The following is a 288,358-nucleotide window of genomic DNA, read 5'->3' as shown; positions in this document are numbered from 1 at the left end:
ATGTACTAGGGAGCTAGGGCTACGGTGCGAGTGGATGGTGAGCTGAATGAGTTCTTTGATCTAAATGTGGAACTGAAACAGGGATGTGTGTTGTCTCCATGGTTGTTTAATATATTCAGGAGGTGCAAGGTAGGGCGTGAATGTGGGGGTGGCTCTAATGAATGAGGGTGAGATGTAGAAGATTCCGGTGTTGCTGTTTGCTGATGATACAGTATTGTTGAGTGAAGATGAATGGGAATTGCAAGGTTTGGTGAATGAATGTGGGACAGTGTGTAAGAAGAGGAATCTGAAAGTTAATGTAAACAGGAGTAAAGTTATGGTGTTTGAGAGGAATCAAGTCACAGAATGCACAGTGAGGTTGGATGGTGAAGATATGAAGAATGCGAGTGCATTCAAGTACATGGGTAGTGTGATGAGTAAGGATGGAAGTTTTGGATATGAAGTGCTGGAAAGGGTACAGCAGGGAAGGAAGGTTGTTGGTTCACTGAAAGCAGTGATGAGAAATAGGGAGGTGAGTATGGAAGTTAAGAAGTCGCCGCATGATAGTATTGTGATATCTACCCTGACGTATGGAAGCAAGGCGTGGCCCTTGCAAGAGGGGAACAAGTCAAAAGTAAGAGCAGTGGATATGAGTTACCTGAGAGAAGCATGTGAAGTGACATGGAGGGACAGGTTAACGAATGAAGAAGTTAAAGAACGTTGTGGAGTGGATGTGGATGTGGATGTGATTGAGAAAATTAGGAGAAATACACTGAGGTGGTTTGGACTTGTTGAGAGAATGGAGAAAGAAGGACTGACTAAGAGGGTGTATGTAGGTGAAGTGGATGGAGGGAGAAGGAGGAGGAAACCGAGGATGAGGTGGAGGAATGGAGTTGAGAGGTATACGAGGGAGGGGGGAGCGAGTTGGGGGGAGGGCAGTCAAATGATGGGTGACAGAGCGACTTGGAGGCAGTTTGTCTGTGGCCACCCTTTGCGGGATTAGGACTTCGGGCTATAGATAGATAGATAGACAATGGCAGTTCAGTGGCAAGTGTACTGTTGTCAGTCATACCAAGAGTCGGTCATCTGTTATGTAACTGCTATTCATTTATGAGACATAGTAATATGGTTACATATTATAAAATGGATACATATTCATTGGCTTCATTCTGTTGTGCAGCTTATATCAAAATAGCCTATAGATAACCCCATATTTTTATCTGATATAAAATACATATGCAATATTTACAATTTTTTCACAGTCGGTCTCACATGTAACGCATAGCTTTTGACTATTGCTTCCAAGTTTTCAATCCTAGCTTGCATTCTGCGCATAGCCAATATTAATATAGGGAATATGATGGAAAAAATTACAAAGATGACTGGAGCTGGGCTATACATGATATGAATTGACCATAATCTTACTACTGTATATTGTTTCCAACGTTGCATTTTTTGATTGATCAGTTGCGTGGTTTCAAATTTAGGTGATTTAACTCAAAATGTGTACTCATATTTAAATTCAACATAGGTAATGGTAGGAAGACCTTCTGTGTTTTTTTTTTTTTTTGCGAGGAAAAAGGAACCAAAGACCAGGAGCCCGCAATTATTGTTCCCTCCAAGAGAAAAACAATACAAGAGAGAGCCAAATTCAAGATCCGATAATTTCGAGATGCCTGGACACACTGCATTTGAAAGACTGGAGATCATAGGAAGCAGGGAATAAAGACGGAGGGAGACAATTCCAGAGTTGACCCGTTGCATAAATGAAGGACTGGGAGTAACTGTTAACTCTTACATTAGAAAGTTGGACAGAAAAGGGATGAGAGTTTGCTGCTAGACGGGTGTTACGCACCCCTCGTAGAGGTGGAGGAATGCATGCAGACAGTTCAGATTAGTAGTGACCATTGAAGTAGCGATAAAAAAGAGATAAAGATGCAACAGTGCGACGAAGAGATATAGGTTGAAGGACGTCAGTAAGAGGAGGAGAGTTAATGAGACGAAAAGCCTTTGACTCCAACCTATTGAGAAGAGCTGTGTGTGGGGAGCCTCCCCACACATGAGAGTTGTACTCTAAACAGGGGGGGATAAAACCCCTATATAGAGTCAACAATTATGCGGGGGTAAAGAAGGAATGGAGTCGGCTTAGCACACCTAATCTCTTGGGTCTCTTGGAAGCAGATTTTACAAGATATGTAATATGATCTTTCCAAGATAAGCCCAGAGTAAATGAAACCCCAAGCGTGTTCAAGGATGATGCAGGATTAAGCTGAGTATTATTAAACATTAGTGGGTACTCCTGTGGAAGATTGTGTCAGGCTGATAGGTGTAAAAACTGAGTTTTTGATGCATTAAAAACAACCAGATTATTTTTACCCCAGTCAGAGATACAAGCCAAGTCAGACATTAGGTGTGCCATAGCCTCATCCCTTGTTTGTTGAAGTAACTGCTGAGATGGACGTTGTGGGAACCGAATAGAAAGATGAAGGGTGGAGTCATCAGCATATGAGTGGATAGAGTTAGATGTACAGCTTAGAAGGTCATTGATGAATAAAAGGAAGAGAGTTGGTGATAGGATAGAGCCCTGAGGAACACCACTGTTGATAGATCTGGGAGAAGAACGATAGCCGTCTACAACAGCGGGTATAGAACGACCAGAAAGGAAGCTCGAGATGAAGGCACAGACACAAGGATAGAAGCTGTAAGAGGGCAGTTTGGAAATTAAAGATTTATGCCAGACTCGATCGAAAGCCTTTGAGATGTCAAATGCAATGGCAAAGGTTTCGCCAAAGTCCCGAAAGGAGGATGACCAGGAGTCTGAAAAGTAGGTGAGAAGATCGCCCGTGGAGCGTCCCTGACGGAACCCATACTGATGATCAGAAAGAAGGTTGTTATAGGAAAGATGCTTTAAAATTTTTCTGTTAAGAATTGACTGGAAAACTTTTGAGATACAGGATGTTAAAGCAATTGGAAGATAGTTAGAGGTTTGGGAATGGTCACCCTTCTTTGAAACTGGCTGAATGAGAGCAAACTTCCAACAAGAAGGAAAGGTACAAGTTGACAGACAAAGGTGAAAGAGTTTGCCTAGGCATGGTGTAAGCACAGAAGCACAGTTCTTGAGAACAACAGGAGGGACTCCAACAGGCCCATATGCCTTATTAGTATTGAGGCCTGTGATGGCAGAAGATATATCAACTGAAGAAATTTTAATGTCAGCCATGAGCGAGTCAGAGGGGGGAAGTGATGGAGGAACAGCACCGGAATCGTTTAAGGTGGAATTGGAGGAGAGTGTCTAAGTGAAGAGATCTGCTTTATCAGTAGAAAAATAGTTACAGAGCCATCAGAGTAGAGAAGAGGAGGGAATGATGAGGTAAAGTTGTTAGAAAGGTTTTTGGGAAGGTGCCAGAAGAAGCGGGAAGAATTCGAGTTGGTGAGCTGAGAGCATTTAGTATGGATGAAATTATTTTTAGCAGAGCGAAGAACAGACTTAGGACGATTCCGGGCAGAAATGTATAAAAGATATGATTCAGGGGTTGGTTGGCTCCGGTACCTTTTATAGGCCCTCTCTTTGTTGCAGACAGCATTAGAACAAGTGTGATTAAACCAAGGCTTTCTTGCATTAGTCAGAGGATATGAGAAAGGAATGTATTCTTCCATGCCCGAGAGAATAACCTCCGTAAAGCGCAAAGCACACGCAGAATAATCATTCCAGGGAAAATTAAAGAAGTACTGCCTGAGGGCCTCCCAATCCACAGCTCCAAAGTGCCACAGACAACGTTTCTTTCGAGGGTCCACAGGCCATACCAGAGTGACAGGACAGGTTAAGGTGATAAGGTTGTGATCGGAGGAGCCCAAAGGAGAGAAAAGATTAACAGTGTAAGCAGAAGGATTAATTGTAAGGAAAAGGTCAAGTATGTTGGAGCTCTCTCCAAGGCGGTCAGGGATACGAGTATGGTGCTGTACAAGCTGCTCTAGGTCATTAAGGATAGAAAAGGTGTAGGCTTGTTCACCAGGTGGATCGTTGATAGGAGAGGAAAGCCAAAGGTGGTGGTGAACACTTAAATCTCCTAGAATGGAGATTTCAGAGAAAGGAGACATGGATAGTATGTGTTCCATCATAGAAGTAAGATAGTCAAAGAATATTTGATAGTCTGTAGAATTAGGAGACAAGTAAACAGGACAGATATATTTAGGCTGAGAATGACAGGCAAGCCGAAGCCAGAGCATAGAGAATTCAGAAGAATCGAGTTCAGGAACATGAGAGCAAGATAAGTCGTTGCATACATATACACAACAACCACCTTTGGCTTTGAAATGAGTATAGAGAAAGTAAGATACAGAAAAGGGTCTGCTGTCAGTTTCCTCAGACAGCTGAGTCTCAGTTAGAAAAAGATGGTGAGGTTTAGAGGAGTAGAGGTGGTGCTCAACAGGGCGAAAGTTAGAGGAAAGGTCGCTAATGTTGCAGAAATGAAGAAGAAGAGAGTCAGACAGTGGTTCTAGGCAGCTTGGGTCATCACCGGGACAGGGGCAGAAAGTGGGGGCATTTATGGTCCCCTCCCCTGGGGACTCCGAGACCACGTGTTGAGATGCCTTGATTTCTTTAAATTTCGGAAAAGGAAGTGTATTGTGTACTGTGCATGTAGTTTGTGTTGATAGTTAGAGACACTTGTATTGGAGAGCATCCTGGCCTACTCTCTGTGTTACTGGGACACTGAAAAAGTTCAGCAAAGGGGGATGGTCGGGACCTAGTCCCGAGGGTGGTCAGGCCCTAGTCCCGAGGACTGATGAAACGGGAGCTCCAGTCTCCCTGTCATCAGCTTTCCATCCTCCTTGGGAGTACTGCCCTGCTCGACTGGTGCTACAGAATAGTGGTTTCTAGTAGGTAAGGTGGACAATGAAGGGTTAGTACTGAACTGTAATCTGGTAATATGCATATAACAGGATGCACATAGGTGGAGACACCCATCATCCACCTACTTAGTGTATTGGTACTCTGCTCATAGGGTAGCTCTACCGTGCATTGAGTGTCAAGCCACATGATATCCTGTAAACCAGGAAAGCATTTACAGTGCTGGGTGATAAACCTTATAGCCAATCAACACATGTTCCCTACGTGACAACAAGTGGGTTGGCGGAGGGTTAGTGCCCTTCCCGGAAAAAAACTAACTAAAAATACGGAGAAGCCTCTAAACAGGACTGACCAACAGGTGTCGACTAAGGACTGACCAAAGGACATGGCATGGATTGCAGCATGGAATGTAAGGGGTGCAAATGATGAGGTGAAAGAAAGAGATTGTCAAGGTGCTTGAGAGTGCAAATGTGGATGTATGTGAATTAATGGGGGAGGCGATGGCTCAGTCGGTAGAGGTTGCCTGCAGTCCTACCGGACCCTGGTTCAAATCCCGGCTGGGGCAGGGAACAGTTTAAGGATTTGAATTTCATAAAAATCAGACTTTACTGATTTACCAGAAGTCCTGCTGACATGTCGTAAAAATACCCCCACGAATACCAGCACACCAGTCCTGTATGAGACAGCCCTAGCAAGTATTCATTATGGACGGTGGGTGTTAGTACCAAAGTGACATGTACAGGTGTATGGTATGTAGGAGGACTACTGGGCCTTGGGAAAAGGCTGTGAATCATATGGCCAGAGTTGGAGACATAAAAAAAACAAAAAAAAAAACAACGGAAACTAAATGGAGAGGTGAGAGGGTAAGAGAATGGGAGTATGGATGGGGTATACTGTATGTGCAGGAGTAGGTGAGAATGAGAGGGCAAAAGAAGGAGTGTGTTATGTTGTGAGTAACAGATGGAAGAAAAACATACGAGAGTATGGATCAGTTGGCTCAAGGATTGTGTGGGCAACAATGAAAGTTGGGCTACAAATGTGGACAATTGTGTGCATGCATGCGCCAATGTAAGATCATGCGAGCAGAGTGTGACAAGAGTTCTGGACAAATGTGGAAAAGTTTGAAAGGATTGAGAGAGTGCTTTTGATTGGAGATATGAATGGAAAAGTAGGGAATGTGAAGTTGGATGAAATAGTTGGTGAGTGGGGTGTGCCTGCAGAGATGAATCAGAACTGCAGTGCTTTAGTGGGCATTTGTGTTGGGAGGGGGTTGGTGATATTCAACACCCTCTTCAGACACAAAATGATCCATAGATATGTGTGGCGAGTGATGAAAAGGGTGGGTAGTGAACTGAATGAACGGAAAGCAATGATTATGTGTGTGTGTGGATGATAGGATGAGAAGGTGAATAATGGATGCAAGAGTATATAGAGGTTGGGGGAGCAGACTTTCTGCAATGTCCAAATGAAAAGGAGAATTAGAAGAAGGGAAGGACAGGAGAAAGTAGTTCATACAAGAAGGGTGGAAAGATTACAAAAGGATGGAACCAAGGCAGAATATAAGAGAGAAATGAAGGAGTGATTGGGTAAATATGGATTGGAGCAGATGAAGGAAGTGGAAGGTGTGTGCAAGATATTCACAGAAGAAATCTGTGCAACATATGAGGTGGTTTGTGGGGTGAAGAGAAGACAGAAAAGGATGCAGGGAACAGTATTGTGGAATGAAGAGGTGAGACAGGCTCTGGCACAAAAGAAGAAAACATATAGTGAGTGGATGGGAAACAGGGGCGTGGAAGAAGTTGAGAGCCGGAAGACAGTAATATGTACTGAGGAAGAGATGGGTGAAAAGATTAGAAAGAGAGAGTAAGAAGAGAGTGAATGAGGAATTTGAAAGGAATTTGAGAGTAAAGTGGAGGAAATGTAAGAAAATATTCAGGAAACAGGTAATGATAGTCAGACGGGATGTCAAAGAAGTTACTCGGGGAGTTAAAGATAAAAATGTAGATTACCAGTGGAGAAGGGAGAAAGAGTGAGCAGATGGAAAGAACACTTAATGGAAATGTTGAACATAGAGAATGAAAGTAATGTGAGTATAAGTGACCGGGGAATGGCTGGGAGATGGAGGGATGTGAAAAGAGAGGAAGAAACCAGTAGGATGGAAGTTGTGGAAGCAATGAAGAAAGTCAAAAAGGTGAAAGCTGAAGGAATTAATGGACTGTGTGGTGAAATGCTGAAGGATGAGGGAGAGATAGTAGTAGAATGGATGTGGAAGATGTTCAAATTGGCCTGGGAGGAAGGTAGAATCCTGGAGGATTGGAAGTCAGGTATAATTATTCCACTGTACAAGGGAAAGGGGGGAAAAGAAGTGTGTGGTACTCACAGGGGCATTTGTCTTCTTAGAGTAATAGGAAAGGATATGGTAGGATACTTATTGACAGAGGAATTAGTTGGAGAAGAACAGGGAGGTTTTAGGAAGGGAAGAGGTTGTGTAGATCATATATTCATTCTTAGATCTTTAGTGGAAAAGTTACTAGAGAAGTGAGAGAAGTTGTATGTGGGCTTCATGGATCTGGAGAGAGCATATGACAGGGAGGACAGACAAGGATTTTTGGAAAATATTAAGAATATATGGAGTAGATAGGAAGTTGCTGAATACCATGAAGAGTATGTGTGCGGGTGCTAAGGCTGCAGTGCATATGGATAGTGAACTGAGTGCATTTTACTATTTGAAGGTTGGATTGAAACAGGGATGTGTCATGTTTCCATGGTTGTTCAATCTGTACATGAATGGGGTTATAAATGAGATAAAAGGTAGGCAGTGGATGTTGGAGTGGCCCTAATGAAAGCGGGCATTGTTTGGAAACTCTCTGTACTGTTGTTTGCAGATGATACTGTGTTGTTAAGTGAAGACGAAGAGGAGCTGCAAGGCTTGGTGGATGAGTTTGGGAGAGTGTTTAAGAAACGGAATCTAAAGTTGAAAGTAGGGAATAGTAAAGTTATGGTGTTCGAGAGAAATGAAGTCGGTGAATGTACAGTGAGGGTGGATGAAGAGGAAATGGAAAATGTGAGTACGTTTAAGTACTTGGGTAGTGTGATGAGTAAGGATGGAAGTTTAGAGGGTGAAGTGCTAGAAAAGGTACAACAAGGAAGAAAGATTGCTGGTTCCTTGAAACCAGTGATAAGAAACATGTGATAAGCAACAAGCATGGAAGTGAAAAAGTTACTACATGACATTATTGTCATACCAACTCCAACGTATGGAAGTGAAGCTTGGAGCTTGCTGGAGGGACAGAAGTCGAGAGTGAGAGCAGTGAAAATGAGTCATTTGAGGGGAGCATGTGGAGTCACATGGAGAGACAGACTGACATATGAGGAAGTGAAAAGCCATTGTGGTGTGGATGTTGATGTAATAGGATACATTAGGAGAAACACACGGAGGTGGTTTGGCCATGTGGAGAGGATGGAGAGAGAGAGACTGACGAGGAGAGTGTATGTGAGTGAGGTGGAGGGGGGGAGAGAGGAAGGGGGAAGCCAAGGATGAGATGGAGGCATGAAGTGGAGAGGTATATGAGAGAGGGGGTGTGAGCTGGGAGCAGGACTGTGAAATGGCGGGGGACAGGGTGACATGGCGATTTGTTTGTGGCCACTCCTTACGAGTTTAAGGCGTCTTGCAATAGGTAGATATATAGATGTATGGGTTTGAGGTGTGTCTGGGCAACTTATTAAAACTGATGTATTTTGAGGGAAACCAAAAAAATAAAAACCGTGAATGTCAAATGCGTTGATGATGAACGACTGTATCTGGAACAAATGTGAAGTTGCAATGATGATGGATGCTGTGATTCTTTTTGATACCCATTTCACAAATGACTGTTTCAGCCGAACGAAATGTGAAGATATACACAGGATAAAAGTGAAATGATTGCAATGATGTACAACATTTATATTCAACTGTTGTTTCACTAGCGAAGGTGGCAGTGTCTCGTTTATTGGAGACTATGCTGACTTTTGTTTTGGTGCTGATGTTGAGTGAGTCACCTTTTTTAGAGGGATAATGTGATATTTGATAGACCGTGAAAAAATCATGTTATGAACTGGACATGAACTACTCTTGATGTTGGTATGAATGGTGCTTCTAAGTAAGGATTATGTATGCCTTGACTGATTATTTGACATAGACTGTGAATGGGAGGTAAATTAATGGTGATCCCACCACTGACACCAGTGTCGATAGGTAGATAGGTAGGTGCCACCAATGCCAATAGCGTAAAGATTCGTTGCCACAGTATTAGGGGTCATAGAGGGTCTTAGTTTACTGTACCTGCCAATGTAATAAGTTTTGAGGCATTGGATAGCGTTAAGATTGTATATTTGTAGGTCTTCCTCTGTCTCACTACCCCCTCTGTCTCTCTTGTATTGTAAGAGAAGGTGAGGTAGAGACACCCTAGAGTTAAGGGATTTTATTGTGGCACAACTATATTGCTCATGAAAATAGTGACGTGACCCACTAATTGCCAAAGTGACAGCTAATCATTCCTGGCTCTTGCCTCCTACTCTACTCAATCTCCTACTCCTTCTTTTTCTCTTTCTCTATTCAGCCTCCTTCTCTCACCTACAGTATTTCCTTCTACTCCCTTCTACCTCCTTCTGCCGCTCTACACCTGATTTCTAGGAATGTATTACTGTCTGGTCCATCTGGCTGGCATGTATATGTGCAGAGTGCCTAGCATGCTTCCATCGCATTGCTAAGCTGGCCTCTGTGAGTTACATCATGTGCTGCACATATTTTATGGTTTAGGTTAGATGATGTATTTGTTTCTCTTCTGCTGAACCAGACATATTTACCTGCTTATTGCATATTATGCTAGTGTTACATATTGTGCTATGATTATATTAATGCCTATAACTGTTACATATTTTGCTATGACTGCATTAATGCCTATAATCAACATCATCATCGTCATCATCATCATCAGGACGTCATTTTCCACCTAAGGGTAATAATGTTAGTAGTAGTAGTAGTAATAATAATAATAATAATAATAATAATATTATTATTATTATTATTATTATTATTATTATTATTATCATTATTATTATTATTATTGTTGTTGTTGTTGTTGTTGTTGTTGATTATAATGAAGACATGTCTGCAAAATGTAACATGCTGAAATTTGTTTCAGTGATTTTGCTTAATTAGTATATTTTTAGGTTTGCTAATTCCAAATTTTACACCATTACTCTCCATCACGCAAGGTTTTCTCACACAACGATGAAGAACATTACTTATGGTATGCATGAATTGTCATATAAACAAAATGAAACCAATTTCTGAAATGTATAATATACAGCTCTTAAAACTGAATCAAGGTAAACAAAATAAATATCACTAATAGATTATAGACTCCTTACAACTAGAGCTTTTTTATTTCAAAACTGCGCCTGGAACCTCCTTTATTATTTTCCGGTGAACTCTAATGGTTCAACTTCCAGTGGTAGTCGGCTATCTTGCTGGCATTCTACATCTCCTATATATCCTGTTGAAATCTTTCACCTTGTTCTTCACTCAAATCTACCAGACTCTGGGGACAGTAATCCAAATAAACATTTTTAAAAATGTACTTTGAGCCTCGTGTTTCATCCTGAGGGCTTGAACATTTCCAGCATCCCACCTGCAATGTCTCTGTAGTTTCGACTCTTATGGTTACCTAAAAAGTTTTGAATGATATCTTTCTAGGTAACTCATCTTCTTTTTTAAATGACAAGAAGAGTTTCCAAGATTTGCATTCTTGACAGGTGTCCTTATATCAAATTCTACAAATATACTCGCTTTCAGCTTGGTATCTGATAGTCCTGAAAACCTCTTGAACAAATACTTGAAACCATCTCTGTTCTGTGGCAAAACTTTAACAAACTGCATCATTAAGCTGTTTTTTTTTTTTTTTTTTTTTTTTTTTTGTAGAGGAGAGAAAATGGACCCAGAGTGACAGCTTATCACTCACTGGCTCCCACTTCCTGCTCAGTCTTCTCCTGTTTCTCTTCTCAGCTTCCTTCTGACACCATCTATCTCCTTCTATGCACTTCTACCTCCTTCTGCCCCTCTATACCTGATTTCTATGTTTATATTATTGGCTGGCTTCCAGTTGGCTGACATGTGTGTGTGTGTTATGTGTGAGTGTATAATGTCTAGAATGCTTCCGTCACGCGGCCAAGCTGTCATTCGTGAGTAGCATCATGTCTTTGACATATCTGATGATCTGGATCAAAGGATCTGTGTTTTTCTCTTCTTGCTGATCCAGATATATTCACCTGCTTATTACGTATTGTCCTTCTGTTACATATTGTGCTATGATTATATTAATGCCTATAACAATTACATATTGTGCTATGACTATAGTAATGCCTGTTTATCGCTCGGTCACGCCAAACTGTTGCACCTATTACTAATCTTTGTATTACAATCTACACAGTGTACATGAATATATTACAAGGCTATTTATCTACTTGTCAAACAATTAATTTTAATATTACTGTAAATACATGATATTCATCATGATGTAATATTGAATGTAGTAATATAATTGCACTGTATAATCTATATCTATACCTATCTATCTATATCTATCTATCTATATATATCTATCTATCTATCTATCTATATATATATATATATATATATATATATATATATATATATATATGTACAATAGCAAGGAATGGACAAGGGACATTCTAAGGATGGGAACGTGGAATGTGAGGGGAGTGAATGATGAAGTGAAAGAGAGAGAGAGATTGTTCCGGTGCTTTAGGATGCAAGAGTGCATGTATGTGGATTGACTGAAACTAAATGGAAGTTAAAAGAGTGAGATAATTGGAGTATGGTTTAGGAAAATGTGCGGGAGTTAATGAGAATGAGAATGAGAGGGCAAGAGAGGGAGTATGTCTGATAATAAGCAAGAAGTGGAAGGGTATTATAAGAGAACATGGAACAGTGGGTGCAAGGATTGTATGGGTGAGGATGAAAGTAGGTATACAGGCCTGGGCAATTGTATGTGTGTATGCGCCGACAGAGGATCGAGTGGCAAGAGTGAAAGATGAGTTTTGGGCGAGTGTAGAAGCATGTATGGATAGGTTTGAGAGAAGCAAGAGAGTGTTCTTGATTGGAGACATGAATGGCAAAGTTGGGAAAGTACAAGTCAATGGAGTGGTTGGTCAGTAGGGTGTGCCAGCTGAAGTAGATGGAATTTGTTTTCTTTTTTAATGCTAGGAAGAAGGAACCAAAGGCCACGGACCTGCAATAACTCTTCCTTCCAAGAGAAAAACAAAATACAAGAGAGACAAATTCAAGATCTGATCATTTTGAGATGCCTCGACACACTGCCTTTGAAGGACTGGAGATCATAGTTAGCAGGAGACACAGACAGAGGGAGACAGTTCCAGAGTTGACCTGTTGCATAAATGAAGGACTGGGAGTAACGATCAACTCTTGCATTAGAGAGTTGAACAGAAAAGGGATGAGAGCCCGCTGCCAGTCGGGCACCACGCGCCTACCACAGGATTACACAGGATTACACAGGAAAGCAAACAGCAACAGACCTTATGGTCCTTTCGAGGCTGCTTGTTAGAGAAAACTATGGTTACAAGATCTAACTCTACATGTTGAAGGATAAGGATAGTAAAGCAAGAAGGCTCCCCCCACCACCAAACCCTCCAGGAAAAAGTGAGAAAAAACCACCATGCAGCATGGAAAAACTGACATGGAAATTATATAGGAAACACTGGAAAGGAAAAGTCACATTCTATAATACTTTATCTATAAGCTACCCGATAGAGTAACCTGAAAGAGAAAGTAAACAAATAAAATAATAGTTACGGCATGACATTATAAACCGGTTACATTGAGTTAATGGGAAGTTTGTGGACATAACGTGGAAGCTACACACTGCACAGTGTGGATGTTTAGGGGTGGTGCAGCAGCCTTGCCTGGCGCTTTTAAGGTAGGCAGCAGTCAATCAGGCCCTAGCTCCGTTTGCTCCACTGAGACAAGGAACTCTCCCATGTGGGACAAGTACACAAGTTTCATCCTGAAGCAATGACCTCTGGTACATTAAAAAAAACCCGATGGTGGTCACTTGACTAACAGTGACCCTCAGTGATCCACAGCCCATCAGAGGTCGAAAGTAAGAGTAGTGACCGTTAACTCAGGGTTATCTGTGCAAATCCTAATCTGTGCTTATATTGCTTTCTTTGCACTGGAGAGATTGAAAAGTATATAGGACGGGTGTCTTAGATAAAAGGGGACTGCACAGTGCACAGTGTGGATGTGCAATGCACAGAGTGGATGTTTAGGGGTGGTGCGGCAACCTTCCCTGGCGCTTTTTAGGTAGGCAGCAGTCAATCAGGCAATAGCTCCGTTCACTCCACTCAGACAAGGAACTCTCCCATGTGGGACAGTACACAAGTTTCATCCTGAAGCAGTGACCCCTGGTACATTAAAAAAATCCCGATGGTGGTCACTTGACTAACAGGGACCCTCAGTGATCCACATCCCATCACAGGTCGAAAGCAAAAGTAGTGACCGTTAACTCAGGGTTATCTGTGCAGATCCTAATCTGTGCTTACTGTATATTACCTCATTTGCTTTGGGTATATCGAAAAACGTATAATGACGTGACGTGACACTATGTTAAGTTTACGGGGTGTCCTGTAGACACGAGGGGACTGCACAGTGTGGATGTTTAGGGGTGGTGCGGCAGCCTTGCCTGGCGCTTTTAAGGTAGGCAGCAGTCAATCAGGCCCTAGCTCCGTTCACTCCACTGAGACAGGGAACTCTCCCATATGGGACAAGTACACAAGTTTCATCCTGAAGCAGTGACCCCTGGTACATTAAAAAAATCCCGATGGTGGTCACTTGACTAACATGGACCCTCAGTGATCCACAGCCCATCACAGGTCGAAAGTAAGAGTAGTGACCGTTAACTCAGGGTTATCTGTGCAGATCCTAATCTGTGCTTATATTGCTTTGTTTGCACCGAATAAATTGAAAATGTATAATATCGTGATGCAACACTATGTACGGGTACATTGTTTACGGGGTGTCTTGTAGACTAAAGGGGCATGAACTTACATGTACCGTAGCTATAAAAGCAAGTTATTCGGACAGAAAAAGAGTCAGCTGAGGATTTTCGTGCAAATACTTGTCTAATTTGTTTTTGAATGTCTCAATTGAGATACTGTTCACGGTATCTGAGGGTAATCTGTTCCAGATTTACAACTCTGTTAAAGAAGAAGTATTTTGCTTCGTGAGATTGGAATCGCTTTCCCATGATTTTGCAGCCATTACTTCTGGTTTGACTCGACCGGTCTATATCAAAATATTTATTCATGTCTAAGTTGTCAAATCCCTTCATGATTTTGAAAACTTCAATAAGGTCCCCTCTTAACCTGCGCTTCATTAGGCTAAATAATTTAAGTTCTTCAAGGCGTTCCTCATATGGTTTGTTTCTAAGTCGTGGTATCATTTTTGTGATTCTTCGCTGAATTTTCTCTAATTTTTTCAATGTCCTTTCTGTAGTACGGAGACCAGAATTGCACACAATACTCAAGATGGGGGCGTACTAGCGAGTTGTACAAGGCAAGTATGACTTTTTCCGATTTAAACTCGAAAGTTCTTCCAATAAAACCCACTAGCTTGTTTGCAATTTTAACCGCATCGGTACACTGCTTGCTTGGTTTTAGGTCATTTGATATTATCACACCAAGATCCTTTTCACTGTCTGTACTTGATAACTGAATATTGTTCATTTTGTAATTTGCATGGACATTGTTACTTCCAATATGAAGTACTTTACATTTTTCTGTGTTGAATTTCATTTGCCATTTTTCTGCCCAGCTTGCTAAAGTATTAAGGTCATTTTGTAACTGCTGCCACTGTAATTTTGAAGTGACTTTACTGGTTATTTTAGTATCATCTGCAAAATTTGGATACTTTACAATTTAGACCCTCATCAATGTCATTTATATAGATAATAAAAAGTATCGGTCCAAGTACTGAGCCTTGGGGAACGCCGCTGATCACATTACGCCATTAGGATTCCTTTCCGTTTATCACAACTCGCTGTTTTCGGTCTGACAGCCAGTCTTGTAACCATTTTTGCGTCTTTCCTTTTATTCCATGTGCTTCTATTTTTCTCATGAGACGCTTGTGAGGGACAATGTCAAATGCTTTCTGAAAGTCGAGGTAAATTATATCTACTGCTCTTGAGTCATCGTATGATTTGTAAAAATCATGGAAGAAGTCCAGTAAGTTAGTTAAGCATGAACGACGATGTCTGAATCCATGTTGCGAGTCTTTAATTATATTATTTTCTTCTAGATAATTAACTCTTTTATCTCTTATGATTTTTTCCATTAACTTGCACACTACTGATGTTAAGCTGATTGGTCTGTAATTTCCTGGGTGCGACCCATTTCCTTTTTTGAAATTTGGTGTTACATTTGCTAGTTTCCATTCACGTGGAACTTTCCCAGTACTTAATGATTTATTGAATAAGACAGAGTGGCAGCAGTAGCTCATGTTTTGCTTCTTTGAGAATTCTCGGTGATATTTTATCGGGGCCAGGGGTTTTGTTTATGTCCGTACTATTTATGGCTGAAAGGATATCGTTATTATGGATAGCATAGTTACTAAGGACTGTGCTATTTGCTTGGTTTGTGGGTAACAGTAGGTTTCTGGTGGTGTTTTCTACTGTAAAAACAGACGCAAAGTAATCGTTAAGAATGTTTGCCATTTCGACCTCATTTTCAGTGTGTTTGCCATTGTTTGTTTCTAGAGGACCTATTGATGTAGTCATAACCTTTTTCTTTCTAATGTAACTAAAATTCTTTAGGATTTGATTTGCACGTATTAGCAATGTGGATCTCCAGTGCTCTTTTGCTTTGTTTAATAAGTCTTTTCGATATGCGGCGTAGATTATCGTACTGTAATTTATCATCATTATTTTGTGTAGCTTTATATTTATGGCATGCCTGTTTTTTGGCTGTTAAGTTACTTTTTATTTCACTGGACCACCACTTTGGTTTACTATTTCCAGCTGGACGTCTGTTACGTAGTGGCACACATGTCTTTACCACTTCATTAAATTTTTTGGTGAATATTTCCCATGCTTGGTTTATGTCATCAGTTTCAGACATTTGATTCCAATCTGCAGTTGCAAGTAGCGCTCTAATCCTGTTGAAATTAGCTCTACGATAATCTGGGACCTTTTCTTTGCTCTCCGTTTCTTTTACTTTTTCAGTAGTAATATTAAACTGTATAGTTCGATGATCACTAGAACTAAACTCAGGTCCTACTTCAACGTTGTTGACTAGGTTATCATTTGTAGTCAAGATGATGTCTAGGATATTGTTTCCTCTCGTTGGGTATTCTACGTGTTGGGAAAGGGCGCTTTCTTGAAGATTCGTATAAAGCTCTTGTCCTGAGTGTGCCGTCAGTGGTTCACCCCACTTTGTTACCGGTAGATTAAAGTCTCCAAAAATTACGCTATCCTCTTGACAACAAATTTCCGCAATTTGATCATAAAGTTTTTCATCTGTCTCAGTTGACTGTGCTGGAGGACGATAGATGAGACATATATTTATTTTGTGTGAATTAATACTTAGCTGAACATAACTGGCATCTATGTTGGTAATACTGGGTTTGGATAGCACAAGGGGATGGAGACTAGTTTTCACATATAGTAAAACACCGCCACCAGCTCGATGTGGTCGCTCACAGCTGAAAATATTGTACCCTGTTAGTGAGTATTCCACTAGAAAGTCACGGTCAGATGTGTTAATCCAGGACTCCGTGATGCGAATGATGTCATAATTTTCTAGGTAAATTAGAGATTCTAAATCCTCAAACTTGTTACGTAGACTACGTGCGTTAGCATAGCAGACTCTAATTCCATTCCGAACAGTTGGTGATCTGACTTTGTGGGTATTTACGTTAAGGTTACTGTTCCTGGACGTGCCGCATTTTTTGATCTGAAGAGGGCGACTTTATTGTGTAGAAGTCTACCTAGCTGTGCCGCTCCTACTGAGTTCAAATGAAGACCATCTTTCTGGAATAGAGTATGTTGCTCATAAAACTGGTCCCACAGATTGACAAAGTCGACTCCTCTTGCGTGCAGAGAGATTTGAGCCGGTTATTTGTGCTGAAGGCCTTATCATAGAAACTATTTTCTGCCTTGATCCTTGGGAGTATACCAGATATTATCACATTAGTGGACTTAGTTTTGAATCGTTTGATCATTTCATGATACTTTGCTAGCAATTCCTCTGATCTATTGCGCTTCAGATCATTTGTTCCAACATGGATAACGTATAGAGTTTGATCATTTGCGTCTTTTGTGACCTCATCGCAGGCTTCTGTGATATCACATAGTCCACCTCCCGGAAAACAGTACCTCTTTCTGCTGATGGGGGCGCGTCCACAAACTTCCACCAGCTGACTGCGTACAATAGAGTCCCCAATAAGCCTTGTTTCTTCTGTCTCATTAACCGCTTCGGCAAGGATCTGGTAGCGATTATACGTAGTTATGGGAAGATGCTTCCTCGTATCTTTTCCGGGTTTTGCGCCATTTCTTACCATAGTAAAGGGGACTTCGCTTGGCGAGGAACGTATTGAATCGCTGGGTGAGGAAGATACTGATACACTATTATTTGTGACTGCCTGATGGGCGGGGGCTTGTACGAGCTCAGTTTGTACGCTTCTTCCTTCTCAATTGCTGTTGCTGACTCCTACATTTGCCACTACAAACTCTTTCAGTGTCTCAAACTCTGCCTTGAGTTCCCTGTAATTTCTCTGCGATTCAGCTAAACCATTTTCTAGATCTTTTCTCAAGATGCATAGTTTGCACACAGGCGTCGAAAAGTAATTCGAAAAATATTGAGCCACAAAGCAACCAGTACACTCCTGGCAGACCTTCAGGTTAGATGGCATTTTGCAGCAATATTTCCACAATCCCACACAAATAAAAAATAATATACAACTGGTTAATGGATGTTGTTACAAATGGTCAATTTACTCTATATATGAGATATTGAATTTCTAGGGAGGTTCACTTACTTTTTATATATTATCTTCCTTTACCAGTATAAAAAGAATAGAAAATCTACCTGCTATGGCACAATCCAACCTACATGAATTCTTTTACCAATGTAAAAAGAACAGAAAATCTGCTTGCTATTGTGCAACCTACCTTACCATGAACTGTGTAAAATGAAAAGGGAATCTACTTGCTATGGTATGATCTAGCTTACCATGAATTGTGGAAATACACCATACACTGATTCACTGGAGAAAAAGGAAAAACAAAAAAAATAACAATGGAATGTTGGGGAAAAAATCAAAATAATAACCTAGCTTCTCTCAGTGAACAACTGAAAATAAAAATAATATACAACTGGTTAAGGGATGTTGTTAAAAATGGACAATTTACTCTATAAATGAAATATTGAATTTCTAGGGAGATTCACTTACTTTTTATATACTATCTTCCTTTAACAGTATAAAAAGAATAGAAAATCCACCTGCTATAGCACAAGCCAACCTACATGAATTCTTTTACCAGTGTAAAAAGAGTAGAAAATCTGCTTCCTATGGTACAACCTACGGTAACTTACCATGAACTGTGTAAAATGTAAAGAAAATCTATTTGCTATGGTATAATCTAGCTTACCATGTATTGTGGAAGTACACCATAAACTGATTCACTGGGAGAAAAAGGAAAAAGAAAATAACAATGGAATGTTGGGGAGAAATCAAAATAAACACCTGGCTTCACTCAGTGGACAACGGTTTGTAGTGCAAAAACTATTTCACTGGTGTAACATCAATCACACAGTTGTTACTCTATACTGAAGACAATGCTATTCACTTGCACTAAACTAGCAAGCAACTTAGTTAGTATTTGTTACGTTAGACTTTAAAGTAAGACGTACAAGGATGATAGTGGGAACAAAAACAAAGAGAGCTGGTAGGTAAATACACTTTCGGTTCACTACACCATTTACTAGTGAGAAAAGATAATCTGTTTGTTAGATATCGTTCTAACTGACCTTGATCTGCAGGAAAATAAACTATAATAAACTATAATATGTCTGAGACCAGAAATAACGGCGGGAAAGGGTAGGAATACGAAGTGGAGGGTGGGTATACATGTAAACAAAGGAACACGCGAACGCTTTACACCTTTAACCCGCTCTAAAATATTTACATGAAATCTATTTAAATACTTTACACGGGGGAAATATGTCTACTACTCTTATACACTGATCTGATTCACTTTCACACCGATCTTCACTCAAGCTTGTTGTTGAAACACTTGGATATGCGGAGCGCTGCTTTAATGCGTGTGTATCTCAAGATGGCGCACAGGAGGAGGTGGAGGAATGCAAGCAGACAGTTCAGAGGGACAGCGACCATCGAAGCATTGACAGAAAGGAGACAAAGACACAACAGTGCGGCAATGAGACAGAGGTTGAAAGGAGCCAGCAAGAGGAGAGCCAATGAGACGAAAAGCCCCCGACTCCACCCCACCGAGAAGAGCTGCATGTGGGGAGCCTCCCCACACACAAGAGCTGCACTCCCCACAGGGGTGGACAAAACCCGTGTATAGAGAGAACAACTGTGCAGGAGCAAAGAGGGAATGGAGTTGGCCCAGCACACCCAATCTCTTGGAAGCAGACCCCACAAGAGATGCAACATGATCTCTCCAAGACAAGTCCTGTGTGAATGAAACCCTAAGCATGTTCATGGATGATGCAGGACTAGCTGAACATCACCAAACACCAGTGGGCACACCCGTGGAAGACTCCGTCGGATTGACAGGTGCAAGAACTGAGTCTCCGATGCATCAAAAACAAGACCACCCCCATCCCAGTCAGAGACACGAGACAAGTCAGCCATCAGGCGTGCCACAGCCCCATCCCCTGCCTGCTGATGCAACTGCTAAGATGGACACTGCGGGAATGGTAGTGCTTTGGTGAACATCTGTGCTAGTAAGGGGTTGGCAATAACCAGCAACTTCTTCTGGCATAAGATAATCCACATGTATACATGGAGAGTCATGAAGAGGATGGACGGTGAACTTGTTGAATGAAAGGCAATAGATTACACAAGTGCTAGAGGGCCGTTAGGGCCCCTCGCATGATCATGTGTAGGGCTCTCGCGTTTATGTGCTGTTCTAGTGTAATGTTGTCAATTGGAATTTTTGTAGCTAACCAATCGATTGTGTTATTTGCAACTTCAGGAATGGAACCCAAGTTGTCAGAACGTAAGTACGAAGTACACACACAGACACACTGCTACTGCTAGTTTATGTTAGTTCTATCTTTGGGTAAAAAATTCTACAGAGATCCTATGCCGGGCTCCGGGAGCAGCGTTTTTTGGTCAAAATGTGATCGCTCATTAAATATGGTAAAAGTTTTTCAATCGTGACGGGACCAAGTTTTTTTTACATCAGCGATTTTTTTTTTGCGATATTTATGCCAATTTTGGTGCGATTTGAATGTGTAGCTTCGGCTGCCCAAAATACAGACACACACACACACACACACACACACACACACACACACACACACACAACTACTGCTATAGTATATTAGATGTGTGTGGATGAGCGAATGATAAGACAAATGTTGGATGCATGAGTGTGGAGAGGGTGGGGGAATGGAATCTTGGACCATCACTTAGTGATGGCCAAGGTAAGGGTGCAAAGAAAATGGGTGAAGAGATGAAGAGGAAGACAGGAGGAAACAGCTCCCATGAAAAGAGTGGAGAAGATGCAAGAGAGTGAGAAAATCGCAGAGTATAGGAGCATAGTCGAAGAAAGATTGGGAAGGTATGAGTTAGCTCACATGGAAAAAGTGGAAGAAGTATGCAAGATATTCATGGATGAGATAGGTGCAGTGTGTGAGGTGGTTTGTGGAGTGAGGAGGAGATGCAGGGGTGTGCAAGGGACAGCATGGTGGAATGATGAGGTGGAACGAACTGTGGGACAAAGAAGGCATATAATGACTGGCTAGTGAGTATAGGTAAGGGAGAAGATGAGGGAAGAGAGGGGTATATGTGAGCTGGAGAAGGGAGGTGAAGAGACTGGTGAAGGAGAGTAAGATTTAAGTAGATGAAGAGTTTGGGAGGAATCTGAGTGTGAAATGGAGGGAGAATAAGAAATTGTTTTGGAAGGAGGTAAAGAAAGTAAGACAGTGTGAAAGGGGAAATAGGAAAGTGAAGGATAGGAATAATAGATTGTTGGTGGAGAAGAGAGAGAAAACGAGGAGATGGAAGGAGCACGTTTGAGGATTTGTTGAATGTAGAGAGTGAGTGCAGAGCGAGTATAAGTGACTGGGGAATAGCTGAGAGAAGAAGAGATGAGAGGAGGAAGGATGAGATCATTAGGTCATAAGCAACTGAAGCAATGAAGAAGATCAAGATGTGAAAGGCCCCAGGAATTGATGGAGTGTGTGATGAAATACTGAAGTATGGGGATGAGATTGTTGTGGAGTGGATATGGAAGTTGTGTAGATTGGCTTGGGAAGAGGGAAGGGTTCTAGAGGATTGGAAATCAGTTATAAATATTCCTTTATACAAAGGAAAAGAGGAGAGAGAAGTATGTGGTAATGATAGGGGTACTTGCCTTCTTAATGTGATTGGAAAAATACATGGTAGAATTCTTATTGCTAGGGTTAGGAATATAACAGAAGAGCTAGTTGGAGAAGAACAAGGGGGATTTAGGAAGGGAAAAGGGTGTGTAGATCAGATATTTGTTCTAAGATGTTTAGTGGAGAAGTATCTAGAGAAGGGAAGAAAGTGTATGCTGACTTCATGGACTTGAAGAAAGCATATGAAAGGGTGGATAGGCAAGGTATGTGGAAGGTATTAAGAATATATGGAATGGATGGGAAATTGTTGAGTGCTGTGAAGTTTATGTACTAGGGAGCTAGGGCTACGGTGCGAGTGGATGGTGAGCTGAATGAGTTCTTTGATCTAAATGTGGAACTGAAACAGGGATGTGTGTTGTCTCCATGGTTGTTTAATATATTCAGGAGGTGCAAGGTAGGGCGTGAATGTGGGGGTGGCTCTAATGAATGAGGGTGAGATGTAGAAGATTCCGGTGTTGCTGTTTGCTGATGATACAGTATTGTTGAGTGAAGATGAATGGGAATTGCAAGGTTTGGTGAATGAATGTGGGACAGTGTGTAAGAAGAGGAATCTGAAAGTTAATGTAAACAGGAGTAAAGTTATGGTGTTTGAGAGGAATCAAGTCACAGAATGCACAGTGAGGTTGGATGGTGAAGATATGAAGAATGCGAGTGCATTCAAGTACATGGGTAGTGTGATGAGTAAGGATGGAAGTTTTGGATATGAAGTGCTGGAAAGGGTACAGCAGGGAAGGAAGGTTGTTGGTTCACTGAAAGCAGTGATGAGAAATAGGGAGGTGAGTATGGAAGTTAAGAAGTCGCCGCATGATAGTATTGTGATATCTACCCTGACGTATGGAAGCAAGGCGTGGCCCTTGCAAGAGGGGAACAAGTCAAAAGTAAGAGCAGTGGATATGAGTTACCTGAGAGAAGCATGTGAAGTGACATGGAGGGACAGGTTAACGAATGAAGAAGTTAAAGAACGTTGTGGAGTGGATGTGGATGTGGATGTGATTGAGAAAATTAGGAGAAATACACTGAGGTGGTTTGGACTTGTTGAGAGAATGGAGAAAGAAGGACTGACTAAGAGGGTGTATGTAGGTGAAGTGGATGGAGGGAGAAGGAGGAGGAAACCGAGGATGAGGTGGAGGAATGGAGTTGAGAGGTATACGAGGGAGGGGGGAGCGAGTTGTGGTGAGGGCAGTCAAATGATGGGTGACAGAGCGACTTGGAGGCAGTTTGTCTGTGGCCACCCTTTGCGGGATTAGGACTTCGGGCTATAGATAGATAGATAGACAATGGCAGTTCAGTGGCAAGTGTACTGTTGTCAGTCATACCAAGAGTCGGTCATCTGTTATGTAACTGCTATTCATTTATGAGACATAGTAATATGGTTACATATTATAAAATGGATACATATTCATTGGCTTCATTCTGTTGTGCAGCTTATATCAAAATAGCCTATAGATAACCCCATATTTTTATCTGATATAAAATACATATGCAATATTTACAATTTTTTCACAGTCGGTCTCACATGTAACGCATAGCTTTTGACTATTGCTTCCAAGTTTTCAATCCTAGCTTGCATTCTGCGCATAGCCAATATTAATATAGGGAATATGATGGAAAAAATTACAAAGATGACTGGAGCTGGGCTATACATGATATGAATTGACCATAATCTTACTACTGTATATTGTTTCCAACGTTGCATTTTTTGATTGATCAGTTGCGTGGTTTCAAATTTAGGTGATTTAACTCAAAATGTGTACTCATATTTAAATTCAACATAGGTAATGGTAGGAAGACCTTCTGTGTGTGTTTTTTTTTTTTTGCGAGGAAAAAGGAACCAAAGACCAGGAGCCCGCAATTATTATTCCCTCCAAGAGAAAAACAATACAAGAGAGAGCCAAATTCAAGATCCGATAATTTCGAGATGCCTGGACACACTGCATTTGAAAGACTGGAGATCATAGGACGCAGGGAATAAAGACGGAGGGAGACAATTCCAGAGTTGACCCGTTGCATAAATGAAGGACTGGGAGTAACTGTTAACTCTTACATTAGAAAGTTGGACAGAAAAGGGATGAGAGTTTGCTGCTAGACGGGTGTTACGCACCCCTCGTAGAGGTGGAGGAATGCATGCAGACAGTTCAGATTAGTAGTGACCATTGAAGTAGCGATAAAAAAGAGATAAAGATGCAACAGTGCGACGAAGAGATATAGGTTGAAGGACGTCAGTAAGAGGAGGAGAGTTAATGAGACGAAAAGCCTTTGACTCCAACCTATTGAGAAGAGCTGTGTGTGGGGAGCCTCCCCACACATGAGAGTTGTACTCTAAACAGGGGGGGATAAAACCCCTATATAGAGTCAACAATTATGCGGGGGTAAAGAAGGAATGGAGTCGGCTTAGCACACCTAATCTCTTGGGTCTCTTGGAAGCAGATTTTACAAGATATGTAATATGATCTTTCCAAGATAAGCCCAGAGTAAATGAAACCCCAAGCGTGTTCAAGGATGATGCAGGATTAAGCTGAGTATTATTAAACATTAGTGGGTACTCCTGTGGAAGATTGTGTCAGGCTGATAGGTGTAAAAACTGAGTTTTTGATGCATTAAAAACAACCAGATTATTTTTACCCCAGTCAGAGATACAAGCCAAGTCAGACATTAGGTGTGCCATAGCCTCATCCCTTGTTTGTTGAAGTAACTGCTGAGATGGACGTTGTGGGAACCGAATAGAAAGATGAAGGGTGGAGTCATCAGCATATGAGTGGATAGAGTTAGATGTACAGCTTAGAAGGTCATTGATGAATAAAAGGAAGAGAGTTGGTGATAGGATAGAGCCCTGAGGAACACCACTGTTGATAGATCTGGGAGAAGAACGATAGCCGTCTACAACAGCGGGTATAGAACGACCAGAAAGGAAGCTCGAGATGAAGGCACAGACACAAGGATAGAAGCTGTAAGAGGGCAGTTTGGAAATTAAAGATTTATGCCAGACTCGATCGAAAGCCTTTGAGATGTCAAATGCAATGGCAAAGGTTTCGCCAAAGTCCCGAAAGGAGGATGACCAGGAGTCTGAAAAGTAGGTGAGAAGATCGCCCGTGGAGCGTCCCTGACGGAACCCATACTGATGATCAGAAAGAAGGTTGTTATAGGAAAGATGCTTTAAAATTTTTCTGTTAAGAATTGACTGGAAAACTTTTGAGATACAGGATGTTAAAGCAATTGGAAGATAGTTAGAGGTTTGGGAATGGTCACCCTTCTTTGAAACTGGCTGAATGAGAGCAAACTTCCAACAAGAAGGAAAGGTACAAGTTGACAGACAAAGGTGAAAGAGTTTGCCTAGGCATGGTGTAAGCACAGAAGCACAGTTCTTGAGAACAACAGGAGGGACTCCAACAGGCCCATATGCCTTATTAGTATTGAGGCCTGTGATGGCAGAAGATATATCAACTGAAGAAATTTTAATGTCAGCCATGAGCGAGTCAGAGGGGGGAAGTGATGGAGGAACAGCACCGGAATCGTTTAAGGTGGAATTGGAGGAGAGTGTCTAAGTGAAGAGATCTGCTTTATCAGTAGAAAAATAGTTACAGAGCCATCAGAGTAGAGAAGAGGAGGGAATGATGAGGTAAAGTTGTTAGAAAGGTTTTTGGGAAGGTGCCAGAAGAAGCGGGAAGAATTCGAGTTGGTGAGCTGAGAGCATTTAGTATGGATGAAATTATTTTTAGCAGAGCGAAGAACAGACTTAGGACGATTCCGGGCAGAAATGTATAAAAGATATGATTCAGGGGTTGGTTGGCTCCGGTACCTTTTATAGGCCCTCTCTTTGTTGCAGACAGCATTAGAACAAGTGTGATTAAACCAAGGCTTTCTTGCATTAGTCAGAGGATATGAGAAAGGAATGTATTCTTCCATGCCCGAGAGAATAACCTCCGTAAAGCGCAAAGCACACGCAGAATAATCATTCCAGGGAAAATTAAAGAAGTACTGCCTGAGGGCCTCCCAATCCACAGCTCCAAAGTGCCACAGACAACGTTTCTTTCGAGGGTCCACAGGCCATACCAGAGTGACAGGACAGGTTAAGGTGATAAGGTTGTGATCGGAGGAGCCCAAAAGGAGAGAAAAGATTAACAGTGTAAGCAGAAGGATTAATTGTAAGGAAAAGGTCAAGTATGTTGGAGCTCTCTCCAAGGCGGTCAGGGATACGAGTATGGTGCTGTACAAGCTGCTCTAGGTCATTAAGGATAGAAAAGGTGTAGGCTTGTTCACCAGGTGGATCGTTGATAGGAGAGGAAAGCCAAAGGTGGTGGTGAACACTTAAATCTCCTAGAATGGAGATTTCAGAGAAAGGAGACATGGATAGTATGTGTTCCATCATAGAAGTAAGATAGTCAAAGAATATTTGATAGTCTGTAGAATTAGGAGACAAGTAAACAGGACAGATATATTTAGGCTGAGAATGACAGGCAAGCCGAAGCCAGAGCATAGAGAATTCAGAAGAATCGAGTTCAGGAACATGAGAGCAAGATAAGTCGTTGCATACATATACACAACAACCACCTTTGGCTTTGAAATGAGTATAGAGAAAGTAAGATACAGAAAAGGGTCTGCTGTCAGTTTCCTCAGACAGCTGAGTCTCAGTTAGAAAAAGATGGTGAGGTTTAGAGGAGTAGAGGTGGTGCTCAACAGGGCGAAAGTTAGAGGAAAGGTCGCTAATGTTGCAGAAATGAAGAAGAAGAGAGTCAGACAGTGGTTCTAGGCAGCTTGGGTCATCACCGGGACAGGGGCAGAAAGTGGGGGCATTTATGGTCCCCTCCCCTGGGGACTCCGAGACCACGTGTTGAGATGCCTTGATTTCTTTAAATTTCGGAAAAGGAAGTGTATTGTGTACTGTGCATGTAGTTTGTGTTGATAGTTAGAGACACTTGTATTGGAGAGCATCCTGGCCTACTCTCTGTGTTACTGGGACACTGAAAAAGTTCAGCAAAGGGGGATGGTCGGGACCTAGTCCCGAGGGTGGTCAGGCCCTAGTCCCGAGGACTGATGAAACGGGAGCTCCAGTCTCCCTGTCATCAGCTTTCCATCCTCCTTGGGAGTACTGCCCTGCTCGACTGGTGCTACAGAATAGTGGTTTCTAGTAGGTAAGGTGGACAATGAAGGGTTAGTACTGAACTGTAATCTGGTAATATGCATATAACAGGATGCACATAGGTGGAGACACCCATCATCCACCTACTTAGTGTATTGGTACTCTGCTCATAGGGTAGCTCTACCGTGCATTGAGTGTCAAGCCACATGATATCCTGTAAACCAGGAAAGCATTTACAGTGCTGGGTGATAAACCTTATAGCCAATCAACACATGTTCCCTACGTGACAACAAGTGGGTTGGCGGAGGGTTAGTGCCCTTCCCCGGAAAAAAACTAACTAAAAATACGGAGAAGCCTCTAAACAGGACTGACCAACAGGTGTCGACTAAGGACTGACCAAAGGACATGGCATGGATTGCAGCATGGAATGTAAGGGGTGCAAATGATGAGGTGAAAGAAAGAGATTGTCAAGGTGCTTGAGAGTGCAAATGTGGATGTATGTGAATTAATGGGGGAGGCGATGGCTCAGTCGGTAGAGGTTGCCTGCAGTCCTACCGGACCCTGGTTCAAATCCCGGCTGGGGCAGGGAACAGTTTAAGGATTTGAATTTCATAAAAATCAGACTTTACTGATTTACCAGAAGTCCTGCTGACATGTCGTAAAAATACCCCCACGAATACCAGCACACCAGTCCTGTATGAGACAGCCCTAGCAAGTATTCATTATGGACGGTGGGTGTTAGTACCAAAGTGACATGTACAGGTGTATGGTATGTAGGAGGACTACTGGGCCTTGGGAAAAGGCTGTGAATCATATGGCCAGAGTTGGAGACATAAAAAAAACAAAAAAAAAAACAACGGAAACTAAATGGAGAGGTGAGAGGGTAAGAGAATGGGAGTATGGATGGGGTATACTGTATGTGCAGGAGTAGGTGAGAATGAGAGGGCAAAAGAAGGAGTGTGTTATGTTGTGAGTAACAGATGGAAGAAAAACATACGAGAGTATGGATCAGTTGGCTCAAGGATTGTGTGGGCAACAATGAAAGTTGGGCTACAAATGTGGACAATTGTGTGCATGCATGCGCCAATGTAAGATCATGCGAGCAGAGTGTGACAAGAGTTCTGGACAAATGTGGAAAAGTTTGAAAGGATTGAGAGAGTGCTTTTGATTGGAGATATGAATGGAAAAGTAGGGAATGTGAAGTTGGATGAAATAGTTGGTGAGTGGGGTGTGCCTGCAGAGATGAATCAGAACTGCAGTGCTTTAGTGGGCATTTGTGTTGGGAGGGGGTTGGTGATATTCAACACCCTCTTCAGACACAAAATGATCCATAGATATGTGTGGCGAGTGATGAAAAGGGTGGGTAGTGAACTGAATGAACGGAAAGCAATGATTATGTGTGTGTGTGGATGATAGGATGAGAAGGTGAATAATGGATGCAAGAGTATATAGAGGTTGGGGGAGCAGACTTTCTGCAATGTCCAAATGAAAAGGAGAATTAGAAGAAGGGAAGGACAGGAGAAAGTAGTTCATACAAGAAGGGTGGAAAGATTACAAAAGGATGGAACCAAGGCAGAATATAAGAGAGAAATGAAGGAGTGATTGGGTAAATATGGATTGGAGCAGATGAAGGAAGTGGAAGGTGTGTGCAAGATATTCACAGAAGAAATCTGTGCAACATATGAGGTGGTTTGTGGGGTGAAGAGAAGACAGAAAAGGATGCAGGGAACAGTATTGTGGAATGAAGAGGTGAGACAGGCTCTGGCACAAAAGAAGAAAACATATAGTGAGTGGATGGGAAACAGGGGCGTGGAAGAAGTTGAGAGCCGGAAGACAGTAATATGTACTGAGGAAGAGATGGGTGAAAAGATTAGAAAGAGAGAGTAAGAAGAGAGTGAATGAGGAATTTGAAAGGAATTTGAGAGTAAAGTGGAGGAAATGTAAGAAAATATTCAGGAAACAGGTAATGATAGTCAGACGGGATGTCAAAGAAGTTACTCGGGGAGTTAAAGATAAAAATGTAGATTACCAGTGGAGAAGGGAGAAAGAGTGAGCAGATGGAAAGAACACTTAATGGAAATGTTGAACATAGAGAATGAAAGTAATGTGAGTATAAGTGACCGGGGAATGGCTGGGAGATGGAGGGATGTGAAAAGAGAGGAAGAAATCAGTAGGATGGAAGTTGTGGAAGCAATGAAGAAAGTCAAAAAGGTGAAAGCTGAAGGAATTAATGGACTGTGTGGTGAAATGCTGAAGGATGAGGGAGAGATAGTAGTAGAATGGATGTGGAAGATGTTCAAATTGGCCTGGGAGGAAGGTAGAATCCTGGAGGATTGGAAGTCAGGTATAATTATTCCACTGTACAAGGGAAAGGGGGGGAAAGAAGTGTGTGGTACTCACAGGGGCATTTGTCTTCTTAGAGTAATAGGAAAGGATATGGTAGGATACTTATTGACAGAGGAATTAGCTGGAGAAGAACAGGGAGGTTTTAGGAAGGGAAGAGGTTGTGTAGATCATATATTCATTCTTAGATCTTTAGTGGAAAAGTTACTAGAGAAGTGAGAGAAGTTGTATGTGGGCTTCATGGATCTGGAGAGAGCATATGACAGGGAGGACAGACAAGGATTTTTGGAAAATATTAAGAATATATGGAGTAGATAGGAAGTTGCTGAATACCATGAAGAGTATGTGTGAGGGTGCTAAGGCTGCAGTGCATATGGATAGTGAACTGAGTGCATTTTACTATTTGAAGGTTGGATTGAAACAGGGATGTGTCATGTTTCCATGGTTGTTCAATCTGTACATGAATGGGGTTATAAATGAGATAAAAGGTAGGCAGTGGATGTTGGAGTGGCCCTAATGAAAGCGGGCATTGTTTGGAAACTCTCTGTACTGTTGTTTGCAGATGATACTGTGTTGTTAAGTGAAGACGAAGAGGAGCTGCAAGGCTTGGTGGATGAGTTTGGGAGAGTGTTTAAGAAACGGAATCTAAAGTTGAAAGTAGGGAATAGTAAAGTTATGGTGTTCGAGAGAAATGAAGTCGGTGAATGTACAGTGAGGGTGGATGAAGAGGAAATGGAAAATGTGAGTACGTTTAAGTACTTGGGTAGTGTGATGAGTAAGGATGGAAGTTTAGAGGGTGAAGTGCTAGAAAAGGTACAACAAGGAAGAAAGATTGCTGGTTCCTTGAAACCAGTGATAAGAAACATGTGATAAGCAACAAGCATGGAAGTGAAAAAGTTACTACATGACATTATTGTCATACCAACTCCAACGTATGGAAGTGAAGCTTGGAGCTTGCTGGAGGGACAGAAGTCGAGAGTGAGAGCAGTGAAAATGAGTCATTTGAGGGGAGCATGTGGAGTCACATGGAGAGACAGACTGACATATGAGGAAGTGAAAAGCCATTGTGGTGTGGATGTTGATGTAATAGGATACATTAGGAGAAACACACGGAGGTGGTTTGGCCATGTGGAGAGGATGGAGAGAGAGAGACTGACGAGGAGAGTGTATGTGAGTGAGGTGGAGGGGGGGAGAGAGGGAGGGGGAAGCCAAGGATGAGATGGAGGCATGAAGTGGAGAGGTATATGAGAGAGGGGGTGTGAGCTGGGAGCAGGACTGTGAAATGGCGGGGGACAGGGTGACATGGCGATTTGTTTGTGGCCACTCCTTACGAGATTAAGGCGTCTTGCAATAGGTAGATATATAGATGTATGGGTTTGAGGTGTGTCTGGGAAACTTATTAAAACTGATGTATTTTGAGGGAAACCAAAAAAATAAAAACCGTGAATGTCAAATGCGTTGATGATGGACGACTGTATCTGGAACAAATGTGAAGTTGCAATGATGATGGATGCTGTGATTCTTTTTGATACCCATTTCACAAATGACTGTTTCAGCCGAACGAAATGTGAAGATATACACAGGATAAAGGTGAAATGATTGCAATGATGTACAACATTTATATTCAACTGTTGTTTCACTAGCGAAGGTGGCAGTGTCTCGTTTATTGGAGACCATGCTGACTTTTGTTTTGGTGCTGATGTTGAGTGAGTCACCTTTTTTAGAGGGATAATGTGATATTTGATAGACCGTGAAAAAATCATGTTATGAACTGGACATGAACTACTCTTGATGTTGGTATGAATGGTGCTTCTAAGTAAGGATTATGTAGGCCTTGACTGATTATTTGACATAGACTGTGAATGGGAGGTAAATTAATGGTGATCCCACCACTGACACCAGTGTCGATAGGTAGATAGGTAGGTGCCACCAATGCCAATAGCGTAAAGATTCGTTGCCACAGTATTAGGGGTCATAGAGGGTCTTAGTTTACTGTACCTGCCAATGTAATAAGTTTTGAGGCATTGGATAGCGTTAAGATTGTATATTTGTAGGTCTTCCTCTGTCTCACTACCCCCTCTGTCTCTCTTGTATTGTAAGAGAAGGTGAGGTAGAGACACCCTAGAGTTAAGGGATTTTATTGTGGCACAACTATATTGCTCACGAAAATAGTGACGTGACCCACTAATTGCCAAAGTGACAGCTAATCATTCCTGGCTCTTGCCTCCTACTCTACTCAATCTCCTACTCCTTCTTTTTCTCTTTCTCTATTCAGCCTCCTTCTCTCACCTACAGTATTTCCTTCTACTCCCTTCTACCTCCTTCTGCCGCTCTACACCTGATTTCTAGGAATGTATTACTGTCTGGTCCATCTGGCTGGCATGTATATGTGCAGAGTGCCTAGCATGCTTCCATCGCATTGCTAAGCTGGCCTCTGTGAGTTACATCATGTGCTGCACATATTTTATGGTTTAGGTTAGATGATGTATTTGTTTCTCTTCTGCTGAACCAGACATATTTACCTGCTTATTGCATATTATGCTAGTGTTACATATTGTGCTATGATTATATTAATGCCTATAACTGTTACATATTTTGCTATGACTGCATTAATGCCTATAATCAACATCATCATCGTCATCATCATCATCCGGACGTCATTTCCCACCTAAGGGTAATAATGTTAGTAGTAGTAGTAGTAGTAATAATAATAATAATAATAATAATAATAATATTATTATTATTATTATTATTATTATTATTATTATTATTATCATTATTATTATTATTATTGTTGTTGTTGTTGTTGTTGTTGTTGTTGATGATTATAATGAAGACATGTCTGCAAAATGTAACATGCTGAAATTTGTTTCAGTGACTTTGCTTAATTAGTATATTTTTAGGTTTGCTAATTCCAAATTTTACACCATTACTCTCCATCACGCAAGGTTTTCTCACACAACGATGAAGAACATTACTTATGGTATGCATGAATTGTCATATAAACAAAATGAAACCAATTTCTGAAATGTATAATATACAGCTCTTAAAACTGAATCAAGGTAAACAAAATAAATATCACTAATAGATTATAGACTCCTTACAACTAGAGCTTTTTTATTTCAAAACTGCGCCTGGAACCTCCTTTATTATTTTCCGGTGAACTCTAATGGTTCAACTTCCAGTGGTAGTCGGCTATCTTGCTGGCATTCTACATCTCCTATATATCCTGTTGAAATCTTTCACCTTGTTCTTCACTCAAATCTACCAGACTCTGGGGACAGTAATCCAAATAAACATTTTTAAAAATGTACTTTGAGCCTCGTGTTTCATCCTGAGGGCTTGAACATTTCCAGCATCCCACCTGCAATGTCTCTGTAGTTTCGACTCTTATGGTTACCTAAAAAGTTTTGAATGATATCTTTCTAGGTAACTCATCTTCTTTTTTAAATGACAAGAAGAGTTTCCAAGATTTGCATTCTTGACAGGTGTCCTTATATCAAATTCTACAAATATACTCGCTTTCAGCTTGGTATCTGATAGTCCTGAAAACCTCTTGAACAAATACTTGAAACCATCTCTGTTCTGTGGCAAAACTTTAACAAACTGCATCATTAAGCTGTTTTTTTTTTTTTTTTTTTTGTAGAGGAGAGAAAATGGACCCTTTTTTAGAAAAACCAAAACTCATTTAACATTCTTTGCTCCCAGTGAAACTTGTCTCCTATTTGGTCATTGTTTCTGAGACCAATGGAGATTCCAGGCCCTGCTGTCAGATTCACACAAGAAACACGGAAACTTTGTGTACTGGACTGTTTTTCAATCAGCATATAATACACCTTCATGTCTCTACAAATCAACCAAATGTGGTCTTGGTAATTAATCCTATTTAAAACCATCAGCAAGTTCTCAGTGCACCCTTTCTTTCAGGTGCACTGAATGAGCTATAGCAACAGAAGAATACATGTTTTTTTCGAGCCCCAGTACCAGGAGAATAATGTGCCAGGCTCTTATATATATATATATATATATATATATATATATATATATATATATATATATATATATATATATATATATATATATATATATATATATAGAATTTAAGTCTGGAACCTAAAATCTCAACTGACTCCTTTGCAAGGCAAGTCTCTCACCAGGTCATTTAGCTCATGCTAAGAACAAACTTGTGTTCTGTTATCGTTATCACACTGAAAGTCTTCATCCTCGTTATTGCCAAGTCCTTCTTGGTCAAAACTGCAATGTATGATTTCAAGGTTCTCAGGTGGTACTGGAAAGATCATCTCTGGACCATGAGGAACAGGTTGTAAGGCAGAAGCTGAGTTTGGATAAAGAATTTCTTTTGTATTCTTAGCGTTGTATCCCTTAACATTATATATGCAGAAGTAGCAGCCATGTTCTGATTATTCGTCTCCCTCCAGATTACTGGAACACCAAAACGAGAATGTTTTTTTGGTTATTGCTTTTGTCCACTGCCCTAGTTCTTCACCACAAGTAGAGCAGACTTTAAGGGGAGCCCATGATTTGTCCAGGTCTCCACGTTTCACCACAAAGTATGCATATTATGTTCCTTTACAAAGTCTGTAATATAACAAAGACTGTAATATTTTTATCTTGCTACTTTGTGGCAAACTCATAACAGATGTAACAAAAAATGTTTGGAGAGTTAAAAGCTCACGCAGCCATTGCCTGATAAACTGCAGCTGACTCTGAAACAATAAAGTACAATGAACTCAACAAATATAAAATTCATACAATGCATTTCACGGCAGTAGTAAAGCTAATTTAAATCTTACAATGGATTCTCGAACAGCACAGAGGAAAACTGTAAATTTGCAAACCTCTCAATTTCCCCTTCCAAACATCTTTCTCACCTATCGGTACTGATATTCAGTCCTATTATAAGGCAAATAAAAGTGCCAGATTCACTTTTAGATCTGTCATTTACTGAGACACTGGCTGTGATACGTTGTGAGACTTAGACAAGAATCTGATCAGCTAAAATTTTTCTAGGTTTTATGATTTCAAAATCATATTTTGCAACAAACTGTACGTGATACTAAAGTTTAAACATAATTGCTAATGCAGCATATGGGAGATGAAAAGAAACAATCAATAAATCTTGATTTTTTGTTGTTGCAGACCTGTATAATAACGGTAATTAGAAAAAAATATATTCTTAACATGTAAGGATGAAAATGTACAGAAACAAGAGATTTACAAAGTAAGGAAACAAAAGAGCATACGACATGGGATGATGTTCAGATTTCTATGCCCAGTACCACATTACATGCTGGACTCACAAAGCATTTATAGTCGGTGGAATTTAGAAATGAGTATAAAACTCACAACCTATCCTAAATGTTTTCTCGTTTCTCTGCCTTTTTCATCTCTTGTTTCTGTAATTGTTTTCCCCTACTTGTTAATAATAATATCTAAATATTGTTCTCTGATTTATGATCTCTTTATGGAAAATAGCTGCCAAATATACTGCTATGCAGGTAGGATTAATTTGGTGTTTATATTTAAAGATATATAGGAACATTCTATTAATTGTTGGGATTAGGTTAATGTTTAATCTGGAGATGTGAGAAACATTCTAGAGAGTTTGGCATGGCTGTTTTGTTTACTTTCTCTCTTACCTTAGGAGTTAGTTCTTGTCATTATTTTTATTGTGTGTGTTGTTAATTTACGCGCCTTATGAGGTGCTGCCTCCTTCTAAAGAAGGAAAAACTTATGTAAGTCTTAATCACCACTGTCTCCTTCAAAGTAATCTTCTTGGGTGTGCAAACATTGATCCCAGCGCTTCTCCCATGATTGGAATGTGTTCTGGAAGTCCTTGAGCATCAGTTTGTTCTGGGTCTTCTGCTAGTTCTCCTGGATCTCCTCAGTGGTGTCAAATCTTAGTCATTTTAGCTGGATTTTCATTTTCAGAAAGAAGACAAAATCACGGGGGGGGGGGGCAAATCTGGTGAATACGGGGGTGGGGGACAAACGGCATGTTTTTTAATGCCAAAAACTGCTTAATAACAAGGGTTGTGGGCGCGGGTGCACTATCATGGTGAAGCAACCATTTGTTTGTGTGCCACCTGTCTGGACGTTTTCACTTCATGTTGCCAGTAAAATGCGTTGGCAAGTTCCAAATGAGAGGCTAACAATGTCACAAATATCGTGGATTGTGCTCCTGAGATCATCAAGGATGATTGCATGAACATTGGACACATTGTCAGGAGCTACTGTAAATTGGTGAAAGGGCACCCAGAATATGCATCATCATTTATTGATGTTCGTCCATTTTTTAAAAGCTCAAACTAGTTGTAGTTTTGTGTAACCTCCTAAGCATTGTCACCAAATGCTTGTTTTAACAATTAATGAGTTACTACCACGTTCTTCCTGAGTTTCACACAAAACTTGTTGCACACATGTCGCTGTTTCACATTCTGCACTTTTTATACCCCAAAATCGCAAACTAGCCCAAACACAATGATAACACACACAAACACACACACACACACACACACACACACACACACACACACACACACACACACACACACACACACACATATGCAGCAAATGCATCCACTCTGCACAATGCCACTTGACGCACAAATAAACAAAGGGTACATGCACTGCTACCAAGCATCCACACACTGTGATAAGCAGTTTCCACCCTGCATTCAGATTTCGGGAACTTTCGGGTAGCACCTCTCACTGCATGAGGAAATGTGAGTTCTCTACTAGGTTCTACAATGTTCTGGGCTGAGCTAGTAGGGGGGAGGGTTGGGGGGGATTTAAATAGGACCTGCCCCACTTTCTGGCAGTTAGCCAAGCGCTACAGACAGAGAGAGCTGTGTACAGGACAGGGTCACTTTTAGTCACTGAGCAGGATGGTTCAGATCAGTTGTGTTTAGTTAGCCAAATGTACCAAACAGAGTATGCATGCGGTGGTCAGTGACAGAGCACTATGTCACTTTCAGTTTAGTCAGTGAACCAGGAAGTAGCAGACTGTTAATTTGTGTGTGAAAGTGAGTCAGTGAGTGAATGCCAGTCAGGCAATGAGAGTAGGCGAGTCAGTAATGGACATTCAGTGAGAAGTGAGACAGTGAACAGTTAGTGAGTCAGTTGGTAAGTGTTGGATGGACTGTGATAAAAAGAGTCAGTAACAGAGTTGGTGAGTCAGACAGTGAGGACAAATCAGTGACAGATAGAGATGTCAGTCAGAACCAGTAAGTGAGAGTCAGCGAATCAGTGAAAGGACAGTGAATGGGAAGTAGTGAAGGACGAAGGTTGTGTGAGAGAGTGGGGAATAACAATGTTTTGCAAGCGTACCTCAGATTTGCCTAGAGGGAATAAAACCCTAAAGTGTCCAACTGCCTTTGATTAACCGCCTGGCCTCTCTATGCATCGTTCTTGTTGTATAAAGGAACTTTTATGGTTGTAGCAATTGGTGTGAGGTGTGTAAGACATGTCTTGAGAGATGGAAAAGCTGGCAAAACGGTGGGTGTACCTCTGGCAGATATACCCTCGATGTTGAGAGCATATCATAAAGAACATAAAAATATACTCTCAGTGTTGAAATTACGGCAAGAACAAAGTAAATGTAATAAAGAATAAAAAGATATACAAGCAGTGCTGACAGAATGAAGAAAAAGAAAAAGCCCAAGCACAATACCATGCAAGACTAGAGGAACTGCTAATGTCCAAGCACAACACCATGCAAGACTAGAGGAACTGCTAAATGGCCTCAGATAGAAGCTTTGCCAATTGTGAGAGAGCTGCAGGATAGGACCAGAAAACTGAAGAAACAACAAGAGGTGGCGTACCACAAAGTAGAGAGATTCAGTGACCAGCTATGAGAAGTGAGGGAGGGGGGTTCCTGTATAGTAGAGAATAAAATGAGATGTGAAATACAGGAACTGAGTAACAGGGTCAAGGTCTTTGAACAGTGTTTGGTTGAGGGTCAGTATCTAGCACACCCCTTAGGTGCATGTGACACGTACGTGGAGGGGGACGATGAGACTGAGGGAGTAGTATGCTCGATGGTTGTTAACACAAGATAAAAAAAACAGTTGAAAGTGGTGGGTTAGAGACAGCTTCCAATGGCTTTACACCGGCTGTGGGGAGTTACAGGGCACTGTGCTGGATTTGGAGGACAAGAGTGTCAGGAGGTGGCAGGGAGGTAAGGAAGAGAACCTGGTTATGTCCGAGTGTGTGGCTGACATTGGGAACCTCTGCATCTTGGGTTTGGACTGCCTGGTGTCGTGCTGCTGCCTGCTTGACTTCCATTGGATGCAATTGTGGCCATGAGGAAGGAGTGTTCCACTAAGAGCTGTGGAGCATGTTAGTCTACTAGTGATGACCAGATGCAGTTCATCTATATGCCCTGAAAACTCTACAGCATGCTGCACACTGCTCTGGGATTAGTCGTGCACAACAGCCATGGTATGATAGAAGGGGGAGTGATGATGTGCTGGACCTTAGTTGACTCTGTGGCAGAAGAAGTACCTGTTGTCACAGTCAACCTTTCATTCACCCCATCCTAGTGAGATACAGCATTGCACAGTTGTAGGATTGTGCCAAGCAGTCGATTAGGAGCCAGCAAGCAGTCCATGCAAGAGGAATATGGTTAAGCCCCACGAAGAAGCACCCAACCACTTTGTTCGGAGTGCACAATGTCTGGAGAAGCCACCGATGAAGCAGCTGTGGGGGCTCTTGGTGAAGTGCGTCAATGTATTTTTCCACAGAGGATATCATGGACCTGGGAAGTGCACATGGAGTGAAGCCGAGGACCTGTTGGACACCAGAGATGAAAGGAGGGCCCAGGAAAATGACGGAGTTAACTGTTCTTCAAGCCATGACCTAGACAGCAGCGGAAACAGCAACGACCCAATAATCTGGAAGTTAATGGTATATATACTTGTATATAGGAAGGAAGGATTAGATGGTTATGTTGGGGGCGACACAGGAGGACAGGGTTAAGTGTTTATTTCTGGAGATATGAGGAACATTCTAGAAACTGAGTGTTATGCCATTAGATTCAGTTAATGTGTACATCTGGAGATGTGAGGAACATTCTGGAGATTTTGGCATATTTGTTTTGTTTACTTTCTTTCATACCTTGGAAATTTTTTTTTTGCATTACTGTTACTGTACGTTATTAATTTGAAATGAGAAGATATGAGCTTTCTACTAGATTCTAGATCATTCTGGGCTGTGGTAGTAAAGGGGGACCCGGGGGAGGGGTATTGAAAAAGGATCTGCCCCACTTTCTGGCAGTTAGCCAAGAGTAGTAAATGGAGTTAGTTGTGTGCGCTACAGTGTCAGTTTTAATCAGTGTGCTGGACGGTTCAGTTGTGTTGTGTTAGCCCAGTTACTTATGACAGAATGAGTGAGTGCGCGGCGGCCAGTGAGAGAGCAGTGTATCATTCTGAGTCTAGTCAGTGAGCCAGGAAGCAACAGCCATTAGTTTGTGTGTGACAGTAAGTCATTGAGCGAGAGCCAGTCTGGCAGTGAGAGTCAGAAAGTCATAAACACTCAATGAGAACTGACACACAGTTAGTGAATCAGTAAACGAGTTAGTGAAAGATTAACATCAAGAGAGTGAGTCAGTGAAAGAATTATTAAGTCAGACAGTGAGAGGTAATCAGTGATGGATGGAATAGTCAATCTGAGTCAAAAAGTGGGGGTCAGTGAGTCAGTGAACAGATAGTAAGTGAGTAGTAGCGAGTGAAGGGCGAAAGTAGCGTAAGAGAGAAACATCAGTGTACTACAAGTTAGTGTACCCCAACTGTGCCTATAAGGAATAAAGCCCAGAACTTTTCAGCTGCTTTTGATTAAGGTCCTAGCTTGTCTACACGTGGTTCTCGGCGTATCAAAGAAACCCAAGGGTTGTGATGATATACAATTCAAAGGACATTAACCCAGCTCAGGTTCCCCCTCTCCCCATGTGCCAGCCCCTCTCCCTTGGACCTGTTTTACTTCATGGACCTAATTACCCCCGTGGACTTATTTTTCCCCATGAACCTATTTTTCCATTAAGACCTAAATGTCCCTTGCACCTACTTCCCTCCCTTGGATCTAGTTTCTTCAATGGTTCTATCTTCCTCTGGACCTATTTTTTACACTGACATACTTCCCCCATGGACTTATTTTCTCTTCTGGACCTGTCCCCCTCCCCATGGATCTATATCACTCAGCAACCTATCTCCTATAATCCTACTTTCTTCCTTGGACCTATTTTCCCCCTGTTGACCTAAGTAATCATGGATCTAATTTTTTCAGTAGGTCTATTTCTTCCATGGACCTGTTATCTCTCCTGGGCAAATTTTTCACCATTGTTCAATTTTCCTGCCACTGGACGCATATGGAAATGGGTATCATGTATCCTTGGATATTGATGTATCTCTTAAAGTCATCTTAGTGCTGCAGAATGTGTTTATTTCTTAAATCAAATACTGTAACTCAAATACTGCTCTGAATAAGCAGGAAAGAATCCTAGATGGCACAAAGCATTTAGGTACCAAGTACTTTCGTTTACGACTTTTTGTTTTTGAGTTATGACAGATGAAGAAAGAATGAAAAAAAAAGAAAGAATCTATCTATCAGTCTATTTATTGCCAGACGCCTTAAGCCCTTAAGGGGTGGCCTCATACAAATTGTCTCCATGTCGCCATGTCCCCAGCCATTTCGTTGTTCTCCTCCAGCTCACACACCCCTCCCTCATATACACCTCTCCACTCCCTCCCTCAATCTCATCCTCAACCTCCCCCCAGCCTCACTCGCATACACTCGCCGCGTTAGTCTCTTTGCTCTCCATCCTTTCCACATGCCCAAAACTCCTCAACGAAAATCTCCTAAGGCCTTCTATCACATCCAAATCCACACCACAATGCTCCCTCACTTGCTCCTTTGTCAGTCTGTCTGTCCATGCAACTCCACATGATCGTCTCAAATAATTCAATTCCATTGCTTTCACTCTTGACTTGTGTCCTTCCAACAAGGGCCAAGCTTCGTTTCCATACGTTAGAGTTGGTATAAAAAAACTGTCATGCAGCGACTACTTCTTATCACTGCTTTCGAAGGCCCAGCAACATTTCTTCCTTGCTGTACTGTTTTTAGCACTTCATCTTCCAAACTTCCATCTTTACCCATCACACTACCCCCAAGTATTTTGAATGCACTCACATTTTCCGTATCATCATCATCCATCTTCACTGTGCATTTAGCAACATCATTTCTCTTGAAGACCATAGCTTTACACTTCCCTACATTCACCTACTGTATACTGTAGACTCCGTTTCTTACATACTCTCCCAAACTCATTCACCAATCCTTGCAGTTCCTTCTTCGCCTTCACTTAACAATACAGTATTATCTGGAAACAAGAGAATAGGAAGTTTCCAGATGCCGCTCTTTCTCATTAGGGCCACTCCAACATCCACTGTAACTCTTTCATAACCCCATCCACATACAGACTGAACGACCATGGAGACATGACACATCCTTGTTTCAATCCAACATTCAAATACAAAAATTCACTCATTTCACCAACCACACGCGTTGCAGCCTTAGCACCCTCACATATACTCTTCACGGCATTGAACAGCTTCCCATTTACTCCATAATTATGTTCTTAATACTTTCCAAATTCCTTGTTTATCCACTCAGTCATATGCTTTCTCCAAATCCATCAAGGCTGCATACAATTTCTTTCCTTTCTCTAGAAACTTTTCCACTAAATACTTAAACCCTGCCGTGCTCATCGCCTCATATGAGGCGATATGCAGGTCACCTCTGGCCACGCTGATCACCTCATATGAGGCAATGGGCCTTTGGTCCATAATTTCAAGGACGAAGAAGTATCAGTGGTTTCATGGAAACGTTGACTCTCTCTCTACGCCATCAGAGCTGTTGCCAAACCCTGCCATTCTGCAGTTGCCAAATGCCGCATATTTAGTAATTCAGATATGCAACCCACCCCGGGCCGTGCTGATCACCTCATATGAGGCAATGGGTCTCCACACCATAATTTCAAGCATGAGGAAGCGTCAGTGGTTTCCACGAGAACATTAAGTCTCCCTCTACACCACCGGGTGCTGTGGCCAAGCCCTGCCACACCGCAGTTGCCAAATACCGCATATTTTGTAATAAATTTCTCGGTTTGTGACCCAGCTATGTCAGATTCACGCCCGTCTCCCTCCCACGGTGCTGGCGATTTATTGCCACCCTCACACCCACCCAGTTGGTGTAAATGAAAAGCTCGAGCTCAGAAACACTTGATCTGATGACAAAATATCAACTAAGTATTTTCAAAAAGCCCAAAAACAATGACTCAGGGAAGGTGATCAGGTTAATAAGAATTAGTGTGGCGGGGGTTAAGGATGAATATCTGATCAACACAATCACTTCCCTTCCTAAAACCTCACAGTTCTGTTCCAACTAATTCCTCTGTTATTTCCATAACTCGGTCAGTAAGTATCCTACCATATGCTTGTCATATTACACTAAGAAGAAAAATGCCCCTGTGATGACCACACACTTCTTTTTCTCCTTTTCCTTTGTACAGGCGAAAAATTCTACCTGACTTCCAATCCTCTGGGACTCTACCTAACTCACAGGTCAATCTGCACGTTTTCCATATCCATTCTACTACTGTCTCTCTTCCCCATGCTTCAGCATTTCACCACACACTTCATCAATTCCTGGGGTTTTCCCCATTCTGACTGTCTTCAATGCTTCCACTGCTTCCATCCTACTGACCTCTTCTTCCTTTCTCTTCGCCCTTCTTCTTCCAGACATTCCCCACCCACTTAAACTTACGTTACTTTCATTCTCTAGGTTTATCAGCTCCTTAAAGTGTTTTCTCCATCTTGCTCACTTGTTCTCCCTTTTCTACTATCAATCTACCATTTTTGTCTTTCACCCCCCCACACTAACTTCTTTATCACCCTGTTTAACTCTCTTTACCTCCTTCCTGTTTAGCTCTCTTTACCTCCTTCCAGAACATTTTCGTGCATCCTCTCCACTTTACACTCAAAGTCCTTCCAAATTCCTCATCCACTCTCTTGTTCTCTTTTACTAATCTTTTCACATGTGTCTTCCTCTCTACATAAAAATTTCACTTCTGTCTCTGAACTTCCTTCACGCCTCTGCTTCCCATCCACTCACTATATGCTTTCTTCTTTTGTACCACAACTTGTCTCACCTCCTCATTCTACCATGCTGTTCCTTGCACCCACTTTAATCTTGTCTTCACCCCACACACCACCGCATATGCTGCACATATTTCTTCTGTATCTTGCACACACCTTCCATCCCTTCCACCCACACCAAATCTATTTATACAATCGCTTCTCCACTTATCTCTTATATTCTGCCTTTTTCCCCCCACCCTCTTGCAACTTTTCTACTCTCCATGTATGGACTACTTTCTCCTGTCCTTCTCTCCTGCTGTTCATCCATCGCATGTGTACTTTGACTTTCACCACCACCAAGTGGTGGTCCGAAGTCCACTCCCCCAACCTCTGTACAGTATGCTCTTGCATCCGTTACATACGTTCTCATTCTCTCATCCACACACACACACATAATCAATCATTGCCTTCCGTTCATTCAGTTCACAACCCACCCTTCTCATCACTCGACATGTATACCTGTGGAGCATTTTGTGCCTAAAGAGAATACCCCATTCCCGCACAAATGTCCACTAGAGCACTGTCGTTCTCATCCACTTTTGAAGGCACACCCTACCCGCCAACTTCTCAATCCACCTTCGGATTCTCAACTTTTCCTTCCATATCTTCAGTCAGATACACTCTCTCATTCCTCTCAAACTTTTCCACGCATTGATATTTTTTGTGACCCGAGATCGCGACTCCTCTGTAGGTTAGCGGGACTTTGCGAGCAACTGTGCACTTACACAGCGAAAGTCTTATAATCCATATGCATAAGGTGAGTTTTGCAAGGGTTGTGTGGTAGCCCCTATGACTTACAGCATGTTACAATTACCAGCATTGATAACTGCAACAGTAGCTGGCTCCTTTTGGTAGGTGTGGCAGTAGTGTTTGTTTATATCTTAGTTTTAAGGCTGGCAAACCCTGTTATTACCATCATAGCGTTTGTGCTTTCGTGTCCATATAGGTTGAAGTTGCTGGTATACAAAGTATGGGTATGAATATACTGTACATTCATATGAAATACAGTTTATGTATTTGCAACATATAATTTAGACGAATACATACACGTAGCCACTGGGGGGGCAGGAGGGGCACTTTAACCCCCCTGGGAAAATTTTGGGGAAATGTGAAAGGGATTTTTGGCATAGTTCATATATGACAATATAGTTTTCCTAACTTTACCACTAATATATTAAAGAACATTATCTATCTCCAAAAATATTTGTGGGAACAATAATTTCCTTTGAAATTAAAAACTGGACTAAATATTATAAAACCCTTGAGAAAAAATGACCAGTTATAACTTAACAAATTCCCCTATCACATTAGATTATGTGGTTAATATTAGAGCTCTAATGATGTTTTGCACTTGAATCTTGATGAGGTGTAAAAATGGCCTTCCTGTCCCCTCAGCCACATCCTCGCACCCTGCAACCATATCCTCTCACGCTGTAGCCAGTCGCAAATAAACAGCGCACAATTATTATTATAAACAGCTGAAACAAGCAAAATTTTTGAAGACTGCTTGAAGCCATTTTCATCACTTCAGACTACATTTTAGAAGGTAAACAGATATAAATATGTGTGCCAGGGGCCTTGTTTGAGTGGGGCACAGGGGGACGTGTCCCCCCCTCCCTACTTTCTGGAGCTTGGGGGACAGAGTATCTTCCCCCCCCCCCTCCTACATATCTAGGTGAGAATTTTCGAGATGAATAGCTTTACTCCATTTTTCTTTTTTCCCTAATGGAAAAATCCTTTCTATACAGTACAGTACAGTACAGGTGATGTGAAAATCATTCCCTGCTGAGAGGGGAAGGTCGAATGGTCACTGAGTCAAGGATTAAGAGAGAAGTCAAGGATTAAGAGAGGTTAATCCCACCAGATGTATTAACTTAAGTCAGTCTTGACGTATGCAGTATCCCTGATGCTTGAGCCAATGAGAATCAAACTAAAAGAATAAGTAGTGGAAAACAGAATTTCTATTGGCTACCACCACAGCAGTAGTACAAAACAGAATACCAGAGGCGACAATGGAAGGGATTATTAGCAGAATGCGCAGGCTGACAGATATATTTGGGAAGAGCCCTTCTAGTCTCTACTCTGTCATGCAGTGCAAAAGCTGCAATGGCCTTAGTTGATTCTGACCAAAATTTGAACGATGAACTGTTGGTAGGTGCCTCATTTCCATCACGATATCATGACTAATATCGGCAGGATACTTATCTGCCAGTGATTTTGATTCCAGTTCCAGTTCCTCTGCTGATATTGTTAGGTACTTCCAGAGGAAACTGAAATTTTCTGAAATATTCTTGGCAGCTTTGAATCTAACAGTCAGTCCATCTATTACATTATCCAATATTACATAAAACACAGACTTTCTGAAATATCCTTCTTCAGATGACTCATCTGCTTCATTTTGTTCTGATAAATTTGTATCTGCTGTGGCATCACCATCATCATGAAATCTTCTTTTGCGTTTAGCTCCAGCTGCTTTACCACGTCCATGAGACAGATTCATCTCGATGTCCAGGTTTGAGGCAACTAGCTTTGCTTCATTCCCCATAGCTTTCCAGTTATTCCGGAGATCTGTCAGTTCTACAAGCAAGCCCTCTATGTTTGACACTTCAACATCCAGTGTTGCATCTCTGGCTTGAATAACTTTATTACAGAAGTCAGTTGGAACCAGGACTTTGTACCATACAACAGACATTATCACACAAATAAGGATGTCACATAAGACAAAGCTCAGTTAATTTGTGTTCTTGTTTTGGCAATGAGGTTCGGCTCCAAGAGGTCTTCCAGTGCTAATTTGATGCCAGGCAGGTTTCACACTTTCAACACGATCAGACTACCGTGTGCCGGATATGCCATGAATAGAGCAGCCAATGCGATTCAGCAATATTTCGCATCGCTTTGGGCTAGAGATAAACAAGTTGTAATTAGTTTGCATAGTTCCAAAGTACGTGATGGCTTCAGGGATGCATTCTGCAGCGTCAGATCCACACAAGTTGAGTGTATGGCAACCACATGGTGAAAATATAGCTGCCGGACATTGTTCAAGTATTTCTGCTTTTGCACCATTATATTTTCCAGCCATGTTTGCCCCATTGTCGCAGGCCTGTGCCCGACAATAAGAGGGTGGAATAACATGCTCCTGCAATGTGTCAACAACCATCTGAGCTATTTCGTTTCCTCTTTTGTCACTACAGTCTACAAATTTGAGGAATCTTTCCACAATATCAAACTGAGATTTATTCAGAATTACATAGTGCAGCAAGATTGTTGTTTGCTCAACATGCGATGAATCTAGCGTGGCATCAGCTATTACTGTAAAGTACTTTGCAGGCTGTCTTGCTTGCAAAATGCGCTGTTTTACAAGATCGGAACACTCTGTAATTAACTAATTTTGAGAATCAGCAGAAAGATGATGTACTTGCAGGCGTTAGCCTTTTTCCTGTGACTCTTTCACTTGTAACACATGTTCTTTTAAAACTGGATCCCAGTGAGACAACAACTCTATTAGCCCCAGAAAATTTTCATTGCTTTTGTCACCAGTACACTGGGAACAACCCCGAAAAGCAAGCCCCCACTCTCCCAGGACTAGTATAACATTAATGATTTTTTCATAATGTTGTACCATTCTACAGATTCTGTTTCAACTGATGCCTCCAGGAGATTATCAACACCTCTGCCAGATGATAGGCATCTTTCTAATTCACGCCAACCTAGATAGCATCCCCTATGACTATGGCTTTCCTCATGTTCTGGGATGCGATCATACAATTTTTGCAATTTTCCAACAACTGACCATCCTTCAGCTGATGACAGTGCAGACTTGGATGCTGTGCTGATGTTGCAGCATACATTACTCCAAAACAATCTACATGGAGAACAGTGCAATGCTTGTTTAAGTTGACTCCAGACAAGCCAGTCTTGGACATGTTGCTCTCCGTTAACATTTCGAAATGTTAGGATGCTTTCTGGAAACACTTTGTTATTTATGTCTTTAGGAAATGTTTTAGGATAGCCAGTGTGACCTCTAACAACATAATTTTCAATGTCTAATTGAGAAGAACACTCTGTTGCGAGAAGTCCAATGTCAACCCCACACCTTTCTCTTCATCAGTTTCTGCAGACGCTGCACCATTGCCTTACTACCAGTTTCAACACTGACATCCACTCTTTTTTTTTAATCCTCATTTTTCTTACTCCTTCCATGCCCGACATACACATTTTTCTCATCCACCTTTTGTTCCAGATCCACATTAGGTTGAATTACTTCATGTGCCTTTTTTTTCCAAATCCACATTTGCTTCATCTGACTTTTTTTTTTTTTCCAAATCCACATTTGCCTCTTCTTCTAAATCCACATTTATATTTGTATCAGCTTCATCTTGTTCCCATGGCCTTGTCACACCAACTTGAGTGTCTGCAGCCCACGTTTTTCATTCTCACTGCGTTTTTATTTTTCCTTGCGTTTTTGAGCTCCTGATTTATGGGAAGACATGTTGGAAGACGTCACATCACATTGATCATTGATCATTCAGGGGGAAATTGTAAAGACTTGTCTATAAGAGCTACAGGCCTATACAGTATACAGCCGTTGTAACGGTTATCCTATCTCCCTTAGTTCGTATGTATATTCTATAATCAGTCTACCTGTCAAATCCGGCTTTTGGCCCAATTCGTCCCTATTATTGAAAGACTGTATACAACAGAGGTATTGAATTTTTTTTTACCAACATACTCATGGGCCCCCCCCAAGACTCCATGGGCCCTGGGGCAATGCACCGGCAGACCCACCTTCTTGGTGGGTCTGTCAACAAGCGCTTCATTCCACTCTCTCTACTGCACATACTTATCTCTGCATACACCTCATCAACCCAAGCTGCTTTCCCATTTTTCAGCCGCTTCACAGCACTCTTCATCTGTGCGAGTGTCATATCTTCTGACACTGCATTCCTTCCCTGCACACCCCCCAAACCAATCATATTTACAGATGCTCTGCTTTCTCTATTCCCATTCATCAGGCAGTTAAACTATTCTTTCCATCTGATCCTTACTGCATCCCCTTGGATTTATAATCTACCACCTGCATCCTTCACACAATCACATTTCTTTCCGCTCTCACTTCTACATATCCACGCCTCTTTCCAGAATAACTTCCTATTTTCAGATTAGTTTGCATTCACTTTTCTTCCCAGATCATCATTTGCCTCCTTCTTTTTCCTCTTCACTAGTCTCTTTACATGCTTCTTGCTCTTCGTATATTCAGTTCTTTTTTCAACTGAACCCCTGTCCTGTAACAAAGAGAAAAAGAAAATCCATGTGCCTAAAGGCATCCACCCTTCATAAAATATTTATAACAACTGGATTTGAATTGAAGTGGATTAAATGTTTGTGGGAAACAACTCCCAGGAAGTGAATATATATATAAATATATATATATATATATATATATATATATATATATATATATATATATATATATATATATATACAGATATATATATATATATATATATATATATATATATATATATATATATATATATATATATATATATATATATATATATATATATATATATATATATATATATATATATATATATATATATATATATAGGCTGCTTCCCCCAAATGATGGGAGGTAGCCGAGACAGGGTGACACACTCCCAATTTACTCATCCACACACACACACAGTTCATTCACATCTTCACCCCAAGGGGAGATGGGACAGATCCTTATCACAGTGACATCCACAACAGGGCCCGACAGCAGAGCTAGTTTACCCCTGCCACATCATAATGGACCCATCCCCCTTACCTGCACCTGACCTGATGAGCTGTGTCACGAATCAAATTCGCGACATTTCCCTTTTGTGAGAAGCCACGAACTATTAGTGGAAAACTCACTGTTTATCGTTCAGTTAACCGCTCATTCGGATGGAAGCTTTGTCAAATCAATTTTTCATTGTCATACGTGATCGTCTCTGTGTGAGACATTAGCGCTTCCGCTGAGCGATTTGTTTTGGGCGCGTTTCGCTCACTTGACCGTTAGAAAAATGCGGCCTACTGCTCCCCCTTTTTTCCCACGACTTACTCAGTCCAGTTGTTGCTTTGACGGAGAGAGGTCCTGTGCTCCAGAAGTGTGAGAGGAGAGGTCAGCTAGCACCCAAGCTCCACAAGATCACAGTCTCCAGTGCTCCCACCTTGGTGATACAAAGCATTCATCGACTAGTATTTCCTTCTTGTATTTTTCTAGTCTTAAGAGTTTAATTAAGGTATTTTTCCTAGGCGTAAGGATTTAGCTCTTGTGTGAGTGAGTGAGTGCGATCTCATTAATTTGACTTTGAATTGTAACGTTAAATTTATTTTGTATCAATAAATTTAACAGTTCTTTTTCTTGAGCTTAATGTAAAGTAAACTCTTGTTTCATTTCTCCAAATTAAGCTTATTTTCCATATAGCTCCAAGCTTGCATAGACGTTTTGCTATTCATAACTGGTACTTAGACCAGTCTTGTTGTATTAACTTAAAATCCGTTGTGCCACCTAGGAGTTAAGCATCAGCAAGAACCTGATATTATTAGTATTAGTTATTTATTGTCAGGGGTGAAGTAACTTTCTCCAGAGGCTAACAGTACTAATTCAGCATTTGTGAGTAATTAGTCTCTACTGTGTACTGTTGAGAAAGTTTATAAATTCTCGTTCTGAGAGAATCGTGCGAAGCAGGCCAGCGTAAAGTAATCGTTGTTTGATTTAGTAAGACATTGTTCCTGCTCTTCAATATTATTGAATATTATTATCAATTAAATAATATTCAGCAATTATTTCAAAAATACCGTGATATTTGAAAAACCCCATGACAATTGGCGACCTCGCCAGGATATTAACTCCTAGCTCTAAAGCTATTCACGAGATAGTACTCACTCGTTCATATTTAGGAATTTATTAAAGTTTATAGGCACAAGTTTACTGGTGTTTACCGTGAATTTAGCAAGTGAATTTTGCTTGATTAATCCATAGAGTATTTAACTTATTTAGTAGCTTATTTTTGGTAACGCCAGACGATTTTATTCACTCCTGGGTAGCCGCCGTACCCATTGTGTTAACTATTGAGTTCTCAGTTATCTGCATTTTTTGCTTTAATCTTTGCCAGTTAACTAGATAAGACTGGTCACCACTAGCTTGTGTCTGTATTCTTTACTTGTGTTTATTAGTATTCGTTTGTGAAGCAGTCAGTACTCAGTTTCGGTTTGCTTAATAAATTAGCGCCATGGCTACCACCATATTTTTACAGGAAGCCAAAGATATGGGTCTTACAGACCCAACCGAAATTAAAGAGTATATACTCTCACGGCATAATCAGGAGCAGCAGCGCGAGAATGATGCCCGTGAAGAGCGTAAGATTCAGCGCGAATATGAGCGAGAACAGCGTGAGGAACGTGAAAGAGAGCGTGCATATGAACAAGAGCAGCGTGAGAAGGAGCGCAAACACGAGCGAGAACAGTGCGAATACAAGCGTGAACGACAAGAACGCGAGCGAGAACATCGCGAATACGAGCGTGCCGAACGTGAGGCACGAGAAAAACATGAACTTGAAGTGCTAAAGCTCAAGCGAGATTCCTTGGCTTCAGACACGTCTGGTGCAGTTGGTCCAAGCTCCACGAGCGTTGTCCCTGCACATGTCCTGGCGACCCCACGCATCAAGCTTCCTTCATACAAGGAAAGCGAGCGAATCGAGCCGTACATAGCTCGTTTCGAGGACATGGCAGACATGTATCAACTGGATAAGGCAGCTAAGCAGCTTCAGTTTCTTAGCCTATTTGAGGGCCCTGCCCTCGATATTCTCCACAGAATTCGTGGAGACAATCTCACATATGAGATGATGAAAGCTGCACTCATTAAGGCGTATGGTCTCACAGTAGACGACGCCCAAGTTCAGTTCATGCGAGCTGTCTCCAAGACAAGGAGACAGCTGTTCAGTTCCTTGATCGTCTCACAGCTTACTTAAATGAGTGGATGGAGAAAGATGAAACTCCTTCCACGCGTGAGGGGATAATTGATCTTATGCTGTGTACACAGCTAGAGAGGTCGTGGCCTGCTGAGCTCATAGCACAGCTTAAGATCTGCCAGGTGAAAGATGCCAGCCAAATGGCAGAAAAGGCTGACGCATTCTTTACTGCATACGGGTATCAAACTCGTAAGCAAAACACCTGGAACAGAAAACCTGATAAATCTGGGAAATCGTCTCAGACTGAATCCCAGCACCAAGGCCATTCTCAGAGTAATGGCCAAGGTCCAAAACCGCAGTGGAAGGACCAGGGGCAAAACACTCAGAAACCTGAGTGGAAGAGGTACAACAAGTACCCTAACCAGCAGCAGTATCAGCCACGCAACCGACCGTCGGGACAATTTTTTTCACCACCAGCTCAAAAGAGGCAGGAAGCGAATGCAGCCTTCATTCCTCAGCAGCAGCACGGTGGTCACGTCCCTACCAGTATGGGTACTCCCCCACAGTTCACTAGTCCCACAGTGACAGTGAACCCCCCTCTACAGAGGGCCAATGTTCCATCTTCTCAAATATATAATTCACAAGGCACAATGTTTGCTGCATCAATTCAGCAGCCTCATGAGTGGCTAGCTGTTTCCTCCACAGGCCCTCCCACAGGTGACAGTACCTTCCTTGTCCAGCCAGGGTTAGTGGGAGGCATTCCTGTGAAGGTCCTGAGAGACAATGGTTCCTCAGGTTGCTCTGTTAAGCAGAGTTTAGTTCGTCCTGAGCAGTACACAGGTCGACAGATCCATGCAAACCTTATTGATGGATCAGTGAGATTGTTCCCTGAGGCATGCATCCAGGTGGCATCTCCATTTTATACTGGTACGACACTTGCAGTTGTCATGCCAGAACCTTTATTTGACCTCATCATTGGAAATATTCATGGAGTCAAGGATAGTTGCTCTGATGATGACGCTACTCAGACTTCGGCTGCTGCGGTAACACGAGCCATGGCTGAGGCTCCAGACTGTGTCACCCCAGTGATCATTGAATCGCCGCAAGATCTGATGTGTAGTCAACTTGTTGTACAAGAACAACATTCTGACCCGACACTTGCTGCCGTGCGGAACAAACAAAAGGGTCGAGTGATTAAGTATTCACGGGGAGGTCGAGCCAAGTTCCTTCGTAAACAAGGACGGCTCTACCGTGAGTCACGAACACCCGAGGGTGAGGTTCGACTGCAGTTTGTCGTTCCCGCCAAGTACCGCCAAGCAGTGTTAGAATGGGGTCATTGTTCAGCCTCAGGAGGTCACATGGGCAAAAGGAAGACCCAGGGCCGTATCCGAGCTGACTTTTTCTGGCCAGGGATGGGACGGGACATAGATAGTTTTGTCCGTTCCTGCAGTGTGTGTCAAAGTAACACCACTAATCAGGGACATGTCCTTCCTGTGCCGTTCATAACCATACCTGAAATCTCTGAGTCAGTTGAGAGACAGGGTAGTGGTGAAGTGGGTGCAGACCTGACGTCTCGCCCATTGGCCCCACAGGACACATTATGTCCAGGGCCTGTACATACATATTATGTACCGTAAGTTAAGGGGGAAGTTGAGAGGCGACTCGAGGCTATGGAAGACCCGAGTTTGCACAAGGATTCTCAGCTCCCCAATACTAATATAAGTACTGTAGGTTAAGGGGGAAGTTCGAGAGAGAACTCCGCAGAGGCGACTCGAGGCTATGGAAGACCCGAGTTTGCACAAGGATTCTCAGCTCCCCGATACTAATATAAGTACTGTAGGTTAAGGGGGAAGTTCGAGAGAGAACTCCGCAGAGGCGACTCGAGGCTATGGAAGACCCGAGTTTGCACAAGGATTCTCAGCTCCCCGATACTAATATAAGTACTGTAGGTTAAGGGGGAAGTGAGAATTCCGCAGAGGCGACTTGAGGCTATGGAAGACCCGAGTTTGCACAAGGATTCTCAGCTCCCTGATACTAATATAAGTACTGTAGGTTAAGGGGGAAGTGAGAACTCCACAGAGGCGACTTGAGGCTATGGAAGACCCGAGTTTGCACAAGGATTCTCAGCTTCCCGATATTAATATAAGTACTGTAGGTTAAGGCACAGGTTGAGGACCCGTGTGCAGTTCGAGGCTATGGAAGACCCGAGTTTGCACAAGGATTCTCAACTTGCTGACAGTAATCGTGTGCTATAATTAATGGCGACCTCGAATGTACGAAGCTTAGGCTGTCACTTGTATTTTTCAGCTAGAGCGTACTTTTCGTAGCATGTACTGATTGCTAGGCAGAGAGAGTAATTGTAACTTAATAAGAATTTTGTCTCATTGACACTTTTGATGCTCCACCTTAATTGGTTTTGCAGGTACAGCAATGGGTGTAGCAGTTTTGCTGTGCGGGCCAGCTGACTGTAAGCCGCACGCTGCCGCCTCTTCTCCTCTGCCTTCGTCGTTGCCATGTTATTATTTACTATGTCATTTTACACGTAGGTACAGTTACACTACAACTGTCACACCTACACCGTGTATTACATACACCACGCTACACAACAATTAGTTGTCAGTGTAAATGTAGCGACTTTTCGCTCAGTTTGACCTGAGTACAGGATTTTCACCGTCGTCACGGAGTTTTCCCTCAAGCTTGCTTCTATTAACGTAAATACGAGTTTTTTTTCGCTCACTGGCGACTGTGACTTTCTCCTGTAGCAGGATAGCACACACACCACAGTGTGAATCTTGTGTGACTGAGTTAGGATGTGTACATATATATATATATATATATATATATATATATATATATATATATATATATATATATCCACAAACTTTTTCCCATAAGGAAAAAATTTAATTTTGTAGGGGCGTAATGTCACGAATCAAATTCGCGACATTTCCCTTTTGTGAGAAGCCACAAACTATTAGTGGAAAACTCACTGTTTATCGTTCAGTTAACCGCTCATTCAGATGGAAGCTTTGTCAGATCAATTTTTCATTGTCATATGTGATCGTCTCTGTGTGAGACATTAGCGCTTCCGCTGAGCGATTTGTTTTGGGCGCGTTTCGCTCACTTGACCGTTAGAAAAATGCGGCCTACTGCTCCCCCTTTTTTCCCACGACTTACTCAGTCCAGTTGTTGCTTTGACGGAGAGAGGTCCTGTGCTCCAGAAGTGTGAGAGGAGAGGTCAGCTAGCACCCAAGCTCCACAAGATCACAGTCTCCAGTGCTCCCACCTTGGTGATACAAAGCATTCATTGACTAGTATTTCCTTCTTGTATTTTTCTAGTCTTAAGAGTTTAATTAAGGTATTTTTCCTAGGCATAAGGATTTAGCTCTTGTGTGAGTGAGTGAGTGCGATCTCATTAATTTGACCTTGAATTGTAATGTTAAATTTATTTTGTATCAATAAATTTAACAGTTCTTTTTCTTGAGCTTAATGTAAAGTAAACTCTTGTTTCATTTCTCCAAATTAAGCTTATTTTCCATATAGCTCCTAGCTTGCATAGACGTTTTGCTATTCATAACTGGTACTAGACCAGTCTTGTTGTATTAACTTAAAATCCGTTGTGCCACCTAGGAGTTAAGCATCAGCAAGAACCTGATATTATTAGTATTAGTTATTTATTGTCAGGGGTGAAGTAACTTTCTCCAGAGGCTAACAGTACTAATTCAGCATTTGTGAGTAATTAGTCTCTGCTGTGTACTGTTGAGAAAGTTTATAAATTCTCGTTCTGAGAGAATCGTGCGAAGCAGGCCAGCGTAAAGTAATCGTTGTTTGATTTAGTAAGACATTGTTCCTGCTCTTCAATATTATTGAATATTATTATCAATTAAATAATATTCAGCAATTATTTCAAAAATACCGTGATATTTGAAAAACCCCATGACAAGCTGATCAGACCAAATTCGGGAGAATATAGCCTCAGGGCTGAGTCATCATTCATTCATTCACAATTTCTCTCCAATTATTTCTATCACCTGCAGCCACGCTTCCTTGTTGAACAGACATCCATGTCGCATCCAACACTCTCTTCACACTGTCCATCCATCCTATTCTTGGTCTTCCTCTCAGCCTTACACCTCTCACATCCAATCCAGTTATCTTTTTCACCAACTGTTTATCATCCATTCTCTCCATATGCCCAAACCATCGCAACACCCTCTACTCATCTCAGTCAGCCATCTCCTGCATAACTCCGGTTCTCCTTTTCACTTCATTTCTCAAGTGATCCATGTGCATCATTCCACACACACTCCTCAGACACCTCACCTCCATTACATTCAAACTTTTCCCCTCTGCTTCACCCATATTCCACATTTCAGCCCCATTTAACACAGTCAGTACCACAACACCCTCATAAAGCTTTCTCTTTACGTCCATTTTAAGCGAACGACATCTAAACACTTTTTTCATTCCTCCCAGCACCTTTTCTGCTTCATTCATTCTAATTCACTTCTGCATCTATTCTTCCATCCACAGCAACATGTGACCCTAAACACTTAAAACACTCTACCTCCTCAAGCAACTCACCATTCGAAACTATGTTCATCCTCCTACCATCTATTAACCTCGTACACTTCATCACTTTACTCTTATTCTCATTTACTCTCAATTTCCTCCTTTCACACAGCCTTCCAAACTCCTTTACCAGCTGTCTCAATCTCTCCTCTGAATCATCCACCAATGCAGTATCATCCGCAAATAGCAGCTGATTCAGATTCCACTCTCTACCCTCAGCATTCACCGGACTCAAACCTCCACCTAACTCTCTAGCATTCACCTCTCTTACAACACCATCCATATAAATATTAAACAAACAAGGTGGCATCACACATGCCTGCCACAGCCTCATTCTCATTGAAAACCAATCACTTACAATATTTCACACTTTTACACATGCTCTACTATTTACATAAAAAACACTTCACTCCTTTCAGCAACCTACCATCAAGTCCATACAATCTTAACCCATGGATTGCGCAACTACCTCTTTTTTCCACCCCTTGGTGCGCAAAATATGAAGGAAAAGAAGCTTTTTTTTGTTTGTGTTTATTATAAACTTGAAGATAAACATCCAGGGCATCATCTGGTGAAAAAATTAATTATATAATATCTCTCTCTCCGTCTTTGTATAGGGCCTAGCATACTGTAAGTTTACGTTGGGGAGTAGTGAAAAAATGAAAAAAAATTTTTGTTTCTTATAAACTTGAAGATAAACATCCAAGGCATCATCTGGTGAAAAGAAAAAAAAATCTCTTTCTCTCCAACTTTGCGTAGCGCCATGCGTAAATTTGCGTGGGAGTCGAGTTGTTTATGGTGATGCACGGCCAGCACAGTCTAAGCTGTGGCTCGCAACGTGACGCCACCCAGCCTGACATGTGGCTTGCAATCCGCTGGTTAAAACAGTCCACAAAGCTTCCCTATCAGTTCTATCATATGCTTTCTCTAAATCCATGAATGCCCAAAACACATCCTTACCTTTCGCTAAATACTTTCACTGTCTCACAGCAAACACTTGATCCATGCATCCCCTCCCTCTCCTAAAGCCACACTGCTCATCACCAATCACTCCCTCTGTACCCTCTCTAACTCTCATAATCAACACTTTACCTTACACCTTACCTACAACACTAAACAGACAAAAACCCGTAAACCAAGTTTATTTACACATATTACCCTTACCTTTATACAATGGAACAACTCAAGCACTTGCCCAGTCAACTGGCACCATACCTCTCACAAAACACACATTCAGCAGTCTTTCTAACCACTCAACAATAGCATTCCACAGCACACCCATCCATACCTCTTTTACTGCCTCCTGCACTTCCTCCATCGTGATCATAGAATCATCAATTCTCCCAACACATTTATTCCTTGCACCCTTCCATCTGCCACAGTCTCAGCCTCCCTTCCCTCCTCTACATTTAACAATCTTTCAAAATACTCCGCCCATCTCTTCCTTACTGCATCTATCTCAATTAACATCCTTCCATCCTCTGTTTTTACTCACTCTTCCCTCCCAGAGTTTCCCTTTTGCACCCTTTTCACCTCCTTCCAAAACATTTTCTTATTCTGTTGAAAATTCTCAGTCAACCCCCTACCCCATCTCTCATTTGCTGGAACTTTTGCATCATGCTCGGCCCTTTTCGTCCTATTCCTTTTTTCCCTATACCTCTTATATGACACCTCATCCTTCCTCTGCAGCCACACTTCATATGCACGTCTCTCCTCAACCACAGCCATACTTATTTCCTCGCGCCACCATTCACTTCCCTTTCTTACACCACCACCCACTCGTCTCACACCACAAACTTCCGCCACAGCACTCTTAAACAACTGCCATTCCTCCTCCCAACTGCCATTCTCCTGATCATTCACTGCGTTCCACCCATCTTTTATTTTTTCCTGACACTGTATCATTTTCTCTCTTTTATCCAACTCACTCGCTTTCAAAACTCCCTGCCACACCTAACTCTTCCAGTTCTCATCCATCTCTTACCTACTCTCAACTTTCCCTCCACCAGGTAGTGCACAGACATAGCTCCACCTTTCCCTCTCAAAGCTCTCACATCCAACAATCTTCCTATTACTTCCCTGGACACAACCATATGGTCCATCGATGCTCTGTCAACAACCCTGCCACCCTCCTGTCTCACCCATGTATACTTATAAATATCTTTCTTCTCCAACAAGGTATTTCCAATCACCATCTCTCAGTACACATCCCTATCATTCGTTCCCCATTTTCATTTCTTCCAGTCACACCATGTATACCAACTACACCTCCAACTGCTACATTTCCCACTCTAGCTTTCAGATCTCCCATCATTACCACATTCACAGTCGCTCCAAGACTCTGCTGACACTCATCAACATCATTCCAGAAAGACTCCCTCCCTTCTACACCCCTTTCACTACCAGACCCATGAGCACTAACAAATACCCACAACCCACTTTCAAATTTCGCTTTCACTCACATCAGTCTCGATGACACCTTCTTCCATTCAGTCACACACTGCTGCACTTCCGGGCTCACTAACAAGGCCACACCTTTTCTTTCCCTTCCTCTATCAACACCTGACGATCTTTCCATTCACACTTCCAAACTTAGACTCGCCTATCCCTTTCGCCTTTGTTTCACTCACAGCTAACACATCCAACTTTCCTCTCACAAAGATTCTCCCAGTCTCCTCCCTTTTAGCCTCAATCGTACTACATCCGTGCAGATTCATAGACCCAGTTTTCAGGGTACGGGGATTACTCAGTCCCTCTTCCCTTTCTATTGCCTGTCTCATTTGAACCAAGCAAAACAGAGGAGGGGATCCTTAGTCCCCCCTCCTTATATATATATATAGATAGATAGATAGATAGATAGATAAACAGAGAGAGAGAGAGAGACACACACACACACACACACACACACACACACACACACATATATATATATATATATATATATATATATATATATGTGATGCGGTGAGGATCTGTCCGTTCTCCCCTTTGGGGCTAAGATGCAAATGAATGTGTTTGAATGGATGAGTAAATGGAGAGTGAGTCGTCCTGTCTCGGCTACCTCCCTTTCCTTGGGGGAAGCAGCCTAGGTATATATATATATATATATATATATATATATATATATATATATATATATATATATATATATATATATATATATATATATATATATATTACGTATATATGTATGTGTGTATGTGTGTGTGTTTTTTTCAGATATGGCAGAAAGGAGATTAGGATGTGGACGTCATCCCGAGCCTCGGGCTAACAACCAAGAGGTTATTATGGAAATGGAATGATTACACTGTATAACAATTTTCAGGGTCAAGAAAAAATATATATATATATAGTCCTCTTTACGATTTGATTATCAATTCAAGTGTGCTGAATCTGAATCTGTTAGCCAAATACCCCTATCACGTCACATTTTCTCGTACCCAGTAATATGCCTACTAAACATTCATACATTCAAACTCAGAAAAATGAAATAATTATGCTGTCATTGCCAAATGAAATGTCATCATTGTTAATATTCCATATCCATTAAAATAATTAGCTCTTATCAAGTGCTTTAGAATGAGTTTCTGTACGTTACAGTATTTACTTCTGCGTTTGTGTGATGTCTCAGGTTGGTCACGCTTCAGATTCCAGTAGAAATCGGCTAGCATGGCTGGACTCCATGTCCCTTTGTACCTGCTCTCCATTATTGATATACTGTATCTTGATGAAACCTCTCTCCGTGTTCATCACTTACATCCCCTGCATTCTCTGGGAAAAAGGACAGAAGAAAACGAAGCAAATGAAGCTTCAGTGACATGTTGCACCCAAGATATTGGTAACACTTGATTAGTTCATCCACTAAAACATTACGCTGGCCCTCTTTATGCTTTCCCAGTAGTCTATTGCACACACCTTTGAATGCACACCATGCAACTAATCCAGTTCATCATCATTAATTCAAAATCTTTGTCAGTCAGAAGTTGACTTATCTGAGAGCCGACAAATATGCCTTTAATTTCAGCATCACTTATTTTGGGATATTTCTCCTTGAGGTACTGGAAACATGGCTCATGATGCTGCAGAGCTTTGGCAAACTGTTTCATTAAGCCCAGTTTTATATGGAGAGGTGGCAAAATGATGTTTTCCCTCTTTACTAGTGGTTCATGAATAACACTGTGGGATCTGGGTATCAGCTAATCCCGAGGTGGCCTTGCTGAGCGTACATAATGTTCTGATCTTGCTCGGCTGTCCTACTTGCACAGAAAGCACATAGGTTTTGTATAGCCAGTTTGTAACCCATTAAATGAAACAGGGTTAATTTGTCCCATTCAGTGATCTTAGGTAAGTCCTGATTTATGGAGATGGCTATACTGAGCTGAGAGTTAGAGATATTAAACTTTGTGAATGGGTGTTTGAGTGTGAATGAACTGTGAAGTGTTGAATCATCTGCATATAAATGGATGGGGTTGTGGGTGACATGCAAGACGTTAAGATGAACTAGGAATAGGGTTGGCGCCAGCACTGATCCTTGTGGCTCGCCGGCGTTGTGTGGAAAATGGAATATGCATCATCTGCTCTTATTTTCTGTCGTTGAGATATGAGGAAAGCAGAGGAACAAAAGACGTTAGTCCATAGTATGGGTGTCTGAACAGCAGGAAACGGTGCCACACTCTGTCGAAAGCTATAAAAATATCAAGGGCTACTGCGTGGGTTTCTCCATGTTGGTCAATTGACTGATGGATGGTATGAATCAGGATATTGATTATATCAAATGGTGGACCTTTCGTGGCGAAAGCCATATTGTCTATCCCTAATTAAGTTGTTGGATTCAAGGTGTTTAACAATGTGCCTATTAAATACAATTTCATATACCAAGAGAAGACGTGAGAGCTATTTGTCTATTATCAGTGAGATCAGAGGAACTTCCTTTCTTTGGAATTGGGTGGATATTGGCTTCTTTCCATGGAGTAGGGAATGAAGAAATACGTATGCATAGTCTGAATAATTTAGCTAGAACAGAGGAAGGGTCTGGGGAGCACTTTTGCAAAATAACTGGAGGAATTCCATCTGAGCCTGGAGCTTTGTTGATTGGTAAATTGTGTAGGATGGCTTTTGCGTGTCTAGTCTATATTTTAAGTCAAATACTTTCGGGCGAGTAAGTTCTAGCACAGGGGCGTTCTGGCTTACATTCTCTAAGATAGAATTTCTGGGAAATGAGTTGGCAAGGATGATCACTTTACCACACGGGTCATTTATGATGTTAATTTTTTTGTAATTTACCTTGCTTCTTAGGAATCTTCTTATTAATGAGTATTATAAACGTCTTTTTAGATGCGCGGGCATGTTTAGAAAGTAACTTTGTCCTTCTGGCTATCATTTAGGATTTTCGGACACAATGACCTTTGTCTTCGTGGACTTCAGCAGTTTCAACAAAGACACACAGTGCCACTATGCACAACCCTATACAACACACCAAACCACTTTCTGACACCATACCACTTAATAATACCTTCCCTCACAAAATTGCAATAAGGGGATCTACCGAAAGTTTGGAAACAACCGGATTGGTACTTTTGTATTTTTCTTCAGTGTTAAGCCTGTGGGAAGGTATATTTACCGTACATGAACAATACAAAACCCTTTGCCTAGAAATCAGTGCCCTTGTCGATAATCAATTCCACCTGTATAAAAAGGTATACAAGTGCCGTGGATGTTTCAAACATGCATTGATGATGGTGACTGCATACGACAGGTTAGAGATTATAATAGTGTGCGAATTAAATTGCTGTCGGGTACTGTGACAGTGGAAAGGTAATTGGGAAGAAACATGCAGTCACTACCCTTCGCCTCAACAAATGTCTAACCGTAATATGTTTACCCACCAGTAAAGAGTGCTTTATGAGCGCGTGACGAGCGAGCGAGCACATGTTATCACAATTTCCCTCTGATATAAAATTAAAAGCGGAATCTCCGATATTCAATTGCTAGAGTTGATGCCAAAAACACAGTGTTATGACGGAATATCTATTTCAATTTGAACTCGTAATTCAGCTGTTCATCTACTAGAGGCGAACACTGCCTTGGATAACTCGAGATTCAAGAGGTTCCTGCGCCTTTATGGGTAAGTTTTTAGTTGATAACAAAATTATTTGAATGAATGTATCCTATGCAAAATGAATTTCAAACCTGCTTCACATAGGAGTAAAGTTATTAGTTTCTGCATTGTGTGAAGGTCGGGTTGGGCCAGACCACTCATTTCTAAACTGAGAGTGAACACTGTTCGCTTGCTTCGCTTGTCCGCTCGTAATAACCTAAAATATGCTTTATTTACTTCATGAAAACCCTTAAATTTCATAAGGACTTACAGTTTCAAAGTAATGATTGTTTAATTAGTAGCATTTACTCTGATCAGCCTCCACTAAAGCTCAGGTATGCATCATCACAAATGCTCTCAGTTTTAGTCATATGGTCTCTGGTGTTTATTGTCCTCCATCCTTCTCTTATATAAATGGCTATTTGTGGCTCTTGTCGTCTTAGCTGTTTGGTGATAATACTGTAGTTTTTGATTTGAGGTTCATTAAGCGTGATGGAATCAATTTTCTCATACCATGAAACCCTAAATACCTACATATAATAATATATAACGGTAAAAGTATCGAGAAACAATACTATAAAGGAGAAAAAAAAGACAAGAATTTACAGAATACTGCGATAACCATGTTAAGCGCCCGGCCTTTCTTTACATTCCTCCAGTGATAATAATTCTATGGTGAATTTAAATATTTCGTGGAGTACCGAACAGGAATAATCTTACGTGCAAAAATATATAACACACATGAAGGTGGTATAAAAACAAAAAGTGGTATACTGTATGTACAGGAGAGTGGAAGTACTGGTGACCAGGAATAAGACGTTTCGATAATTATGGTAAATGAATGTGAGGAAAAAAAAAGTGAGTGTGAGAGATGAAGTAAATGAATTGAAGATTAGAAATAGGTGAGTTGTTGCTGTTATTTCATCTCCTTCCCCTTGCAGAGGACAAAGAAGTAGATGAGGTACGTTTTTATGACCGGGCAGCAGAGACGCCTGGCAATATAAGTGCAGTCTCGAGAAGGCGTCCCTCAACAGCAGGAATACTTAGCACCGATATGAATGGAGGTGAACATGAGAAGTGTTTCAGGTTAGGCAACTGACAGAACAGTCCCTACCCCAATACGAGTGGCGAAATCGACTTGACTGGCTGGCCAATAATAGCGTGGCATTTAGTAATAACTGAAAGTATGTTTAAGTCAGTTTTCTGGTCAGTTTGTTAGTAGTTCCCATACTTTGTGTTTTTATACTTCAAGAAACTTCATTCAATACTCGCAAAATGGAATTAACATATTGGAATTTATCCAAAATAAAACACTTTAAAATCGTGCCTCAACAAGGAACTGAGTTAATAGTGATCAGGAATTTCCTCTTGTACTCAGCACTGTATGGGTCATTCATAATATTTTGCACAGAAGTTTAATGCAACTTAACCCTCCTTCCACTCACGTTTTTATAAGTGAATCAACTTTATCTCAGCATTTTTGGAATCCATCGTTGTTCTTCACTATGAAGAAATTAACTGCCTTGTTAACTTTTACGTACATGTCTGCTGTCGACTTGTCGTTTTCAATCAGGCTAACACCAGGCACTTTTAATCACCTTTGAACCCCCAAATCTCCCAAGTTTTACAGGTTAAGCAGCGGAGGATCGCAGCTAAGGTGGGATAAGGTGTAGCTGTGCGTTTGTCAAGCTACACATTAGACGACAGGGAAAAGAAAGAGAAAATATAACTGCGCTTAACATTCTGTTTATATGTAAATATATTCCATTATTTTGTAATCAAAATATTCATTATATCCCACATACATAATGGTGTGACGATGTTAGGTGTGTGGTGCATCGTTGTGAGGAGTGAGGGTGGTGCCAGGCGAAGGAAGGCAGGGCAGGGGAGAGCACGAGACAAAGGAAGGGAGAATAACGAGTTATAATTATACGACTCATTAATTTAGCTCATCAGCAAATCATCTGGTAAATTCATTATCATATACTCCTGCACATATACGCAGTTACGTGTGTGTGTGTGTGTGTGTGTGTGTGTGTGTGTGTGTGTGTGTGTGTGTGTGTGTGTGTGTGTGTGATGTCTATATTCAATATTATTGATGAGTAGGTTTAAGTTATGATAATTTCTTTGTATGTTCTTGTATAGTTTTAATATTCAACTATCCACTTGCATTATATATATATATATATATATATATATATATATATATATATATATATATATATATATATATATATATATATATATATATATATATCCAGCCATCATCCAATCCTACATTGCCCCATGAGGAGCGTAGGAGCCCTGCGCTAGGCAGTTGGTCCTGACATTTAAGATAAGAGTGACCAACCTCATTTATCCCTGAGTGGCATTACATGAGCAATCATCCCCAACCACCCCTTGGATATAAACCTTCACCGGCTCAATCCGACTGGAGCGCAATAATTACCCACTAACCACCAGGTGCCAAAATTTGGCTATATGGTTACCACCCAGCGTAGTAAATGGTTTCCTGGTGTACAGGAAACCATTTGGCTTGTCACTTAGTGTAGAGTCACCCACAGACAGAAGGAAATATATATATATATATATATATATATATATATATATATATATATATATATATATATATATATATATGAGCCTCTGTAGTACAGTGGTGGAGTGTGCATTTCGTACGCGGGTGAACCAGGGTTCGCGTCCCGCCAGGGTAATAAACTTTGGGAGTGTTCACCCGGCCACGTACTACATTGGCGGACACAAGGGGTGCTGTGGTTGAACCAATGTTGCTTACTATGAAGTATGCTTGCACCCATTCGGCTTGCGCGGGCCGATTACACTTGGTTCACAGACTACACACACATCCAAAGCCACTCCAACACTACAATTACACTTACAAGCACTTCTCACTCTACATACAATCTCTACTAGACAGCCTAAGCCACTTGGTAGAGATACATTGGCTGTATCGTCACCACTTCGGTAGGGATAGGCTGGTCCTACAGTGGATACTCAAACTGCTGCTGCTGCTGATATATATATATATATATATATATATATATATATATATATATATATATATATATATATACTGTATGCCTCAGAAACCATATTTGCAGAACCAGCCGTTTTCTAGCAAATAATTAAAACGCATCGCATGTAAATATTTTTGATAACTGAATAACATATAGAGGTTGCTCAAGCATCGTGTAAATTTTATCCTAATCGTGTTGTCTCCTAGATGGAAGGATGTTGTAATGACCGTCTGTTTATATGCCTTGTCATATTTTTTCTTGTTTTTCATTTTTCCAGTATTGCGTGAGAACAGTTTGTTATTGTGAATATGACTGTTTTCATAATGTGGGATTCAGACCTTACAGAAATAGCCACTGGAACTCGTTCTAAGAAGGACGTTTGACTCGCAGGATCATCAAGCCCCTCCCTTTCCAGACGAAAGCTTCCATCGAGGGGAGAGGTGCTGAAACTCTTGTTACATCTTCATTGTAAAGAAAAATAGACCGTGCTTTTAAGAATCATCATCACAGGTAGGACAGTGACGAAAATATGCTACAATGAATATTTCTCGAAGTACGAACCCAGTGTCTGCAAACACCTTCGTCTTCTGCAGTAAGAATGGCAAAGTCTTCGGAAGAAGATCTCAAAGATGAATATGGCAGATTTATAAAACCAAACTCGGTTCAAGGAGAGTTTAAATGACTTGTTTAGTGTTTCTCAATCGGATGATTTTCACTCATCAGTGTTCCTGATCACAACTGTTCTTTTCCCAAAAGAAAGACAAGCCGTAAGGGGAAGATGGGAGCTTTGGATCATAAAAAGCTGCCAAAATGGCAGCCAGGAAGCAGAAATGAATAGCTGAGGCAGTAGTGAGTAAAAAGAAGGAAAAGAAAGAACATTCAGATTTTCCACTGAAGCTTTACAGTCCTCACCATCTCTTCAAGTGAATGTGAAGATCCAAAGCCATACCCTAAGCAGATGCCAACAAAGCATCCGCAGAAGAAAAGTATGGGTACCACTGAAATGAGATCTGATGTTGCAACAGCTCTAATTCGTATACAAAGTGATAGGACAGCAAGCCATATTCTTATTCCTTTTGCTCTTCAGATGGGACAGGATATGGTTGAGTTGTCTTAGTCCAAGTAGGATTCATAAAATTCTGTTTCAGTACCGAGAAGCGCTTGCTGAAGAGAGCTGTGCCTCTTTTACCACTTGTTTTGCTTTGGGATGAATAATTAATGATGGATTTGCTGGCAGGGAAAAAGTTGACCACTTGCCAATTCGTGTTTCTGGGAAGAACTCTGTTTACTTCTTGCAGTCCCAAAGCTGACAAAGCAGTTGAATGATCAAAGGTTATCTCTGACACATTGGATGACTTGCGTCTATGAGACAGAATCAGAGCTTTGTGCTTTGACACAATAAATGTGAACACAGAAATTCATGGTAATGCATGTTATTGTTCACACTGAATAGGACATTGGGCGAGACTTCATTTACTGACAGCTCCCCCATCACACCCTGAAACTTTCGCTTGAAGCTGTATTCTCTGCACTGGTGGACCAAAATCAGGCCAAGAGCCTCAGTTTTGACGTCTTTGAGACATTCCATAAATAATTACTAACTATGAACAAACAGGAGCACACAGCAGGCGCAACAGATCACGGGACAGTTGTCCTTCTCCAGCCAAGGCCTGATGAAATCATGAAATACACACACACACAAGCTCCTTCAACAGAAAGGACCCCAATGATAACTACAAAGAGCTTCTGTAGCCTGTAGTTATCTTTCTTGGAGGAGTGCCGTATGGAAGAAATATGTGTGGTTCATGGCTCCAGGTGCGCTACACTGAACCCGATGAAAGGCCTCTGCAGTATATGCCTTAACGTTATGGATGTTCCGCAAGCAGTTTGCTCAAGCTCATTCTCAGTCGCTGTCCACATCTGCGGATTCAGCACGAAGTGAACTCAACTGGACAGGACTGAGAGACTTTTGCCTCTTCGTGCCAAATTAATACATCCGTCACTAAAATTTTGCGTACATTCCAAGCAGGATCTTCTATTTCTTAAAAATATGGAAAAATCTTAAATTCTTGTCTCTTGCACCGCGGGATTTGAGCGTTTCAGTAGCCATCTGTGATATCTTTCAGAGGTGAACATTGCATTTGTGCTCTTCGATCTATCAGTTGATTTCAATGAGAAGTGGTGTATGGCTGAGAGCATTAAAAAGTTTGGAGAGTCAGAAGAGCATAACATAGATGGGTCCCTGAACCATAAAAAAAAAACACTGCCTGAATCACACTTGAAAATTTTCACAATTTTTGAGCTTCCTTCATCATACCCGGATGTGCACCCATCTGACTGAGATCAGGATTAATCATTCATCAGAGCACATCGGCATGTTTCTTCTCTCAGTGTTATCAAATGAAAATTCAAACTAAGGAGTGTCATTTATTCAGTTTTCACCACAAGAGCCAGAACAGAAGGTAAGCAGCAGGTTCAATACCTGTTCAAGTAACTGAGGTGCACAGAAGAGCATTCCCCAAAGCCTCAGAAGTGTTTCTGCAGAAGTGTTCCATTACTGTGTACTGTAATACTTTTGTTTCAGGGTATACATTTATTTATTTCAATCTTTTCATTTTCACAAAACTTTATTGGTAATTTCCATTTACATAAATGAAAAAATGAAATGTAAGCCAGGACCTGATGACCACACACTTGCAGGTTATAAGGAGACTTACAAGACTTCAGTAAATCATGGGATAACGTAAACTCTCAATTATCCGTCCACGCTTTCCCCAACATGCGTTACTATCCATCACAGCAGATGGCTTAAATTGATAAAACTGCCTGGAAAGCCCCCAAAACAAATCCTCCCTATTCATCTCCTCACTGAAACACACTTTCCAGACAGCTCTATTTTTGACTTGGAATTCTGGTCCACAACAGATGGTTTCAAATTATCTTTGTTATCACATAAACGGAATGAGACAGATATAAGCAGAATGTGTTAATCATGTTCTACTTATGTCTGTCTCATTGCACATGATTGATTTTACTTTCATTTCTTCGTGCAGCAGTGTTGATACTGCGTCTCCGTGCAAGTGATTTGAAGATCAAAACAGTTTCTGCTTTTACAGGGCATTCATGTTACTGAAACAAACGAAAGAAGGTATTTTACTTAATTCGTGGTATACTCAGTACTGCCCAAATTGTATTAACACTCAGGATCACTATGCTATGATTCCCAAACATCACAATCACTTCTAATTTTTAGGAAAAAATCTCATCAAACAAATTTCATCCCACTTTCGCTTCCACCACCGAAGAGAGAGAGAGAGAGAGAGAGAGAGAGAGAGATTATTATCTGATATTACCTTAGCTGGAAACAGATTGATAGATAGATAGATAGATAGATGCATAGACAAACAGACAGACGGAGGGACAGAGACAGAGACTGAGACAGAGACAGAGAGACAGAAAGACAGAGAAACTATTATCTTACATTACCTTAGCTGGGAAGAGAGAGAGAGAGAGAGAGAGAGAGAGAGAGAGAGAGAGAGAGAGAGAGAGAGAGAGACTAAAATTGTACATTAACTTAGCTGGAAAGTGAGTAAGAGAGAGAGAGAGAGAGAGAGAGATTATTATCTGATATTAACTTAGCTGGAAACAGAGAGAGAGAGAGAAAAAATATCCATTACATTAATTTCGCTGGAGAGAGAGAGAGAGAGAGAAACTATTATCTTACATTAACTTAGCTGAAAAGTGAGAGAGAGAGAGAGAGAGAGAGAGAGAGAGAGAGAGAGAGAGAGAGAGAGAGAGAGAGAGAGAAACTATTATCTTACATTAACTTAGCTGAAAAGTGAGAGAGAGAGAGAGAGAGAAACTATTATCTTACATTAACTTAGCTGAAAAGTGAGTGAGAGAGAGAGAGAGAGAGAGAGAGAGAGAGAGACCCTGCCCACCTCAACACAGGTGCACATACCCAACGCAGAGGCTTCTTTACCACATGTGCACATACCTAACCCCCTGTCCACCAACACAGGTGCACACTCCCAACCCACAGGCTTCCCTACAACAAGTGCACATACCTGACCCCTGGGCTCCCTCACCCCAACCAAGTAACCCTTATCCATTACCTCCACCTATCATGACTGGAGGTACACCAGCAACGCCACTCATTACTCAGTCCACCAATCCCATGACCTCAACTGACACGAACATCAGTAATATCAGCAACAATACTAGCAACAACAAGATTAAAAATGACACCAACAACACCAGCAGAATCACCAACACCACCAGCAACAACTCCAATAATACCAACAGAATCACAAACATCACTAGCAGAAAGACAAACAACACCAGCACATACACCAACAACACCAGCAGATACACCAACAACAGCGGTGGCAACAGCAACAGCACCAGCAGCAACTCCAATAACACCACCAGCAGGACCAACAACATCAGTGGCAACACCAACAACGCTTTAGAAAATCACCCAACTAAGAGTACCTTCACAATCTGCACTCACAACCCAAAAGGCAAAGCAGGTTGTTGCTTCAACGACAACAACAACAGCGAGAGTTGCCCATCACAGCCTTCTTGGACCTTCCAGGATCATACGCACCCAGCTGCACCCCAAACCCGAAAACCAGGTGGACCTGAATCACAACCAGCCTACTCATTGCCCCTTTCCGCAGTCCACAGACGTGACAACCTACCTGGTAAAAAAGCCAGGACTCGCACCCACACATCAATTAACAAGACGGACCGGCCAGCCCCACACTGCAGCACTGCACATTCACACAACCCTCATACAGTGACACCTCACCAACCAGCCCCATTACTGCCCTCATTAGCTACCCGACTTACTGCTACCACTGCAAAAAAGAAGTGGACATTCTGACAAAAAATGCTGCTGGCTTAGCTGGTTTGACCACTGTCACCGAGTAGGTCACATCATTGAAAACTGTCGCACCCTTCAAGCTCAGAAAAGGGAAGAGACAATCTCGTGCCAGCTGTCAGTGCTGATTGACACCCGCAACAGGCACTTCTTGAGGCTTGCACCCATCAGCAGCTCACCAACCCCTCTCTCAAAACCCCATAACACACAATTCCCCCAATCACGCCGGAACTATGCCAGCAGTTAATAATACAGAGAAATTGACAATCATTTCAGCAAACATCAGGGGCCTCGAAACCAACATAGGAGACCTGAACCACTCTTTTATTATACCACACAATCCAAATATCATTGCCACTGTTGAGACCCTTCTCAATCCTTCAGTACCTGCTAACTTCGGCCAAATAAAAGGATATTCAGCATGGCATCGAAGGGATCGTCCCCACGGCACCTTTGGGGGCATTGCTGTCTGCTTCCGAGATGGCCTCGCTGTGATAGCCCTAGATGTCGACATGGAGGAGCACCTGGAAATGTCATTCTTCAAGCTGTGGACAAAGAGCAATGACACCTTCTTACTCTGCGTCTACTACCGGCCTCAGTGGCAGGGAAGTGCCCCCATCCAGTTCATTCATGCCAACTTAGACTCGCTGCTCCTCCAGCACTCCTGCAAACACCTTATTATTGTTGGTGACCTGAACCAGCACCTTGTGGCAAGACCATTTCAGGAGCGGTTAACAGAATATAGATTCACCAATCATGTCACTTTTCCCACCCACATCTCAGGCTCATCCTTGGGCCCAGTCATCTCTGACCTTCCAGAGAAGGCGATCACCTGTGGCCCCTTGGGAATGGTGGGATCATCAGACCACTCAGAGATCTTCACTACTATCAGGACCTCAGTTGAGCAGGAGGTGCCTGCGCCCCGCACCAACTGGCTGTGGGCTCGGGGAGACTGGGACAGCCTCATAGGGGAACTGGACTCAATGGAGTGGACGTTATTACTCCACAGTGATGTCGACTCACAAGTAGACATCTTCAACAATGTCCTACACTCCCTACAGAGGAAATTCATACCCAGCCAAGAGTACAAAACCAAACCTCGGGATTAGCCATGGTTTAGCTTTCAGTGTCAGACTGCTGCTGATGCCGAGAGCACGGTCTGGACGAGGTACAAGTCTCACCCCTCACAGCAGAACAAAAATGCCCACAAAGAAGCCTGCAAGAACATGAGACGGGTCCAAAAACAAGCCATACAACACTGGAGAGAAGCTGTAAAAACTAAACTCAGTGGTCGGAATGTAAGCAGCAAAGAGTGGTGGAGTGGGGTTCAACAGCATCAGGGCCTGGTTGCTGATCCCACAGCTCACCAGGCCTGATGGAAGCATAGCCACCCGTGCCACCGACAAGGCCCAACTATTAGCTGCTCACTTCTCCTCCAAAATGTCTGTACTGGATCCCACACTGCCTACCCCTAAGATTCCTTCTCTCGCCAATGCCTCACTGGAGAATTTTACCATCACCACTGTGGAGGTCAAGAAACAGCTGCTCCTGCTGGATCCAAAAAAGGCACTCGGGCCTGACAACATCTGTCCTCACGTCCTCAAGAGATGTGCTGCACAGCTGGCCCCATCCCTCACCATTATCTTTAACAACTGCCTCTCCTCTTGTAAGTGGCCAACGCAGTGGAAAGATGCTAGGGTGGTGGCAGTACACAAGAAAAATAGCAAAAGTGACCCAAAGAACTACAGACCAATATCCCTTCTCTCCACCGTTGGAAAGGTAATGGAGTCACTCATGGCCAGCAAGATCACCAGCTTCCTGGATTCCCACCATCTCCTCAACACCAAGCAGTTTGGCTTCAGGAAGGGGAAGTCAGCTGCGGACCTCCTCCGCTGCTTGGAATCACTCTCTCAGCAGAGGATTGGACACTTTCGTTGTGGCTCTAGACATAGCTGGAGCCTTTGACAGGGTGTGGCACCAGGGCATCATTGCCAAACTGGGGAGCCTGGGTGTGTGCGGTGCCCTCCTGAACCTCTTCCAGGATTACCTCAGTTGTAGGACCCTCAGAACGGTAGTAAACGGCCACACATCCAACCAATTTCTCATAATGCTAGTGTTTCCCAAGGCAGTATACTCGGGCCTCTCCTCTGGAACGTATACTTCAATGACATCCTCCAACTCATCCCAGAGGCTAAAGCATACGCAGATGATTGCACTCTGTCATTCTCCTGTGACAGAAGTTGGTGGCAGGACACAGTCTTCTGAATCAACCAAGCACTAGAGAACATTGTGTCTTGGAGCAAGCGATGGCAAGTCACCCTGGCCCCTGACAAGACACAGCTCATGCTTACCCACAGGCAGGAAGGACCTAGCTGACTGGCCCCCACCTGACGTACAGCTAGAGGGAAGAAAGCTTCCCCTACAGGACTCCATCAACATCCTCGGAGTAGAGTATGATGTGGGCCTCTTGTTCACCAGCCATGCCAGGAAAGTGGCCAAGAATGCAGCCTGGAGACTGAACTGTGTCTGCCGAATATCTCACCTGCTGGACACGAAGGGAGTGGAGGTGCTTTACAAGGCAGAAGTTCGCTCTGTCATGGAGTATTCTCCACTTGCCTGGTCTTCATTCCCTCCCTCTTACCTGGCCACCCTAGACCGTGTCCAGGCCAGAGCTCAACGACTAGTGCGACTCAATGCAACCCCACACCAGCCTGCCCCATTCCAACCCCTCCAGGAGCGCAGGGATGGGGCAGGTTTGTGTGTGATGCACAAGGCTCACATCCTACATACCTGCCACCTAGTGACCCTGCAACTCCATTCGCCCCCACCGCCCACACACTCTACAAGAGCAGCAACAAGGGGACGGCCCCTACTCCAGGACGGAACACCATTTCCGCTCCTTCCTACCCCGATATGGCCGCCTGTGGAACACGCTGGTGCTCAACACTGTCATCGGCCACAGCAACTCCCTGCAAGCCTTCAAGCGAGAGGTCAACAGATGGGTGGCGTCTGCAAGAGACTACAATAATTATTAGCTATAGGTAGCACTAGTGTCGACAACAATAATTATAATATGTACGTCAATATGTAAATTTTCTACTACCAGTTAGCTATAGATAGCACTAGATTCAAATATAGTTGCTTTAGCTTAGATTTCGAAAGTAACTCTTACGTCCTTGACAACACCAAATGTAACTCTGCAATAAACCATGTTTAAAGAGAGAGAGAGAGAGAGAGAGAGATTATTATCTGACATTAACTTAGCTGGAAACTTAGAGAGAGAGAGAGAGAGAGAGAGAGAGAGAGAGACAGAGACAGAGACAGACAGACAAAGAGAGAGAGAGAGAGAGAGAGAGAGAGAGAGAGAGAAATTATTATCGTACACTAACATAGCTGGAGAGAGAGAGAGAGAGAGAGAGAGAGAGAGAGAGAGAGAGAGAGAGAGAGAGAGAGTTATCGCTTCTGTCAGTTGCACGAAGGCTTGCGTCTTAAACATTATCTCACTGAAAAATTGACGCGCCTTGTATTATTCCCCTTTGATTTAATTTTCTCTCCTTCCATTGCTCTCTTTTATAAACACTGGATGCGACTCGAAAGTGAATAATTATGTGAGAGGGATAAAACTAACAGAAAGAGGAAAGGAAAGGAGAAAAGCAGAAAAGAAGGAAGTGGAAAAATGAGAGAAAAATAGTGTGTGTGTGTGTGTGTGTGTGTGTGTGTGTGTGTGGTCTCCTTTGATGATGGGGAGCTTAAGGGTTCCATTAATCATGTTGTTCTGACGAATAGTTTAGTTTAGTTTCGCCTGTAAGTCATTGGTCAGGTTCCTCTTGATTTTATTAGGACTGCTGTTATCTTAGTCATACACCAGTGAAGAAGCATGTCTGAGGAAACTGACGGTGTTGCCATGGGTTCCACACTGGAAGTCGTTTTTGCCAAGTTTTATATGGGCTCAAGTGAAGAAGGAATATTTTCACAACACCCTGAGGTCAAGGTTTCTGCATGTGCAAGGTATGTGGGCGACTTCTTAATCAATGCCCAAACTGAAAAAGACATTCTTCATATGACAGCTATACTGAAACTACTCTCTTACCTTCATTTCACACATGTAATGAAGATAAACAGCAAACTCTCCTTTCTTGATGATGGATCTTACCAAGGGATCAACTTCTTCTCCAATGAAGTATATGTAAAGGCCACCAACTAGGGTGCAAGGGAATATTTACCAATGCAGCGTAATCAACTTTTATTAGGAAAGCTTTTCCACACTGTGCCTCTTGGACTACCACTAACACTGAATCAAGAAGAGCTTCCCAGATCCTTTCCAACAATGGATAACCCCCGAAAGAAATATCGGAGATCATAAGACAACGAATGGACACATTTATGCCCAACAACTACAACAACAAGAAGCTTCTCACAATACTGACCTCTGTCAAACAACTTTATGTAATCTGTATACAAGAATGATGAGGTGGCCCTGTTGAATATAATACACAGTAATGTAAAATCCATGGATTCTGATGCACAGTTGAAGCTAATCATACATTACAAAACAAGATGCACCACCAATCTTATCATGAGAAACAGCCGTCTCCCACTGCCAAGTCAAGATGTGAACCTAGTATATCAGTATATATGAAACACTGGTGACTGCAGTCACCTAAATTCTCGATATAGTCTTCACTACAAACACCTTCTCCAAAAGGATAACAGCTCCCCTACAGGACGGTGCAATTCAACACCCCCAAAAGCAGAAATCATGGTCTTGCCTTAACCACACGAAAATTTGAAGACTAAACTATTATTCTGCAGAAAAAACCTGACAGGACAAGGCTAAGAATAACAGGAGCTATATACATCTACAAGAGTACACCAACCATACTGTAAGCATACAGCAGTTGCCACAATTTTCTCTTCCACCAAGCAGAAGACTGCAGGACACCATTTGATTGATTGAGTTCCCTCATGTATAATCTGTATTTGGACTGGCTGAGTGCCAGCCATCCTTCAATACCTGATCCAGCAATGAGACATAAATACTGGCTCAACTGTCACCAGCCTTCAATCCAGGTAGAGAATTCCACCAAGCAACATCTGCTGAAGATGGCCTACTGACGGTCCAAAGACGTCTCGAGAAATCAAAATGGAATTTGGAAACTGAATACTCAAGGCATCGAACATTGTATCTTCATCAGAAGCATTGAGAAACCACTTATACTCGTAAATTGAACAATGCTGTCACCGCTATATGTTAAAAAAAAAACATATATTCTAAATGGCCTCCTTCCAATATAGATAGATAGATAGAATGACAGACAGATAGACAGACAGATAGATATACAGTTTAGATAAATAGATTGACCCACTTCATGAAAATGAAATCATGCAAAATATACGAATCAGGGGAAGTGCTTTAGTAAAGGTAAATAATTGCCGTTAAACTAAAAGATATGGTTATGTAATCAATGTGCTCATCCTGTTCTGACTTACGGATCGCAACGTGAAGTCTAACAAAATCCTTCGACCGTAAACTCTGGCGGGCTCAATTAGGAATGGAAAGAACTGTGTTTGGTGTCACATGGAGAAACAAAAGAGGGCTTCCTGGATAGGGAACAAGAAAGTATAAGTTATAATTTTTGAGAGAGAGAGAGAGAGAGAGAGAGAGAGAGAGAGATGTGGTCAGGTCATGTCCTCAGCTTAGCAGATAACAGACTGGCAACCAGGGTAAATAAGTGGCAACCCAGAGATGGAGTGAGAGGAAGACTGGGACAGAGAACAAGATGTCGAGATGAGATTCCGAGGTTTGTTGTGATTGGATGGAACAGAACAGCAAAGTGGTAAAACATAAAACAAGGCCTTTGCCTTGCAAGAGACCTACTATGGGTGTTGAATGTATACATAATTTCAGACACAAGACCCTGATACAATGGAGCTGGAGGGTGCATCCTTTTCACCTTTATTTGATGGTAGATCATTGTGCTCGTCCCCCAAACAAATAGAATTGAGTCGATTAATAGTCAAACTGTGATACAGTAATCTCTCGACTATATTGACGGTCCTTATCCAGCCATTCTCCGTGTCCATTCATTAGGCCTTGGCTCTATTATACCTGTATCATGAATTTATTTGTCCATAACCGGACATAAAAGTTTCAGCTTCAGAGGCCAGCTGACCTAGAAATTCAGAGAAGTCCATTTGATGGCTTACCTATCTCTCTGTCCACGTATGGGTAATAGACCAAAACCCACAAGCTGCGTTAAAATCGCTATCCAGCGTCCCATCAAATGGTCAAAATCCCCCAACCACCCCAATCACTGGTACCATACTGACAGCGCACAAGGAAGACAAAGAGTTACCCACAAGCTGAGTGATAATGGATGTATGGATCCCTACTGTATGGTCAAAATCCCCCAGCCACCCCAGCTGGCCTACACAGTTAAAGAAGTCTGCTGGGTGCTCACCGGATTCTCTGTCCACGCACGGGTAATAGAGTGTAACCCACAAGCTGAGCAAAAATGGCTGTATACCATATGGTCAAAATCCTCAGGCTACTCCAATCACAAGAAACATACCAGCAACATGTGAGAAAAACAGACGTAACCCACAAGCAGAGAAGTTGAGCGAGAATGGCCGTATGGCTCCCTACCAAATGGTGGAAATCCCCCTGCCACTCTGATCACTAGTATGTTCTGGCAGCATGTGAGGACGACAGAGCGTAACCCACAATCTGAGCGAGAATGGCTGCATGATCCCTACCGAATGGTCGAAATCACCCCAGTGGCCCGAATTAATTGGAAATTCATGGCCATGCGTGGCCATCTGCCCCCTTAATGAATGGTCAAAGTTACATCACAATTCAAATTACTCAGCCACTCCTTAGGCCCATGGTGTACGGGGACCCAGTGTTTTTGCCACGTTGGGACATTTGTCTGGGCATGCGAAAGGGACCCTTGCACTCATTGGTCAGTGTGCCGCATTTTGCTTGCATGCTCATAGCCAAGTGTGGGTAGACATATGGCAACGCCATACACTCTCAAGCACTACTGCGCCTCTGTTCCAGCCTTAGTCTCTTCGTGTGTGGACATGCTTGGCTGAGGTTAAACAATGGAAGCTTCCATTGTTGCATTTGTAGTGGTGCCCTACATTCTGCCAGCCTTAATTCTCATCTATGGTGTTCTCATGTGTGTGTGATGATGGCCCCACCAGCACCTGAGAAATGTAAGAGGATAGTTTTGATTCTGAAGAAGCATGAGATATTAGGCAAGGTTGGCATGGGCTGGCCAACTTCACGCATTCTGCATGAATTTGACTTCCCCCACTCAACCTTGTATGATATCAAGAAATCATGGGACGAGCTGACTCAATACAGAAAGGATTAGGCGATACAACTATAAGGTGACCGGGAGGTGATGTCCCAGCCCCACTACACTAGCATCGACCAGTCGACTTTGGTTTGGTTCCACCAACAACGGGGTGCTGGCATGCTTATACATGGGATCGAATTGAAGGTTGCAGCCAAGAAATTTGCTCGCCTGCATAATGTGCACGACTTCAAGGCATCAGAGGTTGGTTCTCCAGGATCAAACTTTGACATGGATTTACTGCCCTTAAGGTCCATGGTGAGGCTTTGGATGTGGCAGTGGAGAATGTTGAGCCATATCGCAAGAAAGTGCAGTGCCTGATCAAGAAGGATGGCCTTGCTCTTGGTCAGGTGTACAGTGCTGACGAAACTGGTCTTTCTTCCACTCCTTGTCCACCAACACCCTGGCAGAAGAGAAAATAACTGTGTCTGGTCGGAAGCTGTCAGAACAATGTGTCTCAGTGTTGTGCTGTGCCAATGCTAATGGGATGCACCACCTCAAACCTGTTATTGTTGGACATGCAAAACAGCCATGTTGTCTGCGTGGGTTGATGGATTGCCTGCCTGTTGTGTGGTACCATTCTGTGAAGGCACGGTTTACCACAATTATCTTCAGAGATTGGGTCCACAGACAGTTGGTCAAGGAGATTATCCTTTATCAGACAGAGGAACTTGGTATCCCTCGCGGCCAGGTGAAGGCTCTCTTGATCCCCGACAAAGTCCCTGTGCATCCGTTAGAGAAGGATTTGGTTGCTGATAAAGGCCACATTAGGTGCATGTTTCTGCCACCTAAAACAACTGCTATCATTCAACCAATGGACCAGGGTGTTATCATGGCAGCCAAGTGACTTTACCATCAGAGGTTCCTCAATGAGGTGATGGTGGTGCTAGAAGACGAGGAAGGGGTCGACACACATGGGAGCGGACCTTGGAGAATCTGTTGTGTTACATCATGTCTGCCGTTTTCAACTGGGTCAATGGTTGGAAAGAAGTCTCCATCAAAACCTTGGAAAGAGGTTGTTCTTGTCTCCTTCAGGGATATGAGGCCGTACACGACTTTGAAGGATTTGACGATGGACTATTTCATGAAATGCAGGCAAGGATGTGGACATTGATAACGTGAGGGATTGATTGGACGACGAAGACAGCAATCAAGGTTATCAGACGTCTGATGAAGAGATCGCCACTACCGTCTCTGTGAGGCCGACAGAGGAAAGTGATGAGGACGAGAATGAGGACCCTGACTTTGGCCACCCCATCTCTCCCTCGTCTTGGTGCACTGAGGACCTGCACTGAGCAGGTATTCAAATGTGCCGAGCACACTCATTGCAACAGGGAGTCGGTGCCACTCAAGCTGGCCATGGATCTGCGAATAGCCAGGGATGCTTTCATCCTCCGACAAAATCGCCGCACCTATCGTCAGATGAAGATCATCTCCTTTTTCAAGTCTGCCACCCTCACATGTGCCATCTTCTCGCCACCATAACCACTACCACCAGACTGACCATAGTCTTCACTCTCAAACTCACAACCGAGCACATCGACAGCCATTGTGTTCCCATTATACATGAGATTGTGGCTGTCTTCTGAGAGTCCTGAAGTGGGTTAGACTCCATCACCTCACTGCACGTCCCTGCCCATCAGCTGGCTTCAGCATGTGGAGGAGGAGAAGGAGGAGTTCTTTGACCTTTGCTAGGTGGCTGTGTCAACCACTAGACCACATGGGATACCTGTACACCTGCTTTAGCCTGGCAGGTTACGACGCTTGTCTGCCGTTCACTGGGTGGTAAGTGCATTTTTTTTTTCATCATTGTTATTGTTTATGCATTAATTTCTTGGTGTCTGGGATTATATTAGTTATTCCAGTGTGTGTTTTGATGTCTAAGAAGAGCTGAAAGACCGCAGAACATTCCCCAAAATAGGAGGGATACTGTGCATATTGCTAGTTTTTGTTGTTGTTGTTGTTTATGCATTGCATTCTTAGCATTTTGGATTATATTGCATATTGCAAAGTGTGTTTTGATGTCTAACAACAGCCAAAGGACCGATAACTCTGCCAAAATTACTAGGGATACTGTGCATATTGTTTTGTTTTTTGTTTGCTGTTTGTTGATTATGCACTGTTTCCTTAGTGCTTAGGGTAATTATGACTACTGCAATGTGTGTCTTGAAATCTAAAAACATCCGAAAGACCTCAGAACACTGCCAAAATTAAGAGGGGTACTGTACGTACTGGTAAGGTTTTGCATATTGTTTTTTTTGTTGTTGTTTATGCATTGTTTTCTTAGTGTTTAGGATTATACTGAATATTGCGATGTGTATTTTGATGTCTAAACACAGCCGAAAGACCACAGAACACTGCCAATATTAGGAGGGGTACTGTACATACAGATTGGGTATTGGTATAAGTAGGGTATGGGTACAGTAGAGAATATTGCTCCGTATCTGGACGTTGCCTGTATCCGGTCATGCCTTTGGCACTATTATGACGGATAATGGAGGAATGACTTCTGTTTCTCAAAATGGACTGCGAAGCAGCCATTGTTTTCTATAATGAATATGCTAAATATTTACCCAATCTTATTTCACACTCTTTAGGATAATACATCTCATAAGTATGAAATGACCGTGACATTTGTTACATCAACTAGTGAGTCTTGGAGCTTTAGGAATGATGATGACTCATCAAAGTGATATATTCCATCATGATGGTAGTTAAAATACGAAAGCAGGGGTTCATGGGATAATACAGTGTGAGAAATAACGCTGCTACCCTCTATAAAAGTATTCCTACAAGAACTACCATACGTACGGTTTACTTTGGCTTCAGCCCAACAATCGTGGTGTAATGGATGACATGATGGAAGTGAGTTTGACATATGAGATATCATCTGAAACCAGATCGTCTTATCTAAATGCAGGTCACATAATCACTGGATGAAAAGTAAGGTGGCTGGACTGGCTGCTGAATCGATATTTTAATAAAATTTATGATGCATATGTTTTTAACGACAAAAATCTAAAGAATGTAATGTAGATACATTTAGTATATAATCACATAAACATAATCTTAGAACATTTTGAGAGGTTGAGGATACTTAAATATGAAAACCAAACTGCCAAGGCACAAACTGTCATATAAAGTGTCAGCTTTCTGAATGTTATGATTATTTAGTCTAACCCTATTCCACGAGCTACGAAAGATGATACCGTGCACAGTTGAAACATCCCGAATCTGAAAGTCATGAACCTATCGATTTAATAATGATAGGTCTTCTTGTGCTACTTAAATGAAAAGATCTTTTTATAAAATCATCATAAAATACACAAGTTCCTAATTACTTTTAAAATTTTGAAATCTCGTAGCCGGATTGGTGAACTGTTCAGATAAGAGTCTGCGTTGGAATGAGGGTCAGACATTAACCCTGGTGCTGGTTAGTTGTGGTATCCGTCAAGCGACCGGCAGGCTGTCAATGACAGGGAGGTTGACTTGACTTAAGACCAAGTGAATTTTTCCGCTATGTCTCTAAGTAGTAATCTTTGGAAACGAGCTTCTTTGAAACTCCGACTTACCTTTCCTCGATATATGTTTGCCCAAAGAGAATATTTGTTAGCTAACTGTTATCGGTGCCTATAACTAACAATAATATTTGGAGACATTAAGTTATTTTTTACATCCAACCTCTGATCGGTAGTTTTGTGTCCCATACCTAGTTGTGATACTGTACAGGGTTCCGAGAAAAAGCCTTTACCTTCTAGGTGAATTTTATCTTCTTACCATTGGAACACCTAGCTGTTCTTGAGTTCGATGAAACATTTTGTAAGCATATTGTTAGTTGAAACATTTTGTAAGCATATTGTTGGGAGCATTTCGTATCAGAAATATTGTTAGACTGTTTTTAGACATACGAATACTTTCTCTTGATGTAAGGGGACAATGCATAGCAAAGTTGTGTATTAATCTAGCAGCTCATGTGTCAGCTTCACTCATTATATCATCCATAACAGCCCGGCTGTTGATGGGGGGAGAGGGAGAGGTTACCTACAGTATAGCTCCTACAGCGATTTATTTATAGAAGGTGACAGAGACATTTCCAGCAACATGTTACCTCAGTGACTTATGTTTACCATTTTATTACTTCTATGAAAGAATCCATTGCTCGTGTGAATCGGGCTGAACGAACCCCTTACTACCAAGACTGAGATCTCAGTAAAGTAAAGAAATTCATATAATTTCGTGGTGTGTGCTGTTATCCTAAATCATGTAAAATACGGATGGATAAACTATTTTAATATCATTATAGTAAACAGAGAGTTTCTGAGTCCATAATGACGCGAAAGTATCATAGCTTGATTATTAAATGGCTTGAGTCTCCGTGCTGGTAGTGTGATCAACAACCATTTGCCGTCTTGGAAGGGTGGAAAGGAATGTGCACCTTCCACAGTGACTGTCTCAGGTTCTGCTGTCCAGAACTGTACATACTGCGAAGAGAGAATGACAGATAAGACTAGGCAGTGTATCCTGAACATTACTGTATATATTATTAGTGTGATCTGTCAGAGCGGGAACGGGAAGCTAGAATCATGTTCCGTCACCATTAAAAATATTAACTTTTCAAGAGACTGTATTCAATAATATAATGATGATTAGAAATGACAATTCCTTAAACCTGTTTGGAGATTAGTAACAAGGAACATGTCTTAAAGAGAAATGAAGGAACATTTGTTCCATTTAAATTTACTAACAAGCAGCTACTGGTGAAGGAATTTTCCACTTTATTTTTGGTGATCAAGATGAAACCACGGGATACAGTGATCCGAAAAGCGACACAAGGAGGTAAGTGAAAAGAATCAAACAAGATACTATGATAAAACGGGAGATAAATGGCTATCTTGGGACGTTGGGGGAAAATGAAAAACAGTTCCCTGAACTAGTGAACGTCATTGCATCAATTTAGAAGGGAAGTCTCGTAGTCAGCGAGACACAGAGGTTGTAATTAGATGATGGATGATGAGTGGGTGGCAATTTGCATAATACATATGAAGCAATGACAGTATATGCAAAAGAATTAACAAGAGCACAACTGCGACATGACGGACATAACACGTGAGAAATGTTAATGGAACCAAAACTAAATGAAACAGACCTGACATGATCTTCTTGGGTCAAACCTGGCAGATGTGGAATGGAGAGGTTTTAAGCTGGCCTGAACTGATGAGAATGGACCTAAATGATCTGGAGCTCCCTGAATGAAATCGTCTAAAGAGAATCCGTAGTTGCCGGAAAGGATCTGATTGATCTTTAAACATCTTGACTTAAGGTAAACTGAATGTACCTGAACTGATCTGACTGGATCTGATTGGACATGATATCCCTGAATGAACTTAACGTTGCCGGAATAGCCTTGAATTGATGTAACCAAAGTTCCTTCACCTTAACTTGGCCCTGATTTTCGTCCTTTTGTAGCTTATTTCACGAAGCTCAGGAGAGAACAAGACAATACAACGACTCTGCGTTCCTTGCATAGCGCTCCCTCATGACTAGCATCGTATTCTAAAGCTAATCCATTGTTACAACTCAGTGTTCAACATGGAGAGTTGGCAGTTTTAGGCCTAGTTATTGTAATAATAGTATATTCATTAATGGATGAAAAATTACCGAAATTTGAAATGGATTGAACCCGCCGGATTAGGTGTGAAAGATCTGAATGGGCCTAAAGTGGAAAGACTGAATGGTCTTAAATGGATCTGAATAAACCTAACTGGGCCTGAATGACCCTGAAATGACCTCACATACCGAACCCAACTCGATTTATTAATCCTTATACCATGATTTGACGACTAATCTCTGCCACTCAGTCTCACGCCATACTACAGTATTTAAAACGCCACTGCCAAACCCCAAAGGTCAGATGGATAAAAGGCCGAATTGGCCCGAGCACACATGAACTAACCGAAATGAGCCTGCACTGCTGTGAACGGATATATACATGGCGGAAATACCAAAAAGTGCATAATGGAACATTTGGCTATATGAGAGACTTCCACGGGTCTGAACTGACATGAATGAGCTAAATAATTGTAAAGGTCTGTAAAGACCTAAGGCTCCCGGATTTTAGCAATGAGTTACTTTGTTTGCAATTATTTAAATAAGGACAATATATGGCCATCAACAATGTAGTCTGATTGAATCATCTGTTATTCCGATTGACGGTACGATAGTTATGTCGTCTGACACTTACGTCGGCATGACGCAGGTAAACGGTGGGGAAAAAAACGTATTCAGAAGCATTTATTCATCACCTGTAATGTTACCGCTTTAGTAACACTGTCGCATAAAATGAAACAGTGAACTGTGTTCCCGCGATTCACGACCTCCTTACTGTACAATGCTGCCGTTCGGGCTGCTTCACTTAATGCCTGAAAATGTGCACTTGGTATGTTTACGGTGGATTTACATACACTGAAGTACATTCATTTAGTTTCCTCGCAAAGGAATAACATACAAATAGCTCGTAATATTGAAAAGAATGTGTCGCTACGTTTGCAGATACAATGTAACTCCTGTTCAGTGATACATATCTTCTGTTTTTATTGATGAAGAAAAATACCAGGTAGGTAGGGGTGCATCAAATCAGTGGGAGCACATACCATTAATTTAGTCGTTGACATGTTACCTCCAGAGGACTCTACACTGATTGACAAACCAAATGGTTTCTGTAATGCCGGAAACCATACACTACGTTAGCTGGTCACCATCTAACGTACAGATGAATGGCTAGTAAGTTCAGTTAAAATGCTCCAACAGGACATGCTCTACAAGCATTTATATCCGACGGTTGGCTAGGGTTTATTACTTATTTTATGCTACTCAGGAGACGTGTCTGCCCAAGGCCGTGCACACTGTGGGGGGGGGTTACCCCCTCATTTGGAAATAATTAAAAATTCGAATGAGAGGAACACTAAGAACGCAACTCATTAAAATAATTAAATTCTGTTAAGAATGTTACGAGATAGAAAAATAATAGAAAAAGAGTTTAAACGTTCTACAAAATACAAGACCGAAAGAAATAAGAAATTTCACGAAGGTCTCAAAATGTTTTATTACCGAAGAGAATAAATGGAAGGTCATGGAAGGCTATTGAAAAAAAAAAGAAAAAAAAAAAGGGAAGTTTGTAGATCGTAGTGGTGTTAGGACTCCATATTATAATTACAAATCATAATAAATAGATAGATAAATAGATAGATAGACAGCTCTATGCGAGCCTGGGAATGGGAAATGATCTTGCAAGTTACACTGAGGAAAAGCTGACGACAGATTACGAAGTAGCCAGTAAGGAGATGATGCAGTTAGTTGTCAGCAATTCACCGGTGAACAAAGCTTTGTTGACCATACACACACATACACACATACTCACACACAGGCTTCTAGAACTTTCCAATCACAGGGAACACACGTGATACGTCTCCTGTTTCACCAGAATTTAGGAAAGAGAGCTCAGAAGGAAGCTAGCCATAGAACAGACAGGTCGCAGGGAGAAGGGCTTAGCAACTTGAGAGAGAGAGAGAGAGAGAGAGAGAGCGAGACAGGGAGACAGGGACTCTGCTCATACCCACTCGTGAGTGAGAGACTTGTTAATATTTCCAAGACAAATAAAAATAGTCCCATACTATTCTTTACCTCTCCTGTCACTACATGACAAATGGGAAAGATTATCTACTTACAAAGCTACTCAAGTAAAACAACCGCTCGTCCACAAGTCTAATATATATATATATAACTCCACTACAAGTAACCACAAAGGAGTTACAAAGACTTTTTATGACATTTGGTAGCAGCGAACGTATACGAACCTCGTCTACGAATCAACATTGAATTCCTACAAAATATCAAGATTGAAAACAAGAATACCTCTCACAACCAACAACTCACAAATAGCTCCTGACAGTTCTCTCTAACCCCCCCTCCGTCTCCCCGATCATCACGCTGATGTAGAGGTGAAGAGGTCACAGGACGCCTTGCAAGTAGTTTAACAAAGTACTGATACAAACAATCTTGAAATTTCTACGACGAACCAACGAACTACAACCATCTACAATCAACTACAAGTAACAACTCTACAAGTCGTCTGTATAATCTTCTACACGCACCTACAAGTAGCGGCAGTCTTCATCCCACAACGAGTAAATCACAATAGAAAAGGACCGAGAAAACATCGACAAAGAAAAACGGAACAAACAAACGAAGAGTGAGACACAACTCATAACTCATAACCACCAGACCTCACCCTCCTCTCTCTGCTACATCCACCCAACCTCCACCGCTCACGCACGAGTGAAGAGGTCAAGACGACGAAGCAAATACCAAGTCCATATTCACAACTCATTTTACTCACTCGTCTTCACTCAAGTTACTCATCGCTACTCATTCACCCACCACAGCTACCAGTGTGGGAAGTCGACGTCATCATGCGTGCTTGCTGAAAATACGCCACGTCGGTCAACACACCACCTGCACCACCTCTCACACCATTCCCACCGCAGTAAAAATTAGTGAGTTACATAGTTACTTCATTTATACAATACACAGTGATAGACAATAAGCTACTGCACAAACATATAAAACGTGCTGTATAGTTACAGCTTAAATACACATACTTACTACAGTTATCTGCATAACTCAAACACTAAATAATCACCAACAATAAATATTCCACACTGTATATGTTCATTCATTTATTATAACATTTCTTTACTACCAAAGAGTGTTACCATTTATACCTACATAAAATACGTGTTTCATATATACAACTATACATTATTACATCTACAAAGTAATAAAGAAAATATACCATCACAGGTACTCAGTGAGCGATTAAAAGAACCGTATTAAACATTTATTAATTAAAACTACCTAGTGGAAACATATAAATTAAGTTACAAGGTAATCTAGAGAAAAAAAATGGCCAACACAAATGACGTTAGCAAGAGTGAACATCTTCAACACAATCGTGAAGACAATGATTTCCACACAGTACTGACACACATATTACCCACGATAGGTACAAGTGAACAACAAGTCAGTGTATATAGTTAATACTGTATATAGTGTATATATTTTTTTATATAAAATAACAAAATATGAGGCTATATCATATCATTTTCAGTAATACCTGTGCAATATAAACTAAACTTTAAAAAAGTATCCCAAGGAAATTAGCCAGCAATTATGCAACCTCGAGCAACACCGAAAAAACGTAGACAAACGAAGAAAAACAAACTATAGATAATCAATACATACAAAAAAGAAAGAAAGAAAGAAAGAAAAAGTAAGAAAGAAAAAAGAGAGAAATAGAGTAAGATCACATAACAAACAAATGAAAATAAGTGTAAGTGTTACTACATATGCCAAAATACCACATAAACTACAAACAAAAAAGCAAATTGTTGTCTCCACGAGCCAGTGGTATGTCACATCATCACTATCATCGACCGCAGCATGACCAGATTCATATGTCAGGACTGCAATTATTACAATTATGTAACGACAAACAATTGCATTATGTTACACTTGCTACAATTATGTAACTACAAACGATATGTAATTCCATATTATAATTAGGTAACGACAAACAATTGCATTATGTTACACTTATTACAATTATGTAACTACACACGATATGTAACAATTATGTAACGACAAACGATTGCATTATGTTACACTTGCTACAATTATGTAACTACAAACAATATGTACCATTTATGTAACAGTTGCATTAACAAGATGTAACTTTTATGTAACTTTAACTACAATTATGTAACTACAACCGATATGTAACAATTATGTAACGACAAACGATTGCATTATGTTACACTTTGCCAATTAACAGTTGCATTAACAAGATGTAACTTTTATGTAACTTTAACTACAATTATAAGGCCAAGACACTTATGTAACAGTTGCATTAACAAGATGTAACTTTTATGTAACTTTAGCTACAATTATAAGGCCAACACAATTATGCATTACCACAATATTTTGTAACAATTCATAAAATGTTACAAATATGTATTACCACAATGTTAGTACAATATTATAAGTCTTACAACTATAGCACAATTCTGTATTACCAGTATCATCATACAAGTTAGGTGAAATATTAGACATTACTAAAGTGATAACTCAATATGTAATGTATAACCTAGCAGTATTACCATTGCACAATTATATGCGTATGTCTGTTATACATACACATCTCACAAAATGTATACAACTTGTTTAAAATGTAATATTACTGAATAATTGCTATTTACTATGAATATTATATGTATACAATATTCATACAGTTATGTTACTTTTACAATATTATGTATTTCACTTAATTAGCTTATAAGTTCATTATAATGTGTATATAATATGTATTAATATGTTGTGACTATTAACTGTCGATGGTACGCCATTTTCGCGTGACCGAGCATATGTTAGGACTCCATATTATAATTACAAATCATAATAAATAGATAGATAAATAGATAGATAGACAGCTCTATGCGAGCCTGGGAATGGGAAATGATCTTGCAAGTTACACTGAGGAAAAGCTGACGACAGATTACGAAGTAGCCAGTAAGGAGATGATGCAGTTAGTTGTCAGCAATTCACCGGTGAACAAAGCTTTGTTGACCATACACACACATACAAACATACTCACACACAGGCTTCTAGAACTTTCCAATCACAGGGAACACACGTGATACGTCTCCTGTTTCACCAGAATTTAGGAAAGAGAGCTCAGAAAGAAGCTAGTCATAGAACAGACAGTCGCAGGGAGAAGGGCTTAGCAACTTGAGAGAGAGAGAGAGAGAGAGCGAGACAGGGAGACAGGGACTCTGCTCATACCCACTCGTGAGTGAGAGACTTGTTAATATTTCCAAGACAAATAAAAATAGTCCCATACTATTCTTTACCTCTCCTGTCACTACATGACAAATGGGAAAGAAGATTATCTACTTACAAAGCTACTCAAGTATAACAACCGCTCGTCCACAAGTCTAATATATATATATAACTTCTCTACAAGTAACTACAAAGTCCTTTTATGACAGTGGAAATTTCTAGAATGTTTCATAATGGTATATAAACGGTACTTCTATGAAGAGTGAGTTAGTGTACGGTAAGAAATCAGCGAATGATGAAGTGTTTTCTTTTGTTTTTCCTGTGTTTTTTAGCGAAAGATGTCAAACGACTGGATTGTCTGTTTCACTTCCAAGGTTCTGTAGAGTTCAGAATGTAAATTGACCTGAGTTTGTACCCTTTCAGTACTTTAGTGAGTTACAATACCTAAGTTTACCGTAATGCGTTACTTAGTTCATACTGTATGTCTATACGCAAAAGATTATACCAGACCTGAGCTATCGTAACTGGGAACTAGTGTTCATACTGTGATCAATAGTCTAAGACATCATACAGTATATATTGGCTATTAAAATTTTAGTGATGTTTCATTGGGGTTATAGTGAAATTCACTTCCCATATTTGTTGCATACATGATTACACTGAATGCATGTAATCATGTAAATATTCTAAATATTAAACAAAACTCTTAATCACATAGTCGGGATATCCCTGTTATTATCTTCATCTTAGTGCCACACGATATTATGCACATAAAATCGAGTCATCGGTCTCACTAAGCTAACTTTCACTTCAAAGCATCTGGTTAGCTGTGTCTGGAGGAAGAAAGATGATACAGTAGGACCTTATCTGACTCAGCCATTCCATCTCGCCTCAGGATGATAGACAGGTGGACAGATATATAGACATATAGACAGATAAACAGAGAGAGATAAACAGATAGATAGAAACACAGATACACAGTAATTCAAAGGTAGACAATAAAACGTACACACAGGTAATTTGGATATAGACAGATATAGTTATACAGATACACAGATATACACAGAGAGATAAACAGACAACCAGATAGATGGACAGATAGACAGACCAAAGATAAGTAGATAGATAAATAGACAGACGGATTGAGAGGGGGGTAAACTGAATAATGATTGGTAGCTACAAATAATGATTCACAAATTGACAGAGGCGAGAAGAGTAGAATGTGGAAGGTTGTAAGTATGCATGAGGGACAGACTAACAGGCAAAGGGAGATTATCATTGCAGAGGCCTTTTAAAATGTTTCTGAGTTGTAAAGTAAGAAGTGTGAGGAGACAGCCGTGATTCATCAAGGCTGCGTTGAGTGTGGAATCAGTAAGCTATGTTGAAAAAGTCAGTGGTTATGGATAAATAGAATGTGTTTAAATTGACGGTGAGGACTAGTGTATGGAAATAAAACAGGTGAATGTGCTGGAATGGCACGTCTGAGGTTAAGGAGTGGTTAGGCAGTAACAAATTATGTTGGCAGAAATAAGCATGACTGTTGTGGAAATAGAAATAAACATGACAGGGAAAGAAATGAGAGGGATGGGAACAATAAGAGGTAAATAATTTTTGTTGTTGTTGTTGTTGAATAAGTAATCAGAGGATTAAAAATTATGCTGCTCCATCCCAAGTAATATTTGAATAAAATGAAACTCGGTTATTCAGCAATGGGATACACATCATACTATGATATTCGATAGTAAAATTATGTATGTCATTCGTTCATAATTTCAAGCACTGTGTCATTTCACTCTAGGTATTAAAAACAAATCCTTTTAAAAGCAAGCAGCATAGTTCAGTTAATTTACGTCTTCAGTCATTTTCTCCCTCCTTTAGGCAGTATTGTGCTGATCTGAAGAAAAAGAGTTTTAAGTTTCCTTCCAAAGAATAAACTGCAGTTGTGTCTTGGGAGATCTGCTGGGATATTTACATAAATAACTGGAATGATTGACGTGCAGACAAGTTCAAGGCTATACCAGGTAGTTGAGTGTCTCATAGCCTGAGGCTACTGATATAACTGGTTAATGGAGGTTAGGATTTAAGTCCCCTGTACTATCACAGCCAAAAGTCTATTAGCAAGCCTGATCGAAGATGTTTCAGAACCGAAGCTAAACTAGCTAAAGTGATGCAGAGCCAACTTCACTTGATGTCCCGAACAACATGTTTCGTGACGCATTAATAATGCAAGTTGTTACGATTATATTGCCACTGCAATTCGTCAATAGATATATGGAACAGAAATTTCAAAGATTATCCAGCAGATGTCATGTTAGAAATGCTATCAGTTGTTAAGAGTATACACATTAAATGCAAAGGTGACACAGCTACCCACAAAATCCATGAGCCTAACCAAAAGGTTTTAGAAATTTTACACAAGGAAACACAGTATTGCTCAAGCTGTGCACTGCATAATTTAAGAACGTTTTTGGAATTCAGGACGTCATAGCAGTGAATTTCTTAATACTCAGTCATTTCGTTTATATCAATCTGTTCATTTGTCTATCTATCTGTACCTAGACGCCTTAATACCGGAAGGGCTGGACATAGACGAATCACTTCCACGTCATCCTGTTCTCTGACATAGACTGCAAACGCACGAATCCCTTCCTTATATACCTCTCCAACCAAGCCCTCCATCTTGTTCTCGGTCTCCCTCTCTCCCACCAATATTCTCTCCACATAACTAAACTTTTTCAAGATACTTATCTCAGTGCTTTCCAGCACATCCATATCGACATCACAGCACTCCTTCACCTCCTCAGTTCTCTGACTGTCCACGTTGCAGACACATTAAAAACAAGATTATTTCTACCACAGTCAGAGATATGAGCCAAGTCAGACATAGGTGTGCCATAGCCTCATGCTTTGTTGGGTGAACTAACAACTGAGATGGAAGATTGTAGGAAGCGAATGGAAAGGTAAAGGGTGGAGCCATCAGCATATGAATGGATAGGGTTAGATGTACAACTTAGAGGTTCACTGATGAATAGAAGGGGAAAAGTTGGTACTAGGACAGTGCCCTGAGGACACCACTCTTGATACCTCTAGAAGGACGGTGGCCGTCTGCAACAGAAGCTATTGAATGACCAGAAAGGATGCTAGAAATAAAGGCACAGATAGCAGGACAGAAACCATAAGAAGGCAGCTTGGAAATTAAAGATTTATCTCAGACTCGGTAGAAAGTCTTTGAGATGTCAAGTGCAACGTCGAAGCTTTCTGCAAAGTCCCAAATTAGGATGACCAGCAATCTGAGAGGTAGGGGAGAAGATCGCCAGTGGAGCGCCCCTGACGTAACCCTTACTAACGATCAGAGATAAGGTTGTGATAGGAAAGATGTTTTAAAATTATTTTGTTAAGAATAGACTCAAAAACTTTTGAAGTATACGATGTTAGAGCAGTTCCGTGATAGCTGGAGGGCTGGGAATAGTCAAACAAGCTGAATGCGAGCAAGCTTCGAGCAAGAAGGAATGGTACAAGTTGACAAAGACGAAAGAGTTTACATAGGCAAAGTATATCCACAAAAGCACAGTTCTTGAGAAAAATAAGAGAGACCCCGTCAGGCCCATATGCTTTGTTCATACTGAGGCCAGTGATGGCAGAAAATACAGCAAATTAAATATTAAAGTCAGAGGAGGGGAGGTGATGGAGGAACTGCACCTGAATCATATAAAGTGGAATGGGAGGAGAAAATCTGAGCAATCAGTTATCTTTAGAAGAAATGGCTAGAAAGCCATCACAGTGGAAAAGAGGAGGGACGGATGAAGAGGTAAAGTTGCTAGAAAGGTTTTTGGCATGACGCCAAAAGGAGAGGGAAGAATTCGAGTTGGAGAGTTCAGAGAACTTAGTACGAATGAAAATATTTTTAGCAAAGCAAAGAACAAACTTAGCATGATTCTGGGCAGAAACATAAAACAGATGAGATTCAGGAGTTTGTTGGCTCTGGTACCTTTTTTTGGCCTCTTCCTTGTTGTGAACAGCATTAGAACAAGCGTTATTAAACCAAATACTTTTTGCTTTAGTCACAGGATATGAGAATGGATTGTATGCTTCCATGCCTGATAGAATAACTTCCGTATAACCTCCGTAATGTGCAAGGCACACTCAAATGGCTCCCGGCCTTGGAAGCAATAATCATTCCAGAGAAAATCAAAGAAGTACTGCCAGAGGGCCTCCGATACAGCAGCTCCAAAGAGCCACGGCTGCCATTACTTGGGAGGGTCCACAGGCCCTACTGGAGCGATAGGAAAGGTTATGGTTCTAAGGTTGTGGTTGGAGGATCCCAAAAGAGAGAAAAGATTAAGAGCATAAGCAGAAGAATTACTTGTAACAGAGAGGTCAAGCTGTTATGAGTCCATATTATATTTACAATTCATAATAGATAGATAGATAAATAGACAGATAGACAGCTCTATGCGAGCCTGGGAAAGGGAAATGATCTTGCAAGTTAACTGAGGAAAAGCTGACGACAGATTAGGAAGTAGCAATGTCAGGAGATGATGCAGGTAGTTTGTCAGCGAGATAGCAGGGGAACAAAGCCTAGTGACATACACACATACTCACACACAGGTTTCTGGAACTTTCCAACCACAGTGTAACACACGTGGCAGCGGTGGGATTCGAACCCACGCCTCCGAAGAGACTGGGGAAATGCGTGCGGTAGTAGATTACCGTAAACTAAATAATCACACAATCCCAGACAGATTTCCCATGCCATTGCTAAGCGACGTTCTACAGAATATTGGTCCTGAGAATAACATATTCTCAACCATTGATCTCCTAAACGGCTATTATCAGACTCCGGTTTCGGAGGAGTCACGTAAATACACTGCCTTTTCCACAAACAGGCCATTATCAATGTACAAGAATGCCAATGGGACTGAGGACAGCCCCAGGCACATTCCAGCGTCTTATGAATTACGTATTGTCCGGAATTTTAGGACAAGGAATATTTGTTTATCTTGACGATATTATAATCGCAACGAAGAATAAGTATCATCTCAGGAAATTAGGCTTACTCTTACAAAAGCTTAGTGATGCTGGTTTAAAAATTAAACTTTCTAAATGCAAATTTTGCTTTAAGGAAATAAATTTCTTAGGCCACAAATTAAGTTCTAATGGTATTCACACCACTGATGACAAAATACAGGCAGTGAGAGATTTTCCTGAACCCACTACGATTGACGAAGTTAGACAATTTTTAGGTCTGGCTGGGTACTATAGATCATTCGTACCACAGTTCTCTCATATAGCCTTTCCTCTATTCCAACTACTCAAAAAAGATGCTGTATTCCAATGGGAAGAAGAACAAAAAAGGGCATTTAACAATCTACAAATTAAACTAACAAATGCACCTTGTTTAGCATATCCAGATTACACAAAATCATTTCTTATTTGTACAGACGCATCAGTTAAAGGATTAGGGGCTGTACTGATGCAGGAAGATAAAAGAGGAAAAAATCAACCAATTGCATTTGGCAGCAGACAAACAAGAGGTGCAGAGAAAAATTACTGCACTACAGACTTAGAGGCACTTGCAGTGGTTTTTGCATTACAAAAGTTTCGAGATTTGGTATATGGTTACGAAATCCACTTATTCACCGACCATAAACCACTGGTGGGTATGTTTAAAGAAAAACTCCTTTCTGGGAGGAGAGCAAGATGGAAATGTACAGTTGAAAACTACAATGTACAAATTCATTATATACAAGGTAAAATGAACATAGTAGCTGAGGCATTATCTAGGAACCCGAACACTATTCAGGTCGCGGCATTAGATCTCAAAGGAAATATCCCAAACCACGATGATATCGCAAAGGCACAAAGACTTGACCCAATATGGCCTAAAGTTATATACAAGTTAGAAAGCAGAGATGACATACAATTACCCAAACTGCATGTCCCACTCGAACAATTCACAATGGTCAATAATACATTATACAAGATTAACTCTAAACAACCAAATGCCAAAGAAATACTAACCAGTTGGTAGTACTTAATGACATGATACCCCAAGTATTACGAACGATACACGATAGCCCACATGCAGGACATCCTGGAAAGGATAAGACATTCAACCAAGCCCAACTGTTATATTACTGGCCTTCATTACGAAAAGATATAAACAATCATATAGACAGATGCGAATCATGTGAGAAACACAAAGGATACCCAATCACACCTGCACTAATGGGTAATTACCCTGTACCACATCAACCATGGGACGTTGTCGCGGTTGATTTACTCAAGATGCCCTTATCATACAATAATAACCTATACTTATTCGTAGCAACGGATCATTTTTCCCGTTATGTCATTTTAGCTCCAATTAAAGATAAGACAGCAGAGACAGTAGCAGAGGCAATAACAGATAATGTAATATGTCGCTTTTCTACCCCAAAGGTACTATTAAGTGATAATGGAGGAGAATTTAATTCTGAGATCTTACAAGAAATATGTAAACAATACAACATCAAAAAGGTTAACGTTTTAGCCTATCACCCAGCATCTAATGGGTTAGTTGAGAGACAAAATAAAAAAGTATTAGATGTGCTACGACACATTCCCAGTGAAAATTATGCAAGCTGGGATGATTGGATTCCCAGAGTAGAAGCCTCAATTAATGGATCTATAAATAAATCCATAGGTGACACACCACATTTCATTATATATGGAACAGATAAAAAACTACCATATGAGCTCCTAGAAGGTGACAGTATGCCCATATTCAATTACGATGATTACTCTAAACTCCGTTTATGTGAATTCCAGGACATTCACAAAAGAGTAAAAAAACAATTAACGATGTCCAAGGAAGAAATGACGGGGGCATTTAACAAGAAGGCAAGAGATTCACCTATCAGCTTAGGAGACATTGTTTACGGTATCATTCATACGAGAGACAATAAATTATCCCCAAAATTTGAGGGCCCATACAGAGGAATTAACATAAGAGCAAACAAAGTTTTAATTAAGTCACTGTCAAGTGGCGAAGAGAAACAAGTTCATATTGACCATTTAAAACGAGTTTCAAGGGAATTATCCAATAATTATTCAGCCTCGGATACAACCGAACAGGCGAACGTACCTCAAGAAACCAAGCAAGAAACGACAATGATTACAAAAAGAAATTAAGGTCATATACCAAACAATCGAACATAGGTGCAACTGTTCCAATAAAATCTACAGTATATACATCATTTACGAGAATTAAATATCGATTTAAACTCCTTCTATAAATGAAATAGCAATCAACCGTAACGCACATCATCACTATCATCGACCACAGCATGACCATATTAGGAAATTAATAGTTTTTTTTTTTTTTTTGGTAGGTTACGATGAAGGAACTTATGCTATAGATTCTCCTCTACATAGCAAGAGGATATGCGCACTGAGACCCCCAACACATGGTACGACAAGGATGCCTCATAGCTCCAACGGCCACAACTACAATCGTTAAGGACGTCATGAGTACTGAAATAAGTCTAGATTACTTGTATGAATTACCTACTTATCTAGACAATCTTGCGAAGCCAATGCGAACTCTGGACTTCATGATAGGAAATTATGTTTCACAAGCACATAACACAAAGGAAGTGAATGAAATGGTAAAGTTAGCGAAATGGAAACTAGAACAGGCAAAGTCAACTATGCTCATCATGATCCAAGATCTCCCATCTTATGGAACGGAGGTACTGAGCGACAGGAACAACATCATACATACTCGCCAAAAGCGCGGTTTGTTCGACCTGGGTGGCGCAGTTCTTGGGAACATCTTTGGATTGGCTACAGAGGATGACCTTAAAGAAATAAACAACAAATTTAATAAAATAGCTCAGATACTAACATACCAAGATAAATTCATCACAGGACAGAACTCAGCAATGAAGACAATTGTGAAAAATCTGAAAAAGGCAGAAAACATAGCTCTCGAGAGTGTAGATAAAATAAATGAAATGGAAGGAAACATTACACTTTTCCAACACTTCTCCATCATCACAGAACATATTGACACGATTCTACTACAGTTAGACAACACTAGAGATCGTTTCAGGGCACTTATGCAAGGAATTTCGAATGCTGGTGATGGCAAGATCACAATTGACTTACTCCCAGTTCATGAGCTACGTCAGATAATTAGTCAAGGCATACATAAACATAAATTGAAGCCGTTGTTCCGCAGTAGGGAATTTATGCAATATTATCCATATTTAGAAGCAACACTAACACCAACATCAGTAGTAGTTCATGTACCATTCATAACTGAAGACCTGTTCACAGTATACCAAATACATCCCTTCCCCTATAAAAATAACAACTCTTTGGTCATCATCAACTTCAACACAGACACCGAACTCATCATGGTCTCCAAGAGACGGGACACTGTCACTTTCGCAAGTGAATCAACGATTGAACGAAAGTGCCGCACATCCTTACATGCTGTTCATCTTTGTCCTGCGTACATTTTCACGTTTCAGCCTACTGATACAGTCCCTTGTGAAATGGTTATCATCAGAAATGACAATATTCATAATCATTACAACTTCACTTTTGCTCCAGATAAACTTGTACACCATCAATGCATCGGACACTCACAATTTTTTTATTTCACTCATAACACATCAGTTTACATAGTCTGTCCAGATATACCACCATCTCATACTTCAGCCTCAGGATTATACATAGCACCAGACTGCTGTGCGGTATTTCCACCAGCCATGTCTACTTTATCCACCATCAATCACTACGCCATTCTCAATCATACACACAAACATTTCCACCCACTGCCTGATATGGACTTAAACATGAGCACAAGTATTAAGTTGACTTCACCTAAGTTTGAAACTATGCAGCTGATCAATGAAACAATGAAGCCCTGGGAAGATTTGAGTTTGAGTATGTTCAACCCATATTATGTGTATAGCCCAGCACCTACTGTCTTTATAATCCTCTGCATTGTATTTGCAGTACTACTGTCCGCAATGCACAGAATGCATGCAAGAATTGCTAATTTGGAGTCATTATTTAGTGGAGGGAGAGTTAACATCCAAGTTAACTCCCCTGAATGAAGTGTACATATTTTGTATATAGTATTAATGATATATATATATATATATATATATATATATATATATATATATATATATATATATATATATATATATGTATATATACATATATATACAAAGAGGAATGACCCATGTATGGCATACCAGTACCATTATCTTTAAATGAAATATTAATAACTCTTACCATAATCTTAATTTTAAACTATTTTTTTTTTTTGCATGTATGCATTTCACTACAATAACCCAAGTACATACTGTAATTCAGTTAAATAGTTTACTTTTAATGCATTTATTCAAATATGTATACAACTTGTTTAAAATGTAATATTACTGGATAATTGCTATTTACTATGAATGTTATATGTATACAATATTATAATCAATATTATGTACTAATAGATTAGCATATGTCAATGATAATTGCTTTTGGAGAACCTTCAGCGGCGTCGCCGAGCAATGTTATGAGTCCATATTATATTTACAATTCATAATAGATAGATAGATAAATAGACAGATAGACAGCTCTATGCGAGCCTGGGAAAGGGAAATGATCTTGCAAGTTAACTGAGGAAAAGCTGACGACAGATTAGGAAGTAGCAACGTCAGGAGATGATGCAGGTAGTTTGTCAGCGAGATAGCAGGGGAACAAAGCCTAGTGACATACACACATACTCACACACAGGTTTCTGGAACTTTCCAACCACAGTGTAACACACGTGACACGACCCCTGTTTCACCAGAATTTAGGAAAGAGAGCTCAGAAGGAAAGAGGCCATAGAATCGGCAGGTAGCAGGGAGAAAGGCTTAGCAACTTGGAAGAGAGAGAGAGAGAGAGAGAGTGAGACAGGGAGGTAGCTAGCGGGACTCTACTTATACTTCACTCGTGTGTGAGAGACTGTTAATATTCCAAAACAAATAAAAATAGTCCCATACTATTCTTTTCCTCTCCTGTCATTGAATGACAAAAGGGAACCAAGATTTTCTACTTACAAAACTACTGAAGTATAACAATCGCTCGTCCACAAGTTCAATATATATATATATATATATATATATATATATATATATATATATATATATATATATATATATATATATATATATATATATATATATATATAACTTCTCTACAAGTAACTACAAAGTCCTTTTTGTGACAGCATGTTGGTACTCTATCCAAGGCAGTCATGGGTAAGGGTAGGTGCTGTACAAGCTGCTCAAGATCATTATGGATAGAAAAGAATTAGGCTTGTTCACCAGGTGGATCAGTGAAAGGAGAGGAGAGCCAAAGGAGGAGGTAAATAATGAAAATACCTAGAATGGAGATTTCAGAGAAAGGAGAAATTGACAGGATGTATTACATCTTACAGATAAGATAGAGATTTTATCATAGTCAGCAGAATTACGGGATAAGTAAACAGCACAGATATATTTTGGCAGAGAATGACAGGAGAGCCGAAGCCAGGAAGTAGAGAATTGCTTACATATACACAACAGCCACTTTGGCTTCGAAATGAAAACAGAGAAAGCAGGAGGATACAGAGAATGGTTTACCAGCAGTTGCATCAGACAGCTGAGTCTCAGTGAGGAAAAGGTGAGGTTTAGAGGAGGAGATGTAAGAGGAAAGGCCGCCAATTTTGCAGAAATGAAGAAGTGAGTCAGACAGTGGTTCCAGGCATCTCGCTTGGTCATTGCAGGGAGAGAGGCGGATGATGGGGGCTTTGGTGGTCCCCTGCTTGGTGATGGGATGCCATTTTTTTTTACTTTGTGTGAGGTGCATGTAGTTTGGTAATGACAGTTAGAGAACCTGTATTGGATAGCATGCTGGCCTACTCTTTGTTACTGACACAATGAAATTTTTCAGCAAAAGGAGGATGGTCCGAAGCTAGTTCCGAGGGTTGATGAAACGGAAGGCCCAGCTCTCCCTGTCATTAGCTTTCCATCCACCTTGGGAGTACCGCTGTCCTCAACTGGTGCTAAAGTGTGTGTGTGTGTGTGTGTGTGTGTGTGTGTGTGTGTGTGTGTGTGTGTGTGTGTGTGTGTGTGTTTAATGGTCAAACCGGGATCCCATGATGACCACTTCAACACGATGGAGAAAGTTTTTAGATTATTCTTGTTTTTATTGGACAATTTATTCGACATAGGAAAGTACCTCCTGGTAAAAGAGTTAAAAAAGTCTACAAGTATTCATTTTAAAAAGCATATCTTCTTCTAAGTTATAAAATGGTCTGCCGAAAACAAGACTAAAATGAAAAATGTTTCTCTGGCTGAAAGGGGTATGTTGGCTTGTTTTCTAAACGATGTAGCAACTGCTGCTCAAGGAGGTTAATGTTGAATATGATTAGTTATGTAGGTTATGAAAGGAGCCATAAAAGATAAGCATCGTCATCAGTTTCTACTGATGACCTTATCGTGAACAGGGATTCTTAGCATCCCATGTTTTAGAGCAAATCATTAAGGCCAGTTGCTCCATACTTACTTCTAGTTGCCTACTTACCTCTAGTTGCTCTTTGCCTCGTGGTCCTTCTCGTATTAATTTAGAGTTCTTGGTGGTTCTATGAAGGGATCACTTTCGATTGATCACATTCCCCACAGAGGAAGAAGTGTTACACCAAAGCTAAGGAAATGAAAAAGGTTTGTTCATAGCCAAAACCAAATAATAAAAAAATATTACGTTGTGACAGCTTCAGTAAAGAACAATTATAAATCTGAGCACGAATGGTCATACCTAAATGGAATAAAGATGTTTGCTGGTAACCAGAAAAAAAAATCAAATGATTTCTGATGGGTGAAAGTGCTAAGAATGATTCTGCCTGGTTACACCTGATCAGTGTGACTTGTCTGACCACTGGGATACACGAGCCCTTTAGGCTCGGCAAGGTACTGTTCCTTCTAGGAAACAATGAAGAATCACTAATATCACAAGGACAGTATAATGGAATGGAATAAGTAATCAAGCGCTGTGCTGACTGGTGAAAAATTTCGTGGAAAAAACTGACATTCTCATTACGTCAAGAGCCATCAACGTAACTGCGTTTTAGTTGCCGACGCATGGGCTTCCTCATGTAACTCATTTTGAGTACTGAGCAGAACGGTCTAACTTTAACCTCTTCTTTCCGAAGCCGTACTTTTCATATTATTCTTGCTATCTCCAGACAATTTGTGTCATCTTTGGAGAGTCTTGAGGAACTGGAAATGCAGATATAGTTTTTATTAAACCTGTCGCCACTAGAGGTCTGCCCCTAGTAAAATAAATACGTCTGGTGGTAGAAAGAATATAATATATAGATACATACCTTCACAGAATGGATATACTGGATGTCTACGTAGATGTATGTAAAATGTAACTATGTCTGCATATTCAAGTATGTTTGCATGTTGTATAGTCTTCGTGCCACATTTACCTGTGTCGTAATGGCCCGGGATATGACAGTAACGTTTACTACTTTCCTCTCCATGTTCTTGTCCTGCTTGGGAATAATTTTTACCTAAACCTTCACCACACTACTACTGAACCCACCACAACTACACACATCTTCATCGGGTGAACTACACCCACCCTATGCCACTACTCACCACCATTTCAATCCATCCCATTCACTCCTCTTCCTCCACTCCACCATTTTTTACCTCTCCCCCCCCAAAAAAAAAAAAAAAAAAAAAAACTAAGAATCATCAGAAACTGGTTATCCGTACATGATGTTCACCTTACTTTAGAAGAATATTTTCAAGGAGAAACTGGCTTTCAAAGCATTTCTAAACCTTTTCCAATGAATTTTACACCGAAAACCATTGTCCTTACATAAATGATATTGGTACATGCCTCAAGTGCCTGATCTAAATCGATTTGGGCGGATTGGTGCCCTCTATTTTCCTTAGCTTATTTCTTGTATTTTCTTCTCATCATGAACATTTTGACAAAAGAGGACAGTAAGTATCAATTTTAATTTAGATAACACCAGAGAGTTTTATACTCCTCTAGGAAATCTTCCTTGGCCAGAAAATGGTTAATATTATAAGAAAAAGAAAGTGTGCGGAATATTCCCGTACTGCCTCATTTTTGGCCCACTGATACAAGTCAGTTTTCCATTTTTTATCTGTGAGTCTTAGTGTGAGCGACAGTGCTGAGGTGTGAATGATAGCCACTGTTATATCACCATGGGGTCTGTCAGCAGTGTTCCATTTGGCCGCCCGGTGTCGTTAGTTTAAGCCTTACCTGCTCATGCTGCTTCATTAGGTTCACCCCTCTCCTCCTTTTCTGAATGTTCGATAGCAAGATTTATAAATACTTTTTTTTTCCATAACATATACATCTTTTAGTGAACACTGAACTTATTCTAGTCCACTGCAAACGAATCCAAAACAATGTCAGTGTAATGTTTAACAATATTCGTACAAAATAACTGGACAGTCAGGGGCCTGCTGTGGCATATAGTCAGTATGTCACGTTTGTTTTGATGCATCATTATATCGGGCTTTCATTACCCGAGATAGAGCTGGCGAGAGCAGGGTGTTACATTTTCTGCTTGCGTCTGCGTATATGTTTCGGTATGAACAAATAAATCAAACAGTTTCGATTCGATTTGGACTACATCGAATAGCAGGGTTAAGGTCTTTTCATTGCTTGACTTACTGATTTTGAGATCATTAAGTCAAAGGCCAGGGACACATACCAAAGTCTGCTTAGGCTAAACAGCTTTGATACAGTTTAAACCAAAACTGATGAAACGGTTGTAGGTAAGGCGATGATGAAATTATCTGACTGTCACTATTCATGCAAAGATCAGGGGCAGGGTGCACGATCAAAGTTCCAAACGCTACCAGTCAAACAGTTTTCATATGATTTGCATCATACTTGGCAGAGGTGTTGAAGGTCAGGTAAGTATAATTAAATTCTGGTTAAAAAAAAAAAAAAAAAAAATCAATGATCAGGGTCACAGGCAAGGTCAGTTCAAATATTTACGCACCAAATTGGAGCAAACTTGATAGACGGGTTGAGGATTGAACAAGGATGAAGTAATTTGATTCTAAGAACACTCTGTCTAGTCTGGCAAAGTCAAATACTCGGCCTTTATATCAAGTGAGGGATGTAGGTGTTGCACCCTCTGAATGCCCCTTTTTGTCGATTTAAGGAACCAGTACCTCTGAATCCTTACTTCTGATGACATTCCTAGAGCACGCGTTACGGCTATAAATATTAAATCTAGCTTCAGTTCGGTCTTGTTACTATAGTAACGTATTTTTTTTTCGGAATCCAGATTCAGATCAGTTCATTTACAACTGCCCTCTTAATTATATGACAACTGTCCAAGAATCAGATGGAAAGATCTTTAGAACCTAAACCACTTGACTTGGATGCCGTATTACTTCAGTTCATTCTTGTTGCCTCAAGACGATTTTTTTTTTCTTTAAAGATTATTTCATTTGTGAATGACAGTATCTTATGCCTCTTGTTCGAAAAGCCTCTCCTAAGCTGAATAAAGTCGTTGGAAACAGCAGAATAAATTTTAATATATTATCCTAGTGAAGGGGTTAACGCTCACCACGGAGCAGGGTTGAATTTTATTTCTTCTACATACCAGCATGAGCAAAGTGCCTAGAACTTCTTTGAAAGCTGTGACTATATCCGACACATTAATAGACGGACATACACATATCCAGCAGGTTTCTAGATGACCTTGGTGATATTACTGAAGAGTGTGTCCCCAAGTCGGTAATTCTAATACGGAAATTGTCTCTGCCTCTATTGTGTTGAAGGTATTTCAGAGGAGACACTTTTTTTCATGGTCGAGACTTAAGGTTACCTTAAGCAAAACGGCTGTTCCTGGTTTTTGCACAGCACAAGCTGGAGCCAGCCTTATGTCATGCTTTACCTGGGCTCAGGAAAAACCCATAAGACCTAAGAGGAGGCTTAGGAAGGTTTAAGGCCGAGATGTGACGCAACAATTAATCAAAGCTGCTATACTACTGTAACATAATTATTATATCCATTTCGCTTTTGATTTACGGCATAAACATGTAACATCATATAATAAATTATGCTTTATAAGTATGGTAGATATAGCTGTTTAATACATATTTCCCCCGAAATTAGTACATAGAGTAACTAAGGTAACAGTAGTGCAGGAAACTCTGGTAGCTTAGCCGATTCACTGGCTTTGTATCCTAGGGCAGTGATTGAATAAACCGCCCAAGGTTCAAAGGGCTGAGTTACTAGGAAGTTGTACGAAGTTAGCATTTAAAGAAAATTAAGTTGATAGCGCTTTGTACAGTAAGCGGGTGCGCATGTTGACCCCGATCTGGAGCATCTGCTGAAATTAAGCAATTTGTTCTCATAAGCAAAAGAGAACTTCTTAGCGCCAAACGTCCATGCTCTGCATCTTCGTCGTATTGAGTATTTACATTTATCTGGTCATTGAAGGGTAAGTGTATCTATTTTTGGAAGGATAGATAGACTTAAGGTGAACAGCGAAGCCCGTTTACAACCTCTGACCTTGCAAAAATGCGCCAATTTTACCTGTTCAGAATTGTTTGAGTTTCCCGTATATTACAATGGAATGTTTAACGACTTTTTGACTACTAAGGGGTTGGATATTTATATTAAAATGTTATGTTTCTGTCGTCCAATGATCTTACCCAAATATTTAACAAGAGAATTGCTACAAAACTAGTTGATTTCCACGTCAGAGACATTGCGTCGTTTAATGACACCTATCGACAGCATATCTGGTGAAACAAGAAGCACTGGATCTTTGGAATAATAATTCATCTAAACTCTGAAGAACTATAGCAGACTCATATCCTAGGCTCGGATTATGTACACTGCTGCTGATCTAATTATAATAACCAAGTCAATGAAACACTTATAGCCGCAGGTGGTAGGATACACTTAAACCCACTAATAAAGGTAAATCTATTAAGTTGGAAGGGACTTCTGAAACCCTAAGGGCTAGACATAACCCTCACTGACTCCTTTCACTAACAGCGATCTTGCCAAAGTTAAGTCGTTTTGATGTTGCAAGAAAGAAAGACATGCAGTGTAGCACATAATGGAAACGATAACTTGATATCGCCTTCTCAATGTTAAAATCGGATGGGTCCATCGTCGCTTTCCCAAAGAAAAGGCTGACCGCAAAGTTCGTGCTTTTGATAGCAAAAGTAATGAACTATAGTCGCGGTGCGAGACTCTGAGGTTGCTATTCTCGTGCCCTGGCAACTACCATTCAAAAGTACGTCTGAATTCGTGTATTATATGAGACGCATGTGATTCGTGTATAATAATATTCGTGTATAATATATTCGTGCTTAATATTTTGATACATGCATAATATGATACGAAGTCGGTCGCACTTTTGAATGGTAAGTTGCCAGGGTACGATAATGACAACCTCAGAGTCGTGCGCCGCCACTATAGTAGTTTCTCAGCCATAATTTCCTGGTCTGGACTTTCTACTATTGTTGTTGCTTGCGTCCCAAGATGCTAGGCAACTGAAAGCAACACAAGCTTGTTATGTCTCCTAAGGTTAAATATCAATTGCTGAACCTCATTCCTTATGCAGGCAGCGATCCTACCCTTACCCTATTATTGTTTTATACTCATGTTGCTGGACAGTTTTCTGTAATCTTTCTTTCCTCCGACTCTTTAATGCTGCTTCTTACATACAATGCCACAAATTATCGTTCTCTTTCTGTCATTCCAATCGTCTCTATAAGTTTCCTTGCTAAGAGGTTTATGAATATTGCAGGACCCAGTACCTTTTTCAGGCACAAGATGTTCGACAGTTTTGCAGTACATGGCGAGTGACAAGGAGACTGGAAAGTGAGACCGACAAACGTGAGGCAATACTTATTGACTGTGTGTGTGAGGGGGAGGGGGCTGATCGAATGAGACAACTTGTGCTTAGAATGCACAGAGGTTTAGGGAGTAGACTGACTGATAACTACATAGTAGTACTAAAGAAGGAGGTGGAAAAGCCATGTGTGAACAGAGGCAGGGGAAGAAGGGAGGATGCAATTGTTACAAAGTGAGTAGAAAGCCTGTACTAGCAAGAAAAGACAGCGATGCACTCGTACAAGGGTGACGTGGAGAAGGGACTAGGTTGATAAGTGGACTGAAGCACATGAAGGAAGTGGAAGATGTATGTATTCGCCATTTCCTCAAGAAACTTTGAAAAGTATACGGATAAAAGCATTTGCAGCAAACAGTGATAAAGAATTTCGCAAAATGATTTTTTTCTAAAACTTGTCAGGATGATAAAGATGATAAGCTATGACTTTAATTATTTCGTTTTCATATCAACGTAACAATGCATAAACTCAGATTATATAATTATACTTCCTGAATCCTCTTACACCCAGCAGCTAAACAGAGTCTTGATGATTTGTCGCCAAAAGGGTATGTCCTTTGCCATCTCCCTCAGGTCTCTCCAATCATTTACGACTTCTTCCATCGCATTGACCTTAGCCATATTTCACAAGGCTTCCTCTTGCCCTCTTAGTTTCAGCTATCGATCTTGGTGTATTAAGAATAAGCATTCCTTGTTTCTATAAAATGTTTACATTATGTTAAAGTGATATATACATCATTAGGGATTACATGCACATTTTCTCTTACTCTGCTGTTGGACACTCAGTCTTGCCCCTTTATCCGTATATTCTTCTTGAAGCCTGAATTCCTAAAATTGTCTTAAAGCTATATATACTCTGAATGAATATTTGGGTGAGAAGATGAATGCGATCTGACGAATGATAATGAATGTTTTCACCTTTTTATTGTGTAATGGAAAAGATAGCTGCAAATAATAAAAATATATTAGTACCAAAATTTTACGAGAGGAAAACAAACGTCGTCATTCTCGTATGAGGTAACGAACATTTTTTGACGCAAGTAAAATTTTTCCTGTCAGTGGATGTCCAAGAATTCCCTCAGACATGATAAATGATGCTTATCTGGTGATGTGTCGGATCAGCATCAAAGATCCAATCAGTACAACCATTTCCGTACCATATTCTGGGTTTGCCCCTGCGTGCAGAGGTTCCAGTCTGTTTCACTTCTCAGACACTGCACTCTCTTTATTCGATTTTGCAGGGTGTTTATTGTGCCTAACTGATGTTCTCTTATAAAAGAAACAATACTGAAAATAATATCATTTACGGTTTAGATATATCATGAAGCTAATGTGGGTTGATTTAAGTCGAAGCATATTTTAAATTTATTTTTTTCTGTATCATCTATTCTTTCCAGAGATGCAAGTCAACCATACTTTTCTACGCATGCAATTATTTGATGCGACAACTATTAATAGCACATTAGTTACAACGCTACTACTAATTTTGTTGTCTTTTTACATAAGATGCAAGTAACAAGAATTAGTACGCCATCGTTTGAAAAGGTTGAACAAATGATTAGTTAGCAGAGCATTGTATCCTTCTCTTAATAACAAAAGACTCACTTCATTCACACTTTCTCACTGAATTTTTGTTCAGTGGTGGAAACCTATTTTACAATAACTTTTCCAAGCCAACCCTTCCCCCTTTGATCCGGCTCACACCACTGCAGCCTGACCTCAGGACAAAGTTAATCCCTGAGCTCCATTTACTAAAAAAATAAAAAAATAAAAATAGATAAATTCTTGATTCTGGAAATACTGTTCCCTCAAGGCCAGCTCCCATGCTTTCGCCATCCTACGAGGACTGCAAAAAATAATGGCTGTCGCATTTTACGCTGTTCAACAGTGCTCTGTTGATGGCAGCCCACACTTTTGAAGGTTATAGTCGTAATAGCTATATATCGTGACTTTCACCATAAATCTGGATACGAATAATGCTGAAACAATCCGCTGAATAAATTTCACTCAGTTGAATAACGTTTTCTGTATAAGACTTATCCTATAGTTTTGACATTTGAATTCGAATTATTTGTATTCCAACACATTATATTTTCTAATTTTCACACGTACATCAGTGATGGTCGTCGTCTTCGAAGTAAGAAATCAACCATACCTGAACGTTGTATTGTCAAAACTACTCCTTGCAAAATACGAAATTGAGCACTTGACAAACAGCCACTTTTGCAGTTTATCTTCAGTTAATTATTTAATATCAGAATAGCATTTTTTTTTTATAAAATCCGAAACAGATCTCTAATCCACTGTTAGTGAGTTGATGTCCATTTGTAGTTAGACGATAAGGTCGATTTGACAAGTAACTAGGAAGACTCACTCCTATTGAGTTTCATCCAACCACCACTTACGGAAGGGGATCACTTCCGTCAGATAAATAATAAATAGTACATCTCAGGAAATCGACACACACACACACACACACACACACACAATTTGTATGGATTGCATTGTCGCTCGATTCTAGCACAAATAATTCAGACTATGCATACGTACTTCTTCGTTCCCTAATTCTTGGAAAGAACTCAATATGCACCCAATTCCGAAGAATGAAAGTTCCCCTGACCCCCTGATTACAGACCAATAACTATCACATCTTTCTCTTGGTAAAGTATCTGAGATTGTAATTAATAAGCACACTGCTGAATACCTCGAATCGAACAACATAATCAGTGTTAGACAGTATGCTTTTCGCAGCGAAAGATCCACTGTTGATATACTCGACCTCATGACTCATACCATCCATCAGCTAATTGACCAACACGGAGAAACCCATGCAATAGCCTTTGATATTTCTAAAGCTTTTGACAGAGTTTGGCATCATTCACTGCTATCCAAATTTCCTTGCTATGGCCTATCATTTTGTTCCTCTGATTTTCGGATATCTCAGCACAGAAATATAAGAGTAAAAATAAATGATGTATATTCCAATTTCCACTCGGTTAATGCCGACATGCCACAAGGATCAGTTTTGACTCCAACTCTATTCCTAACTCATGTTAATGATTTCTTATCTGTCACCCATTATCCGATTCATTCATATGGAGATGAATCAACACTTCATAGTTCAATCACACTTAAACACCCATTCTCAAAGTCTAATATCTCTAACTCACAAGTCAGTATTGCAGTCTCCATAAATCAAGACATATCTATGATCACTGAATGGGGACAAAACAAAATTGTATCATTTAATGCTAGGAAACCCAAATACATACAGTCTACTAATACACAAACATTGCCTGGTTCCTGTATTACCTTCAGTGCTACTAATATTCGTATCTCTAAATGTAATGAAAATTTCGGTGTTTCACTTAACAGTGCCCTCAGCTAGACCTCTTATGCTACATCACTTGCTAATACCGCTTCAAAGAAACTTGGATTATTGTACATAGTCCATAACATCTTCACTGAAGAGGATTTAGCTATAATTTAAAGGAGTCATGTGCTCTCTCAGCTGGAATATTGTTTACCCTTGTGGACTGGATGTGGAGAGGTTGCACTTAAACAACTGGACAGAGATCATAACAAAGCTATTAGAATTATTAATAACCCTACTATTATAAATGAACTACCTCCTCTACATGTAAGAAGGACTGTTGCCTCCCATGTATAATTTTACAAATACATTACGGCATTCATTCTCTCACTTCTCCACTCCTTCCCCCACGCTGTTCAGGCATCTGGTAGCGCTCATGACTCCGCTGTCAATCTTTCACTATTACAGAACTTCTGCCTAACAGAATTCTTTTATTTCCCGAACTGCAACTCTTAGGAAGTCGGTTTCCCCTTCAAACTTCAACCTACGACTGTTCAAGTCCAACTGTTACAGATTATTTACGAATGGAGGACACCTATAATCTGGTGTACAGATTACTTTTTCTGTTCTTTTGTTTTTCCTTCCTCTGTTCTGTTATTGTGTGTGTATATATATATATATATATATATATATATATATATATATATATATATATATATATATTATTACTTGTAACTTGCTTAACACTAAATACAATAAATCAGGGCTATTCAACTGGCGCCCCGAGGGGCAAATCCGGCCCTTGAGTCGTTTTTGTCTGGCCCTTTGACCGACTCAGAAGAATGGAATTAACAAGTAAGCAAGCATAAAACAGAAAGTATTGCGATATTCTTTTTATTTATGCATTTAACGGAAAATGTAAATGCAGATATATGAATCTGTCATTTCTGTGTATAATTATAGGCAAATTTATGTATGACCCTTTTTTAACTCGTCACGTCTCGACAACTTTTGCACCTCTGACACCCCCCATTCCCGACCATTTTTGGATTTTTTTTTTTTTTTTTTGGCTAAAACCTCCGCTTTTGGTGAGAAACATCGAAAACTCATAGATTAAATCGCTCACCTGAGGTTTAAAATACTCGATACAGGTGGGAGTACCTCCTTACCTTATAGGTTTTTCTATCAGGCTGGCTGCAAAGTAAACGAGTTCTATGGGAGGATAACTATTCAACACCACTCCTAAACGGTATTTATTTATTTATTTTTGTACGAATTTATATGTAGTATGAGAGTATATTGGTTTTCAAACAGTAATATAGGCATTATAAGCATTATTTCACTCACTAACTCATCACCATTCCTGACCTTCTTTTGCCACATTACCTGATCATCATTTCTGACTGTTTCTTCCTCTAATGCTATGTAAACTTTGTCCTCCACATTGTCATCGATTGGGGAATCACTCTGGCCCTGAATGTCTTTATTGGCCAGGTCACTGGTAACAGGTGAATTGCCGAGACAATGGCGTGCGGGGGGGGGAGGTTATGCGGTGTAAGGCATTGTCCCTGCTTGGCATCTTGTAGAGGAATAGAGGAAGGTGTCCCGTGTATACTTATGAAAAATCATGCGCGAAAATTGAAATTTGTGCAAATTAGGGACCTTGCAATTGCAAAACGTACCAGTATGTCGACGGGACTGGCAAATGCAAAATGTTGCAACGTAGCCATACGTCGATGGGACGTCTCGGGTTAATATGAGTTCCATAATGTGACCCTACTTCTAGAGTAGTCTAATAGCCCCGCACTAGACTTACTGTTCCTGACACTGCGGCTGTTTACATTCACGAACACAAAGGCTCCAACCACAATCACAAAGGACTGCCGCAAACTGCTAAATACAGATCGTTCCCACACTACTGTATAGCCTAACACACAACAATACATTTAAATGTTATATCACTCAAAACTAAAGTTCAGCTCAAACATTACACAATTCCACTCAAGCAACAAGGTCAGATCGAACAAAACAAGTCAAAACAAAACAGTTCCACTCAGTTCTGAGCACCGATACAGTGTTTAAACTGTTTTTACTAGTGAAACTATATACAGTTATCATTCACCTAGTCATCCCATCACCTAGTCATCCCAGTGGGCACAGCTCGTGAATTCCACATCTTTTAGTCATGGATATTTGGTGAAATGTCGTGTACACCAGTATTCACCAGATTTCTACATCTTTTCCACGTGGAAACTTAGTTGAGAAGATCTCGTATAAAACTGGATAAAGAATTCATGTGAAATCTCTCAGAATAGTATGAGATATATATGTGGTGGTAGAATTCACATGAAATAGCCTAGATTAGTTCCGATTGTGATTCTGCAACATTAGAGCAGTGTGAGTTTATGCCTTTTTTCAGTATATATGAAAGCAATTATGTAGCCCACCTATTAGCACTTTATAATACTTATTGATTGGAAATTTATATATATATATATATATATATATATATATATATATATATATATATATATATATATATATATATATATATATATTCAGCATAGGAAGAACTTGTTGGAGATACGGAGTGAATGTATATTTTTATATGAATTTGGTTTCTAAACAGCCTTCCTAATTTGCATGTATGTGATTTATTCCACCAGATATTATTGTGTATTACTCATAAATTTCAACAATTCTATTAAAAGTGCTTAAATTCTCGTGAAATGAACTATCAAAAAAGATCACATATCCACATCTTTTAGACATCTCCAGTCCACATCTTTTCCTCGTGAAAAATGTGACATTTGCCCACTGGGATAGCTCTAAGCACCGGGTAATATTTATCACTTCCAAAAGAGCGATAACCTCCCACCCTTTTTGGTGAGCAAACAAACAGGACGGGACAAAGCTTTTCACATTTAATACACACAGGAAAAAACTAGCATTTACACTGGATTTTCATACCGCACACGCAAATAATACATCCAAGACACTTGTAAACACAGATGTACTATTTGCACATGGAATACTCATGAAATTCACTCAAACTGCATAAAAACGTAAGTGGTGGAGTGCTGACAATTGTCTCGAGTAGGGTTATTCTCAAAAGTCGTGCTTCTGTAATGACATATGTCTTGGTAACTTCTTTCCCCTTTGTGTGTCATCTTGCATCTTTCCTTCTAGCTGAAAATGGGCTCTCATTTAGCCTGTTTCGAAGAGGAGTGGCCTTTCCCAACCGTCTGACCATCATTCTCTTGAACTCTTTCACTTCGTTGACATAGTTTTCACTCTCTTCCTGCTACCTCTGGATGATTTTATTGAGAGTTACGGAGGATTCTCGTTGCGGTTGGTACTGATGGAGTTTGCTTATTATCTCTTCGCTACAAGTCGTTCCTCCATAGGTAAAGTATCGCATGGTGGTAGTGAGAATAATACATATGTCATCAGACTGAGGGATCTGGTCTCTTGTATTTCCCACATACTCATCCTCAATAGCAAGGTTTGGAAGCATCTTTCATCCTATAACCTTCTTTGTGTTCCGCTATGGATTCTGTTAGACTAAGGTGACCAGAGTCTCACTTTTAGGCGGGTCAGTCCCGCTTTTTTTTTACGTCTGGCCCGCCTTTTTAATTGCGACTAAAATGTCCCGCTTTTTCAGCAAAGTATCTTAAATGTCCAGCTTTTATAAAATTATGGTGGATTACCAGATTTATGCATGATTCAAATCAAATGAAATACTGGCTTGTTAATGTAAAATGTGTAATACAATACTGTACTTACCAACTGGTAACTTTGGTCGGCCCATTCACCGTACCGCGCAGTATGTTCGGAGTTCGTTTGAGACATTATGTTTGATTAACAGCCTGAGGGTGAGGTGCAGCGCAGGATTAGTCGCTGTCACTCGCTTAAGTCAATAATATAAAATTATATATATATACATACAGACACACACACATACACACACGTGCACACGCGCGCGTGCCAATGCCCCGCTTTTAGCTCCAATAAATCTGGTCACCTTATATTAGACTCCACTGGCGATCTTCTTACATTCCTTTTACATTCCTGGTCATCATTCTTTCAGGATTATTGCAAAACTTTTGCCACTGCACTTCACCCTACAAACTTCCACATAAGTACATGCTTATCTTCAGCAATGCACATCTCTGTCTCCAGTCTGTCCTGCAAAAATCAAATTACATCTCTTGCAAATTCAGCTTATTAGAGACTAGGTGTTTTGAAACGACCTATTGCTTTCTTTAACCCTCTTTCCAATGAAGGTATCCCGAGGTCTCTAGGTGGTCCCGTCGATGAGTAAGGATGAGTTGAAGACGAGTGGTTTTTCACACTCACGGCTCCGAGCTTGCACCACTGGCAATGGCCTTGGCCCGCCCGGCAAGCATAGGCAGCACTGACTGGAGTAGTGATTGTAACACTGCCCTTGCATCCTTGGAATGGGGAATATTCCACTCGTTTTTTCTACTCCTCCTTACTCACCGCCGTGAAAATGAGTCATCACCCGGTTCATGTGGCTCACCCAAGGATTTACCGCCCACACCATCATGCCACTATGCCTTGTAGGTGTGTGGGAAAGGAAATATCTCGTTTCTCTGTACTCACTTCTTCCGTAAATAATCATGTTTCTCCTTTACTAAGACACTTATAACTGCACTTTACATCACGATTACAGGTAATTGCACTTTGTCAAGTACATGATCGTACAGTATAAGGTAATTATTTGTACTGTAAATCAGACTGCTTTGTACTAATCAGGGTTATAGTGAAAATCATACAAATGTTTTACACAACTAACATTATTTGTACTTCACATCACAGAGACACTGATGCTCATATTTGGCATAATCCCCCCGAGTATTGAGTGAAATAATTTAGGTATAGCGAAGCAGGTAATGTTCATTGTGGCCTGCTCACAAGTGGTTTTCTTTCAGGTAACAGGTAGGCAAACTCAAGGTATATCCAATAATTTTCTAGCCAATATCCAATAAACAGTTTCAACTCCTGTATTGCACTTACTATAAATCACTTATATGCACTTGTAGAACTTATAAAAGACTTATATCTTGGCATTTTCTATAATTCACTTATAATATCACACATTTCACTCATTTATGAAAATACACAAACTTCTGCACTGCTGTACACTTTACACTTCCCCACACACCTGCTCAGTACTCATACCACTCCCGAAGGGCCTGATTGTGGAGATTCTGTCCTCGAAGTGGTAGGCTGAGGTGTGGGAGAGCCCTGGAGGAAGATACGTTGGCTGGCAGGCGGCGAGAGTGTGGAGGAAATGGCTCTGCGGCGTTTTTTTCCGTAGATGACCGCCAGGTCCGCGTCACTTTCCCGATGTCCTGGGTCATCTTGCGCCTCCTCATCGCCGAAATCATCACTCTCGTAGACTGTCCCTTCCTCCTGGAGAAGTCGGAGAGCCCTCTCTGACGTCAGAGGGCGAGTAGGAGTTGGAGGGCGAGAGAGCTCACTCTCCATGTCATAGCTTTTTTTCTCCTCAGAGGATGTACTCTAGCTGAGTGTACGAGGGGAGACAGTATCGTCAAGGGCACGTCCTATGACACTATCACTAAGTCCTTTATGTGGCACTAAGGGCTGAATTTTTGCGGGGGTTGATGAGGCAATTGGCCCTTCATGTGGTGGGATGGAATCAGACGATGTCAAGGAAGATGACATGGCTCCTCACGCTACCACTGCCAAGCACAAACTGAACCGCGCAACTGCGGGGTACCTGGGAGTCCTACCTACCCCGTAGGTATCACAGAAAATGGTTCCGCGCTCAAACAGTGGCAGGAAAGTGAGTGCGGTATATCAAGTCAACCGGCGGCCCTCCGCGCGCTGAATCCTGTCGTGCATACACGTCAGACGGCGGATAGGGGTCAACTCTGCGTAGTTAGCGACTTCTATGCATTGAGGGTGAGAAAGTGTGATGTTCACCTCATACTCCTTACTCACTCAGGGCAAATGCTGTGCGGCACATAACTTCCGATTCCACACATGAGAGTCGCTCCTTTCATGCCTCCAGGCAGATATTCTTCCCTTATAAGCATCTCTGAACAGACATGATCAACCTGTGCAGCCTTGAGCTTCGGTGCCTTCCTCTTGGTCTCCACCCCGAGTTGCCTCTTTCAAATATTACCCAGTGAGAATGAATAACTTCAGAGAAATATGTCACGTGTTCCTGTAACTGGAGTTGGCATTCTTACAGGCATCTGATCATTCTCGTGGAGTAATTGCTCTTTATGCATCCGGTTCTGCCAGCAATATAGCATGATCCTGCAAAAGCATTTAGAACCAAAGGAGTCAATTTGCCATTCCAAGGTATCGGTTAATGTCTATGTCACACAGCCATTAATTATGACAGGGAATATTATTGTCTTTGAGATGCGAATTCTCGTCCTTCTTCACAAATACCGGCAACGCCAATACATCACTCTAGTGAATCCATAACATCACAGGCCAAATCAATGTGATGAGAGATCTCATCATCTGACTTACAGTTGTTATGGATCGTACTACCAAAATGTATTGTTGAGAAGCGAGATTTGCCAGTTAGGTACACGAGATGTTTCTTGACGTTTCCCGTACCGTAGTTCCGGTACGAGTCAGAGTAAATTGCCAGTTTGCCTGCTGTTTGTTTGCATAGTTGTTTCGTAAATAATGCATTAATTTTTGTGCTCTTATTTTCTATTATGTTTTAGTTGTGTGATTGCATGTTAAATTATGTAATTTAATTAAAGTTTGTACGTTAAATGATTTAGAATGTTACATAATATAAGAAAACTCTGGGATGTTTTGGATATCTTTGAGCTGGAAACTGTTGTTCTCGTAGAATGTAGTTTTTAGGGTAAAGCAAGCTTATATGAGGATGGGGAAGAGACTAGTTCAAATTCAGTCAGATTTCAGTTCTTTTTTTATGTAGTGCAATGTCAGTGAAGTTTGTATATTTTTGGCACTTGTGAAAACAGTGAAGTGTTATCAAAGTTTGTACATCATCGGTACTTGTGAAAATAGTGAAGTGTTGTCACGCATTAAGTGTAATTGTAGTTAGTAAGGTTTGTATAGCTCCAGTGCTCGTGAGAATAGTGAAGTGAAGTTGGAAAACATTAAATGTAATTAGTTGGAAAATAAAGACACTGAACTTAAGAAGCCAGTGTTTATTTACAACGCCTGAGCTGATCCTGTGTACTGTACACCTTAAGGCTGACCATAGGAAGAACAACTCACTGGGCAACGTCCTTCCTGTATTGTTCTACTGCTGTTGAAGCCTGTGGCAGTGTGGGATGGGGACGTAACAGTATGAATATTTCCAAGCCATCCATGTCTTTTCAAATAACTGACCAGCCTTACTGCTTTACCCAATACACCCAATACCTGGACCTTCATGTTGGCGATGAAGACCTTTAGTACCAGTGGCTGTGTTATTGCTGAATGGCTGAAGAGCACACAGGAGTTTCTCCAGTGAATCCACTGTTTAGAATTTTGTACAAGACTTGATGTCTCTGCAGCGAATAAGAGTGAACAAAACTGGTGTGGTGAGGTGGCGACGTGGCGTATAATTTTTGGAGTTATGATAATAACCTGTGCTCTCAGATTAATTTCAGACTACCAGTGGAATTTCTCATTAGATTTTTGAAACGGCAACAGTATCAGGGTTTGTGAGTTAGCCAGCTCAGTGCTGTAGTTATCACATTGAGAGGATGCCAATGAGCTACTGCGTTGAACGAAGTTCAAAACGTAAACACGCTGGTCTAGGCTCCCAGGGATACACGTACCACAATTTTAGATGAGTTGATGCTTGCTTTACCAGTATTATCCCATTGTTTCTACATTTATTAGAGGTCAGTATTAACTGTAGCTTATAGTGAATGGGATAAAAGCTGATAGAGTTGTCACCAGTTGAAATTCATTAGGGGTGTTGATAGTCTGTCACAAAATTATATGAAATAAATTAACTTCACTTTTCATTAAAAAACCTTAGCTATCCTAACCTAACCCGGCCTTGCCTAACCTAAATTATACATATCTAACCTGTTATTTTTAAAGCAGCCTACGTTCATTTTGTTTTTATTAAATTATTTTCCCACGTTTTTTGCGAGTCTTTCTGTGTCAGCATTAATCACTATTCCATATTACTTAACTAACCTAACATAATCTAATGAAACTAACCAAACCTAACCAAACCTGTAGAACCCATTGATCCTAACCTAAGCTAGCATGCACTGTACAATGTAACAATCTAGTCTGCCATAACTTAACCCTACCTAACTGAACCAAATCGTACCATACCAAAGCATACCATACTTAGCCTACACTGATTTCGATAATGTTTGGCAGACTTGATCCTCAGACGTTCAGTAAAATGAAGTGTGGCCCTTTGGGGAGGATTGAGTTTTACACCACTGTTCTAGGGTGTGAATCCAGATTGCTCAGGCCTCTGAAACTTAACCAAATGGCTCCAGATGCACATCAAGAGCACATGAGCAAGAACTTTGTCTGGCTTATTGAACATTGTAACACCACAGTATTTACTGCAGTCACATTGGTCTCCTTTCTCTTTCCAGATACGGATGACCAAACCTCTAGTCTAGTCAAGTGAAATGATACCAGAAAGCCAAGCGTCATTTATGAGATCACGTAATCCCCAGATCATAGCTTCGACCCCAACTTTGATCAGTTCCACAAGGATGCCAAATACTCCATTTGCCCTATCACTTTTCACCCTAACTTCTGTCTTCTTGGTTTCATTGAAGAGACGGCATAACATTGTCAATACATAGAAGTGTTGCTAGTTTTTACACATCAACAAAAAGAAGTTCTCCACCTGGAGGTTCTATCATACATGCTCACAGAACTTGGCAAAACATGTTGCCACACAAACCACCTAGGTCTGTTTCACTGAGTCGACTCTGACTGTTCGCCGAGAGTTGTTTCCGTGATTAGAGTTGTTTTCCACTGTTAGGTGGAATTCATGATGAGGAGTTTTCTGATTGGCCCATTTAATACTATCTGATGTTATTTTCATCCACAGCTCGACGGCTTGACAATGTGGGTTCAGGTGGCATTTGCAACGGTGCTTGGTATCTGTCTCCATTCCCCTGGTCGAAGGGTCATTGTCAGCAGTTTGTTACCCACCCAAGTGCTGTGCCAGTGATCAAGACTGCTGTTCTGAGATATGTGTTCAGAAATTTCCCCTCTCTTGATGAATGAGATTTTGAGCCTGTGTTACGACGGTAGATCATGGCCAGTGGCATTAGTTTGGAGCTTGTGACCGCCAAGGGGTAGAGCAGTGTTCTTCACTCCATGCAAGTGTCGTCAGTCGTTAGGTTACCTGGTATCAGGAGTATTTTGGCTAAATGTAGTAAAGATTTTAAAATTTTGTTTATGGTAATTTCAATGGTTATTATTTACAGCACAGGTGAATGTAGGGAAGAGTAAAGTGATGGTCTTTGAGAGAGGTGAAGTTAGTGAATGTACAGCGAGGTTAGATGGTGAGGAATTGGAAAATGTGAGTACGTTTAAGTATTTGGGTAGTGTGAAGAGTAAGGATGGAGGTTTGGAGGGTGAAGTGCTTGAAAGGGTACAGCAGGGAAGAAAGGTTGCTGGTTCCTTGAAAGCAGTGATAAGAAACAGGGAAGTGAGCATGGAAGTGAAAAAGTTACTACATGACAGTATTGTGATACCAACTCTAACGTATGGAAGTGAAGCTTGGACGTTGTTGGAAAGACACAATTCAAGAGTGAGAGCAGTGGAAATGAGTTATTTAAGAGGAGCCTGTGGAGTCACATGGAGAGACAGGCTGACAAATGAGGATATAAAGGAGCGTTGTGGTGTGGATGTGGATGTGATAGGAAGCGTTATGAGGAACACACTGAGGTGGTTTGGCCATGTGGAGAGGATGGAGGACGAAAGACTGACGAAGAGAGTGTATGTGAGTGAGGTGGAGGGGGGAAGAGGGAGGGGGAGGCCGAGGATGAGATGGAGGGATCGGGTGGAGAGGTATATGAGAGAGGGGGGTGTGAGTTGGGAGCAGGGCAGTGAAATGGCAGGGGACAGGGCGACTTGGAGGCGATTTGTTTGTGGCCACCCCAAACGGGATTGAGGCGTCTGGCAATAGATAGATAGATAGACATTTCTGTACATATGTTAGAACCTTTTATTAAAAAGAGATCTAGATTTGTGTCACAATTATTATTTCCTACAATCTGTTTGAGTCTAATTAAAATACTATTATATTTATGTACAAGGAAAGAACTTACAAATTCCCTACCAGAAAGTAACTTCAGTGAGGGAATTATAACAAAATCCCAGTACTCACCCACTCCTGCCACTATCCGTTCAATTTCTTTCTGAATAGAGGTTTCTAAACCGGGTTAAATCAAAATAGTTTCTGCGAGGGAATTGTGACAAAAGCCTGATATTCACCTGCCCCTGACTTTAAGCTATTCAACTTCTTTCCAAACAGAGATTTCTAAACAGGATTAAATCAGAGAATTTTCAGTGAGGGAACTGTTACAAAACCCCGATTCTCGCCTGCTCGATACAAACCATTCGACTTTCTTCCGACTGAGGCTTCACAGCAGGGTGGAATCAAAGGCTTTTCATCCTTCACTCCTCACCTTTTACCGATCCATTCAGTATCTTTCGTCACCACAGTATTGCACTTATATCCCCTTCCTGCTGTTATTATTCTAGTGGCTGCTGTTCTTTTGAAAATGTCTGCTTGTATCCTTTCCCAATTATGGTCGGTAAGCAGTACTTGTTTGGCTACAAACACTCTCTCTTTTTCTGTCTAGTACTTGAATTCAAGAATGTTCTGGTAATTTTGGCTTTTCATGTGCACAGCTAGTCAACACTGGAACTGTCATCTTTAGTCTGCCATCCTCACTGCCTATGACTTCCCAAGTCCTTAACCCCTCCACCCACGATGACACGTTTGTCGTTATATGGGCATGGCTGCGACTCTACTCGATGTGTTTATCGTCATTTAAGCACAAAAACCTTCATAGAGAAAAAGTTTTCAGCCAATTGGCGTCATTTTTGGAGGCACCAGAGTTCTCGTGCTTCTCATCAAAAGTAATAACTTGGGAACCTTCGGGCCTGAGACGCGCAGCAGCCCGGACAGGTTGATTAGTTCCACAGCAGCTGTTGAGAAAGAAGGTAGCATGTGGTGCGGCATTTAAATCATACTATATTTACCCCCATCCCGGCTGCGTGTCATATTCCACTATACCAATAGTGCTTGTGTTTACTTTTTGGGCAATATTGTGATTAGATTTGGTGTTTACAATGGGGAATTAGTTTTTGTGAATCATTCCTGGCCATTATCAGCCGTTAGCCCAACGAAGATTGTGCGAGGCCTATCCTGTTTTTCGGCATGTCCCAACAACTACACTCCTTCTACCCTGCACCCAATGTGAATATTCAACCATTTAACAACAGTGACAGTGAATCAGGTGAATATAGTGTGCAATAGCTAGCGAGGAAGGACATGGTGAAATGTTTAGCAGGGGAAGGTGGGAAACTGCTTGAAGACACGGCATTGTCAACTACACGGTGTTGTCTTGAACGGAATATTTGCCAAGGCGTTGATGAAATCCTTGTTTTATGTTGATATATGGTGGATAGTGTTATTGTGCAATAGATAGGAATATAGTGCAACGAGTGTATGTGATGAAATATTGGCTAAGGCAGGAGTCATGTATGCCTTACAGCCACGGCATGCCGTTGTCAGGTCAGGAGGGGATAAAATGGAGGTGGTTTATAGCGATATTTGATTTTATCATATTGTTATATTTATTCCGTATGCCTTCTGTGTGAAATAAAACATGAGTGTTATAGTGATATGTTTATTTTATGCTTGTGTGGATGAACGTAAACACTGCACCACATGCTCATCAGAAAACATTGTCTGTGAAACCTTAGATATCGCAGATGTGACATACAGAGCATGTTCATGTACTGTTGTGGTGAATTATACTACATGTCTCGTAAAATGATGGATTTGATTACGTGTATCGTGAAATAAAATCGTAAACACTGCAGCGTCTTCAGGTACACCTTACCGCACTGGTAAGGGCCATGTACTTGTACTTGTTGTGGTGTTATATATTGTGTATATCATATATTGATAGATTTGATTATGTTTTTTATGAAAGACAGTAAAGACTGACCCAATTGCTCGTAGGAAAGAGTGCATCTCGTACATCTGAGTTAGCACAAAGGTAGCGACATGCAACGCAAGATTAGGAACATGTGCATTTGCATTTTATTGGTGAAATATGCTGTATCTCATATATTAGTAGATTAGGCTATGTATTATGTGAAAATAACGTGAAAGACTGGCTTACGTGCTCACAAGAAAGAGAACGTCTTGTACACCCGAACTAGCACAAAGGTAGTGAAATGCAACGTGAGATACGTAATTGTAGATGGTGTTATATACTGTGTATCTCATGCAGTGATATATTTTTTTGTGTTTAAGTGAAAAGAAAGTGAAAGTGAACCATATGATCGTCTGGAAATCATCGTCTGCTACACCTTAACGGCCACCGAGGGGCCACGTAATTGACCTATGGAAGACATGCATTTACAGTTTATTGGTGAAATATACTGTGTATCTCATATGTTGATAGATTAGGCTATGTATTATGTGAAAATAATGTGAAAGACTGACCAACGTGCTTGTAAGAAAGAGAACGTCTCGTACACCTGAGCTAGCACAAAGGTAGCGAAATGCAACGTGAGATACAAAATTGCAGATGGTGTAATATACTGTGTATCTCATACTGTGATATATTTTGTAATGTGTTTATGTGAAAAGAAAGTGAAAGTGAACCACATGATCATCTGGAAATCATCGTCTACTACGCATTACCGCCCAGGTAGGGGCCACATAATTGACCTACGAAAGACCTGCATTTACAGTTTATTGGTGAAATATACTGTGTATCACATATATTGATAGATTAGGCTATGTATTATGTGAAAATAACGTGACAGACTGACCCATGTGCTCGTAAGAAAGAGGATGTTTCGTACACCTGAGCTAGCACAAAGGTAGCGAAATGCAAAGCGAGGTTAGGAACACGTGCATTTACATTTTTTTTGTGGTGAAATATACTGTGTATCCCATGTATTGATAAATTTGGCTATGTTTTATGTACAGTGAAAAACTAACCCACGTGCTTGTAATGAAGAGTGCGTGTCGTACTTCTGGGCTAGCACAAAGGTAGTGAAATGCAAAACGAGGTTAGGAACATGTGCATTTACATTTTTTTGTGGTGAAATATGCTGTGTATCCCAAGTATTGATAGATTTGGCTATGTTTTACGTGAAAAGACAGTGAAAAACTGACCCACATGCTCGAAATGAAGAGTGCATGTCGTACACTTGAGCTAGCACAAAGGTAGCAAAATGCAACACGAGGCTAGGAACATGTGCATTTACTTTTTTTTTGTGGTGAAATATACTGTGTATCCCATGTAATGTATTGATAAATTTGGCTATTTATTAAGTGAAAATAACCTGAAAGACTGACCCACTGCAGTGTGTTTTCGTAAGGGAAACACCATCTGCTACACCTTAGTGCACAGGTAACGGCCTATGGAACACGTCCATTTACATATTACTGGTGAAATGTACTGTGTATCTCATAAAAATGATAGATTTGGTTATGTGTAATGTGCAAAGTAAATGAAAGTGGTAACCACCTGCTTGTGGCTCCTACCTGTGCACTAAGTCAGGTGTAAGAGACAATGTTTTTCAAGGACATACACGTATATAATGAACCCTTGTGTTGTGCCGGTGTTGAGCCAAGTTCTTGGCTGGCTGTGAATGAAATATCTTGACTCATAAAAAGTCATTGATTGGGTTATGTTTTACGTGAAAAGACAGTGAATGACTGACCCATTGCAGCGTGTTCTCGTAAGGGAAACACCGTCTGCTACGCCTTAGTGCACAGGTAATGGCCTATGGAACACGTCCATTTACATATTAGTGGTGAATTGTACTGTGTATCTCACAAAAATGATAGATTTGGTTATGTGTAATGTGCAAAGTAAATGATAGAGGTAACCATGTGATCATGGCCCCTACCTGTGCACTAAGTCAGGTGTAAGAGATGATGTTTTTCAAGGACATACACGTATATCATGAACCCTTGTGTTGTGCCGGTGTTGAGCCAAGTTCTTGGCTGGCTGTGAATAAAATATCTTGACTCGTTTTTTTTTTCAGCTCACACTCCTACCACAGCATTGGACTACCACAGGGTCGTGAATCCCTTCGACAGCAATTTATTCTCCAGTTGGCTTGCAACGACAGCAGTCTCACAGAAATGAAATGCAAGTTGTCACCACCGAGTGGCATAAGATCCTCAACGAGGTAGAGTCAGAGAGTGACATTGAGAGCGACCATTCTGGGGTGGAGAAGGTTGAGTTGCCACCATCCGGTCAGCAAGTGGAACTGCCCCACTGTCTTCCATCGCGGGAGAGCACACCACCATCATTGGCCAGCTTCACCGGAGAACCCTCCCCACCTCTAGGACCTGCCAGTCCCACCACTCTCTTCGTCAGCTCCCAATCTCCAGGCCCCTCCGTCCCCCTTGGTGATCCAGTGTCACCGGAAGCCAGGCCATCGTTCGTTGTGATGGTCCCTCCACCCGCTTCTGCCATGCAGGATGCTACAGTGACATTCTCGCCGGCCAGGCTGAGGAGACTGGTGGTCCCCAGAGCCTTTTGTCTCGTCCTCGTCCGAGGCTTCCCCTCCCAGACAAAGGCACTGTGGTCCCTACCTGGACACAGAGGACGTCCAAGGGGTTGGAGGGCAGGCCGAAGGGTGTAAACAGGTTGACCCGCTGCCACCGCCACCACTGCTGCTGAAGAGGATCCTGGGTGGAGCAGTGGCCCGGTCACACCAAACCACGGGCCGTTCACTGGCTCTCCAGGGATCAAGATGGATATTCCAACAACTCCCCTGCAGTTCTTCCAGTTCTTTTTCACGAGGGAGTTGCTGTCATACCTCACTGTGGAAACCAACCTGTATGCCACATTCCTGGGGACTCAGTTGGATGCCTGGTTCTCCTGCAATGAAGAGGAGATGGCCAAGTTCCTGGGGTTATACCTTTTCATGGGGGTCGTGCACATGCCAAGCATCAGGCACTACTGGAGGAGCTCCAAGCTGTACGACTACCCTAGGGTCCGGCGGGCGATGAGTGGAAGGTGCTTCACTGCCATCCTTAAGCACTTCCACAGCTTCAGCTCGCTCGCCATTCCCCGGGACAACCATGTTCGCACGGTCATGGAGTACCTCCTTCAGTGGTTCCAATCACCGAACCAACCCGAGAAGCAGTTCAGCCTTGATGAGGGTTCTCTGGGGTGGAAGGACCTGCTGTCCTTCCACATCTACAACCCCCAGAAGTCCACAAATATGCCATCAAGCTGTATATGTTGGCTGAGTCGTCCTTGAGCTACATCTGGAACCTCGACATCTACACAGGGGTGCAGCGTACCCTCGAGAACACTATGTGAGGCCTCGTGGAACCGTTAAAGGACCAGGGCTATAGGTTGTTCATGAACAACTATTTCAATTCTGTAGCCCTGTGTGAATGACTCTTCACTGCAGGCTTTTATGTATGTGGGACCCTATGGCTGCCTAGAGGAGCGCCATGCCAGCTGCAGGCCATCGCCGGGGCTAAGAGCCCACCCGAGAGGGGCATGGCATACAGCCACAAGGACAATGTGCTAGTCCTGCTGTGGAAGGACATGCACCTTGTGAACATGGTGTCCACCTTCCACACTGCGGACACCACTCCGAAGAGGGTTCGAGGAAAGGCGTGGGGTCATGATGGGCGGACAACAAATGTGGAGAAGGTCATTAACCCGCGGCATCCCATCGACATTCTTTAATGTCCACACGTTTTATCGCTGCCAATCCCGTCGACGTACATAAACGCGAATCAATTGCAAGGTCCCTAATTTGCACTATTTTTAATTTTCGCAAGTGATTTTTGGTACATATAGCCACACGTGACACCTTCCTCTACAAGATGCCAGGCAGGGACAGTGCCTTACCCAGCAAGACCTCCTCTCCCCCACTGCATGCCATTGTCTCAGCAATTCACCTGTTTTCAGTGACCTGGCCAGTAAAGCCATGTCATGCCATGGTACGAAATTCAGGGCCAGAGTGATTCCCCAATCAATGACAATGTGGAGGACAAATTTTACATAGCATCAGAGGAAGAAACTGTCAGAAATGATCGGGTAATGTGGCAAAAAAAGGTCAGGTATGGTGACGAGTTAGTGGGTGAAACAATGCTTATAATGCCTATATTACTGCTTGAAAACCAATATACTCTCGTACTACATATAAATCCGTACCAGAGTAAATAAATAAATACCATTTATGAGTGGTGTGAAATAGTTATCCTCCCATAGAACTCGTTTTCTTTGGTGCCAGCCTGTTAGAAAACCCAGTAAGGTAAGGAGGTACTCCTACCTGTATCGAGTATTTTAAACCTCAGGTGAGCGATTCTCTATGAATTTTCGATGTTTCTCACCAAAAGCGGAGCTTTGAGCTAAAAAAAAAATTAAAAAATGCAAAAATGGTCGGGATTGGGGAGAGTCAGTGGTGGAAAAGTGGTCGGGATGGGGCGGGTTAACAAGCCCGTCGTTGTGGAGGATTACAACAGGTACATGGGTGGGGTTGATCATTTCGTTCAGATGGTCCAGTACTACCCCCATCCAACGGTGAACTGTCAAGTGGACAAAGAAGATCATATTCTACTTCGTACAAATGGTACTGTTCAACGTTTTCACCTTGTACAAAAAATACAGATGCGCGCAAGTAACTCTCCTTAAATTTGTGGAGCAGATCATCAATGATCTTCTGCATTTCCATGAAGAGGACTGGCCTGCGTCTGGACACGTACACCACCACGCCCCAGACCTACCTACCCGGCGGCCAGCACCAGCAACACCTGGCACCCAGCAGGCACAACCACCAGCACCAGGATGGGCAGAGCCACCACCAGCACCAGCACTGCCTGCAGGACACCCCACACCAGCACCACCTGCAGTAGGGCCACCACCAGCACCAGCACTGCCTGCAGGACCACCAGCACCAGCACTGCCTGCAGGACACCCCACACCAGCACCACCTGCAGTAGGGCCATCACAGGGGCCACCAGCACCACCTGCAGGAAGCCCATCAGGGGTGCCAGCACTGCCACCACCTCCAGTTTCTGGTCCATCGGGAGAACCCGTGCCTGGGCCTGCAGCTTCCCCACGACAGGAACACAGAGCAGGAGGGTATCTGAGCATGTGTCGCCAGGTGATTGACAATGACGTGAGGTTGGGTCACACTCTGGGCCACCACGGGGCGAGGATCCCAGACGAGAAGAGGCTCAGGTGTTGCTTGTGCTTCAAGTTGGGGATGAGGAAGGACATAAGGAACAAGTGTCCTCTATGTGATGTGCTGCTTTGCATGGGTGATTGTTTCGAGCGGTACCATACCAAGCGATACCTTCACTAGTGGAGCACACACACACACACACACACACACACACACAGTACAAAACTCCTCACCTCCCAACCGATCTGGTCCTACAGGAAGATCTTCACCATTGGAGAAGTATGTGATATTCTTTTTTTATTTATCTATTTACCTCTATTTATGTCAGTATATTTACACACACATATATATTGTTATTTACCTCAACACAAATGACAGGGAAATAAGTACAGCTTTAGTTTCAGTTGCTAGCAACAGGTATAGTGTTCATGTGTGGTTTTTGAGAGGACTAAAAACAAAACAGAAGTAATCATATAAAATAGTTGTTGGTATAAAACCAAAGAAAGCGAAGCTAGCAAGCATAAAAGTGTTAGTGTGCTATGGGAAAATAACGTGAGAGCGATTGATGGCAGGTCAGCTTTCGGGAAAATACACCATAGTTTTTTGCAATTTTCTCGAAAATTATGAGGCCTAGGATCACCGTTTTTGGCTCAAAAGAAAGCGAATGAAATTCTGCATAGGATGATAAAACAAAAACATAACGGTGCTGAAAAAACTTCTTCGCGAAAGCTCCCCAAATAAAAAAATTGTTGTCTGTAGGAAATGGGTTTTGGGTTTTATGTTTTCGCTTATAACTCGAACACCATACCTCATATCAAACTGGGACCATCCTATTTGAAACCTAATAAAATTCTCATTTGATTGATGGTATAACATGTAGAGATTGATTAGTAAACATTCGACTTATGATGTTGGGAAGTGAAACCTATGATCCCCAGTGTTTATTCTGAGGGCCCTAATGTACATATAGTGTTGTTGTTTTTTTTGCTTATCGTGTAGAACAAACATCGACGAATAGGAAAATGTGAGTTTTGTGGCAAAATAAATATGTTTGGGTGGTGATAATAAGCCGAGAATACACAAATTTGGAGCGCGCAGTGGCCGGGGGGGGGGGGAGAGAAAAGCCTGCACGTCACAGCACAGAAAACTTTTGAAACTTACCCGCGCGAGAAGGGGTTAATGTGCTTTGATGGTATACAGGTGAATCTTCAAAATAAAAATTCAAGCATGTAGAAACCCTTATTTCGCGAGGATCCATGAAAAAAGTAAACAGACCAAATTTCGTTCAAGTTGAGTTACATTTAGAGGTTGTGCAACACTGATAAGTGAGTCCACAAAACAGTGGAAATAATATAAAAACAGTCAACAGTGCAAAAATAATATTATATTGACGTGACCAGTTTTAGGTAAACAACGAAACAGCAACACGATACAATACACCGCCATTCATTCTGACTTTAAACTGGCTTTGGAGGCTGTTGGAAAACCATTTTGATGTTTCTTAACAATTTGAAGAAGTAAATGGATCTGCTCTTCATTCCGAGTTCTGCCAGCCTTCGTGAATGTTTGAATCAGTGCTATGCTTTGCCCTCCAATGTCATTCACTACATTCAGAGATTCCACCCTGGTCTTTGCTGAACAAAAACTAATGTTGGTTTCCCAGTTTAATGGGTCCTCTTGCAGGAAATCAACTGGAAGGTAAAAGAGAGCGATCAATTTGTATGTACTGGAAGAGCTGAAGTCTGCCAGTGAATTTCCTTGTGGATTTGGTACCTAAACACGTTGGGGAGGATCTATTGACCCTTCATCAGAGTTCATATTCTCCACCACTTTTCGTTTTTCATTGCCTTCAACTGCGGGATCAAATAGTAATAAGCTCATGTTTACCTCACTGAGGTACCAGAGGTACCTACTAAAGCTCTTGTACCCAGCAATGTTGGTTTCTTGAAGCTCTTGAAGGAGGGAAAGGTCGCGTCGTTTATCACTTGCTGCCTCTATTGCTGAAAACTATGGAAGGACGTAATATTGGGCGACGAATAAGCAGAAGTCCTGCAAGCCAAAAATCAGGCTATCAAACTTGCTTTGTTTACTAGAAGTTGTAGGACATTGGTTCATGTTGTACACTGTGCTTCATCTTCTGCTTCAAATCTTGTGCACTTCATTCGCAGGCCGTCTCGACTTTCTTGGCTGTCTTCTTGTCCACATTGCCAATTTTGCCTCTTCGATTCTCCTTCATTTGAGCACACAGGCAGTCTTTGTCTTCCTGAACTCTTATCATAGTTCAGGCATCTTGATGAGCGATGTTGAAAAGATTGTTCAGGCTAGACTTGAACGTTGCCTGGTTTTCCAATTTTGTCTGCGTTTTCACACGAAATGCTCTTCTTTAAACACTGCCATTCATCGTGCAGTTTCTTGAAGTGCTTTTTGACATCGTGAATATGTTTCACCGGAAGAGCTTCGCTCACCCAAATTTCGGTGATGGCTTCAGATGTCGCAGGCTCACTCTCAACCAGAGATTTCTTTTGTTCTTTGTACAGATGGCATAAATACTTCAAAACCTCAACCCTTGAAGGTTAATTTCTGTCCTGGGAGAGTGGCACTGGATGACCTTACAAGCCAAACTGATCTCTTTGATCTTGTACTAGATGCCATCACTAGTATGCATCGCCTGAGAATATGAAAAGGGTCAGTGGAATTAAACTCATAAATACTGCAATAAAAACAAATGAGTAACCTAGCAACAGCGACAAGAAACTATTAGATAAAAATGCTCCAAGCTGCTGTGCTGAGAGGTACTCTGTCTTTTTAAATGATGCGGACATCAGATCATATAAAAAGTTTACAGTTCTTTTTTGTTGAATGTATCTTTTGTAAACCTAAACACATTGTATAATCATAAGATTGCAATTTGACTAGTATTTTCACTCAGACTACACTCACTGCTCCTACGTGTGAAGCTTATGTGAGCTAATAGGGAAAACTTTGCAGTCTTTGCTCAACCTCTAAATGTTTGATGATTTGAAAACACACACACACACACACACACACACACACACACACACACACACACACACACACACACACACACACACACACACACACGTGACCGATTTTCCCCAGGAACCTCATCATATGCTAGGTTCCGACACCCATACATTTCATATTCAATTTTTACAAGCACACATTGTGCAGTGTGTCTAAGCATTACAAAGTGAACTAATGTAGAATTTTTCTCCAATACCCTTTTTTTCCCTAGAAAAGACAGAATTTTGCGGGATTTCAGCCATTGATTATTCGTTACAAAATAATTATATTACTTGCAGATGTTAGAAAAAGTATATATATATATATATATATATATATATATATATACAATCATCCTTCCCTTCTCTCTTCTACTCTGATGGTTCTTTAGCTATTTCTTCTGATGATAAAGAAGATATCTTCGTTCAGATTTTCTCTTCCAGTTCCACCTTAGACGATTCAGGTGCTGTTCCTCCATCACTTCCCCCCTCTGACTTCCTCATGGCTGACATTAAAATTTCTTCACCTGATGTACTTTCTGCCATCACTGGCCTGACAAGGCATATGGGCCTGATGGAGTCCCTCCTGTTGTCCTCAAGAACTGTGTTTCTGTGCGTACACCATGCCTCGGTAAACTCTTTTGCCTTTGTCGTTCAATTTGTACCTTTCCTTCTTGCTGGAAGTTTGCTCTCATTCAGCCAGTCCCAAAGAGCGGTGACCATTCCCAACCCTCTAACTATTGTCCAATTGCTTTAACATCCTGTGTCTCAAAAGTTTTCGAGTCAATTCTTAACAGAAAAGTTTTAAAGAATCTTTCCTACCACAACCTTCTTTCTGATCATCAGTATGGGTACCATCAGGGACGCTCCACTGGTGTTTTTCTCACTTACCTTTCAGACTTCTGGTCATCCTCCTTTCGGGACTTTGGCGAAGGTTTTGCCATTGCACTTGACATCTCAGAGGCTTTCTATCGAGTCTGGCATAAATCTTTAATTTCCAAGATTTGCCTTCATTTATAGACTCCTTGCTGGCCGTTCTATAGCCGCTGTTGTAGACAGCCATCGTTCTTCTCCTAGATCTATCAACAGTGGTTTTCCTCACGGTTCTGTCCTATCACCAACTCTCTTCCTTTTATTCATCAATGACCTTCTAAGCCGTACATCTAAACCTATTCACTCGTACACTGATGATTCCACCCTTCACCTTTCCATTCGGTTCTCGCAACATCCATCTCAGCAGTTACTGCAACAAACAAGGGATGAGGCTATGGCACACCAAATATCTGACTTGGCTTGTATCTCTGACTAGGGTAAAAAATAATCTTGTTTTTAATGAATCAGAAACTCAGTTTTCACACCTATCAACCCAACCCAATCTTCCACAGGGGTACGCACGAATGTTTAATAATATTCAGCTTAATCCTGCATCATCCATGAACATGCTTGGGGTTTCATTCACTCTGGACCTATCTTGGAAAGATCATATTGCATCTCTTGTAAAATCTGCTTCCAAGAGATTGGGTGTGCTAAGCCAACTCCGTACCTTCTTTACCCCTGCACAGTTGTTGACTTTATACGTGGGTTTTATTCGCCTCCGTTTAGAGTACAACTCTCGTGTGGGGAGGCTCCCTACATGCAGGTCTTCTCAATAGGGTGGAGTCAAAGGCTTTTTGTCTCATTAACTCTCCTCTTACTGGCTCCCTTCAAACTCTGTCTCTTCACTGGACTGTTGCCTCTTTATCTCTTTTCTATCGCTACTTCAATGGTCGCTGCTTCTCTGAACTGTCTGCTTGCATCCCTCCACCTCCACAATGGGTGCGTAGCACCCGTCTAGCAACAAACTCTCATCCCTTTTCTGTCCAACTCTCTAATGCAAGAATTAACTGTTACTCCCAGTCCTTCATTTACGCAACAGGTCAACTCTGGAACTGTCTCTCTCTGTCAGTATTTTCTACTTCATATGATCTCCAGTCTTTCAAACGCAGTGTGTCCAGGCATCTCGATATATATATATATATATATATATATATATATATATATATATATATATATATATATATATATATATATATATATATACTATCTGAATAAATCATTTTGACTGTTATACCATCCAGTCAACATTTGGATTGAGTTGCTAGCCTAACTCGGGCCCTTAAGCTTCCAATTGGTCAATAAAGGACTAGAAGGTGGATGGATGATAACGGTCTGGCACATAAACGGAGGACCAAATTTTTACAAGGTAGATATATTACAGAAACTCGCTCGGCATACTGTTTTCAAAAGGATCTGAGTTAACTGTAAAAGTTCTTTTGGCTGTGATCTGACATCCCACTTCCTTCATGTGAGTTAAATTCTAGCTAAGTGAAGAACGGTCTTAATTCGGCCAAACTGGACGCCGCCATAGCTAAAATATACAACTAGTATCATTTAGGCAAATAACATACACACACGAGGATATTGGAGAAAACCGAATTGGGGGTCTACATTACAATATAATCTATTTTCGGAGAATCATTTAGATAAAAATAATTTCAGCCTTTTCTTTTTTTTTTTTTTTGAAAAATGTTAGCATTCTTGGAGTCTAGGGAATTAGCCTACATCAGTGGAATTATGGTCTTTTCTCCCAGCTGGCGTAAATCTCGACAACTGACAATTCTCATAGAACAGTAAACAGTCGCTATCAATACCACTGGACCCCTCCGGCTGTGGACTGCAACACTTCTCGGACCTGAATTGTGTACAGTTATTAAGCATCACTCAGATTTGTATGATCCTAACTGATTTCGATAACATTTTGTATCGACTGTACTTTTCTCGTATGTGTTTTCATCTTGTTTTAAAAATGCTAAATTTCTTTTCTTGTTTAATATATTCCAAAGAGGATACCGTATTCTGTTATCCCATTCAAATCACAGCATAATTTCCTGAGTGAGAGCAGTAACCTCCTCTATTTCTTTAATATTAAAACCAACCAACCATATCTACAAACTCACTGGAACAGTTAGGATTAAGAACACAAAAATATCTGAGCGGAAATTTCTCTCCCTCGAAACTTCCTGGACACTGACGTGACTCAAGTGAGTCAGACTGACCGACGGTTAATTTTTCACGCTGGAATGAGCACATTAATTAGTTACCTGATATTATAATACCGGTAAATAATGAAAATCGTCTGGATGCCTCTAAAACACTAACAGAATAACAGGTATTAATGAAACAATTATAAATATTTTATATACTTCATGGTTGAAATATGGTGTGATGCAAGCGAGTGGGCGTCTTGTCAATTCCCTTCAGCAGGTGGGACACGGAGATGTTTCAAATCACAGAACTGACGCTGACTTTTACGGCCAGTATTCATTTTTTTTTAGTAACATTAGTACACCGTAGAAATCGTAGATACGCAGAGAACGACTCATAGAGTGTCCAGGTGGTTAATCAAAGGCAGCTGAAAACTTGTGGGTTATATTCCATCTAAGTACAGCTGAGGTACACTTGCAAAACATTGTGACTTTCTTTCGTTGACTGTCCTTCAATCACTACTACTCGCCCAGTGTCCGTTCACCGACTCACTGACTTCCATTGACTGATAACTCCATCTTTCAATCACGTCTACTCGCTTACTGTCCGTTCATTGATTCACTGACTCTCACTTACAAAATCTCTGACTACGTCGTCCATCACTGATTAGCTCTCACTGTCTGGTTCAATCTAATCTGTCACTGGCTATCACTGTCTGCCCTCCACTGACTCATTGAGTGTTCACTACCTGTCTCACTGTTCATTGACTGCTATTCTCACTAAGCTGCCATTGTTGCACACTAACTCACTGTCTATGCCACTGATGCACAGTAACTCACTCTGTCTATTACAGGCTAAAAACTGAACTGAACTGCACCGTCACACTGCTTTCTCACTGGCAGTCATGCGCTCACTCACTCCGTTCGTTACTCTTGGCTAATTCAACACAGCTGAACTGAATCGTCCAGCACACTCCTGGCTAACTGCCACAGTGGGAGGAGGGTCTCGTAAAATAAGCTTCCCTCCCCTGACTCCCCCTACTAGCACAGGCCTGAATCTTCTAGCAAAAAACTAGCATTAACTCATACAATAATTCATTTAAATTAACAATACACAATGTCGATAATAACAACATGTAATTCCTAATGAATGATTAAAAAAAAAAAACATGACAAAATCTCCAGAATGTTTCTCATATCTCAAAGAAAAACATTCACCTAATCCAACGGTATAACACCTAATTTTCTGAATGTTCCTCATATCTCCAAATACAAATATTAACTAATCATATCGGCAACATCGCCCTTCCCTCAAAACTGTGTTTGCCCTGGCACAACCACCTAATCCTACCTATGAACAAGTATATACAAGATTATTCCAAATTAGCAGGTTGTCGCCACCGCCCTTGCCATCAAGGTCCCACAGAGTCTGGAGAGTCCTCTGTTCCAGAACCATCCATCGAGTCATACCTGGTAGCTGCAGCATCCAGAATGTCGAGCAGGGAAAAGCTGACTGCTTCCATGCCCTCAGCAAATGCCACTGTTGTCAATGACTTCACTCTCTTGGGCTCTGCGTCCACCCCTGGTAAGCACCAGACCCCCAATTTCTCTCCAAGTGTACTGCTCAGGTCCATGATATCTCCACAAACGATTGGCATGGACGATCTTCAGCCTGATCCTTCTTTCCCATTTGATCCTGCAGAGTCATGCCCAAAAGATGGTCCACTACCATGTATGGTCCTTCTCACGGACACTGATGTTTGGAAGACTGGCCCTTCTTCTTTACAGGGTTGTAGAGCATCACTCAGTCTCCGGCGTCTAGGCTAATGTGGCTAGCTCTCAAGTCAAATCCCCGCTTCATGGCACTGGAGAACTTCAACGTCCCTTGAACTTGATAGTCCACCTCATCCATTCATTTCTCCAGACATTGGGCAAACTCAGAAGTTTCCCATGGGGTACCTTCCTCTGGAGGTCTTTTAGTTAACAGTCTATTGGGAGCTGCAATTCACGCTCGAAAATCATCTTCACTGGAAAGTGTCCAGTTGAATCTTTCCATCATTCCATCTAATTCGGGATGCAGTGGTGTAGTCCTGGTCTTCCTAATGCCCAGCAACTTGCAACACTAGGTAAAAACTGCAGACCCAAACTTCCTTTCCCCACAGTGTTGAGACTCAAACAGTGTGCTCATGCGCAGCTTACTCCTCTCCCAGAAAACGACTCCTCCTACTTTCCATTCTGTCTACGTCACCTGGGTGACTCTGTTATTCACCACCACCACTGTCATCACCCATACCACCTTATATCAATTCTATAGAGAGAGAGAGAGAGATGACTCCACTCCTGTTTCACCATGCCAAATCCCAGAGGAATGCTCCTCTCTCTCTCTCTCTCTCTCTCCGGTACCAACATTTCATTTTTCTCTACAGGAATTTCAAGGGTTTGTATTAAATTAAAGTGACCAAAAGACTTACTTTCATACATGTAGGTCGGTAGCAAAGTTTTGTTCCACTGACCGATTGTTTCATAATAACTGAACGCTTCACTCAAATTACATTGAGTCTGCCACCACATCACCATGAAATTATATACTGTGTCATGCTAAAAGCAAATATAGTCATGATCCAAAGATATTGCTTTAGAATTAAGATTGAAATGACTGGGTTCACAGACATTTAATTAGTCTCGCAAACACACTATAGTATCATGGTGACAATACTTTGTGTAAAGATAAGTCCTATTGATATGTTACGTGACCAGTTGATGTTCATAACTGAAGGTAAATTCCCTAATAATTAATCTTATTAGTCGCCTTCATTTCACTGTAAAACTATTCACTCATAATGTACTCTCTCGTTGTTTTGCAGGTAGATTTTGATCCCGGACTGCTCCAGGCTTTAGCAACTTATTATTATTTTTTTTTAATTGGTGGCAGTGTCCTTAGCAGTTGGCTTTGCACATCTCTTGCATATTGTTTCGAACTGAAAAAGCTTTAATAGACACGGTTGTGAGAAGCAACCTTGTCCCTCTGTTCACACAAATGTGTGCATTTTAGTATCATAATTTTTATCATTGGCATGTGAAACCGCCTCGGATAATGACCTTCAGATGTCTTCGCAAAACACCCATACACACTGCACAGTAAAAAGTACTATAATCTCATAAAATGTAGCAGGCTATACGTCGCACTGGCTACTCAAAACATACTGTTGTCCTAGTGAGTGATGCCCATGTGATGTCTCCGGTCAAGGCGACCAATTATAGATGACCTGCGCAAAACCTGCCTTATTTTGGTCCAGAGATGAGCACACTGTTTGAGTCTCTACATTGTGCCTTCCTCAGTCCGATTGAAGCTCATTTTGAGTACCAAAACAGCAAAAAAAAAAAAAACTAGTCCACCAGCACCCTTGAAACAATGGTGGCCTCCTGGTCTGGGATGGCATAAGTCTCAGACCACTTTGTGAAGTAGTCCATTGCAACACAGACGTATCTATTCCCATTTGTCGTGAAAGGTTGAGGTCCCACAGTGTCCACAATGACCCCTCTCCAACAAGATCCAGAGCGTATAGCTGAAGTGGTGCCCAAGCTTCTTGGGTCCCTTCTTTGCACAGCAAACATCACATACTCGTCACAACTCTTACACATCCTACTACATACCTAGCCATTATAACCTGTGATGCAGGTGGTTCAAGGTATTTTTCACTCCTAGATGTTCACTGGTTATGTTCTTTTGCATCTCCTCCAAACTGGCACCCGCAACTTCTTTGGCAGTAAAGTTAGCCAGTAAATGTGGAGTCTATCAAGAGTTACCAGATGGTGCTGCAGTTCTCCATTGTCCAGCTGCAGAGTATCGCACAGAGCCCAGTAAGTCTTGGTAGCAGGATTTGCCCCAAAGATCCTCTCCCATGTTGGGTGCACCGGATTTTGGCTCAGGATTTCCACAACTGGTTGCAGATCTTGATCCTCCAGCAGTCACTTTCCCATATCAGTTGCAAGATTTTTGAACTCCACTATCATACAGAAACACTTCTTCATGCTGCCATCTTTGTGGCTGCAATGCTAACAGTCGAGGGAGCATGGTCTCCTGCTCAAGCTGTCAACATTTACGTGGTTTTGTCTGGGCTGGTGAACAGTCTTGTAGTTATGCTACTCCAACTTTCCAATCCACCGAGCTAGTTGTCCTTCAGGGTTCGTCATGGACTTCAGCCTTCTCATCTCAGCTTGGTCCACACGGATTATGAAGACTGACTTGTTCAAGTAAGGGTGGAAAGGTGGCCAAAAGCGAATGCAATACATAAAAGTGTGTGTCATTTATACAACAGATAAGAGATTTGCTTTATTATTGCATTCATGTAAAGCTGAGCTGATAACAAAACAGTCCTGAAAGTTCGAATCCTGCAATTCAAATGGTCTGTTTTTATGACCATTCTAAAATGTGTTGCAAATGACCACCTCAGCATCGCAGGTACTCCTGAATGTGGTGCACACTTTCTTCTTTCAGGCTGTCAACAGCAAAAACAATAATTTTTGGGCCACAGCACCACCTGAGGATGTTCTCCAGCATCCACTGCATTCAAGGAAATGGACAGCATGGGTGGCCATCTCAAAGCATGGCATCATTGGACCCTTTTGGTTCGAGACGAAGAACAGACTGTCATGGTGAACACAGAGCATTGCCTTGAGGTCATAAGGAAGTTTTAGACAACACTAGGAAGACATGGGGGCAATACTCATGGGGAGGAATGATTGCAGCAAGATGGGGCTACCAGACACACTTCAAACCAAATGCTGACGTGGATGCGGCAACAGTTCAGGGCTCAACTGATCAGGAGGGGGTGTGACCCTGAGGGGGCCTCATACTCACCCAACCTGAATCCCCTAGATTTCTATCTGTGGGGTTATCAGAAGGATCATGTTTTTGAAAACCATCCCCAGACAATCAAAGACCTGAAAGCAGAAATCATGGCCAACATCAGAGTTATCCCAAGAAAGAAGTGTGTCCGCGTAATTGACAATTTTGTGCACCGCATTCAGCAGTACATGTGACTTCGAGGTGGTAATTTGCAATACATTTTAGAAAGGTCATAAAAAACAGACCATTTGACCTGCAGAACCCAAACTATTAGGACTGTCTTGTTATCAGCTCAGCTTAACATGAATGCAAAAATAAAGCAAATCTCTTATCAGTTGCGTAAATGATACACTTTTATGGGTTGCATTCATTTTGGGTAACCCTGCAGTCAAGGCTCCTCACTATTGCTAGAAGTTCCTTCCAAGTAAAGCAGTAGTTCCTCTCCACTTCATTAAGCTTCCTGCTGTAGTAAGTTATCATTTGCTCCGTATCATCAACTTTCCGGGAGAGTACACCACTAACCCTGAAATCACAGTTATCACAGTCCAAGATGAAAGGTCTGGAGTGATATGGATGCATAAACACTGGCGCACTGCCCAAAGCCCCTTGCAGCTGCTTGATGGAGTCCTCATCTGACTAACTCCACGAAAACTTATGCCCTTTTTATGTGAGCCAATGCAGTGACACTGCAACAGTGGCAAAGTTCTTCACAAAGTGGTGATAGTAAGAGCACAAACCTCGGAATCTCCACAGCTCCCTGACACTGGTTGGCACCAGCTAGCCCCTCACAGCAGCTATCTTCTCAGGGCACCCCTGACACACTCACAATGTGCCCAAGATACTGGATTTTCTTCTGGAATGGGCAACACTTATTTAGGGTTAAGGTTAGGGCATGCAAGTTTGAATCAGTTGAAGATGCCGGTCAGCCTCTACAGTTCTTGCCTAATAGGCCTTGCCAAAAATGATCACATCATCCAGGTAGATCAAGGCTGTCCTCCAGTGTAGCCCTTCCAGCACCCTTTTCATCAGATGCTTGAAGGTGGCTGGAGTGTTACACCACCCAGAAGACGTAACCTTAAACTGCCAGGGCCTTTCTCTGTATAAAAAAGCTATCTTCGTATCTGCATCCGCCATCTTGAGCTGGCAGCCAAGAACCATTTCGCTTGGGCCAGAGCATCATGGGCGGCATCATTCTTGGCTGAGGGTAGGAGTCCTTGACATTGACGTTGTTGGGTATTTCACACTACACCATAAGGAACCACCCTTTCCTTAACCAGTGTGAATGCAGATGCCCAACGACTGTTGGATCTTTCAGCTAGGCCCTGTCAGCAAGGATCTTCCATCACCTTCTTCATCTTCAGGCACTGTGCTGGAGCTGTCATTCAATGGACTTGCTTTATCGTTCAATGAATACCCATGACAATGTGGTGTTCCACCAGGTCAGCCCATCCCAGGTTTAGGCCTCTCATGGAAAATATGTCAGCCTACTTCAATTGCTCCATCTGTGGCTTCTCCAGGCACTGGGCATCCATTTCAAACAGATCCTGCAAATGGTCAGGTAGTTCTTCCAGGGGCTTAACTTTACACCTTTTGCAAGCACTGTGTGGTGGCTCCTGATCGACTTCTTGGCACAATCCCACAACTGTGCCCTGATGTATCTTCTTAGGACAAAGCGAAGGGTTTACTATGATAACGGTACTTCCTATGCCATAGGGTCAACCAAGGTTCTCCCCACCATCACTTCCACATCTATCATGAACTGTCTCATGTGCTCCATCAATCCCAGGGCAGTGTGCAGTGTGCCATTAACCTTGCAGGGAAGCAGCATCTCTGATTCAGGGCAGATAACTGCAGTCTGTCTGGTCATCACAAGTAGACTTCCATGCTCCACAGCCCTCAGCTGAACACTCTGTTCTTGCTGCAGTTGCATCGAATGGAAGTCAGCCAGGCAGTGGTGGGACATTAGACAAAGCCCAAGAAGCAGGGGTCCCCAGTGTTGGCATCACACACGGTCTCTTCCTTTCCTCCCTGCTACATCCCGACACCGACTAGTCCTCAAAGTCCAGCACAGCACCCTGTAACTCCCCACAGTAGCTGCAAAATCTCTGGAAGCTTCCTGTGACCCACTACTTTCAGTTGCCTCGCTGATCCTGTGTCAGTGACCGTTGGGCATGCTCAATCCCACCACCCCCCTCCACGCACCTGTTACTGGCACTTAAGGGGTGTGATGGGTACTGACCATCCAAACACCATTCAAAGACTTTGACCCTGTTGCCCACTTCCTGTATACCACTTCTCACTGTATATTCCACTTTACAGGAAACCTCCTCCCTCACTTCTCTTACCTGGTCTTATATTCTCTGTACTTACTGTATACCGCCTTTTGTTGTTACTTCAGTTTCGTGGTCCCATACTGCAGTTCCTCTAGAAGCTGGCAAAGTTCCTATCTCTGCCCACTTAGTAGTTTCTCTTGACTAGCATGGTTTTGTGCTTGGGTTTCCTCTTGTTCTTCTTGATATTTGTTTTTCTTGGTTTACTCTCAATACTGCAAGTGCATCTTCGCTCTTCATAATATTTCTTTCATTCTTCTTATTACTTTTCCTCTTCATAATATATCTTTTGTTCATGATATTTATTTAATCCGCCACGTCCCGTTCACGTATATATACATCTGAATGCTTTAGCACTGTGACTCCCATTGACGTATATAAACATGCTGCAATTGCAAGGTCCGTCATGTGCACATTTTTCAAATTTTGCGCATGATTTTTGGTCTGTATACACGGGACACCTTCCTGTACCCAATGTCTGATGGGGACAATGCCTTACCCCACATGACCTCCCCCCCCCCTGCACGCCATTGTCTTGGCAACCCACCTGTTACCAGTGACCTGGCCAATAAAGCCATGCCACACCATGGTACGAAATTCAAGGCCAGAGTGATTCCTCAATCGATGACAATGTGAAGGACAAAGTTTACCTAGTGTCAGAGGAAGAAACAGTCAGAAATGATGATCAGGTAATGTCGCCAAAAAAGGTGTGGTATGTTGATGTGTTTGAAGAGTGAAACAACGCTTCTATCGCCTATAACACTGTGTGAAAACTAATATACTCTTGTACTACATATAAATTCGTACCAAATAAATAAACAACTATTATGAGTGGTTTGGAATAGTTACCCCTCCCATAGAACATGTTTTCTCTGGAGCCAGACCCTATAGAAAACACAGCCAGGTAAGGATATTGTTACCTGTATTGGCATTTTAAACCTCAGGTGAGCAATTTTTCTATGAATTTTCAATGTTTCTCCTAAAAAGGTGGAGGTTTTAGCAAAAAAAAAGAAAAAAAAAAAAGAAAATCTGCCGGGATTGGGGGAGGTCATTGGTTAAAAATCTGCTGGGATGGGACGGGTTAATTCTTGCATTTTTCTCAAGACTGCAAGTATATCTTTCTTTCATTCTTCATGATCTGCCCTCAGCACTGTGGGGATATCTGCTGGAGATACGCCTGCCAATTTTTCAGCCTGTCCATGTGATGTATCCCCACACCTGGCACCAATATTATTGTTGGACCATAGAGATCGTAGATGCATCGAGAACGACATGTAGACAGATCAGGTGGTTCAAAGGTAGCTGAACACTTCTGGGTTTGATTCCTTCTAAGCACAGCTGAGGTACACTTGCAGAACAGTTTTACTATTCTCCTTCACTCACTACTGCCCACTTACTGTTCATTCATTGACTTATTGGCTCATACTTACTCTCTGATTGGGTACTTCGTCTTTCACTGATTAGCTCTCACTGTATGATTCACTGACTCTGTCTTTATCACTGTCCATCCACGACTGAATCACTGACTGACTCACGGACTGTTCACTGACTCACACTGTTCACTGACTGTCCGTTACTGACCCTCATTAAACTGTCACTGTGGTGCACTTACTCACTCTGTCCATTGCTGACCAAAAAAGAACTGAACTGAAATACACTGACACACTACTCTCTGACTGGCCACCATAGGCTCACTGACTCCGTTCTTTACTCATGGCTAACTCAACACAACTGAACAGAACCATCCGGCACACTCTTAGCTAATTGCAGTAAGCAGGGAGGGTTTTGCAATATACCCTCCCTCCCCTCAGCCTGGCTCCCTCTACTAGTGTAGCCAAGAATATTTTACTAGAGAACTCACATTTTCTCACACAATAGTGCACTTAAATTAACAATACACAGTACTAATAATGACAAGAACTAATTCCTGAGGAAAAGAGAATACACTGGAATGTGACGATGACCAGCTCTAAGTGGGCCATTGCAGTTCAGCTTGTACACACACACAAGGACCCTTTTCTGGTTTGAGACTAAAAATACCATCTCTCGTCTCTCTGGTCAAACTAAACCACCCAGACAACAGAAATAACAAGATACTTGCAGAAAAACAATAAACATTAAAAAATATGAAAAACTTTTTTTTAATGAAATTTCCCATAGTATACACTGATTATGTTCATAATACACATAACTAGTCATTTCAAACCATTTCAGCACCACTGAAATTTTTTTCGGGGGGGGTTAGAAAATATGGATATTTCTTAGTGCGATGTTTTTCCAATCCTCTGCTTTAGTTTTCACTGGCATATACACAGTCATTTTGCAAAATTTTTTGTGCTTCATTGCAAAGCACAGGATAGGTTTAATCCTTATCTGCCGGGGGTTTCCAGCCGTTGCCCACTCCTCCTTATGGGGAATTTCCGAGATTTGGGCAAAAATACGTTTACTTCAGATCCCAAAATCCGCCAAACTATAATAGCTAGAGAAAAAAATAAAAATATGTGAAGGTATCCCGAGTCTCCAGGTGATCCCGTCGATGAGTAAGGATAAGTTGAAGATGACTGGTTTTACACATTTGGTGGGCTGATTCCAAGAGCACACCACTGGCTGTGACCTTGTACTTGCTGGCTAGCCAGCCAACCTGCCCCTGAATAACACCAGTGACTTGTCAATTATCACTTTCTGAAACGGACGAAAAGCCCTGGAAAATAACTCCTTCAGCATTGTTGGGATTGGTCTTATTTTCCACAACCTATCGTTCAGTGCAGGCCCAAGATTTCTGTTGAAATGGAGGACCCTTAGGATGGCCTGGTACCTGTCATGGGCCATATACCTACCGAAGACAGGTGTGCCCACAAGTTCATCAATGACCAATAGTCAAGGAGCATATGTTTTCTTATGTGCACCATCAACCTCCATATGTTTCCAGTCCCGCACATGCATGCTTTACTGGCAGCCACGTCCAGCCACAGCACACACAGCCTGGTGGAAATTTATTTCTTCCACCAAGTATTGCATTATAGCAGTCGTGAAAATAGCCCTGAATGTACTGCTAATAGTTCAGGGCTTGGGGGGAAGCTCATCCTCCAGAACATCTTCTCCCTCCTCGTCGAACACCAGCACAGACAGCTCAAATCCTGCTCCATCCTCCCAGACAGTTATATCGACTCTACCCACACATGGTAAAGTGGACCGTCTGCCATGTGCAGGACGTTATTTCTGTGTGTGTGCACACCCACGTGCACGTCCATTGGCAGTGAGAGAGGGGGAAAGAGAGGGAGAGGTGTGGGAGGTGGGGGAGTAAATGGGCGATGACTCATCTGATGTGGGCCTTCCCTGGGGAGACACTTGGAGTTGAGTAACACCACTTGGGGCCCATGTGGAAAATTCACTCCTAAAGGGTTGTGGTGATTCTGCCCTTGAGGTGCTCAGCTGAGGTGAAGGTGAACGTTGGAGGGCAAGACGTCAGTGAGCAGGCGGCGATTGTGACAGTGAAACTGCTCATCAGCGCTTATTCCACTGATGACCACCAATTCCACGCCCACCTGCCTGTTATACTGTGTCATCTTCCTCCTCCTCAGTGAACTCGTCACTGTCAAAGGCCCTGCCCTCCTCCTGCAGGAGTTTGAGAGCCTTCTTTGGCATCTGAGAGTGGGTATGGGTCAGAGTGCGAGAGAGGTTGCTCTCAACATGATAACTCCTTCTCTCCTCCAAGGATGTGCTTTCATTAAGTGTCAGTGAGGAAACAGTGTAGTCCAAGGCATGGCCAGTGGCATTATCACTGAGCCTTTTCCCCAGCACTAAGGGCAGAACTTTCGCAGGGGTCAATGAGCTATCGGCCCTGCAAGTGGCGGTACGGAATCGGACAATGACAAAGAAGACATGACTCCTCACGCTACCAGTACTGTTTACAGACTGAACCGTGCATCCGTAGGGTACGTGGGGGTCCTACCGACCCGTTGGGTGTCATAGAAAATGGCCGCGAGTTCAAAGGGTGGCAGGAAGGTGCATGTGGTATATGCCATTAGCCGGTGGTACTCTGCGCCCTGAATCACGACAGCTATACACGTCAGCCAGTGGTTAGGGGTTAAAAAGCTAAAAATTGCACCGTCATATGTGCCAAATGTTTCTCTTCGATTTGGTAAGAAAAAAAAATTGAAATATAAATAAATGGTGCCAGAGCCGGGCACTGGGCCCCGACAATATCCAGACCCACAGCCATGGAGGGGCCAAATGGGCTGCTTCTGGGCAATGAGTAGTTGCCTAGCAACCAAAACCTTGTGGATGCAACTAGGTCATAGGTTAGGCATTGTGTCCAGGTTTGGTCGGAATCATCTATTTCTAAAGGGTACAAGTGCCTTCCACAATTAAAGAAGACTGCAAGGGACATTTAGGCCAGTCTTCGCAGGGTTGCTATTCCAAAAGTAGAGGAGATAGGGGAAAATGGGAGGGACACTTCTGACAGTGAATGATCATAAAATTAGGCCTAAAGAAGTCAGAGATTTCTGTGCCCATTAGTAATGCTTCTACAGCTCAAAACTTGAAAAGTACAATAAAAGTGGATTTAGGCCATTGCTTGGCAACGAGTAGTTCCCTAGCAACCAAAACCATGCGGACACAACTAGGTCATAGGCTGGATATTGCGTCCAGGTTTGGTCGGAGTCAGTTATTTATTTTTTTTTTTATAAATATCAGAATGGAGGAAGGAAAAACAAATGAGTAAAAAAAATAATCACTACACCAGATTACTGGTGTCCTCTGTTCATAAAATATCTGTAACAGACTTGAACAGTTGTGGGTTGTAATTTGGGGGAAAACAACTCTGGGGAAGCGAGTTCTAGAGAGATGCAGTTCGAGAAATGAAAGAATTCTGATAGGCAGAAGTTCTGCAATATGGCTGAGTGACATTCCAGTCATGAGCGCTACCAGATGCCCGTGTAGCACGAGGGAAGGCATGGAGAGGAGGCAACATGGACGCAACTTCATCTGAGCATTTGCCAAAGAAATATCTGTAAAATAATGCAAGGGAGGCAACATTCCTTCTTACTTGCAGGGGAGGTAGTTTATTTGTAATGGCAGGGTTGTTCATGATTCTAACAGCTTTATTCTGAATTTTGTCTAGTTGTCTTAATGCAACCTCTCCACAACCATTCCACAAGGGTGAGCAATATTCATACTGAGAGCGCACGTGACTCTTATAAATTATAGCTAACTGCTCATCGGCGAAGAAGTTACGGACTCTGTACAATAATCCAAGTTTCTTTGATGCGGTTTTAGCAAGTGATCTGACATGAGAGGTCCAGCTGAGGGCATTGTTAAGTGAGACGCCACGAATTTCAAAACTTTTGGAGATGGGAATATTAGTAGCACTGAAGGTAATGTACGAATCTGGCAATATCTGTCAATTAGTAAACTGTATATATTTAGTTTTACTAGCATTAAAAGAGACAAGGTTGTTTTGTCCCCATTCACTGATTGTAGATAGATCTTGATTTATGGAGATGGCTGTACTGAGTTGAGAGGTAGCAATATTAGACTTTGTAAATGGATGTTTGAGTGTGAATGAACTATGTAGTGTTGAGTCATCTGCATATGAGTGAATGGGATTGTGGGTGACAGATAAGAGATCATTAATATGAACCAGAAATAGGGTTGGCGCCAGAACTGATCCCTGCGGCACGCCGGTGTTAACTGAGTGGAAATTGGAATATACATCATCTACTTTTACTCTTATTTTCCTGTCACTAAGACATGAAGATATCAAAGGAACAAAAGAGTTAGTCCATAGCAAGGGAGTTTGGACAGCAGGGAACGGTGCCATACTCTGTCGAATGCTTTAGAGATATCAAGAGCTACTGCATGAGTTTCTCCAAAAAGATCAATTGATTGATGGATGGTATGAGTTAAGAGATTGTGTATGTCAATGGTGGATCTTTCGTGGCGAAAACCATATTGTCTATCACTAATTAAGTTGTTGGATTCAAGATGTTTAACAATGTGCTTATTAAAGTGTCAAATACCTTACCAAGAGAAGATGTGACAGCTATTGGTCTGTAATTGGAGGGGTCAGACAAACTTCCTTTCTTCGGAACTGGGTGGATATTGGCTTCATTCCATGAATTTGGGAATAAAGAAGTACGTATGCATAGTCTGAATAATTTAGCTAGGACAGAGGCAAGTTCACGGGAACACTTTTTCAAAACAATTGGCGGAATTCCATCTGGGCCTGGAGCTTTGTTGGTAGGTAAATTGTCTAGGATGGATTTTACGTATCTTGTCTCTATTTTAAGTGGGGCAATTTCGGGAGAATCAAGTTCCAGTACTGGGACATTCTGGCTGGTATCATCTATGGTAGAGTTTCTGGCAAAGGTACTGGCAAAGATATCTGCTTTCCCACGTGGGTCATTTGTAATGTTGCCATCTGAAGATTTTAGTGGGGGAATGGAAGATGACTTGTTAAAGTTATTATTGAAACATTTAAGAGTTGACCAGAATATTCTATTGTCATTAGGGTTGTTAAGTACTTTTGATGCTTGCTTTTGAAGAAAGTTTGATTTAGATAGGTTTAATACAGCTTTTGCATGATTTAATGTGGGACTGGGTAGAACTGGGATCACTAGAGAAGAAAGACTGTCATGGAACTTCAGCAAGATAATTTCTAAATCCATCCCAGTCTGCCCTATCAAAGTGCCATCGGGTCACCCTGACAGGTTCAGAACGGGGAGGTGTGGGAGGGTTAACTATTGAGGCTTTGTTGAGATTGTGGTCAGAGGATCCAAGTGGTGACAGTACCTCTATCCTGTATTGATCTGGATTATTTGTCAAGAATAAATCCAAGAGATGGGCATTATGGTCAGGATTATCAGGTATTCTGGTTGGTTGCTTTACCGACTGGGTGAGATTAAACAATTCCGCAAACAGCTCGCACTCTAGACCAGCGTCGTCAGTCCGGGCAGGATGCAATAACCATTCAACATTGTGTATGTTAAAATCACCCAAAATGGTAATTTCGGTGCCAAGGGCAAGGTCAACGTTACTCAACTGAGTGGATATGGAATCAAATACACTGGGTTCCGAAGAAGCAATTGGGGAACGATAAACTACACAAATATATTTGGTAATGTTTTGACAATTTAATTTATATAATGAGTAATAAAAACTCGATGAAGTGAAGTTTAAAATAGCATCAACTGCATATTGGGATTTGATATAACAACAGGTGCTGCCCTTGTTACGGAAGTTTGTAAGGAGATGGTAACCGGGAAAACAAAATGGAGATATATCGGTAGAGGGTGAGATTTGTGGTTCTGTGAGGAAAAGGGCCAAAGGGGATATGGACTGAAGGAAAAAATGAACTGAGTTTAAATTTGTGGTAAGGCCGCGGATGTTGGTAAAGAATAAGGCCGCACTGTCACTTCTTCGCTGACAAGCATTCCCGGAAATAGCAACAGTCACTGCTGGCACAGTCGCTTGATGGTGACCGGGAGGACCCTGTGTTGCCAGCCCTACCCTGCCGGTGGTGGCAATCCGAGGTACCACCTCATTTGGTAGTAAGATTGCAGCGACCATTACTAAAGACAAGAATAGAAGGTGTGATATGTTATGCGCATGTAGTGTGGTGTAGACAGTTGAAGGTAGAAGTATTACGAGAGCATGCTGGCCTACTCTCTGTGTAAATGAATGCACTGAAAATGTTCAGCAAAGGGAGATGGTCAGGATCAAGTCCTGAGGGCTGGTGACACGGGAGCTCCAGCTCACCCTATCACCAGCTTGCCATCAACCTCGGGAGTACTGCCCTGTTCGACTGGTGCTATCTACTCCACTGAAAGGTAGAAGTGCCTGCCACAATTAAATATGAAAGAAAGAAAGATTACAAGAAGGAATGAGAAAATATAACTGACATTAAGGGTAGCATGGAGCTGGCCAAAAAACAAATCAAAACAGACATGCCGAAATCTCCAGAACGTTCCTCACATCTCCAGATATAAACATTAACCTAATCGTATGGCATTACACAATATCTTGAATGTTCCTCATGTCTCCAAATGCAAACATTAACTTAATCCAACTTTTATAACACTTCATTTCTTTTTATTTTCATAATATACTGTAGATAGGCATTAATAAGATATTTTTATTTCACTTTACCTCGTTTTAATAATTAAAACGAGGTAAAGTGAAATAAAAATATCTTGTTAATGCCTATCTACAGTATATAATGAAATTAAAAAGAAATGAAGTGTTATAAAAGTAGGATTAAGTTAATGTTTGGAAAATTTTAGTAACTGTAATTATTACAGTTACTAAAATTTTCCAAAATCCAGATCACCTCACTCATGAAATCGAACACTAGAAATGTAGTGGTGAATATGAGTATAGTAAGCACTTCTGGATGATCAATAATGCAGGTCTCTTGCTGAGATGTTTTTTCACTCAAATTTTAATCGTTTTTCATTACATTAAATCATGATAAACGTTTATTTTCTTGTTGCTATTATATTTATTCATAATCTTCATAATAGGGTGTCATTGTTAGGAATGTGTTTTTATGAGAGAGGATTTGAAGAGAAACAGAAATTCTGTATTTCCCCGTTTCGGGTAGCGAGAAGGTCAATTGTGGAGATTTGCACCACCTAGGAAAATAAAAACACAGTAGGTGCTTTAATAATTCTGTATGAATATCCTAAAACTCACATATTGGTCATTGCTTCATTCTAGGGTCACTTCGTATGTCTCATGTACCAATATTGCCCCTCTTACCGGCTGAAAAAAAGTATTTATTTTATAAGTCACTGGTCAGCTTAGCCAACCATTACTTTTATGAGCGTATTTCACGTACATTAAGATAGGTATGATTAGTAACTTAGACATTAAGTGAAAATATATAATACAAAATTCTCTCCTTACCATACTTGCAGTTTTAAGCAAAATATCATTTTATGGCTATATAATAAAAAATTCTTTTTTTTTCTAACTCTTGCATTGAAATTACTTTAATACAATATAAACACTCGGTACCCGTCACTAAGTGGAGTGGAGTGCCAATCATGATATCTGTCATTTATGATGGTTTTCAACTTTTGTTATGGTCTCGGTCACCTGGAAAAATATGTAAAATTTAACCTCTACGGATATGCATATCATCAACAACGATGATAATTATTTCTTTGTGTCTCCCAAACTGGCACCATAAATGATGACTGGAATATGAGGAACCAGTTGTTTACCTGGCTCTGAAAGTTATCGTTGCCTCAATGAAGTTGCATGCTTTGGGGCTAAATTTTGTCTTCTGTTCAATTGTCTCTACTTCATGCTTAGGTCTTGTCCGTCATTTTCATCCCTGATGCATCAAATGAAACAACCACCTCTGGGCGGAAAAACAACAAACTCGCTGATTAGGAATATTAGTCAACAGAGGGAATTGAGAAGAAGACTAGATTAGCAAATAACGCCACCTCCCACCAACTTATGTTCTCCCTACTTTGAGAAATTTTCTTCCATGGCCTTATATTTCCCATTTGCACATATTTCAGCATGGACCAACTTTTACTCATGGACATACTTTCGATATGGATTTATTTTTCCACGTATTCCTATTTCCACATGGACCATATTCCCCTTGAACCTATTTTCCTAGGGACTTGTATTCTACTGTGACCATTGGACCTAGTGACCAAGTTTCTCTCCATGGAGCTGCTTCACCCCTTGCTTCTATTTGCCTCCATGGCCCTCTTTTGCCCCTTGGACCAAATTTCCCCATCGATTTATTTTCCTTCATGGACCCAGTTTCTCCCCTAAGGGAAAAAAATGGAAACACTAAATCTTCACATGAACCCGATTACTCCCATGGATTTATTTCACTCACCGTCTTATTTTTACTTATTTGCCTATATTCCGACCTCACAAACTTCCTCAGGGACATAATCCCTATAGACATATCTTCCCGCATGCATATACTCCTGCACTGGACCTAGTTACACCATGAACTTACTTTCCCCACTACCCGCCCACATACACTACACCCTCCCATTCAAATACCCTCTCACCCACCCTGCCCTCTCACCCAACTACCCACCCATCCCTCACTCCACCAATCCATGCACCAACCCCTCTCTTTCATCCCACCCACTCGCCATGCCCACCCTGCTCAACCATTCCTCCACCTCATCCATGTCAGTCCCACTGCCTACCCACCTACCAATCTGCCTATCCCATCTGTCAACCTACCTGCCCACTCTGCCTACCCCACCTGTCAAATCTATCCACCCATACTGTCAATCTACCCACCCACCCACCCATTCACCCAACCCATCCCACCCATATGTCCACCAACCTAGCCATCACGCCATCAGACTCAACCAGCAGTTTTACTTGCAAGTTGAGACAGACAGACAGACAGAAGGGAGGGGAGACACTGCTCTCTTTACAGTATAAATGACAAAATTACGAACCTCAGTTCTTATTTATTCGCGGGCCCGCTAAAACCCAGATTGCCCTCCCCAAAAGTGTATGGTATGGTTTCCATGGGGATATACGGCAGACTTTGAGAACTGCTATCCTGAATGGCCATAGAATAAAGCTAAACTATAATTGTCCCATCCACATCATATGATACTGAGTATCGTGATGAAATGTAAGGTAATGAAGTACTGTATTATGATATATAATTATCAAATAAATTTTAAAATGAAAGAAAAACATTCGGGAACCGAATGGTAATCGCCCGCCAGAATATGTTGTTGCCCAAGTTAAAAGCGCGTCTCCCCGGAGGGGGGGGGGGGACCTGGGGCTGGCGCCTCCTCCGATGGGCCGGGGCCCAGCGGGAGGGGGCTGGGTGGTGGGGCCCCCAAACTGGGGGGCAAGGGGGCGGAGCCCCACCTCGGGGGTGGGGGGCCGGATGGCGGCGTCCTTCCCTGGGGGGGAAGGGGGCCGCCACTCCCGGGGGGGGGGCAAGATTCTGAGCATATCTTGATTCCTTGAAGGTTTCATGTTGACAGCTCAAGCCGTTCATGAGATATAATGGTGCTAAAGGCGAACAATAAAAACTGTTGACCTTTGGCAGCCATTTTGGTGACCTTGACCTTGACCTTGACTCCGACTGCCCATTTTCAAACTCAGCCAAGATTTTGGCTGTATCTTGATACTCTGAAAGTTTCATGTTGATAGCTCAAGCCGTTTATGAGATATAATGGGAACACACACACACACACACACACACACACACACACACACACACACACACACACACACACACACAGACGGGCAAAAACATTATCGATCCACGTTGGTAAAGGCGGCCGATAATATGGATTGCTTTATTTTCCCTTAATATTTTATGGCTCATTTCCGCTAAATAAAATCGCCTGGGGTAAGCTGGTGTTGTCCTGTTTATATGAGTTACTGGTAACAGAAATTACCCTTTTTGGCTCCTGTGACCCACTTGGTCAATATAATTGCACAAGGTTAATTTTTAAAACGTATTAGATCTGTACCAGTCGTGAGAGAGTTAACATGCTCATAACACTGGACACTATCATGGGGGACAGTAGAGGAGGGGGGGATGTGTGAGGTGAATTAACCACTTTAATCTGATAATGTATTATAACCCTATTTATGCCATCTGTAGGCGATTTTCTTCACCCGGGGGCCGACTTTCAAACTGGAAAGGTTAAATACCCTCTCCCCCATTTCTTTCACTACAATAGGTCTTCCATAAATTGCACCAATGCGTTTGTTCGCTAGCACGAGTGAAATAAATCTCATCGGAATGAAGGGATGAACAACATTCTCAGGATGCAGCATCTGTCAACATTTTGTGTCGATGCTTAATATCTCGGGCTGTAATAACTCACTTCAATAAAGTTATTTGGTCTTTACTGGAGCAATATATGTGAGTTGGCATGATCACAAGAGCATTAATGATGACTGCTCTTATGATTCACCTTAACAATATCATTTGGCGATGTCTGGACCGAATATTAGAGTTGTGCTGATCATAAGAGGAGCAACAAGTACACTTTACGCGTATTAGTGTAGACTTAGTAAAAGTAAGGGTGGAGGCAGACGCACTGAGCTTCACTACGGTGCCTATTGCATAACAAATGCATTTGAGCCTGTGGCTCAAAGCCATTGCTTCATGCAGGTTACTACAGCTACCTTTCTTTGGTGATACCCTAGGTACTTATTTTGCTCACCAACTCACAAGGGTGGATGGACACCTGAATCGAGTGATGTCAGCTGCCTGCAACAGGATTCGAACCCTGACTCTAACGGGCTGGCAGCTTCAGTGTCAGTGATGCTAATCATTCAGCGGTAGACTTATGAGTTTAAAGAAAACTAATATCAGACAACTTTCAACGGGGACTTAAGGTATCAAGTGGCATGCGATAAAGTGTGTGTGTGTGTGTGTGTGTGTGTGTGTGTGTGTGTGTGTGTGTGTCTGTGTGTGTGTGTGGACTTAAGGTATCAAGTGGCATGCGATAAAGTGTGTGTGTGTGTGTGTGTGTGTGTGTGTGTGTGTGTGTGTGTGTGTTTCAGCGTCTGTACCAGTGGATGTAAAGGGGAACAGCAAGAAGGCGAGGCAGTACCATGAATCTTGCATCCTGGCTGGCGTTGGTTATGCTAGGCCAGAGCACCACCAAGGCCACACACTGAATACCTCTACCTCTTTCCACCATACTGTATGTAACTCCATTTAAAACATATGGCTCCATCCAAAAACTAGAACTCCACTTAGATCTTATAACTTCATCTGATACATATAACTCCATCCAAAACATAGGCTATAACTCCATCCAAGTATGTAACTCCATCCAAAATACCTGTATACAGCTCCTAATACATATAACGCCATTCAAAAGTATAACAGCGACTACGTAACCTCCAACACACCGCTCTGTCGAAAACGTAATTAACTCTCTCCCAAACACATAACTCCATCCAAAACATAATTTTATATACAATATTCCACGCATGTATTCTACGCATGCATCGTCATCCAAAATATGTAACTTCATCCTAGAAAGTTAACACCATATAGCCCTATTATACATACATGCACTTCGTCCAACCAACACGTATTTTATTTTACACGTATAATTTATTACTAAATAGAGAACTAATTAGTCAGATATTTTTAAGGTAAAGAAGTATTCCTACGTAAGTTTTCTTCCGACGTCATAAATGAGTAAAACGAACAGGCACTACATCCTTAGCTCTGTGTAAATTCGAAAAACATTTATTCAAGAATGTCAGGTTTTTTTTTTTTTTCTCTTTTTGGTGAATACTAAATTTAGAAGATAAAGTTTATATTTATTACATCACTAAAAGGCGGGAAATTGAAGGTTTATACGACATAGCTAATTAAATGCTGAATTACAATATTTTTTACGAGAATTAGGTGCTGTTAAGAATCAATTAAAGCACGGCAGTAACAGTGTAGAAAAGAAAGAACTTCCTCGTAATTATATGATGCAGATATACGTGAGGCAGTGGCTGAGAATTTGAGGGAATACATAAGCTTTACGGTCAGTTCAAAATTACGAAGACAAAACAAACCAAAGAGATGAGAAGCTTTAACATCTTGTAAGCGTAAAGCACAAGCAAGCAAACAAATAAACCAGTGAAATGTATGAGCTTGAGTTATACATGCCGTATAAAAGTGAGGGAAAGTCACGTGAATATAATTAGTGAAGCCTGAGCACGCAAGTGGAACCACTAGTCATGGCCCAGACTGGGAGGAGTGAGGGGTTTACATCAACATTTCATGGGTGACGCGCGCTGAACGCCCCACGCAAATTGGTCTTCTACATTTCATGGGGTCCATTACCTGGCCACCCCATGGGACCCCCTGCTCACACTTCCGCCTCTACCTGACCTTAGTTGACCTTTACTCTAGCCCTGAGTTCCCACAGCACACGTGGTCAGGTATTATGCCATGATTGATCTAACAGGAACTATACATAAACACCGTAGGATCACCAAAGTACAGTATATACACTGCGCTGCGTTTAAGCCGGTCAGTGCACAAATATCACTACTGTACTCAGAGTTGTCCAGTTTTCTTATTATCAAAGCTTCTTCAAATTGTTACCTCTTCTCCTCTCACACACACACACACACACACACACACACACACACACACACACACACACACACACACACACACACACACACACATACATACACATGACGTGTTGGTAGGGAAATATTATTACCTGGTCCTTCGTGGAAACGTTCCAAAACTCAAGTCACTGGCATTTATAACTTATTTAGGCTATCACTGGTGGACAAATTTTTGTCTACTGGTAATATTCTATGGGTGAAATTAATAAGGCAAGTTGCCAGAAAACGTTTCTGGCACTGTTTTTCCACCCTCCCTTTAACTTTTTCAGATAATATGTTAAAATTGCTTCGATAAACGTTCTTTCTACACGAACTGGCCTCAGTGATAATGCTCGTGGATTAGATGGGGTCCTTCCTACTGTTGTCAAGAATGGAACTGTCACCTTTACTGGGTAAACACTTCATCGTCGTCAATAAACTTGCGCCCGTTTTCTTGCTGGAGATTGGCTCTCGTACAGCGCGTCCCGGAGAATGGTAACTATTCCTAGTATATGTTAATTATCTCCCAGTTGCTAATATCTTCTTCCTCCAAAGCCTTTGCCTCTATCTTTAACAGGAATATTTTGAATGATATAGTAAAATTCTCAATGATCGCGTGTATGGGTTCCGTGAGCGGTGTTCACCAACATTCTCCTTAATTTCCCTTGAAATTCAGTCGTTATTTTCATCTCGAAATTTCAGTGAAGCTGTTGCTATTGCTTTGGATACATTCAAGCTCTCTGACTGTCATCCACATGTACATGGCTACAAAAACTACCCTCTTTTGGTTTCCATCCGTCCCTTTGCGCCTTCAGTTTATTATACTGTATATTTTTAGGATGCTGTACAGTTAGTTGCAATTATAATCACCCAGTAGTCATTTAAAGTTAACAGCAGTATCAGTTGTGCTGTTAATATTTTTTTTTTACTCTGACATCAGTTGTCATCGTAAATGATCTGTGATTTTGACATAGTATACATATACCGAATCAAATTCGCTCTGTGTTTCAGCGTTTCACCTGCTCCTTGATGTGTACATAACAACTCTCACAACAAAACTCACACGTGGAGGTCATATCACACCGAACTTCTAAACTGTTTGTTATTTCTATCTTGAACAATAGAAATGTGATTGTTCTTAATAAATAAAAAAATGTCTTTTTTTCTTTCTTAATCATCAGTATTTTCCACACAAGTACTGCAGTTTCTTGCCTTTAACAATACAAGACCAGTCCTCTCATCATGCTTCAGAAAAAAAAAAAAATCTCCTTTTCTTGTCGTCGATCCTGGAAAGATTACTCTTACATTACTGACGGGGACTCTTGATCATCAGTATTTCTTTTAGGAGTGTAAAGCAAATATTTTCACGTCATCACTTCTCGTCCTCTCATTTCTTTCGTTTATTCCTTATTCACAGTAATGTTGCATAATTCTTTCCCTGACAGCCCAATTACATTGTATACTGTTCTCTTGAACTCTTTCTGTGTTTCTCTGCGTTGTGTTGTGCACGAGGTTCAAATCTTCCACTTACCCCTTATTTCATTCTCTGCCCGACTCTTCAATGCATGAGTTCACCGGTATTTTCAGCCTTTAATGTACACAACCTGCCAACTCTGAAACAGTCTTCTTCAGTCAGTATTATCCTCTTTCCTCGACCTCCATTCAGATTTCTTAATGCAAAGCGCCCAGACATCTCGAGTTGACCGGATCTTGATTATTTAAGGTAGATTTTGTTTCACTCTGGCAGGAGCGAGTTGGTAGTGTAGCGCATAGAACAACCCATCCTGACAGGGCAGAAAAGGTTCGATCCCCAAGAGGTACCAGAAAATATCTCGTTCGTGTAATGCCGCCAAGGACAGGAAGTTGGTCATCTACTCCAACAGTGTATGCTGGACTAATGCAGCCTAGCCTAAGTTTTGCATATTCGTGGTTAGATGACGGGCCTCATATCCTTGGTGCACTTCATGCTTGAGAAACCTTCAGTCACCTTTCTCTGATTGAATCTGTGACTTAATGACACTTAAGGTGTTTATATGTTATTTCGTGTTGTGTTTCTGTGTGCGCTTCTGCACATGAGCAGATGCATATGCAGGATCCAAGTATCAAGTAACCCAGTTTTACTAGAATGTCTCAAATAGTTTACGTGTGTCTTGTAACTAGTTCAGTAAAAAGATGTTTGGCTACTAGCTTATGAACTCCTAAATGCACATGCAGTCAATGCAGATCTTCGTATAGGCTGAGATGTAAAATAAATTAAAAGACCAGCTGCCAATATCAGGAAAACTGGAACTACTTTGGAGGATGAGCGTTTTGCTATTAGACTGCTGAATATGCATCATCACATACATGACACACTCAAACGTTCTAATAATGTTAATGGGAATTGTGATATTGAAAGTGATGATAGTCGTGGTCATGATAATAGTGGTGGTGATGGTAGTGTTGCCGATGGTAATAGTAGTTGTAGTAGTGTTAGTAATACTACGCTTCTGGCAATAATTATGTTAGAGGCTGGTTAGTCAAAAGTTTAAGCCTTTTCTTCTGCTTACCCGGCAACGCCAGTTTCGTCCGCTAGTTGAAAATGTAAAAGGAACGCAAAAACACTTGGGCTCAAATGTCGCAAAAAATATTTACGTTGAGAACAGAAGACGAGAGGTGATTACTGAAGCAGGAAATAGTGTCATTAAACTTACGTGTTATTTTATTTTTTTCCCTAAATTCAATAGAGTGTATGCCAATTGAAAGCCCCCAAATATTTCTCATTATAGCCATAAGCCCCACTCATTATCCGACTAATACACAGGACATTATAGATTCAGACACAGAAATGGGAAATCACAAAAGTGGGAGAAGCGCCAACAGAGTGCCCAAGGAATAAGGTACTGTATATATTAGTTTACTCATCATTCAAGCCTTCCTCAGCGTTATGTTCCCTTTGTTCACACATTTATTCCACCTATCACACCCTGCCTTCTATTTCACCTTATTTGCATTCTTCTCGGTGTGAAACTAACATTTCTGGAGACTCATTGCAACCCTCTGATCAAGCTGCTTCAACATATTTCATGTGTATTCCTACACTTCTTACATACAGTACTTTCCCTAACTGTTTGCATCACTGAGTTTCTATTCTCATGTCTCACATACCTTTAAAAACCCGCTTTGCATCCTGTGCACCCCTCCCAGCCCTCAGAAAGTTCAACCTCTTTTGTATTTTTCTCTGTATTAATGTCACTTATACTTTAACAATAGTCCTGCGTCTCTCTGTGCGTTTGTGTCCGTGGAGACTTGCAAGTCATCCTACTAGCAGTCCTACCTTTTTGGCTGGGTGGATAGCTTGGCCGGTGGATGCATGGGGTCGGTAGGTGGGTGGGGTAGGTGGACAAGTGAAGTGGGTAGAGTTGGTAGGGTGAGGGGTGTGTGAGGTTGGACAACGCGGGTGAATAGGGTGGGTGGTTGGGTGAGATGGACAGGCGGGGTGGGCAGAGTGTGTGTGGTATGGTGGATGGAGTAGGTGGGTGGATAGAGTGGGACAAGTGGGATGGGTGGGTGGGTAGGGTGGGATGAGTGTGCGGGCAGGTAATGTGGAGTGGGTGAGTGAGCAGGGTGAAAAGGTAGGGGTGGGTGGATGGGTGGGTAAGATGAGGTGTATAAGCAGGTGGGGTGTGGTGAATGGGCAAAGCAGATTGGTGAGTACCTGTAGGCTGCGTGTGTGGGTGAGTGGATGTGTGGTCTTCCAGAGGACAGGACAGGAGATGGGTTTACTACACTGGACTAGTGGGTATGTATTAAAGTTAGTGGGTGAGTATGTGAGTAAATGGGAGAAATTGGGTACATTAGGGATGAGGTACATGGGGATAATTGGCTCATCGCTGGAATAGGTCAAGTCAGAAAATAGGCCTATGGGAGATATGTCCTTGGGGGAAATGGACCCGAGAGGAAATAGGCCCAATAGGTAGAAGGTGTCCATGAAGGAAATAGGCCCATGGGAAAAAATAGGTCCATGTGGGAATTCGTGTGCCCCCCTGAGCTAAGTTCATGAGAAAAACAGGTCCATGGAGGGAAAATAGGTTCATGAGAAAAATAAGAAACTGGAAGGAGAACAGGACCACAGGGGAAGAATAGGTACATGGGGTAAAATAGACCTTTGGGGGAAATAAACACGAGAACAATAGGTCCAATGCGGGAAAAAGGCAAAAAGAGAATAATAGGTCCGAAAGGGAAAATAGATCCATAGCTGAGAAAATTTCCTGGGAGATATATATATATATATATATATATATATATATATATATATATATATATATATATATATATATATATATATATATATATATATATATATATTGCCAGGAGCCTTAATTCCGGAAGGGGTGGCCACAAACAAATCGCCTCCATGTCGCAAATTTTACTACCCTGCTCCCAGCTCACACCCTCTCTCTCATATATCTCTCCACTTCATCCCTCCATCTCATCCTTGGCCTCCCCCTCCCCCTCCCCCTCCCCCCCTCCACCTCACTCATACACTCTCCTCGTCAGTCTCTCACTCTCCACCCTCTCCACATGGCCAAACAATCAGTGTGTTTCTCCTAACGCTTCCTGTCACATCCACATTCACACCACAACGCTCCTTCACTTCCTAATTTGTCAGTCTGTCTCTTCATATGACTCCACATGCCGCTCTCAAATAACTCATTTCCATTTCTCACTCTCAACTTGAGTCCCTCCAACAAGATCCAAGCTTCACTTACATACATAAGAGTTGGTACAACAATACTGTCATGTAACTTTTTCACTTCCATGATCGCTTCCCTGTTTTTTATCACTGCTTTCAAGGAACCAGCAACTTTTCTTCCTTGTTTTACCATTTCAAGCACTTCACCCTCCCAAACCTCCATCCTTATTCATCACACTACCCAGGTACTTAAATGCACTCACATTGTCCATTTCCTCCTCATCCATCCTCACTGTACATTCACTGACTTCACTTCTCTCGAAGACCATAACTTTACTCTTTCCTACATTCACCTTTAGATTCCGTTCCTTACACACTCTCCCAGACTCATCCACCAAGCCTTGCAGCTCCCTGTCGTCTTCACTTAACAACACACTACCATCTGCAAACAACAGTACAGGAAATTTCCAAATCCTGCCCTCTCTCACTAGGGCCGCTCCAACATCCACTGCCCCCTCTTGTATCACTTTTATAAAACCATCCATATGCAGACTGAACAACCATGGAGACATGACATATCCTTGTTTCAATCCAGCCTTCAAATAGAAGAATTCACTCAGTTCACTATCCACACGCACTGCAGCCCTAGCATCCTCATACATACTCTTCACGGCATTCAACAACTTCCTATCTACTCCATATATTCTTTATACTTTCCACAGTCCTTGTCTATCCACCGTGTCATATGCTTTCTCCAAACCCATGAAGGCCGCATACAGCTTCTTTCCCTTCTCGAGAAACTTTTCCACTAAAGTTCTGAGAATGAATATCTGATCTACATAACCTCTTCCCCCAAAAGCCTCCCTGTTCTTCTCCAACTAATTCCTCTGACATTGCTCTAAATCTGTCTATAAGTATCCTTCAATATACTTTTCCTATTACACTAATAAGACAAATGCCCCTATGATTACCACATACTTCTTTTTCCCCTTTTCCTTTGTACAGGGAAATAATTATACCCAACTTCCAATCCTCCGGGACTCTGCCTTCCTCCTAGGCCAATCTGCACATCTTCCACATCCATTCTACTACTATCTCTTACTCATACTTCAGCATTTCACCACACACTCCATCAAGTCCTCCACATTTTAACTTTCTTCATTGCTTCCACAACTTCCATCCTACTGATTTCTTCCTGTCTTCTCACCTCCCTCCTTCTCCCAGCCATTCCCCAGCCACTTACACTCGCATTACTTTCACTCTCTATGTTCAACAATTCTTTAAAGTGTTCTCTCCATCTACTCACTTTATCTCCCTTCTCAACTAGACTAGAATCTCACAACATAAATACAGTGAAAGGACAGCCCAACGGAGGAGTGGTTTATTTCAGCATAGAGCATCCAGTGATCACCATATTGTCTGGGCAGGCTCTAAGAGTCTAACAAGATCGAAAAACTTAGATGAAAGAAATGCAATAGAATCTTGTCTAATTTCTGGCACATATGAAATGAATGTAAACATGAGCTATGGTCATTTTAAGTGTGATAAATTGTTACCTGAATTAATTTTAAAGCAGTGTCCCCCAGACTAACAACTGATTGTTCCCTCATCAGAGAAATTACCAATATGCCGGGAATCGAACCCGGGACTCTCAGGTGAGAGCCAGGCAGCATACCACTACACCACGACCAGGTAAAAGTTAACTCACGTTGTCACAATCTTGTAACCAACGTCCCTCCACCCCCCACTGTGGGCCTGAAGAGGATGAGTTAACCCCCTGGCACTCGGGCAAGTAGATGCTTTTAATCTATCCCAAACACTTACGGCAAGTCAGAATGAAGAGAGAACCTGTATTTTTTACACAGGAAAAATCATCAGAGAAATTACCAATATGCCGGGAATCGAACCCGGGACTCTCAGTCCCGGGTTCGATTCCCGGCATATTGGTAATTTCTCTGATGATTTTCCCTGTGTAAAAAATACAGGTTCTCTCTTCATTCTGACTTGCCGTAAGTGTTTGGGATAGATTAAAAGCATCTACTTGCCCGAGTGCCAGGGGGTTAACTCATCCTCTTCAGGCCCACAGTGGGGGGCGGAGGGACGTTGGTTACAAGATTGTGACAACGTGAGTTAACTTTTATCTGGTCGTGGTGTAGTGGTATGCTGCCTGGCTCTCACCTGAGAGTCCCGGGTTCGATTCCCGGCATATTGGTAATTTCTCTGATGATTTTTCCTGTGTAAAAAATACAGGTTCTCTCTTCATTCTTGATTGTTCCCTGTCGTCTCCTGGTAGTGTAGTCACACCTGTGTGGGACACACCAAGCATTAATCCTCTAGGTCTTAAGTTAAGCAGCAGTACTTATCCCCTCCTCCTCCTCCTCCTCCCTCCCCCTTCTCCCCTTCCCCCTTCCCCTCCTCCCCTCCCCTTCCCCCTCCCTCCCTCTCCCCTTTCCTCCCTTCCTACTCCCTCTTCCTCTGTCTCGTGCATCCCTAAGAAAAAAGAAAAAAAAGGTACCTATTGTTCTGTGCATCGCCCATTTTTAGATTCAGGTCATCCTTTGTTGTGGGCCACTCCCTGCTGCAGGTGACCATAAGTTAAGCCGCAGGTAAAAATTCAGGTCATCCTTTGTTCTGTGTGCCACTCCCTGCTGCGGGTGAGCATAAAACACCTCAACCCTTTACATTTCTGTCTCACTCTGTCTGAAGATGTAATATACGAAAGTACTCACTGTTGCACCTTTCATTTCTCCTGTGGTTATTTTGCATATATATATATATATATATATATATATATATATAATATTAGTGTACATAGAGAGATAGATAAACAGATACCGTTTCCTTCGAATCATGTATTGCAGTCGCTCTCGTGAGGTCAGTCCAGTCGCTCTCTTGAGGTCAGTTCCAGTCGCTCTCTTGAGGTCAGTTCCAGTCGCTCTCGTGAGGTCAGTTCCAGTCGCTCTTGTGAGGTCAGTCTGTTCGGGCGTCTTGTGGCGTACCTGATTTAGCTAGCTGTGATCTGTGATAGTGTTGTGCTAGTGTTTTGTAGTGAACTGTGATCGTGACCTGTGATAGTTATGTGCTAGTGACCTGTGACAGTGTTGTGCCACTGGCCTGTGACAGTGTTGTGCCACTGACCTGTGATAGTGTTGTGCTAGTGTGCTGTAGTGACCTGTGATAACCCTGTGAATTTGTGCGTGATGGCGTCATCTATGGAGAGCTGTGACTCCACTGCAGGATTTGAGAAAGAATACCTTCAGTTAAAGGAAGAGCTTCTCGAATTGAAGCGGGAGGTACAGGTTCTCAGGCAAGAGAAGTCACAAATGAGGGAATTGTTGGAGGAGATGTTGGACGAGAGAGAGAAAAAGGCTGAAGGTTGGACAATGGTCTATAAGGGTGCAACGAAGTTCACTCTTAAGAAGCAATCGGAAATTAAGACCACAAATACATTCGACGCACTACGGGACGAATGTGAAGGGAAGGCAGAGAGGGAAATTGAGAAGAAGGACGGTGAGAGACCTTCCCATGCAGGTAAGTATAATGAGAACAAGAAAGGTAAGAAAAATTTTGCCGTTGCTGGGGACTCCCAGGTAAGATATCTTAACAGAGCCATGTATACGCCTCTCAATAAACATGTGTGTCTTTCAGGGGCCAGGGTGGCTAATGTGATAGAGAAAATTTCAAATATAGTGAAGGATAGTGGTGGCAAACTCACTGTGTGCCTCAGTGTAGGAGGCAATGATATTAGTAGCCGTAAGAGTGAGGAAATGTGGCAGAAATAAAAGTTGATGTTAGAGAAGGTTAGGGAGAGGGGAGGAACCCCTGTAGTGCTTGGTGTTTTATCCAGGTGGCGAGTTGGGAGGGAGTGGTTGAGCAGGGCAATAGGTTTTAATTGCCGCCTTGAAAGGTATTGCAAAGATAATGCAATACCTTTCATTGACAGCTGGAACCGGTTTTATGGACGGAGTGCCTTGTATAGTTGGGAGTTACTGTTTTAGCCGGAATGATAGACAGGGAGTTAGAGTGGTTTTTTCGGGGTTGAGAAGTAGGTGTACAGGAAGTTGCAGCAACTACACCCAGAAATAAGTATTATCATGTTTGGATAGATGCATCAAGAGTTGTAAAAGTAAGAACAAAAGTTCAACCATTAGCGTAGATACATCCACTCAGGCACCTCAAAATGAGCAGGCGATGATAGAGGACAGAACAAGCGATGATAGAAGGGCGATAAGTGATAGTACAAAAAATTGTTTTATTAGTAAAGTAAAGAGTTCCCCAGTTAGTGACAAAATAAAAAATAGTAAGTCACAAGGTAGAGGCATAACTACTCGTAATAACTTGAAAGTGTACTACACAAACAGCCGGAGTTTACGTAATAAAATGGATGAACTGAGGGCTTTAATTTGTACAGAAAAAATAGACATTGCCGTTATCAGTGCAACTTGGATGAATACAGACACTCGAGAATTTTTAGCAGAATAACAGATAAAAGGCTATAATATTTTTGGGTCAAACCGTCTGGGAAGGAAGGGGGACGGGGTAGCTATTTATGTAAAGGATTCAATAAACTGTTACAATAAAACAGACATTAAAGTAAACAGGGACACAGAAAGTGTCTGGGTTGAAATTAGTAACAATAGTGAGAAATTAGTCTTAGGAGCAATTTACAGATCTCCAAAATTAAGTAGAGCAGATAGTAAATACCTCTGGGAGGAAATTAGGAAAGCGTCACAGTCCAGCTTAGTAATAATTGTAGAGGATCTAAATCTGCCAAGGATAGATTGGAGAAATCGGACAGGGGATGCAGAGTCGGAGGAATTTCTAGAGGTAGTACAGGATAATTTCCTTTATCAGTATATCAGGGAGCCCACCAGAGGTAATAATATACTAGATTTGGTTTTAGCTAATTAAGAAAATATCATTAGTGATATAGAGGTTGGCAGACAACTTAGTAATAGTGATAATGAAGAAATTAAATTCAAATTTATTTGGGATGTCTTTTCCACCGAAAATGCCTCCACCGTTCCTAATTTTCGTCTAGTAGATTTCGATGGATTAAGAGCTTATTTTCGAACGGTATTCCACAGGGAGATTAGCTATTTGAGGGAATGCCAGGTCAGTGGGGAACCCCAGGTAATAGGTGAAGGTCAGGAAACACGTGGAAATGTGCTCCAGGTGTTATTGGAGGGTGAGGTGGTAGATGGGAGTGTAGTCGAGGTGACGGGGATTAACTCAGCTCCAGTACCAAGCAGACGTTCGACCAGTGGGAAATATAACGAGTTAGTAAATATAATACACGGAGGCCAAGATAGATATATCCCTTCAAAACCGTTTAGAACGAATAATTCAGAACCAAGATGGTTAAACAACAGAGTAAAATCTCTCATAGGCCAAAGGAAAGGAATATATAGAAAAATAAAACGTGGAGAGGAACACTTACTTAACCGGTACACGATTTTAAATAGAGAGGTAAAGAGGGAGATACGAAAAGCAAAGAGAAGTTATGAAATTAAGGTTGCTAATGAATCGAAAGAAAACCCTAAAGGTTTTTATCAAATGTACCCTATGAAAAATAAAGATAGGATAGGACCACTCAGAACAGAATCAGGTGACATTACCAGTGAAGATAAAGAAATGTGCTCCTTCCTAAATAATTATTTCATATCAGTATTCACCAAGGAAAATCTAGACCTGGTCCCTCAAGCAGCAAATATTTACGATGAGAATACGGAAAATATTCTTAGTAAAATAACCATTAGTAGACAGGACGTATTGAAAGAAATTAATAAGTTAAAACCTCAAAAATCGCCAGGTCCGGACGATATATATGCAAAAATTATAAAAGATACCAGAGAAGAATTGTCAGCCACTTTTAACGTTATTTAATGACTCTTTAAGTTAAGGAGAGGTTCCAGAGGTGTGGAAGACCGCAAACGTATTGCCCATCTTTAAAAAGGGTGACAAATCAGCTGCGTCGAATTATCGTCCGATAAGTCTAACGTCAATAGTAAGAAAAATGTTAGAGTCAATTTAAGCAAATAAGATTAGGGAACACTTAGAAAGATTTAATTTTATAAACGAAAGTCAGCACGGATTCAGGCAAGGACGACCTGCCTCACAAACTTGTGATTCTACTCGGAGGTATATGAGGCAGTAGATAGCGATAAAGCTTACGATGTTATTTATCTGGACTTTAGTAAAGCTTTTGATAGGGTCCCACACGAAAGGTTAGTTAGAAGGGTTCGAGCACATGATACAGACGGCGATATCTTAAAATGGATAGAATCCTGGCTGAAAGGACGAAAGCAGAGAGTATTAATAAATGGAACTAAGTCGGATTGGGGATTAGTAACTAGCGGTGTACCACAGGGTTCAGTACTCGGTCCCTTATTATTTAATATATATATATATATATATATATATATATATATATATATATATATATATATATATATATATATATATGATCTAGACTTAGGAGTCAATAGCAGCATCAGCAAATTTGCCGACGATACAAAAATAGGGCGTATCATTAACTCGACTGACGATTGACGTAACTTACAAAAGGACCTCGATACATTGTCCAAATGGTCTAAAACTTGGCAAATGGATTTTAACGTTGAAAAATGTAAAGTACTTAATGTAGGCAAGACCACTGGAGATACGAAATACAGCTTAGATAACAAAGAAATTAGCAAATCGGAATGCGAAAGAGATCTAGGAGTTATGGTTAGCAACGACCTTAAACCAAGGCAACAGTGTATTCATGCGAGAAATAAAGCAAATAGGGTCCTAGGATTTATTTCGAGAAGCGTGAGCAACAGGTCATCAAAAGTAATTCTCCAACTTTATCTAGCATTAGCAAGGCCACACTTAGACTACGCAGTACAATTCTGGTGTCCTTATTATAGAATGGATATTAACTCGTTAGAAAATGTACAGAGAAGAATGACAAAAATGATACACGATGTTCGGAACCTGTCATATGAAGACAGACTGAAAAGATTAAGTCTGCACTCGCTAGAAAGACGTAGATTAAGGGGAGACTTAATTGAGGTGTTTAAGAGAATGAAGGGTATAAACAAGGGAGATATTAGCAAGGTACTTAAAGTGAGCATACAGGATAGAACTAGAAGTGATGGTTTCAAACTAGAAAAATTCCGTTTCAGTAAGGAAATAGGTAGAAATTGGTTTGGTAATAGAGTAGTAGACGAATGGAATAAGCTGCCTAGTAAAGTAGTTGCTGCCTCTTCCATTGAGAATTTCAAGCATAGACTAGATAAGCATATGACAAACAAGGGATGGATATAGAAAAAAGAAAATCTTATAACCAATACTAATTCATAATTTTTCCTTTTCAGGTACATTATGATAGTCTCTATTCTCCTTTCACACGTTCCCATAAAATGTCCACGCCAGTTTTTCTATACTGCGTGGTGTTCTTTCTGACTTTTTCCTGCCAGCTTCGGCTGGAGGGCTTGGAGGGCGGGGAATAGCCTTCTTCTTTGCTGTCCTTATCTCATTCTAGTAGTTCAGTTACTCTTCTAGGAGTTGCCTAGCATGGGCCAACCGGCCTACTGCAGTTATCCACTTTTCTTATGTTCTTATGTATACACGTTACTCTCGTAGATGGTTCAATGCTTAATATTAAAGAACTGATATTCATTAACTGGGAAATCGATGTCTAATATTTAAAGTCATCAAAATTAAGCATAATTTGCAATGAATTTGACAGGTCTTGGTTTGGTATGTTATTTTAAACTACAGTGAAAGAATGAACGAACATTTTTCTTGTTGGATGTACACTTTTATCAACATTCTAATATGAAGTTTCACCGTACCCTTGTAGCTTCACGCTTTGTAATGCCCACGAGAGTTCTTCTGGTTATTACACTGACACATCACCTCCTCCTCCCTCCTTCATACTGATGATCATTGTTATTCTTCATTACTGCCATGTGCTTTGACTTTTCCTTTATGCTACTGTATTATCCAGTGGGCTGCATTCCAGTCTACACTTTTGCGACTTTCCCTCATGAGCTGTTCCCATTTGCTTATTTCTCGGTCTTGCATCTCAGTTCCTCATTTCTTCTAATATACTATAGCACTAGCCGTGTGTATGTGTGTGTGTGTGTGTGTGTGTGTGTGTGTGTGTGTGTATTTGGGGCTGCAGAAACTACACATTCAAATCGCACCAAAACTGGCACAAAAATCGCAAAAAATTCGCTGATGTGGAAAAACTTGGTCCCATCACGATTGAAAAACTTTTACTATAAGTAAAGAGCGATCACATTTTGACCAAAAAACGCTGCTCCAGGCTCCCGGCATAGGATCTCCGTATTTTTTGCCCACAGGTGTAACTAAAATATAGCAGCGCGAGAGCCCTGTGCTGGAGCAAGTGCGAGGGGCCCGAAGGGCCCACGAGCACTTGTCCTTCACTATGTCTTCACTTCTTCCCTACCCCAATCTCTTGTTCAGGATCCTGAACTATTAGTCGCGGCGCGCGACTCTGAGGTTGTTATTATCGTGCCTTGGCAACCTACCATTCAAAAGTGCGTTTGTTTTCGTGTATAATACAAGACGCATGTGATTCGTGTATAATATGTTCGTGTATAATAATATTCGTGTGTAATATATTCGCACATAATATTCGTGTGTAATATATTCGTACATAATAATATGATACGTGTACAATCTGATAAGAAATTGGACGCATTTTTGAACGGTATGTTCCCAGGGTACGATAATGACAACCTCAGAGTCGTGCGCCGCGACTATAGTTAGAGATGCCACGACCTTTTATATTCTTGATCTTTGTGAATTTTTTTATATGTCCCTTTGTAAGTGAGGTAAAGTTAAGATCATTAAGGATGCTACTCAGAAGTAGGTATAACTTACGCAAAGAATGCTTCTTTACTTTTCTGTCATGCAGTTGTTTGATAAAGGGTACTTGCTGAAAACATACATTTCCATCATGGTAAATCAATAGCATGATTATAAGTTGCTTTCCCGAAGACGCTCAATTCCATCAAGATAAATCACCAACCTTACTGAATCCTACCTTCCCAGCTGTAGGCTAAACAAGGTTGTTTGTATCATGCTACCAACATGGTACTGGTATCTTGCTACCAAGCATTGGTACAACGCTTGGAAGAGATGTTAAAATTACACAACTTTGGTACTTAAGTTGTAATTTTATTATATTTACAGAATTGTACTCAAGTCAAAGATCATGAAATGACTGTACTCAAGTAAAAGTATACCAGTATTTTGTTCATAAAGTACTCAAGTACTGAAAGTAAAAAGTGATCACATACTTCTTTGCCAGCTTAAAGGTATAAACTAATTAATTATTCGTTGACGGAATTGTTACGTTATCAGAAGTGAGAAAAGCTGTGTAGTGACTGAAAAAGAGGAAGGCATGAGGCATTGATCAGGTGTAAATAGAGATTATCAAGAGTAAAAGGAGAGTATTAAAGTGTTAGCTGGAAATATGTGAGAAAGACTGGATGACTGCCAAGTACCAGTAGAGTGGAAGAAGGCCGTGTTTATATTTGGTACAGAAAGATGATCGAAATAAGTTGAAAAAAAAATATCACACTATACGCAACAGATGGTTGTGCAAAAGGTCAGTGTTGGGGTGAGACGATAAGTGTGATGTCAACATGGCTATACAATGTACTGGTGTGTGTGTGTGTGTGTGTGTGTGTGTGTGTGTGTGTGTGTGTGTGTGTGTGTGTGTGTGTGTGTGTGTGTGTGTGTGTGTGTGTGTGTGTGTGTGTGGGAGAGAGAGAGAGAGAGAGAGAGAGAGAGAGAGAGAGAGCAAGGGGTAATGAGAAGTAAGACAAAAATATGGAGAGAGAGAGAGAGAGAGAGAGAGAGAGAGAGAGAGAATGGTAATGAATGGGAGATGATGGAATAACTCTAATCTGATTTATGTAAATGAGTGTTGCTTGCTGATGATGAATGGCATATTAGTAGGGATTGGCAGGAAACAGCAAAAACAGCAAGTCAAAATCACAGCTAAGAAAGTAGATTAGCAAATATTGAGTTGATATTCATATTTGCCATGCAATTTTGTGTTTGTATGCAAAAAATGAAGTCAGCTGACTGATGCACATGCGAGCTACGCGACTTACGGCTGGATAAAAACTTGGAAAAAAAAAATCGCAGTTTTGGTCAATCTTCTTCTCAATTTCTTAGCTCACTTAATCTGTAAGATTACAGCCTGTAAGACTCGCTGTCACCGGGGGTTGTGCGGTGACTAAGCGCTTTTTAATTCAACAAAGTAAAAATCTCATTCTGATGCCATTAATAATGAGATATGAAACTGATAATCCTTTAGAATTTGGAAGCTCAAGCCCGTAGATTTCTGAATGCTGAAGTCTGCAGATTTCTCGAGCATGTTAAATTAATAGCACTTTTGTCCCAGTAAGAGGGATGGGCAGGAAATAGTAAACACAGCAAGTCAAAATCACAGGTATGAGAGAAGATTAGCGAATTTTTACTTTATCATATTGGTCTTTTTTTTTTTTTTTTTTTGGTACTAGTATGCAAATAATAAAGTCAATTGAGACAAGCACATGCGAGTTGTGGCAGCTTAAAAACTTGAAACAACTTGCAATTTTGTCGATATTCTCAGTTTCATAGCTCACTAAATCTGGGAAGCTACGTATGTACAGTCTATAAGAAACCCATCATACGACTCGCTGTCGCCGGAGACAGTGCTGAGACTAAACGCTTTGTAAAGAAAGCCAACTTGTCATCAATTGCGCAGCTGCCTTTTGCTAAAATACAAAGGTTAAGCGCGCCGTGTCTGTTGGATTACGCAAACATAGTTCTGTTTCCACGTAACGCACTGCTGCATATAATGAGTGTGGAGAGTTATATTTTCAATGCAGAAGACCAAAAATAATGACCCCCTCCCCTCCACTCCAAAGGATGGTGTACCGGGCGGCTGAAGTGCCCGGGGTGGCAACAAGTATATACTAAGTAGCCGTAATTATTTGCCCTCATGGTACAGGACAGCTTAACATCAGTGATGCTTTTCATTGCAGCAAGAATACAAACCTTTATTAAAAAAAAAAACATTACGTAGAGGATTGTGTTCATATATATATATATATATATATATATATATATATATATACAGAGAGAGAGAGAGAGAGAGAGAGAGAGACAAGTTAAAGTTTATTGAAAAAATAATAGATTATTATACATAATACATTATGTGGAAAGGAGCAAAAATTAGAGTAAAAAAGTTTTGAAAAATGCAGCGGAAGTACGGATGGAATGACTAAAAAGCAGAGAAACAAGAGGGTTTTTGCCCCACCCATCCCTATTCCTATTACATTTCTTCATTTTTTTCCCCCCACTCGTAAACACAAGATTTCCGGACGGTTGTAGTTTTGTTGAGGTCTGTGAGGGTCGTGCTTTGGTAATAGCTGTGGGTAAGAGAAAATTGACTCCTGTTTAAGAAGCTGATTTTTAGTGCGATGTGATGGTGAATGGAAAGAGACGAAGTGGCAAGGGAGTTTGCTTTTTCCTTGGTGTCATAACAGAAAAGAGAGGTAAATGCACAAAGTGGAAAGTAGAGCAGCACAAGGCAGAATGTGGCTGGTGCTTTGAAAGCCTTGATAATAAACAGATGTCTGAGTCCGGAGGCAGCAAGAGGATTGCATAAAGCTATGTAAGTGTCCATAATAAGGTATGGGTGTGTGATAGCAGGAGAACGAAAAGGCATAAGCAAGAGCAACAGAAATCGGGTCATCGAGGAATATTTGTGAAGTGCGTACGTTAGAGCGTGCAAGATGTAATAAGTGAAATATGTAGAGTTAAGATGTATCTTAGCAGTAGAGCTGAAGAGGGCATAGTAGGTTGAAAAATGATGTAAATAGGGTGATAAAACAGGTATCTGTGAGTCTGAAGGCGGGAGGAGGTGTGTTAGGCCATGATGATGGTGGATCGATATGGTAAATTAGTATGTTAGAAACCGAGGTATGGAGTCGAGATAATTTCATTGACGGGAGTGAGTTGTTGAACTGACCTTGTCTGATAGGCAATGTGATTTTTTGTGCGTGTGTGTGTGTGTGTGTCCGACTCTGGGCACAGGCTTCACAGCTTGCTACCAAGACCCAGTAGCCCTCTTACATACCAAACACCTCTACATGTCACCACTTCGGCGCTAACACCCACTGTTCATACTGAATACGTGCTAGGGCTATCTCATACTTGACTGGTGCATTGGTATTAGCGGGGGTATTTTTACATGTCGGCGGGTCTTCTGGTAGATCAGTAAAGTCCGATTTAATGAAATTCAAATCCTTAAATTGTTCCCAGCCCCAGCGGGAATTTGAACCTGGGTCCGGTAGGACTGCAGGCCACCTCTCTACCGATTGAGCCACCGCCACCTCCAGAATTACGTCTAAAACAAACAAAAGTGCTTGTCGTCATGCCTGTGAAGTAAGCAGGATTCCAGAAACTTGAATGGCAAATGAATGGGCCTTTAGCTCATTTCACTGAAGATAATATGAATTTGTTCTCCCTCTGTCCTAGTTTTCTCTTTTCTTGCTTTGTGTACCCTACCTCATCCCACCCTTAAAGGGGAAAAAGAAATTGGAATGATGATAAGCGAGAGACACGTGATGGCGATGACACTGCGGGAAGGATGTGTGGCCTTTGGTACAAAAATAATAACGAAAGAAACAAAAAACACATGTGACTGGTCCAGACATTAAGAGATGACAGTGATTAGTCACCATCCATGTCTGCACTGTTCTGTGGTCTGCCATTGTCCAGTGACCACAGAGTTCTCTATTAATGTAGCAAGTACTTTTTTGTTTATTTTCGAATGTATTGAAAAAAAAAAGTAATTGGAAAAAGTAAAAAGTATAAACTTGTACTTTTTTAAAATTTGATAGGCCTACCCACAAAAGTTACATGAATACAGTACTCAGCTAAATTTTCTTCGTTACATTACAATTCTGCTGCTGCGTGCGTCAATAATACCCCCCCCCCCTCCCAAACACACAAAAAGACTGTAGATGCGGTAAATAGTGCTCTAATATGGGACTTTTCAAATTCCTCAAAGTCTACGGACGTGAACAATAATATTCGGAGATCTAATATGAGACGGCGATCAAATCGCAAAAGTCTATGAGAGTGAAGTACAGTACCTTGCGTCCGAAACACTTTAGTGTGCTTCAGAGACAGAGCCGTATCTAGAGATGATTCCGTATCTAAACCTAATCAGTAAGAAGGATCAGCAAGAGAGTGAACACCCACGGCCACCAGCTGGTCTAAGAACTGAACATTTAACGTTGTCCTGTGCACTTGACCTTCGACAGATTACTGTCAAAATTGAATTACCCCATTCTTTCCTAACTCTTAATCTTTCCAAAAACTTATGGTTCAAGTGCGATCAGAACTGTTTGAGTTTACACTGCCCTGGGGCTATGACATTTGACTTTTCCCTTTGACCTTCACCTTTGATTCTTTTAAAAATAGCATCTCCGTATCTTATTATAACGTGAACTCTACCACAAAGATTTGTTTATATCGGATAAAAACTACTGATGTTGACATTGCCAGATGACCTTGACCTTTGAAATACTGCTATGAAATACTAGGCTACAGGTCAGTCTCGTGAGATATTCAGCTCACCCATCAAGTTTTGCCTTAACATTGTGGTAGGGTTAAAGGTCAATCCATGAGGATACCTGTTGATTTTTAGAAGAACAAGTCAAGGGTCAAGGATGCAGGGCTAGGTTAAACACTTTGAGCACAGTCAAATGTCAAGGTCATAGGAAAGGTCAAACGCCAACGTCACTGGGCAAAGTAACGCAGTTTTGACCCTGATTTGAAGCAACCTGGTGGAAGGGTTAAATGTCAGAAAAGAATGGAGTAATTCGATTTAGATATTAATCAGTCCATGGTAAAGGTCACAAAGCATGGTTAAATATTCATCCCTTAAACCAGTTGATAGGCAAAGGCGTTGCATTCTTTGAGTGTTCGTTATTTGTTCACACACACACACTCGAAAAAATTTGTCCCTGCCCTCTGACCTTGATCTTAGACTGATTGTACTCGAACTAAATCGTTGTGCTTACCTTATCATTAAGCTTTCCACCTAGTTTAGCTCAAACCAGTTCAAAGATCTCTGTGTAGACCTTGCACTGTCACCTTGGCTATTTACGTTTCCCTGTGGCCCTGATCTTTGACAGATTCTTCTCAAAATCGAATTCTTTTAATCATGTTTTTATGTCAGTGTTTGCATAAAATATGATCTAAATCTATAATAATTCCTTAAACTGACCTTGCTCTGTGACTTTGACCATTGATCTATTGTTGACAAAAACAAGAGGTGTACTTCTTGGCAGAAACTGAAGCATTCCTCGATATTTAATTAAAGGAAGGTCTGATTTGTTTGAGTTGCCTTGTTAACAAGCATACACACTGGTCCATCTTTGGCCAAGCCCTTAGATGTTAACCTTTCATTGTTCTCATCACTTTATTTTTGTCTTACTCTCAATCCTTTCACAAGTATGGCCTAAAACGAAAAAAAAAAAAATAATAATGTTGAAGTTGATTTTGCTAGGGTAAACTATCACCTAGTCCTGCGATGTTGACCTTTCACTTACTGTTTAATAAAACACGAGATATTCTCATTGGTTGCCCCTCAACTCTTCCACCAAGCCTCACCACCTCCTTAAAGTCAGATAAAACTGAGATATTTCGTTCACACACACTCACACACACACACACACACACACACACACACACACACATATACTGCTGAAAACATGACATCCGCTGTCTTTTTGCAAGCTTGGGTGTGATTAATACATCAAAAAGGAGCAACAGCCGCCCCCCCCACCTGGTCATAGGGCCATGTATTTGACAATGCACTGCGACTTTGACCTTCACCAAATTACTTTGAAAATAAAATTACTTAATTTTTGCTTAATTTAACGTTTCCACCAAATTTGGTTCATTTCAGACCAAAATTTGTTGTGATGATTTGCCTAATGACCTTGGCCTTTGATCTTTTGCTGTGGCCTTGATCTTTTACTGAATGTAATCAAAATTGAATATCTGAACCCTTTCACAAGCTTTCGGCTACATCAGATAAATTCTGTTTTAAGTTGACCTTCCCATGTTACCTTGACTTTTGACCTATTTTCCTCAAACATACTTCAACATCTTGGATGATCCCCATATCATCCATCAAGTTTGATCCACATCAGATTAAACTTCTGTTGGCAATTCTATTCATACACAGATACACGAGTCTAAGTTAAACTTCCCTCTGACCTTGACGTTTGACTGATTGTTCTCAAAATAGAAGTTCCTCATTCTTGCCTGACCTTTAACACTTCCATCACACATGGTCTAGATAAGAAAAAAAAGTTTGCATTGACCTCTGCCTTTTGATATTTCCCAATGACCTAAACCTCTTACTGGATGTTCTGATATTAGAATACTTTAATTCTTGCCATATTCTGAATTCTTCAGTAAAGTTTGGTCTAAATCAGATAAAAACTATTTAAGGTAACCTTTCCTTGAGACCTTGGCCTTTGACCTACTGTTCTCAGAAACAGTTGTTTTACTCCCTAGCTGACCTTCAATCGTAACACCCAGTTTGGTTAAAATATCGTCACAACCGTTTATTTTGTTGATATAGACAATCACGGGTTATTTGCTGTGCTTTAACACTTCCACCAAGTTAGGTTAAAGTCGGATAAAACTTTGGAGTTGTGAGGTTAAAACACACACACATACACACACACACACACACACACACACTGATGAAACCAACACCTGCTCTTACCTGCTAGCGCAGATGTAATGAAGTGGTAAAGTTGGGGACAGATGCAGTAAGGCACTTCGTCTCGGAACCCATCTCAGTAACTTACGGTATGCTTTTCAGCTGAGATACAAGGCCACTTTACCGTCCTAATTATCACAGCCACCTGCCCTACGTGTTACCCCAGGAACACCAATCAGCTAAGGGAGAAAGTACACCTGAGTTGTGCTATGTCAGCTGCTGGCATCAGTATACTATTCTTGCCACAATCTATCTGGCAGTTTAGTAGCTAGCATCACTGACCACTCAGCTATATTAGTTAAACGGAAACAGTGTAATGTATTCAAATTCTCGAAGGCCGACGGTCATTTATGGATTAATTATGACAACTTAATGTAATTAGCCTGCATGCCAGGTTATAGGACGCTTTCAGCAACGAGGTAGAAGAAACAAGTACGTTCTTCCCTCATCATGGTTTTTACGGATGACAAAAAATGTAGGTTAATCAATCCCTGTGCCATTTTAGTTTTAGTAACAAGGATATTAGTAACTAGTAGCCCCATTGATATGAATCATGACTCTTCCCTCTCCTTATTCCTACCCGGTGGTTCGTTGCCAGAAGAGACTTCTCTTGGTCTGCCTCACTTTTTCATGAGACATGTCCAAGTTCAACTAAACCCCTCTTGCGTGGCAGCCTTAATTTTTTATAAATGCAGAACATACTTTTATTGCAAAGAACAATCAAATTTGAATATTTTTTCTTATACATCTCCGTATGGCTAATTTGTCATCATCATCAACATGACATTTATTCCCCGTGGTTAAAATCAGAAAAATATAAGCAAGTGCACTGTTCAGTGTCTTACAAAAGATGAACTTTTATTACTTTTATGTAACAGGAACTAGGCATTAGTAGTCAAATTCTTGAGCCATGTACTTTAATGCAATTTTTGGTTGATCATGATATAAGAAAATGCCTGTAAAAGTTTCCTTCTCTCCGCCGGTACAATGACGGCTGTTTCAAATTATCCAGTTTGATCTTTTCTACTAAAAGAGTTTGAGTAGTCTCTTTTAATTGCTTCAGTGTCTGACGCTTGTTGTATTATAGTCATGTTACCAACGAAAGAATATATGCATCTTAGGGAAAACCTCGCAGTGAAGGGATTAATTACATCAATAGGAAAAAGCTTGACACTGGATGACTCATTTTGAAGAGCATTTACATCCTATACCGTAATAATAAAATACAATGAATCTTAAATTTATTCGGGAAAATGTCTTTTCAGGACTTTCTTCAAGACTTTAATAATCATTAAGAGTCAAGCTGATTATCTGTGTGTCGTAATGGTAATGTTCTTGACAATCAGGTGAAAATTGTTGATTCTTCCTAACTGGAGCATCCATCACAAACCGCGAGTATATCTCAATCGGTGTAGTGCTACTTTCATGTGACTCTCACTAAATAACAGGCCAAATGGCGTCTTGTTTTCCAGGAAGCCATTTACTAGGGAGCGTAGTAACAACATAACCAAACTGACTCCTGGTGGTCTAATGAATTACAGTGATCCGGCCGAATGTAGGCAATAAAGATTTACATCTAAGGGCTGTTGGTTTATTACCCACATGTCACCTAGAGTAAACCGATTGGTGCCTCAGCATAAATGTTTGGACTCAAGTAGCGTAGTTCTGGGTCCCTGTGCTCCTCACAGGACAATACGGAACTGGATGGTAGACAGAGAATTTACCAACCCCTGCCTACACACGCGTCGCACATTCAAATGAGTGAATAACTTGTCAATAGAAGGATGGATCAATTCCCCTCCGTGCCTTCACTGTGGTGGGAGAAGGGTCAGCCGTGCCTTATCGTACACTGAACTCTTCCCTGAGCTCTTCCCTCGTCCCCTGTGGCCCTCTCGGTAAGTGATCAAGAGGCAGATATCTGGGACGGCGGCTTCGCAGTGACTGTGCTCCTCGCTGTTCATTTATTCAAGCTAATCACAAATGAAAAGGCACTGATATTTAAACCAGTAGAAGATGGAGCTTGCACTGGCACTCTCTACAGTTCACATTTCTATTTATCGTTCTACAACCCTGACTCATTCCCTCATAAGTGGATCCATTTATTTTACAGCAGTGGAGGAAGTAGCTTGCAGTGTCAGTTACAGGCAAAAAATATAAAGCTTGTTAAACCAAACCTAAACCAAAGAAACTGCCTCGATGTTAGTAAGCAGAAAGAAAAGGTAGTGCGTTCTATTTCTTGGTAACCGAACTTTCCTACATAATCGACCAAATCAAGAGAGAGAGAGAGAGAGAGAGAGAGAACATTCTTAACCCTATAAATTGATATCCTGTAGCGTTATGCCTATGAAAACTGAGCTAATGATACATACATGGTTCTCTTTGAGTCACAAGTGTGTACAGCAGGTACCAAGATTGCTTATGGGGAGAATTATCGGATCCTGTCAGTCATTACTGAAGTGAAAAGAAGGGAAGGATGCGGGTACATTTGTACCTCTCCCGATGGTGAGGTTATAGTTAGTTCAGCCAAAAAATCTTTGTTTTATGCAGCCCATTATTTAGCGTTTTTGTTGTCTACTAAAACCACTAAATGAGGCAGGGTTGGAACGATGACGATAGAATGTAACATAAATGTTTGCTGACATGTCAGCCACATTGCTGGCATTTTGACGATCTCATTGTAGCTCTTCTTTAATATTTTTCTCTAGCTAACGCCAGTCGGTTTTATTCATCTGAAAGTAGGCGTAGAAGCCTGAGAGTGTTAACACTGATGCCATAAATAAATCTATGTTCGGACCAACTGTATTGTTATGTTTCAGTTAACGCTAGCCCACATAATATTTACCGCGTGGAAAACACACATTTGTTGTTCGCGGAGTGTGAGGGCAAAGTGCAACCTATTTGTTAATGAAAAATTTATGTTAACTCCCAGCGAAGTATGAGGTTTACAATCGTTCCAACATGCTTTATCCACTTCACTCGGATGTATATGTTATTACAGTCATACTATCTCCAAGCGATTGTACTCAGGATTTTTTTTTTTTCCGGAGACGTTTATACAGGCTTCATTTACTCTTCCACTACTACTATGGTTTTCTACAAAACTTAATAAATTCATTTGGTTTAGAGTACGACCAAAAAGTATACAGTTCTCTGACCTCGAGGGTTAATGAACAGGTAGTCTATGCCTTATGGCAGTGGTTCCCAACCTGGGGGCAAGTTACCCCCGGGGAGTAATATATATATATATATATATATATATATATATATATATATATATATATATATATATATATATATATATATATATATATATATACATATATATTTTTTAATAAATAACAGAAGGGAGGAAGGAAAAACAATTGAGTAAAAAAAAATAATCTATACACCAGATTACTGGTGTCCTCTGTTCATAAAATATATGTAACAGTTAGATTTGAACAGTTGTGGGTTGAAATTTGGAGGAAAACAACTCTGGGGAAGCGAGTTCCAGAGAGATGCAGTTCGAGAAATGAAAGAATTCTGATAGGCAGAAGTTCTGCAATATGGCTGAGTGACATTCCAGTCATGAGCGCTACCAGATGCCCGTGTAGCACGAGGGAAGGCATGGAGAGGTGGCACCATGGACGCAACTTCGTCTGAGCATTTGCCAAAAAAATATTTGTAAAATAATGCAAGGGAGGCAACATTCCTTCTTACTTGCAGGGGAGGTAGTTTCCATGTAATGGCAGGGTTGTTAATGATTCTAACAGCTTTATTCTGAATTTTGTCTAGTTGTCTTAATGCAACCTCTCCACAACCATTCCACAAGAGTGAGCAATATTCAAGCTGAGAGCGCACATGACTCTTATAAATTAGAACTAACGGCTCATCAGCGAAGAAGTTACGGACTCTGTACAATAATCCAAGTTTCATTGAGGCGGTTTTAGCAAGGGATCTGACATGAGAGGTCCAGCTGAGGGCATTGTTAATTGAGACACGAAGAATTTCAATACTTTTGGAGATGGGAATATTAGTAGCACTGAAGGTAATGTACGAATCTGGCAATATCTGTCGATTAGTAAACTGTATATATTTAGTTTTACTAGCATTAAAAGAGACAAGGTTGTTTTGTTCCCATTCACTGATTGTAGACAGATCTTGATTTATGGAGATGGCAGTACTGAGTTGAGAGGTAGAGATATTAGACTTTGTAAATGGATGTCTGAGTGTGAATGAACTATGTAGTGTTCAGTCATCTGCATATGAGTGAATGGGATTGTGGGTGACAGATAAGACATCATTAATATCAACCAGAAATAGGGTTGGCATCAGAACTGATCCCTGCGGCACGCCGGTGTTAATTGAGTGGAAATTGGAATATACATCATCTACTTTTATTTTCCTGTCACTAAGATATGAAGAAATCAAAGGAACAAAAGACATTAGTCCATAGCAAGGGAGTTTGGACAGCAGGGAACGGTGCCATACTCTGTCGAAAGCTTTAGAGATATCAAGAGCTACTGCATGAGTTTCTCCAAAAAGATCAATTGATTGATGGATGGTATGAGTTAAGAGATTGAGTATGTCAATGGTGGATCTTTCGTGGCGAAAACCGTATTGTCTATCACTAATTAAGTTGTTGGATTCAAGATGTTTAACAATGTTCTTTTTAATTAAAGTTTCAAATACCTTACCAAGAGATGTGACAGCTATTGGTCTGTAATTGGAGGGGTCAGACGAACTTCCTTTCTTCAGAACTGGGTGGATATTGGCTTCTTTCCATGAATTTGGGAATAAAGAAGTATGTATGCATAGTCTGAATAATTTAGCTAGGACAGAGGCAAGTTCAGGGGAACACTTTTTCAAAACAATTGGCGAAATTCCCTCTGGGCCTGGAGCTTATAGGTAAATTGTCTAGGATGGATTTTATGTATCTTGTCTGTATGTTAAGTGGGGCAGTTTAAGGAGAATCAAGTTCCAGTACTGGGACGTTCTGGCTGGTAGAGTTTCTGGCAAAGGTACTGGCAAAGATATCTGCTTTCCCACGTGGGTCATTTGTAATGTTGTCATCTGAAGATTTTAGTGGGGGAATGGAAGATGACTTGTTAAAGTTATTATTGAAAGAATTAAGAGTTGACCAGAATATTCTATTGGTCATGAGGGTTGTTAAGTAATTTTGATGCTTGCTTTTGAAGAATGATTGATTAGACAGATTTAATACAGCTTTTGCATGATTTCTAGCAATTTTGAATTGGGAGAGTGATTCAGATAATTTTGATTTTAAGTAAGAGTTATATGCTAATGACTTTTCGGCTGTTGCTCTGGCACAATTGTCATCAAACCATTTTGGAGAGTTCGATCTTTTAGTGAACTGCTGACTTGGTATGAATAAATCCATACCAGCTAGTATTAAGTCGTAAATGTGGGACTGGGTAGAATTGGGATCACTAGAGAAGAAAGACTGCCATGGAACTTCAGCAAGATAATTTCTAAATCCATCCCAGTCTGCCCTGTCAAAGTGCCATCGGGTCACCCTGACAGGTTCAGAACGAGGAGGTGTGGGAGGGTTAACTAGTGAGGCTTTGATGAGATTGTGGTCAGAGGATCCAAGTGGTGACAGTACCTCTATCCTGTATTGATCTGGATTATTTGTCAAGAATAAATCCAAGAGATGGGCATTATGGTCAGGATTATCAGGTATTCTGGTTGGTTGCTTTACCAATTGGGTGAGATTAAACGATTCCGCAAACAGCTTGCACTCTAGACCAGCGTCGTCAGTCCGGGCAGAATGCAATAACCATTCAACATTGTGTATGTTAAAATCACCCAAAATGGTAATTTCGGTGCCAAGGGCAAAGTCAAGGTTACTCAACTGAGTGGATATGGAATCAAATATACTGGGTTCCGAAGAAGCATTGGGGGAACGATAAACTACCCAAATATATTTGGTAATGTTTTGACAATTTATATAATGAGTAATCAAAACTGGATGAAATTAAGTTTAAAATGGTGTCAACTGCATAATGGGATTTGATATAACAACAGGTGCCGCCCTTGTTACGGAAGTTTGTAAGGAGATGGTAACCGGGAAAACAAAATGGAGATATATCTGTATAGGGTGAGATTTGTGGCTCTGTAAGGAAAGGGGCCAAAGGGGATATGGACTGAAGGAAAAAATGAACTGAGTTTAAATTTGTGGTAAGGCCGCGGACGTTGGTAAAAAATAAGGCCGCACTATCACCTCTTCGCTGACGAGCATTCCCGGAAATAGCAACAGTCGCTGCCAGCACAGTCGCTTGATGGCGACCGGGAGGACCCTGTGCCGCCAGCTCTATCCTGCCGGTGGTGGCAATCCGAGGTACCACCTCATTTGATAGTAAGATTGCAGCGGCCATTACTAAAGACGTGAGTAGGTGTGATATGTTATGCGCATGTAGTGTGGTGTAGACAGTTGAAGGTAGAGGTATTATGAGAGCATGCTGGCCTACTCTTTGTGTAAATGAATGCACTGAAAATGTTCAGCAAAGGGAGATGGTCAGGATCAAGTCCTGAGGGCTGGTGAAACGGGAGCTCCAGCTGTCCCTATCACCAGCTTGCCATCAACCGGGAAAACAAAATGTATATGTTATGTTCAAACATATAACACCAACCTGTAATAATGGTGTACGTTGATTAGCCCGCAGATATCGGTGACCTGACCCTTAGATGCTGTACTGCAGAACAATCATGTACATAATGTTGCACTATCCCAACTCGTCGCGAATTTAGGGATAAAATACACTAGGAGGACACACCATACTTTACTGTCTGAGCGGTACAGGAAGTCTCTTTTAAAAACAATAAGTGGTACAAATTCTTCATTTAAACGTTTGTTTATGAAACGCTGGATCCCTTATAAAGGATTCAAATGCTACAAATAAGAGATACAGTTTTATGTATAAGGCACTGAATCCTTTTATCAAATCACGTATAACCTTGGATAAAGAAAATGTCTTCTTTACAGGTATAACTAAAGAGTACATTACACTCCTTCCCCCTGTGAGAAGTGCACACATATATAATGCTTGCTTAGTAAAACAATCATCCTGTGGAATAACATTCTTTGTATGAAATCTTACAAATATCCTTTGGAAGACAGCAATATACTACACCTTATTCTACAAATCCAGTCGTTCTCGGGGAATACCTCGGTTTACCCTGTGAGGTAGTACCCTGCGAGGTGCTGGTGTCCTTATATCATTTCCAACAGTACTCCTTGCTTCTTCTACACTGTCATCTACCTGTTTCCTCACATTTGTGGTATTTGTGTCAGGGAGCTGTGTTATGTGTTGGTCCGGTTGTTGTATGGGAAGGTAGCCTGTGTCTGTGTGAGGCAATACAGGTGTTGGTATGGTAGTTTGAGCATTATCAACTGTGCTTGGTAATAACTGATCTATGTGTCGCTTCAGAACCTTTCCTTCAACTCCAACCTCATAGTTCATGTTGCCTATCTTTCTAATGATCCTACCTTCAGCCCATTTGTTTAATGTGTTGTACATTCTAACCCTGACTGGAGCTGGAGGATTAAAATTTCTGACTTTACTCTGCTGTTCCATTTGTTTCCACTGATAGTTGTTGAGCTTTGTCTTAGTGTTAGGCATCATTAAATCCATCCTATTCCGGACTTTCCTCCCCATTAACAAAGTAGAAGGTGTTTGACCAGTAGTGGCATGTTCAGTAGTGCGGTAAGTTAACAAGAATTTACTAATGCATGTGATTACATTGGAAGGAGTCGCTCCTCTACATTTCATGTTGTGCTTAAAACTCTGGACAAACCTCTCTGCCTCCCCATTGGTTGCTGGGTGATAAGGAGGAGATCTAGAATGTTGTATACCATTGACCTTTAAGAAATCTGAAAATTCTACTGAACAAAACTGTGGTCCATTATCTGATACAAGACACTCTGGTAGACCATGTGTTGCGAATACTGGCATTAAAGCTTTTATTGTTGCTTGTGCTGAAGTTGATTGCAAAGGAATAATCTCTGGCCATTTACTGTATGCATCAACTACAATCAAGTATGTGTTTCCTAGATAAGGACCTGCAAAGTCTACATGTAAGTGCTGCCATGGATGACTGGGGTATTCTCATGGATGCATGCGAGCTGGCTTAGGATCGTTTTGTTGTGCTGAGCAACCTTGACATCCTCTGACATAGGTCTCAACATCTTTATCTACTCCAGGCCACCACACATAACTTCTGGCAATTGCCTTGGACCTTACAATTCCTTGATGATCTGCATGGATTTCTTTGAGAACCTGACTTTGCATAGACTTTGGCATGACTACTCGGGAACCTCTGAGGATACAACCTTGTTCAGTAGTAAGATCAGACCATACTGACAAATATGCATTAAAATCACTTTGTTCAGATATTAAGTTACGACTTGACGTTAAGGCTTGGTATACTTTTGCTAGTACTGGGTCTTCTTTTGTGTTCTTTGCTATGTCCTGTGCAGTGATAGGAAGATTGTAACTCTCTATTAGCATTACAGTATCTTCATGATCATCTGGAGCATTACCCACTGGTAAACTGGACAAGGCATCAGCATTACCCATCTTACCAGTTGGACGATACTCAATATCACATGAGTATGCAGCTAGGGTGATTGCCCATCGCTGAAGTCGGGCGGCAACTAAGCTTGGTAATCCGGCCTTTGGCCCTAGAATAGCCAGCAAAGGTTGATGGTCTGTAACGAGTGTGAATTTTGGTTTGCCATACAGATACATGTGGAATTTTTTTACACCATACGCCAGTGCTAATGCTTCTTTCTCTATCTGGGAGTAATTTCTTTCAGCTTTGTTCAGAACACGTGAAGCAAAAGCGATTGGCCTCTCTACACCATCTGGCGTGATGTGAGATAGTACTGCGCCGATACCTATGGATGACGCATCACACACCAATTTTACTGGTAGATTTGGTTGAAAATGAGTGAGGAATCTAGGTGATGTGATCTCTGATTTAATTTCATCTACTGCTTTGGCACATTGGTCTGTCCAGTTCCACTGAGCATCTTTCTGCAGGAGTTGATACAGAGGGCTTGCTATTGTAGCCAGATTAGGGATGAATCTGCCATAAAAGGTTACCAGTCCTAGAAATGACTGCAACTCACTTACACTTTCTGGCACCTTGGCATCTCTGATTGCTTTGACTTTCTCACTAGTCTTGTGTATGCCTTTGTCATCAGTCCTAAAACCTAGGTATTCTATTGAGGATACTTGGAACTGGCATTTATCTTGACGGATTCTCAGTCCATTTTCCTTTATTCTGTTTAGAACTGACCTTAGTCTTGACTGGTGTTCTAAACTGTCTTTGCCTGCTACCAATATGTCATCCACAAAACAAAATGTACCTGAGAGACCACTGAAAATTCGGTCCATTGTCTGCTGCCACAGAGCGGGACTGCTGGCTACAACGTAAGGCAGTCGCTTTGGGCGAAACAGGCCTAAGTGTGTGTTAACTGTACAAATCTCTTGTGATTTCTCATCCATCATAAGTTGTTGGAATGCCTGTCTCAGATCTATTTTGGAAAATACTTTACATCCACTAAGTGTGGCAAACATATCATTAGGCCTGGGAAGAGGGTGATGTGCTACTTGTAATTTGGGATTCAATGTTACTTTGTAGTCCCCACACAATCTAATGCTTCCATCACCTTTAACCACAGGAACTAAAGGAGTGGCCCATGTTGAGTAAGTGACTCTCTCCCAGGTTCCATTAGCTTCAAGTCTAGCAATCTCCTGCTCTACTTCAGACTTTAATGCAAAGGGAATGGGCCTAGGAGCACAGAACTTGGGAGTTGTGTCTGATTTAAGTGAGAGACTAGCTTGCACACTCTTAACTGTTCCTACATTAACATCAAATACCTCCTGAAATTCTGTTAACAAGTGATTCAAATCTGCTTTGTTGTGAATACCAGAGTTAACTTTAAGAACACTTTGCAAATTTAGAGGAATTTGCTTTAACCAGTATAAACCAAACAGTGAAGGTCTTTTTCCTCCTACAACTGTCAGAGGTAAGTTATCAAAATCTTGCTTATTGTAACTTACATGAACTGTGGTTGCACCTTTAACCTGAATTGCCTAATTATTGTAGTCCATTAAGACCTTGCTGGTAGGCTGAATATCCAAATTAGGTATAGTCATGGCAACATCCTCAGATACTATTGTTACATCAGCAGCGGTGTCTAGTTGCATAGTTATTGGCTTACCATTTAACTGAATGTCTATCATGATTCTGTCATTACTCTTACTCACAGTGTTGATTCTGAAAGCAAAATTATCATTAACTGGCTGCTCTACATGATTAACACTAGTACCTGTGGACTGCTGCTGTGACCCTGAAGAGGCTGCATTAATTTTTTTAGATCTGCACTGCTTTGCAAAATGACCTAATTTTCCACATTTACTACATGTTTTGTCTGTTGCGGGGCATTTTGTCCTGTTCCAAGGGCCATGATCAGTCCTACCACATCTAAAACATGGTTTAAACTGTTTGGATTTAGTGTCCTGACTGTTACTGTAATGGCTGGACTTACTAGTACCTGAATGATTAGGGTTAACATTTGTTTTGGGACTAGTATGAGCTTTACCTTTCTTGGCATAGTTTGTGTAACCCTTGAATTGTTTAACTGCTGAAACATTTTTTACCTGAGATGCCTGGTTACTACTCATATTCCCATTGTTTTCTATTGATTCTGCCTGTAGATTAGCTGCTTCAAGTGATCTGGCAATTTGAAGAACCTTGTCTAAAGTTACCTTCGGTTCCTGAAGTAACTTCCTTCTTAAATGAGAGGAAGCACAATTAATTATCACCTGATCAGTTATAGCATCATCTACATCATGGAACTCACAAGTAGAGGCTACTTTCCTTAATCTAGTAACATAGGCATCTGTAGATTCTTGGGCTGATTGATGTGCCCTAGAAAATAAGAATCTTTCATACCTATAATTTAACTGTGGTGAAAAATACTTGTCAAGGGCATCAGTTACTTCCTTTAAGGTACTTTTAGGATCAGGGAGGGTTTCAAAAATATCTTGTACCTCTGACCCTCCTGCATGGAGTAATAATGCTCGCTGCTGTGCGGGGTTGGTAACACCTGTTGCTGTGAGGTAGAACTTGAAGCTTGTCTTCCACTTCTTCCATCTTTGGGCTACTGATGAGGGGTCCTCAGCCACGGAGAATGCTGTAGGCGGCGGCACATCTAGAGGCATTGAGCTTGGATGTATGCTTGGCTACCTGCTGTCGACCTGGGAGATGCTGGAGCTCCTGAGTCCGTGCCCGCCAATCGTCGCCAATTTGTTATGTTCAAACATATAACACCAACCTGTAATAATGGTGTACGTTGATTAGCCCGCAGATATCGGTGACCTGACCCTTAGATGCTGTACTGCAGAATAATCATGTACATAATGTTGCACTATCCCAACTCGTCGCCAATTTGTTATGTTCAAACATATAACACCAACCTGTAATAATGGTGTACGTTGATTTTTTTTTTTTTTTTTTTTTTTTTTAATGCGAGGAAGAAGGAACCAAAGGCCATGAGCCCGCAGTAACAGTTCCCTCCAAGAGAAAAACAAAATACAATAGAGAGCCAAATTCAAGATCCGATCATTTTGAGATGCCTGGACACACTGCGTTTGAAAGACTGGAGATCATAGGCAGGAGGAAATACAGACAGAGGGAGACAGTTCCAGAGCTGACCTGTTGCATGAATGAAAGACTGGGAGTAACGGTTAACTCTTGCATTAGAGAGTTGGACAGAAAAGGGATGAGAGTTTGCTGCCAGACGGGTGCTACGCGCCCGTCGTAGAGGTGGAGGAATGCAAGCAGACAGTTCAGAGGAGCAGTGACCATTAAAGTAGCGATAGAAAAGAGATAAAGATGCAACAGTGCGGCGAAGAGACAGAGGTTGAAGGGAGTCAGTAAGAGGAGGAGAGTTAATGAGATGAAAAGCCTTTGACTCCACCCTATTGAGAAGAGCTGTATGTGGGGAGCCTCCCCACACATGAGAGTTGTACTCCACACAGGGGCGGATAAAACCCCTGTATAGAGTCAACAATTGTGCAGGGGTAAAGAAAGAGCGGAGTCGGCTTAGCACACCCAATCTCTTGGAAGCAGATTTTACAAGAGATGCAATATGATCTTTCCAAGATAAGTCCTGAGTAAATGAAACCCCAAGCATGTTCAAGGATGATGCAGGATTAATCTGAATATTATTAAACATTAGTGGGTATACCTGTGGAAGATTTTGTCGGGTTGATAGGTGTAAGAACTGAGTCTTAGAAGCATTAAAGACAACCATATTATTTTTACCCCAGTCAGAGATATGAGCCAAGTCAGACATTAGGTGTGCCATAGCCTCATCCCTTGTTTCTTGAAGTAACTGTTGAGATGGGCGTTGCGGGAACCGAATGGAAAGGTGAAGGGTGGAGTCATCAGCGTATGAGTGGATAGAGTTAGATGTACAGCTTAGAAGATCATTGATGAATAAAAGGAAGAGAGTTGGTGATAGGACAGAGCCCTGAGGAACACCACTGTTGATAGATCTAGGAGAAGAACGATGGCTGTCTACGACAGCAGCTATAGAACGACCAGAAAGGAAGCTAGCGATGAAGGTACAGATAGAAGGATAGAAACCGTAGGAGGGCAGTTTGGAAATTAAAGATTTATGCCAGACTCGATCGAAAGCCTTTGAGATGTCAAGTGCAATGGTAAAAGCTTTCGCCAAAGTCCCGAAAGGAGGATGACCAGGAGTCTGAAAGGTAGGAGAAGATCGCCAGTGGAGCGTCCCTGACGGAACCCATACTGACGATCGGAAAGAAGGTTGTGATAGGAAAGATGCCTTAAAATTTTTTTTATTAAGAATTGACTCGAAAACTTTTGAAATACAGGACGTTAAAGCAATTGGACGATAGTTGGAGGGTTGGGAGTGGTCACCCTTCTTTGGGACTGGCTGAATGAGAGCAAACTTCCAGCAAGAAGGAAAGGTACAAGTTGACAGACAAAGGCGAAATAGTTTGCCTAGGCAGGGTGTAGGCACAGAAGCACAGTTTTTGAGAACAACAGGAGGGACCCCATCAGGCCCATATGCCTTGTTAGTACTGAGGCTAGTAATGGCAGAAAATACATCAACTGAAGAAATTTTAATGTCAGCCATGAGGAAGTCAGAGGGGGGAAGTGATGGAGGAACAGCACCGGCATCGTCTAAGGTGGAATTGGAGGAGAAAGTCTGTGCAAAGAGATCTGCTTTATCAGTAGAAGAAATAGCTACAGAACCATCAGAGTAGAAAAGAGGAGGGAAGGATGATGAGGTAAAGTTGTTAGAAAGATTTTTGGCAAGGTGCCAGAAGGAGCGGGAAGAATTCGAGTTGGAGAGTTGAGAGCATTTAGTATGGATGAAATTATTTTTAGTAGAGCGAAGAACAGACTTAGCACGATTCCGGGCAGAAACGTAAAAATTATGTGATTCAGGGGTGGGCTGGCTCCGGTACCTTTTGTAGGCCTTCTCCTTGTTGCGGACAGCATTAGAACAAGCGTGATTAAACCAAGGCTTTCTTGCGTTAGTCAAAGGATATGAGAAAGGAATGTATGCTTCCATGCCCGAGAGAATAACCTCCGTAATGCGCAAGGCACACTCAGATGGCTCACGGCCATGGAAGCAATAATCATTCCAGGGAAAATCAAAGAAGTACTGCCTGAGGGCCTCCCAGTCCGCAGCTCCAAAATGCCAGAGACGACGTTTCCCTGGAGGGTCCGCAGGCCGTACTGGAGCGATAGGACAGGTTAAGGTAATAAGGTTGTGATCGGAGGAGCCCAACGGAGAGAAAAGATTAACAGAGTAAGCTGAAGGATTAGTTGTGAGGAAGAGGTCAAGTATGTTGGAGCTCTCTCCAAGGCGGTCAGGGATACGGGTAGGGTGCTGTACAAGCTGCTCTAGGTCATTAAGGATAGAAAAGATGTAGGCTTGTTCACCAGGTGGATCCGTGAAAGGAGAGGAGAGCCAAAGGTGGTGGTGAACATTGAAATCTCCAAGAATGGAGATTTCAGAGAAAGGAGAAATGGACAGAATGTGTTCCATCGTAGAAGTAAGATAGTCGAAGAATTTTTGATAGTCGGTAGAATTAGGGGATAAGTAAACAGCACAGATATATTTAGTCAGAGAATGACAGGAAAGCCGAAGCCAGAGAGTGGAGAATTCAGAAGAATCAAGTTCAGGAACACGAGAGCAAGATAAGTCGTTGCGTATGTATACACAACAGCCACCTTTGGCTTTGAAATGAGTATAGAGAAAGTAGGAGGATACAGAAAAGGGTTTGCTGTCAGCCCGCAGATATCGGTGACCTGACCCTTAGATGGTGTACTGCAGAATAATCATGTACATAATGTTGCACTATCCCAACTCGTCGCGAATTTAGGGATAAAATACACTAGGAGGACACACCATAATTTACTGTCTGAGTGGTACAGGAAGTCTCATTTAAAAACAGTAAGTGGTACAAATTCTTCATTTAAACGTTTGTTTATGAAACGCTGGATCCCTTATAAAGGATTCAAATGCTACAAATAAGAGATACAGTTTTATGTATAAGGCACTGAATCCTTTTATCAAATCACGTATAACCTTGGATAAAGAAAATGTCTTCTTTACAGGTATAACTAAAGAATACATTACAGTATATATATATATATATATATATATATATATATATATATATATATATATATATATATATATATATATATATTTTTTTTTTTTTTTTTTTTTTTTTTTTTGGGGGGGGGGGAAACATTCACCGATTTCATGAAAACCCAGTAACTAATAAAGTTAAAACTAATACCAACTATTAAAAACTAGTACAGTATTTTTAAAAATCTGAAAATGCAGCTACGTGTGTGACAGGCCATGAGTGTTTGACAGGTATGCTTCAGGACGCAACCAGTCACTCAGCAATCCTAAGAATGACGCGTCCATTACGTTCTTAGTCAACTCACTACACTGCTTAAGCCTTAGCCTATCTCACACTGCCAGTTTCTTCGTGAACATCAGCTGAGGTGGACCCAAGCAGGTACATTCGCGATCCAATGAAAATATCGAGGCCTTGTCGACGCCGTGGCCAGGAAACCAAGAATGGTATGGTGTTCGGACATAGATCTAAACACCCTCGCCTCCTCCTTCCTCCATCCATTCCCGACAACAACCACATTGCTTGATATCTTGATCGAGAGGTAGCTCACTCCTTTGCTTCGCGGTATGAACACACACACACACACACACACACACACACAGTGAGAGAGAAGTGTGTGATAGAATAAGGAAAGAAGACAGGTAATTACGAGCTTCAATGAATCCAATTAAAAAGTAACACCCGCTCTATCTTAGGGTGCGTGGGTGTAATGAATGTAATGCAGTAAGTCAAAATATGTGTGTAAAGGGTGAGGCGAGTTCTGCCCTAAACCTAATAAAACTATGAGCCAGTAGCAAGAATAAAATAGCAGTTTACGTTATAAATGAACAATGTTGAAAGTGTTTGTCTGTTACTCAGTGTCTTCATATGCTTTACGCGTTCCTGTCCAGGAGACTCGTATTTTCATTCATTCATTCATTCATTGCCAGACGCCATGTATCCCAAACGGGGTGGCCAAGGGCTTAGAGTTAATTATTTTACAGGGAAGGGCACTAATCCTCCACCAACCCCACTTGAAACGTAGGGATGCCAACAGCATCTGGTGTTCCCAGGCGGTCACCCATCCAAGTACTAACCAGACCCAACGTTACTTCATCAGAATAAAGTCATCTGGCAGTAACAATACTGCAATACCAATTAATGTGAACCGATAATTCCAGTTAATGCGAACTGATACTTCAGGAACTGTCTGCCTCACTTTCCTTCTGTTTATTTTACCTGCTTCTCTGCCTGTCATGTCTTCATCTAGAGAAAGAATTTATTCTCACTTATGCTAAATGAAATCGCCTGTTATTAGCAGGAGGGAGGTAGCAGTCATTATGAAATAACGATTGAGAGACTGCCTGTTTGTCTGTCTCCTTGTCAGTCTGCCCAAATGCCTATCAGGTTTTCATCTACAAGGAGGGTCTTTTATCACTTAATTTAATTGATGTCATCTGGTGAAATCAATATTACAAATCAACGTGAATCGATAATCCAGAACCTGTGACTGTCTGCTTGTCTGTCTGTCTATCTGATTTAGCAGGCGATTTCTTTCCGAAGATGCATGTAATCGTATGCCTTTCGCAAGAATGAAATAATTATTCTTAATCTCAAATGTCATGTGCCTCTGTCTTTTCCGTACGGGAATAGTATATATTCAGCCTAGCTTACTAAATACGTTTTGTGGTATTATGAATGAAATAACAACACTGACGAATCTCTCCAAGGAATGTGCCTGGCTTTCCGTCAATTTTTCTTCCTGTTTCTCTGAGAATGACTTCTGTTCAGCAACATGGTCCTCTGTCAGACAGAATTCCAAGCAAGCTTGGATGTTAAGAAAAATATTACAATATTTTACATTTGAAGCCAAGACGAGTATACAGCTCATATCGTTTTGCATCACGCTCTTTTATTATATTACTGTGTAGTCAGATATTTTTCCGAAGGTATTTTCGTTACACTGATGCTCCCTTCCCTCTCCTCTCCCCCTTCATCCATACATCCCACACTGCCACCACCGCGCTTGATCGAAGGGTTGCTGACTCATTATTTCGTGGTTTGGCGCCCCTTACGAAGCTTAGAATGTGCTGTTGAACCTATATAATGTAAAGACTGCGCAGTAACATAAAAGAGCATGACTCAAAACGGAATCAGCGTTATACGCGTATTGGCTTCAAATGTAAAATATTGTAATATTTTTCTTAACATTCAAGCCTGCTTGGAATTCTGTCTGACAAACAATCATGCTATTGAAGTCATCCTCAGAGAAATAGAAAGAAAAACTGACGGAAATACTTGCGTATGCACTGGAGAGATTCGTCAGTGTTGTTATTTTATTCTTAATATCGGCAAAGATATTTAATAAGCCGGGTTGAATATAAACTATTCCAGCAAGCAAAAGGAAAGACACAGACAAACGCCATTTCAAATCCCCGCTGGGGCAGGGAACAGTTTAAGGATTTGAATTTCATTTAAAAAAAAAAAAAAAAAAAAAACTGACTTTTACGATCAACCAAAAGACCCGCCGACATGTCATAAAAAATACCCCCTCTAATACCAATACACCAGTCCTGTATGAGACAGCCCTAGCATGTATTCAATATGGACGGTGGGTGTTAGCGCCGAAGTGGTGACATATAGAGGTGTATGGTGTGTAGCAGGACTACTGGGCCTTGAGAGCAGGCTGTGAAGCCTACGCCCAGAGTAGGACACACACACAGAAAAAATGAGGTTAAGAGTAATTTTCCGTTCCCGCCCCGTAGGTGCTCGGGGACAGGTATTATATTCACTTGGTTTGTCTGTCTGTCTGTCTGTTAATAAATTTACGCAAAAGCTAATCGTACGATTTTAACTAAAATTACAGGGATGATGGGCTATGACCTGATCACCTGATAAAATTTTGGGCCAAATTGTGCCAAGGCACAGGCTGTAGACCCAGATAATGTAAAGAAATGGGGATGGATAAAAATCGTTTTTTTTTTTTTTTTTTTTTTCCGCCATGACTCCTTTTAACTTCGTCATATCAACATGAAACCAACACTTAAAGGTGCATCTTTCAAATCTGCATCACCCCTCAGTTAGCCGCAGGAGGGTCAATGTCAGGTGGGTAGGGCCTAAAATTTCAAACGGGCATAAATTCTTAAATTTTCACCCGATTTACTCCAAATCTGATATGTGACAGCTTTGGGTAGATATCATGTTGTCTTTATACGCCAGCACCAAAATGACTGTCGGGGACGAGTTTGCTGTACCTTGGCACCGCTTCTTGTTATTTTATTCTTGCGAAAGACAAACGATTACTTGCATCTTCGGAAAGAAATCGCCTCCTATATAAGACAGACAAGCAGACAGTCACAGGTTCTGGATTATCGATTCACGTTGATTTGTAATATTGATTTCACCAGGTGACATCAATTAAATTAAGTGATAAAAGACCCTTCTTGTAGATGAAAACCTGATAGGCATTTGGGCAGACTGACAAGGAGACAGACAAACAGGCAGTCTCTCAATCGTTATTTCATAATGACTGCTACTGCCCTCCTGCTAATACTCGTAACAGGCGCTTTCATTTAGCATAAGTGAGAATAAATTCTTTCTGTTGATGAAGACATGACAGGCAGAGAAGCAGGTAAAATAAACAGAACGAATGTGAGGCAGACAGTTTCTGAAGTATCAGTTCGCATTAACTAGAATTATCAGTTCACATTAATTGTTACTGCCAGATGACTTTATTCTGATGAGGTGAAAATACGAGTCTCCCGGACAGGAACGCGTAAAGCATATTTATTTATTTTTTTTTTTAATGTGTCCGACTCTGGGCATAGGCTTCACAGCCTGCTTTCAAGGCCTAGTAGCCCTCCTACGTACCGCACACCTCTACATGTCACCACTTCGGCGCTAACACCCACCGTCCATACTGAATACATGTTGGGGCTGTCTCATACAGGACTGGTGTATTGGTATTAGCGGGGGTATTTTTACGACATGTCGGCGGGTCTTCTGGTAGATCAGTAAAGTCTGATTTTTATGAAATTCAAATCCTTAAATTGTTCCCTGCCCCAGCGGGATTTGAACCCGGGTCCGTTAGGACTACAAGCCACCTCTCTACCGATTGAGCCACCGCCTCCCCCATGAAGACATACTGACTAACAAACACTTTCAACATAGTTCATTTATAAAGTAAACTGCTACTTTATTCTTGCTACTGGCTTATAGTTTCGTTAAGCTTAGGGCAGAACTCGCCTCACCCTTTACACACATAATTTGACTTACTGCATTACATTCATTAAACCCACGCTCTTGAAGATAGAGGGATGCTATTTTCTAAAGGATCCAGTCAAGCTCGTAATTGCCTGTCTTCTTTCCTTATTTTAGTAGGCATTTGTGTGTGTGTGTGTGTGTGTGTGTGTGTGTGTGTGTGTGTGTGTGTGTGTGTGTGTGTGTGTGTGTTTCATTCCTAGAAGCAAAGGAGTGAGCTACCTCTCGATCAAGATATCAAGCACTGTGGTTGTAACTGGGAATGGATGGAGGGAGAAGGAGGTGAGGGGGTTTAGAGCTGTGTCCGACCACCAGACCATTCATGGTTTCATGGCCACGGCATCAACATAGCCTCGATACTTTCTTTGGATTGCAACTCTGCTTATTTGTATTGTGCACTATAGTTAGCAGTTACTGTTGTAACCAGATTATTGGAACAGTGAACTTATGAGGTAAGTGTATCACAATGTTTGGTGTAAGATACACACACACACACACACACACACACACACACACACACACACACACACCTACCCCTGGGGGTAGGGGGGTTTCAAGAATACTCCCCCAGTATCCCTGCTTGTCGTACGAGGCGACTAAAAGGGTTGGTGGTGGGTTAGTGCCCCACCCCGTAAAAAGAACTAACTAAAAAAGCGAACAAAGCGCCTCGGACCCGGACGGACCATACGTTGACGACTAAGGAACGGACGAAGGACATTCTTAGGGTGGGAACGTGGAATGTGAGAGGAGTGAATGATGAAGTGAAAGAGAGAGAGAGATTGAGGATGCAAAAGTGGATATATGTGGATTGACTGAAACTAAATGGAAAGGTGAAAGGGTGAGAGAATGGGAATATGGTTTAGGTATATATGCGGGAGTCAATGAAAATGAGAGGGCAAGAAAGGGAGTATGTCTGATGATAAGCAAGAAGTGGAAGGAGAATATAAAAGAGTATGGAACAGTGGGTGCAAGGATTGTATGGGTGAGGATGAAAGTAGGTATACAAGCGTGGGCGATTGTATGTGTGTATGCCCCGACAGAGGATCGAGTGGCAAGAGAGAAAGATGAATTTTGGGCGAGTGTAGAAGCATGTATGGACAAGTTTGAGAGGAGCGAGAGATTGCTGTTGATTGGAGACATGAATGGCAAAGTTGGGAATGTACGAGTGGATGGAGTGGTTGGTCAGTGGGGTGTGCCAGCTGACGTAGATGGGAATGGAAGTGCTTTGGTGGACATCTGTGCTTGTAAGGGGTTGGCAATAGCCAACACCTACTTTCGGCATAAGATGATCCACTGGTATACATGGAGAGTAATGAGGAGGATGGATGGTGAACTTGTTGAACGAAAGGCAATGATAGACTACGTGTGTGTGGATGAGCGAATGAGAAGACAAGTGTTGGATGCAAGAGTGTGGAGAGGGTGGGGGAATGGAGTCTCGGACCATCACTTAGTGATGGCCAAGGTAGAGCTGCAAAGAAAGTGGTTGAGGAGACGAAGGGGAAGACAGGAGGAAGTAACTCCTGTGAGAAGAGTGGAGAAATTGCAAGATAGTGAGAAAATGACAGAGTATAAGAGCATAGTGGAAGAAAGACTGGGAAGGTATGAGCTAGAGCAGATGGAAGGGGTGGAAGGCGTATGTAAGATATTCACGGAAGAGATAGGCGCAGCATGTGAGGCGGTTTGTGGAGTGAAGAGGAGATGCAAGGGTGTGCAAGGGACAGCATGGTGGAATGATGAGGTGAAACGAGCTGTGGAACAAAAGAAGAAGGCATATAGTGAATGGTTAGCGAGTAGACGTAGGGGAGAAGATGAGAGAGAGAAGAGAGAGGTATATGTGAGCAGGAGAAGGGAGGTAAAGAGACTGGTGAAGGAGAGTAAAAAGAAAGTGGATGAGAAGTTTGGGAGGAATCTGAGTGTGAAATGGAAGGAGAGTAAGAAATTGTTTTGGAAGGAGGTAAAGAAAGGAAGGCAGTGTGAAAGGGGAAATAGTAGGGGAGTGAAAGATAGGAATAATAGATTGTTGGTGGAGAAGAGAGAGAAACTGAGGAGATGGAAGGAGCACTTTGAGGAGAAGGGAGGTTAAGAGACTGGTGAAGGAGAGTAAAAAGAAAGTGGATGAGAAGTTTGGGAGGAATCTGAGTGTGAAATGGAAGGAGAGTAAGAAATTGTTTTGAAAGGAGGTAAAGAAAGGAAGGCAGTGTGAAAGGGGAAATAGTAGGGGAGTGAAAGATAGGAATAATAGATTGTTGGTGCAGAAGAGAGAGAAACTGAGGAGATGGAAGGAGCACTTTGAGGATTTGTTGAGTGTGGAGCGTGAGAGCAGTGCGAGTATAAGCGGTTGGGGAATGGCTGGGAGAAGAAGAGATGAGAGGAGGGAGGAAGAGATCAGTAGGGCGGAAGTAGTGGAAGCGATGAAGAATATTAAGTTGGGAAAGGCCCCAGGAATTGATGGAGTGTGTCGTGAAATGCTAAGGTATGGGGGTGGGATTGTCGTAGAGTGGATATGGAAGTTTGTGTAGATTGGCTTGGGAAGAGGGAAGGGTTCCAGAGGACTGGAAATCAGGTATAATTGTTCCTTTATACAAAGGAAAAGAGAGAGAGAAGTATGTGGTAACCATAGGGGTATTTGCCTACTTAGTGTGACTGGTAAAATATATGGTAGAATACTCATTGATAGGGTTAGGCATATGACAGAGGACCTAGTTGGAGAAGAACAAGGGGGATTTAGGAAGGGAAAAGGGTGTGTAGATCAGATATTTGTTCCAAGATGTTTAGTGGAGAAGAATCTAGAGAAGAGAAGGAAAGTGTATGCAGCCTTCATGGACTTGGAGAAAGCTTATGACAGAATAGATAGGCAAGGTATGTGGAAGGTATTAAGAATATATGGAGTGGAGGGGAAATTGCTGAGTGCTGTGAAGAGCATGTACGAGGGAGCTAGGGCTATGGTGCGAGTGGATGGTGAGCTGAGTGAGTTCTTTGATCTCAATGTGGGACTGAAACAGGGTTGTGTGATGTCTCGATGGCTATTTAATATATACATGGATGGGGTTGTAAAGGAGGTGCAGGGTAGGGCAGTGGATGTGGGGGTGGCTCTAATGAATGAGGGTGAGATTTGGAAGCTTCCGGTGTTGCTGTTTGCTGATGATACAGTACTGTTGACTGAAGATGAATGGGAGTTGCAAGGTTTGGTGAATGAATTTGGGACAGTGTGTAGGAGGAGGAATCTGAAAGTTAATGTAAACAAAAGTAAAGTTACGGTGTTTGAGAGGAATGAAGTCACAGAGTGTGCAGTGAGGTTGGATGGTGAGGATATGGAGAATGTGAGTGCATTCAAGTACTTGGGTAGTGTGATGAGTAAGGATGGAACTTTGGGGGATGAAGTGCGTGAAAGGGTACAGCAGGGAAGGAAGGTTGTTGGTACACTGAAAGCAGTGATGAGAAATAGGGAGGTGAGTATGGAAGTTAAGAAGTCACTGCATGATAGTATTGTGATCCCTACCCTGACGTATGGAAGCGAGGCATGGACCTTGCAAGAGGGGAACAAGTCAAGAGTGAGAGCAGTGGAAATGAGTTACTTGAGAGGAGCATGTGGAGTGACGTGGAGGGACAGGTTGACGAATGAAGAAGTGAAGGAACGCTGTGGGGTGGATGTGGATGTGGTTGAGAAGATTAGGAGAAATACACTGAGGTGGTTTGGACATGTGAAGAGAATGGAGAATGAAAGACTGACTAAGAGGGTGTATGTAGGTGAGGTGGAGGGAGGGAGAGGGAGAGGTAGACCGTTGATGAGGTGGAGGGATGGAGTTGAGAGGTATATGAGGGAGGGGGGGGGTGAGTTTGGGGGAGGGTAGTCAAATGGTTGGTGACAGAGCGACTTAGAGGCGTTTTGTCTGCGGCCACCCGTTGCGGGATTAGGGCGTCGGGCTATATATATATATATATATATATATATATATATATATATATATATATATATATATATATATATATATATATACATATATTGTTAAGAAGCGAGATTTGCCAGTTAGGCAGCTGAAATTTTTCTCGAAGTTTCCTGATGTTTACGGTAGCTAGTTCCGGTACGAGTCAGTTGCCAGTTTGGCTGCTGTTTGTAAGTTATGCATTAATTTTTATGCTCTTTTTCTCAATAATGTTTTATTTATGTGATTATTTGTAAAATTATGTCATTTAAGTGTTCTGTAATGTAAGAATACTCCTTTCATGTTTTGGGTGTCTCCGAGTTGACTACTGTTGTTGCTAGGGGTAGGTGCAAGACCAGCATGTTCCAGAATGTTGGAGAAGCAAGGAAGGTTATACATGGTGGGGAAGAGAAGAGGACGAGTTTAGTTGGTTTTCATTCAGTTTGTGTGTAGAGCACTGTCATTGCATTTCAGTGAAGCTTCTATATTTTTGGTACTTGTGAAAACAGTGAAGTGTTGTCAAGCATTAAGTGTAATAGCAGTTAGTAAAGTTTGTATAGCTCCAGTGCTTGTGAGAACAGTGAAGTGAGGTTGGAAAGCATTAAGTGGAATTATTAGGAAAATAGAGACAATGAACTTTAAGAAGCCAGTGTTTATTTTTGCCTCAGCTGATCTTGTGTACTGCATACCTTAAGGCTGATCATAGGAAGAAAAACTCACTGGGCAACGTCTTTTCTGTACTGAACTACTGCTGTTGGAGCCTGTGACAGAGTGGGGTGCGGACGTAACACTGGTGTCAAGAGTGTGGATTAAGTGCTGCGGTGAGTCAAACCTTCGACATGGAAGCAGAAGGTGTGCAGACAAGATCCCGAGCTGGGCAGGAAGACTAGGTGTTATTGGTTGCAATCATGAATCTATTGGAAGCACGAAGTGTTCAACTACTGGCACCGATTGAAGGAAAGAAAGAACTTAAAGAACTATTACAGGCACGAACTCTACTAGTGAAGGCACATAGGGAACAGCTAGAGGCACAATGTGAAGAACAAAAAGAACGATATGAGCAACTTCAAGAGGCATCAGAGATCAACAGAGGGAAGTACAACTGAGGGTGCAAGGACAGCTGGATGCATTCATGGGGGAAATGAAGGAAGAACAGCAACAGCTTAAGGAGGAAGTAGATGCCAAGCTAGAGTATCAGAAGTATGAGGTAAGCAATAATGTGATGGAGTGCAAACAACATTTAGACAACCACTTGAAGACAATTAGTGAGGAAATAGTGATGGAGTGCGGACAGCATGTAGGTAGCCAGTTGAAGCATGTAGTCGACCATGAGACAATAATTAGTGAGAAAATTGAGGCTGTAGAGAAATATTGCACTGCTGAACCTCAGGTTAGTGTACAGAGGGCATATGAAAGGAATGGACAGTGTATGGTGAATCTTGATGGATCCCAGGCATCGGTAGTATTACAAGGTTGAATAATGAGAATGCTGAAGTTTTAAGTCCTGACTTTAATAATGATGCCCAGTTGTTAGGCCCTAAACCAGTGAAGTGCATTGTTATATTGGGGATCCAATTAAAAAGAATCCTCAGGAATTTGATGGTAGAGTATCTCAGGAAGCTTACCGTGCACAGTGTGAGTTACTTGCGGATCAGAATGGTTGGGATGATAAGAAGAAGGCTGCAGAAGCCCCACCACTGAGGAAATGCAGGACTACCTTGATAAATACTGCCCGAGGAGACAGAAGAACAGACGACATGCAGTGAAGTAAGAATGGGAATCATAGGAAGAAATGCTGCTGTACTATAGTGACACGGCCAACATCAGATGAAGACCTAGGGAGGATGCAGATGGAGGATGCAGATTTGCAACCAGTGCTGGAGTGGCTGCAGTGGAGTGCAGTGCGACCATCTTGGAAGGGGGTTTCCGCATTACGCTCTGCAACCACGAACTACTGGAGTCAGTGGAACCTTCTCTGTTTGAACAATGGACTGCTGGAGCGTCAGTGGGAGACACCTGATGGCCTCAGCAAGTATTGACAACTGGTGGTTCTGAAGAGGATGAGATCCGAGATCTTGGATGAGTCTCATAACCAGATCACTAGTGGGCACCTGCGAGTGAAGGAAACTCTAAACTGGCTGCGAGAGAGATTCTACTGGATTGGCAAATGTCGGGATGTTGAAGAGTGGTGTCGGGCCTGTGATGTGTGCTGTGCCAAGAAGGGACCCAAGAAACATGGTTGTGCCCCTCTCCAGTTGTACCAAGTGGTGCACTGATGGAAAGAGTTGCAGTTGACATTGCTGGACCTTTGCCACTCGCTGAGAGAGGAAACAGGTATATATGTATCGCCATGGACTGCTTCACAAAGCAGCCAGAAGCCTATGCTATCCCTGATCAAGAGGCTGCGACTGTTGCTCAGGTGTTGGTTGACCAGTTTTTCTCTTGTTTGGGGATGCCACAAGAGCTACATTCAGACCAGGGTAGAAACTTTGAGTCTGCTGTGTTCCGTGAGTGCTGCAAGTTATTGGAGTTCAGGAAGACCAGGACGACCCCATTAAGGCCACAGTCAGATGGGATGATGGAGAAATTCAACTGGACCTAGGGACAAGAACTGGCTAAATACTGTGTAAATGGACAAACAGAATGGGACCAGAAGTTACCTGCATTGCTGATGGCATATCGGTCTGCATCCCATGAGTCTACCGGCTACACCCCTGCAAAACTGATGTTGGGCCATGAGTTAAGCTTACCTGTTGACTTGTTAATGGGAAGACCCCCTGCCGAAGAGCTGCCTACAGACAGCACTGGCTATGCGAATCACCTTCAGGAAAGGCTGGCTGAGGTACATCATCAAGCCCTCAAGTTTTCAGGAGAGGTGATGAAGTGCAAGTATGACGCCAAGGCAGGTGAGGTGAGCTTCAGGGACGGTGATCAAGTTTGGTTATATAATCCTCAAAGAAAGAAGGGACAGTCATCGAAGCTGCAGAGCCCATGGGACAGGCTTTGCAAGTGCTGGACCACCTATCAAACGTAATGTATGGGATTCGGGAAGGCAGGAAGTCTCACCCAAAGGTGGTACAAGTGAATCATCTGTGGCAATACCATGGGCCAGGACAAATCAGCTGGGACGTCTCCAAGGAATTGTGCCTACCAGCAGCCTTGGATGTCGAGGAGGACCAAGGAGCTGAAATGCAAGAGGATGGAGACAGTTCACCAGAAGAAGGAAATCAAGAAGAGGACCAAGACTTTCCTGGAGGAGTGGACTGTGTGGAGGAGCAAGAACGTCGTTGGAAGCGGCATAAGACTAGACCTGATTAGTTGAAGGATTATTTTGTGTATAGTTAGATGTTTCATTAGGATTAAGGTTTATGTTTGTATATAATGTGTAGTTTGGTCGGGACGACAAAGAACTAGGGAAAGGGTAATGTTATGAAGCGAAATTTGCCAGTCAGGCAGCTGAGATTATTCTCGACGTTTCCTGATGTTTACGGTAGCTAGTTCCGGCACGAGTCAGTTGCCAGTTTGGCTGCTGTTTGTAAGTGTAGTTATTTCGTAAGTTATGCATTCATTTTTATGCCCTATTTCTCAATAATGTTTTATTTATGTGATTGTTTGTTAAATTATGTCATTTAAGTGTTATGTAATGTTAGAAAACTCCTTTCATGTTTTGGATGTCTTCGAGTTGGTAACTGTTGTTGCTAGGGGTAGGTACAAGACCAGCAGGGTTCTAGAATGTTGGAGAAGTAAGGAAGGATATACATGGTGGGGAAGAGAAGAGAACTAGTGTAGTTGGTTTTCAGTTCAGTTTGAGTGAAGTGCAGTGTCAGTACAGTGTTAGTGAAGACTCTATATTTTTGGTACTTGTGAGAACAGTGAAGTGTTGTCAAGCATTAAGTGTAATGAGAGTGTAGTGCTGTCAAGCATTCACTGTAATAGCAGTTAGTAAAGTTTGTATAGCTCCAGTGCTTGTGAGAACAGTGAAGTGAGGTTGGAAAGCATTAAGTGGAATTATTTCGAAAATGAAAACAGTGAACTTTAAGAAGCCAGTGTTTATTTTCGCCTCAGCTGATCTTGTGTACTGCATACCTTAAGGCGCAGATAAGATCCCGAGCTGGGCATGAAGACGAGGTGTCATTGGTTGCAATCATGAAGCTATTGGAAGCACGAAGTGTTCAACTATTGGCACCGATTGAAGGAAAGAACTCAGATAACTATTACTGGCACGAACTCTACTAGTGAAGGCACATAGGGAACAACTAGAGGCACAATGTGAACAACAAAAAGAACGATATGAGCAACTTCTAGAGGCATCAGAGGAGCAACAGAGGGAAGTAGAAAAGAGGGTGCAAGGACAGCTAGATGCATTCATGGGGGAAATAAAGGAAGAACAGCAAAACTTAAGGAGGAAGTAGATGCCAAGCTAGAGCACAAGAAGTATGAGGTAAGCAATAATGTGATGGAGTGTAAATGGCATGTAGACGACCAGTTGAAGTCAATTAGTGAGGAAATAGCGAATATATATATATATATATATATATATATATATATATATATATATATATATATATATATATATATATATATTGTTACATAGCCTATGATTTCATCATCCTTTGTGTAATTTTAACGCACAGTTGCTGCATGTTTGATCACGAGCGTGTTCTGCCTCAGTCCCCCCCTTCTACCGTTATAGTAGAGTAAGTCGTTCTCTCTGTTATACTTTGCGGGATTTTCAGCTCTCTGTCCCCATGGCTTCATTTGCGCGTCCCTCTTACAAGTTGTATCAAGCTCTGCCAGCCCCTATATAATGAGCTCAGTCTCTGCATCATTGCCACTTAGATCTGCTCCTCATTTTGTTCACATCTCTGTCCTCCCCTGTACAGTTATTATTATTGTGAGTTTCTCAGGAAGTCTCCAACCATCTATCAGCTGTGTAATTTGAGTATAAGTGTTATTGCATTTTGTTCTTGTACTGTATAGCATAAGTTTAATTTGTAGGTCTAATGAAGTTTTTGTAATTCATGTAGGGATCTTTATGTCCATCATTTTTTAATATTTTGTATCTGTAATAATTTATCTTGCATTAACTGAGCATTACCCAGTGTTTTCATTTTATCAGGGCTGACTTAGATAAATTTACTCTTGCTAATTTCGTGTTAATAGAGACTATTGCAGTTAACCATATATTTAACCTGTTTATTTGCCATTACATTATCCTTATGAGTCCTGAATGTTTTGTTGTTAGTTTGAGCATTAAACTTTAACTTGTAATTTTACCTAACTCTTTTGTTTTGAACCTGGAACTTTACGGGACAGTAGTGACTCTTAGTATTCTCACTTAAACTGTACGTTATCTTTCTCTGTTCCGTAACATAAATTTGGCGACCTCATATCAGGATATTCAGGATATTATCATAAGGATATTGTTTGATATTTTGTGACTGTGATATATTCATGATGGCTACTATTTCTACACTTGATGAAGCCAAAGATTTTTTGTCAAATGTGCAAACAGTGTGTGATGTAGAAAACAGAACAAAGAATGAACTTAAGCTTGTTGCTCAACAATTGGGAATTGCTGTTCGCTCTCATCATTCTAAAGATCAAATTGTTGACATGATTAATGAAAGCTTGTTTAATGTAACTCCTCGAAATGAGCAAACGCAGATTGAATTAGCTAAGTTACAGCTAGCCCTGCAGGAGGCTCGTGTGAAGGAAGCTGAATTTCAAGCACAGGCTAAGGAGGCTGAGTTTCACGCACAAGTTGAACTTGCTAGGATTCAGGCAGACCATGAGTATCGCATGAAACAAGGTGGAACTGGATCATCTTGCTCTGATGATTTTGATGTGGCTAAAAATGTTAAACTTGTCCCTCCTTTTAATGAATCTGATTTAACAAAGTATTTTCAGTTGTTTGAGAGGGTAGCTACAGGTTTTAATTGGCCTAAGGAGTATTGGCCAGTACTCCTTCAAACTGTTCTCACCGGTAAAGCTCAAGTAACTTATGCATCTTTGCCTCAGGATCAGTCTGATAATTATGATGTAGTTAAGAGCTTGATTCTTAAGGCCTATGAGCTTGTTCCTGAAGCCTATAGAGTAAAATTTAGGACAACTTACAAGCAAGATAAGCAATCCCATGTTGAGTATGCAAAAATCAAAGAAGATTTGTTAGAGCAGTGGTTAAATTCTAAGAATGTGGACTCTGATTTTGGTAAATTTAAGCAGATGATTTTGCTGGAGGATTTCAAAAGGTGTATTAGTAAAGATGTAAGCCTATATCTTGATGAGAAAAGAATAGATAATTTGTCTGATGCTGCAGTTTTAGCTGATGAGTATGTTCTCACTCACAAGAGATATTCTAGAGAAAAAGGGAAAGCTGAGAGTAAGTACGTTGCCTCTACTCAGAGTACAGGTAACAGGAAAGAGAATAAAGATGATGTTTCTCAGGAAGTAAATACCAGCTTCACCTCTAGATTTCAGAAAAGTAAATGTACTTATTGTAGTAAGCTTGGTCATACTACGGAGAGATGTTTCAGGAGACAGCGTGATGTGAACAAAAAGGAGTCTTTAAATATTCAGTCAGTTGGTCTAGTGTCCACTCTTGAGAGTTCCCAGAATTCTTTAACTGAGTTAACTGAACCTGCTTTGAGGGGTAACTTAAATTCTCATGATGGAGCTCCTCATTTGAGCAGTAACGTGGGTGACACTCTCAACAGTTCATGTGCTAATTTCCTGTCTGATGGTTTTGTCAGTCCTCTGGACAGTAATGACAGGAAATCAGTTCAAATATATCGTGATACAGGTGCTTGCCAATCCCTTATGCTGACCAGTGTTCTAGGCTCTAATGTTAATTCCTCTGATGAAACTGTAATCTTACAAGGTGTAGGAAATAATTACTTCTCTGTCCCTCTGTGCAGAATGAATTTAGAGTCTGGTTTTGTTAATGGTTCCGTTATGGTTGGGTTGGTTGAGACACTCCCAATGTCAGGTGTAACTTTCTTACTTGGAAATGATATTGGTGGAAGTCAAGTGTGTCCAGCTCCTCAGTTGTCTAGTGAGCCAGTGGCTGCGTCCCAGGATTGTGATGTCCCTGATGTGTTCCCTGCATGTGCTGTCACTAGGGCTAAGTCTAAAGTTACTGGTGATTTAGAGGATAATGATGATGATGATGTTATCCTAGCTGACACTTTTCTTGCTAATTTGGACCACTCACCAGATGAGGCAGTACCCCGTAGTGTTGATAATTTGTCTCGTCAAGAGTTGGTTGAGTTGCAGGTTGCTGACCCTGAGTTGAAAGGTCTAGCTAACTCTGCTTACAGTGAAGAAGAGTCAGCCGGTGCTTCTACTTGTTATTATGTAAAGTCAGGAGTACTTATGAGGAAGTGGAGACCCCCAGCAGCATCAGCCGACTGTGAATGGGAGGTTGTACATCAAGTTGTCATCCCTCGTGTTTGTAGGCAGGATATCATTCGAGTGGCTCATGATTCCAGTTTGGCAGGACACCTTGGAGTGAGGAAGACTGTGGCACGCATTTTGAAACACTTCTTCTGGCCAGGTATCTTCAGGGATGTTTCCTGGTATTGTAAGTCTTGTCACACCTGTCAAGTTGTGGGGAAGTGTAATCAGACCGAAAAGGTTGCACCTCTAGTTCCCATTCCTCCTTTTGAGGCGCCTTTCACCCGTGTGTTTGTGGATATTGTGGGCCCTCTTCCTAAGACTTCTTCAGGATTTTCTTATGTGTTGACCATGATTGATATGGCTACTCGTTATCCTGAAGCCATTCCACTTAGAAATATCTCAGCAAAGAACGTGGTTAAGGAAATGCTAGGGTTCTTCACAAAGTTTGGTCTGCCCAAGGAGGTACAGTCAGACCGGGGAAGTAATTTCATGTCAAATGTTTTCAAGCAGTCTCTGAAAGAGTTGGGCATCACCCAGATCACGTCTTCAGCTTACCATCCCCAGACCCAAGGAGCGTTGGAGAGATATTATCAAACACTCAAATCGATGCTCAAGAAATACTGTTTGGAACATCAGAAAGACTGGGATAAAGGTCTTCCATTCGTTGTGTTTGCTGCAAGAGAATCTCCAAATGAATCACTGGGCTTCTCACCTTTTGAACTACTGTTTGGCCATGAAGTAAGAGGACCCCTTAAGTTACTCAAGGAATGCTGGCTGTCGGAAGAAGATGACGTCAACCTGCTGGAGTATGTGATGAAGTTCAAAGAACGGTTGTCCACTGCTTTACAGCTGGCGAGAGAGAATTTAGGAGCTGCTCAGGAGAAGATGAAGACTTGGTATGATAAGAAGTCCAGGTTACGCCACTTTCAGCCAGGAGATCAGGTTTTGATTCTGCTACCAGTTCATGGGCAACCTCTTCAAGCCAAGTTTAGTGGCCCTTATTTCGTGGAGAAGAAACTCAGTGATGTCAACTATGTCATCGCCACGCCAGATCGTAGAAAGAGCAAGCAACTATGTCACATCAACATGCTAAAGTTATATCACAGGCGGGACGAAAATAATCCAGTCTGCACTGTAGCTGTTCCACCCGAGTCTGCAAGTGAAGCTCTCCCATGCAGTATGAGCCTGAGTGATAGTTTGGGGAAGAATCCTGATATCATGAATGATCTCCAGACTAAGCTTTCTCATCTACCTCCCAAGGGAAGGCAGGAGTTTTCGGCATTACTGCAGGAGTACCCGCAAGTGTTCCGTGCTACTCCAGGAAGAACCACTGTGTTGATGCATGATGTCGATGTTGGAGATGCAAAGCCAATTAAATTGCCTCCTTACCGTGTGAACCCAGTGAAAGTTCCTCTCATCCAGAAGGAGCTTGGCTACCTGTTGGACCACAAGATGATTGAGCCCTGTCAGAGCGAGTGGAGTTCTCCTGTCACTCTAGTCCCTAAGCCAGGTGGGTCACAGAGGCTTTGCATTGACTACAGACGTGTTAATCAGATAACCAAAACAGACACTTACCCTCTCCCTCGCGTGGAAGATTGCATAGACAAGATCGGAAAGGCTAGGTACATAAGTAAGTTTGATTTGTTAAAGGGATACTGGCAAGTACCTATGACTGAACGTGCTAGGGAGATCTCATGTTTTGTAACACTAGGAAAGGCTTTTGCATGTTCGGTAATGCCATATGGTATGAAAAATGCACCAGCCACATTTCAGAAGCTCATGAATGTTGTAACAGAGGGTTTGGCAGGGTGTGTTGTTTATATTGATGATGTATTAATCTTCAGTGACAACTGGAAAGATCACCTATGCCATGTCAGTAAATTTCTTGACCGTTTGGTTCATGCTAATCTTGTAGCTAATTTATCAAAGTGTGAGTTTGGTCAAGCTAAAGTTCAGTACCTTGGGTATGTAATTGGTGATGGACATGTTGCACCACCAGGAGCTAAGGTTCAGGTTATAAGTGATCTTCCCAGACCTAAAAGTAGGAAGGAGCTACAAAGATTTTTGGGAATGGTAGGTTATTACAGGAGATTTGTTCTTAACTTTTCTATTCTTGTATCACCACTTACAGACCTACTGAAAAAGGGAGTTAAATTTGTCTGGACTGATAACTGTGAATCCTCTTTCAACAAACTTAAAGCTATTCTATTAAGTCAGCCAGTGCTCGCTACTCCAAATTTTGCTAAGCCTTTTAAGATGGCTGTTGATGCAAGTGATACAGGAGCTGGGGCTGTTTTGCTGCAAGAGGATGATCAGGGTATTGAACATCCTGTATCTTATTACAGTAAGAAGTTCACTCCATCTCAAAAGAACTACTCAACTATTGAGAAAGAGCTTTTGGCCTTGATTTTGGGTTTACAGCATTTTTCATTTTATTTGTGTTCTGGTTTTGACCCCATAGTCATTTATACCGATCATAACCCACTGAAATTCCTTAGTAAGTTTAAAGATAAAAATCAGAGATTGACAAGATGGAGTCTACTTCTTCAGGAGTATTCATTAGACATACAACATGTCAAGGGGAAAGAAAATGTTATTGCAGATTGCTTATCTAGACTTTAGACAGATTGTTTTAGAGTAATAAGAAATTTCCTTTGTAAATTTCTTTTTCTTTGTGGGGAGGTGTTACATAGCCTATGATTTCATCATCCTTTGTGTAATTTTAACGCACAGTTGCTGCATGTTTGATCACGAGCGTGTTCTGCCTCAGTCCCCCCTTCTACCGTTATAGTAGAGTAAGTCGTTCTCTCTGTTATACTTTGCGGATTTTCAGCTCTCTGTCCCCATGGCTTCATTTGCGCGTCCCTCTTACAAGTTGTATCAAGCTCTGCCAGCCCCTATATAATGAGCTCAGTCTCTGCATCATTGCCACTTAGATCTGCTCCTCATTTTGTTCACATCTCTGTCCTCCCCTGTACAGTTATTATTATTGTGAGTTTCTCAGGAAGTCTCCAACCATCTATCAGCTGTGTAATTTGAGTATAAGTGTTATTGCATTTTGTTCTTGTACTGTATAGCATAAGTTTAATTTGTAGGTCTAATGAAGTTTTTGTAATTCATGTAGGGATCTTTATGTCCATCATTTTTAATATTTTGTATCTGTAATAATTTATCTTGCATTAACTGAGCATTACCCAGTGTTTTCATTTTATCAGGGCTGACTTAGATAAATTTACTCTTGCTAATTTCGTGTTAATAGAGGCTATTGCAGTTAACCATATATTTAACCTGTTTATTTGCCATTACATTATCCTTATGAGTCCTGAATGTTTTGTTGTTAGTTTGAGCATTAAACTTTAACTTGTAATTTTACCTAACTCTTTTGTTTTGAACCTGGAACTTTACGGGACAGTAGTGACTCTTAGTATTCTCACTTAAAGTGAACGTTATCTTTCTCTGTTCCGTAACACTATATATATATACACTGTATATGGCTAGTGAGGGAGTGATCACCCTCTACCTACACAGATCAAAAGCCCTCGGGAGCAGGGGGGTGGTTGCTTTCTCAGGCAGAGGAACTCCTTGAGAGTGAAATGGCTGGGAAGCATGCCGGCACGTGACTGGCTACAGCATAGCTGGGTCTTTCGGGTGTGGGCAATCAGGCAAGTTAGCTGCCTACTGCGACTGCAACACAATGGCGAGGTGTTCAGGAAGATAGCCAAAGAAACCTTGATGGACTCTGAAAGAACAATAATGGCCCCCAGTCCCGTGCAGCCCTTAAATGGGCAGGGGGTGCTAAGAATCTCACGGTTGCCTCAATTACAATCTAATTCCTTTGTTAATGCAAAAAATACAATTAAAATTGGTAACTGGAATGTGAGAACGCTAACTCATGACGGTAAAATCGATGAGTTAGTGAAGGTTTTTCAAAATTACGGACTTGATATTTGTGCTCTGACAGAAACTAGATTAACTGGAGTCGATAAGTTGGATTTGGAGGATGGTATACGTTTATTGATATCTGGCCGACAGGACGGAATGCATTATCAAGGAGTAGGATTGTTGCTGGGTTGTAAGGCAAATAAGGCTTTATGTGAGTGGGATCCTATAGATGAGCGATTGTTATACGCACGGTTTAAATCAAATCATGGCAACATCAGTCTGTTTGTGTGTTATGCACCTACTAATGATGCACTCGATGAAAGGAAAGACACATTTTATGAAAAGTTGCAAGAAGGAGTAGGAAGGGTACCTAGACATGATGTTTTGATCTGCGTTGGAGACTTTAATGCAGTAATGGGCTGTTCAAATGAGGGATTTGAGGCATGTATGGGTAAGATGGGAGTTGGTAGTAGGATGAGTGAAAACGGAGTGAGGTTTGGAAGCTTCTGTCTAGCAAATGACTTAGTCATCGGGGGCACACTCTTTCAGCATTGCAATATACACAAGACAACTTGGGTGTCGCCGTGTGGAAAATATAAAAATCAGATTGATCACATCGCTATCAGTAGGAGGCATAGAAGTTCTCTGCTAGATGTTCATGTTAAACGGGGAGCGGATATTGGTAGTGACCATCAACTCAGCATTGCAAAAATAAGGTTTAAACTTAAAAATCAGAAGAAGGAAAAATCTGGTGTTGGTAGATACGATATTGTTAAGCTTAGAAGGGAAGGAGAAGAAAAGGAGGAATTCAGATTAGAATGCAGAAATAAGTTTTTGGTGTTGGAAACGTTGGAAGAGGGGGAGAGAAGTGTAGATGAGATGTGGGAGGATGTGAACAAAGTTTTGCATGAGACTGCTGAATGTACGATTGGAAGGAGACATAGATTCAGGAGAAAGAAATGGATATCAGAGGAAACGTGGGATATGATAAAAAAGAGAGGTGAGGCTAAATTGAGGAGTGAGATGCAATGCGTTGATGAACGAGAGATTGAATTAGCAAGAGCTGCGTACTGGAGTTTGAATTCAGAAGTAAGAAGGTTAGCTAGGAGAGATAAAAGAAGATGTGTGGATGAAAAGGTTGCAGAGACTGAAATCTTAATAAACAAAAATGATGGACAGAGTCAAAGAATAGCATATGAATCGATTAGAGAACTGAGTGGTAATGCAGGTAAACGCAAGGAAATACCAGTTGGAGACAGGGAAGGAAATTTATTGACCAAAGATGGAGATATTAAAAATAGATGGAAAGAGCATTTTGAGACAGTTCTTAATAGACCAATACCACCAGAAGAGGATATACCGTCTGCTCAGGAAGATTTAAATATAGAAACAGGAGAGTTGAGGCTTGCAGAAGTGGAGAAAGCAGTAAAACAGTTAAAGGATAATAAGGCTCCAGGGGAGGATGGTTTATTTCCGGAAATATTTAAAGTGGAGGGGGATAGATTAATAATGATCTTGACCAAGCTATTCAATAAGATATGGGTGACGGGGTTACTACCATCAGTTTGGAAGAATGGTGTAATTGTTAAAGTTCCGAAGAAGGGAGACCTGAGTGAATGTGGTAATTGGAGGGGAATCTCTCTGTCACCGATAGCTTTGAAAGTTTTCAGTAGAGTGTTGTTAAATAGGTTGGAGCCGGTGGTTGAGGGTATTCTGAGGGATGAACAGGCTGGTTTTAGAAAGGGACGTGGTTGCAATGATCAGATCTTTATAGTTAGGCATTTGATGCAGCAAGTTAATGAAATGAGAGTACCGTTAAGTCTTTGTTTTGTTGATTTTGAAAAGGCTTTTGATAGTGTTTCGAGAGAGACTATGGGGAAGATCATGAGACATTATGGAATACCAGAGGAGTTTGTGAGGGTCATTATGAACATGCATGAGGACACATTTTGTAAAGTGATGGTTGATGGTTGTCTGAGTGATTCGTTTGAAGTCAAGTCCGGAGTAATTCAAGGTGGTGTTCTATCGCCTTTACTATTTATATTGGTCATTGATTACATTATGAAACGCGTTGGAACAGAAACTGGTGCAGGTATACTTTGGGGAGAGAACAGGAAACTTTTGGATTTAGATTATGCAGATGATATAGTTTTGATTTGTGATGGGCCAGAAGAGATGCAGAGAGTGTTGGACTGTTTGGTGAGTGAAGGTCGCAAGGTGGGTTTGGTTATTAATTGTGGAAAAACTGAAATAATCAATATAAATATGGAAAATGCGCAGGAATGTGTAATTGGAGGTATGGTTGTAAAGCAAGTTGATAGGTTTAAATATTTAGGTACTTATTTAGCCAAGGATGGTTCTTTGAACTTTGAATTCGAGGAAAGGTTAAAGAAGGCTAATCAGGCAATGGGAATGCTTAAAAATATTTGGAATAATAACAATTTTTCTGTGCATACAAAAATCAAACTTTATAAGGTAATGGTTAGGAGTATCTTAATTTATGGACACGAGTCTTGGTACAGCACAGTGACTATGGAAAATAAATTCTTGGTGTTTGAAAAAAAAGCACTTAGAAGAATATTAGGAGTTAAGTGGTGGGAAAGGATACCAAATAGTAGAATTACAGAAATAACGGGAGTGCAGCCGGTCGATGAATATGTTAGGTTCTCACGATGGAAGTGGCTAGGACATGCATATAGGAGACAGGGAATAGTACGAGGTACACCAGGGTGGGTGGCACTTGGTAGGAGAGGTAGAGGAAGGCCAAAAGAGACGTGGGTGAGGACAATGAGACGGGAAGCTGGAGATGAGTGTTGGGGAGATCTTGAGGAGTTAGCACAAGATAGGATGTGGTGGTGTGAGTTCATCGAGGCCCTATGCATCCCCGAGGGTGCCACAGGAAATGATTGATTGATTGATTGATTGATTGATTGATTGATATATATATATATATATATATATATATATATATATATATATATATATATATATATATATATATATATATATATATATATATATATATATATATATATATATATAGCCTCTGTGGTACAGTGGTACAGTGTATTTTCCCACATGTTAGAACGAGAGTTCGAGCCCCGCCAGGGTAATAAACTTTGGGAGCGTTCTTCCGGCCACGCACTGCTTTGGCAGATATAAGGGGTGCTGTGGTTCAACAAGTGTCGCATACTATTAACTATGCTTGCACCCAGTCAGCTTGCTCGGGCCAATTGCACTTGGTTCACAGACTACACACACATCCAAAGCCACTCCAGCACTACAAATACTTCTCGCCCTACATGCAGTCTCTACCAGACGCCTAAGGCACTTGGTAGAGATAGATAAGCTGTATCGTCCCCACTTCGGTCGGGATAGGCTAGTTTTGCAGTGGACACTCAAACGGCTAATGATGATGATGTTTTATATATATATATATATATATACACCTAGGCTGCTTCCCCCAAGGAAAGGGAGGTAGCCGAGACAGGACGACACACTCCCCATTTACTCATCCATTCAAACACATTCATTCGCATCTTAGCCCCAAAGGGGAGAACGGACAGATCCTCACCGCACCACACCGCACAAGGGTAAACTGTGCAATGCAATCAGTGACATCCGCAGCAGGGCCAGCCAGCAAAGCTGGTTTACCCCTCCCACATCATAACAGACCCATCCCCTTACCCGCACCTGACCTGACTAGCTGATCAGACCAAATGCGGGAGAATATCCCTTCAGGGCTGCGTCATCACTTATTCATTCACAATTTCTCTCCATTTATTTCTGTCACGCACAGCCACTCTTCCTTGCTCAACAGACATCCCTCTCGCATCCAACGCTCTCTTCACAATATATTATGACAGTTTATATATATATATATATATATATATATATATATATATATATATATATATATATATATATATATATAAACTGTCATAATATATTGTGATTCAAATTTTTTTTAGACATTTTAAAACATGGCAAATTGCAATTTACATTAATTACATGCATTCATAAGGCATTATTAGGCTAGTAATATTTAAGTAGCACAGAGGGCTGATGAGCTTAATAAACTGTTAATTAACGAATAGTATTCTGCAGCACTGTCTCTCGTTCATGTTTGGTTTTGATATTATCATGTAATGGGCAGTCTGGCGGGGCCAGCATTGTAGACTTTCCCTCACTACATACTTTCAAAGCTTGTCAGCATTTTTGCCTTCTCTAATACTAACACAGCAGTTGGTGACGTCTTCAGCACACAGTATAATAATGAATTTGTAAGCCATGTTATCCATGACATTATGTATCTAATACCAGACGCCAGCCCCGTGTTCATCCAGGGCAACCTTGACGGAAGAGTTCCTAATTTTTCTATCAGTTCAGTAAACACAAAGTTCATTTCATTCCACGTTGTCTTCCTTTTACTATGCTCTAGGTCTTTCTCACTTCATTCTCCCATGAAACTCTTCACTTCGATTATTAATTTTTAGCATATTCTTGCTGCATTCAAATGGCTTTATACAGAGGAGGTTTTCCGCAACGGAGAGGTTAGATACTGTTCTCAAATTCTGCAGTACGAGAGGTCTTACTTAAGTTGAAAAAAAAAAAAAAAAAGCTGATGGCAGCAAAAATTAATATTCAAAATGCGTCACGGGAATCAAAAGGTTATCTTAGCTGCTGTCTATACACTTGCCTCGTTAGCAAGATGTGAATATGCATTTGGAAATATACGTTATTATGATGTGAAAATTACGGGGGTGAGGAGCTTGGCACCTCCCGTGTTTTATGTAAAAGTTAGAGTCTCATGCTTGAAAGCTCCAGCGAGTTTAGGGAGGGTAAAAGTTTGCCTTCGTGTAAAAACGTTTTTGGAAAACTCTCAAACTAGTTTAGAGAGCCAGGAACTTGTTTGTTTATTTAATCTCTCCCATGCCCCACACAAGTCACAGTTCACTCTATTTGCACCATGCTTGCCTCACTGCACGGTAAAGGCCGCACACACGGACACACTAATATTTTACTAAAAAAATAAGTTGTCTTTTATTAAATGAGCCAATAAAAATACAAGAAATTAGCATTTACTTCATAAGAGCTATAAAAATACTGGTATTGCTATCATCATTTCCAAGAGTGACTAAGTACCATCAGCTTCAAACGTGTTTTTGTTTCTTTGTTTCACTTGTGCAGCGTATAGGACTCCTAGCTGGAAACAAAGTGAACTATAGCTTGTATCACAGCTGATTAATGTTGATAAGAGTCGTGGTGAAAAAGACGATGATAACGATGCGGTGACAAAAGAGGTGTTCAGTTCAAGTGTGTGTGTGTGTGTGTGTGTGTGTGTGTGTGTGTGTGAGAGAGAGAGAGGTTACAGCTGCAAAGCCATTCCAGACCCATGTAAAGAACATTAAAACATTTTGACTACTAAGGTTTTGATTAGTTGAATGTAAATATTATCTTAGTGTTAAGAAGCTTGAAACACTTTAAAATAAAGTTATGAAAGTCAACATACATTAATTTTTTTCGACTGAACTATATTATTATATACAGAGAAAAATGAGGAAAATGAATATCCGTATAACATAATTAGAGTTTTGAAAAGAAAGAAGGCGAAAGAATACAGACACATATGACATAATAAGCGATTATGTGAGAGGCCCAAAATGTACGGACACATGTAACATCTAATGCATAAGTGTAAACCATGAATAGAAAAAAAAATGTACAGATGCATATAATATTACCATTACATATGGAAAAAAAAGAAGAGAAATCAATTGACACTTGTAGTATAACTATAATTTTTTAAAAAGTTGGGCGGGAATATTATAAACTATGTGTAATATAACTATAGCTCTTTCACACTAACCTGGCTTTGATGTCCTCTTTGTGCAGGCTGAGTGTATGTAATTCAGATACCTCAGTGACAAATTGTTGTGCTGCGTTTCTCCATCCTTTTCATTGCACTTAACACACACACACACACACACACACACACACACACACACACACACACACACACACACACACACACACACACACACACATATTAGAACTGAACACCTCTTTTATCACCGCATCGTTATCATCTCGCAAAAACTGACACCTGTAGAATGTTAACTTTATCAAGGAGTAAAATTACCATCTCTTTGTCGTGAATGGTGAGCTATAGCAAGAGATTAACACAAGATTACGAGTACAAAGGCAGTCGCAATGAAGTCTATCTATCTATCTATATACCTAGGCTGCTACCCCCATGGAAAGGGAGGTAGCCGAGACAGGACGACACTCCCCATTTACTCATCCATTCAAACACAGTCATTCGCATCTTAGCCCCAAAGGGGAGAAGGGACAGATCCTCACCGCACCACACCACTCCTGGGTCAACTGCGCAGTGCAATCAGTGACATCCGCAGCAGGGCCCGACAGCAAAGCTGGTTTACCCCTGCCACATCATAATAGACCCATCCCCTTACCCGCACCTGACCTGACTAGCTAATCAGACCAAATGCGGGAGAATATCCCCTCAGGGCTGCGTCATCATTTATTCATTCACAATTTCTCTCCATTTATTTCTGTCACGCACAGCCACTCTTCCTTGCTCAACAGACATCCCTCTCGCATCCAGCGCTCTCTTCACAGTGTCCATCCATCCTGTTCGTGGTCTCCCTCTCAGCCTTACACCTCTCACATCAGATCTAGTTATCTTTTTCACCAATCGCTCATTATCCATTCTCTCTATATGCCCAAACCATCGCAACACCCTCTGCTCAACTCTACCAGCTATCTCCTGAACAACTCCAGTTCTCCTTCGCACTTCATCATTTCGCACTCGATCCATACACGTCACGCCACACATACTCCTCAGACACCTCATCTCCATTACGGTACATTCAAACTTTTCCTCTCTGCTACACCCATATTCCATGTTTCAGCCCCATATAACGCAGTCGGTACCACAACACCCTCATACAGCCTTCTCTTTACATCCATTTTAAGCGAACAACATCTAAACACTTTTTTCATTCATCCCAGCACCTTTCCGACTTCATTTATTCTAAACTTCACTTCTGCATCTATTCTTCCATCCATAGCAACATGCGACCCTAAATATTTAAAACACTCCACCTCCTCAAGCAACTCACCATTCAAAACTATATTCATCCCCCTACCATCTACCAACCTCGTACACTTCATCACATTACTCTTATTCTCATTTACTTTCAATTTCCTCCTTTCACACACCCTTCCAAACTCCTCTACCAACTGTCTCAATCTCTTCTCTGAATCAGCCACCAGTGCAGTATCATCTGCAAACAGCAGCTGCTTAAGATTCCACTCTCCACCATCGACATTCACCAGACTCAGATCTCCACCTGAAACACTTGCATTCACCTCTCTTACAACACCATCCATATAAATATTAAACAACCAAGGCGACATCACACATCCCTGTCGCAGCCCCACTCTCACGGGAAACCAATCACTCACAGCATTTCCCACTCTTACACACGCTCTACTATTTAGATAAAAACTTTTCACCCCTTTTAGTAACCTACCATCTAGTCCATACAATCTTAAAACAGTCCACAAAGCCTCCCTATCAATTCTGTCACGCGCAATGAAGTACAGTTAAAAATTAATTTTCAAGGAATATTCTGCCACTGAGCTACAAAAAGTGAAAAAGATGCACATGCAGACACACATAGGATATGTAATACATACAACGACTGAACAGGAAAAACATAAAGGCACATACAGCACACCGCTCACATACAGAGACTGAAAGGAAAAATTCACACACACACACACACACACACACACACACACAGTGGTTATCATGAACAAAAAATTAACAGTTAACATGTGTAATCACATAAATTATCACACAAAATCTAAAAATGAAACGCAGTACATATCGCGCTCTTAATGTCCCAAGCTTTGTGGTGGTGACAATACCCCTACCAGAGACCCACACCCGGCTTTACTGTATCTCTGTTCCTTCCTTTAAAAAGCCTCGCCCTCTTCACCTGGGAGTCTTTGGGTGCTGGTGAATATGCTACTGATAGAGAGGAAGGTAGATACAGATGTACAATCAGTAACAATCAAAGGTCGCCTACTATTTCAATGAGTCTATTTAAACACAGGGCTTGTCCGTCACTTTCCTCCCTGACGCATCACACTCCATTCGAAAATTACCAGCGAGAATCACTGATAGCCATAAGGACAGATCAGGTTCTTCTCAGCTTAAGAATATTAGCCAATACAGGATGGCGAAAAGCCGAATTGGTGAAAAATTTGGCGAACTTTTATCCCGAACTGTGCACATAGTCACACAGATCTCTCTCTCTCTCTCTCTCTCTCTCTCTCTCTCTCTCTCTCTCTCTCTCACTCTCTTTATATATATAGATATAGATATAGATAGATAGATAGATAGGTAGGTAGATAGATAGATAGATATAGATATACAGGGAGGATATTTACCGTATTTACTTATACGCATATGAAGACTGTTCAATATGGTTATCCTAATCCAGTTCCTAACATAATTAATTGAGATCTTAGATCCAGAAACGCTAAACGATAGACAAAAGTAGATGAATGAAAATTAAAGTTTTGATGAAGCTGACTATGTATTCATTTCCTCATCATTCAGTACTTTGAAATTCCCTATTTCACTCCACAGGACAATGCACCCTCACTGATATACCTCAACTTTTTAGTTGCACTGGAAACATATGCGAGATTAATCTTTTTCGTCGGGTTCCAGGTGACAAAAACTCTTCGGTTGATTTGTTTCCTTACCGTCAGTATTTTGCACCCATTCTCATTCATTCACTTCTAAGTTAGATGTTCGATTTGTTTTTCACCCTTTTTATGTAAACAGTAAAGACTGATACATTTTTTTTTTTCATACAGTAGAGAAAGACCCAAGGGCCTACAACGTTGATCTTTCCAAGGAAAAGGTTGAAAGGAGACAGTATGCCGTGAGAAGTTGATACGACAAAAACCGTTGACTCAGCCCTGTTTAGAAGAGCTTTATGTGGGTAGTCCCGCACACACGAGACTTGTACTTTACAGATGGCCGAATAAAACCCCTGTACAAAGTCAAAACCTTTGCATAAGTAAATAGGGTACGAAGTCAGTTTAGCACACCCAATTTCTTGAAAGCAGATTTTACAAGGGAGATTATGTGAATTTTCCATGACAGATCCTCAGAAAGAACCCCCAGGAGTATTTAGAGATGAAGGCTTGAACTGTATATTTTTAAACATTAAGGGATACTCCTGTGGAAGAGTTTGTGATACATTAAAAACAACACAGTTTCCTTTATCCCAGCCTGAAATGATAATCAAAACAGAAACCAGCTGTACCACAGCCTCATCCCTTGACTGTTGAAAATAATGATAATGGTGGAATGAAGAGGTGAGACAGGTGTGACACAAAAGAAAAAAATCATATAATGAGGGAATGAGAAACAGGGCCGTGGAAGAAGTTGAGAGACGGAAGAGAGAGTTATATGTAGAGTGGGAGAGAGAGGTGAAAAGATTAGTGCAAAAGAGTAAGAAAAGAGATGATGAGGAAATTGGAAAGAATCTGAGTGCAAAGTGAAGTAAAAGTATGAAAATGTTCTGGAAGGAGGTAAAGAAAGTTAGATAGAGTGTCAAAGAAGTGTCGGGGAATGAAAGATAAAATGGTAGATTACTTGTGATGGGAGAAAAAATGAGCAGATGGAGAGAACTCTTTAGGAATTTCTGAACACAGAGAATGAAAGTAATGAGAGTATACATGGCTAGGGAATGGCTGGGAGACAGAGGGATGTGAGAAGAGAGGAAGAAAACAGGAGGACGGAGGTTGTGGAAGCAATGAAGAAAGTCAAAATGGGGAAAGCCTCAGGAATTGATGAAGAGTGTTGTGAAATGCTGAAGCATGGGGGAGATATCGTGGTAGAATGGATGTGGAAGATGTGCAGATTGGCCTGGGAGGAAGGTAAATTCCCGGAGTATTAGAAGTCAGGTATAATTATTCCTCCGTACAAAGGAAAAGGGGAAAAAGAAGTGTGTGGTACTCACAGGGACATTTGTCTTCTTAGTGTAATAGGAAAAGTATATGGCAGGATGCTTATTGTAAGAGTGAGGGAAATAACAGAGGAATTAGTTGGAGAAGAACAGGGAGGTTTTAGGAAGGGATGAAGTTGTGTAGATCAGTTATTCACTCTTAGATCTTTAGTGGAAAAGTTTCTAGAGAAGGGAAAGAAGTTGTATGGACTTGGAAAAAGCATATGGCAGGGTGAATAGCAAAGGATTGTGGAATGTATTAAGAATATATGGAATAAATGGGAAGTTGCTGATTGCAGGGAGGAGTATATATGAGGATGCTAAGGCTGCAGTGCGTGTGGATAATGAACTGAGTGAATTTTTCTATATGAAGGTTGGATTGAAACAGGGATATATGTCTCCATGGTTGTTCAATCTGTATATGGATGGGATTATAAAAGAGATACAAGGTAGGGCAGTGGATGTTGGAGCTAATGAGAGAGGGCAGTATTTGGAAACTTTCTGTACTGTTGTTTGCAGATGATACTGTGTTGTTGAGTGAAGACGAAGGGGAGCTGCAAGGCTTTGTGGATGAGTTTGTGAGACTGTGAAAGAAATGGAATCTAAAGGTGAATGTAGAGAAAAGTAAAGTTATGGTCTTCCAGAGGAATGATGTCAGTGAATGTTCAGTGATGTTGAATGAGGAGAGCACTTTTATGTACTTGGGTATTAGGGTGTAGTGTTAGAGTTAAACTTGATATACTGAGCTCGGCAATATGTTTTCTTATGTAAAATCGAGTTCTAAAACACATTTATTCTCTGCATTTTTTCAAATTTATCAGTTGTTTTTCATGCATTTTTGCTGATTTATGAACTCATTCTTAAAGTTTTAATTTCAGTACTGTATGCGAATTATCGATCTCAGTGAATGTTTTTCACATATACATCTATTTTCTGTGGAATTATATATTTCCATTTTGCTTTTTTAAAAAACACCTCTGTTTAGCACAAGTAACAGTCATATATTCTCTCATCAGAAAAAGCAAGTGTACACTTGAAAGGAAAGAATTAATCAGAAACTCTACAAAAGACAGTGCAAATACATCCCAAATCAGCTGGCCAATCACTTCACAAACGACACTGAACACAAGTCAGTATCAATGGAATGAAGTAAGTAAGTCTTTCTTCATCGCCGTAGTGGGCATGGCTTCCATGTGGTGTGTCGTTGCACGAAAGAAACCATCCCTGGCCTGCTGGCCGCAAACTGCAACTGCCTCCTCAGCGACCAGTCTCACTACTCGCTCTGTGGACTGCGAGTGGACTTAGATGTCCGGAACATGGAAAGAATGCTCTTGCAACTCCAAGATTTGATCCTTAGATAAAGAACAGGTGAAAACCGGATCATGCACTTATTCAGGATGCCAGTGTATCAAGTCATGCAGAGTCGTTGCGTCCAGGTGCAACTTGGGCGTGACTCACTGCCTGACACTGGTGTTGCCAAAATCATTATTCCTCCGTAGTATAAGTATCTGATCAACGGCAAACACCCTGTCTCCACAGCTTCTGCTGGCCAGGAGAGAGACAAGGAGGCACTTGGAATGGGCGAACCAGGGACCAGTTTTTACGCAGAATGTCACAGCGTCTTGCACAATCTGGGGTTATTTCCTCAGAATCGCCAGTTGACTGAGAATATGATAGGGTCCATCCTACAACTTGTGTTTCACTTTGATGTCAAAGAACAGTTTGAAATACATTTCAGGATAGAATCTGACCAGGATTTCGAGTGTCCTCAGGTTCTCTCCAGTCAGTCCATGTTTCCTGGTCCACATGTATGCCAGAGACTGACCTGTCATGACCCAACTGCATGAGGTATTTTTCCACACTGAATGTTTTGCAAATCTGCGGGAAGATTGCCAGATTTGACTGCCATGACCAGCCTGTATGACAGTTTCTGGTCTCCAGACATGGTTTTCACTATCTTGTCTGGTACCTTAATCAACGGCTTGCCGTTACGGAGGGCCTTAAATTCCTGGTCAAATTCCATCTGGCTTACTTTGTGTAGCAGACTGCACACTGGACCACTGAAACCTTTGTCGGAGGAGGTAGGGCCGTCCATCTTGGCAATAGGGTGGCGGAGAGGAAGCTCGTTCGTATGGAGCATGCAAATGCTCCAGGACAGCTTGTGCCCAAGCATTCTTTCCAAGTGGGCATGAGTTCTGCCTTGCCAACCAGTGTTCATGTTCGTTGAATCCCCTTGCAGCACTAGCAGGCTATGTGTGGACTGGTGAGCCACCAGCATTTCATATAAGGCCTCAGCAACCTTGAGTGCTGACTTCTCTGGGTGGACTGGCGGCTCAAGTACCAAATGCCCCAATGGCTCTTCTGTTACCGCCACATGATCTTCCTTTATGAAGCGTGGATGCAAGTTTCCATCGTTGTCTACAGCTATAATCCTTGTCCTATCTTTTCTACCATCGTATCCCAGATCGATAATTTTCTCACCTCTGTGTCGTGACTGATCTAATGTCTGTGTTGCTTTCATGTCTTCCTTCCTTGCCCTCGCCACTTTACTCCTGTCACATGCCAAGCAGGCTTTGCTGGGAGATATGTGGCCTGTTGCAGTTATGTCCTGCAGAAATCTAGAGCAGATTGTAGAGGTAGCGGTAATAGTCACACCGTTACTTATGCTTGCAGGGACTGCATGTGACACCTTCATCGTGTTTCTTCTGGGTTTATCAAGGTAGCGTTGGACCAAGATGGTGAACTCTCCTAGCTTGTCTTGCAACAGCCATTACACAAATTGTGCCGCCTCTTGCTGCATCTTTCGCGCCGAGCCCTGATATAGCGGCAACTCGTCCTGCTGTTCTGCTTCTACATTTTCTGTCAGTGAATGTTCGTTCCTCTCGTGGTCCAGCCTCTGTAGCAATACCGTTTCTTGTTCTTCATTTTTCTTCTGCTTCATCTCTCTGGCATCTAATTCAGCTTGCTTCCTTTTAATTGCCTTCACTTATTTCGTGTGCTCTTTTTCTTCTACCCCTCCCTTCATCATAGCCGACTTTTTTGCCTATTTTAATTCTCTGGTAATAGGGCCATTCTAATTCTAGGACTGGAACTTTACTAGCCAGGGGTCAGTTGCACTGCACATGGGCTCTGACCATGCAATGTTCTGCATCGTTACAATGAGAATCTTCTTGGGTCCACAGAAAATGGTGTGGTTGCAGGAGGTAATATCGAAAAGCCTGTCCAGAACTTTATCCACAAACTCTTTCGTTGATTTAGTTGCGCGACCTCTAACTACTTCACTCACTTTGTGCCAAAACTGTTTGATTTTTCTCTCCACAGACCTCAGACTGATGATTACTGGTAGAGTGAATTTTGCATTTCATTTATCCCACTGTGCCAGCACCAGCTCAGGTAAATCGCTGGTCAAAACCTTCACCGGGGAATGCTGTATGTCAGCGCTTTCTATGCTCTTTTCTTCCTGTAACAGCAAACCTCTCCTCACCGCTGTGCAGTAACTGGGAACCTAGCTACAGAGGAACTCGTTCGGTCCTCCCACATAGTGTGAAATAGCCATCCCAAAACTTTTTCGTGTCTTAGACATTGAGCTACTAGCCATCTGAAACAAAAGCAAAGTAAAGGAGCAACAGTGATTTATTGGCACAAATAATATGGCAAGTGTAGCTCGCCACACTAAGCTTATTGTAATCTGCATCTAGAGAACATACTGTACAAAATCCAGTATTTGCAAATCAACAACTCTGTATTGTTCCAAACTTCATATATCCACGAATGCCAACCAAAACACACCAGTCATGTCGCCGACGCGCCACACTCAACACATGACGAGCAACACTTCGCTTAATACAAAAAACACGTCCTTATACATACAGGGAACAAAAAAGGCCAAAAATGCATGACCAAAAGTAACTTCATCAAAAAAACTTAAGACAGATAATTTTTAGAAATCAAATTTACACAACAAAATCCTTTCCCCAAACCTTAATTACTATAAACTGTTAAATTACCCCTATGACAATACACCCTATTGAGTAGTGTGATGAGTAAGGATGGAAGTTTACAGGGTGAAGTGCTAGAAAGGGTACGACAAGGAAGAAAGGTTGTTAGCTTCTTGAAAGCAGTGCTAAGCAACAGGGAAGTCAGCATGGAAGTGAATAAATTACTGCATAACAGTATTGCGATACCAACCCTAACGTATGGACGTGAAGCTTAGACCTTGTTGGAGTGACAAGTCAAGAGTGAGAGCAGTGGAAATTAGTTATTTGAGAGGAGCGTGTGGAGTCACATGGAGAGACAGACTGACAAATGAGAAGATGAAGGAGTGTTGTGGTGTGGATGTGGATGTGATAGAAACCGTTAGGAGAAACACACTGAGGTGGTTTGGCCATGTGGAGAGGATGGAGAGTGAGAGACTGACGAGAAGAGTGTATGTGTGTGAGGTGGAGGGGGGGAGAGGGGGGGAGGCCAAGGATGAGATGGAGTGATGGAGTGGAGAGGTATATGAAAGAAAGGGGTGTGAGCTGGTAGCAGGGCAGTGAAATAGCAGGGGACAAGGCGACACGGAGGCGATTTGTTTGTGGCCATCCCTTACGGGATTACGGTGTCTGTCAATAGATAGATAGATAGTTTGAAGCCATAATCTAGGGTCTTTCACCAGCAGGATCAAATTAATATGATTGGAAATATCTAGACATGTATTTTTGTTTTAATCCAATAAATCGTTAAACGTACTTATTGCAGGAAAAAAGAACAAAGATTAAAATAATGGAGTTCTGACTAAATAGACCCGTCCCCCACCCACAAGGATCCGCCAGTGCTCCTTTCCTCTCAACTTCACTTTACATACCTCGCCCACTCATCCGTCCAATCTAGAATCTGTCACTAAAATAATCAAACACCTTTCCTTCAACAAGCACATAATCAGATTTTTTCCAAACCTCATTCCAGTCAAGATTTATTTCGCTGTTCTTAAAAGAAAAATAATAAAATCAGCACTACGCAGTCTGTTGGAGTGAGCAAAAAGCTCAGACGCTGCCTTTATGTGTTGGCCTGGCATAGTACCTCTGATTGTCTCTAACATCCTTTACCTTACATTATTCAGCAATTTACTTTCTAGTTAAATCCCGAAATATTCACGGTGTATTGGTGGAACACAATTGGGAGAATTTTGTAGACGAACAGTGGTTGCCATTTTCCAAGGAACAGTGTAATTACAGAGGGCATTCTATAAATTTAATCTACGCACAGAGGCAGATACAAAGAGGGGGGAAAAAGCTGGCGTAAAAAAGAAGGAATATATGGAAACATTATGTTGCGCCAGTTGAACTCATGCTTATCCCTTGCGGAAGTGGTAACCACGCATATTCTCTTCAATACTGATGCTCTAGAGTTTGTGTCGTGCCGGCAAAGTGCCGCCCTTGCCTCTACTCACCACTTGCATTATTCTAGATTTGTCAAGGTCGAGGACTGGGGGTGAACGATAGAAAGTACGAAGGAGGAATTTATCTATTCAACGGATGTGCTGCTTGTCAAAGAACCGGATTTTACTCTGGCCATACCTTGCAAATATTCCATCGACACTGAAGAATCTTCTAAGTTTCCTTTCAAAGTTAGATTCCCTGGTACACTGTTACGTTGCCGTGATTAGGTTGGAAGAGTGCGTCCGAAATAATTCAGAGCGATATAACAGTCCAGGTTAATGAACGAATAACGTTCTGCTATATTTAAGACACGATTAGACATCTACAGTAAACTGTTGGCGTTTAGTATCTGTATATGTATACGCAGCCAGTGAGAGTCCAGTAGCATATATTCTGAATTTTGTCCAGACCAAAGTCCTCTGAGAGGGTGTTTTGTCCATTTTTGTGTTAGTGCATCAACTTCGTTAGTGAAATGTGGGTGGTAGGATGTGTAGAGGTTTGTAAGTACATTCAGAACAGGGCGAGTGTACAGTACATGTGTGTGTGTGTGTGTGTGTGTGTGTGTGTGTGTGTGTGTGTGTGTGTGTGTGTGTGTGTGTGTGTGTGTGTGTGTGTGTGTGTGTGTGTGTGTGTGTGTGTGTGTGTGTGTGAGACAGACAGACAGACCAGACTGATGCCCTTTGAAGGGTTGTTTTGGTCACTTTTGTATTTTTGTGTTGGTTGTCGTCACAGATAGCTCACCCTACAGGGCAAGCGTCACTGCAAGGGCAGTGAATGAAGCTGTTTCTATGCCCAAGCCATGTTTTGTTGTAAAACATTACCAGCAACTGCCACATACCAGGATTAGATGTCTTGTTACATACGCCAAAGGTTTAGGGAAATCCAGGCTGGCTAACAAGCCGTGTTGTCCAAAATATGAGCGTTAACATATCAGGGTCTGCTGTTTGTCCGTGCCCCATAAAAGCGAACTGTTTTCAGACGTTTTGTGAGGGAAGGGGTTATCTTCGCAAAGTATACGAAAGCAAACGCAACATCCAAATGGCCAGTGAATGATTATCCAACATCCAAAGATAAACGTGTTAGGAGTCAAAGTTGCCGCCTTAATTTATCATTAGTACGAGCACCCCCACCTTGCATAGTATGACCCAAATTATATATGCAGGCAAGAAATATTTCACTACTTTTTTTGTTTTCTAGGCCTGTATGTGGTAATTGCTCTAAAACCTGATGGACTTATTTTAGTGGATTTCAGCGATTTCTCCGACGACAGTTGCCTCGTTCATAAGGTTGCAAACGGAGTTGCCAGTGCGGCCTGTAATCAGTGTGTACAGACTGAACCATTTTCTATCTATCTATCTATCTACTGCCAGACGCCTCAATCCCGTTTGGGGTGGCCACAAACATAATGCCTCCACCTCGCCCTGTCCTCCGCCATTTCACTGCCCTGCTCCCAACTCACACACCCCTCTCTCATATACCTCTCCACCCGATCCCTCCATCTCATCCTCGGCCTCCCCCTCCCTCTTCCCCCCTCCACCTCACTCACATACACTCTCTTCGTCAGTCTTTCACCCTCCATCCTCTCCACATACATGGCCAAACCACCTCAGTGTGTTCCTCATAACGCTTCCTATCACATCCACATCCACACCACAACGCTCCTTTATATCCACATTCGTCAAATAATAATGACACTAAAAGTTCAAAAAGCGCATGCAGCTTACATATACCGTCTGATCTAGTTAGCCAGAGGCCCGACATATCAGAGAAGTTTTTTATTGATTTATTCATTTTGTTTTTTTAAGGACACCATATAATTTTGTAGTGATACATGCAATTTTATCTGGTCTGTCACTTCATGTAATTAGCTAAACGCATCCATTGATGTTTATTTTCCCTTTTTCCTGTGTACACCCGTCAAAAATAGTATTATTAGGCATAGGGTCGATAAATTCAAGGTTTTTCGGGTATTGTTAATCGACCTAAGTCTGTACGGTTAGCACCCCTACATTTCGGCCTGTAGGCATTAATGTGTTTATCCATTCTCGAGCAATGTGGATCCAACGAAGCTTCATATAATTTATTAGGCGATTCGGAGATGAAGGAACTGTAAAGGTAAGGGCACTGACACGACGACTGAATTGCTGTAATTGAGGCAGGAGTTTACACTTAAAATGTGCTGGTGCTTATCCTTCACAATACTATATTCCGATTTCTTACTTACTCCAGTGCATTTAAAACTATGGTTCACGGAATGAGTTAAGTAATGTTTTAGATATATATTTACATTTAATGATGATTATCGTCATCATCATCATCATCACTGTTATTACTATTATTATTATTATTATTATTATTATTATATTATTATTATTATTATTATTATTTAAGGCAGGTGGGGGCGCCCATCATCCACCCACTTAGTGTAGTGGTACAGTACTCTGTTTTTAGGGTAGCTCCACACTGAGTGGCAAGCCAAATGATTTCCTGTAAACCAGGAATGCATATACAACTCTGGGTGGTAACTTTATAACTAATCGACGCGAGTTCCCTACGTGACAACAAGTGGGTTGGCGGAGGGTTAGTGTCCCTCTCCGGAAAACAACTAACTAAAAATACGAGCTAGAAGCTAAGGACCAGGACTGACTAGATGGTGACGATTAAGGACCGAACAAAGGACATGATACGAATTGCGACGTGGAAAGTAAGGGGTGCGAATGATAAGGTGAAAGAGACAGGGATTGTCCAGGTGCTTGAGGGTGCGAAAGTAGATGTATGTGGATTAACTGAAACTAAATAAAGAGGTAAGAGTGTGAGAGAATCGGAGTATGGATGGGATATATGTGAGGGAGTAGATGAGAATGAGAGGGCAAAAGAAGGAGTGTGTATTGTGGTGAGTAATAGGTGGAAGGAGAATATAAGAGAGTATGGATCGGTTGGGGCAAGGATTGTATGGGTAAGATTGAAAGTTGGACTACAAACGTGGGCGATTGTGTGTGTGTACTGTATGTGCCAACTCAAGATCGTGCATGCAGAGTGAGAGAAAAGTTCTGGACAAATTAGGATGTGAGCATGGAAGAGTTTGAAAAGAATGAGAGAGTGTATTTTGTTGGTGATATGAATGGTAAAGTAGGGAATGTGAAGGTGGATGGAGTAGTTGGTGAATGGGGTGTGCCTGCTGACATAGATGAGAAGGGCAGTGCATTAGTCGACATTTGTGCCGGGAGGGGGTTGGTGATAGCCAATACCCTCTTCAGACACAAAATTATCCATAGGTATACGTGGGGAGTGTTGAAAAGGGTTGGTGGTGAGCTGATTGAACAAAAGGCAATCAAGGTCCAAGAGAAATGGAGAAATAGAAGAAGAAAAGGACAGGAGGAAATAGTATATGCAACGAGAGTGGAAAGGTTAAAAGAGGATGAGAAAAAGACGCAATATAAGAGAAAAGCGGAGGAAAGATTGGGTAAATATGGACTGGAGCAGACGGGGGACGTGCAAGGCGTGTGCAACTTATTCAAAGAAAAAATATCTGCAGAATGTGAGGTGGTGTATAGCCTGAGGAGAAGACGAAAGGGGGTGCAAGGAACAGCATGGTGGAATGAAGAGGTGAGACAAGCTGTGGCACAAAAGAAGATATTTATATAATCAGTGAATGAGAAACAGGGATGTGGAAGAAGTTGAGAGATGGAAGAGAGAGTTATATGCAGAGAGGAAGACAGAGGTGAAAAGATTAGTAAGAGAGAGTAAGTAGAGATTGGATGAGGAATTTGGAAGGAATTTGAGTGTAAAGTGGAGGGAATGTAAGAAAATGTTCTGGAAAGAAGTAAAGAGAGTTAGACAGGGTGGCAAAGAAGTTAGTCAGCGAGAGAAAGATAAAAGTGGTAGATTACTAGTGGAGAAGAAAGAAAAAGTGAGCAGATGGAGAGAACACTTTAAGGAACTTTTGAACATAGAGAATGAAAGTAATGCGAGTATAAGTGGCTGGGGAAGGGCTGGGAGAAAGAGGGATGTGAGAAGAGAGGAAGATATTAGTAGGATGGAAGTTGTGGAAGCAATGAAGTAAGTCAAAATGAGGAAAGCCTCAGGAATTGATGAAGTGTGTGGTGAAATGCTGAATCATGGGGGAGAGATAATAGTAGAATGGATGTGGAAGATGTGCAGAACGGCATGGGAGGAAGGTTGAATCCTGGAGGATTGGAGGTAAGGTATTATTATTCCCCTGAACAAAGAAAAAGAAGAAAAAGAAGTGTGTGGTAGTCATAGGGGCATTTGTCTTCTAGTAATAGGAAAAGTATATGGCTGGATACTTACTGACAGAGGTAGGGAAATAACAGAGGAATTAGTCGCAGAAGAACAGGGAGGTCTTGGGAAGGGAGGAGGATGTGAAGATCAGATATTCATTCTTAGATCTTTAGTGGAAAGGTCTCTAAAGAAGGGAATGAAAAATATGCAGCCTTCATGGTTTTTGAGAAAACATGTGACAGGGTGGATAGACAAGGAGTGTGGAAAGTATTAAGAATATGTGGAGTAGATGGGAAGGTGCTGAATGCTGTGAAGAGTATGTATGAGGGTGCTAAGGCCGCAGTGCTTGTGAATAGTGAACTGAGTGAATATTTCTATTTGAAGGTTGAATTGAAACAGGGATGTGTCATGTCTCCATGGTCGTTCAGTCTGTATATGGATGGGGTTATAAAACAAGGTGGGTCAGTGGATGTTGGAGCTGCACTAATGAGAGAGGGCAGTATTTGGAAACTCCCTGTACTGTTGTTTGCAGGTGATACCGTGTTGTTGAGTGAAGACGAAGGGGATCTGCAAGGCTTAGTGGATGAGTTTGGGAGAGTGCGTAAGAAACGGAATCCGAAGGTGATTGCAAGGAAGAGTAAAGTTATGGTGTTCGAGGGAAGTTAAATCAGAGAATGTACAGTGAGGTTGGGTGAGGAGGAAATGGAAAATGTGAGAGCATTTAAGTATGTGGGTAGTGTGATGAGTAAGGATGGAAGTTTGGAGGGTGGAGTGCTTGAGTGGGTACAGCAAGGAATAAAGGTTGCTGGTTCTTTGGAAGAAGTGATAAGAAACATGGTGGTGAGCATGGAAGTGAAAAACAGTTCTGTCCAAGAGTAAGAGCAGTGAAAATGAGTTATTTGAGCCTGTGGAGTCACAAGGAGAGACAGACTGACAAATGAGGATGTGAAGGAGCGTTGTGGTGTGGATGTGGATGTGATAGGAAGCGTTAGGAGAAACACATTGACGTGGTTTGGCCATATGGAGAGGATAGAGAGTGAGAGACTGCTGAGGAGAGTGTATGTGAGTGAGGTGGAGGCCAAGGAAGAGATGAAGAGATGTTTTTTTTTTTTTTTTTTTTTTTTTTTGGTACGACTCTGGGCATAGGCTTCACAGCCTGCTATCAAGGCCCAGCAGTCCTCCTACATACCATACACCTCTACATGTCACCACTTCGACGCTAACACCCACCGTCCATATTGAATACATGCTAGGGCTGTCTCATACAGGAGAGGTATATGAGAGAGGGGGATGTGAGCTGGGAGCAGGGCAGAGAAATGGCGGGGGACAGGGCGACATGGAGGCGATTTGTTTGTTGTCACCCTTTACGGGATTAAGGCGTCTGGCAATAGATACTAGTAGATAGCTAGATTATTATTATTACTATTAGTAGTAGCAGTAGTAGCTGTAGTAGTAGTAGTAGCTGTAGTAGTAGTAGTAGTAGTAGTAGAAGAAGAAGTAGTAGTAGTAGTAGTAGTAGTAGTAGTAGTAGCAGCAGCAGTAGTAGTAGTAGTAGTAGTAGTCGTAGTAGTAGTAGTAGTATAGTAGTAGTGGTGGTGGTAGTAGTAGTAGTAGTAGTAGTAGTAGTAGTAGTAGTAGAGGTGGTGGTAGTAGTAGTAGTAGTTGTAGTAGTAGTAGTAGTAGTAGCAGCAACGGCAGTAATATAAGTAGTAGTAGTAGTAGTAGTAGCAGCAACGGCAGTAGTAGAAGTAGTAGTAGTTGTAGTAGTTGTTTTTGTTGTTGTTGCTGTTGTTCTTGAAGTGGTAGTAGTATCATTATTATTATTAATCTTTTCTTTATACAAGCATATGTGCCACACCCTGTAAAAAGAACTAACTAAAAAAGCGAACAAAGCTCCTCGGACCCGGATGGACCATACGTTGACGACTAAGGAACGGACGAAGGACACTCTTAGGGTGGGAACGTGGAATGTGAGAGGAGTGAATGATGAAGTGAAAGAGAGAGAGAGTGTTCAGGTGCTTGAGGATGCAAAAGTGGATACATGTGGATTGACTGAAACTAAATGGAAAGGTGAAAGGGTGAGAGATATGAAAGCGGCGACAGATCTCATCTAGAAGGCTATTGTTGAACTCTGTACCGTTGTCAGTAAGAATGGTATGAGGGGTACTGAACGGGCAAATGACGTGATCTACAAAGGCGTGTGCAATGCTCTTTGCGGTCTTGTCAGAGAGGGGTACGAGGACACAGTAGCGCGAGAAGTGGTCGACCGCTACGAACAAGTACTCAGCGCCAGATTCTGTGAGAGGTAGTTTTAAGAGATCGATTGAGACAGTTTCCCATGGACGTGACGGGATTGGGTATTGTAAGATAGGTGCTGGTAAGCCGGTTGATCCTTTGTGGCGGTGGCAGGAGAGGCAAGAGTCACAGTGGGCATTGATATCGCGGCGCATGGTTGGCCAATAGTATTTGAGACGTGCTTGGCGCAAGCATCGGTCTTTACCTGGATGGGAAGCTTGAGGGGTATTATGAACAATGTGAAGAACCTTTGGTATCAGGGCAGTGGGGACAACAAGTTGGCGTACTTTGCGATTGGGCATGTCTTTGCCTGTTAGTAGTGTTTTCCTGTACAAGAGATCATCATCTAGCATGAACTCATCTAGTGATACTGGCAGAGTAGGTAAGGTCGAGGAATCGCCAGATTCTAGGAAATAAATGACTTTGGACCACATGGGGTCTTGGCGCTGAAAGTTTCGAACAACTTCTGACGTTAGTGTAGTGTTTTCAGTTACTTCGGGCTGCAGTGATGTTATAGCTGCTGCTGCGTGATGTAAGAGTGCGTCTGCGACTACATTCAACTTGCCTGGTACATATTGAAAAGTGGGATTAAAGTCCTGGATGATGACGGACCATCTAGCTAGCCTACCTGTTAGGTTGCAGTTCTTGAACAAATCACATAGTGGAAGGTGGTCTGTTTGGATATGCACTGGATAACCATAGACTATATCTCTGAAATGTTTCAAGGACCAGACTACCGCTAGCGCTTCGAGATCTGTGACACTGTAGTTATGTTCAGCAGTTGTAAGGGTGCGACTAGCATACGCTATTACCCGCTTCCTTGATGCTTCATAGAGTTGCATCAAAACGGCACCAAGGCCAGTGCCTGAGGCGTCTGTGCAGAAAAGGAAGGGTGTGGTATAATCAGGGAACGCTAGAACAGGGGCATTTACAAGAGCTGTCTTTAGCTTTTGGAAAGCCTGTGACTGGTCGTTAGTCCAAACAAAGGGCACATTCTGCTTGAGTAAGTGGGTCAGAGGAGCGGCGATCTTTGCGTAGCCTTGTATGAATCTACGATAATAGCCACTGAGGTTTGACTTCAAGGGTGACTCTTCCCTTAACCTTAAACTCTGAGCCTTCGACACCACATAGGCGAATGTCTGGTGATTCTAGGAAACTGACGTGGTTGTGATGTAGTTGAAGAAGATGTAAGGAATTGTCGGAGATCAGATTTACTATAGATCCTGTGTCCAAGAAGAATGACATTAGTATGTCATGACTGCATCCGAGAATGACTAAACCCGAGGATGTTATGGGACCTACATGGCAGATGGGGAGTTGTGTCTCTGGTTCTACGTGATATTGGTCCGATACGGGCGCGGCGCTTCCCCCGACTGTTGGCAGTTGAGGTAACGACATTCCTCAGTGGTGTGAGTCGTGCTTGATTTGTGGAATTTGCATTTTGGACGACGTGAGTGGGAAGGGGTATGCTGTCTGGTTTGGGAGTGAGGACTCTGTATGTATGGTCGCAACTGGATGCTCGATGTCCAGGATGACCACAGTGCCATCAAAGAATCGAAGATTGTCTGTTCCGTCGGGTGCTAGATTGATTACGACCTGCGGTAGGAGAACGATGCGTGGCAGGTCTGCCGCGTGTGGTGGGACGGGAGCGAGATTGGTCTGGGGTAGTGGAGGTGTGACAGACTGAGGAGGCCAACGGTTGGGTGGTGCCCTGATGCGTGTAGTTCGAACCGGTTCTTTCTTGAATGGCTTTAGTGACCTGAATAATTTTATCTCCTGGATTGAAACCGATTTCCAAGGCTAGCTCTCACTGTTTAGGAGTAAGCCAGTGAAGGAATCTCAGGCAACCAATTAAATCAGCAAAGTTGGTGAGTGAAGGCATTGGAACGCCATTATTGTCTTCTAACCATTTTGTGCCTACCAGTAATTGTAGCATCTCACTACTAGTTGCTTTCATGGCGGCGGCAGCTTCGTGGAGCTTGGCATGTTGTGCTGGGACCCTCAAGTCCTCATCTAGTTGGTTTAGGAGATTAATGAATCCCATGAAAGACGAGGTATTTGAATGCTGGCAACAAAGGCTGATGAGTTCCGTACGAAAATCAGCAAAGGTATGAATGCTATCGAAATGTCCTGCACGGATCGCAGATCCGATGTCCGATTTGCCGTGGTGCAAGCGACCCATGAGATAGGCTACTTTGAGCGATTCGTCAGTGATCTGCCTATTGTGGATTTCTGTTTCGACTTCTCTGAGGAAATCATAGACAGACCAAGTTGGGTCCTGGCCGGTTAATTTGGGATGATTGGCATCGTCGAGATAGATAGACTGTGGAGGGTTGGCCATGGCTGGAAGTGCAGAAGTGGCGGTAGGAGAGGTGTGGGAGAGAGAGAAGGTAGTGGCAGTTAAGGGCGAGCAAGACGGGGTATGAAGGGAGGCAGGAGAGGGAACGACAGGGGAAGGAGTAGAGGAAGAAGAAGGGAGTGCAGAGGCAGGAGTAGAGGAGGAGGTATCTGGATTTACGAGTGTAGGATGGGTAGTAAGTGATTCTGCGGGAAGTGAAACGGAAGTCTCAGGTACAGGGTGGTGGTACTCTTTGCCACTTCGTAAATGAGTGATTGCGTTAGAGTCGGTAGACAGTGTATGATCAGGTGACGTTTCCTGGTCGAGAGTGCTGGTGGTAAGCGGTTGACGTGGAAAGTATGACATTTAAGGCGGCAATGGAAGATGAGATGAAGGATGAAGATGGATACGTAGGTGGAAATGTATAATATAACAATGAGAGAATGGAATACACGAGTAGGTGTGAAAATGTATGAAGGTGCGGGGATGGATGGTTTAAATAAAAGACGAAGGATGAGATGGATTATAAATAACGTAGGTGAAGATGAAAACGGGGTAATGGAAATGAGATGGAATATTTATAATATCCAATCTGTAGAGAAAATCGAGGATAATCTCTATAGAAAGGTAAGGTATACTATAGTTACACTGTAGAGACGGAATTGACGAGATGTATGACGTGCAGGTGTGGCTGGGCGCAGCGGGGCTGGGGCGGGCGGGGCGGCGGGGCGGGGCGGGGCGGCGGTGGAGAGACAGCTGTGCGGAGAGGAGAAGAGACGCCGTGATGAGTCACCGGCAGGGAGTGGCGGTCCTAGGAGGCTCACGTAATGCAGACCACATGTGGGTGAAGGCAGGGCGTGGCAGCGATGGGGCCGGTGGTGGGTTGTGAGGGCAGATGTTGGTTCAATGCAGGTGTAGAGCTGTTGAGTTGCAAATGCAGAGAATGGCGGTGGGCAGACAGTGATAAGTGGCACCGTGGGGGCAGGAGTTATGACGAGTTCGGAACAGGTGCTGGGAACAGGTGCAACAGGTGCGTAGGTCGGCAATGGTGACGCTTGCGATCAGGAACAAGGTGTGTGGGTGGGGTTGTTTGAGAGGTGAGCACTGGTGAGAGAAATTGTACACCCGGAAAGCACAGCCGGTTATTACACCACTAAAGGCACTGAGGAGGGGTGAGGCTGGGAGATGCGAGACGTCATGTATGTGTTGGTGTCACTAAAAATCGGAGGAGGCGGTCAGAATCTGATGGTTCGAAACACCGCTGCTACCAAATGTATCTTGCAATACTTTGGTGATAGAAACTCCGTGTACAAACAGCTAGATAAGGAGTTTATTACGAGCTCACAGTAAAATAGTCTACCCGTCTTGGCTGTCTGCTCTGAACTGAACTGTGGCGCCGTCTTCCCAGGCGTGGGGTCCTGGGAAAGCGTGCTAGGTCAGCAAGTTTAGTGGGGGCATGTATGCATTGGGGGGGGACATATATACATCGGGGGTAGACATATTGTGGAGGGGGTACATATATATATATATATACCTAGGCTGCTTCCCCCTTGGAAAGGGAGGTAGCCGAGACAGGACGACACACTCCCCATTTACTCATCCATTCAAACACATTCATTCGCATCTTAGCCCCAAAGGGGAGAAGGGACAGATCCTCACCACACCACACCGCACAAGGGTCAACTGCGCAGTACAATCAGCGACATCCGCAGCAGGGCCCGGCAGCAAAGCTGGTTTACCCCTGCCACATCATAACAGACCCATCCCCTTACCCGCACGTGACCTGGCTAGCTGATCAGACCACATGCGGGAGAATATCCCCTCAGGGCTGCGTCATCATTTACTCATTCACAATTTCTCTCCATTTATTTCTGTCACGGACAGCTATTCTTCCTTGCTCAACAGACATCCCTCTCGCATCCAGCGCTCTCTTCACACTGTCCATTCATCCTATTCGTGATCTCCCTCTCAGCCTTACACCTCTCACGTCAGATCTAGTTATCTTTTTCACCAATTGCTCATTATCCATTCTCTCCATATGCCCAAACCATCGCAACACCCTCTGCTCAACTCTACCAGCCATCTCCCGAACAACTCCTGTTCTCCTTCGCATTTCATCATTTCGCACTCGATCCATACGCGTCACTCCACACATACTCCTCAGACACCTCATCTCCATTACATTCAAACTTTTCCTCTCTGCTACACCCATATTCCATGTGTCAGCCCAATATAACGCGGTCGGTACATCACCCTTATACAGCCTTCTCTTTACATCCATTCTAAGCGAACGAGATCTAAAACCTTTTTTCATTCCTCCCAGCACCTTACCTACTTCATTCATTCTTAACTTCACTTCTGCATCTATTCTTCCATCCACAGCAACATGTGACCCTAAATATTTAAAACACTCGACCTCCTCAAGCAACTCACCATTCAAAACTATATTCATCCCCCTACCATCTATCTATCTATCTATATATCTATCTATCTATCTATCTATCTATCTATATATATATCTATCTATCTATCTATCTATCTATCTATCTATCTATCTATCTATATATATATATATATATATATATATATATATATATATATATATATATATATATATACACACACACACACACACGAGTATACAAAACCTTCCATAAACCCTCTCTATTGATCTTATACGCTAATTTTAGATCCATGAATGCCATAAATACCTTACAGTCTTTTTCACAAGCTTTCTCTACTAGCTTCCTAATTGTAAATACTGTATTTTATCCACACTTTTCCCACCACTCTTAAAGTCTCCCTGTTCGTCACTCAACAGGCTTTCATATATTCCTTATTTTCTCTGTGATACATCTTCCTACCGCCATCAACAAACTTACGAGTTCACCACGATAATTTTTGCATTCAATTCGGCCACCTTACTTTTTGAACAAGTGCATAATCATAGCATTCCACTCACCTCGGAGAGTTCCCGTCATCCAATCTTTACCGTATTTCTAACAAACACTTCATTCCAATCTCTCCACTGCTGTTGATCATCTTTACATATATCATCAAAGACCTGAGGCACTCCAATTTTTCTGCCGTTTCTCAGCGTTCTTCATTTCTGACAATACCATTCTGGCGCCATATTCTTCTCTGTACACTACCAAACCCAATCTTTTTTGCCACCACTCTGCTACCACCGTTCCATTCATCAGCGTTTCAAAATACTCTTTCATCTGCTTCTCATTTCACTTCCATTTATTTAGTCATCTTCCACTCACATCCCTCTCACATTCACATGTGTCCTGCCACCTTTCCACATTTTCGCCCCAGTGTCGATATTAGTTTAATGGTTAAATGACTGTGTTAAGAAGTGGGATTTACAAGTTACTGTGGGTAGTCTGGAGGGTTCTCAGTACTTCTCGTATTTTTCCGTTGCGTGTCAGAGTTACCAGTTAGCTTGGTATTGTGAGGAGCGTTATTTTGCAACGTTATATTCATTTTTGTGCTCTTTTTCTCTATAATGTTTTATATATGAGATTGTTTGTTAAATTATGTAGTTTTATTTCAGTTTGTATGCTAACGCATTTAAAGTGTTATGTAATGTAAGAAAACTCTGGCATGTTTTGGATTTCTCTGACTTGGCAACTGTTGCAGCTAGAGTAAACTAGAAAACTTGAGTATAATGCAAGATTTTTATAAGGATGGAGGAGAGAATAGAGGAGTTTGAGTTTAGTTTGACTTGTGGCCTTTGGAAGTTAGTATAGCTCTGGTACTTGTAATATCCGTGAAGTGTAGTTGGCGAGTATACTGTGTAATAACCTGGTTAATAAAGAAAAAGAATGTGAGAAGCTTGTTTACATTCAACGCCTGTGCTGATCTGTGTTTTTGTACACTGAAAGGCTACCTCTAGGAAGAACAGCTCACTGGGCAACGTCCTTCCTATACTGAACTACTGCTAATGGAGCCTGTGGCAGGGTGGAACCGGGACGTAACAGTGTTGTCAGGAGTGAGGATCATTAGGAAAGTACTGTAGTGCATCAGACCTTCGACATGCAGGCAGAAGGTGTAGAAACGAGAAGCCAGGCTAGATAGGATGAGGTGTCATTGGCTGCATTTATGAAGTTACAACAAGCACGGAATGAAGGACAGAAAGAAATCAAAGAACAACTGCAAGCACAGAGTGAACAACTGAAGGAACAAAGTAAAAAACAGAAAGAGGTCAGGAACGAAATCAAAGAACAATTATTACAAGCACAAAGTGAACAGCAAGAGGCATTACGGGAGCTACAGAGGAAAATACAACTGAGGATGTAAGGACAGCTAGATGCTTTCGTAGGAGAAACGAAGGAAGAACAACAACAGTTGAAGGAGGAAGTATACAATAAGCTACAGCAGCAAGTATGTGACAGAGTGCAGACAGCATGTGGACGACCAGTTGAAGTATGTAGATGACCAGTTGAAGCATGTAAATGGCCATTTGAAGATAATTTGTGAGAGAATTGAGGCTGTAGAGAAATATTGTACTACTGAGCCTCAGGTTAGTGTACAGGGAGTATATGAAAAAAAAAAATGGCAGTGTATGGTGACTCTTGATGAATCCCAAGCATCTAAAGGTGGCATTACAGGGCTGAATAATCAGAATGCAGAAGTTTTAAGTCCTGGACCTAATTATGATGTCCAAGTGTTTAGGACCCAAAACCAGTCATGGGCATGGCTATAATGGGGCTCCATTAAGAAGAAACCTCAGGAATTTTGATGGCAAAGTCTCTTGGGAAGCTTACCGAGTGCAGTTTGAGTTACATGCAGATCTGAATAGTTGGAATGATAGGCAGAGGGCAGTACAGCTTGATACTAGCCTCAAGGGTGCCAGCAGTGGAAATTCTGGGCCAGATGTCAGTAGAGGAGAGGAACAGTTATCAGTCCTTAGTAGAAGTAATGGAGCGGAGATATGGGACCACGTACCAGACTGAGGGTTACAGAGCAAGATTCAGGAGCCATGGACAGCCTTGAGGAGAATCCCTACAGCAGCTTGCTCATGATCTGGAGAACATGGCATACAAAGCATACCCTGGAGCAGCACCTAACCTGTTGGCCGTTCTTCTGAGGAATCAGTTCATTGATGCTCTTGACAGTGCAGAGTTGAAAGTGCAAATGAAGCATGCGCAACCAAGAAACATGCAAGGAACACTAGCCAGGGCTCTAGAATTTGAGTCCTATGCCAGGTCCAGTACATCCACTTTTCAGGCAGGTAGTAGTGTGGGATTCAAGGCAAGAAAGGGGCAGGTATGTGAAGCAAAAAAATTTGAAGGAAGTTGCTGGTACCGTGAAAAGCCAGGCCATAGGAAAGAGGACTGCTGCAAGCAGAAGAGGGAACAGGAGAAGATCAGAGGAGGTTGCTGGTTCTACGGGAAACCGGGTCACAAGAAGAAGGATTGTTACAAACGCAAGAAGAAGCAAGAATAGAACAATGCAAGGAAATCCTCAATTGTAACAAAGGGGTGTTGGACATGTAGCGAGGTGGGACACTTCGGTTATGAGTGTCCAAAGAAGAAAAAGAGGGATTAGAAGAAGGATGTGGAAGACCAGATAGAAGTGGAAAACTAATGTTAAGGGGCAACCACCAGCCGGCTTTTCCCAAGTAGCCCCATCACTAAGAAAATGCAAGAGAACTGTAATTGACAGTGTGTGAGTGGGCGGAAGAATAGACAGCAAGAAGAGTTTCCTGGTGATTAATTCAGCCTTAGAGCAGATTTTTGTGAGATTTGATGTGTTACATCATCGGTATCTGCCTGAGTCATCAGAACGATTAAGTGGCAAAAGTGGGCACCAAGCAGAACTGAGGGGACCCTTCGATGTCTGGATTGATGTGGTAAGGCAAGAGGAAGTGCTTATAGTCTACGTAGCCAAGATAGAAGATCCTTGCCTTCTTGGTCTGGATTATCTGATGTCCGTGGGATGTGAGCTGGACTTCTGCTCCATGAGACTCAAGGTCTGAGGAAAGTCGGTTCCTTTCACAGTCTAAGTGAGACATACCAGTTCTGGCGGTGAGGCGAGGGCACTCCACACTATGGTGATACCCCCAATATCAGAACTATTGCTCTAGGGCAAGGTGAGTGGCTCTTTTGACAGCTGTCTAGGGGTAGTGGAGCCTGATGTATGGTGCAAGACAAAGGCTGGAGTGATGGTGGGGAGAACTTTGGTAGAAAAAGGTGCAGATAAAGTGCCAGTTGTGGGTGCCATTTTCTTCTGTGAACCACAGATAAATGAGGGAGAAATTGTGGGACTGTGCCAGGCAGTGGACCGTGAGTGGCATTAGAGAAAGGCCTGTAAAAGGAGTACAGTCAAAGAGGATGGGTATCTGCCTCACCACTTACATGACCTATTTTCAAGGAGTTACCAATGCCTAGATGACTCACAAGTGCTGAAGTTCAGGTAGCTGTTGACGAAGTTTGCTGGTGTCTTTTCCACTGGAGACAGACCTGGCGTGCACTGATCTGGTGGAGCATTGAATAGACACTAGAGAGCACCACCCGATTAAACAGCCAGCGTGGAGGATGAAGCCAACTCAGTGGCAAGAAATGGAGAATCCTCAAAGACAAGGAGTGATAGAAATGTCCAGCAGTCCCTGGGCATTAGCAGTGGTTCTGGTAACGAAGAAGAATGGCTTAGTAAGGTGCTGTGTGGATTATCGAGCCCTTAGCGAAATGACAGTGAAGGATGCATACCCCTTGCCAAGGATTAATGACACACTGGATATTCTGTCAGGTGCCGAGTGGTTCTCCACCCTAGACATGAAGGATGGATTTCATCAGGTCAAGGTTGCAGAGAAGGACAAGGAGATAACAGCCTTTTCATATGGGCGGGGATTATGGCAGTTTAAAGTGATACCATTTGACCTATGCAACGTCCCGGCTACTTTTGAGCATCTAATGGATTGTGTACTGGAAGGCCTGCACTACCACGCAGCTGTCATCTATCTGGACGATGTAATTGTGTTTGGACGGACTTTCGACCAGGAATTGGAGAGGTTGTTGGAGGTGTTCAACACGATCCAAGTGGTGCACCTCAAACTGAACCCCAAGAAGTGCTACCTTTTACAGAAGGATGTGAAGTACCTTGAACACACTACAGGTGAGAGCGGCATCTCTACTGACCCAGACAAGGTGGCAGCTGTTAAAAACCATCCGGTTCTAACTTGTGTGAAGAAACCATGGAGTTTCCTGGGTTAGTGTACCTACTACCGGCATTTTGTCAAGGACTTTACAACGATAGGTACACTCTTGCACAAGTTGTTTGGGAAGAGGCAGAAGTTTATGTGGACAGCAGTGACTCAGAGGGCCTTCGATGAACTCAAGCATGCATTGGCAAGCTCTCCAGTGTTGCCGTACCCAGATCAGCATCAGCCATTCATCCAGGACTGTGATGCTAGTGAACATGGTATTGATGGAGTCCTGTCGCTGAAGGAGGGATGAAAAAGAGAATGTGTTGACATATTACAGCAAGAAGCTCAGCCACCCGGAGTGGGACTACTGTGTGACCCATAACAAGCTCTTGGCAGTGATGAAGAACCTTGATTTCTTCCATCCCTACTTGTATGGGTCCTACTTCATCATCAGGATGGACCATGCAGCACTCAAGTGACTGAAGACATTAAAGAATTTGGAAGGACAACTGGCACTCTGGCTCAGGACGCTGGATCAGCAATGCTGACAGTCTGAGTTGTTGGCCTTGTGACCCAGAGTGCCGGCAGTGTAGTAAAAAAGATCGTAGCAAGAAATGCATCCTTACTGCAGTGACAGGGCCAGTGTCAGATGAAGAAGACCTGAGGAGGATGCAGATGGAAGATGCAGATTTACAACTGGTGCTAGAGCGGCTGCAGTGGAGTACAGTCTGACCATATTGGGAAGAGGTTTCCAGATTCAGCCCTGCGACCAAGAGCTACTGGAGTCAATGGGACCTTCTTCATTTGAACAACAGACTACTGGACCGTCAGTGGGAGACACCTGATGGTCTCAGCCATCAGGCAACTGGTGGTTCCGAAGAAAATGAGGTTCAGGATCTTGGATGAGTCCCATAACCAGCTCACTAGTAGGTACCTGGGAGTGAATAAAACCCCAAGTCAGCTGCAACAGAGGTTCTACTGAACTGGAATGTGGCACGATGTTGAAGAGTGGTATCGGGCCTGTGATGCATGCAGTGGCAAGAAGGGATCCAAGTAACGTTGTTGCGCCCCTATCCAGCTGTACCATGTGGGTGCAATGATGGAAAGAGTCCCGGTGAATATTGCTGGACATTTGCCGCTCACTGAAAGAGGAAACTGGTAAAGCCATTATGTGTTGCCATGGACTACTTCACTGGCCAGCAGCCTATGCCATTTCCAATCAAGAGGCCGTGACTGTTGCTCAGGTGTTGGTTTGCCAGTTTTTCTATCATTTTGGGCTGCCACAAGAACTACATTCAGACCAGGGTTGAAACTTCGAATCTGCTGTGTTACGTGAGTGCTGGAAGTTACTGGGGATCAAGAAGACCAGGACAATCCCACTAAGGCCACAGTCAGATGGGATGTTGGAGAAATTCAACTGGACCCTGGGACAAGAACTGGCCAAGTACTGCATAGAGGGACGGACAGAATGGGACCAGAAATTACCTGCATTGCTGATGGCACATCTGTTTGCATCCCACGAGTCTACTGGCTACACTCCTGCAAAACTGATGCTGGGCCACGAGTTACATTTACCCATTGACCTGTTAAGGGGAAGACCATCTAGTGAAAAGCTGCCTACAGACACCTCTAGCTATGTGAAGCATCTTCAAAAAAGGCTGACTGAGGTACAGTCTCCAGCAAAAATTGAGCGACCAGCTTGATGAGCAGGTTGGTATATGTGGCACAGCTGCACCCCCATTTCCATCCCCCCCTCCCTCGTTCCCATTCATTCGTCTACCCTCCACCCTCTCCACATCCAAGTGCAAGACTCGTATTGTCTCAACCACTCTTCCATCATCCATTTGTCTTGGGAAATAATGGTTTTGTTATGATAACGAATAAAAACACATTACACAGTGCTTTAATCCATAGCATAGTTATTTATACACCACGATCTGAACATAGGGTGATTTACTGTAGTATATTCGTATGATAGTGAGGTCATTAATCGTACGATTTATCATTTTGACGGTTGCATCCAGTCAGTGTATAACATTAACACGCGCCGTCTCGGCAACGTGAATTAACGTCCGCACATGATGTGCACTCATGTCCCGGTGACGTGAATTAATGCGGCAACATTGCAAGGTCCCTAATTTGCACAATTTTCAATTTTCACGAGTGATTTCGCGAGTGATTTTTGGCAAGTATACACGGGACACCTTCCTCTATTCCTCTACAAGATGCCAAGCAGGGACAATGCCTTACACTGCATAACCTCTCCCCCCCCCCTGCACGCCATTGTCTCAGCAATTCACCTGTTACCAGTGACCTGACCAATGAAGACATTCAGGGCCAGAGTGATTCCCCAATCGATGACAATGTGGAGGACAAAGTTTACATAGCATTAGAGGAAGAAACACTCAGAAATGATGATCAGGTAATGTGGGAAAAAAAAGGTCATGAATGGTGATGAGTTAGTGAGTGAAACAATGCTTATAATGCCTATATTACTGTTTGAAAACCAATATATTCTTGTACTACATATAAATTCGTACCAAGTAAATAAATAAATACTGTTTATGAGTGGATAAAATAGTTACCCTCCCATAGAACTCATTTTCTTTGGTGCCAGCCTGTTAGAAAACCCACTTAGGTAAGGAAGTACTTGTACCTGAATCGAGTATTTTAAACCTCAGGTGAGCGATTTCTCTATGAATTTTCGATGTTTCTCACCAAAAGCGGATGTTTGAGCCAAAAAAAAAAAGGTCCAAAAATGTCGAGACTGGGGCATACCACTGCCCAGAAAACGTCGGGATGGGGCGGGTTAAACAGTCAGAACCTATAAGTAGATGTTTGTAGTGGTCAGTGGTGTGCCCCTTCCCTTATTCGACGTAATCGCTGTTACTGTACAAACTCTATTATAGGTCATTACCATTAGTTACTACTAATACCCAATGTGTGATAACAGCAAAGTGTTGCTGATAAGTAAAACACATGATCAATATTATCTTGGTTATTGATGTCTTAATACATAATGTCGGATAACGTTGGGCACCAGGAACTTGATGACAGCTTGTCTGGTGGTTAAGCCGAGGCCATGACGTGGTTGATTACCAAAGGTCCATCAATGTTTAGACGCCATTCATTGCAGCTGACAGTATTATAAGTATCAAGGTCATTTTCATACACAGGACGGCCAACAGTAGAGTGAGCCGCGTGGTGTGCTGACCCCGCACACACCATACAACCAGGGTCAGATTACCAGGTATAGGCAAATTGGGCAACTACCTGCCAGGCCACAGCCTGCCACAGGCCATCCAGACTTCCAGAGCAGAATAAATATACGCTTTGGGCATCCAAATAAGTGCCATCACCCATCAGGCCATCAAAAAAGGCCATTATAGGTCATGCCAACATTTCACTGGAAATAACGGAAAAAAAAAATCTGTATGTTGCAGGCCAACCACCTGCATTGCCTACCAGGCAGCAGCATGGTTAATCCGGCGTTGCATACAACCAACCCCCTCCACCCCTTGCCTCAGCCACTTATCGCCACTCTCCCCATTAAGAGACCCGCCACCACTTGATAACAATAACAAGAATATAACCTTGCCTTACATAGTTATAACTGCAATAGGGTGTAATTTGCGATTCACACGATTATAACACGACATATTTCGGAAAAGGTAACCAATAACTAAATTGGCCAAATGGATGATCTGCATAGTAACCAAACAAACTTGTCACGATTGCAGCTTACACTAATCAACATCATCGTGCCATACAACAGACAATTCAGTTTATTCGTTTTCAGTGAGAACGTTTCCAACAAAGGTGTGACGGGTTACAGTTCACACTGGTCAATGTTGCTAACAGCAACGTAATAGATGTAGCGGTCGGGTTAACCTTATGATTATTTGCTCTTCAGCTTGTGTCCCATGTCTGTTGCTACTTTCCTCCATCTCTGTGTGGCCATGGTTTTTCCCATTAACTATCATCAGCCGAAACGTCAATTGCCACAGACAGGGAAAGATGTTAAAATGGACAAACGGTTTTGGTTACGCAAATATTTAATAAGGAAGACTAACTGACTACCGATATATTTAAGAACGCATTATAAAACAGTATGAAACAATGGGTCAGACATTGGATTTATATGATAATGGAATGTTGTGGGTAACTGGGGGAGTGATAAGGTAACCCTGTCAGCACCGAGTAGGACCACCCACCACCTTTATTATCGCCCTGTTCAAGTTGCCCTACAATAACATGTGGTATGGTGACAATAGTGAATGTTTTACTAGAGATCTGGTGTTTTAACCTAAATTACCCAGCAGAGTTAAAGGCTACGTTCAAACTAATGTATTATAATCTGCTATTGCACAGCATATCTGACTGAACAACATTTAGAAAAAAAGGTCTTACTGTGTACTGATCATTAAATGCTTATTTGCCATATCGTTAAACTCTAAATATCACTATTATATGGTGCAGTGGACAATATTGTAATGCACACTTCATGGTGATAATAAAGACGTGTTTATGAGCATTGGTGGAAAACACACACACACACACACACACACACACTCTATCCACCCCGGCAGTGCCATCGACCCCGGGCCCAACTCCACATGACCCCATCACAAGGTGTGGCGGCCAGCTACCCCCCCACGTATCACCGACCACTACAAACATCTACTTATAGCTTCCGAATGTTTAATGTTACACACTGACTGGATACAACCGTCAAAATGATAAACTGTATGACTAAAGACCTCAGTATCATACAAATATACTACTATATCACCCTGTGTTCAGATCGTCGTGTATAAATAACTATACTCTGGATTAAACCACAGTGTAATGTGTTATTATTCGTTATCATAATAAAACCATTATTTCCCAAGACAAATGGATGATGGAAGAGTGGCTGAGACAATGCAAGTCTTGCACTTGGATGTGGGGAGGGTGGAGGGTAGATGAATGAATGGGAACGAGGGAGGGAGGGTGAAACTGGGAGTGTGGTGGTGTCACATATACCAACCTGCTCGTCGAGCCGGTCACTATTTTTGCTGGAGACTGTACATCATCAAATGCGAGGAAACCTTAAGTTTTCCAGTGAAGTGATGAAGTACAAGTATGATCGCAAGGCAAGTGAGGCGAGCTTCAAGAATGGTGACAAAGTTTGGTTATACAATCCTCAGCGGAAAAGGGACAGTCACCGAAGCTGCAGAGCCCCTGTGACGGGCCTTACACTGTATTAGACCACCTATCAGACGTAACATACCTGATTCGGGGAGGCAGGAAGTCTCATCCAAAGATGGCACACGTGAATCGTCTGTGGCATTATCATGGGCCAGGACAGTACAGCTGGAACTTCTCTGAAGAATCGTGCTCACCCTCAGCTGAGGATGTTGAGGAGGACCAAGAAACTGAAGTGCATGAGGATAGTGACAGTTTCCCATGAGAAGTGCATCAGGAAGAGGACCAGGACTTGATATGTTGAAGAATTATTTTCTGTATAATTAAAAGTTTGGTTTGGATTAAGGCTTATGTTTGTATCCACTGTGTAGATTTGTTGGGACAACAAAAGACTAGAGAGCAGTTAGTGTTGAGAAGTGGGATTTGCTGGTTAGGTAGTCTAGAGAGTTCTCAGTACTTCTCTTATTTTCCCATTACTTGTCAGAGTTGCCAGTTAGCGTGCTATTGTTAGGAGAGTTATTTTGTAGAGTTATATATTCATTTTTATGCTCTTTTTCTCTATAATGCTTTAATTATGTGATTGTTAAATTATGTATTTTTATTTCAGTTTCTGTGCTAAAGCATTTAGAGTGTAGTGTAATGTAAGAAAACTCTGGCATGTTTTGGATGTCTCTGATTTGGCAACTGTTGTAGCTAGAGTGAACTAGAATATTCGAGTATAATACAAGATTGTATAAGGATGGAGGAGAGAATAGAGGTGTCTGAGTTTAGTTTGACTTGTGGCCTTCTAAAGTTAGTGAAGGTCTGGTACTTGTGATATCTGTGAATTGTAGTTGGCGAGTACACCGTGTAATTGTTTGGGAAATAAAGAAAACGAATGTGAGAAGTTTGTTTACATTCAATGCCTGTGCTGATCTGTGTTGTTGTACACTGAAATGCTGCCTCTAGGAAGAAAAATTCATTGGGCAACGTTCATCCTATACTGAACTACTGTTGGAGCCTGTGGCAGTCTGTGATGGGGACGTTACAATAGTTTTCATTATTCTTCCAATTTACCTTTCTCCTTTTCTCCCTTTACCAGTTTCTTCACGTTCATTACTATCTGTTTTCATAAATCCCCATACCATCATGGTGTGTCGTATACTAAATGAAATAGTTAGGCAGCAGTAGGAATAAGAAGTATGCCCCTGGTTAAAAGATTAACAACTCATGCGTGAGGATGCAGACCATTTGTCCATGAAGCAATTAAACAGTCAAAACATGTATTAGCCTTGGGAGGAGAGCGTAACCCTTAATGTCCGATGCCAAATGTTGTAATGAGTAATTTGTAGTCGCTGCCAACAGATTTTATATTAATTTACAACAAACCTCAACTACTGGAGGGATTTAATTATTCTGTATCTAATCCCTCTAGATGGAAATTAGTAGCAACAGTAGAACACGACAGAACTCGTGCCTCTTATCACTGGTTACCTGTACAAATACAGAAATACAGACATAACCAAAATCTGAATATTAAGGGCAAAAGGTAAACCCTAATAAGTGGCCATAGAGCAGGTTGTGTAAAGGTTATTTCACCCCTCAGTGTCTCCTATGAAACCCTTTAAGGAGAACAGTCTGGCATCAGCTCGAATACAACAATAGAGTTGTCCCGATCATAAAAAGGTAAGCCTGATGGTGAAAGTATTAATCTTTCGAGGTTTTTGTGTCTCACTCTTTACTGGATAAAACTGCCTGGTCATAGATGGAAAATAATACTAGAACTGTCTCATTATCTTTGTCTCATTAACTTTAAAGGTTACAGCCTTTATTACTTTTCCACTATCAAGGGGGTCTCATAAGTTAAGTACAATCACAAGAAGACAACAAACACAAATTTTAAAAATACGGCATCGCATTAACCCGCCGCGTCCCGGAGACGTGAATTCACGTCCTCATATGATGTGCATTCATATCCCGGAGACATAAATTAACGTGGCAACATTGCAAAGTCCCTAATTTGCACAATTTTCATATTTCGCGATTGATTTTGCGAGTGATTTTTGGCACGTATACAGAGGACACCTTCCACTATTCCTCTACAAGATGCCAAGCAGGGACAATGTCTTACACCACATAACCTCTCCCCCCCCCCTGCACGGCATTGTCTCAGCAATTCACCTGTTACCAGTGACTTGGCCAATAAAGACATTCAGGGCCAGAGTGATTCCCCAATCGATGACAATGTGGAGGACAAAGTTTACATAGCATTAGAGGAAGAAACAGTCAGAAACGATGATCAGGTAATGTGGGAAAAAAAGATCATGAATGGTGATGAGTTAGTGAGTGAAACAATGCTTATAATGCCTATATTACTGTTTGAAAACCATATACTCTTGTACTACATATAAATTCGTACCAAGTAAATAAATAAATACTGTTTATGAGTGGATAAAATAGTTACCCTCCCATAGAACTCGTTTTCTTTGGTGCCAGCCTGTTAGAAAACCCAGTCAGGTAAGGAGGTACTCGTACCTGAATCGAGTATTTTAAACCTCAGGTGAGCGATTTCTCCATAAATTTTCGATGTTTCTCACCAAAAGCGGATGTTTGAGCCAAAAAAAAAAGGTCTAAAAATGTCGGGACTGGGGCGTACCACTGCCCAGAAAACGTCAGGATGGGGCGGGTTAAAGCAGCTCTTTCTGTCACTTACAATCCTAGTTGTGCCATACAATCCATCAAAAAAGGGTGTCCATTAACCACATGCTTGTGCCATACTGGGGTAATCGTCAGCCAATATAACCGTCAGGTGGCTTAACCGTCAGCATAATCTTGACCTGGCATAACCTTCAGCCTACATAACTGACAGCTAACAACTGGCATAAATTACAGTTGGCAAAACTGTCAGCTGACATTGATGAGAGCTGGCTTAACTCTCAGTCAGCATTATCATCAGCCAGCATAACCTTTGACAGGAAACTGTGCTGGCATAACTGTCAGTTGTCATAACTGTCAGCCGACAAAGCTGTCACCAGTAAATTGTCACCAGATAACCATCATTTGGCATAACAGTCATCCAACACAACTGCCAGCCAGGAAACCGTTATACATCAAGGAAATCATAAAAACAGCCTATTTGGCCTATGATACCTCAGTGTGAACTAATTACGAGGAACGTGGCCCAGTGATCAAATTACGTCACTTAACCCTTTTGTGCATAGTAAGTTTCAATAACCCCAGTATCCCTGCTTGTCGTACGAGGCGACTAAAAGGGTTGGTGGTGGGTTAGTGCCCCACCCCGTAAAAAGAACTAACTAAAAAAAGCAAAGTTTCAATAAGTTATGCATTCCACAACACATCGCCTTTCTCCCCACCCCCCTGCCGTCCGCTGTGCGCTCCAAAAACGCGTATTCTCGGCTTATTTTCACCATCCAAACATATTTATTTTGCCACAAAATCCACATATTCCTATTCATCAATATTTGTTCTACACGATAAGCAAAACACACACACACACACACACACACACACTATACATACATTAAGGCAATGTGAATAAACATTCGGGAACACTGATCTCACTTCCCAACATCGTAACTCAAATGTTTACTCATCTATCTCTACATGATGTACACTCATATGAAAGAGAATTTTATTAGCTTTCGAATGGGACCGTTGACATTTTGATACGAGGTATGGTTTTCGAGTTATAAGCGAAAAAGTAAAACGTATTTCCGAAAAACAACAGAGTGTTTATTCGGTGAGCTCTAGCGAGAAACTTTTCCCGGCAGTGTTATGTTTTTATTTTATCATCTTATGCAGAAATTCATGGGCTTTCATTTGAGATCAAAACAGTTCTCCTACGTCTTATAGTTTTCGAGAAAAATGCAAAAAACTACAGTGTACCTACCCGCGTGCTGAACTGCCATTGGCCGTGGTCACTCATGTTATTTTCTCATGGCGCACAAACATTTTTATTCTTGCTAGGTGTGCTTTTTTTTCGTTTTATTCCAACTACTGCTGTAAATTTACATCTTTTTTACTTTTAGTCCTCTCAGAAACCGCACATGAACACTACACCTGTTGCTAACAACCGAAACTGAAGCTGGACTTATTTCCCTGTCATTTGTGTTGATGTAAATAACAGTATATATGTATCTGTTAATATACTGACAGAAAGCTAGGTACTGTAAACAGATAAAAAAAAAGAAAATCACTTCTCCAGTGGCAATGCTCTTCCTGCAGGACCAGATGGGTTTGAAGGTGAGGAATTTTGTACTGTGTGTGGATGTTTGAGTGTGTGTGTGTGCATGTGTGTGTGTGTGTGTGTGTGTGTGTGTGTGTGTGTCTGCTCTACTAGTGGAGGTATTGCTTGTCATGGTACCACTCGAAAGAATCACCCATGCAAAGCAGCACATCACATACAGGACACATGTTCCTTGTGTCCTTCCTCATCCCCAACCTGAAGTGCAAGGTACACCTGAGCCTCTTCCCACTGGGGATCCTCACCCGATGATGGCCCAAAGTGTGGTCCAACCTGACGTCGTCATCTATCACACGGCGACGCTTGATTGGATGTCCTGGTACTCCGTGGTCCTGTTATGTGGGAGGGATAGCTGCAGGCTCAGGCATGGGTTCTCCTGACGGACCAGCAACTGGAGGTGGTGACGGTGCTGACACCTATGGTGGTCCTCCTACAGGCAGTGCTGGTGGCAGTGATGGCACCAGTGGTGGTCCGGCTGCAGGCGGTGCTGGTGCTACTGGTGGCTGGAGCCATCCTGGCATTGGTGCCTGTGCCTGCTGGGTGCCAGGTCTTAGTGATGCTGGCCGTCGGCTTGGAAGGTCTGGGGCATGTTGGATTACGTGTCCAGACATGGGTAAATCCTCTTCCTGTAAATGCAGAAGATCATAGATGATCTGCTCCACAAATTCAGGGAGAGTTACTGTCCCACATCTGTACTTTTTGTACAAAACGAACGCATTGATGAGTGCCATGTGGATGAAGTAGAATGTGATCTTCGTTCACTTGACGGTTCACCATTGGATGGGGTAGTACTGGACCATCTGATCGAAATGATCCACCCCATCCATGAAGTTTTGGCAACATATGAACCTGGTACAGTATAAGAGTGTGGCTTGGGTCTGGCAGTTGGTACTCCTGCAGTCCGTGACGTATTCACACATTGTTGTGTCCGGGAGAATGAATGAATTGGTTGCCAATCACTGGTTAAATATGACACATAGCTACAAATCATATATTTAGAGGACTATTAGTAACCACACGTCTTCAGTTAATATCATTGCCCATTTTGACGATAGAGGAAATGTCAACTGCAATGATATTCAAATAGTATTAAAAGATTTCGTATCATAAACTTGTCCAGTGGGTACTAACCTTAAAATCGCCCCTGCCTTCCGTTGCCAGATGGTGGAGCACAGTCTGTATTAATGCTCTGTTTGATACAAAATATCAGATCATTTCCATAAATTGTATAATGGTATAATCTGTAAAATTAATAAAGTCATATGCAGATGTGGTTACTGGCTGTTACCACCTTTACAAAACATAGTCTTTCCTTTCCTTTCTGTCAGTTCTTTCAGTGTTGGAAATCACTCCCATCTTCCCCTCCCCCACTTCTCCCTTGACCCCCCTACCCCTCTCACTCTCCTCTTCCCCCCTCTAAACAATAAGTTCCCCTCCCCACCTAACCCCGCATTTCCTCTGACTGAGGGAGATTGAAGCTACAGACTCTGCTCTCCTTACAACTGAAACCCTTAGTGGTTATCTGCCTTAATGACCTCTTGTGCCGTCGATAAGCTATAATGCTTCTCTCTCTCTCTCTCTCCCTCTCTCAGGCCACCTCACTAGAACTTACCTGAACTGTGTGTCGCCAGTATGTAGTGGCACTGGGCACTCTGAGGAAAGGAGAGGATAGCAGGGAAGCCACTAACCTCTATGTTGCTGTCTCTCTCACAGGTATTTGTTTATGTGTAATTATAGCTAGATTGATCTTAATCTAGTATGAACCCTGATTTCAAGTAGTTTTATTGGCTACATGGGGCCTTTGCTGACTGGTAGGTTAGATAATTTTCCTTGTTGCTCGAGGTTCTCTGTCAATAATAACGTCTGGAAGTAAGAAAAATTAAATATTATTAACGTTGGGTTTGCATACTTTGTGTAGTCGACAGGTATAAATTGGTTTCGATTAACCAGTTGATTAGTTTTTATAACTACCTCCCACTGTCTTCTTTTCTTTCCATCAGTTAGGTCACCCCACACAAGAGCCCCGGCTAAAGCAATGTGCTGTCCGTGCATCTTCACAGGACCCTTGTCAAATAATGGCCCTTCACCAGGACCCCAAGAATTCCTAAAACGCAGTATCTCTAATGGCGAATGCGGCCTCGAATCGCGACCCTACAGACGTGTCCTCAAAGGTTAGGCCCGTCCTCACTTCGAACGAGTTACCTAGTTAAACTCCCAACCAGTAATCTGTTGTTCTATAGCCGCTGTTGTAGACGGCCATCGTTCTTCTCCTAGATCTATCAACAGTGATGTTCCTCAGGGTACTGTCCTATCACCAACTCTCTTCCTTTTATTCATCAATGACCTTCTAAGCTGTACATCTAACCCTATCCACTCATACACTGATGACTCCACCCTTCACCTTTCCATTCGGTTCCCGCAATGCCCATCTCAGCTGTTACTTCGACAAACAAGGGATGAGGCTATGGCACACCTAATGTCTGACTTGGCTTGTATCTCTGACTGGGGTAAAAATAATCTGGTTGTTTTTAATGCATCGAAGTCTCAGTTCCTAAACCTATCAAACCGACAAAATCTTCCACAGGTATACCCACAAATGTTTAATAATATTCAGCTTAATCCTGCATCATCCTTGAACATGTTTGGGGTTTCATTTTTTCTGGACTTATCTTGGAAAGATCATACCGGTATTACATCTATTGTAAAATCTGCTTCCAAGAGATTAAGTGTGCTAAGCCAACTCTGTTCTTTCTTTACCCCTGCACAATTGTTGACTCTGTACAGGGGTTTTATCCGTCCCTGTGTGGAGTACAACTCTCATGTGTGGGGAGGCTCCCCAGATACAGTTCTTCTCAATAGGGTGGAGTCAAAGGCTTTTCATCTCATTAACTCTCCTCTTACTGACTCCTTTCAACCTCTGTCTCTTCGCCGTACTGTTGCATCTTTATCTCTTTTCTATCGTTACTTTAATGGTCACTGCACCTCTGAACTGTCTGCATGCATTCCTCCACTTCTACGACGGGCGTGTAGCAACCGTCTAGCAGCAAACTCTCATCCCTTTTCTGTTCAACTCTCTAATGCAAGAGTTAATCGTTACTCCCAGTCTTTCATTTATGCAACAGGTCAACTCTGGAACTGCCTCCATCTGTCTGTATTTCCTGCTGCCTATGATCTCCAGTCTTTCAAACGCAGTGTGTCCAGGCATCTTGAAATGATCAGATCTTGAATTTGGCTCTCTATTGTATTTTGTTTTTCTCTTGGAGGGAACTGTTATTGCTGGCTCATGGCCTTTGGTTCCTTCTTCCTCGCCTTAAAAAAAAAAATAATAAGTTCTCTGACTTATATCTATAATGACAGTGAATAACCCTATTAACGAATGTTGAGAAAATTCGTCTGCTGATGGCAGTGCCGAAAAATGTCATCTGCCGGTTGCAAGAATATACAAAACGCCAAAGAGCTGGGGATGTTACGGAGATCGCTTTAAATTTGGTATACTGCCTGGAACAGCATACTTGGTGTTGTGGACAATATACCGTATTTAGCACTACCATTACCATCTTAGAACCTCGATAATTTGTTCTGGCCTATTCCATGCGATTTCGATAAGAAAAAAAGCCCTGCTCAATAAAGTAGTTGAACAGTGTTTCACTGTGATGGTAGAAATTGGGTATTGTTCTGACTATATCATGATAATTATATTGTACCGACAGAGACCAATATATACCAAAAGGTAGGACGAGATGGTGTATTCTGATGCGATTACATCTGTCCGGAACAGGTTTATTGACTATGGACACCAAGCCATAGAGCTTCAGTCATGGTTACGACTTCGTCTGCCCGGCAATACAAATCCTGGGCCATCCAGTGTCTCAAACAAGCGTGATTGCACCCGTGCATAATAGCCTATCTGAGATTTCTAGGCCTATACTATATTATATAAACTGCTTACATAATCTCGTTTCTAACATAATTACGAGTATATCAGCAAATGAATACCCGGTAGGTATTATCTAACACAGTGTCTCTTAACCTGGGGTGCTGAAATCAGTTTTAGGGGTACTGGAAAATGCTGCATTACTTTTTTTTTTTATTAGTTTTGCCTAGTATTGGCATCCTTGTTGTTTTATTTTTGGAGAACGTATGAAATAAAATGTCAAGTAGTTCTTCACTTAACTTTACCCTTGAAGTAGTGTTCCAACTGTAGTTCCAGTAACCAGATGTATGGGGGTGCTGGACCGTGAGACTTTACCACAGTGGGTGCTGAGGTCGGAAAAGGTTAAGAAACGCTGATCTAACTTATGCTAACAGACATGAAGCATTATACAAACAATTACTTGCTTTACAAGAACGCTGTCATTAGGCAAAAACTCGCCCTTATGGCAGACCACACTGTAGATGGTTAGGTCTGAGAAACGGAATGTTCTATATTACAGAAAATAATATACGTGTAATACAATGCTGGACACACTACATGGATAACAGCCACCAGTATAATCTATAAATGATAAAGAATATTATTTATCTTTATCAATGGGAGGATAATATTTGCCACTTTGGTTGATGATCGTTTGAAGTAACCTGTGTTGCCATTTTAAGACGTTACAAACCAAGGTGTCGAAACAACTTACACACCTAGAACAGCGCAGAAATATAAAGGATGAACCGGCAGCAAGACACTCTCGTTCTTCGAGGTCGAATTATTGGCCTGCGGGAGAGTGGAAAATCTATAAGAGAGATTGGCAATACCTTAGGCATCTCGAGGACAACAGTTTCATTATGGCTAACGCGTTGGGCAGAAAGTGGAGACCTAAACAACAAACAAAGGGGACGATCACCAAAGAAGACTACGGCCTAACACGATCGACTGATAAGAGAAGCTGCAGAGAATAATTCCTTTACCAACGAGGTTGCCATACGAAAACAAATACAGCTGGAGGTGACTGCTAAGACTATGCAACTAAGATTGCATGCCGAGGGTATTCATCACAGGACACCAGCTAAAAAACAACAACTAACACCTAGGCGTCGTGAGGGTAGACGTAGATTTGCTGGGAATCACGTGCAGGAAGATCTTAATTACTGGGCTCGAGTTATATTCACCGACAAGAAAACATTCTCCTCAACAAGACACGGAAACATACGCTGCTGGAGGAGAAATAACAGCAGGTTTAGTATTACAGAAGGGATTACTGGCCTGTTTATACACAAGTAAATATAATATGTGCATACCACTTACGTATATAATAACATTTGAAACTTGTGTAAATCAGAACATATTACAGGTGCATGCGAAAATGGTTTCAAAGTAAACAATAAGGTGAATTCAGAATGCAGCAACCGCGTCACACAATTTGTCTATGGTCGTAACTTTTAACCCTACCCTATAACCTTTACCTTCGACCGAGTGCCATAAAATCCAGTTACTATAAGTATGGGTGACCCTCAGCTATTGTACGAACATTGGTTTGATATTAATTAAAGATATTTAGGTTTATCTTGTCTTGTGACACTCTTTTAATTATTGTAATCGAAAGAGAACTACTTCATCCTTGTCTGATTTTAACCTCTCTAAAGCTCTGTCCAAATCGGATAACTGGCTGAGACAAAGGACCGAATAACTGCCACTCCTCTGTGACTCTCACCCTTGTCCATCAGTTCTAAAATATTATTCACTTCATCCCATCCTGACCCTCAACTTTATTACCACATTCGACATATATTTGAAAGAAAAAGCCATGCCCTTGAAATATGACCTTGTTAGACCATAATTCAGTACTTGTTCTGCTTAGTCTCCAATATACTCCTAAATTATGATATTCTCTGCAGTAGACTTTTCATAATATTGTCCCAGCGGAAGGACTGATATGCCAACACCAATTATTTGCTCTGTTTTCCCAATAACAGATACGACGCCCAAAACATCGTTGAGGAAGCACGTATTGGGCACGTCACGTGTAACGTGTGGGGCTGGGTATGTCTACATGGTGTGGGTTGCCTCTCACACATAAGCGGACGCTTCGCAGCTGGGAAGTATCTTGAAATTCTTGATGAGGAATTTCTACCTTCACTCCGTGAGCGGGACTACCTCTTTCCCTGGCGGATACTGTTTGCCCATGACAAATGCCCACTTCACACAGCCCACATCGTCCAGAGATGGATCAACGAACATCCCAACTTGGAACTGCTGAACTGGCTGAGTCGGGGATGCGATATGAACCCCATCGACAGGGGCGTCCGCAGGATTTTTTGTAAGGAAGGCAGGCAAAGTAAAAGAAAGTATACATATATGTGCGACTATAATACATCAAAATACACACACTCCAAACAGGCATAGGCATAATCTTACATGAGTTACATGACATTCACCAAATCCATAAAGTGACAGAATGCATGAATCGACTCAAATCATTCAACCATCCTTGAACAAGAACTGGAGCTATCTATCTATCTATCTATAGCCCGACGCCCTAATCCCGCAAAGGGTGGCCGCAGACAAAACGCCTTCAAGTCGCTCTGTCACCCACCATTTGAATACCCTCCCCCCAACTCATTCCCCCCTCCCTCATATACCTCTCAACTCCATCCCTCCACCTCATCCTCGGTCTACCCCTCCCTATCCCTCGCTCCACCTCACCTGCATATGCCCTCTTAGTCAGTCTTTCATTCTCCATTCTCTCCACATGTCCAAACCACCGCAGTGTATTTCTCCTAATCTTCTCAACCACATCCACATCCACCCCACAACGTTCTTTCACTTCTTCATTCGTCAGCCTGTCCCTCCATGTCACTCCACATGCTTCTCTCAAGTAGCTCATTTCCACTGCTCTCACTCTTGACTTGTTCCCCTCTTGCAAGGTCAATGCCTCGCTTCCATACGTCAGGGTAGGGATCACAATACTATCATGCACATGACTTCTTAACTTCCGTTCTCACCTCCCTATTTCTCATTACTGTTTTCAGTGAACCAATAACCTTCCTTCCCTGATGTACCCTTTCACGCATTTCATCCCCCAAGGTTCCATCCTTACTCATCACTCTAGCCAAGTACTTGAATGCACTCACATTCTCCATGTCCTCTCCATCTAACCTCACCGTGCATTCTGTGACTTCATTCCTCTCAAACACCATAACTTTAATCTTGTTTACATTAACTTTCAGATTCCTCTTCCAACACACTGTCCCAAATTCATTCACCAAACCTTGCAACTCCCATTCATCTTCACTTAACAATACTGTATCATCAGCAAAGTACAACACCGGAATCTTCCATAAATCACCCTCATTCATTAGAGTCAGCCTCACATCCACTGCCCTACCTTGCACCTCCTTTACGACGCCATCCATGTATATATTAAACAGCCATGGAGACATCACACAACCCTGTTTCAGCCCCACACTGAGATCAAAGAACTCACTCAACTCACCATCCACTCGCACCGTAGCCCTAACTCCTTCGCACATACAGTACTCTTCACAGCACTCAACAAGTTCCCCTCCACTCCATATATTCTCAATACCTTCCACATACCTTGTCTATCTATTTTGTCATAGGCTTTCTCCAAGTCCATGAAGGCAGCATACACTTTCTTTCCCTTCTCTAGATACTTCTCCACTAAACATCTTAAAACAAATATCTGATCTACACACCCTTTTCCTGTCCTAAATCCCCCTTGTTCTTCTCCAACTAGCTCCTCTGTTATATGCCTAACCCTATCAATGAGTATTCTACCATATATTTTTCCAGTCACACTAAGAAGGCAAATACCCCTATGGTTACCACATACTTCTCTTTCCCCTTTTCCTTTGTATAAAGGAACAATTATACCTTATTTCCAGTCCTCTGAAACCCTTCCCTATTCCCAAGCCAATCTACATAACTTCCATATCCACTCCACTACAATCTCACCCCCATACCTCAGCATTTCACCACACTTCATCAATTCCTGGGGCCTTTCCCATTTTGATCTTTTTCATTGCCTCCACTATTTCCTCCCTACTGATCTCTTCCTCCCTCCTCTCATCTCTCATTCTCCCAGCCATTCCCCAACCACTTATATTTGCACTGCTCTCACTCTCTACATTCAACAAATCCTCAAAGTGCTCCTTCCATCTCAATTTCTCTCTCTTCTCCACCAACAATCTATTATTCCTATTTTCCACTCCCCCACTACTTCCTCTTTTACACTGCCTTACCTCCTTCCAAAACAATTTCTTACTCTCCCTTCATTTCACACTCAGATTCCTCCCAAATTCTTCATCCACTTTCTTCTTGCTCTCATTCACCAATCTCTTCACCTTCCTTCTCCTGCTCACATGTACCTCTCTCTTCTCTCTCTCATCTTCTCCCCTACCTCTACTCGCTAACCATTCACTATATGCCTTCTTTTGTTCCACAGCTCGTTTCACCTCATCATTCCATCATACTGTCCCTTGCACACCCCTGCATCTCCTCCTCACTCCACAAACCACCTCACACGCTGCACCTATCTCTTCCGTGAATATCTTACATACGTCTTCCACCCCCAATCTTTCTTCCACTATGCTCTTATACTCTGCTATTCTCTCACTGTCTTGCAATTTCTCCCCTCTTCTCACAGGAGCAGTTTCCTCCTGTCTTCCCCTTCGTCTCTCCAACCATTTTCTTTGCAGCCTTACCTTGGCCATCACTAAGTGATGACCACACACATTGGAATTCAAAGGGGGGGGACAACTGCCCCCCTTGCCCCCTCTGAATGTGTTATACAGGATCATCCATAATCCCAGCGTATAGTACAAGAGGCCGCCTACCATAATCATGAACGCAACACCCATGCTGGTATCGTTAATCGAAAACTCCCCTGTTCTCAGGAAGATTCGACCCCCAGCACAAGAATGAAGGCTACATTTTCAGTTGCTGTTCTAGATCATAGAATGATCGGTCCCACGTCAAGTGGGGTGCACTGAACTGATCTCCTTTGGACGTCGCGCCAAGCAGCTATTTGCCACGGTGAGGTGGTGGGTGAGTGGGAGGCTCTCGTTACCGTGTGTAGATGGTGCAATTGTTTCCAGTGGGACGCAGCAGCGCCAGATTACGACAAGCAAGAGTCATGCGCAGTGTAGTTAATGAATTGATAATATTACTTTTATATAGATAGATAGATAGAGATATAAATACATAATGGTTTATCATTATTGCACTTTAAACTTTCACTTCTCTTCAGTGAAATATATTGTTGAACTGTCTCATCATAAAAGTATATTATAATTATCGCATAATGAAGGTGGTAGGTGGTGGCCACCATCATCCTCTCAATTGATGAAGTGCTACTTATTTTGCCCTTCACCTTTATCATTCTTTTTCTGAGTCTTCCCTCCTCTCTTCCTATTTCCCCTATCATTCCAATCACTTCTTATTCCTTTTCTTTCCTTTTCGGGTGGCTTTACTTTGAGTGACAAGCCTAATGATTTCCTGTAAGACACGAAACCATTTACATTGGTGAGTGGTAACCATGTAACCAACCCTCACGTGTTTCCTACGTGTCAACGAGTGGGATGGCGGAGGGTTAGTGCCCCTCATCGTAAAATAACTAACTCAACGACAAACGGCCACCCTGTACGGGATTATGACGTCTGGCTATAGATACGGTAGACAGACAGCATAATGAACATATATCTCCTGTGAATATATATTGCCCTTGAATCTCTTCTGCTAATGGATACCTAATGTCTATTCTCATTTATTTAACCATATCAATAACCTTGGGTGAAATTTCGTCACATCTAGTGTATTATATCCGTTTGATTACACATATAAGCAAATACCTATCACAGAAACTACATAGAGGTTAGTGGCTTCCCCGCTATCTTCGCCTTTCCTCAGAGTACCCAGTGCCACTACCGGCTGGCGACACATATCTCGGGTTAGATCTGAGGTGAGGTGGCCTCATTATAGCTTATCGACAAAACAAGGGGTCATTCAGGCAGATAACCACTATGGGTTTTAGCTGTAAGGAGAGCAGAGTTTGTAGCCTCCACCTCCCTCAGTCAGAGGAAATGGGGGGTTGGGGGGGGAGAGGAACTTGTTGTTTAGAGCAAGGATAAGAAACAATGGGGAACTTTCAGTGCGTCGTCTGCTACCGAATTCAGTCTAGGCAGCTCTTTCCTAGTTACCTACTATGCATGTAAAATTTGTGGATTATTTTTACTCCCTTGTCGAACTGTGAGATATAGTAATGGCATATATCATTGAGAATAATCAAATACTACTTAGAAAACTCATAACCAATACGAATGATCTTTTTAATTTGTGCAATTTCATGAGTTACGATTGTAGACTCGCTTCTTGCATGAATGTTATTTTGATTGTTGGATATTGTAGTTGATCCCATACATGCATGAAGTCCCGATCATTATTCATTCTTAACACCGATTTTCGACATGACAATCATTGTCTTACCTGTAATTTATTAGTTTGTAAATTTTACCTCGTAACATTTCTCCAATACACTCGCGCATGCGCACCAGTGGGACAGTCCCGGATTTGAGAAAAGGCCACCGAGAGTATTCACAAAAATGACGAAGGCTAAACATGGCTGGAGAAGTAGAATGTGATTGGCGAAGGGTCAGGTTCTTAATGTGCTGCTACCTAACGTGTACAGGAAACCATTTGGCTTGTCACTTAGTGTAAAGTCACCCATGGACAGAATGAAGGAAAGATAGATAGAAGAGGGAATGTAGTCACCCGTAGACAAAAGGACGAGGAAGGAATGAAGTAAAGAACGACAGGATGGAAAGAAGAGGAAAGGAAAGGATAGACACCCGAGAGCAGCACCGCATGCTGTTACCTAATAAATGCTGAATATTGTTTTCTGTGATAAAAGTGTTTTATCCTTTTCTTTTTTCATAAACTCTTACCATTGTGACTGCACAATTATTTTGCAGTTGCTACAGTTTCTACATTTCTTACTTCTAGCTACCTGTTAACCTGTAAGTGCATACTCCCAAGAAAATACACATTCAGACTGGAACAAACTGCCTTCCCGGTGGCATGTGTAATCTAGACAGAAGTCGTACCGTCTCCCGTGCCATTTAGAATCATGTATGTTCCTTCAATTTTTGGAAGGGATGGTAAAATAAATCAAAAACCGTGTACCAAATGATCAGGTAAGCCTCTGAGCCGCTGAAAGAGAAAGTGATGTCAGAAGTCTAACTTTTTCAGTCCGATGATATAGTTTTATTCTTGCTGTCAAACGATTTACCATTTAGAATACTCATACTGAAAGGGGTTAATGAAGCTGTATCATCCAGTTCAGTCTCTCCTGAGCTGAACAAAGTCGTCGGAATAAAGAATAAAATTATTTACGTCATAGTTAAGTAACACGCTCATGTAGCAGCACTACGCTAACTTGTAATAGTCTTTTTTGTATCCTCATTGTATAAATCAAGGTACATCATACGAATCATGCAAATATTGGACTTCAAAACCATGGTTAATCGCCATAATGGTCTAGTAAATGAACCGTGTACACATCCTCCTTCACCGAGTGCTAGCGAAAAGTGAGCTATGTTTTATCCCGCCATGGGGACGGTCGCCTATGGCGTATGGAAACAGATGTCAAGTGGCGGTATTTGGCAAATATTAAATTTCAGAAAACTGAGTCAATGACAAGCTTCAAGAAAGCACCATTCTTACTCAAAAAGACGATACGAATGTAGATATGAAAGCCAATTCCACTGAGCTCATCAGTAACACAACGAAATGACTGTGTGTGAGGGATTGCCGGATGGAAGCTCGATGTACGCATATACATAATAGCCAGTCAAAAGTATTCATTCATGGGCATGATATTTGTTATCAACGAGTATTTTAGTAACTTTAATGGTCTATAGTGTTGCTAACTCTTGTAAGATTATCCAGACATATAGAATAGGCACAATAGTTGTTACTTTTCTAGGTCTGGACTGAAATAGGGCTCACCAGCTAGGTAGCAGACGACACCTGTAAGTCCCTCATAAGGATAATTCACCAAGCACTTGTTTTTTCCCACAATGCACCACGCCGCGTTTCTGTGACGTCACACCTGTAAACAAAATCATCACTGGAGAGCTGGAGACCATACGTGTGGCGCTACCAACAAGTGCTTGCTGTGAACAATGACAAGGTGTGCTGTATACGGCTGCAATAATACTAACAAGTGTAAGAAACTAGGAAAGTTTCACTTTTATCGATTTCCAAAGACAAAATCCGTATTAAGGCAGTGGATCCATGCGTGCTGTCGGGCAGATAAGCTGAACCCTGAGACTGCCAGAGTTTGTTCCCGACATTTCAAGGCGACAGACTATACACAGCAGTACAATATCAAGAGGAAGCTGTTCAACAAGTTTCCACAGGCAACACGATCACTGAAGGCCGAGGCCCGATGCTGTACCTTCGCTATTTCTCCCAAAACAAGAGAATGATTCAGGTAGGCAATATGAAGTTAGTATCATTTCATATATAATTAGTACTAGTTGGCAATTATTTCTTGACGTTGGTTGTATATGGTTGAAACAAGTCTTAGCCATTTCCACTGTGCACAGATTTCAATCTAATGAAAATAGGGTAAATTTTTACTTTAGTCCCACCCTGCCATATTTTCTCAAAAGTTTCAGAATGCAATGTTTTATAGTGTTCCTCATGTGAATCTGATAGTCATTTCTGTCGCAAATCACTCGTTTTCCGTAACCCCCCCACCCACTGTACCAAGGTTATTGGGGGAATACGACGAAAACGAGTAATTTTCACTGAAGATGACCACCAGAATCACATGAATAACACTAAAACATTGCATTCTGAAACTCCTGAGAAAGAATAATGGGGGACCTGTGGGAAAATCGAGTGATTTCCGACTGGAACTTGTCTCCAAATCAAACGAAAAACACAAAAATCCTTCGGAAAAATATAATTTTCAGCTCCTTGAGTTCGTGTGTCCTAACTGAGGGGCTTTGCCCCCCAGACCCCCCAGCCCTGGCCGTTTTTCCTAACTGGGGGGTTTTGCCCCCCAGACCCCCTATTACATTAACCTAACCTAACCTAACCTATCCTAGGGGAATGCTTACCTAGAGATCAGAAACGGTGAATTTGCACTGCACCTTCCCCTTACTCTTCCTATTTTTTTTTTTTTTTCCACCGGCCACAGTACCACTGATGTCTGTCTTCCCGATATTTGCAGGGCAAATCACACTCTTTACACTGCACTGCACTTGGCAAAACCCCGTGTTTTCTTAGTAGTTCAATAGATGTTTCGTTATTACTGTGATAGTCCTTGATAATCTGCCAGTAGTCCGTCTTATACCCGATACAAGCTTTGAAATCGACAACACGTTCTTCAGCACCGAAGGCCATGACTGTGACTGACTTTCAAATCTCGGGCGTACTTGCGTCACCCACAAATACTTCAAGCTGATTGGCTGGTTTTACTTACGACTGTTGTGATTGGCTGGTTTCAAAAGTCCCTCTTCCTTTGCGACGCCTGATTGGCTGTTTTTAAAGCTCACATATACGAAATTACCAGCCGAGTACACTCGAGTCCAACCGACTTAGACCGAGTGAACGTGCCCACACCAGCAAATATGGCGCGACATTCATCTGGTACTAACGAAATAATTAAGAAAAATAACATATATCTCGGAAAGTATTTATTTGCGACGGATGTTTACTGAGAAGAAAATGATGTACTCAATACACCCGACATATAGAGATAAGTCACATTTTCCAGCGACCGGGTGGGATTAAAGTAAAATAATACCGAAAAGAGGCCTATTAGGTATCTATTCATGTTAGGTCAACCCCACATCTTTTGTGGCAGCTTGTGCAATTTTACCATTTATTTGTATCATAAATTGGATATTATTGAAATAGCCTTAGCATATGGTTAGGAAGGTTAGATTAGTGACCCAAAGGGGGGGGGGCAGAAAGGCGAAGCCGCCCCAGTTAGGATCCCCCAATGGGGGATCCAAGGGGGCCGGAGGCTAGGGTTATTTCAATAATCCCCCATAAATGTATTCATTACCACTCCATGAGATTAATTTCATTGTCTAAAATGATAATGCAGAAGATGAAAGCAAGGGAAATAATTCCTTAACCTCATATCAGAGCAATGGGAAATTGATAAGTTTTCCTAATTACATTTGAGTGAGATACAGTGTCTTATCTTTCACTTCAAATAGTTAATCCCGCTGGAATTTCTTATCCATTATGGGAACAATAAGAGGGGTTTTATTGTACCCCTTTCTACAAATGAGGGTGAATGGAGTGACTAAAAATTGCAGAGGCATATCGTCATGTAAATATACATGTTTGCAGTAAGATAGTTGATGGAGAAAGCATGTGAGAAAGATAGGAAATTGTTTATGGCTTTTATGGATTTAGAGAGAAGGGTTATGATAGAGTGATAGGAAGGCTCATGTAAGGTGCTGTAGATGTTAGGTAGTATAGAAGGAAGGTGGGTAATTACCCATGCCAAAAGAACAGAAAAGTTATTCTTCCCAATCATACCATTAAAGTCCACCACCAGTCTTTTATTATTTTTCCCATTTGCAGAAAGTTCAAAACAGAGGGGACAGAGAGCTGAGGAAAAACAGAGGCGCCACCTTTTGCAAGACTTGCTCGATGTTTCTGGTAGGAGGAATTTTGTTTACTTGTATTTTTATATTCCTAATATATTTTTTACTGTCTTGTTGAAATCTGGCATCACAAGCAATGTGCCATTTATATGTATAATTATTCCCAATAGTTGAAAATACATGTACAGTTTAATAAATGTTTTCCATATACTCTTGTCAAGTTCTCTCTCACTCAACAGATAAATCACCTGACCATTTCTCCCCTACTCAAAGTACTGGTGCTGGACGAACTCAACAACACGATGTTCATTGTTCTGGTAAGAGGAATGCAGATTCATTATTACCATGGCCTATCACATCTGAAGAAGCATCATTAGTAGCTTAAAACTTAGTAATGTTGCCGAGTTAAGGGGGTGTTTCTTGTTTATCCCAAAACCCCCTGTTAGTTTCTTACCCCACTTTACTCTGTATATGTATGCATTATATATGGTATTCATATATGTATATGCCAGTTCTTGATTGAATACTTTCATTTGGCCAGCTTGCGGCATCATCACTTCGGATTCCTCCGAACAAGCCTCCACGCTGACATCCTTCCCAACCCAGGACCTGAACCATGTGTTAAAACTTTAGAAACCTTTAGTTACACATTTATATAAAATTAGGAATCATTAGAAAGTATGCGAGTACTGTATTTTAGAACTAGGTCAGTTTAGTATAACATTTATAGCTTGTAAAATATTAGAGAAAATTTTCAGGGGTAGTATATGGGAGCACAAAGATTGGTATACAGCCTAATAAGAGATTCAGCATGGGTTTACAGCTAGTTGGTCTTGTCTTACAAACTTGTTAGAAATGATAGAATACAGTATAGTACAAACCAGTTAGATGAGGGTCACAGTGCAGCCGTTTGATAAGTTTCCACATAAGAGGCTAGTATGGAAATTAAGGTGACGTGATCTTGATATGAAAATTAGTGGTAAGATATCCAAGTTTACAGTGCTGAGTAATAGCAAGAAGATAAGGAAACAGGGAAGATATTTACAACTTATTGTCAGGGGAGGTAGTTAATAGCACTAGTTTGCACCCAGTCACAAAGAGAGTGGTGTGAGAGTAAACTCCAAATACTGTGCCTGTTAGTTAATATAGTGGCATGTTAGGGTATCATGTAATAGATATTAAAGAATAATCACTAAGATTTGGTTAAGCCTTTAGAGTAGTGGCAAGTATAAACAGTATTGTATTTACCAAGAAATAGGTGGATGCGAGGGTAAATCCCAAATACTGTATCTGTTAGTTAAGTTAATATAGTGGCATGTTAGATGTATAATATAATAGTTATTAATAGTCACTAAGAATTAGTGCTAAGGAACAGTCACTAATGATAGCTCGATAGGATAGTGTCTTAGCAAACCCTTCACATGTATGAATCAGCTACCTCAGGAAAAGCTAGTCCAGAATAACAGATTAATTGAACTGGTAACTGTAACCTTAGTTACACATCTCATCAACTTTTCTCCTATAAATTTTTCTTTGTGACCCATTTTGTGTTGATTTACCTTTTGATTTACAGAGTTTGCCTCTGACTGTAATCCAGCCCCAACCGAAATACTTGCGGTTGGAGAAAGATTGCCAACACCAATGAAGTCAGTGCCACCAACAGAAGGTAGCCCTACTTCTTCAGGTGGACCTAGTCTGTCAGTTTTTTGGTCCTGTGTATGTCCTGTAGATAATGTGTATGCCCTACAATAGCAGCTGTCTGAAGTGTCTCAAAATTTGGAGAAAGTAGCAGATATGAAAAAACGGAACTAAATGTAGAGGAATTGCGAAGAAAGGAAGAAATTCTAGAACAATAAATGAAGGAACTGAGTGCAGAAAATACTGACAAAAATGAAATTGTTAAAACAAACATCGGAAATCGGCTATTTGCTTAATGAAAATACAAAATACAAAAATTTGGTATCACAGTACAACCTTGAGAAATCTAAAATTAATTACAGCAATAAGCCTATCACAGCATTCCATGAGGAGAGACGTACTTTCTCCATATTTTACTGATACGCAAATTGATTTCCTTCTCTTTGTCAGATGATGATGTTGCTCGGGCATTGACTTTAAAATCTGTAAGTCCCAGTGGATATAACTATCTGAGGGAACAGCTGAAACTACCATTTTCCTCAGTTAGCACTTTGCAGAGGTGGACTGAAGGACACAGATTCAGTCCTGGAATCTTGGACTCTGTACTGAAGTTGATGAAAAACAAGGGCGAAACTATGACCAAAGGAGAACGAGCATGTATTTTGTCCTTTGATGAAATGAAAGTCACTAGAGCATGGGAGTACAGAAAAATAGATGACACTATTCTTAAACCACACAATTATGTTCAAGTAGCAGTAGTGAGAGGTATTATAAGCAACTGGAAACAGGTAGTTTATTAAGATTTTTACCAAAAAATGACTGACCACTTGCTTACAGCTATAATTACTGCCATTGAACAGATTGGTTATGAAGTCCATGCCACAGTTTGTGACGTGGGTGGCTCTAACTACAGTTTGCTTAATCAGATGCAAATTAGTGAAGAAAATAATTCTTTTGATAATCCTGTACATCCCGGTAAAAAAAATCATGTATTTGCTGATGTTCCACATCTGATCAAACTTATTCGAAATCATTTCCTAGATCATGGGTTTCATACAGCAGATGGTCAGGAGACTATAAAGTGTGACTCTGTCAGAGATCTGATTGCTGTTGATAAAGGTAAAATGAAACTTGCCCATAAACTGACAAATCAGCATACCTCTGTCAGGGGGTACAAAAGGCAGAAAGTTAGTTTGGCAGTTCAGTTGCTCTCTAATACTGTATCAAAAGCATTGTGTTTTCTTGGGGAACGAGGAGAAATTAAGAATGATGGTTGGTTGGTAACTGCACAGTTCATTAAATTAGTTAATGATTGGTTTGATGTATTTAACAGTTGCATCAGAACAGACCCATCAGGAAAACGGAATGCTTTTCATAAATCATAAACACAAATGGAGGTTCCTTCTAATATGGAAACCAAAATCAAGTCACTGCGAGTAAATAGGAGGTTTCTTCCTTTCCAAAAAGGCATTTTGATCAGTTGTCAGTCCCTGGTGTCACTATTTGATGTTCTCCATGTCGGATTTGGACTGAACTACATTTTGACAAGACGGCTCAATCAAGATGTAGTTGAAAGTTTTTGCCAGTGTGATGCGTCAGATGGGCCGTTGCTATGATCACCCAACACCCCTCTCCTTTCAGCATCGGCTGAAAATGTACATCATGGGAAAAGATGCCAAAGTACTATCACCCAATGTGAACAGTTTGGATATGGAGTCAGATACACTTGTTGATAACAGTTAGGAAATTACTATGGGCAAGACTCTTACTGCTGAAAGTGATCTCACTGATGTTAATCCACGTTTGATTTCAAAGATGTTCACTGGGGATCTCTGTCAATCCAACGAACCAGATGAACCAAAAGACGAGGATGTTTTTAATGTAAACACCAACTTAGTTGTCCACTTACTAGAAGAAGAAGCTTTTAACCACTTTTTTGGGTATGTGGTTCATAAAGTTCAAGCAACATATCCTGAACTTGATCATGTTTTAGAAGAAAATAATAATAGTTGGGATAGTTATGTAAGTAGAGGTAAACTTTAGACCATGAATGCTGAATATCGCTTGGTACTGCTTCGCGTTAATAAATGTTTTGACAACTATCATGGTGAAGCATTAAAGGACGGGTAAGGAAGTACTGAGATGATCTTAAATGCAGTAGTTTTGCCACCTTTCTTCCCAGTTGAAGTTGCAAGATTTTTTATTCGCTGCAGAATTTACTTCATTATAAAACAGTTATATGCTGATTTGAGGGATTCAAAGCTGCGAGACTGCAAGAAGCCAGTGAAAAAAATTAAGCAAATTGTCAACTAATGTCATTGATGTATAGCATTCTCCTACTATACAGGGTGGTACATAACCTTTTGGTAGGGGGATAGGGAGAAAGCTATGCACTGTGCATTCTTTATGGTTTTTGACTTTGTTGTCCATTGTGTGGATTGATTAGAAATGTGACATCAATATGAGATGTATGTCAAAGCCATAACAGAGGAATTTGTTACTGTAAACAGCACTTCAAAACTGTGTGGTTAGATTTTAAAAATGAGTTATGGCCATTGTATCATGAAGAATGTATTGTGAAGGATACCTGTCAAGTAGTTTTGCTTGAGTCAAATCAGGGTACACTGTGCAGCAACTATTATGTACTTAAAAAATATATATATATATATATATATATATATATATATATATATATATATATATATATATATATATATATATATATATATATATATATATTGTCTGCTTGCATGTGTTTAATATCATCCTTTTTTTAGTAGTAGTTAAATATTTTTTTTCTGCTTAAACCAAGTTAAATAAACCACATGAATACATTTCATGCTGACAAAGTAAAAAGTAACAGTAAACAGAGAAAATAAAAAAGCCTGAGCAAACACCTGTCTGCATAACAAAATGCCTGCACAGTACAGTACTGAATATACAGGGCTACAGTATATTCCGATTTGCCTGGAAGAACTGTTTTCATAGAAGTATAAACATGTCACACCTGGGCTTATTTTGTTGTTATAATTATTAATGAGGACTAACATCAAGTCCTAAGAATAGTTATTTGGAATTAAAACATGCAGAAAAAAGGTAAGGAGGAAGTGTAATGCGAGAGAAGAAAAGTTAGACCTGTGGGGAAACGATAGATGGGAGGCAAAGGATGGGTGAGAGACATGAAATGTATATAATACGTCCTAGGGAGAATGCTGAAGATCCACCAGGAAAGTCCGTCAATGATCCCATGTTTCTAGGTTTGTGACTATATTGATAATGACGGGTCGGCGCGGCGTGCGGTAGCCTCTCAGGAAGTACAATATTGTATTTTCTTGTTTAATATTAATACCGCAAAATTAAAACTATGTGTACAACTATTAGCTCTTAGAGAACACCACACTCCGTATGATGCATAAATCTTTGAATAAAACCAAGAGTGAGGAGAGAATTTTTGGGTTTGAACGAGATTCCTGCTGGCAAGGGACTCCACCGTGCGTCACCGCCGTGACGTCATAGAAAGTGTGACGTCATGGCCGAGTTGACTGAACCATCCTTACTTGTTTCTTATCCTTGGTTTAGAGGGGGTAAGAGGAGGGTGAAAGGGGTAGGGGGGGTCAGGGGAAGGAGTGGAGGAGGGGAAGATGGGAGTGAGTTTCCAACATTGAAAGAACTAACAGAAAGGAAAGAGAGGACTATGTTTTGTAAAGGTGGTAACGCCCAGTAACCAAATCTGAATATGACCAATTAATTTTACAGATTATACCATTATACATTTTATGGAAATGATCTGATATTTTGTATCAAACATAGCATTAATACAGACTGTGCTCCACCGTCTGGCAATGGATGACAGGAGCGATTTTAAGGTTAGTACCCATTGGATAAGTTTATGATACGAAACCTTTTAATACTAATTGAGTATCATTGCAGTTGACGTTTACTCTATCATCAAAGTGGGCATTGACATTAACCAAAGACGTGTGGTTACTAACATTCCTCTAAATATATGATTTGTAGCTATGTGTCAGTGATTGGCAACCCATTCATTGATTCTCCCAGACACAACAATGTGAGAATACGTCACGGACTGCAGGGATACCAACTGCCTGACCCAAGCAAGACTCTTATACTGTACCAGGTTCATATGTTGCCAATAGTACCTGTTGTATTCCTCCACAATGACAGGCTTGTTGACAACCTTCTCCACATACGTTGTCCATCCATCATGACCATGCAGCTTCCCTCATACCCTCTTGGGAATGGTGTCGGTGCTGTGGAAGGTGGACACCATGTTGACAATGCACTTGTCCCTCCACAGCAAGACGAGCACATTGTCCTTGTGCCTGTACGCCATGCTTCCCTTGGGCAGGCTCTTAGTACTGGCAATGGCCTGCAGCTGGTGTGTTGCTCCTCTAGGCAGCCGTAGGGTCCCTCACACATAAATGCCTGCAGTGAAGAGTCGTATGCACAGGGCTACAGAATTGCAGTAGTTGTCCATGAACAACTTGTAGCCCTGGTCCTTCAACAGTTCCACAAGGCCCCACACGGTGTTCTCGATGGTCCACTGCACCCCTGTGTAGACCTTGAGGTTCCATATGTAGCCACCATGTAGAGCTTGATGGCCTACTTCGTGGGCTTCTGGGGATTGTAGACGCAGAAGAACAGCCTGCCCTTCCACCCCAGAGAGCCCCAATCGGGGCTGAGATGCTCCTCGGGTTGGTGTATGGACTAGAACCGCTGAAGGAGGTGCTCCATGACTGTGTGAATGCGGATGAGCCGATCTTGGCTGTCCTCGGGTATAGCAAACGAGTTGAAGGTGTGGAAATGCTTCAGGATGGCAGTGAAGTGCCTTCCAATCATCGTCTGCCGGAACCTTATGTAGCCGTGCAGCTCAGAACTCCTCCAAAAGTGTCTAATGGTGGGCATGTGCATGACCCCCATGAACAAGTATAACCCCGTGAACTTGGCCATCCCCTCTTCATTGCAGGAGAACCAAGCATCCAACTGAGTTCCCAGGAATCTGCCATACTGGTTAGCTTCCATGGTGAGATATGACAACAACTCGCAAGTGAAGAAGAGCTGGAAGAACTGCAGCACAGTTGTTGGGATATACACCTTGGTCCCTGGGGAGCCAGTAAACGGCCCATAGCTCAGTGTGAACGGGCCACTGCTCCACCCGGGATCCTCTTTGGCAGTGGTGGCAGCGAGTCGGCCTGCCGACACCCTTCAGCCTGCTCTACAACCCCTTGGACGTCCCCCATGTCCAGGCAGCGGGCCACAGCGCCCTCGTCTAGGAAGGGACGACTCAGACGAGGACGAGGACAAGACAGAGGGCTCTGGATACACCATTGTCATCGGCCTGCCCGGCGAGGATGTCACCATTGCATCCTGCACAGCAGATGCAGGTGGAGGAGCCATGGTCACATATGATGGCCCAGCTTCCGGTAACACTGGCTCGGCCAAGGAGGACGAGGGGCCTGGAGATGGAGAGTGGATGAAGACAGCGCTGGGACCAGCAGATCCTAGAGGTGGAGAGTGCTCCGCAGAGTAGTCCTGCCACCGATGGTGGTGTCTTCTCTCATGGTGGAAGGCAGAGGGGCAGCTCCATTTGTGTGCAGCTCCTCCACCCCAGACTGGTCGCCCTCACCGTCACTCTCTGACTCGATCTTGTTGAGGAGAATTTTCCACTGCTCTGGTGCCAACCCCTGTTGCATCTTTGCAATACTTTTCATTGCAAGTCAAATGGAGAATCAATTGCTGTAGTAGGGTTGTGAGCTGAAATAAAGCAGTGAAGATATTGCATTCACAGCCAGCCAAGAACTTTGCTCAACACTGGCAAAGTGCAAAGTATTCATGATATATGTGTATGTCCTTGAAAAACATCATCTGCTACACCTAACTTAGCACACATGGAGGGGCCACAGAACACTTGCATGTATTTTAGAGGTGAAATATACTGTGTTTCTCATAAGGCGGTAGATTATGTTATGTCTCATGTGAAATAAAGCTGTAAACAGTGCAGCGTGTTCTCGTAAGAAAAATATTGTCTCCTACACATGAGTTAATGCAAAGGTAGCGAAATCCAACTTGACATACGGAACACGTGCATGTACTTTCAGTGGTGAAATATACTGTGTTTCTCATAAATTGAAATACTGGGTTATGTCTCATGTGACAGAAACACTTAAACTGCGGATCACATGCTCATAACAAATTCCCGTGTCCAAGACAGGTAGCGCTACCTTTGCGCTGTCAGGTCTAGCAGATGATGTTTTTCTTATGAGAACGCGCTGCACTGTTTACATGTTTTTTTCATATGAGACGTAACCAAATCTATCACTTTATATGAAACACAGTATATTTCACCACTAAAGTACATGCACGTGCTTCATAGGTCGCGTTGGTGGCCCCTACCTGTGCACTAACTCAGGTGTAGGAGACAATATTCTTACGAGAACATGCTGCACTGTTTACATTTTTTTTTTTCACATGAGACATAACCAGATCTATCACTTTATGAGAAACACAGTATATTTCACCACTAAAATACATGCATGTGCTCCATAGGTCATGTAGGTGGCCCCTACATGTGCACTAACTCAGGTGTAGGAGACTATATTTTTCTTATGAGAACAAGCTGCACTGTTTTGGGTCTTATTTCACATGAGGCTTAAACAGATCTATCACATTATGAGAAACACTTCACCACTGAACCACATGCACGTTCTCTGTAGGTCATGTTGCATTTCGCTACCTTTGTGCTAAGTCAGGTGTAGCAGACGATGTTTTTCTTAAAGAGGGTCCACACGTGTTCTCGAACATATGTTGGCAACACAGCAGGCAACATGTTCGGGAACATGTTTGCAGCAATATTTGGACGGATGTATGCTAACTTGTTTCAGTGCAGGTTCGAACACTGGCAACAGAGGCGATGGAATATGAGTGTCCATTCCAGACAGCTGAGACTTCATCATGATGTTGCCAATATGATCTGGACGCTGCTGTTCCCAACATGTTGCAGCATGTTTGTTATTCCATTGCATACATGTTGCCAGCACTTGATCGAGCACACGTGTGGATGCGACCTTAGGAGCACGTGGTGCACTCTTTCATTTTCTTTTCACATTACACATAACCAAATCTATCAATTTATGAGAAACACAGTATATTTCATCACAACAGTACATGAATGTGCTCTGTAAGTCACATGTGCAATACCTCAGGTATCGCAGACGATATTATCTGAAGAGCATGTGGTGCACTGTTTACGTTGTTCCATACAAGCATACGTTATATATATCACTATAACACTCATGCTTATTTATTTCACACAACAAGCATAAGGAATAATTATAACAATAAAAAAACTGAATATCCCTAAACCTCCTCTATTTTATCCCCTCATGACAACGGCGTGCCGTGGCTGTAAGGCGTACGTGCCTCATGCCCTACCCAATATTTTATCACATACACTAGTTGCACTGTACTCCTATTTAATGCAGTATAACACTATCCCACGTATCTATCTATTGCCAGATGCCTTAATCCCTTTATGGGGTGGCCACAAACAAATCGCCTCCACGTCACCCTGTCACCTGCCATTTCACTGCCCCACTCCCAATTCACACCCCACTCTCTCATATACCTCCCTACTCCATCCCTCCATCTCATCCTTGGCCTTCCCCTCCCTCTTTCCCCCTCCACCTCACATACACTCTCCTTGTCAGTCACTCACTCTCCATTCTCTCCACATGGCCAAACCACCTCAGTGTGATTCTCCTAATGCTTCCTACCACATCCACATCCACACCACAACGCTTCTTCACATCCTTATTTGTTAGTCTGTCTCTCCATGTGACTCCACAGGCTCTACTCAAATAACTCATTTCCACTGCTCTCACTCTTGACTTGTGTCCCTCCAACAACGTCCAAGCTTCACCTCCATACGTTAGAGTTGGTATCACAACACTGTCATGCAATAACTTTTTCACTTCCATGCTCACTTCCTTGTTTCTTATCACTGCCTTCAAGGAACCAGCAACCTTTCTTCCTTGTTGTACCCTTTCAAGCACTTCACCCTCTAAACTTCCATCCTTACTCATCACACTACCCAAGTACTTAAACACACTCACATTTTCCATTTCCTCCTCATCAAACCTCACTGTACATTCACTGACTTCACCTTTCTCGAAGATCAAATCTTTACTCTTCCCTACATTCACCTTTAGATTCTGTTTCTTACACACTCTCCCAAACTCATCCACCAAGCCCTGCAGCTCCCCTTCGTCTTCACTTAACAACACAGTATCATCTGCAAACAACAGTACAGGGAGTTTCCAAACACTTCCCTATCTCATTAGGGCCACTCCAACATCCACTGCCCTACCTCGTGTCTCTTTTATAACCTCATCCATATACAGATTGAACAATCATGGAGACATGACACATCCCTGTTTCAACCCAACCTTCAAATAGGAAAACTCACTCAGTTCACTATCCACACGCACTGCAGCCTTAGCACCCTCATACATACCCTTCAAAGCATTCAACAACTTCCCATCTTCTCCACTGACTCATTACTTTTGACACAGATCTCAAATATATCAATAAAAAACAATGATTTCATGAACACCTTGGCAATTATTCCGTTCATGACAACGCTGTGTTGTACAGTGGTTTCCCACCACCCCCTACAGCTGCTGCACATTTCACCATTTCCTTGCTTACTAGCTATGGCACACTATTTTCACCTGATTCTTAGCCACTGTTTCTAAGGCTGAATACTCACATTTGGTGCAAGGTATAGGCAGTGTAGTTGTGGGGCCATGGTGAAAAACAGTAACACAATGTTTGTTGGGGCAACGGTTGATAACGGCCAGGAACGATTCACAAACATCTAATTCCCTATTGCAAACACAAAATCAAATCACAGTAGGGCCCCAAAAATAGACACAAGCACTATTTGTATAGTGAAATATGACACAAACCTGGGACAGGGATAATAGAGGAGGTTTAACTCGCCCCATCCCGACGTTTTCTGGGCAGTGGTACGCCCCAGTCCCGACATTTTTGGACCTTTTTTTTTTGGCTCAAACATCCGCTTTTGATGAGAAACATCGAGAATTCATAGAGAAATCACCTGAGGTTTAAAATACTCGATCTAGGTACGAGTACCTCCTTACCTGACTGGGTTTTCTAACAGGCTGGCACCAAAGAAAACTAGTTCTATGGGAGGATAACTATTTTATCCACTCATGAACAGTATTTATTTATTTACTTGGTACGAATTTATATGTAGTACAAGAGTATATTGGTTTTCAAACAGTAATATAGGCATTATAAACATTGTTTCACTCACTAACTCATCACCATTCATGACCTTTTTTTCCCACATTACCTGATCATCATTTCTGACTGTTTCTTCCTCTAATGCTATGTAAACTTTGTCCTCCACATTGTCATCGATTGGGGTATCACTCTGGCCCTGAATGTCTTTATTGGCCAGGTCACTGGTAACAGGTGAATTGCCGAGACAATGGCGTGCAGGGGGGGGGAGAGGTTATGCGGTGTAAGGCATTGTCCCTGCTTGGCATCTTGTAGAAGAATAGAGGAAGGTGTCCCGTGTATACGTGCCAAAAATCACTCGCGAAATCACTCACGAAAATTGAAAATTATGCAAATTAGGGACCTTGCAATGTTGCCGCGTTAATTCACGTCTCCAGGATATGAGTGCACATCATGTGAGGACGTGAATTCACGTCTCCAGGAAGCGGCGGGTTAAAGGGACACAACCACGCGCTACCTTCCCCACTGACAGCCAGTGTGGTACTGATACACATGTCTGTGCTGCTGCATGTCTCAGGACCCACAGTTGCCAACTCAATACTTTTGACGAGATCCGAGAACGCTATGACACCTCCAAAAATGACAGATTGACTGAAAACTTAATTTTGGCCATTTCATTTTTTTTTTTTTTGCTTTTATGGTGATAAACGCATCACCGTGCATTTATGAGGAGAGACCCTAATGACACCAAATGCGTCACCATGTACAAAAGGGTTATGGTGCTGTTACACCCTTTGATGCCTGCATCAAAAGACAACCTAATGAGAGCAACGTGAACTAATGTCCTACATCATCATTTTTCATAATCTATCTATCTATCTATTGCCAGACGCCTCAATCCCGTTTGGGGTGGCCACAAACAAATCGCCTCCAAGTCGCCCTGTCCCCTGCCATTTCACTCCCCTGCTCCCAACTCACATCCCCCTCTCTCATATACCTCTCCACCCCATCCCTCCATCTCATCCTCGGCCTCCCCTTCCCTCTTTCCCCCTCCACCTCATTCACATACACTCTCTTCGTCAGACTTTCACCCTCCATCCTCTCCACATGGCCAAACCACCTCAGTGTGTTCCTCATAACGCTTCCTATCACATCCACATCAACACCACAACGCTCCTTTATATCCTCATTCGTCAGCTTGTCTCTCCATGTGACTCCACAGGCTCCTCTTAAATAACTCGTTTCCACTGCTCTCACTCTTGATTTGTGTCCTTCCAACAACGTCCAAGCTTCACCTCCGTACGTTAGAGTTGGTATCACAATACTGTCATGTAGTAACTTTTTCACTTCCATGCTCACTTCCCTGTTTCTTATCACTGCTTTCAAAGAACCAGCAACCTTTCTTCCCTGCTGTACCCCTTCAAGCACCTCACCCTCCAAACCTCCATCCTTACTCATCACACTACCCAAGTACTTAAACGTACTCACATTTTCCAATTCCTCACCATCCAACCTCGCTGTACATTCACTAACTTCACCTCTCTCAAAGACCATCACTTTACTCTTCCCTACATTCACCTTTAGATTCCGTTTCTTACACACTTTCTCAAACTCATCCACCAAGCCTTGCAGCTCCCCTTCGTCTTCACTCAACAACACAGTATCATCTGCAAACAACAGTACAGGGAGTTTCCAAACACTATCGTCTGTCACCAGGGCCACTCCAACATCCACTACCCTACCTTGTACCTCTTTTATTACCCCATCCATGTACAGATTGAACAACCATGGAGACATGACACATCCCTGTTTCAAACCAACTTTCAAAGAGAAAAATTCACTTAGTTCACCATCCACACGCACTGCAGCCTTCGCACCATCGTACATACTCTTCACAGCATTCAATAACTTCCCATCTACTCCATATATTCTTAACACTTTCCACAATCCTTGTCTATCCACCCTGTCATATGCTTTCTCCAAATCCATGAAAGCCGCATACAACTTCTTTCCCTTCTCTAGAAACTTTTCCACTAAAGATCTGAGAATGAATATCTGATCTACACAACCTCTTCCCTTCCTAAAGCCTCCCTGTTCTTCTCCAACTAATTTCTCTGTTCTTTCTCTAACTCTGTCAATAAGTATCCTACCATACACTTTTCCTATTATACTAAGAAGACAAATGCCCCTATGAGTACCACACACTTCTTTTTCCCCTTTTCCTTTGTACAAGGGAATAATTATACCTGACTTCCAATCCTCCGGGACTCTACCTTCCTCCCAGGCCAATCTGCACATCTTCCACATCCATTCTACTACTATCTCTCCCCCATGCTTCAGCATTTCACCACACACTCCATCAATTCCTGGGGCTTTCCCTGATTTAACTTTCTTCATTGCTTCAACAACTTCTATCCTACTGATTTCTTCCTATCTTCTCACCTCCCTCCTTCTCCCAGCCATTGCCCAGCCACTTATACTCGCATTACTTCCCTCCTCTACGTTCAACAATTCCTGAAAGTGTTCTCTCCATCTGCTCACTTTTTCTCCCTTCTCCACTAGTAATCTACCATTTTTATCTTACACTCCCCTTCTAACTTCACTTCCACCCTGTCTTACTCTTTTCACCTCTCTCCAGAACATTTTCTTACAGTCCCTCCACTTTACACTCAAATTCCTTCCAAATTCCTCATCCACTCTCTTCTTACTCTCTCTTACTAATCTTTTCACCTCTCTCTTTCTTTCTACATATAACTCTCTTTTCATAAGCTACATTATTATGACCCCTACTCATCTTTTCCCGATTCCAGCTCATCCTATCAATTTTTTATTCCCTATGCCCATTACTTTAGCCCCACACCCATTCATTGAGAAAACATTGAAATAATTCTTCATTGCACAGAAGCCACTAATCCTACAACACCTAGTCTCACAGGGTATACTTTCCTGCCCTAGCACCATTGCCCACCTATATCCTAGCCCATCCCACACATTCGTTTTCTCACCAGACCCATTCATTGACTCTTATCCTCTCCATTCACGGTTTCATAGTGTGAAGCATATCAAGTGATACATAAATGTGCTTGTTTAAGTTCTTAATATAGGTTCAGACCTAGTTAGAACAATCAATGTTCTTTTTCTCAAGACTAACCAAGTCAGCATTGGTCTGTCACAGCCTTTCAGGTTCGATTACACCCATTCAGGACATTTAATGATCATTCAAGTCTTTGACATCCAATTCGGCTCTGTTAGATCAGCTAAGATCCATTCAGGGTCATTCAGAACTAATTACATCCATTTAGACTCATGAAGCTACTTCAGGTCCAGTCATGCCCATCATATTCATTGCGAATTAACTGCGTCTGTTTAAGGCAATTCAGGTCCAAGTAGGGGAGACCTGGCCTAGTTGTGACAGTTGTTTTATTTTTCTTCATTACATCATAAGTTAATGGTATAATATAATGATTTTTTGCGTGGAAGCATGAAAATATGTCGTTTTATTATAAATATAGAAATAATAAACAAAGATATTTTTGTCATAGGGTTATTTAAAGGTGTATGATGGCATGCCATTCGTCACAATTTACCACAGACACGGGGCAACTTGTTACATACCCTGGGGTAAATTAATATACATCTTATAAAACTCAAATATGTCCATAATCATCCTATTGTCATGAAAGTGTGAATACAGGCGTAATGGCGTATTGGATGTAGTGTAAGTAAAATTTAATTATATCGGTATCATGCATTAAGTCACATCACAACTCACTGAATCACTTACTTGTTCCATTTTCACTAATTATAGATAGACAGAGAGATAGATATAAATAGCTTGATTTATATAGACAGACTGATTGACTGATATAGATATATAGATGAAGGAATAAATTGATAGTTTGAGACAGACATATAGATATACATATATTAGGTAGATAGATAGATAGATCGACTGTAAGATAAATTGACAGATAAACACAGATACCACCTAGATCTACATAAAGATTACCTTTACCAACACCGTTCATTAAACAGTATGTTACTTTTACATTACACTGTACTGATCTGCAACACTTTTGTATGATTATTATCCATAACTCGTTTGACTGCTGCCTCCATGACAGTATGTTTTCCATGGGTGATTCCAGGCATGGTTGAAGTGGTTAGCTGAAAATAGTGGGATAATTAAGTACAGTTGTTCTCAAATGGGGTAAATTGATACTGTAACAAATAACCCATAACAACAAAACTCAACATGGTTTTCTGTACACTTGACCTTTTTATATTTAAAAAATTGATGCCGCCACAATAAACCTTTGCTAATCTCTTAGCATTTTCACATATCTGGTTCCACACAACAGGTGACTCAGCTGCATCAACATGTGACTTTGATATATCAAAATAACTCTATTATTTCCCTTAGCTCTTACTCAAGCAATGCCTTCAAGTTGCCACATCAGCCTCTACCTTTGCATGAAGGCTGCATAACATGGCGACGACCACTCCCTCATCTACAGACTAATTATGGAGATATTGAGTGTGTAACAACTTGGACATGTAACAACTAGACCCCGTCTCCCCTACATGCATTCTGGTTCAGTTAGGTCGATGCAGGACCAGTTACATCCATCCATCTCATTTTGTCAACATGGGCACAATCCAGCTAAGTCAGATACATTCAGCTTCACTTAGGACCAGTTAGGTCCAGTCAGGTTCATCAATGCCATTTCATATGCATCAGCCTCACAAAATCTATTTCAGTCTGGCCAAGTTATTTCATGATAATTAAATTTCATATCATGATCAACTAAAGTCATTCAGGTACAGCGAGGTCCATTCAGGCCAAATTAGGGTTTATGCCAGTTTTTCTACGTGCATTCAGGGCCTTCACATCCAGCTAGGTTCTGTCAAATGAGCTCAGGTCCAGTCACATTCATTCAGGTCAGCTTAGTACAGATCTAGTCAGTCTTGTTCGTGTCAGCCACACTTAGACCCAAGTAAATCACTCCGGATTTATTTCATTCAGGCCAAGGGCTTTCAGTTCACTTCAGATCTTCGGGTCAAAAGGTCCGTGAAAATCGGTTCAGGTCATAATTTGGAATCTATGTGTGGACAACCATCCTTATTAGTGCAATGGTTTCTGAGGTATGAACATTTAGGTCTTTCAGGTACACCTGTGGACGTATGAACATGTTATGTGTCAAGTGCCTGGTCGGCAATACCTGACTACCTGACACAGTAAAGTGTAGAATTCTGTGAATAATCCTTGTTACTTGTAAAGGTGATCCTGTTTGGCTGCTATATTTTTGGGCGCATGTATTATAGAAAAAAAGAATAATGGTCAATAAATACACATGCATATTTGTGTTAAATGATAATAGTTCTTACTCGTGTTCCCCTCAAGCATTTTACCCTCCACATGACAAAGTCAGAGGAGGGTGTTGTTATCACTTGGATCAATAAGTGTACGTCTGTAGAGTTGGGCGGCTGGCTGGGCATAGAGATTTCGTTGCTGGACCAGAACTCAGAAAGCATTTACTACAGAGTCATGATATTTCACATACCTGTACTTATATGTCTTATAGTGAATTGGTGACTTTTGCTAGGTAGACTATTGTGTCTTGGGTGGTTCTTTTTTGAAAATAATAAAAAAGTAAAAAAAAAAAAAAATTCTCAGGGGATTTCAGTGCGACTTGCACAAGGCATCTAAATGGCCCAGGTTTTTAGTATTGACTGAAGATTGTTTCCAAGTTGTTACCATCCACCTGACAGTCAGAGGAGGGCGTTGTTATCACCGGGATCAACAGGTGTCCGTCCACAGAGCTGGGTGGCAGAGCGGCTAGCCGAACATAGAAATTTCATTTCTTAGTCAGAACTCGAAAACTACTTACAATAGAGTCATGAAACTTCACACAGTTATGTATCTTATGGTGAAATGGTGCCTTTTAATAAGCAGAATGCTGTGTCTTATGTATTTTTTTTTCTTGCACTTAATGAAAATGTAAAAAATATTTTTTCGTTTCCGGACTAGGACTCAGAAACTAATACAGGTACAGGCTTCAAACTCTCCAGGAATATGTATTAATATGCCTCCTGGTACCTTTTGGTAGTCAGAATGCCATGAGATTTTATAGGCCTAGTGTTATGAGATTGCAAAAATATATAAAACTGATTATTTTAATGCATTTTTCTATTAAAACTTTGCAACTATTACTCTTACGAGGCAAAAATTGTACACGATAAATGATTATATGAATATCTATTTATGAAGTATCAGAGGTCGGACAAAAATTATTTAGGCCATTTTAGTTTTATTTTTTTTATGTCATATTTTCACCAAAACATGTGATGGAAAAACTAAAATATGTGGTTTTAATCAGTGTTTTATTTCCGTGAAAAACTCACGAAAACAAAATCAGTAATGATACACAACCAATCCTGCACCCAGGGGGGAACAGGGGTGGATTTCCCCTGAAACCTATTGACATTTCAAAACACTAGCCTTATATAATACTGAATGACCAGTTGATCACTATCAGCAAGCCATAAACTGAAATTAAGTACATATAGCTAAAAAAAAAAAAAAAAAAAATGGAAAGGAATATATGATTAACTTTTTGAATTAGCTAACGATTCCCTCCGAATTGAAGTTCTGGCTACAAACCTATATACTAAACAGAGTACTATAAAATATATATAACTCAGACCGCTGAACGATTCTAAAAGCAATTGGTAATCATGATTTTGTTCATTTTAGGTACATCTCTAGCAGAAATCACATTTTTTGTTTTTTTTTTTTGCCAAAAACACTGTTTTACGTGAATAAATATTTTTTATGTATTTTACATATTTTCCAGATCTCTGTATCATGACTACCTATTATGTAATAAAAAAATGGCTGCCTAAATGAAAAAAAAGCACGTGTCATAATTTCATCAAATCTGCTCATAACTACCATGGATAAACTACTGAAATTTTTAAGTTTTAATGTCTCTGTGTTATACACGTGGGAGGCGGTGTGAGGTCCGTCATGCGCTTGGTTAGTTGTGAAGGAGGAGTGGGGGTATGTTCTTGGTCAGATGGAGGGTTGCAACAGCACAGCGTTTCCTATGTTTTTCTTACAGGTGTGACTGAGTTTTTTTGAATGAAAACATAGTCCCGATGTGTCAGTTTCTTACACCAACGCTTACCAAATGATATTGTTCAGGCCAGCATGAATGTGTGCGTCACTGTGTGTAGATTAATACATTCTTGTTGTTAAAGCAACAGCTTCCATAATATAATGTAGCCAATTAACTGAAATTAAACAATGACAACAGTTAACCATCCTACTCTGCCACCTCTTCACCACAGCACGTCCGAGGTCAGTCGAGTCGGGTTGATCACCTCTTCCATCCCATATCACCTAGACCAGTGATTCTCAAACTATGGGTCGCGACCCAAAGGTGGGTCGCGAGAGGAATTTTGATGGGATGCAGGGACATAGAATAGGCCTAATGATTTCAATGTATTCTATTTGCGTAATTAAAATCGTAATTATCCTTATTACACGATTAGCATATTCATAATAACTACTGTACGATGGCTATATACTGGTTACTCTCTCTCTCTCTCTCTCTCTGTTTTTTTTTTTTTTTTTTTTTTTTTTTTTTTTACCCTGTGGGTCGCGAAGTCTTGAAATATTCCAATTAGGGTCACAAACTAAATAGTCTGTGAACCGCTGACCTAGACACAAGATATGCTTCTATATCAATACTAAATTTATTAATTAGCGACCTCAGTATGTCTCCCATAATAATGAGTATGTTATGGTGAGATATAAGGTTAGCAGATGAAACCCGGCCTGAGCCCTGTATAAATTTCATACATAGCCATGCAATGTTACTATTACAGCCTGCTTAATATGCAACCAGGAATATTTGGTGAAAAGTTGTTTCAGTGATTCTCCAAACGATAAAATATACTCACTAATCATTATTTTTACTGACATGTGTCTGATGAAAGATATGTAGTAAAGACAAAACTAGAGTGATTATTTGGGTCAACCTGTAAACATTCACCTTTAAATGTACGTCGAACTAAAGTAATTTCGAGATATGATTCCCGTGCATGTGATTCATGATAACTTTAGCTACTGGTGAACAAAATTATTATATTTATTGATAATACACCCATTCATATTTGTAAAACATCAGAATCATCATCAATAATGTCAACTGCTTAACTATCACACTTCCGAATTAATACCTCACATCGCAATCCTATCAGTTGGCTGTTATAAACGATTTTCTTTCTCCCTCTCCCTGCTTCTGCAACTGCCCTTTCTTCTGTGTGTGAGGCATCACAAGTTTTTGTTGTATCCACATGACCGTAAATATTTTCCAAGTGAATGTGAATGTTTGTTCTATCTGTATGGAACAGTGGGCTGAAAAACATTAAGGAGCAAATGCTTTCGTTATCATTTGTGTTTCGCACAATGGAAAGAAAATCATTGTAGCAACTGTGATTTCATAGCATCTTATCAATATAATAGTCTCTCGCACAACTCGCAGTTTATCACACTTCTTTCCCACATTCCACACTGGTGACCTCTGCCATATTTACCATCTCTCCTCTCCCCTTTACGACTTCTCCTTGAAACCCTGACTCACAATCTCTCACTACTAAATCTTCGCTATAAACCAATGACAGGTAGTTTTTATAACCATGAATAATATGTTTAAAATATGTACAAACCCTGAGTTTCTAACAGGCTATAGGTTAATAGTAATGCTGCACGGTTATGTATAAATTTTATAAAGGGTCAGGTAGGGTTTAATCTACTAACCTAACACCTCACAATAGCATACTCTGTATAATGGAAGACATATTATTGAGGTTCCTAATTAAAAAATTTAGTGTTGATAAAGAAGCGCGTCTTATGTTCAGGTGACATGGGATGGAAGAAGTTGGTCATCCCGACTCGACTGGCCTCGAACGTGCTGTGGTGAAGAGGTGGCAGAGCAGGATGTTTAACTATTGTCACTTTAATTTTTGTTAGCTGGCTACATGATATTATGGTGGCCGTTGCTTTACCAATGCGAATATATTAATGCACATATTGTGACAGAAACATTCATTAAAACTTCTTGAATTCCAGCGACCAAATATTATATTCATACTAGCCTTGCGATATATCGTGTTTTAAGCGCTGGTCTAAGGAACTGACAAATCGGATATGTTTTCTTTCTAATAAAATTCTGTTACACTGTTATGGAAAGAAAAGAAAATTTGGGAGGAACATGAGTACGAATAATTATTATTTAACGTAAATGTGCATACGTATATATCAACGATTTTTCTCCCATAAAAACTGCACCAAAAAATATAGCAGCCAAGCAGGATCACCGTTACAAGTGACGATGATCAATCTTAATATTATACACTTTACTGCGTCAGGTTACAAGGTATCGCCAAGCATCCACTTGACACGTAGCAGGGTCTTATGTCCACGGGTGTACATTAGGTTCTTTTCTGTCCATTTGATTGATTCAAATCAATATATATCACATTAGAGGATACAAATGGAGGTGTGTGGCAACAAGCAGCCCTATCACCGTTATGGCTTTTGTGGTATGCTAGTTCAGGTAATTAGGGATTGTTTAGGAAATAAACAGGATGGACTTGGATGATGACTGGTAACTGGGCCAGGCTGGTGAAGGTGTATGATGTGAAGGTAGCGTAGCAAATAATAGGTGGCTTGAACAGAAAAGAGTGGATTTTTTTTTTTTTTTTATGTGTCCGACTCTGGGCATAGGCTTCACAGCCTGCTCTCAAGGCCCAGTAGTCCTCCTGCACGCTATACACCTCTCTACATGTCACCACTTCGGCGCTAACACCCACCATCCATATTGAATACATGCTAGGGCTGTCTCATACAGGGCTGGTATTAGCGGGGGTACTTTTACGACATGTCGGCGGGTTTTCTGGTAGATTGGTAAAGTCTGATTTTCTTAAATTCAAATCCTTAAACTGTTCCCTGCTGCAGCGGGATTTGAACCTGGGTCCGGTAGGACTGCAGGCCACCTCTCTACCGACTGAGCCACCGCCTCCCCCATTTTTGGTGGGTGGCATGCGATAATATGGAGGTGGGTGGTTGAGTGGTGCAGGATAATGGCACTCTGTGAAGATGGGCACAGTATGAGGAACGGCATTGATGGTAGAATCAGACTAACCTAAAAAGTTCAGTGGTGGAAAGGTAGCATAGGGTTGGATGAACAGAAATGGACAGGCGGGGATGGTAGTGCGTGGTGGAGCATGGCGGGACTAACCCACCCTTGGAAAAAATTTCCCTTAAAAGTTTTTTGAGGGAGTGGATAGAAAAAGGATATGATGGGTGAAAAGGGTCGGGCAGGATTGCTGGGAATATTCGTGAGTAGTGTGGATAATACATCTTCTGAAAATGTGCTTTGTTGGTTGCATTGTACAAGCTTGGCAAGAATTTATTTCAAAACTATCCCTACAGAAGAACATCAAATGCACTGCTGTCATAAGCCCTGTGTCTCATGACACAGGTAATAATGAACTTAACTTTTGCTTCGAGATGATCATTTTGCATTCATGTACCAGAAATAACTAATAGAGAAAATCATGATAAAGATGGATTTTTAAAATGGAGCTATATGTGAATGAAACCAGCATGGTGTGGCAGGTAATTGAATATAGGCAAGTTATGACACAGTGCCAATGAACGAGTAGGATCTCCAAGAACCTAGCTGCAAATCTTTATGGAAACCCAAATATACTGGGAAAGGAAAACACATGATAATGGCAGTAATATTTGCATAACGATATACCAGGTATACAAAAATATTTCCTTTATTTGTTGTTGTTGTGCTTAGAGAATTTTCTTCATCAAATTAACTCCACGCTTGTAGGGTACTGACTACCAAGGCCCTACTCTCCACCGTTCTAACCTGTTCCATCCATTCCTGTGCACCCACCTCAGCTTTTTTCTATCCCTTGCTTCCCCTCCCCAATCGAACTTCTAAGAGTAATGTTTTCTCAACAGCAACAGGACCCTTCATACAATGCCCATTTTGCCAGGGCGCAGCCTTCTCACTCTACCCCACCACACACCATCTCCCCAACTCCATCCATTCTTTACTTCCTGCTTTTGACTGACGCCTTACCGACTTACAAAATCCATATTCATATCCTTTATTTCCTGTACTATGTTTCACCGCCCAACACCATCCCAGTACATCCTGCTTACACCCATCCCAACCATTTCTTCTCTGACATAGTATAATATCGCAATAATACCTGCCTCAACTACCAGTGAAGTTACAATGTTCATATTCACAAAATACACTTCCCCTGTCCTACCCTGCAGTTCAATAACTATACAAACGCAGCCCATCCTCCTCATCTGTATGCATTCACCCCTACCGCTGCTTGGATATGAATGATTATTGACACACGTCTTCATAAACATGACCAGAAATGATCTATACTGATAGGATCACCATCATTGTTCACTCCTTCCTCTCCTCACCATTTTCCCTATCCAGTTTAATTCTGATGTCAAAATAATAACATTGATTGTCGACTACCGGCCGGCTAAGAGACCCTGTTTTCGCAAGGAAAACTTATTTGTTCATCGTCAGGTACCCATAACATTTCATCACATTCCACCTCCTATTCTCCGCCTGTCCCGCCCATTCCTGGAAACCTGATTCGACATTCCTGATAAACAACTGAAAGATATGGGTGATTTTTCTGCATATGCCTTCGCAGGGATGACCTGAATAGGTCAGTATTAACATAAATTGACTGATAGATGTGACGGATATATTTAAGTCTGGGAATGACTGATATGGACTAGAATACCTAGAATAAATCAAACTTGATTTGAGTTGACCTGACTGGACCCTAATTCCATTGACTGGTCTGACTGATTGTGATGGTGCTGAATAGACCTAAAAGGAAGTGAACTGACATGAACTCCTGTATCCTACGGTAGCAGTGTTTAGTTTGAAAGCCCTGAATAGACCTAAATGCGAAAATGAGCCTACTTGGATCGAAGTTTACATAATTGCACTTTAATAACCCCAAACTGGCCTAAAATGACCTAATCATATTCAGAATGATGTGTTGGTCTTACTGGACCTGTAGAGACGTTGATGAACTTGGATGAATCTGTGACCTAACTAGTCCTTAATAGCCCTGAATTAATCTAACCAACAAAAAAGAATGTAAAGACTAACGTTAAATATTCTGAAGGGCTCTAACTTAACCTAAATGACTTTGAACTAACCTTAATTAACGCTGATGGCCATAACAGTCCTGAGCTGACCTAGCTGAACCTGAATGCGTGTGACGGACCTGAATGGTCTAGAATGACCTGAAACGTATAATATAATGTCCCTGTGCTGTACAGAACCTTACTAGGAGATGCTCTCCGTCTCTTCTTAAGCTGAATAAAATATTCAGGAAGTAACTGCAATGAATTTAATAACGCGTCATGGTACTGAACTTAGCTAAAGAGCAACATCGCGGTCGGTGGTGCCCTGGCGTGCTCGTGTAGCAAGGTGAACTACACACACACACACACACACACACACACACACAATGTTTGTAATCTGTTATCCAAGCAATAAAAGAGTTATCCTATCCTTTATACACATGAGATACTATAAAATACGTCGCGTTCACGTTTTTTTTTTTTCAGATATATTGACCAAATTATTATTGTTGTAAGCATCGGTAAACTAAGGGAAATAATGAAGAAAAATTATTATACTGAAAAAATGATAGTGAAAAGGCTGAAAAAAGTACGCCGTTGCAAAGGACACTGAACTAAAGACACTGGAGAAGTTATGATCAATAAACTGGGAACAAATGAATTTAGAATGGTGGCGAGCATGTAGGGAGAGTCTGATTAGGAATGACATAAGCGTGTGCTGTGGCAGGGATTGACTTTATAAATAGGATAGCATGGTGGGTATAGGATGGTTCGGATGAATGAAAAATAAATAACTAAATAAAATAAAACACTCAGATGAAAGAAGGATCATAATTGTGAGAAAAAATTTGTAAAGAGATAAACGCATAAACAAAAGTGAAATATGAATTAGGAAAAGATGATGCAAACTGACATGCTTTTGGAAACAGATGCCAAAAATATAGGAATGACTGCAAAAGGAAAACAATGTGAAAATGCAAGGGATGAAGTTGGAAGACTCAGGCACATGAAAGAGAAATGATTGACAGATAGAATGACCAATTTGCAAAACTATGGATGGGAATAACACAAGCAGAAATTTGGTCAACATTTTCTATATCTGGTGTTGCACAAAAATGAGTGCTCCTGGAGAGTGCAAAAATGAAAAAATGAAGAACGCTCTGTCAGATTTGAAGGACTCGAATGCAGCAGTTGTGGATAAAGTATAAGTAGAGATTACAAAATGTGATAAGAGTGCATTTAACCTCTTAGCCTAAGGTATATCTATCTATCTATTGCCAGACGCCTCAATCCCGTTTGGGGTGGCCATAAACAAATCGCCTCCAAGTCGCCCTGTCCCCCGCCATTTCACTCCCCTGCTCCCAACTCACACACCCCTCTCTCATATACCTCTCCACCCCATCCCTCCATCTCATCCTCGGCCTCTCCCTCCCTCTTCCCCCCTCCACCTCACTCACATACACTCTCTTCGTCAGTATTTCACCCTCCATCCTCTCCACATGGCCAAACCACCTCAGTGTGTTCCTCATAACGCTTCCTATCACATCCACATCCACACCACAACGCTCCTTTATATCCTCATTCATCAGCCTGTCTCTCCATGTGACTCCACAGGCTCCTCTTAAATAACTCATTTCCACTGCTCTCACTCTTGACTTGTGTCCTTCCAACAACGTCCAAGCTTCACTTCCGTACGTTAGAGTTGGTATCACAATACTGTCATGTAGTAACTTTTTCACTTCCATGCTCACTTCCCTGTTTCTTATCACTGCTTTCAAAGAACCAGCAACCTTTCTTCCCTGCTGTACCCTTTCAAGCACTTCACCCTCCAAACCTCCATCCTTACTCATCACACTACCCAAGTACTTAAACGTACTCACATTTTCCAATTCCTCACCATCCAACCTCGCTGTACATTCACTGACTTCACCTCTCTCAAAGACCATCACTTTACTCTTTCCTACATTCACCTTTAGATTCCGTTTCTTACACACTCTCCCAAACTCATCCACCAAGCCTTGCAGCTCCCCTTCGTCTTCACTCAACAACACAGTATCATCTGCAAACAACAGTACAGGGAGTTTCCAAACACTATCCTCTCTCACCAGGGCCACTCCAACATCCACTACCCTACCTTGTACCTCTTTTATTACCCCATCCATGTACAGATTGAACAATCATGGAGACATGACACATCCCTGTTTCAACCCAACTTTCAAAGAGAAAAATTCACTTAGTTCACCATCCACACGCACTGCAGCCTTCGCACCATCGTACATACTCTTCACAGCTTTCAACAACTTCCCATCTACTCTATATATTCTTAACACTTTCCACAATCCTTGTCTATCCACCCTGTCATATGCTTTCTCCAAATCCATGAAAGCCGCATACAACTTCTTTCCCTTCTCTAGAAACTTTTCCACTAAAGATCTAAGAATGAATATCTGATCTACACAACCTCTTCCCTTCCTAAAGCCTCCCTGTTCTTCTTCAACTAATTTCTCTGTTCTTTCTCTAACTCTGTCAATAAGTATCCTACCATACACTTTTCCTATTATAATAAGACGACAAATGCCCCTATGAGTACCACACACTTCTTTTTCCCCTTTTCCCATGTACAAGGGAATAATTATACCTGACTTCCAATCCTCTGGGACTCTACCTTCCTCCCAGGCCAATCTGCACATCTTCCACATCCATTCTACTACTATCTCTCCCCCATGCTTCAGCATTTCACCACACACTCCATCAATTCCTGGGGCTTTCCCTGATTTAACTTTTTTCATTGCTTCCACAACTTCTATCCTACTGATTTCTTCCTATCTTCTCACCTCCTTCCTTCTCCAAGCCATTCCCCAGCCACTTATACTCGCATTACTTCCATCCTCTATGTTCAACAATTCCTTAAAGTGTTCTCTCCATCTGCTCACTTTTTCTCCATTCTCCATTAGTAAGCTACCATTTTTATCTTTCACTCCCCTGCTAACTTCACTTCCACCCTGTCGTAACCTTTTCACATCTTTCCAGAACATTTTCTTACAGTCCCTCCACTTTACACCCAAATTCCTTCCAAATTCCTCATCCACTCTCTTCTTACT

This window comes from Coenobita brevimanus, chromosome 95, assembly GCF_032717465.1.
Source record: "Coenobita brevimanus isolate Jiangsu-jjx chromosome 95, ASM3271746v2, whole genome shotgun sequence".
In the NCBI taxonomy this organism is placed as follows: Eukaryota; Metazoa; Arthropoda; class Malacostraca; order Decapoda; family Coenobitidae; genus Coenobita; species Coenobita brevimanus.
Note: the sequence above shows the minus strand (reverse complement) of the source record.